General features: G+C 39.8%; 6 protein-coding genes across 7 annotated transcripts; 4 read left to right on the top strand and 2 right to left on the bottom strand.

Annotated features, from left to right (window-relative positions):
• Positions 1–17713: 17713 nt before the first annotated feature.
• On the bottom strand, positions 17714–21833 carry LOC127185891 (A-kinase anchor protein 17A-like). 2 transcript variants are annotated; one of them, XM_051142505.1, is made up of 6 exons: positions 21630–21833; positions 20344–20448; positions 19555–19982; positions 19219–19367; positions 18886–19126; positions 17714–18712 (listed from the first exon to the last, which is right to left on the bottom strand). In XM_051142505.1, exons 3-6 carry the CDS (start codon positions 19978–19980, stop codon positions 17972–17974), a joined length of 1557 nt encoding a protein of 518 aa, XP_050998462.1. In that variant the 5' UTR covers positions 19981–19982; positions 20344–20448; positions 21630–21833; the 3' UTR covers positions 17714–17971. The 2 variants fall into 2 exon arrangements, with proteins under 2 accessions (XP_050998462.1, XP_050998461.1); XM_051142504.1 differs by having other exon boundaries at positions 19555–20448.
• A 4890-nt stretch (positions 21834–26723) lies between these two features.
• Positions 26724–30298, top strand: Dhrsx (dehydrogenase/reductase X-linked). The gene is made up of 7 exons (XM_051142517.1): positions 26724–26906; positions 27402–27509; positions 27683–27751; positions 27859–27960; positions 28543–28750; positions 29013–29220; positions 29740–30298. The coding sequence occupies exons 1-7, from the start codon at positions 26801–26803 to the stop codon at positions 30043–30045; spliced, it is 1107 nt and encodes a 368-aa protein (XP_050998474.1). The 5' UTR covers positions 26724–26800; the 3' UTR covers positions 30046–30298.
• Positions 30299–49785: 19487 nt separating this feature from the next.
• On the bottom strand, positions 49786–51177 carry LOC127184692 (BUB3-interacting and GLEBS motif-containing protein ZNF207-like). Its single transcript, XM_051141038.1, has one exon. The coding sequence runs from the start codon at positions 51172–51174 to the stop codon at positions 49786–49788; it is 1389 nt and encodes a 462-aa protein (XP_050996995.1). The 5' UTR covers positions 51175–51177.
• A 64780-nt stretch (positions 51178–115957) lies between these two features.
• On the top strand, positions 115958–117151 carry LOC127184691 (putative protein FAM47D). The gene has a single exon (XM_051141037.1). The coding sequence runs from the start codon at positions 115958–115960 to the stop codon at positions 117149–117151; it is 1194 nt and encodes a 397-aa protein (XP_050996994.1).
• A 38330-nt stretch (positions 117152–155481) lies between these two features.
• LOC127184689 (putative protein FAM47D) lies at positions 155482–156675 on the top strand. The gene has a single exon (XM_051141034.1). The coding sequence runs from the start codon at positions 155482–155484 to the stop codon at positions 156673–156675; it is 1194 nt and encodes a 397-aa protein (XP_050996991.1).
• An 11512-nt stretch (positions 156676–168187) lies between these two features.
• On the top strand, positions 168188–270151 carry LOC127184685 (odorant-binding protein 1a-like). The gene is made up of 8 exons (XM_051141027.1): positions 168188–168238; positions 168669–168808; positions 169738–169811; positions 170428–170547; positions 171224–171316; positions 268978–269123; positions 269236–269297; positions 270025–270151. Exons 1-8 carry the CDS (start codon positions 168188–168190, stop codon positions 270149–270151), a joined length of 813 nt encoding a protein of 270 aa, XP_050996984.1.
• Positions 270152–288358: the final 18207 nt, after the last annotated feature.

Genomic DNA, 288358 nt, shown 5'->3' with positions numbered 1-288358 from the left:
ATGTGGCCAGCCAGTTCCAGTGAGAGAACAGTGATCCCGAGCACCCCTTTCAAGTTTTGCTCACTTCCTGAAGCCAACTGGCACCTGAGTTCTGTGAGCTTGGCTTTCCAGATGCATTCAAAGATCTCAGGGAAAAAAAGCCTCTCTCAAAGGCTACCACATATCCTCTGCTTGCTGCAAGTTGTCATGGGAAACATCATACACTGCTCTATGTCAGGGGTAAAAAACTTTACAGAATTTTCCTTCACTGACTGCCTTAAAATATATCTGAATATTACTGTGGAGAGAGGACTGCAATACTCAGCTTGGCTGTGTCCCTTTGGCCACAGACCATAGTTTGTCAGACCAACGACCCTTATCATTAACCAGGACAAGCAACTAGAGGTATACACCCCCGTCAAATGCCTGGCCTGCTTGACTACCCAAAAGACCCAGAGAATTTGCTACCTCAAGGTCATCTAACACTGGCTCTGCACAAGCTGAGGTGTAGAGCTACACGTAAAAGAAGAGCTAGAACATAAATTTGGGGGATAAAAATTCCTGACTCTTGTAGTGCAGAAAGCCACTACCAAATAACAGGCCCCAAGATGCCTACAGACAGTAAGGAGACCTCAGACCTCAAGGAGCTGATGACACAAGGCAAGGAAGGAAAAGGATCATTCTCTTAAATGGTCCCAGAAAGCAGGAATGACAGACTGAGCAAGGATCCCAGGCTATCTGTCTTCCACCCAGTCATCAGAAAAGGACCTGGCTCATCATTTGTGCCAAGATCAGAGAAGGGCAAAAGAAGCTGGAAGCTGTCTATCCTGTTGGAGGAGTCTGTGGACTATTGCCCTCTTCTGCAGCAGGGTTGATGCAAGATCTTTAGGACATGGAGCTAGGGATGGCAAAGCAAAGATTACGTGAAATTATGCACTGTGTGGTGGAAGTTCCTCCTCGAAACAACATGAACTGGTAAAATTTCCAATCACTCAAAGGTACCTGAAACCTTCCCAACATACCAAACATCTTAGGCAAGTATCCAAATCTGTTCCTGAGTGGCCAACATTCCAAATACATAGAAAACGAACATAGATATGTCCCTTCTGAAGAAAAGGGCCTAAGGTATTTTTCCTCTAATGATGGCAAATATAAACATTCCATTTCTCCCAGACATAGATTTGGAAAAGCTACCTATTCATTAGGGGTTATAAAAGCTATAAAATCAGAACAAATGGCATTTAAACCTACTCCTACTACTATATGTGATTTCCAAACCTCCAGCTACTCTTAAAAGGGCTTGAGACATAAGTCAACGTTACAAATAATCCAAAAATGTTCTCCATCTGTCAAACAGTTTTTCTGCTCTTATATACTTGCACAAGCATCTGCCCAAGAACTTCTGGATGCTACTATATGTACTCCAGGAACGAGTGCCACTTCTCCATGCCCAACACGGTCCCTCGGGCCTTTAAAGTTCACAGAAGGTCCTCTTACACTATCTATACCTGCAGGTAAGAGTTTCACACCAACGCCATCAATTGAAGTCACACAGTTTCCTTCTAGCAAAGGGGCCCCATACTTAACTCTTATTCAAAACGAAGGCTGAAAGAGGCATCCTCATAACCAGTAGCCATCATCACATTTCCACAAGATCTCTATGGTTCATGCCTTCATTTCCTTGCGGGCCCTCATGCTGGAAATCTCAGACGAATGGGACCTTTACCTTACTCAACCAACCTAATGTCTCTAGAAATCTTTTCAGATACAGAAAATTCACAGGACTTTTCCAATCAGATGGGAAGGGTCTTGGTATCATCCTCAGGCAAGGGAGTGACTCTGGACTGTGCCACATCTATGTGGGGTATGTGTGGACTCTTATTCCTCTGAATTAGGGAGTCTTGGGCCTTTACACTTTGATAAAAGTCCTCTGACACTCTCTATTCCTTCAGAATGGACCTTTCAACCTATGCAATTACATGACGATGATGTAGCACAGATCTCTTCCAAAAGTCTGTCACCTGTCCAATGAGTGCAGCCCAAGGAACTGTACACACCTGAAGCTTCAGGCACTTTCTTTTAAAAAAAATATTTAAGTAATTTGTTCAGATTACATCTCAGTTGTTATCCCCTCACTTGTATCTTCCCATTCCCCCTCTCTCCCTCTTTCATCCTATCCCCCTCCCCTAAGTCTGTGACAGAAAGGGACCTTGTTGCCTACTATAAGATCACAGCCTATCAGGGCTCTTCCTGGTAGCCTGCTTACACTTCCTCTGAGTGTCACCAGGTCTCCCCACAAAGGGGGAAATGGTCAAATAGGGGGCACCAGAGTTCATGTCTGAGACAGTCCCTGCTCTCCACACAATTGTGGAGAATGTGGTGTCCATTGGCTAGAACTGGATAGGGGTTCTAGGTTTACTGTATGCATTGTTCTTGGTTGGTACAGTAGTTTGAGCTGACTCACCAGGGTCCAGATCTACTAGCCCTAATGGTCTTCTTGTAGGTTTCTAGTACCCTCTGGATTCTTCTATTTACCCATTCTTCCTTACCTCTCTCACCTAGAGTCCCAATAGGAAGTCCCAGCATCTATCCCAAACTCCTGCTAAGTGAAGACTTTCAGGGGACATCTCTGTTTAGCTAGTGTCCTATTATAAGTGAGTGTATTTCATGTGTATCTTTCTTGGTCTGGGTTAACTCACTCAGGATGATCATTTCTAGTTCTATCCATTTGCCTGCAAATTTCAGGATTTCCTTGTTTTTAATAGTTGAGTAGTATCCCATAGTTGAAATGTATCACAGTTTCTTTATTCATTCTTCAACTGAGGGACATCAAGGTTGTTTCCAGGTTCTAGCTATTATGAATAAAGCTGCTATGAACATGGTTGAGCATACTTGTTGTGTGGTGGAACATCATTTGGGTATATTCTGAGGAGTAGAATAACTGGGTCTTAAGGTGGTCCTATGCCCAGTTTTCTGAGAAAGCAGCAGATTGATTTCCAAAGTGGTTGTACAGGTTTGCATTTTCACCAGCAGTGAAGGAGTGTTCCCCCTTTCTCCACCTCCTTGCCAGCATATGCTGTCACAACTTTTTGAACTTAGCCATTCTGAAGGGCATAAGATGGAATCGCACAGTTGTTTTGATTTGTATTTCTCTGATGACTAAAATGTTGAGCATTTCTTTAAGTGTTTCTCAGCAGACTAATAGCTACTGCTTTTATTCCCTGTTAAATAAAACATAATCATTGTTAGAACAAATGATTATGTTTTCAGTGTCTACCAATTCAAAACTTCTATAATCTTTCATGCCTTGGGAAAATGCACTGGCCCCAATATTCATGAAAAGTACCATTTCCTTGGACCTCTAAGACAAAAAGAGCCTTTACCCTGTGGTTCTTAAAATATTTCCTTTCAGTTCATTCTGTGACCAAAAACATATGAAAAGTACTGTGTAAGACTATTCTGCATAATGTAAATTTTCATCTAAAATGCAAAGATTCTTAAAAAAAAAAGTCCCCTCACTGGGCCCTCCTTCTGCTTAGTAAAAACACCAATTACCTGGCTACCACAAGATTCCATGTGGCAAATCAGTATCACTTCCCTAGAACAGTGTCCCAGCTTGACTTAAGGTGGAATGTTGTATAATGTTATTTCAAATAAACTGACACATACAAAGTGGGGTTCAAATCCACCACAATCCTCAGAAACATACATAGAAAAAGATTAATGGAGTCCAGTCTTAATAGGAAAGAAATCCAGAGTCCTCAGAAATTGAACCATTGACACTGGGCACACATGCATGTCCCTTATACTCTGAGTTTGCAGCAGCAACATGCTGACTGAAAAACTGCTGAATGACATTCACCTATATTCTTGCTGTCAGATTTATGTGACAGACAATGCAATCAATCTTCACAGGTAGTAGTTAGACTGAGTCAATCCTCAATTATAGACACTAGCAATTTAACAAATTTGGGCCGCCACCAGAGTAGAGAAAAACATCAACTTCATTAACCAAGACTTAATCTAAGCAACAGCTTGAAACCTTGTTAAAACAGGACCAAATGGAAAATATACCCTGTTGTTGATAGACCTGAGGATTAGATGTTCTCAGAGTAGCATTAAAATTCACATGGGAAAAGGCATACATGAACAAATTCTGAAGAGTTCACTGACAGACTGTAGCCTGTGCCAACAATTACTCTACCTTGTATACTGGAGCCACCTGCAGGCCACCTTTCAAAGTTTAGTCCTGACTTCATTTCAAGCATCACCAACATATGCTGCCCTGAAGGGTTGGTTGTAGATCATTCTTACCATAGCTTAGCAAAATATTCAAAACCATGACTCTCAGCAGACCCTGTATTTTGTGTCTATGATATAACCTCTGAAGATTCTCACTGGGTTTACCAAGCAACAATTATGATCTCAATCTCTGAAGTCTAATACAACTCTCTATACCACACATAATCCAGTCAATCGTGACCCCTCAGTGTATACTTATTTACTTTCTTCTAAGCACATAAATCTGTCATTGAATTGTTACTTTGTTTTTATTTCTCCTACTGAACAGCTAACTTCTGTGTCTGCAGTAAAGCACATGTGCAAGTGAATGCATCAGGATGACATTCCAGTAGATTGATGGACACTTAGGTATTGTCTATATACTTCACATCTCATATCTGCAGAAAGGAGACCAACACCAGTCTTGTGTTTTGCTCTTCTCAGCTTATTTCTACTCAAAACAAAACAAGTTTTCTCCATCCTGTCTTCTTTAGTTCAACTAGGCAACATAAGAAAGGTGAAAATAAGTAGAAGAAATAGGTATGTAAATTGTTCTTCCAGAATAACAATAAAAGATACTAACACACACACACACACACACACACACACACACACACACACACACACGGTGCTAAACACAATATGACACCCATGCTTGTAAACATCAATGTTCACATAAACCATTGCTACTTTTAAACAGGCCAGTAAATTATCAGAAGATTCCTGAGAAATGCTGTTCAAAATTGGGAAATGGCTTTATTATCCTAATAGGGACCTTACCCTCCATCAGGACTCATGCTATAATGACCCCCTACTTACTGTGTGGATCTTTGTTTATGTCATGGGGAAAAAGGCAACCCTTTCTTTTGCTTGGAGACATTATATTTTCCCTCTTTAGCAACAAGAAACCAGGTTACCCATTTGTTGCCAATAACTGAACTCCTTGCATACTTAAATGCTCTGAGTTATTTCTAGAAGCATAGTATGAAATTCAATGTACTCATCTGCTGCTGTGCACATGTTGTCAAATGAATGGTCTTATCTAATCTCACTCAAGAATACATGAAGGAGAGATAATTTCTTTTGTTTAGATCACAAGTGGGGCATGAGAAAATGATTTGTGAGAGAGCAGGTGATGTTTATCCCCTTAGAAGTCGAACCATTGTGTGTAGGAGATTAGTTGTTAACCAGCTGAAAAACATCCTTGAAGAAATTCCTAGAGGACACACACACACACACACACACACACACACACACACACACACACACACACAAGCCAAAAACAGGAAGCAGGGCTTTTGGAGACTTGGGATAGTTTTGGTTGTTCATTGCTCCACTTCAAGATACTCCTACAGAGAACCGCTTGAGGGAAGGCTTTGGGGCTCTGGGCTCAGGCTGAGGATCCAGGTTTTGCTTGCTCCAGGTTCCAGCAGAAGAAATCCTGCTGATTATGCCTGAAGAATCGTTCCTCAGAACTGATATCCTTACAGTTTCATTATTGTAGTCTTTAATCTTCTTTTCCTATTGTTTAGGTTAGTTGGGTTATAAGTGAAGTACTCTTTGTTAATAAGTTCATAATAAAATATAATTCATAAGAAAATTGAGTCTCCAAATACAGAACATTTCTGACAAATTAGATGCCTCTTCTCAGTTATCCCTTCACTATAAACTGTACAACCTGGGACCATTCTGGTGTTTGTATATGTCTGGGGATTCCACCATAGAACAATCTTTGTCCCTTGCTTAAAATTTGAGATACAGCAAGTGGTGGATGTGCTGTCCTGGGTCTGCTATATACATGAAAAATTCTGCCAGTAATACTGCAGTTAGCCAGTTGTCTTCCTCTCTGGGATACAAATATAATTCATTCTCTTTCCCATTTCAAAGGATATTTTAACCCTAGCCCTTATCTAGATTAAGATTATGTCCTATGTAACTCAGTCTTTCACCTTGGATCAGGAAGTGTTTTCTCAAGGAGAGCTGCCTATACTTGGAAAAGGATAGCTGGGTGTCTTTGTCTTGCTTAATCTTGGGAGTTTTCCATGGAATCACGATTGAGGTGGAGTTAAGTGAAACAATAATAAGAACAAGCCATCTAGTACAGAATGTGTGTTTGCAAGGTAAGACACAAAGTAGTAAACAATGGACATATGAAACTCTCTTATCTTACATGTTTTATATAATATTCTATCACTGCATGGAGATCCCTGCTTCTAGTCATTTTTACCCTAGGAAAAGACAGAGACAACTGAAATTGGACGGTACTATCTAGTAGCTACAGGTGATTCCGCCTATGCATATAATCATCATGTCCTGAGAACTCATTGTATTTATAATGGGACTGTTTCTCTCTTGCAGTAAGATTATCTGACATGTTCAAAAAAGAAAGGATAGAAAGAAAAATATGAAAGAGAGAGAGACAGAGACAGAGAAAATGGAAAATTATAGAATTATAGGGGAGGAATAATAAAAGATAAAAGATGGGAACTGAAAAGGAAGGCCTTAGGTAGAGAAAAATAAACAATGGAAAAAGATTGAAAGAATGAATGACAGATAAACAGGATTAATGTTTTTCTTTAGTTAGAATGGTATTAGTATACGTAAGTACAATTAATGAGAAAAGTGACCTTGAATGTGAAAGTAAGGGGATATGGCATTTAAAATTATTTTTATTATTTTAAAGACTCATTGACAATGAGACAGGTTAACTCCTGGCAGCACCCAGCCTACTTCACAGAGGATGATGAGTATCAAAGATTCCCCCTTATGGAGATGGCTTTAAATGTGGCAAACAAGCCATGGGGGAAATGTCCTCATTTCTACCACAGACAGAATTCTGCCTAAAAGGGGGCAAGCTTGGATGCAAGCAGAGTCAACAGCCAGACTCTGCCAACACAGGGTAAGCAAATCCTCAATGGTTCCTGCCTCACAAATATGTCTGTCAGATATACTAGACCAGAAGGCTGAATGTGATGCTCCAATGCTATAGCAAACTGTCTATGTCATCTTCTCATTTGGAAAGCTGTTAACCTGCACTCCTGGCATACTCAGGTAATTAATTTAATTCCTTCTCAAGTCTCTGATTGGGTTGAATACCAGGTAGTTTAGTTTTACAATTAAGCTTAGTTTAGGGATTAAGATATTTTTAGGTCTAAATAGATGTTTTAAGTTGATAATGACGAGATATGATAGATATTGATTCTCATTCAGAGTTTTAGATGCACCAAAATAGGAAAGATGTTTTCTTCAAGGCTGCCAAACACAAATAGCCAAAACACTATGAATGTAATATTTATATAATTCCTGATTTTGTCATGGTTCTTGTTGTTATAGGTAGTTTATTGTATATTTGTGTAATAATACAAATGTATATGTAAAAAATAAAAATGTTTAATTAAAAAAACTGCTTCATCTACAAATGACTATTCAAAGCAATGGCTTAAAACTTTGCTGAAATCAGGTAACTAGTAAAAAATATATATATCCTCTTGTGGACACCTCAGAGGATTTGAGTTTTTCAGACTAGAGTTAAAATGCTTAGGGGAAAAGACCTCCATCACACACACACACACACACATACACACACACACACACACACACACACACACACACACACACACACACACACAACCCTGAGCTTCTCACTGAACTTTTACAGTTGGCTACCCTATCATGGGATCTAGTTCTAGCAGCAGGCCAATATCTGAGGCTTGGATTATGGCTTGATTGTGAGAATCATCATTAAGATATGCTGACATAAAAGTTTATAGGAAATACAATAAAAGAGTAAACTATCCAAAGAAAACACTGCCTCTCAGCAGTCCCTGAATTTTGGGTCCAGGGTATTGGTTCTGAAGATTCTAACTGGGCTTGCCAGCCAATAATTAGGATCTCACAGTCTCTCACAGTGCAGTACAGCTCTCAATCACGCACAATTCAACTAACCATGACTCCACAATATGTATTCACCTTCTACAAAGCACACATTGGAGCATCATCTTCAACTTTCTGTCCCAATATAACTGACAGACATATTTGTGAGGCAAGAACTATTGAGGATTTGCTTACCCTGTCTTTGTGGAGTTTGGCTGTTGACTCTGCTTGCATTGAAAATTGTCCATTTTTAGGCAGAATTCTGTCTGTGGCCTTAAGTTGAGGAGTAGATTCAATAGTTTACTTTTTGTCCTATTATCCCGATATATTTCATATTCCTCCCTCTTTCTTTTCAACCCCTATCTCCAAACCTAAGAAAGATAAAAGAAAAGAGAGACATCCCTGAGTCCCACCTCATTTTCTCTCTGAGTAAGACCAATAATAACTTATAATAAACTCCCAATGAAAATAAGCATCTGTAGGCCAAGAGAGCAAACAAAAACCTACCCTTAGGGGAAATGGACCATCATTCTCTTAAGGTTTCTTCTGGCTGATAGTACCTATGTAGGGGCCCAAATAAAAATGGGGAAATGGTTAAACAAGCCAGGTATAGCATTTGTGGTCGAGTTTCTAAATGTTGAGAAATTCCAGGCTCAACAGGAGTCCTGTGTGGGACAGTCTGAAATGCTGTACCAATTTGTATCAGAAGCTTTCTTCCAAGCTGTCCTGAGAGCTGTCCTGTTCTGATGAGTAACAGCAACTGAAGCACTTGGGGCTGGAATGTGAAGGATGCAGGATGTCATTGTCCAGCATGCTGAGAGGAATGAATCCTGTCAGGTCTGATCCAGATTCAGTGTCTGGTTATTTTGTTCTAAAAACATAAGTTCTCACAAGCAGTATGCAATCCTAAAATTATAAATGTATGAAGTGTGCATGATGCACAGAACAATTAAGCGTGTTCTCTGCTCTTTGTATGAGCAGAAGAAAGACATCTGCAAATCTTCATTCATGCCATATGAAGAATGGCATCTACTGATAAGTCACAGGGATTCTGTAGCCAACAAGAAGCCTGGTGTATGCATAGACATTCATGTCTCAGCCAGTCTCAGAGCTATTCTCATGTAGTGGGATTAGCAATATAAGTTACCTGCTTGTTCTGCTGTTTGAATTCTTTACCTCCCGATTTGTAGCCCCTCCCTCATCACCTCCCTATTCCACCCTGCCTTCATCATCCCCTCCTCTTCTCTCCCCTAGTCCTCAGAAAGGGGAGCCCTCCTCCCCTAACAACTGACCTCAGCCTATCAAGTCTCATCTGGATTACCTCTATCTTCTTCCTCTGTGGGCTGACAAGGCCTCCCTGCCAGGAGGAAGTGAACAACATGAGCAGGCTAGAGTCCATGCCAGAAGTAGTCACTACTACCCATATTATGGGACCCACAAGGAGACTGTGCTGAGTATCTACTACATCTGAGCATGGGGTCTAGGTCCACATCATGCATGGTCCTTGGTTAGTGCATCAGTCTCTGTATTGTAATGTGGTTATCCTTATTATATGGCTAATAGTTGCTTATGGGTGAGTATGTACAATGCAAGTCTTTCTGGGTCTGGGTTACCACACTAAGGATGATATTTTGTGGTTCCATCCATTTGCCTGCAAGTTTCAAGATTTCCTTGTTTTTAATAGCTGAATAGTATTCCATTGTGTAAACGTACCACAGTTTCATTATCCACTCTTCTATTGAGGTACATCTATGATGCTTTCAGATTCTGGCTATTATAAATAAGGCTTCTATGAACATAGTTGAACAAGTGCTTTTGTTGTGTGGTGGAGCATCTCTTGAATTTATGACCAGGAGTGGTATGGCTGAGTTTTGAGGTAGACTTATTCACAATTTTCTGAGAAAGCACCATAATGATTACAAGCTGGTTGTACAACTTTTCACACCCCCCAACAATGGAGGAGTGTTCTCCTTTCCCTGTATCCTCACCAGCATGTGCTTTCACTTGAGTTTTTTATCTTAACCACTCTGACAGGTGTAAGATTGACTCTCAGATTCATTTTGATTTGCATTTCCATGCTGATTAGGGATGTTGAGCATTTCTTTAAGTGTTTCTCACCCATTTGATGTTCTTTTTTTTTTTGAAAATTCTGTTCTGTATCTCATTTTTTAATTGAATTATATGATTTGGTTGTGTTTAATTTCTTGAGTTCTTTATATATTTTAGATATTAGCCGTCAGTCAGATGTAGAGCTGGTAAAGATCTTTTCCCAGTCTGTAGGTTGTCATTTTGTTCTGTTGACAGTGTTCTTTGCTTTACAGAAACTATTCATTTTCATGAGGTCCCATTTATTAATTGTTGATTTTAGAGCCTGAGCTATTAGAGTTCCATTCAGGAAGTTGTCTCCTGTGCCAATGAGCTCAAGGCTCTTCCCCACTTTTTCCTTTAACAGACTTAGTATGTGTAGATTTCGGTTTAGATCTTTAATTCACTTGGACTTTAGTTTTGTGCAGGTTGATAATTAAGGGTCTATCTGCATTTTCTACTAGGAAACATCCAGTTAGACCAGCACAATTTCTTAATAATTCTATTATTGTTTTTCCATTTTATGGTTTTGGCTTTTTTGCCAAAAATCAACTGTCCATAGGTGTGTGGATTTATTTCTGGGTCTTCAATTTTATCACATTGATCCACTTGTCTGTTTCTTTGCCAGTACCACACCATTTTGATTACTGTTGCTCTATAGTACGGCTTGAGATCAGGGATGTGTATACCTCCAGAAGATCTTTTTTTGGTACAATATTGCCTTAGCTATTTGAAATTATTTTGTTTTTCCAAATGAAGTTGAGATTTGTTCTTTTAAGGTCTGTAAAGAATTGTGTTGGCATTTTGATGGGACTTGCATTGAATCTGTAGACTGCTTATGGTAAGATGGCCATTTTTATCATGTTAATTTTACTAATCCATGAGCGTAGGAAATTTTCCGTCTATTGACATCTTCTTAAATTTCTTTTAGAGACTTGAAGGTTTTTTTTTTTTTTTCATATAGGTCTTTCATTTGCTTGGTTCAAGCTACACCAAGATTCTTTATGTTTCTGTGGCTACTGTGAAAGGAGTTATTTCCCTGGTTTCTTTCACAGCTTGTTTTTCTTTTGTATAAAGGAGGGCTACCAATTTTTTTGAATTGGTTTTGTATTCAGTCTCTTTACTGAAAGTGTTTATCAGCTGTAGGAGTTCCTTGGTAGAATTCTTAGGGTCATTTATATATACTATCATGTCATCTGCAAGTAGCAATAATTTGATTTCTTCCATTCCAATTTGTATCTCTTTGATATCCTTTACTTGTCTTATTGCTCTAGCTAGGACTTCAAGCATCGTATTGAGGAGATACAGAGAGAGTGGGCAGCCTTGTTGTGTCCCTGATTTCAGGGGGATTGATTTAAATTTCTCTCCATTTACTTTGATGTTAGCTATATGCTTGCTCTATATTATTGCCTCTATTATGTTTAGGTATGTATCCCTGCTCTCTCCAAGACTTTTAACATGAGTGGGTGTTGGATTTTGTCAAATGCTTTTTTAGCGTCTAAAGAGATGGTCATGTATTCTTTTCCTTCAGTTTGTTTAGATGATGGATTACATTGATGGATTTCCCTATATTGAACCACCCCTGCATGACTGGGATGAAGCCTAGTTGGTCATGGTGAATGATATTTTTGATACTTTTTTAAATTTTGTTTGCAAGTTCTTTACTAAGTATTATTGCATCAATGTCCATAAAGGAAATTGGTCTGAGATTCTTTTTCATTGCTGGTGTTTGTGAGGTTTAGGTATCAAGTAACTGTGACCTCATACAGTGAACTCGATAATATTCCTTTTGTTTCTACTTTGTGGAATAATTTGGAAAGAATTGGTATTAGCTCTTCTTTGAAGGTCTGGTAGAATTCTGCACTGAATCCATCTGGCCTGGCTCTTTTGGTTGGTTGATTTTGGATGACAGCTTCTATTTCCTTAGGTGATATAGGACTATTTAATTTGTTTTCCTGTTCTTGACTCAATTTTGGTAGTAGGTATCTATCAAGAAAACTGTCCATTTCATTTATATTTTCAAATTTTGTGGCATATAGGCTTTTGAAGTAAAGCCTAATTAGTCTTTGGATTTCTTCAGTGTCTGTTGTTATGTCTCCCTTTTCACTTCTGAGTGTTGATTTTGATATTTTCCCTCTGCCTTTTAGTTAATTTGGCTAGGAGTTTTTCTATCTTGTTGATTTTTTCAGAGAACCAGCTCTTGGTTTTGTTGATTCTTTGAATTGTTCTCTTTGTTTTTAATTTCCTGATTTTTAGTACTGAGTTTGATGGTTGCCAGCCATCTACCCCTCTTTGGTGTTTCTGCTTCTTTTTGTTCTAGAGCATTCAGGTGTTCTGTAAAGTTGCTAATATTATATTTCTCCAATTTCTTTATGAAGGCGCTTAGTGCTATGAATTTTCCTCTCAACACTGCTTTCCTTGTGTCCCATAAGTTTGGGTGTGTTGTGCCTTCATGTTCATTGAATTCTATGAAGTCATTAATTTCTGTTTTTATTTCGTCTCTGACCCAAAAGTCATTGATTAGGGAGTAGTTTAGTTTCCATGAGTTTGTAAGCTTCCTGTTGTGTCTGTTGTTGTTGAGTTCCAGCTTTAATCCATGGTGGTCTGATAAGATACAAGGAATTATTTCTATTTTCTTGTATCTGGTGAGGTTTGCTTTGTGACCAATTATATAGTCAATTTTGGAGAATGCCCCATGAGGTGCTGAGAAGGAGAATTACTTTGTGTTTGAATGAAATGTTCTGTAGATTTCTGTTAGGTAAATTTGATTCATGATATCTACTAGTTTTATTATTTCTCCATTTAGTTTTTGTCTCAATGATCTGTCTATACATGAGAGTGGGGTGTTGAAATTTCTCACAATTAATGTGTGGGGTATCATGTGTGATTTAAGCTTTAGAAATGTTTCTTTAAGGAATGTTGGTGTCCTGCATTTGGGCATAGATGACTAGGATTAAGATGTCATCATGGTGTATTTTTGCTTTGATGAGTATGAAGTATCCCTCCCCATCTACTTTGATTAGTTTTGGTTGAAACTCTATTGTATTAGATACTAGAATGGCTACTAGAGTTTGCTTCTTTGGTCTGTTTACTTGGAATACCTTTACAGACCTTTACTCTGATTCACCATCTTTATTGCTAAGGTGTGTTTCTTGTATGTAGCAGAATGATGGGTCCAATTTTCTCATCCATTCTATTAACCTGTTTTAGCCTGTTTAGGCCATTAATGCTGAGAGATATTAATGACCATTTGTTGTTAGTTCCTGTTTGGGTTTTTGTTGTGTGGTGGCATAGGGTGTGTGTGTGTGTGTGTGTGTGTGTTTCCTTTCTTTTGGTTTGTGTACATGTGGTTATTTATTTCCTGTACTTCCCTGATGTAGTTTGCCTCCTTGGCTTGTCGTTTTTCTTCTAGTATATTCTGTAGCTCTAGATTTATAGCTAGGTAGTGCTAAAACTTGGTTTTTGTCATGGAATATCTTGTTTTCACTGTCTACGAAGATTGAAAGTTTGCAAGATATAGTAGTTTGGGTTGGCATCTGTAGTCTCTTAGTGTCTGCATGACAGCTGCCCAGACCCTTCTGGCTTTCATAGTCTTTTTTGAGCATCATTTGTAATTCTGATAGGTTTGCCTTTATATGTGATTGGCTGTTCCTATTGCAGCTTTTAATTTTCTTTTTGTTCTGTACATTTAGTGTTTTGATTATTATGTGGTGAGAGGATTTTCTTTCCTAGTCCAATATATTTGGAATTCTGTAGGTTTCTTGTATGTTAATGGGCATTTCTTTCTTTAGGTTGTGGAAGTTTCTTCTATGAATTTATTGGAAATATTTTCTGGGCCGTGGAGCTTGGAGTCTTCTCCTTCTTCTAGTCCTATTACTCTTATGTATAGCCTTTTTATAGTGTCCCAGATTTCTTCCATGTTTTATGTCAGTAACTTTGTAGTTTTCACATTTTACTTGACTATGTATTGATAACTTCAACCTTATCATCTACATTTGAGCAACTACTTTCTATCTCTTGTATTCTGTTGATATTGCTTGTGTCTATATTTCCCCTTCTCTTCCCTAGATTTTCAAACTCCAGGGTTGCTTCACATTGTGTTTTCTTTGTTGCTCCTAATTAATTTTTTAGGTTTGAATAGTTTTATTCACTTATTTCATTTCTTTCTCTCATTTGATTGTATTTTCCTGTAATTCTTTATAGGATTTATTCAATTCATCCATCTGTTTGAATGTATTTTCTTGATTTACATTGAGAGTTTTATTTTTTCCCCTTCAAGGCTTCTATCATTTTCATCATCTCAGATTTAAAATCTTCTTCCTGGGCTTCAGGGGCCTTGGTAACTCCAGGGCTTGCTGTGGTAGGACCACTGGTTTCCAGTGGTGTCATATTGCTCTGAGTTTTGTGGCTTATGTGTTTGCATTGGCCTCTAGCCATCTCATTGTCTCTGGTGTTATCAGGTCTGGAGGTTCCTCCGATGTGGTCACTGTTTGTGTCCCAGGTTTGCCAGGCAGGTTTGGAGCAGGTGGAGAGATTTTCAATCCTGAGCCTGTTTGCTAGGGCTCCCCAGAGGCTGCCTTAGGATTGCAGACAATGGATGTTGGAGCCTGCACGCAGTTCAGCTTGGCTCTCTGTCTGTATCCAAGTTGGGCTATGTAGGAGAAGAACAAGCTGAGAGAGCGCCAAGAAGAAAGCTCATTGGGTGCCCCTCAGGCCTCCTTGGTATGCTGGACAATGTGGGTTGTGACCAGCAACCATCTCACCCCTGCCGATTTGCTTTCTGTGACTCAAAGGGGCCAGGCTAGTGAGGAGCAGGTGGAAAGTGTGGAGGTAAATCGAAGCCCAAAGCTACTAGGGTATCCCTCAGGCCTCCTCTGCTGGTTTGCTAACTCTGACCCAATTGGGCCAGGTAGGTGGGGAGCAGTCACAGAGAGATCCAGTCCCAAAACTGCTTGGTTATCCCACAGGCTTCTTCGGGATGGCAGATATTATGGGTTGTGGCCCATGCTCAAGTGACCTCTGCTTGTTCACTCTCTGTGTCCCAGATGGGCAAGGCCAGTAAGCAGTGGGCAGAGAGATCCAAGCCAAATGCTACTGGGGTGTCCCACAGTTCTTCTCAGTGTTGCAGCTAATGTAGGTTGTGGCCTGTGCCCAACTCACCTCTGTTGGTTTACTGTGTCCCTGATGGGCCAGCCAAGTCAGTGTTTTAAAAAACATATTCAATGAATTCAATGTTGTAGGTTAGTATAGATATACCACAAAGAAAAGCTTCCACTTAAGCCATGCCATGCATAGTTACCTTGACAAATTCAGGTCATCTATGGAGAAAACATTTTATCTTTCTGTTGACTATTAATTCGGAATTCTCATCAAATGACAAGTTTGAATGAAAGCTCCAATGAAATGATTTTTATTTCATAACTAAAATATCCTCAATGTCTTAAGTAAATATGAGTGTGACTAAAGTCACCCCTCCCACTATGAATTATTTCAAAGTCCATTATATACCATGGTTTCTAAATAGTGGGATATTTATATGAAGAAAATGTTAATGGTGAGTCTTGTTGGGTTTGGGGTAGAAGCCAAGAAATGAAATTTAGATACAAGAGCTCAGGAAGGTGGCCAGTTTGGAATCTGAACTGCTTGATCTCTGCAGTGCGGGAGGAGAGCAGATTGTTTAGATGCCAGGAAAAAGAAAAACAGAGAAGCTTACTAATATATTGACCCAAGAAAGCCTGGCTCTGTAGGGTCCCCTGGAGATCACAAGTGCAATCCTGGACTCAAGCTCCTAAAATGTTGGGTCTCGAGTTGTGCAGTCGAGATACCAAAGACCCCCTGCAAGCAACAATTTTATTTTTAGGAAAAAAAGAAAAAGAATAACTGGCATCCAGGACCGAGATTTCAATCACCAAATTGGGCACTGCAACCAAGGGCAAGCTTGTTACAGACTTTTCAAACCTGTGCTCATTAGTAGAATGGTATGTACAGAAAGGAGGTGGGGTGTGCAGCCTTAGCAGGCCTGTTCCAGATGTACTCATCACGTTTACCAAGGAAGGGATGAGAGGCCTTCTTAAATAAGTCTAGGAACAGCCTTCAGTTTCTGTTAGTTCAGAGCAGGCCAGGGCCTCCATTCTTCAGAGGGGGGGAGGGTCCAACAGTCACTGAAAATGCTGCGAAGAGTGGGCAGCCAACCAGAGACCGCCATGACCTGGACAGAGAATTAACTTAAAAATGTTTTTTACTGCTGGTATAATTGCTTACGAAAGACATACTGCTGGTCTGGAAATCTGCCTCATGATAAATAAATTCATGACCTGACCAGAGTAGCCCCTTATTTATTCAGTTTGTCCAGGATTTCTAGTTTAAATGATTACTTCACCCACTCCCTTTGGAATTTAAATGGGTATAAAAAAGAGCCTGCCAGCTCCCCCAGCCCACTAGGGCTCGCCATCCTGTCTGAGTGGTTATTCCAAAATGCTAATGATTACCTAGCCCCCACCCCCTTAAGATTTCCCCTAAAAGCTTTTCAAAAGAGCCTACAGACTCACTGGGGAGTTGCCATCATGTCTGAATGGTGTCCCCAACTTGTTGGCCCTAAAGAATAAACGCTTTGTTATTTGCATACTATTTGAGTCTGCAATCTTTTACTCAGTATGTTCTGGACGCTCAAGGGAGTGGCAGGATGTGATAGGGACTACAAAGTTAGGAATGTGTGGAGTCAGCAACTTGGACTGGGCCCATCTGTCTGCCCTTGACACAATAGATGGGGGTCCTTTGGTTCTGGTGGTTTTTCCAGAACTGAAGGGCTGTGTGTGTTAGGCCTAAGAAGGAGTGCGGGTTATTAGTCCTTTTAGTCTTTAAAGGAACATAGTCAGATAAAGGTAAAATCGTTTTCTTCTGTTAATCAGAACTGTAGTTACTATGAATAACAAACTGGAAGATGATATAGGGAGAAAGAGCATTGCATTGAGAGACCGGAAAAACTAAAATTGGACTTCAGGGTCACCGAGGCAAAGGTATAGTTCCACATTAGACCAGGCATGATAAGGTGAATCTGGCTAGCTGTGGGGAAGAACATTCTGGGGGCTCATCCATGACCCAGGACCCCAAGGCCATAGTCTTGGCCAAGTATTGTGCCTTTGTTCTGTGTTGTGAGTGTGCCAGCACTGTGTTACTTTCCTTTTCAGGAAGCCTCGAGGCGTCTGTAAGTCTGTGTAAGTGGCCAAGTGTGACTAAGTGGACGCACTGGACAGTCACAGCTTATCAGAGAGGTAGTCTTACCTTGTCTGGAGGATTTGGAATCTGAACCTCACTACCAGTTGTTGGGAGAAGCCACAAAGGGCAGCTCCCGTCCAGTGCCGAGACAGCACTTTCCCTTTCTTTGCCATCGCCGCCTCACCGGCATCACTCAGCCGCTCCTGGTGACATCACTCATAACCGCCCGCCTGCTTTGGGTTCCCACCCCAACCACAGGGACTGACACATGTACAGATGATCACAGATCAGGGATTTATTTTGCACGGGCTCTCACACTAGCACAGGTCATTTCAAGTTTGGGGGAAAGGCTTTCAGGCTGGCAGCTTCGCAGAAGCCTCAGTCTGGGCACCCCCGGGGACAGAGAAGAATGAGAAGGCGCGGCCATTAGAGGAAACAGCAAGTCTGACAGCATATGAGGAGCGGGGCCTTCCCGGCAGCCCTGGGGTTGGGAGTGGATAGGCATGTCCAAGTGGGCTCCCAGCATGTACCTAGGCTCTCACCGGTGCCAGGCGCCCCTGCGCCTTGGGGAACGCGAGCGTGATGAGCGGGCCTGGTCCACACCATGGCGGCTGCTGCTATGGCGGCGGCTATGGCTACGTTTCCGGTCCCGCCGGCTCCATTCCCTTTCCTCCCTGCGGTCCACCGCAGCCCCGCTCTCCCCCTCCCCTGAGCGCTTCCGGTGCTGGAGCGGTGGCTGTTTCCGGTCATGGCGGGTCTGGTGCTCAGGGTCATGCTCCTCAGAGGGGTCTGGGTCGCCCGTGCTCGGCTGGGTTGGTGGCCCCGTCGCAAGCGTGGCCTTGGGTGTGGCGTTGTCCGTTGCAGGATGGTTGGGGGCGTCACCGCTGGTGCAGCTTTCTGTGGGTGCTGTGACATCATCAAGGGTGTGGCCTTCAGTATGTATAGGCCCCTGGCCCATGGCGGTCACGCTGTGCAGGATGTCCAGGACTGGCTGCAGCAGGTCGCCTGTGGTATTGTTTCTGGTGTCTGCAGTGCCATTTCCTGTCTCCGAGCTGCCGTTTCCAGTCCCTGAGTTGTTTCCAATTCCAGAGCTGTTGTTTGTGCTCCACACGGAGCTGATTCTGGACCCAGGGCGCCGTCCCAGCAGCAGGGCCAGTAGGCGCTGCCTCAGCTCCCGCTCCCGCCTCTGCAACCCTAGTGCACGCTCCTTCTCTCGCTCCACCCGCCGCAGCTCAGCCTCCTGCAGCCGACGCTGCTCATCCTGACGCAGGCGTGCCGCCTTGGGGACAAAAATCAAGGTACAGGAAAAAAAGAGTTAGCTTCCAACCTGTACCCCCCCCAATACCAAGGCATGCCACTTCCTTCCAGTTAGTTCTTCAGTGAGCCCATGTATGAGGCTGTTCCCGATGTTATGTCCCGTTCCCTCCACCCCGCGATGTCACTTCTGCCCACCTCAGCCCTCCCCAGCAGCTCAGCCACTAGGCGGATGGACTGAAGAGCACGCTGGGCCAACAGCAGCTTCCGCTCCTCCTCCCGGATGCGGCCCTGCAGCTGCCGCTGCTCCTCCTCCTCTTCCTCCTTGCGCCGCCGCCGGCCCCTCCGGCGCTCACGCTCACGCTGCCGCTGCTCCCGGCGCAGCAGCTTCTCCTCCCGCCTCCGAGCGCGCTCCTGGCACTCAGCCTCGCGCTGCTTCCTGTGCGGGCAGGACCAGAATTGTGGTCCACACTTAGGACCACCCACAGTGGGGGTGTGTGAGACCCCACCCACACCCCACCCAGCTCTCACAGCTCTTCCTCGCGGCGCCGTTCCTCTGCCTGCCTCTCTCGCCGCTTCTGCTCCTCCCGCCTCCGCTCCAACTCCTGCAACTTCTGGCGCTCCAGCTGCCGCTTCCGAATCGATGCGTCGCTCAGATGCTTTGTGGAGTCAAAGGACACCTGACAAGGTGGAGAGGTGGAAGTGAAGTTACTCAAGGAGTTTCCTGTTTCTTTTTTTTTTTTTTCTGTACCAGACTTCATGCCTTCCTATGTGACTGGTCCCATGATGTCACCCTGCACTTCCAGCCACCCTGCCTCCCCCTGACCTCATTAGTGGCCTCCCCGCGATGTCTCTGACACCGCTCACCTTGATGTTGCAGGCCACGGCCTTGCCATCCTCGCCTTTGAGCATGAGCTTCATCCCACGCAGGGCTGCCATGGCACGTGCAAAGCCTGCGTAGTCACGATACTGCACGTAGGCCTCGAAGTGCAAGCTCCCTCCAAACGCGCCGAAGCCATGGAATCCGCGTCCTGCAGCCTCCCCGCGGTACGGGTCCAGCATGGGGATGTCCACATGGCGGACTTCACCGAATGTGCCAAAGGCCTGGCGCAGCAGCTCCTCGCTGGGGCGGTCCCAGGAGCCAGGAGCGGGAGTCCCACCCCCGGATGCTGTAGTGGCACCACTTCCGCTTCCTCCATTTCCACCTCCACTCTCACGGGGGGCGAACCAGCGGCATGGCAGCCCCTCCAGGTGCACGGTGTCTGGTCTCTCCCCAGGGAGGGACTCATCCATGTCTTCTGCGTCCCGGAAGAAGGAGTCCCAGTCGTGGCGGGACGGGAAGTCAGTGCGGGACTCGGCAGCGCGCACGCGCAATGGGTCCGGGAAGCCGCCCAGCTTAATGGCACCACCATCCAGGCCGCGTAGTGCGGCACCCAGCAGCGTGCGCCCCTCCAGCTCACCCTCAAAGCGTAGCAGGTCAGGCGAGCTCCGTGCAATGCGCAGTGCCGACAATGGAGCCCGCTGTGCCTGCGCCATGGCCCTCAGCCGCTCCATTACCTCCCATGTGGACACAGCGCGGGCCCCAGCCCCACCCGCGCCTCCCCCACCCACGCCACCCCCACCTGGCAGCAGAGGCAGCGAAACTGAGATTGTCACCTTCGCAATAGGCTTCAAGTATAGGCCAAGGGTCGGGCACAGAGGCACAGCCTCTGATGGGTCATGCACAATGGTGGCGGCGCCAGACATGGCGATTGGCTCCTCCTATAGGGGGCGGGACACACAGATCAGCCTGTACCCACAATGCCCTGTTGACCTGCTCCACCCACCTGCTGAGCTCTGTACAGCTCAGCATACTAAGACAGGGTACCAAGATGTGAGATCCAGCCCACAGCCCACTATATATTTCATGCTCTGCCCACATGTACCTAAACTACCCCGTAGTGTTCAGTCCCCACCCACAATGGCCTGTGATGCTTAGGCCTTGCCCACAGGCTACTGCAGACAAGATCTGCAGAAGAGTAGGCTGTAACGGGCAATCCTGCCCACAGCGCCTCAAGCCACGCCTCCAATGTTTTGTCTCGCAGACACACCATCTACCCCTAATACCTAATACTCCTGCAGCACAGAGGCTCCACACACACTCCATGCTCTGCTGAAGTCTCCCCACAGTACCCTGTATAGCTCAGGCACCGCCCACAAAATGCTGTACTGATCAGGCCCCTCCCAGTTTCCCTCAGGCCCCACCCTCGTTCCTATATGTGGCTCAGTCTCTGCCCACAATCCTTAAAGCACAGGTCCTATTCACAGAACTGATCAGGCCCTGACCACAGCACCCTGTGTCTGTTACCTAATATCCTTGGTGGCCTACTGGTAGCACCCACATACTTATCACTGATCAGGCCCCGCCTACAGTCCCCTGTAGTTTTTCCATCCCTGCCCACAGACAGCAGGCGCCTCCCACAGCCCTCAAGCCCTGCCCACAGTCTTCTGTAGTTTTCCATCCCTGCCCACAGACCGCAGGCTGCATCTATACAGCCCCTTGACTGCTCGTGCCCTACCCAAGACTACCTTTGTAGCTCCAGACCCCAACAGCATTTCTCGTGGCTCCGCCCACAGTGCCTCAGGCCCTGCCCACAGCCCCTGTCCACCTCAAGACTCGCCCACCACAATGCAGCTTGGCACAACACAGCCAGTACCCACAACCCCCTTGTCCTGCCCCCGCCAGTCACCTTCACTCGGTCCTAGACCCGCCCCGGCTCCATCCCCGTCACTCGGGCTTGGCCACGCCCCGGATCTGCCCCGCCCCCCCTCGCTCACGGTCACGGGAGCCAAGCCCTGCCCCCTCCCGTCCAGCCCCGCCGAGGCCCAGTCCTACCGTTCCACCCCGAAGGGTCCTAACCTGCTACTACCTAATCTGAGCCGCGTCCGCAGGCCCAGCTCACCGGAGCGGGGCTCCTTCCTTGTCCTGGGCTTCAGCTGCCGCCGTACTTTGCTCCCGCGACGCCACTACGTCCTCCCGACGACGCGCTGGCTGTGACGCGTTTCTTCTTCCGGAGCCTACCTTTTCTCTACCCCCGTGGAGGCACTTCCTGTTCCGCCGCGAGAACGCGGCTGCTCCACTACTCGCAGCAGGATTTCCGGGCAAGGTCACCTAGGACACCGGGACAGCCGGGAACGGTGCCGCGCGGCGCACGCGCTGAACAGCATTTGCCGTATCTGCGCAAGGACAGCGACTGTCCGAAAAACTAAAAGGCGCAAGGGGCGTGACTTCCGGGGACGGGCGCCCTTCAACCTTATTACACCAAACAGCGAGTCCTAGCGCATGCGGGCTTCCGGAAACGTTTCCCTATGAACCTTGTTATCGGAAACAGTGTCTTTACCTTACTGCCAGAAAGAGCGCGTCCGTGCGCATGCGCCAAACAGCCACGGCTTTTCGGGACCACAGACTAGTCCTGGTCCGGTCCACAGTCCAACAAGCCCCGGATCCGCTCCGGTCGCCGGAGGCGGGACTTCCTTGTACCATAACTCCCGGAAAGAGGCCAGCGCTTCGGGCATGCTCAGAACCGATTCCGGCGTTGGCGTCCCCTTTACGTCCCCCTCCGCAGCTGGGATCCGGTCGCTTTCACCTCCGACTCCCGCTGCCAGAACTACCGCCACGCTGCAAGCATGTGCAGAGGCAGCGACTGTGCGTGTCCATATGCAGCTGACACAAAGGGACGGGCCGCTGGCTTGGTCATCCGCACCGGGAGTGGGTGGCGATCACTGGCCGGAAGTCGTTGCCCAAGGCCCCCACCGGCTATACGCGTCTCGGGGGCGTGGTCTATTTTGTAATAGCTGAGCCTAGGGGCCTGAGGGTACCGGGGCATAGTCTTTGGGCCAGGGTCCTGGTGTGTTTCCTGCTGTCCTCGCCTTCCCCTCCCATGGTACCTTACCCTCCTCGCTGCAGAGCCCTGTACTGAAGCTCTCCTGTGATTTACAGTGGCTGGGAATGGCAGATTGCTGGGGACTGAGTTTTCCCGGGTCTGGTAACTAAGGACGGTGTATGGGTGCTCAGAGCTCAATACTCCGGGTATAGGATACACACAGGACAGGCAGGAGTTTAAACACTGGGTGCTGAGGACTGAGTACTCCCCGATCAGGTAAATGAGGCAAGAGGGTGGAAACCGAGGGAGTGACTGAGAAGTATCATGGATGGAGAGGGCGGAGTAGCCTGGATGTGGAGGAATGAGACAGGCGGGCGCTGACTTGACAGCTGCAGTCCCTCACTCACTCAGACCAGACCGGGACTGATGTCATAGGAGGGTTCCTGGACCTAGGGTCTCACCAGTGTTCCAGAAGTCCCCCTTAGGGAAATGACAGAATGGGCCGGGCCAGACTTGATGGACAGAGACTATGACAGAGGCCTGCGCCGTGACTGGAGGGGGGGAGGACATAGGGTCAGTGATATCACTTCCCATGCCTTTTATTTATTTACTATTTTTTCTACAGAGAGAAACTGTTACCATTCTACCCCCCTATCATACACACACACAATCCCTCACCAGGGTGTGCTGACACAAACCTGTTGGCCTCCCCCACAGTAATATCACGGAAGCCATGTCTTCCCAGGAGACCCTGTTGTACATGGAGGGTTCAGAGATGACACCAAGACCCAAGTGACTGATAGGACTTGAAAACCTGCCCACTCTCAACAGTCCAGGCTCATCCCACACACCCCACCTCATCCACAAGTCCCATCTCTCCCCACTGTCCTGCTTTTCTTTCTGACTGGAAGCGGCCAGAAAAGAAAACACTGGCAGGGAACAAAGAACAAAAAGGGAAGGGGTAGCCAGAAAAGTAAACAGTTGTGGGGAACAAAGAACTACAACATACTCTCTGAATTTTCCTTCACACTTTCTTCCCATTTTCACTCTTTCTATGAACTCAGAGATAGATGTGGAGGACAGCATTCCAGGAACCTAGTTTTGTTTTATTCCACTCATATATGTTGATGTCCTTCCTGGAACTACAGAATTACTCAGGGTGTCATTTGTGTTGAGTAGCGTCTTCTGCATTGGCAAACAACACTGCTTATACATACATCAGATGGAGGTGAAAAGAAAAACCTCAATAAAACACAATTGCGTCATGATATTTATTATTAGGCCTATAATTATTATTATGGCAGTATTTTCTAACCTGCTACAATCAATCAAGACACAGACACTGCTATATTTTAAAATAGCCTTAGTTACCCTGAGGCAAGGCAGATATTAATACCCCAAAATACTTTGAGGCAGGTATCCCATACCTGTCCCAATGCCATGCCACCTGCTTATAATTCTATCAAGCTACCTCCTACCCATAATCCCAAATACTTGCTAATTATCGTCATCTGGGCACGTGCTTCTCCACCTAGCCTAACCTAACCAGCTTTCTTCTTCTCCCGTCTCCTCTGGTCTCTCTTCCTCCCAAGATTCTCTGTCTTGCTAAGGTCTGGAGCCCAGTGGGATAGCCTTCTATTGGTCAAACAAGTTAGGCTATTAGGCAAGATACAGGTAGGACACAGAGACCCAAATCAGTAATTAGCATGAAAATACATCAGACCTTCCTCCAACATCACAGTCTCCTTGTGGGTCCCACAATATGGGAAGTAGGCCCTATTTCTGACATGGACTCTGGTCCCCGATGTTGACCACTTCCCCCAGGCAGGGAGGCCTTGACAGGCCACAGAGGAAGAGGTTACAGATAGTACAGGTAGTAAAGTCTTGATAGGCTGATGTCAGATGTTAAGGGAGGAGGGCTCCTCTTTCTGAGGACTAGGGGAGGGAGGGAGAGGAGAAGAGGAAGGGAGGGGAATCGGGAGGTGAAGAGGGAGGAAGCTACAGTTGGATCTATATATATTTCAAACTGCAGAACAAGCAGATAATTTATATTGCTAATCCCACTACATGGAAATAGCTCTGAGACTGGCTGAGACATGAATGTCTGTGCATAGACAATGCTTCTTGTTGGCTACAGAATCCTCATGACTTATTAGATGCCTTCCTTTGTATGCTATGAATGAAAATTTACAGATGTCTTTCTCCTCATGCAAAGAGCAGAGAACCAGCCTTAAATGTTCTGTGCATCTCACACATCTCATATTTATAATATTGGGAATACATAACGCTGGTGAGAAATTACATGTTTTCAGAACAAAAGAACTGGATACTGATGCTAGATCACATCTGACAGGATTCATTCATGCTGGACACTGACATCTTGCACCCTTCATGCTCCAGCACCAACTGGATTTTCTGTTCCTCACAGAACAGGATAGCTTCGAAGAAAGCTTCCAATCGCAAGTGGTCCAGCATTTCAGACTGTCCCACACAGAAATCTAATTAAGTCTCGAATTTCTCAACATTGAGAAACTGGACCAGAAATGCTATTCCTAGCTGGTTTAACCATTCCCCAATTTTGTTTGGGCTCCTACAAAGGTATTATTCGTACTAAATCAGCTGGAAGAAACCTTAAGAGAATGACACCCCCATTTCCTATAAGTGGGGTTGGGTAGGTTTTTGTTTGTTCTCTTGGGCGATAGATGTTTATTTTCATTGGGAGTTGGTTATAAGTTATTATTGGTCTTACACAGAGAATAAACAAGGTTAGACTCAGGGATGTCTCTCTATTCCCTTATCTTTCTTTTGTATGTATACATATAGGGGTTGAAAAGAAAGAAGGGGGAATATAGAAATATATAGAGATGGATGATAGAACAAAAAGTAGATTCGTGAGTCTACTCAACTGAAGGCCTTAATTGTTACTCAAAAATAAGATTATTTTTAATTCACTGGTATAGATTTTTGTGTACTGATACAAAATAAGTTTAAGTTTGACACATTGGTATAGAACTCAAATTTAAGATTATTCTTCACACATTATGTATGTATATATATATATTATAATATGAGGTTTTGATTGTAGTCATAAAGCTCAATTATAATACAAGGTTTTCTTCCAGTACTTTGAAAGTGCTATTGCAGGCTGTTTAGGATAAATAAGTTACACAAGTTAATTGTTAGTGGGTCAAATCATGGTTATATCAATTACAAGTCTATTTTTATCACAAGAATATACATCCTAGGTGTAACAGATAGATATGATTCTATAGAAAGATAATAGATAATAGATAATAGAAAGATAATAGATTCTATAGAAAGATAGAGACTTTTGGGTGACTGTTCAGGCAGCAAACTGTCTCAGTCACTTTTTCATTTTGGAAGCTGCTAACCTGCACTCCCTATATACTCCAGTAATCAAGTTTATTCCTTCTCAAGTCTCTGATGGGGTTGAAGACCAGCTAGCTTAGTTTTACAGTGAAGCTTAGTTGTTTAGGGGTTAGATGTTTTTAGGTCTAGATAGATGTTTTAACTTGATAGAGATGAGATATAATATATATTGATTTACACTCAGAATATTAGATGCACCAAGATAGGAAAGATGTTTACTTTAAGTTTGCCAAATACAAATACACAAATTAATATGAATGTAACATTTGTATAATTCCTGATTGTCTCCCAAGTTCTTAGGTAGTTATTTATGTGTAATAATAAAAGTGTATACATTAAAAAAGAAACATAAGGCAGGCGGTACTGGCACAAGCCTTTAATCCCTGCACTGGGGAAGCAGAGGCAGGTGGATCCCTGTGAGTTCGAGTCCAGCCTGATCCACAGAGTGAATCCAGGACAGAGAAGGCCACACAGAGACACCATGTATCTGAAAAATCCAAAGAAGGAAAAAAAAAATTGGGGGTGAAAAATCCTGGCTGTAGGGGACTCCGGGGGTATGGCTTCCGGGGTGGGCGTGGCTATCTGTTCCTGGAGGGCGTGGCTTTGCGTGCCTGAGTTCAGCTTGTGCAGCGTGCTCACAGGAGGTGGGCGGGGCGGTCAATTAACAGCACTGTCAACCACAGTGCGAGGGTACGTGGGGGCGTGGAATCTGGGGTGGGCGTGCCCGTGTGTGGCTGACGTGTGCCGCTACAGTGGGCAGGGCTATTAACTGCCACTTTCCGGGCTGCACAGGGCTCTGGGGCGTGGCTTCCTGTGATGGTGTGGCTTCCAGGGTCGTCCTGTATTCATGGGTGGTGGCTATGTCCTTGCACGCACTGCGGGCAACTGTCCGCGTCTACGCAGTGGGCGTGGCCCTGGTGGTGACGCAACTGCTGCGGCGGCTCAGAAGGGGCTTCGCGCCGCCCGGTAAGTTACGTAGGGTGGCCCTGGTGTGGAGGGGGTCCCGTTCGCCGGCGGGATTAAGCAACACCTTGAATGGAGCCGCAGTGGGTGCTTCCGGTCCACGCCGGAAGCCGCAGGTCAGAGCGCCTTAACGGAGATTCGCAGCATACTCAGCGGTCCCAGGGCGATCTGCGGGGTCCATAGGGACCGTGTGTGTGTGTGTGTGTGTGTGTAGGGGGGTTGGTGGGGTCGTGGGCGATCCCTCGCACCGGTAAGACTTCTGGGACTGGAAAGACCCTGAGAACGGAGCAGCGGCAGGCACTACCGGTCCACCCCGGAAGCAGGAAGTCCGAGCGCCGTAACGGGGAATTCGCGGCGTTCGCGGTGTTGCTGGGGCAATCAGCGGGGTCGTGGGAAAGAGTGGGGCATCGCTGAGACTTCCGGTATGGGAAAAACGTCCCAAGATTTTTCCGCGGCGTGGGACCGGGAGTCCGTGATTGAGCTGTTTTCACCAAGCAGAGCTCCCGCCCCAGCCTGGACGCGTCGCCATTGTGACGGGCGGGACGGATGGCATCGGGCTGAGCACCGCACGGCAGCTGGCGCGACTGGGCATGCGAGTTGTCATCGGTCAGTCAACTGGCCGATCAGGGGCGGGATTTCCGGATAACGGGTGGGCTTGGGGTCACCAAGGTTACTTAGGGTTAGTCCTTGTGTGGTGTGCCTGGATGTCCCGCCCTTCGTACTTCTGACATGCCGCCCATGTGCCATCCTGTGGAATTTTTTCCCCTTTCTTTTTAAAGCCAGTAACAACCTAGAAAAAGCACCGGAGGTCGTCAGGAGCATCCAGGAGGAGACAGGAAATGATGCTGGTGAGTGAGCTGGACCAGAAATTGAAGGCGGGACTAAGGATGAGGTGACTGACGGGCATTCGGAAGTCATGCCCTCTTTAGTTCACACCCGTAACCCCCTCTTGCAGTGCAGTTTCTGTTCTTGGACCTGGCCTCCTTGGCATCAGTCAGAAAGTTCGTGTCTGACTTCCTGGCTCTGGGGATTCCCCTGCACGTGCTGATCAACAATGGTGAGGTTGTATGGGGGAATGGGGCCTTGGGGTGTGGTGGGTGGGTGGGGTCTGAAGTTATGTACGATTTGCATACGTGATTCTGGAATTTTGCTTATGCAAATGCATGATCTTGGGCTGATTTGCAAATCTCAGGAGCATTGAGAAGCATGGACCAAAGGGAATTGTATATATAAAACTGGTCCTGCATATTCATGTATTATTTGCATAAAGCAATAGCTCCACCCAGGAGATACCTGTGCTCTTCAGATATGCGAATTACCTCTTGGGTGTTATTTCATATTCTTTGATTTTTTTATTTGCATGTGTCAATTAGCAGGTCGGTAAGTCCAGAATGGCCCGATTTGCATATTCAAGTTAGCAGTATCTTATTGCTCCCCCTACCTTGTATCTGTTTATGCAAATGAGGGGGCAGGCCTTCCTCAGTGTTCAGGGTTGGAAGGTGTAGGCCCTCCAGCTTGCTGGGAAGCTGAAATGGCCCACTCCCTCGAATTTCCTGTCAGTCACCTTACTCTCTGCCTCGTGGGTGGGAATTCCCTTCCACTTTCCAAAGCCCCACCCCATGATTCCCTGATTCTGCAGCTGGCATTATGCTGGTTCCCTGTGGAGAGACTCTGGATGGCTTTGAGAGCCACCTGGGCGTCAACTTCTTGGGCCACTTTCTGCTGACAAGGCTGCTGCTGCCCCTGCTTCGAGGAGCTGGCAAATCTGGGAAGTGGGCACGCATCGTCACTGTCGCATCAGCAACGCACTATGTTGGGGAACTGGATGTGGAGGACCTTCAGGGACGGTGAGCGGAAACTGGGAACTGGAGGGGCTGTGACATCACAGATGGTACATGTTTTGGGGTCATCTTAAGGTGTTTTTGGTTTTTTGGATGGGGCCAATGACATCACCCAACCTGCATGTTGTCCAGGCTCAGAGTGGGTGTCTCTCGTGTGTGTGTGTTTCCAAATTTTTCACCTATGGGTGAATTCTAGGATGATGTCATCCCGTGTCTGGGGTTGGCTGGCAGGTGGGTGGGCTCGATGACGTCAGTTCTGCCCTTGCAGCTCTGCCTACTCCCCCCATGCGGCCTATGCTCAGAGCAAGCTGGCACTTGTGATGTTCTCACTGCGGCTGCAGTGGCTGCTGAATTCACGCTGTGACCCCGTGACCTCGAACCTGGCCGACCCGGGCGTGGTGGACACAGCGCTGTACCGCCATGCGTGGTGGGGCCTGCGGGCTGCCCAGGGGGTGCTGGGGTGGCTGCTGCTCAAGGTGCGTGACTCGGTTTACCTTACCCTCCCCTCCCATCCCAATATGGCCACTGGCCGGGAAGGTTCCGTGACCCTGTGACTCAGTTTTCCCAATTTCACAAACATGGCCGCCAGCCAGGACGGATCTGTGACCTTGTGAGTTAGTTTGCCCAAATTTTCCCAAACAACATGGCTGCCGCAGGCCCTGATGATATGCCAGGATGCCTTCGAGTTTCCAGCCTTCCGAGTTTATCCCCTTTTCTCCCTGCCTGCTCCACCATTATGGCTGCCCCATGTGCCTCAGTTTCTCTAAAACTTCCCAAACAACATGGCCACCCCCAGCCTTCATTCCCCTTGGCTGGCATCCGTGACTTGGTTTCCCTCTTACCCCCTCCCCTGCTTCTGGACATGTCTACCAGCTGTCCTTGTTCAATGACCTTGTGACTCAAGAATCACTGACTCCGTTTCCCCTACTGTCCCACATCAAGGCTGTCTGGCTGTGACTCTGTTTCTCCCCCCCTCCCCATCCTTACCCTGGCAGACCCCAGATGAGGGTGCCTGGACTTCTGTCTACGCTGCCGCTTCCCCAGAGCTGGAAGGCATTGGAGGCTGCTACTTCCGCGACCTGGAGTGGACAGAGCCGCTGGGGGCCGCGAAGGACCAGAAGCTGCAGCGGTGGCTGTGGGCAGAGTCGTGCCGGCTGACAGGGGATCCTGAAGCGGAGGATGGATGGGATGATGGCAGCTTGGATGATGTCACTTCCTTTCCTGTACTAAGGGCGTTTCCAGTGTCTTCATCGGAAGGGCCGCCACGGGATGGAGGGGGAGTCTGGCGTGGCAGGAAGTGACAGCCATGCCAGTGATGCAGCACACATAGCTGAATGACAAAGTTAATTGCAGTGACTGGGGAGGTATGTTCTCCATGTAGTACATTTCTTGCCCATGTCGGAGGCGTGGAGTTACAGGTGGAATCAGTGCCACCTTCTGGTCTGGATGGGAACTGCATACAAGTGGCTCACAGATGTTCGGCAGACAAAACACCTTAAGTATAAATAAAAGCACCTAAAGCCAGACATGTCCCAATATTTCTTGGCAGTCATTATCTCTGATGTGTTGTTGACATTGATGCTATATCTCCAGCAAATCAGAGCCAGATAGTTTCCTGATTAATTTTCTACATCCTAAATGAATATTCTCATTTCCCGAGAGGCACACAGTGTTACAGTTGTTTCTCAGTAATTGGGTCTGCGTGATGATTTCATGAATGTGTGTATTGTGTACCAGATTGTAAAAGTAACTTTTATTTGCCGTATGTCATTGTCATCTTAGAGGCTTACTCGCTTTGTCAGCTGCCCAAGCCCTAGTCCATGAGGCTTCTAGCCTTCATAAAAATCTAATACGGGCCTAGAATGTTTTCAGTCCCTGAGTTCCTGGTGAATAAGCTCAGCCTTTCTATCATCAAGCTGTAGTCAGCCCCAGGCTCACTCCTTTGTGAGAGAGTTGCCATTCTGAGCAGAACTGGGACAGGTTTGGCAAAAAACAAAACAAAAAAAAACCTGACTCAGCAAGCCTGCCACGCCCTGCTGAGCTCAGAGGTAAGCCTGCTGCAAGCCTTGGCATCTGGTGGCTCTATGTTTACAGGATGGGTGAGTATTATGCTCAGGGCCTAGGCTCAGAGGAGGAGTTGCCTAGATACCCACTCTGCGCCAGAGAGCAGAGAGTGATGGAACAGTTGCTCTCCCGGTCACCTCATCTCGTCTAAAGGTGTACTGGTATCCCATAGCCCTACCCAAGAGACTGCTTGTTTTACACCGTGTGTGCCTTCTGGCTGAACAGAAGACTAGCCAGGCTATTGTTCCCATGCCAGTGCAGCCCTGTGGTTCAGGGGATACCAATGAGGTCCCCAGTCCATCATCTCTAGCCTAAAGAGGCTAATTGTCCCGAAGAGAAAACTGCACTCATGGCCTCCTTTGCTGCTGGCCTGTCATGTTGAGGCAAAGAGGGAAAGTGACTTGAGAATGAAGCCGCAACAGCTGCCGAGGCTGCCAAGTTAAGCCAGCCTCAAGTCCCAGTCTGTCACGGGAAAAAACAAACAAACAAACAAACAAACAAACAAACCAAGCCTCTTATCCTGTGAACCACAGTCACTAGGGTCTTGTGTTACTTCTATCCTAAAGCAAACTAATTTACACAGGAACCAGCCCAGCAGCCATCTCTAACACGCGCTCTGGAACCTCTCCCCTTGGAGCAGGTGTTAATATCTGTGTGTGCCTCCCATTGGACCACAGGTCCCCTGGGAGCAGAATCTCCTCTCATGCTTGTCTAACGGGGGTGGGAGTAGGGGGGCAGGGCTGGGGGAAGTAGCTCAGCAGTGGGTCTGATGTGGTGAGACCCAAGACTGCCTTTCTCATTATTTGCATGGGGTTCCTGAAAGTGCAGGTCCAAGGGGCCACATTGAGAAATAACCAACCAGAGCCACTTTCCTTGAGCTCTTGAGCTGGCTATGGAATGCGGGAACAAACTCAAGTTTCTCCCAGCAAGAGGGAAAGAAAAAAAGCAGGTGAGGGCTTCTGTGATGAGCTCTCAGCATCCTGTTATCTACTAGACTGTGAGTGGGTGTTGGGAAAGTCACCCTTTCAGGCTCTGGAATCTGAAGCCTTTTGTGGGACTTCGTACTCATAGGAGATCTGGCAAACATGTCATTAAAGACCACAGCTGTTGCCTGCCCTGGCCACTCGATCAAAGCCCCTTCCTAAAGCTCCACAGACAGGCAGCCTTAGGCACTAGAAGGTCCCCCTCTTCCTGACTTCCTGCTCTGAACTGACACGGTGGGTTCAGTAGTTATTGAGTGGGTCACTCAAGAACAATGCTTGCTTTGAGTCTTTGCTGCTGTCTCCATGCTGGTTGAGGCAGAAAACCTGTGGCCATTGATCTTCACAGTGTCTGCTAGGCTCACTATGGGTGGGCTCTGTTGAAGGCCTGAGACAGTTCTCAATTCACTAACTGCCTAAAGAGTCAGCCCCAACTGGAAAGGACAGAGTCTGGTTTCTGCATCCTTATGTACCTGCAGGGATGCAGCAGCCAGCAAGCCACAAGCAGTCTGTCTTCCTTTGCCACAGGGGACCTTTAGAAAGCTGCTGATGTGGAATCTGATGGATGAAGGGAGGCCGCCTCTGCCAGCATGGCTGGTCCTTCTATGCTATGCTCAGGCCCATTTTATCTTCTGGACAATCTCAAAGGTAACAAAGGGAGGGGAAACTTTAGTAGCCATTTTATAGGTAGAAAAATGGGGGTACAAAGCCATACAGATGAAAGTTAGATCCAGGGTAGATTCTCCAACCAAAGGTGCACAGATGAACTTTACTGGATGGGCAAACTGCTTCCTGCTTCAGTGGGAAAGTCAGAATGGGCCTTTGATCTTGGAGACACAAAGTCTTCAGCTATGTGGCATGGGCTCTAACAGTACACTGCTACCACCATGCCCATCTATGAGGTTGAGCCTGGATGCTGAGGACACATTCTGCTGCCTTATCCACACGAATTCACTTTGGCTGAAGGCCAGCCCAGCAGTAGGGCCTCCAGGAGGCAGAGGCTGGGGAGACTGAACTATATTCTAGAGCCTCCAGCAGGTCACTTGCCCTCTCTGCTCCAAGGTTCTCTAATCATAAGCAGGCCTAGAGATGGGGGGGGGGTGTAGTGTGTGTCCTGTCTCCAGGGTGGTCCCTACCTTTCCAGGGCAATTTCAAAAGTTTAGATTCCCAGACTCCTCTGTGGATGGTTGTGGTCACCTGCCCTAGGTTCTTCCATATACAATGGGATGTGGAGCCTTGAGAGAGGTGATGGTTGTGCTGGACATGGTGGCATATGCCTTTAATTTCAGCACTCGAGAGGCAGAAGCAGGCTGATCTCTGAGTTTGAAGCCATCCTGGTGTACAAAGTGAGTTCCAGGACAGCCAAGTCTACACAGAGAGAGACCCTGTGTTGAAAAACCAAACCAACCAAACAAGGAAAGGTGATGGTTGTGCTTGGGTTCCTCCCGGGCAGCAGAGTGACATGGTGGACATGGTAGCTTTGGTGTGTTGTCAGGGGTCCATGCAATGTTGTTGCAGGCTTTGTGTCTACACGGCTAAGCCAGATCTTGAGCATCTAGATGAGAAGATTTCAGTGTTTCGGAGCAAAGCCAGTTCTTCAATACCTACAGTGAGTGTCAGGATCCTTCTCATCCTCATGTCACTTTCTCTAAGGTGATGAGGACTGAGTGGGCTGAGTCTGGTTTGTCCTAGGAGCCTCTAATGCAGTTATTGGTCAGCTGCCCAGCCTTTGTTGTCACCAGGGTCAGACAGATCCACTGCCAAGCAAAAGTAAGCACAAATGATGAGTCATCACCGGTACTCACTGGGCCAGGGTGGGCCTTAAGTAAGGTACCCTCAGGGGCCATGTGGTAAGACAAGGTCCTACTCCAAGGAGGACAAGGAGAAAAGTGGGGTATCCTGTCAGGTCAGCCCTAGGTGCTGAGTGGATATCAGAAACTTTGGTCCATAGCATCCAAAGCTTTGGGGTTGCACAGGGCCGAAAGGATGGCCACCGAGTCCTGTCCTGCCTTGTTGAACATTCTCAGCTAGAGTTACCTGCTCTAGCAATGGACCCCTGTGTATTGGTTCTGTATCCACACAGGCTTCAGTCTGAGTCCCCTCAATGCCCTCTGATGACCCAACACTAACCACAATTGCGCTCCAGATGGGCCTGTCTGGGAGTTACCCATGCTCCCAGCAGCCAGCTGCTCATGCCAGAATCCAGGCTACTGCCACACCTCCCATGGCAGACAGAACCAAGCCATACTACTTGTGCTATGATGTCCAAGTGACCCATAATAACTGTTCAGCCCTAGAACCTGACGGCTTTCTCTTCCCTGAGCAGTCAGAGCACAGTGGACTCAGCCTAGCTTAAACACAGTCCAACTATGTGAGTGAGAGTGAGCTCACCTGGCATAGGTTCTAAAACTGCTCTGTAGTAGTGGGACACACTTTAAATGGGTGTGCTGTGCACTGTATAAATTAGACTTCAATAATGTATCTTTAAAAAATAAAATAAAATCTGAGCTAGGCATGGTGGCGCTCATGCCTGTAATCCCAGGAAAGACAGAGGCAGGCAGATCTCCGTGAGTTTGAGGCCAGCCTGGTCTACAGAGTGAGTCCAGGACAGCCAAGGCTATGAAGAGAAACCCTGTCTCAAAAACCAAAACATAAAATAAAATCTAAGGCAGACATGGTGTTGCATGCCTTTAAATCCAATCATCAGGAGGCAGAGGCAGGAAGATCTTTGAGTTCAAGGCCAGCTTGGTCTAGAGAACAGTCAAGGCTACACAGAGAAGCTGTCTCTTGAAAAAAACCAACCAACCAACAAACAAACCAACAAACAAACAAATATGAAATCTACCATGCCTGGAGCCAACACTAGCCCATGAATCAGAATTTATGGTTTTGAGATTTGGTTAAGATTTTTAAAAATTAAATAAATTTTTATTTTATTTTTAAATATATTTTATTAATTTATTCATATTAACATCTCAATTGTTATCCCATCCCTTATATCCTCCCATTCCTCCCTCCTTCCCATTTTCCTCTTACTCCCCTCCCCTATGACTGTGACTGAGGGGGACCTCTTCCCCCTGTATATGCTTATAGGGTATCAAGTGTCTTCTTGGTAGCCTGCTATCCTTAGGGCCTCCACATCCAGGGGACATGGTCAAATATGGGACACCAGAGTTCATGTGAAAGTCAGACTCTACTCTCAACTATGAAGAATGTCCTGTCCTTGGCTAGATCTGGGTAGGGGTTCGAAGTTTACTGCATATATTGTCCTTGGATGGTGCCATAGTTTGAGCAGGACCCTTAACTCAGAAGCAGAAAGAGTAAAATGGTATATGCTCACTTATATCTGGACACTAGCCCAAGGGGCATGTCCCATGAATGTCTTCATTTATCAGGAAAGTGGGACAGAGGGGAGGACATCCTATTGGGACTCTAGGCGAGAGAAGCATGGGAGAATGGGGAAATAGAAGGATCCAGAGGGTCTTAGAAACCTACAAGAAGAACATTATGACTGGTTAAGATTTTTACACAAGGCTTACTTGGGGAGTGTGTGGTTACAACCGTGACAGTAGAAGGCTTATTTTACATCCCTCACCATTAACCAGAATGGAAGAGACTAGGCCCCACTGTGGGCCTGTCTACATCCTGGAGCGCAGGGGGGGGGGATCGTAGCCCCACTGTGAGCTTGTCTGTTCCTTAGGATTCCATTAATGATCACGAGCAACTGGCTGGTCTTCCCTCACCATTCTAGGACCAGAATGTCAGGAGAATCTGTAGTCAGCATCACCTCCCTCTGAGGCTTCAGGAAGGAGACTTCCTAACTCTTCTGAGTCCTGGGCTCCTCACCTTATGGCTACATGGCTCTAATACATCTCTCTTGGTCTTCACAGGGCTTTTTCCTGGGTCTCTCCAAGCTTTACTTCTTCCTCTTATGAGGACACTGGTAATGAGATGAGGGCCCACACTAACTCTGAGCTGACTTTAGTTATTTACATCAAAGGTGATTTCCAAGTAAGATTGCATTGCCGGGATCTCGGCTAGCATGACCTTGGGGTTGTGTAGCTCTTTCAACGCAGTGGGCTGGGGGATGGAGCTGAGCCCATCTTGCCTTGGTCAGGCCCCAGGTGAGGTATCATTACCCTTCAGGGGCCACTATGAGGGACAGAGTACTCTGCAGGTGTGGGTGAAGGGGCACCCCATCCTTTATCTACAGTAAGTGCCAGCCACCATAGGAGTCTAGATAGATAGAGATTTTGAAAAACCCAGAGCTCCAGTCCTACAACCTGACCCAGCAGACCCAGGAGACTGTCTCACCTGGATAAGAGTTTGTACGATGGGAAAGAGACAACCATTAAAGACCATGCTGAGACTAGTTTGAAGCCCTGTCTCTGGCCAAACATGGCCACGACATTGCATGTCAGCTCATTTGATCTCATAATCGCCACAAGAGGGAGGGTCTCTCAAAGCTCCCTTTCCACATATGTACCTTAACCCCTACCCAGATCTAGCCAATGGACAGGACATTCTCCACAGTTGAGTGGAGAGTGGGGTATGACTTTCACACGTACTCTGGAGCCCCATATTTGACTACGTCCCCTGGAGGGGGAGACCTGGTGGCACTCAGAGGAAGGATAGCAGGCTACCAAGAAGAGACTTGATACCCTATGAGCATATAAAGGGGGAGGAGGTCCCCCTCAGTCACAGTCACAGGGGAGGGGAGTAAGGGGGAAATGGGAAGGAGGGAAGAATGGGAGGATACAAGGGATGGGATAACCATTGAGATGTAACAAGAATAAATTAATAAAAGAAAGAAAAAGTCCTTACTCAGAGTCTCAGATGCTCAGGGACAGAGCTAAGGTTTTATCACAAGAATTTGGCTCCTGTGTTCTAAAACAGAGTGAGCTACCTTGCTGCTCACCAGTTGGATCTAGCTCCTCTGTAGCTCTGACACTGAGAATGGCATTGCCGTTTTTAAATGTGCATTGAACAGAAAAAAGAATATATGCAACACCTATCTGTGGCTTGCAACACATAACTGTTTACTACTTAGTCCTTTGTGGAAAGTGTGCCAATCTCCCTTCAATAACCACACTCTCCACACATACCCTGAAGCACCCCAAGAGAGGTACCAGCAAGACTCCAGAGGCTGTAGGCAGACTGTGTATCCTTATAGATGCTGTGTGGGACACTTGGGAGTGACACTATACACAGTTCACAGCTCAGTCCTGGGACAAGAGAGGATCCTAGGCTCAGTAAGTAACTATATAGATGAGGCATGTGAAATAGGTCAATCCATGAGATGTAATCCTGGAAATCTGGCAAAAAACAGGGCTTAAAAGGGAGGCAGAGGCAAGCTGATCTCTCTGAATTGGAGGCCAGTCTGATATACAAAGCAAGTTCCAGGGTAGTTAGGGCTGCACACAGAGAAACCCTGTCTCAAGCAAGCAAGCAAACAAACAAACAAGGAAAAAACAGAAAACAAAACAAAACAACACAACAACAGAACCATAAACAAAAAAGGGGTGGTCTGTGGGTAAAAGCAGTTGGGAGCAAGCCTGATGGCCTGAGTTCAAATCTAAGCTCACGAGGTAAAGGAAAGAATGCATACAAACTATCCTCTGACCTCTACACACCTAGCACATAGTCTCACATAGCCCAGGCAGGCTTCAAACAATCTTGAACTCTTGATTCTCCTGCCTTACTTTCCCAATGCCGGAATTAGAGCCATGTGCCACCACACTTGGCTTTAAACTGTGCTGGAGTAAAAGCCCAGGGTGTCATGCATGCTAGGGAAGCACTCTACCAACTGACCTATACCCCAGCCCAAGATTCTGAGGTTTTGTTGTCATTCAGAGGAATCTGCCCCATGTGACCTCCAGAAGATGACAATTTACCCCTCCCTTTGAGGCCAGGTAGAGAACATTATTCTAGAAGGAATCCAACCTCCCTCAAGGCCTTTGCCTGATTAACTGAACCCAGGAAGGAAAATCTGTCTTCCAGCAAATTCTATTAGCTGACTTGGGAGCTTAATCTTATCTGCAAAGTCCATTTACCTCAGACTCATCCTGAGCACCACTATGTTCATAGCCCTGCCCACACCCAAGGCTTGGACAGTGTAATTAGGAATCTTGGGGACCACTTTAGAATCCTTCCTCCCCACCCCAAACTGCCTGCTTCCATCCCCTGCCATTGGGGTCCCCCTGTTCACCTAGTAGAAGAAGCTACCCTCATTCAAGGAATCAAAAGAAAATCCCTGACCTGGTCCCATTGTTCCATCAAAGTATCATGTGCTCGTGTCTGAACAACACCTGGGCATTCAAGGTCAGGACACAAAATACATGAATTAGCCAACCCTGAGTCACATACCCAAAGCTGGAACAAGGAGTCCTGGGTAGCATCACTGTGACAAAACACCAGAAAGGACAACATTAAGGAGGTGGGCTTATTCTGCCTCATGGTTCCAGGTGGTTAAATCCATAGTCAAAAAAGATCAGCTCACATCATGCCAGCCAAATGTGAAAGAGGCAAAGATGCAGTGAGATAGAGAGAGAGAATATGCCTGTGACTCTAAGTTCCAACTCCTTTTAAGGGTCAAAGAGCTCATTTTAGCTCAGAGTTCAGTAAGGCAGCAGGAGCTGCTCGTGTCCCAGGAGCAGTCAGGGAATAAAGAGGAACAGACAACACATCTCCTTTCCCTGTCACTCCATCCAGGTCCACAGTCTAGGGGATGGGTCCACAGTAGTCGGAGTGTGGGGAATCTTTCATAGTCACTTGCTGTAACAAGTTATACTGGGTGGCTATGGCATCTCTGTACTTTTTTTAAAGCTTATCTATATATTATTACTTTATTCATATTACATCTCAATTGTTATCCCATCCCTTGTATCCTCCCATTCCTCCTTCCCTCCCACTTTTTCCTTACTCCCCTCCCCTATGACTGTGACTGAGGGGGACTTCCTCCCCCTGTATATGCTCATAGGGTATCAAGTCTCTTCTTGGTAACCTGCTGTCCTTCCTCTGAGTGCCACCAGGCCTCCCCATCCAGGGGACATGGTCAAATATGGGGCACCAGAGTTCGTGTGAAAGTCAGACCCCACTCTCCACTTAACTGTGGAGAATGTCCTGTCCATTGGCTACATGTGGGTAGGGGTTCGAAGTTAACTACATGTATTGTCGTTGGCTGGTGCCATAGTTTGTGCAGGATTCCTGGGCCCAGATCTGCCCATCATAATGTTCTTCTTGTAGGTTTCTAGGACCCTCTGGATCCTTCTATTTCCCCATTCTCCCATATTTCTCTCACCTAGAGTCCCAATAGGATGTCCTCCCCTCTGTCCCACTTTCCTAGCAAATGAAGACTTCATGGGACATGCTCCTTGGGCTAGCATCCAGATATAAGTGAATATATACCATTGACTCTTTCTGCTTCTGGGTTAACTCACTCATTATGAGAAGAGAGATAAGGGAGACATCCCTGAGTCCAACCTCATTTTCTATCTTAATATGACTAATACTAACTTATAACCAACTTCCAATGAAAATAAACATCTATAGCCCAGGAAAGCAACTAAAAACCCACCCAACCCCCCTTAAGGTTTCTTCTGGCTGACTAGGGACAAATAATAGCTTTTAAGGGGCCCAAATAAAATTGGGGAAATGTTTAAACAAGATAGGAATAGCATTTGTGGTGAGTTTCTAAATGTTGAGAAATTCCAGGCTTAATTAAAGTCCTGTAACATTTCTCAAATGCTGGACCAATTGAGGTCAGAAGCTTTCTTTAAAGCTGTTCTGGGAGCTGTCTTGGTGCTGGAACATGAAAGATGCAGGATTTCAGCATCCAGTATACTGGAAGGAATGACTCCTGTAAGGTCTGATCCAGCATCAGTGTCTTATTCTGAAAACATTTAATTTCTCACAATCATTATACAGTCCTAAACTTATAAATGTATTAGGTTCATGTGATGCACAGAACAATTAAGGCAGTTTCTCTTCTTTTTGTATGAACAGAAGAAAGACATCTGTAAATAAATCTTCATTCATGCCATATGAAGAATATCGTCTAATAATAAATCACAGGGATTCTGTAACCAACAAGAAGCATTGTCTATGCATAGACATTCATGTCTCAGCCAATCGCAGAGATAGTCCCATGTAGTGGGATTAACAACATGTTACATGCTTGTCCTGTAATTTAAATGCTTTACCTTCCAATTGTAGCCCTCCTCATTGCACCCAGATCACATTCACCCTCCTTACACCCGTTTCCATCCCTCCCTTAGTTCTCTGAAAGGAGAGCCCTCCTCCCCTAACATCAAGTCTCATTTGTACTCCTTATATCCTCTTCCTCTGTATCCTAGCAAGGCCACCCAGCCAGTGGGTAGTGATCAATGTTGGGGGGCCAAAGTACATGTCAGAAGTAGTCCCTAGTCTCCATATTGTAGGACCCACAAGGAGACTGTGTCTATCTACTACATCTGAGCAGGGGATCTAAGTCTTTTCCATGAATGGTCCTTGGTTGATACATCAGTCTCTGCATCATCCCCTTCTCTTCCTGGATTTTAAAATGTGTATTTTACTTATAATTTATTCACATTACATGCAATTGTTATCCCTCTTATCTTCTCATTCCCCTTCCCTTTTCTGCCTCTTCCCCTCCCCTAAACTTCTGGCCACAGCCTGTTAAGTCTCACCAGGATATCCTGTATCGCCTTCCTCTGTGTGCCTGCTTGCCAAGAGACAATGAACAAATTGTGGATGCTGAGTGCATGTCAGAGGTTCAACAGCAATCCCCTCCCTTACGTCCATGTAGAGAATTGGTAGTCCATCGGCTACATCTAAACAGGGGGTCTTAGTTCTTTGCATGCATTGTCCTTGAGTGGTGCATCAATTTGTGCAGTCTACCCTGTGCCCAGAATCACAGGCCTTGATGGTCTCCCTGTGGAGCTCCTGCTCCCTCCTGGACCTTCCATCCTTCACTCTTCCATAAAACTCTCAAAACTCTGCCCACTGTCCAGCTTGAAGTCCCAGTATCTGTCCCAATGCCCCACTGGGTGGAGTCTCTCATAGGACATCTAGATTGTGCTAATATCCACTTATGTGTGAGTACATACCATGCGTATCTTTCTGGGCCTAGGTTATCTCACTCAGGATGATCATTTTGAGTTCCATCCATTTACCTGCAAATTTCAAGATTTTTTTGTTTTTAATACTTGAGTAGTATTCCATGGTGTAAATGTACCACAGTTTCTTTATCTATTCTTTGACTGAGGGACATTTAGGTTGTTTCCAGGTTCTGGCTAATAAGAATAAGGCTGCTATGAACATGGTTGAACAAATGTCTTTATTATGTGGTGAAGCATCTTTCAGATATATGGTAGGAGTGGTATAGCTGGGTATTGAGGTAGCACTATTCTCATTTTTTGAGAATATGCTAGATTGATTTCTAAAGTGACGTACTAGTTTGCATTCCCACCAGCAATGAAGGAGTGTTCCTCTTTCTCCACATCCTCGCCAGCATGTGGTGTCACTTGAGTTTTTGATCTTAGCCATTCTGATGGGTGTAAGATGGAATCTCAGAGTCGTTTTGATTTGCATTTCTCTGATTGGTGACTAAAGACTTTGAGCATTTCTTTTTTTGGGGGGGGAGTGTAATTTTTTTTTATTAATTGAATCTTGTTAAATCTCAATGTTTATCCCACCCCTTGTATCCTCCCATTCTTCCCTCCCTCCCATTTTCCCATTATTCCCCTCCCCTCTGACTGTTTCTGAGGAGTATTACCTCCCTCTGTATATGCTCATAGGGTAGTTAAAAAAATTCAAGCGACACCACATGCTGGCGAAGATGTGGGGAGAGCATTTCTTTAAGTGTTTCTCAGCCATTTGATATCCTTCTGTTGAGGATTCTCTGTGTAGCTCTGAGCCCCATTTCTTAATTGGGTTATTTGGCTCTGATTTATATGTAGACTCTCCAGTATATTGTTAGAGATCAGAGGAGGGGCTTTTGAAGTCTGATGTCCATATTTTTTAGCCATTGGAGGGAAACACAGAATGTTTGTCTTTGCTTTTTCCATTCCTCTGACATTGTCTAAATCAGCATATTTAGTGGTAGCATCTTGTAGTTTTTCACACAATTTCTCTTTTTTTGTTCTTGTAAAGTTTGTCATGCACTTCTTACTGCTATTCAGAACATAGTCTATTATCTTCCACTCCTGGGAATAGGAAAAAACAGGCTGGTAACAGGAAGAGAGATATCATCCTTTGTGGCATGTCTGAAACCCAGGTATGACCAGTGTGAAATCACAGGCAAACTCAGCCTTTCCTGTCTGCAGAGACTTGTGTACTATGGACAGCACATCATAGGAATCCAAGTCTTGTGGCAGAAAATCACTAAGGGAAGTGGGAAGAGGACGGCCATTCACATTTTTAGATTGAATAACTCTCTTCCAGGTTCTTCCCCAGGTTGTAGACATGGACTCCTGAGCTTTAGTTACTACGTCCCCTATACCACTCTCCTTTTTCTTCCTACATTTGCAGGTTTCTTGAGGCCTGGGTTCTCCAGGGGCTATTGTGGGCTTCTTGGGAAATAGCTTCATTTGGAATATGACATTTTTATCTAAAATATGAATGTCTCTTGAGTCTCAAATAAACCTTTAGTTACTTGCCATTCATACTTAAGATAACAACACAAGACACAAAGAGTGTTGCAGGACACCTCACTAATAGGAGGCAGGGTGGCTAGCAGAGAAGTCTCTGGTCTTGATTTTCTTGAGGTTTCAATTGGCTCAGAAGTCAGCAGAGGGGCATCTAGTGGCATGAGGCCTATGGTTAAAGAATCATTTGATCCCATAGGACATTCTGTGGTAGGCGCCTTAGTAACTGAGTCCAGCGTTAAAAAAAAAAATCACACGTTCCTTATTGAATTCTTCCTCAAATAGTTCTTGTTATAAGTTTCCTGGCTAAAGTGTGACCTTTTCAGGCAGGCTTAGGAGAAGACAAACACAACAAATATATAGACATCTGTAGCTCACTGATGTTCCTGATGGTTTTGATTTCTTTTATAGGTAAAAGTCTGTATAGATAACTTTATGAGTTAACTTTACCATGGGTGAGTAACTGAGTTGGTGTTAAAGGAATGTGAAGATCTAGGACAGGAAGGTTTTACTGTTTTATTTGTTGAGACAGGGGTTTTCTGTGTAGCTGAGGCTGTCATGGGACTGAACTCAGAAATCATGCCTGCTTCTGCCTCCTGAGTACTGGGATTAAAGTCCTGAATCACCATGTCCAACTACTGTAGCATTTTTACAATATAGCATTTTAACTGTCTTCACTTTTGACTTTCCCCCCAATAATAGAGTGTAAAGTGTTATAGAACTATGTATAGTGTTTTTTGATGAGTGACATTTTTATGCTCACCAGAAAGTGCTTGCTTAGTCAGTAAGCATTTTGTTACTTAAAATGCTGTTTTTAAAAGACAGGATCTTACTATGTGGCCCCGGTTGACTTGGTATTCCTCTTCTAAGTGCTGGCATTGTATGTGTGTACCATTTTGCCTATCTTATATCTCCTCTCTGTCTCTCTCTGTCTCTCTGTTTCTGTCTCTCTCTGTCTTTCTCTCTGTCTCTCTGTCTCTGTCTCTCTGTCTCTGTCTCTCTCTCTCTTAAACCTTTTACTTTTTTAAAGAAAAATTGAAACAATGTACATTAGCCTGGTCCTACATAAGGTCATGGTTATCAATATCACCACATATTCCCTTCACATATCACCTCCTTGAAAGGTCTTCAGGACAGTCATCTTCCTTGGCTGAGAATGCAGCTTGTTGATAGAGCGCTTGCCTGATATTAGTGAAGAGCTAAATTCATTCTCTAGTACTTAAAAAACAAAAAACAAAAAAACAAAACAAAACAAAACAAAACAAAACCAAAAAAGAAGACAAGAAAAACAAGCAAAAAACAAACAGAACCAAAACCAAAGATGGTGTTGACTGAAAGTCATGGGTCTTTTAGGACTTTTAGTAACAGTGCATTTTAAAATACATGCTTAAAAAAATTGGCTGAATTTATAGTTAACATATTTTCTTATTAAAAACAAATAGAAGGTGCAAAAATTAAAATATCTAAAAACATAGTGCACACAATAACCAGGAGCATAATTTGTTATTAGTATTAAATATTGTTGTACATACACAGAGTTTTATGTGGGTAGTATATTGAATGCTAGCATAGTAATTTTCTTCAGACCAACATCACTATAAGCATGTTAATAATATAGTGCATGGGGGCTTGTAATGGTTGGAAATATTTGCCTTCCTAATAATCTTATGGAAACATGGCTATATATATATGGAGTATCTGTTATTGATAGAAATGTTGTTATAGTACGTCTGACTGTATTGTTAGTTGAAAATAAATATTGTAGTCTTAAAATAAAACAAAATAACTTGTAAGCACATTACTGTGGAGTTCTCGCTGTTTACTGTCATGTTTCTATGCCTGACTGGGAGAGACCTGTAGCTCCCTGTGAATATGGTATTACATGTTACTACCTTAGAACAACTGCCAAATTACAAATTTGAAATTGTTTCTACTGAACACATTTTGCTTTTGTACAATTGAAAGGTTCAAATTTTGTAAGCATTATACATGATAATGGTTACATTAGAAATTATAGGCTGTGAGTTTTTACTTAGCTTGTCAGTTCTTCAAAAAGATTGTGGCTTTCCTTAGACTGCAACACTGATAATCATAAGGCTCCTTTTGCACTACTTGAAGTTTTTGAGACTCTTGAGTTACATATTCATGTATTTTATGAAGTTTTAGAAATTTGAGACCATTATTTGTTTACACATCCATATATATGTACACACACACACACACACACACACACAAATGGTTTTCTCCTCACAAAAATAGTTTCATTAATACATGCATACTAGATGTGTCCTGCAGATACTTTTTAAAAAAATTTTTTGTTTTATTTTTATTTATTGTATATGAGTGCTTTATCTGCAGAAGAGGGTATCAGATTACATTATAGATGGTTGTGAGCCACCATGTGATTGCTGGGAATTGAACTCATGACCTCTGGAAGAGCAGGTGGTGCTCTTAACCGAGCCATCTCTCCAGCCCGTCCTGCAGATACTTTATACTTTGGTTTCTGTCAGTGTTCTTCCATGATAAGATCAGTTGGGTTATCTTAGATTTGCTTATTTTTTCTTCTCTTTATTTGGATTTGCTGATGGCATTGCTGTGCTTTTTTTTTTTTTTAAAGAAAATGTATATTTTATTTATTATAATGTTTTTACATTACATCCCAATTGTTATCCCCTCCCTCTTATCGTCCCATTTCCCCCTCCCTCCCTCTTCTGGCTATTCCCCACCCCTAGACATCTGATAGGGGCCCTCCTACCCCAACTGTCTAGCAATACCCTATTAGGTCTCATCAGGATAGCCTGCATCCCCTTCGTAGCTGTGCCCACTAGGCCGTCTTGCCAAGGGACAATGATCACATTGTGGGCACGCAAGTGCATGTTGGAGGTTCAGCAGCAGTACCTCTCTCTGTCCCATGTGGAGAATTGGGGGGGGGTCTTGGTTCTCTGCATTCATTGTCCTTGACTGGATCATCAGTTTGTACAGGTCCCCTGTGCCCCATCTGTAGGCCTTGATGGTCTTTCTGTGGAGCTCCTGCTCCCTTCCATACCGTCCATCCACCCAGCCTTCCCTACCACTCAGCTCTCCACCCAGTGTCTAGCTTCCAGTCCTGGTATCTGTCCCAGTCCCCTACTGGATGGAGTCTCTCCAAAGACATCTAGGTTGGGCCTATATCCACTTATAATTGACTATATACCTTGCATGTCTTTCAGGGTCTGGGTTACCTCACTTAGGATGATCGTTACTAGTTCCATGCATGTGCCTGCAAATTTCAAGATTTCCTTGTTTTAATAGCTGAGTAGTAGTCCATTGCGTAAATGAACCACAGGTTCTTTATCCATTCTTCAGTTGAGGGACATCTAAGTTGTTTTATTTCATTATTGTATTTTGTTTCATTTCATTATTTCATTTCCTGATTTCATTTCTTATTTCATTTCATTTTTACTTCATTTCATTTCATATTTAATTCCATTTCATATTATATTTCATTTCATTTTCAATTTCATAGTTAATTTAATATAATTACTTATTTCATTTCATTACATAATTTAATTCCTTTATACTTTATTATAATTTCATTTTATTTCATATTTAATTAAATTTAATTTAGTTTCATTGCTTATTTCATTTCATTTCAAATTTAAATTCATTACATTTCTCATTTCATTTCACTTATTTCATTTCTTTTTTTGCAGAATTAAAAAGATTCATTACTTTTTTTAAACCTAAATTTTGACTTTTATTTTTTTATTTTTTATTAATTTATTCTTGTTACATCTCAATGTTTATCCCATCCCTTGTATCCTCCCATTCTTCCCTACCCCCATTTTCCCCTTATTCCCCTCCCCTATGACTGTTCCTGAGGGGGATTACCTCCCCCTGTATATGCTCATAGGGTATCAAGTCTCTTCTTGGTAACCTGCTATTCTTCCTCTGAGTGCCACCAGATCTCCCCCTCCAGGGGACATGGTCAAATGTGAGGCACCATTTCTTATTATTTCATTTCATTTCATGTCTTTTCATGTCTTTTGTTTTTGTTTTTGTTTTTTTTACATTTTTAATTAATTTATTCATATTACATCTCGATTGTTAGCCCTTCCCCTGTTTCCTCCCATTCCTCCCTCCCTCCTGCTTCCCCCCTTCTCCCCTTCCCTATGTCTGTGATTGAGGGAGACCTCCTCCCCCTATATATGCTCTTAGAATATCAAGTCTCTTCTTGGTAACTTACTATCCTTCCTCTGAGTGCTGCCAGGCCTCCCCATCCAGGGAACGTGGTCAGAAAAGGGGCACCAGAGTTCGTGTGAGATACTACTCAGCTATTAAAAACAAGGAATTCCCGAAATTTGTGGACAAATGGATTGATCTAGAAATTATCATAATGAGTGAGTTCACCCAGAAGCAAAAAGAGACAGATGGTATATACTCACTTATATCAAAACACTAGTCCGAGGGATACGTCCCGTGAAAAACTTTACTTACCAGGAAAGTGGGTCAGAGGAGAGGACATCCTATTGAGACTTTAGGCGAGAGTAACATGGAAGAATAAGGAAATAGTAGGACCCACAGGGTCCTGGAAACCTACAAGAAGAACTTTATGCCAGGCAGATCTGGGTCCTGGGGTCCTCCGCAAACTAAGGCACCAGCCAAGGAGAATATAGGCAATAAGCTTCGAACCCCTACCAAGACCTAGTCTTTTCATTTCTTATTTAATATCAGCTCTTATTTCATTTTAACTAATTTCATTTCTTATTTCATTTCTTTTTTCTTTTTAAATTTAATTTAATTTCTTATTTTTTCATTTAATTTCATTATTTTATTTTATTTCATTTCACTTTTAATTCATTTCATTTCATTTCTTATTTCAGTACATTTCCTTTCATTCATTTAATTTCAATTATATTTCATCTCTTTCCTTTTTCCATGCATTTCATTTCAGTTCTCATATCATTTCTCCTCATTTCATTTCACTTCATTTCTTATTTCATTTATTTTTATTTTATTTATTAGTTCATTTCATTTCCTTAAATTGAATGCTTTATTTCATTTAATTTCTTATTTCATTTCATTTTTCCTTATTTCATTTATTATTTAATTTAATTGAATTTCTTCTGCACTTCATTTAATTTCTTATTTCCTTTCTTAATTTCATTAAATATTTAATTTAATTTCATTACATTTCATATACCATTTATTATATTTTTTTCTTATTTCATTTCATTATTTCTTATCTTTTCATTTCATTTCATTTCATTATTTCATTTGACTTAATTTTATATTTCTTTTCATGTCACATGTCATTTCATTTCATTTGATTTCATTTCTTATTTAAATTCATTACATTATATCATTATACTTAATTTAATTTTATTCTTTCATTTCATATTTAATTTAACTTCATTGCTTATTTCATTTCATTTCATTTTATTTCTTATTTCATTTCATATATCATTTCATTTCATTATATCTTTTCACTTCATTTCATATTACATTTCATTACTTATTTCATTTCATTGTTCTATTGCATTTCATTTTATTTCCTATTTAATTTAATGTGATTTCATTCCTTTAGTTTCAAATTTCATTTCATTACATTTTATATTTCATTTCACTTCTCTGTTCATTTCATTTCTTACTTATTTTCATGATTTAATGTGATTTATTTCATGTCATTTCTTTTCCTATTACATTTAATTTTAAATCAATTCATTTAATTCCTTTTTATATATAAGCATTTTATTATATGTATTTTCGTATGTCTGAAACTTACTGTGGAAATTACTTGGTCATCAAGCTCTTGACACAGTATCACAAACAACATTTTTGTGAGTGAATAAGAATGGTATTTTGAATAATTTAGGTTTTATTCAAATTAATCTAGCAAGTAGTTACAGGCATCTTAGCCTGGTTAGAAGTTGAGATTTGGACCCTTACCAGTAATATCAGCATTACATAGAACTAATTAAAAATTCCTTTAGTTCGTGATCCTTTTAAAGAATACCGGCTTTGTTAATTTCCAGCACTACTCTGTGTGTTTCACTCAATCCCATATTGCTTTATTTTATTTCATATCATCTCTTTCTTATTGCTCTTATCTCCAAAGGAAAAGCAGAATTTTTAGTTATATAATTTACAGGCTTTATTCACAAGTTGATGCCACAAGTAAAACTTTACCTTTTGGTGAGTAATATCTATGAACAATTTGCTGATGCTAATCATCAGAGCAATTGGGAAATAAAAAAGACTTCCAGATGTTTGTAGTGTCGCTGAATGAACCTATCAGTGTTCTTAGTCATCAAGAGACAGTAGGAACCTAGCAGAGCAGCAACCTATCTAGTATGGGTTATGCTTGTTTAGATAATAAAAGTAAACAGTATTTTAATATTGTTTGGGTCATAAATTAGCAAGTTCTTTGGAGATTCCAGGGGAGTGCTGATGACTGAACAGAAGCAGCAGTTTTCCCATCCATGGGAGTGGGAGCATCTGGCACTACTTCTTATTTCATTTCAAATTAATTCATTTAACTTCTCATTTCATTTCATTCCTTATTCCATTTCTTTTCCTTATATTTGTTTTATTTTTCTTTTTATTTCATATAATCTCTCATCTCATTTCTCTTCATTTCATGTCACTTCATTTCATTTATTTCAGTTCATTTTATTGCATTCCTTTTTTTTCTTTTTTTTTTATTAATTTATTCTTGTTACATCTCAATGTTTATCCCATCCCTTGTATCCTCTCATTCCTCCCCCCCCATTTTCCCATTATTCCCCTCCCCTATGACTGTTTGCATTCCTTTTTAAAAAAATGTTTTTCTCTCATTTTATTACAATGAAGTTTAACAGAACAGAAAAGTCACATGACCTCAGTGGGCCAACTCTCTTAAACCTTGAAACAGGAGGAACTCTCTAATTACATTAAATACTGTTACACATCCAGGCTTCCAATGTACAAGTACTCAGAAACAGTTACAGCTCTCACCAAACTAGGTTGGGGACATGAAGTCCAACAGCGTTGGGAATGCTGTGAAGGCATAACTTTACAAATAGCAATGTAAGCTTACAGAACTTGCCTTTATTTAAGGTGGTATGTTCATGTAATTCCAGCACCTTCACAATTTAACTGAACCAAATTTACTATACTTCACTCTAAAAACCTAGATGAAACATGAAAAAGAAGCCATACAGTATACATTGCAACCTCAGGAAATGTTCCTTTTTTATTATTCCAAATAAGTTCTCCCATGTCAAATAAATGTCCAATAGTTCCTGGTATGTGGGAAGATAATGTTAAAAGTCACAATGAAGCCTTATAGATGGAAGCTTGTCAATATAAACAGCACAAGTTGAGAAAAGGTTTAATCTCCAAACCTATTAGACTTGAAGAAAGATATGTAACAGCCACCTTGCGACATTACAGGAGGTCTCATTCCCATTGGAGGTCGAGGAGGGCCACCTTGGTAAGGGGGCACCATTGGTGGTCTCTGTCCATATGGTGGCATAGCGCCAGGAAGGTAACATGACATACCATATGGACCATGAGGTGGCATTGGAGGTCTCATTGCAAGCTGCTGTGGGATGCCTGGCTGTGGTAGCATCATACCCCACATTGGTCCAACTGGTGGGTTACCAATTAGAGTCTCTCCTGGTTGAGGAAGATTACACTGATCTTTAGGTAACTGTGCCCTTCTTTCTTTGAGTGATATATCCTCATCTGGATGGATCAACTTACTGGATGCACTGGTGGTTGTAACTATAAGAGGCTTGCTAGTTATTGAAGCTGCTGGTTTTGCTGCAATACTGTTTGTTGTATTAGTGGTTGAAGCTGTAGCCTGTGTATAAGCAGGGAATGTAGGCTCTGGGGGATCTGTAGTTGTTGCCAGAGTACTATTTAAGAGTTTGAAACCTGTACCAGCAGGTCCTTGGGCAGCTGCCTGAGCCTGACCAGCACTGTGGAAAAGAGGCTTAGTTACTGGAGGCTGTGGAGCAGGTACTGCTGTTGTTGGTGCATGTGGTCTATTGAGAATACCAGGTGCTGAAACAGCCTGTGCTTGAGTCATTGAAGGAATTCCAGGACATGGAACAGGCTGGGGGGGCATACCTGGTGGCATATCAGGCATCAGAGGTGGTATTCCAGGTCCAGGTAGCATCATTTCACCCATTGGCATCATTATGTATTTTATCTGATGATGCAACCCAGGTAGCATGCCTGGCAAAACTGGAGGCATGCCTGGCATTAAGGGAAGAACACCTGGCACCAATGGAGGTATGCCTGGAGATCTTCCTGGTGGCCCTTGAACTGGATGGAGTTCTGGCTCAGCCATTGGTGGGACATAATCTTGCTGAGGTTGAACAGGCTGTGGCTGAAAGGAAGTTGAGCCTGCAGATTTGTCATCATCATATTCATCAGAATCATCTTGTTGCTTTGTCTTTTGACTCTCTTGTGTTTTCTGTTCAAGAAGTCGCCGTCTTTCATCCATATCTTCTTTGGGAATACCTTCCATGCCATAAATTTCCAAATCTATGTATTTTCTCCCAGGTATTGCATTTGGTACAGTGACTATGGTTTCTTTATGCACCTGCATGCAATGAATAGATAAGCCATATCCTGTGTACAGTTTCTTATGACATATATGGCATTTAAAATGCTTTACTTTTTGGTGATGTATAAGGATCTTCTCATCATCAAAATCTCTGTTACAATACCAGCACCACGGTTTCAGCTTCTTCTTCTTCTTGCGACCCATCGCTGTGCTTTACAGATCAGGAAGAATGGAGGCGAAAAGAAGCTGGAAAAACCAGAAAATCTTCCGCTTCTAACCAACCACCAGCACTGCCTCCTGTAGGAAACAGCTCATTTAATTTCTTATTTCATTTCATTTTTTAAAATGAACAATGGTAAAAGTACATTCTACTCTGGCAGTGCATCTAGTTCACTTCCCAGCACCTATATGACACCTTACTACAGCCTGTAACTCCTGTTCCATGGAAGATACATGTGGCTTCTTCTGATCCGCACATATGTGGTATATATGAACTCATGCAAGCCCACACATACAAACAATAAAATTCTAAAAATAAAGAAACAAACACAACAATGACCTAGAACAATGTGTCCCATCAGGTAAACTGTGATAGTCTGTTGCAACCCAAACCACTTCCCTCCTATTCCTACTAATAGAACCCTGGTTTTATTCATTCATAAATTGGACTCAACTTTAAGAGTATAATTGCTAACTATTAAGAAGCACAATAAAGGGTAACATAATTATGTTGACTAAAACTTCTAGAACTTAAAATAGTATAACTTACTTGAGATGAGGCCCATATTAACACTTTACCAGTGCTTTCACCCTTTTCCTTAATTATATTCTCATTTTTGGTTTGTTTCAGCAGGATTGCATTAGTAACTTGGCCTGTCTTTGAACTCATTAGTGATATAAGTGGCCATGCCATGAGGAAGCAAATGTGTGTATGCCAATGCCTATGGAGGTTAGAAAACATTAAGAGATACCCTGGAACTGGAATGACAGGTGGTTCTGAGCCACATGACATGGATCCTAATACCAGAACCCAAGTCCTCTGACAAAACAAAAAGAACTCTTAACCGCTGAGCCACCTCTCCAACCCTAAACGACTTTGTTTTTTGAGACAGGGTCTCATGTAGCCCAGTAATGAACTTGCTATAATACAGATGAACCTAATCTTGATCTCCTGACCCTCCCTTCTTCTACCTCCCAAATATTTAGAGTAAGGATACGCTCCAACATGTCCAGTTTTATACAGTGATGAGGAAGGGGATGGTGAAGGGGAGAGAAGATTAGGGAAAAGGGAAACTGAGAAAGAGGAAACAGAGATAAGAAAGGACACAATTTTCAAAAATTGGACACCTGTATTCCAGCACTAAAGAGGCAAATTTAAATGATAGGTCAATCTCAGCTATTGTGGTTTGAATAGGAATGGGCACAAAAGACTCATGTGAATGCATGTCCCATAGGGAGTGGTACTAATAGGAGTAGTAAGTTTGGCCTTGTTGAAGGAAACGTGTCACTGTGGAAGCAAGCTTTGATGTCTCCTGTGCTCAGTTACCCACTGAAGAAGACTGGTTTGCACGTTTATATTTTTTGATGTTGTCTAATTGGGGTATTTTGGGTTTGGGGGTGGTTTTCTTGCTGTTTGGTGAGTTTTGTTTGGGTTTTGCTGTTTGAGACATGATCTGACTCTACAGAGACCAGACTGTCCTAGAATTCACTATGTAGGTCAGGGTGCATTTATCTCATTGCTATCCTCCTGCCTCAGCCTCCCCATTGCTAGAATTATATGCATAAGGCACCATGTCTGACTTTTCTCTTCTTCTTTTAAAAATTTTGATCCAGTAGCCAAACCACCCTCCAACTCATAATCTTCCCCATGACTCTAGAATGCTGGCATTTTAGGCCTGTTTCACCAGGGTAAAAATACCATGTCTTTTTCTTTCTTCTTTAAAAAAATTACATTTCTTTGGGTTTTTAAATATTGTTATATAAATGTGTATATGTGTTTGGAGGGTGTGACTCACAGTGTGAGTGGAGGGAGGTCAGAGAACCATCCTAGAATAATTTGATTTCACTGAGTCACCTATTATTCTTTCTGTTAGGATGTTCTCTATGGACGCCTATCTCTTTCATTTAAGATTCCATGCCTCTGACAGTATCATCCTATGTGTATCATTTCTAATATCATCTTTTAAATGCATTCTACATACTATCAAACAGAAATAGTTTTCCAAAAATGCTGCTTTTTCTTTCAGAATCACTATTATTCACTATGATCTGGCAAATGCACTTCTAAAATGCTAGAAGCCCCTTATTTCTACGCATTCCCCAGAAAACACAATAAGTTTAAAAGCATTCAAAACACAAACTATTGTCACCATTCTTTATCTTTTTGAAAATAATTGCTAAATTTTAAGAAGAGTAATAGATGTAGCATAATTCAAACATATATTGGCAAATATACAAATGTTTCAAAATATATATGAGAGCTACATTAATGGAGATTTTCCCAAAGCCTGTGATGGGGACATAATGTACTCTATGAAGTATATAAAGCTACTGCAGTCTTCAATCATGCATATTCTGTTTTGTTTATCTTAACTTATCAAATATTTTATTTTTACTCTTATATTAAGCACATACAAAGGAAATCTGTTCAGTGTCTAATTCCTGCTCTGCTTTATAGCGTAGAGTAATTTTGGATCAAATCATTGTGGAATTTCCAAACACTGCAGTCAATCTTTAATGCACTAAGTTGCTTAAAATACATTCATTTTGTTTTTAATGCATTAGACCTTAGTTTTTGTGATGGAATTAATTTCTATGAAAGGCAAGGATCTTACCTTATTGTGTATCACATAATTTACCTACAGGTAATGTAGGTAAATACTTGCTGTTTTCAAGACAAAATAAAAACCCTGTCATTTATGTGATGTTTTGATATTTAACAAAAATTGGAGAAAGTGTATGATGTGTAAAAAACAGAAAATATGCATAATCTATACTAGGCTTATATATAAGTCATTGTTTATGAAGCAGAAAATTTGCGAAAGATGTGTAAATATATACCTATTGACACACTAGAATTCAAATTATTTAAAACTGACTTTTAACATTCTATAATAGTGAGTCATGAAAATAAAGAAAAACATTGGGAATAAATAGGGCATTTCATTTTTCCTCATATAACAGATACTGAACTTTTTGTTGTTGAATGTCTAAGGTGCAATATTTGGTATATATCTGCAATATATCAAGTATGAAGGAAAATGTCAGACAGAATGAAAGAGCTCAAATATACAGTGAATTACTCAGTAAATATTTACTGAACATTCACTTTGTAACAAGAACTCTTTAAAATAGTGATGATAGCAGAATACAAATTATATTGGTCCATTATGAAATACTTATTGCCATATACTGCATGTACATATATAAAAAAAACCCTTAGCTAAATATGCCAATCCTCAGGTGTCAGACTGGGTAAAACTTGTAATTATCATAATTGCTGAAGTTTGAGTACATTTATTTTATTTTATTTATAATTTATTCACATTATATCCCAATTGCAATCCCTTTGCTACTATCTTCCTGTTCCCACACTCTCTCCCTCTTTTGCTCTATTCCCCTCCCTTAGTACTCTGACAGGTGTCATCCTCCTCCCCTACCATCTCACCACAGCCTATTAGGCCGCATCTGGATAGCCTACATCCCCTGTGTTTCCACAAGGCCTCTCCGTCAAAGGGCAGTGGTTAAATTATGGTCAGCAGAATACTTGGTAGAGGCAGTAGGCTGGTGGATCTGGACCCAAGGGGCCCTGTACAAACTGATGCATCAACTAACGACGTTGCAATCAGGAAACCTAGACTCCCTGTTTGGATGGAGACAATGGGCAGCTCATCCTCCACATCAAGTACATTTTAAAAAATATAGTAAAATAAAATAAAAATTAAATTGCCATGTGATTGATAGAATATATTTCTAGAAACAGATTCCAATATTAATGTCCACATCTAAATTCAATTCCACATTCCCCAAATATTTACTTTAACATACACATTAAATATGTAGGAAAGAACTAAAAGCCTATTGTCTCAAATATTGTTCTTCACATAATAGTGTCTAACATGGTACTGGCCTATCTGCTTTCTCTAATGATGTGAGTCAAACCACAAAAAACTCAAGTATTTTATGATGCAACCTCTAGCCCTACTATAATTGGAAAATGTATTTTCACACCATGAGTAATTTATCTTCTTATGATTTTCTTTAGACAATTCCCTATACACCAATATTTCAAATTTGCTTTTCCACAATCACTTACGTGCATAGATTCTATGAAGGAAATATTTAAAATTGTTTTTGGTTCATAGGTTATCACTATTCATATTTATGTCCCTTTTATATTACAGTTTTATATGTCTTCTGTTTATACATATTATATCTAGTCTATTGTTCTAAGATTCTTTTCTGTAATAAGGCAAATATCCTAAGGTATATTTCTATGTAATTGGGAATATTTGTATAATAGTAACACTATACATTTTCCTTAGATAGCTTCTTAACTTTGAGGAAGGATTTTAAATGTTATTTTTCTCACCATATTTCTTATCAAGTGCCAGCCAAGTACCCTGAAAGTAGTAAGCCCACAGAAACATTAGTTTAACATACAATATTGGTGTGTTAAAAATGACGAGTGATGAGTCTAAAATTCTGAATGTAAATCAATATCTATCTTACTTATCTCATCATTATCAACTGAAAACATCTATCCAGACCTAAAAACATCTTAACCCCTAAACAATTAAGCTTAATTGTAAAGCTAAACTATCTTGTCTTTAACCCCATCAGAGACATGAGAAGGAATAAATTTAATTACCTGAGTATACAGGGAGTGCAGGTTAGCAAAACACTATGAATATAATATCTATAATATATATGTAAGATATATATATCTATATCTATATATACTTATAATATATATTATATATATATTCCTGATTGTTTCCCAGTTATTCTTCCTATAGGTAGTTTATTGTATATATGTGTAATAATACAAATGTATACATAAAAAATATTTAATAAAAAAGTTATAAATTAAAAAAAATCTATTGACAATGAAAAAAATGATGAGTGAAGTCTGAAATTGATTCTTCAGAGTAGACCAAGACTTTATTTTGCATATACAATCAAACTAAAATTTATACTTAGTAACAACGTTTTCCAAGTCAGTACCTTCAAAAATTTCTCATAGTTAAAATTAATATAAAAGACATTAATTAATTACTAAGAATTACTAAATTTAATATACTAGGAATTGGGTTTTAATTTTTATTAGTATATATTAATTGTACAAATTAATAGCTTTCATTCATGCATGCATAGCTCATACTTGCTGTATTTACTCCTCCATTACCTTCTCTAGTCTCCTCTGCCTGCCCCCTCCCTCTTTCTCTGGGTATCTTCCACTTACCAAACAGTCCCCTTTAATTTTCCTAGATTCCTAGATTCAAGATTCCAAATAGGGAGGTAACTGTGCACAATTTCTCTTTCTGAAGAGAGCCTGAGCATCCACTGCTTTCCCCTGTCAGCCAAAAAAGGCTGGGCAAGAAATATTTGGTACGGACAGGCCTATGAGCAGGACTCTGGTCTCCTGTCATACAGAGCTATCCACAATGCAGGGAAAAAAACAGGATGTCTAGACATATTATTCTGAATATTCCATGTTTCATGCTCAAGTTAAAGTCTGTATTTACCAAATCATTTTGAAGTGCCTATGTTTAAATAGCCACATTTTCACAACTGTATTTGCAAAAGTCTCTTAAAATCAATTACATTTTTTGATCCCAAGATGGTGCCGACCATTAAGCCACGTATCTGATCTACTCCGTGGAGACCAGAGACATAAGAGGAGCAACAGATTGCTGGACTTTGAGAACTGTAGGTGAGTGGGGCCCCAAAGGCTGCAGATCAAACAGGGGGCCTACCCCCTTGGGTCAAGCAACATCCCAGAGGTGCTAAATGCACTCCCCAAACTCTGAGATGGAACCCACATGCAAACTGCAGCCTGTGTATAAAGCACAGACTCGCTGTTTGGGGAGGGGTTTTTCCAGAGTCCCCAGCCAGAGCAATCTCAGCGAAGAGGGTGAATCTGCCCTAGGATTCCTCCTTCCACACCACCCCAAACTGCAGAGGTCACCCGCCTAGGCCGACTAAAAACACAGGCGGCGGGACTGAACAGAGACAGTTATAGTGGGACTACAGCTCGCTGGCCATCCGGGGCCAAACTTAACACCAATCACAGCGGACTGAGCCTGCAAACAGCGGCAGTGAGAAATCAGCTTGAACTGCTTCCACAGACCCATCAGGAGACGTGGGTCTAGCCTAGAGCTATAGCTGAACTTATTAGCCCTGCGGGAAGACCTGGGTCCGCGGGCTTCCGCCAGAGCTCTGCAACCCTTTTGTCCCTACCCAGCCGCAAGGCACTGGTCCTACGCTCCGCTCCCCGCTCCCCGAACGAGAGATCCCAGCTGGAGATCCTGACCTGAGCAAGGCAGGCACTCTCAAATTATCGGGAGATGAGACGTGGATGGGTCGTGTTTGCAGTGTCTAATTGCTGACCCAGAGTGTAAGGGGACCCACATATCCCGGCGGAAAGATTTGGGTCCACGAGCGGCCGGCAGAGCTTTGCAGAGCCAGTCTTACTAACTGCCCAGCCGCAAGGCCCTGGCACAGCGCTTCCTGCTCCCTGAATGAGAGAGTCCAGTGGAGATCCTGCCCCGAGCAAGGCAGGCACTCTCACTTTATTGGGAGACGGAAAGAGGGTCTTGCTTGCAGTGCCTAATTGCTGAACAAGAGCGACCTTGGTCCCTCCAGGCATATAGTACTGGGAGAGGTTGGGCACGGCTACAGGGTATAGAGGCAGAGCTAAAAGACAGCTACACCCCCAGAAGATCTGATCTACCTGGGGTCTTGACTACAAATCCACAGGAAGGACAGGCAGCTGGGATCAACCTACTCAGCCAGAACATTTGTGTGCAGACCTTATTCTAGGACCTTATTCTAGAACTGAATTACAGCAGTAAAGTCCAAACAGATATCTACTTTGGCTGGCTCAGCCTGGAGCCCAGGGGGCAGACGAAAATCAACAGGAGTGAAACCGGATCACCTACCTGTTCCACAAAAATACCCCCTGATCTCCACAGGCAAGACCATCTGACCTATAATCAGTCATCAATTAACCACTCTCAACCAGCGAAGGTCACTACAAAATACCTTCCAACACTAGAGCCATCAAAATGACAAGAGGACAGCATAAGAATCCTATCAAAACCCAAAACAGTTTGGCATCTCCGGATTCCAACATTCCCAATGAAAACAACCTAGAGAACCTAACAGCAATGGATAGGCAAGAAAATGACCTCAAGTCCTTAGTAAAGAACATGATAATGGAAGAAACAAATAAAATCTGTAAACAAATGCAGGAGGAGGCAAACAAGTGGACTGAAGAGTTAAAAGAGTCATATAAAGAGGCACTTGAAGAATTTCAGAAAAATATAAATAACCAGATGATGGAAATCATTAAAACAGTCCAAGACATGAAGATAAAAATGGAAGCTATGATGCAGGAACACACAGAAGAAAAATGTGATCAAGAGTCTGCAAAGAGGAAAACAAGCATCTCAGAGGTGGCCTTATCTAAAAGATTGCAAGAAATGGAAGAATGAATATCAGGACTTGAAGATACAATCGCAGAACTGGAAACAACCATTCAGGGAAATGCTAAATCTGAAAAGTTCCTAACACAGACCATTCAAGAACTAAAAGACCACATGAAAAGACGAAACTTGAAAATAATAGGGATACAGGAGAAACTGGACAGCCGACCCCACAGCCCAGAACACATCTTTAATCAAATAATGGAGGAAAAATTTCCCAATTTGAAGAAAGAGATGCATACGAGCATACAAGAGGCCTACAGAACACCAAATAGAATAGACCTGAAAAGAAAATCTTCCCACCACATAATAATAACAACACAAAATATACAGAACAAGGAAAAAATATTGAAAGCAGCAAGAGAAAAAGGCCGAGTAACATACGAAGGCAAACCTATCAGAATTACTCCTGACTTCTCAGCAGAGACCATGAAAGCCAGAAGGGCCTGGACAGAGGTGCTGCAAACCCTAAGAGAACACAGATACCAGGCAAGACTACTATATCCAGCAAAATTATCAATAACCATTGACAGAGAAGACAAGTTATTTCATGACAAAAACAAATTCAAACAGTACCTAGCCACAAATCCGGCTTTACAGAGCTATTAGAAGGAAAACTCCAGCCCAACTGGTCAAACTACAACCAAAACTACATAGGAAATAGGTAAATATACCATTGCAAAATCACAACCTCACAAAATCTCAACTGTTACAAATACCAAAAATGAAGGGACTTACCAATCACTGGTCATTAATATCTCTCAACGTCAGTGGTCTCAACTCTCCAATAAAAAGACACAGACTAATGAAATGGATGCATAAACATGACCCAACATTCTTCTGCATTCAAGAAACACACCTCAACCACAAGGACAGACATTGCCTCAGAGTAAAAGGTTGGGGAAAAATATTCCAAGCAAATGGTCACAAGAAGCAAGCTGGGGTAGCCATTCTAATATCTAATAAAATAGACTTTCAACCAAAATTAATCAAACGAGATGAGGATGGTCACTTCGTACTCGTCAAAGGTAAAGTCAACCAAGAAGACATCACAATTTTGGACATCTATGCTCCGAATACAAGGGCTCCCACATTTGTAAAAGAGTTATTAACAAAGCTTGCCCCACTCATTGATACCCACACATTAATAGTGGGAGACTTCAACACCCCTCTTTCACTCAAGGATAGGTCTTTGAATCAAAAAATAAGCCGGGATATAACCTCATTAACCAATGTCATGAATCAAATGGATCTAACAGATATCTACAGAACTTTCCACCCAAATGCAAAGGATTATACCTTTTTCTCAGCACCCCATGGAACGTTCTCTAAAATTGATCACATAGTTGGTCATGAAGCAAACCTCAATAGATACAAGAAGATTGAAATAATACCTTGTATCTTATCAGATCACCATGGTATAAGGCTGGACTTCAACAACAACAGAAAAAACAAAAAGCATACTAACACGTGGAAACTAAACAACTTTCTACTTAATGACACATGGGTCACGGAAGAAATAAGGGAAGAAATAAAAGACTTCCTGAAATTCAATGAAAATGATGGAACAACATACCCAAATTTGTGGGACACATTGAAAGCAGTACTAGAGGAAAATTCATAGCACTAAGCGCCTTCAAAAAGAAAAAGGAATCATCCCACATAAACAACCTAACAACACATCTGGAAGCTCTAGAAAAAAAAGAAGCAGAAACACCCAAGAGGAGTAGACACCTAGAAATAATCAAACTCAGGGCTGAAATTAATAAATCAGAAACAAAGAGAACAATCCAAAGAATCAACAAAACCAAGAGCTGGTTCTTTGAGAAAATTAACAAGATAGACAAACCGTTAGCCAATCTAACTAAAAGACAGAGAAACACTATCCAAATTAACAAAATCAGAAATGAAAAGGGAGACATAACAACAGACACCGAAGAAATACAAAGAATCGTAAGAACCTACTTTAAGGGCATTTATGCCACAAAATTCGAAAATTTAACGGAAATGGACAAATTTCTTGACCGATTCCATTTGCCGAAATTGAACCAAGTCCAGATAAACAAATTAAATAGCCCTATTTCACCTATAGAAATAGAAGCAACCATTGATAGTCTCCCAACCAAAAAAGCCCAGGGTCAGATGGTTTCAGTGCAGAATTCTACCAGACCTTCAAAGAGGAGCTAATACCGATACTATTCAAGCTATTCCAAAAGATAGAAATGGACAGAATATTACCAAATTCCTTCTATGAGGCCACAGTCACATTGATACCTAAACTTCACAAAGATCCAACAACAAAAGAGAATTTCAGACCAATTTCTCTTATGAACATTGATGCAAAAATACTCAACAAAATTCTCACAAAGCAAATACAACAGCATATCAAAGACATCATTCACCATGACCAGGTAGGCTTCATTCCAGGCATGCAGGGATGGTTTAACATACGGAATTCCATCAATGTAATCCACCTATAAACAAACTGAAAGAGAAAAACCACATGATCATCTCTTTAGATGCAGAAAAAAGCATTGACAAAATCCAACACCCATTTATGTTCAAAGTTCTGGAGAGATCGGGAATACAAGGCAACTTATCTAAACATAATAAAGGCCATATACAGCAAACCAACAGCCAACATTAAATTAAATGGAGAGATACTCAAGGAAATTCCTCTAAAATTGGGAACCAGACAAGGCTGCCCCCTGTCCCCTTATCCCTTCAATATAGTTCTTGAAGTTCTAGCCAGAGCAATAAGACAGCAAAAGGAGATCAAGGGGATCCAAATGGGAAAGGAAGAAGTCAAATTATCCTTATTTGCAGATGATATGATAGTGTATATAAGTGACCCGCCAAAATTCCACCAGAGAACTCCTACAGCTGATAAATACCTTCAGCAAATTGGCAGGATACAAAATAAACTCAAAAAAGTCAGTAGCTTTCCTGTATACAAATGACAAACAGGCAGAGGAAGAAAATTAGGAAAACTACTCCCTTCACGATAGCCACAAACAAATTAAAATATCTAGGAGTACTCTAACCAAGCAAGTGAAGGACTTATTCGAAAAAACTTCAAACCTCTGAAGAAAGAGATTGAAGATGACATGAGAAGATGGAGGGATTCTACCTTGTCGTGGATCGGGAGAATCAACATAGTAAAAATGGCCATCTACCAAAAGCATTTACAGATTCAACGCAATGCCTATCAAAATACCTACAAAATACTTTGAAGATATTGAAAGATCAATCTCAAATTCATATGGAGAAATAAAAAAACCGGAAATGGAATAGCAAAAACAATCCCTATACAACAAAAGATCCTCTGGAGGAATCTCCATACCTGATCTCAAGCTGTACTACAGAGCAACAGTAATTAAAACAGCAGGGTCCCGGCAAAGCAATAGACTGGTGGATCAATGGAATCGAATCGAAGACCCAGAGATGGAATCCACACACATTTGCTCACTTGATTTTGACCAAAGAAGCCAAATCTATTCAATGGAAAAAGGATAGCATCTTCAACAAATGGTGCTGGTCTAACTGGATGTCTACATGTAGAAAAATGCAATTAGACCCTTATTTGTCACCATGCACAAAACTCAAGTCCAAGTGGATTAAAGACCTCAACTTAGAACCAAAGACATTAATTCAGTTAGAGGAAAAAGTGGGGAAGAGCCTGCGACACATAGGCACAGGAAACAACTTCCTGAACAGTACCCAAAAGCCCAGGCCTTAATGTCGACAATTAATAAATAGGACCTCATGAGGCTGAGAAGCTTCTGTAAGGCAGGAGACACCGTCAAGAGAACAAAGCGACAGCCTACAGAATGGGAAAAGATCTTCACCAACCCTTCATCTGACAAAGGTTTAATATCCAAAATATATAAAGAACTCAAGAAATTAAACACCACAAAACCAAACAACCCAATTGCGAAATGGGGCTTGGAACTAAACAGAGAATTCTCAAGAGAGGAATATCAAATGGCCGAGAAACACTTAAAGAAATGCTCGTCCTCATTAGTCATCAGAGAAATGCAAAGAAAAACGATGCTGAGATTCCATCTTACACCCATCAGAATGGCTAAGATCAAAAACTCAAATGACACCACATGTTGGCGAGGATGTGGAGAGAGAGGAACACTCCTTCATTGCTGGTGGGAATGCAAACTAGTACAACCACTTTGGAAAGCTATCTGGCGCTTTCTCAGAAAAATGGGAATAGGGCTTCCTCAAGACTCAGCCATCCCACTCCTTGGAATATACCCAGAAAATGTCCTAACACATAACAGGGACATATGCTCAACCATGTTCATAGCTGCTCTATACATAATAGCCAGAACATGGAAACAGCCTAAGTGTCCCTCATTAGAAGAATGGACTAAGAAACTGTGGTAAATTTCACGATGGAATACTACTCAGCTATTAAAAACAAGGAATTCCCGAAATTTGTGGACAAATGGATTGAACTAGACATTATCATAATGAGTGAGTTCACCCAGAAGCAAAAAGAGATAAATGGTATATACTCACTTATATCAAAACACTAGTCCAAGGGATACGTACCATGAAAATCTTTACTTACCAAGAACGTGGGTCAGAGGAGAGGATATCCGATTGAGACTTTAGGCAAGAGTAGCATGGAAGAAAGAGGAAATAGTAGGACCCACAGGGTCCTGGAAACCTACAAGAAGAACTTTATGACAGGCATATCTGGATCCTGGGGTCCTCTTCAAACTAAGGCACCAGCCAAGGAGAATATAGGCAGTAAGCTTCGAACCCCTACCAAGACCTAGCCGACAAACATGATACTCTGCACCGTTGAGTGGAGAGTGAGATCTGACTCTCACACGAACTCTGGTGCCCCTTTTCTGACCATGTCCCCCGGATGGGGAGACCTGGTGGCACTCAGAGGAAGGATAGCTAGTTACCAAGAAGAGACTTGATATTCTGAGAGCACATATAGGGTGAGGAGGTCTCCCTCAGTCACAGACATAGGGGAGGGGAGAAGGGGAGAAATGGGAGGGAGGGAAGAATGGGAGGAAACAGGGGAAGGCCTAACAATCGAGATGTAATATGAATAAATTAATTAAAAAAAAGAAAAGTTATGGAAAATTAAAAAAATCAATTACATTTAATATTAATTTAGATGCATTTAACTTTTGTAAAATGAGGTGTTTCTCAAATTTAAATTATATTATGTATATTTAAAATACTTTTTCTTTCAAAATAGATTTTATTGTTTAATAAACCTGTATAGTTGATTTTGAATTTAATATTATTGACATTAACATGAGATGTGTTTCAATACAAAATTGCTTACCTGTTTTCTTCTTTTAATTAAACATTTTTTATTTTTACATATACATTTATAGAATTACACATATATACATTAAAGTACCTACAGCCAGAAGAACCATGAAACAGATCAGGAATTATATAAATGTTACATTCTTAATGTTTTGGCTATTTGTATTTGGCAGCCTGGAAGAAAACATCTTTCCTATTTTGGTGCAACTATAATTCTGAATGTAAATCAATATCTATCATATCTCATCATTATCAACAAGGACAAAAAATGAACATCTTCTCTAAGGGTTTGCTTTATGTAAACTTGTGGTTGGTTTCTGAGATATTTCCTTTACTCTAAAAGCAATAGTAATAAGAATGTAATAGACTTACATTTTTACATATTTGGGGGATATAGCATCACATAGTTTCCAATAGAAAAAAATGGCATCTCTAGAATGCCTTTAGATCTTACGGATATTACATAACCCTTAAGCATGGAGAGTTTTACTTTTTCCTGTGATGAAACAAGACTTAAAACTGATGTTTCACAGCATCTTCAATATAGTGTAGGGTCCATCTTCCATTTTGTTAACCTGAATATGAAGATTTGCATTTTTGTTACAATTAAAATGTGATTGAAGTGACATATTCTGTTGTTAGTTTATAGGTCATGATATGATTATGAAAGTGCAAGATTTTCAAAATGCAAAGGGGACAATCAGTTTTGGAGAGGGAAGAGTCCTTAATAGAGATGAAATACATATGGAATGCAAATAAAGAAAAAATGAATTAATAAAGCTCAGAGTTGTGCAAGGAGATCTTCTGAAAACTTTAGATAGTGATTCAAAAGACAAATGAAGAGAGACTAGAAGACACTGCCTTCCCCTGTCAGCCAAAATAAGGCTGAATAAGAAACGTTCAGCATCTAACCACTGACAGGCCTATGGGAAGGACTTTGGTTTCCTGCAATATAGAACGATCTACAACAGGCCTATGAGCAGGATGTCAAGACAGACTATGCTTTATACTCCATCTTTTATCCTCAACTGAGGACTGCAAGAAAACAGTTCAAAGAACTTATAGCAGAGATTAAGAGACTTCAATGATGAACTCCAGAACACAAGTTACTATAATATAACAAGTTGATAGGAATATAAAAGTTTCAGGAAGTGTTCCTCAGTTTACAGGAAAGAGAAGCCTTTCTGTTATGTATTTATCTCAGTTGTGCAATGGTCCTGAAAGACCAACAAAAGATCAAATCAAACACCTGAAAACCCTTGATTTGGAAAGAATTGTGAAGCAATTTTAAAACTGCATAATAAGTAGCTAAAACAAATGGAGGTAAACGTAATGTGATCTATTTTGTGTGTGTATTCACTTTAATGATCCTATGACTTAAGCATTAGTTGCCTCTTGGACTTCTGGGGAAAGGAAAGGACATAAAAATCCTGTACAGGGTGAGGGAGATTATGTAGGGTACCAGCTGGAAGAAGAGCAGAATGAGACAGTTGGCCTCAGAAGAAGGAAGAGAGAGTAGGGCTAGACAGAAAAGAACAGAGATTGTTCAGAGTAAAAATAAGAGACAGTTGAAAGTAAATTGGGATAGCAGAGTGAGAAGAGAGGACGGTTGGTGACAATTGAAGCGGGAGAAGCTGAGTTGGGCCAGAGAGGCTATTGTTAGGAGACAGGAGATGATCCCATGAAGAATACAAAGTGGCAGAGAGCACCAAATCGAAAGAAAAAAAATAGAGGCTAAAAGCTACAGTGGATCACTCCAAGGCTGGAGTATTCCAGACTAAGTTTAAAATACTCAGAGGAGAAGACATCCACTTTCAAAACCCTGAGCAGCTTGTAAGTAGACTTTAGCCTGCACCATCAGTTCCCTTAAAACTGGGTTATAGGGCCAGATGCATGCCACATTCCAACTATCATGTTTTGTTTGGGATCATCCTCACCAATGTATGCAGAAATGCAATGTTGTAAAGCATACATTCCTGAGTATACTGTAATATCCAAAGGAAACTCAGCTTTACAGCAGTTCCTTGCATGTTGGGCTTATGATATGGAGCCTGAAGATTATCATTGGTGCTGTAATGTAACAATTATTATTTCACAGTCTATCCAAATATAGTCCAAATGACCATGCTAGCCCAAACCAAATAACTTAAGTAGTCTCAGAACAGACTTACCTAAATCACTAGATGATACAAATCTCTGTGTTAGTTGTCACATTTTTATTTCTTATGACACAACCTACTATGTGTGCATTAAAGCACACATGCAGGTGATGGCATCACCATGATATTCTAGTATGATGGTGGGAACGTTGACACAGTTCATAGTAGCACTTATCATAATTTCAGAATGGGGAATAACATTACTTCTGTGTTTCTTCATTACTCATTGTGTTTTCAATGAAAGGAAAACAACTTCTTTTCATGATATGTTTTAGGGTAACTGAACTCATTAGCAATGTGCTGAGTATTGGAGGGAGTAAGTATGTTAATACATCTGTAGCTCACACACAGAGACACAGACTACACAGTAACAACCCTTTCACTATATGTGTGTGTTACATATAATGCTAACAAACATCCATGCTTTACACAGATGGCCAAACACATGTAAACGGGACAGATACTTATATCTGAATTACTGGGACATTGTTCTTTTCAATTGGACAGTGCATTTTTCTATCCTCTCGAGGAGACTCCCCCTACATAAGAATGCAGGGAGGACCTCTGTTACTGACAAAGGAACCCCATGCAAATCAACATATGATGAATTCTCACCAGGAGAAGGCTATGAATTTCAGTTTATTGATTAACTGTTGTCCACTTACTGGCAATACAATTATCTTATTATCTACTCTCACACAAGAATAGACATTTCCCTGACAAATGTAAATGCCTATCCTATATGACCCCTGCTCTTTATCCAAGTTAACATGGGATCTTTCTGAGAGTTGTGTCTGTATTCGGGATTCTACAATGACAAATCTTTACTTCTTGTTTAAGGTCAGGGAGGGCAAGTACTATGTATAAAAGCATACTGCCATTAACACTGACCTTTTTTGAGGATTGTATTCTTTCCTAGGTTATAAAGACATAATGAATTTCTATCCCCATTTAATAGAATTTCTGAACCCTAGGTCATATCTAGATTGGGCTCTAGGCGATACAAATTTCCACCTCTGTTTAGGAAACACCAAGCAAAGAAGGGCTTCCAACTTGGAAAACAAATTGCTGGAAGGTTTTCACAACCTTGATCTTGATATATGTTTAAAATATGATCAAGGTGGAATGAAGTGATACCATATTAATAATAAGTCAGCTACATCAAAATATTTTTTACAAGGTAAGACATAAAGTCATCAAAGCCTTGGCAAATAAAATTCATTTTTTTATTTCACAGGTTATAGTAACCAAAATATCCCTACATGTAGGTATCAGTTTGTTATCATTTGTACCCTGAGAAGACAATGATTTCTGCCACTAGATGCTATTCATTGATTAGCTATGTTTTAAAATTTACACACTATACTTCATTGCTAACAATGGCTTGCTTGTATTAGTAATTTTGATGAATTCTCTGACAGAAACATTGTCTAACAAATACAAAGAAGAGTGAAGAGAATTAGAAGTAAGTAAAGGAGGAAAGAAAGATATAAAGAGAGAAGAATAAAAGGGAGAATAAGGAAAGAAAGGCAGAAATACAACGATAGGATGGAATAAAGAAAGTTGAGGGTTGTGAAGGGTAGTATGGAAAAAGAGGAAATGGAGAACGAATGAGACAAAGTAAGGACATACACCAGCAAAGGTTTGTATTTATTTCATTAGGGATGTATATTCTTATATATATTCATAAATGTATATGAAAAATAATGTGAAAAGATATGAATATTCAAGATATGGAATATAAGTGGATGTCCATTCAAAAAATGAAGGCATTTATAGTAATTATTATTGAATTAATTTTGAATGAAAAACAGCTCTGTTACAATGGGGAGATTTCTCCCTAAGCATTCCTTGATTTATTCAAGATTCTTGTGTATAGTTTCTTCTTTTTGTAGTTTCTTCTAATCACTTTGGCACATATATTATTGGCCATTTTAGCCAGCTATTTACTCAGTCATAATAGTAATATTTAATCAAAGTGCAGATTAAGAAAAAAAGCAGAGGAAAATGAAAGTTGTTTTGGGGACAAGAAATACATAAATAACATAATAATAGTATAATCTCAAAAGTTGAAGAATACAGGAACTTTCAGTGAAAAATCTGTGTGCCCTCCCCTCCATGTGCAGAGGCAATAATAACCAGAACACGTTGTCTCTTCAGGTGATATGCAAAGTAAGAGTTTTTAGTGCAGAGAAATCAGGGACACTGAATGGTCCTCTACTGAATTTTGATCTCTCTGTCTACTGGTAAAAATCTAGGAATTTTGCACAAGCCACATATGTAGACTGATAATCAGCTACTGCTTCAAATCCCTGTTAAATTAAACACCATTAGTAAAAAGGACTATGTTTTCAGTTTCTATTAGTTCAAAACTTCTATAATCTTTCAATGTCTTGGGAAAATTCACTGGCCACAATGATCATGAGAACTAAAATTTCCTTGGACTTCTAAGACATAATGAGCCCTTACCCTGTGAATGTTAAAACAGTCTCCTCTCAATTCATTCTGTGACCAAAAAACATATGAAAAGCACAGTGTAATATTATTCTGCATAATGTAAAATTTCATCTGAAATACAAAGATTCTTTAAAAAAAAATAAAGGTCCTCTCATTGGGCCCTCCCTTTGCTTAGTGAAAACACCAATTAACTGCCTACCACAAGATTCTATTTGTCAAATCACTATCTCAGGCAGTTCTTGCCTGGAACAGTGTTCCAACTTGAGATACTGGAATTGACTTAAAGTGGAATATTGTTTAATGTTCTCATTTTAAATGAATTGAGACATACATTGTGGGATTTGAACCACTCAGTCCCTTAGAGAAAAAGATGAATGGAGCCCAGTCTTAACAGAGTCCTCAGAAATAGAACCATTGACACTGGGCACACATGCATGTCCTTTATACTCTGAATTTGCAACAGCAACATGTTGACTGAAAAATTGCTGAATGACCCTCACCTATACTCTTGCTGTCAGATTCATGTGACAGACAATGCAATTTCAATCTCAATACAATCCTCAATTATAGACACTAGCAGTTTAACAAATTTGGGCCACTACCAGAGTAGAGAAAAACACCAACTTCATTAACCAAGACTTAATCTAAGCAACAGCTTGAAACTTTGCTAAAACAGGACCAAATGGAAAACTTACCCTGTTGTTGACAGACCTGAGGATTAGATGTTCTCAGAATAGCATTAATATTCACATGGGAAAAGACATACATGAACAAATCCTGAAGAGTTCACTGACAGATTGTAGCCTGTGCCAACAAGTGCTCTATCTTGTGTTCCGGAGCCCCTGCAGGCCACCTTCCAAGGTTTAGTCCTGGCTTGATTTCAAGCATCACCAACATATGCTAACCTGAATGGTTGTAAATCATTCTTACCATAGCTTAGCAAAATATTCAAAACCATGACTCTCAGCAGACTCTGTATTTTGTGTCTATGATATAACCTCTGAAGGTTCTCACTGGGTTTACCAAGCAACAATTATGATCTCAATCTCTGAAGTCTAATACAACTCTCTATACCACACATAATCCAGTCAATCATGACCCCTTAGTATATATTTATTTACCGTCTTCTAAGCATTGAGTTATTACTTTGTTTTTATTTCTCCCACTGAACAGCTAACTTCTGTGTCTGCAGTAAAGCACATGTGCAAGTGAATGCATCAGGATGACATTCCAGTAGATTGATGGTCACTTAGGTATTGTCTATATACTTCACATCTCATATCTGCAGAAAGGAGACCAACACCAGTCTTGTGTTTTGCTCTTTTCAGCTTATTTCTACTCAAAACAAGTTTTCTCCATCCTGTCTTCTTCAGTTTAACTAGGCAACATAGGAAAGGTGAAAATAAGTAGAAGAAATAGGTATGTAAATTGTTCTTAGAGAATTTGTGGACAAATAGATTGAACTAGAAATGCTCATAATGAGTGAGTTGACCCAGAAGCAGAAAGACTCAAATTGTATATACTCACTTATAACTTGATACTAGTGCAAGGGACATGTCCCATGAAAGGCTTCACCTACCAGGAAAGTGGGACAGAGAGGAGAACACCCTTTTGGGACTCCAGGTGAGAGAAGTATGGAAGAATAGGGAAATAGAAAGATCCAGAGGGTCTTAGAAACCTACAGGTAGAACGTTATGATGAGCAGATCTGGGCCCAGGGGTTCTGCACAAACTATGGCACCAACCAAGGACAATACATGCAGTAAACATTGAACCCCTACCCAGATCTAGCCAAGGGACAGGTCATTCTCCACAGATGAGTGAAGAGTGGGGTCTGCCTTCACATGATCTCTGGTGCCCTATATTTGACCACGTCCCCTTGATGGGGAGGCCTGGTGGCACTCGGGAAAGATAGCAGGCTACCAAGAAGAGACTTTATACCCTATGGTCATATACAGGGGGAGGAGGTCCCCCTCAGTCACAGTCATAGGGGAGGGGAATAGGGTGAAAGTGGGAGGGAGGAAGGAATGGGAGGATAGAAGGGATGGGATAACAATTGAGATGTACTATGAACGAATTAATAAAGAAATAAATTAAAAAATTGTTCTTCCAGAAAATCCACACAGACAAAAACAGATGGTAATACTAATACAAATACTAAACACACACACACACACACACACACACACACACACACACACACGGTGCTAAATACAAGATGACATCCATGCTTGTAAACATCAATGGTCACATAAACCATTGCCACTTTTAAACAGGGCAGTAAATTATCTATGGATTCCTGAGAAATGCTGTTTAAAATTGGGAAATGGCTCTATTATCCTAATAGTGACATTATACTCCTTTAGGACTCACCCTATGGAGATACCCTATTTACTGTGCAAATCTTTGTTCATATCCAGGAAAAAAGGCAACCATCTCTTTGGTTGGAGACATTGCTATTTTCCCACTTTACCAACCAAAATTCAGAATGACTTTGTTGCTAACAATTGAACTCCTTGTATACTTACATGCTCTGAGTTCCCTCTAGGAGAATATTATGAAATTCAATGTACTCATCTGCTGCTGTGAACATGTTGTCAAATGAATGGTCTTATTTACTCTCACTGAAGAATACAGAACATTTCTGATAAATTAGATGCCTCTTCTCAGTTATCCCTTCATTATAAACTGTACAACTTTGGATCATTCTGGTGTTTGTGTATATCTGGGGATTCCACCACAGAACAATCTTTGTTCCTTGCTTAAAATTTGAGATACAGCAAGTGGTGGATGTGCAGTTCTGTGCCTGCTACATACATGAAGAATTCTGACAGTAATTCTGCCAGATGTCTTCTGCTAGAGGATACAAACATATTTATTCTCCCTCTCCATTTCAAGTTATGTTTAACCCTAGCCCTAATCTAGATTAAGATTAGGCCCTATGGAATTCATTGTTTTATGTAGGATCAGGAAGTATTTTGTCAAGGAGGACTGCCTACACTTGGAAAAACATGGCTGGGTAACTTTGTCATGCTTTTTTGTCATGCTTAATATTGTGAGTTTTCCATGGGATCATGATCAAGGTAGAGTTAAGTGAAACAATAATAAAAATAAGCCAGCTAGTACAAAATGTGTGTTTGTAAGGTAAGACAGACAGTAGTGAACAATAGACATATGAAACCCTTCCTATCTTACTTGTTTTACGTAACATTCTATTAGTGCATCGAGGCCTCTTCTTCTAGTATTTTTTTACCCTAGGAAAAGACATGGACTTCTGAAATTGAATGTTAAGCATAGAGTAGCTACAGGTGATTCCTCCTGTGCATATAATAATAGTGACCTATGAACTCATTGTATTTATAATGGGTCTGTGTTTCTCTTTCAGTGACATTGTCTGACATGTTCAAAAAAGAAAGAAAGGAAAGAAAAAAGTCAAAGAGAGAGAGGGAGACCGAGACAGAGACAGAGACAGAGAGAAAAAGACAGAGACAATGGAAATTTATAGAATGATAGGGGCCGAACAAGAATAGGTTGGAACTGCAAAGGTTAGCCTTAAGTAGAGAAAAATAAACAGTGGAGAAAGATGAATGTCAGATAACCAGAACAGATGTTTTTCTTTAATTATAAAAATATAAGTTTGGTCTAGAAAGTGAGTCTAGGACAGCCAGGGCTACACAGAGAAACCTGTCTCAGAAAAAAAGAAAAGAAAAAAAAAGGTATAAGTGTATGTAAGTACATTTAATAAAAAGCGTGACCATGAATGTGAAAGTAAGGGGATGTATCTGGTTTTGTAGTCACAGAAGTGAAGGGGTTTCTAGTAATTTTTATATAATATCTGAAGAAAAGAAAATATATTCCATAAGAAACACTTCTCTTCTTTTAGTTAAGAAGATTTATTCCACTCTTACCATTCCTGAATTCTTAGTAGATTTCTGTGTATGGTTGAGGCTTCTTGGTATGTATCCTAAATACTTTTGCATATCCATTTTTAACTTTTTCAACTCCTGTTTAGACATTCATAATAATAAGATTTTATCAGAGGAGAAAGAAAAAACAGGGAACAATAGGAAGTTTTTGAGTTAGTAAAGAGAGAAAAGAATACAATTTTATAATGATCTCAAGCATAAAAGTACATTCAAACATTGTTGGAGAGGGCAATGCTGCCTCCACTCCATGGAGAGAGGCCAGATTGATCAGGAAGTGAGATAATGGTGTGTGTGAACAGTATAGAAAGCAAAAAGAACCACTAATGGAAGTTTGTGAAATTGGTATCTTCTATTTTCTGTAAGGAAGAAAAGAATGGGACACTGCCAAGAATCCATTTTCCTAATTACCATATTTATATGTTAGACCTTAGTTTCTTTCAAGCCTGCTAAACAGGAACAAAATGGAAATGAAAAAACTGTGCTTGAAGTGTCTACTAGGCCAAAAAATTCTAGAGTCCTGAAAGCTTTGGGAAGAGAGAGAGAGAGTGTGTGTGTGTATATATATATATATACACACACATATGGTCTTATCTACTCTCACTGAAGAATACAGAACACTTCTGACAAATTAGATGCCTCTTCTCAGTTATTCCTTCATTATAAATATATATATATCACTATATATCTATATAAATATATATATCACTAGACCTAAAATCCACATGTAATTCAAAGACAGAAGAATTCTTGATGCTATGTTGCTGAAGGCAAACTGCTCTTAATTAACCCTGAAAGAAAATGAAAGTTAGATAATTTTTATATCAGCAAGATAAGTGTATTTCAGGGTACTGTTTAACCTAAAAAGAATAGAAGTTTTATGCTTGGCCTCTGTTGTTCAAACTAGTCTATCTTCCTACTACAAGACTCCATGGGGTAATTCATTACCATTATTAATTTTGGACAACAGAGTGTAGGCAATCTTGAGAGTGTGGAATGGGCCTTTTTGTAGAGGATTTACATTTTCAATGAACTGAGACACATGTCTTGTGGAATTGGCACCAACCCAATGCTCTAGATCTTTACATATGAAAAGATAGAGTCACATATTTTAGCTGGAAGAGAGTCAAGAAACATCAAAAAGGTATCCACTGAACCCAAAGCAGGACACAAATTCTCTCAAACAACTGCAATATCTTGACATGAATGTTGCTGAAGGAAACTCCACTGACATTTTCATCCAAGACTCAAAAGTGACCCACAATTCAATAAGTACTCCAAGGTGATACTGAATGGTGGATACTGTAGAAAATGCCATATAAAGGAAGTACAAAAGATTCCACTGTAGATAAAAACACCTACCTCATCAGCAAATGGCTAGTCAAAGCAATGTCTTAAAACTTTGCTGAAATAAGGTAGGTAGAAAAATATAATATCTTGTTTTTTTAGATTAGGGGAGGAGACCTCCACCATAAAAACACTGATCTACTAACTGAGCTTTTACAACTGGCTACCTTACCATGATGTCTAATGCTAGCAACAGGCCAACTTCTGAGGCTTGAATTATGCTGTGATTGTGAAAATCACCATCAACGTATGCTGGAATAAAAGTTTATAGGCAACACTTACAGTAAAGGAGTAAAGTATCCATTCAGCAGTCCCTGAATGCTGGGTTCATGATATTGGTTCTGAAAATTCTCACAGGGATTGCCAGGGAATAATTATGATCTCACAGTCTGTCACAGTCCAATACAACTCCCAGTCACACACAATGCAACCACTCATGACTTTGCAATATGTATTCACCTTCTACAAAACACACAAGTATGTTTATTAGTTGTCTCAATTTTACTTCTCCTATTCATATTTACCTACTATGGCTGCAATAAAGCACATATGCAAATGAACATACAAGAGGCCTACAGAACACCATATATTCCTGACCAGAAAAGAAATTCCTCCTACTACATAATAATCAAAACACTAAATCTGCAAAATAAAGAAAAAGCAGGAAGGGAAAAAGCCAAACAACATATAAAGGAAGAGCCATCAGAATTACACCTGGCTTTTCAGCAGAGACCGTCAAATTCAGAAGGGCCTAAACTGAGGTCATGCAGACTCTAAGACACCACAGATGCCAACCCAGACTACTATATCCAGCAAAACTTTCAATCACCATAGATGGAGAAAACATGATATTCCATGACAAAAATCAAATTTAAACAGCATCTAAACACCAACTCAGCGCTACAGTAAATAGTAGAAGGAAAATGTCATTGTAATGAGGTGAACTACACCCAAGAAAACGCAGCATACAGATAATCGCACATCAGCAAAACAGACACTGCCACACACAATCATCACTAACTCCACAATAAAAGTATCCAATAAACATTGGTCACTAATATCTCTCCGCATCAATGGCCTCAACTCCCCAGGCTAACAAATTAGTTGCAAAAACAAGATTCATCAATATGCTGCATTCAAAAAACACATCTCAAAAACAAAGATAGACATTATCTGAGAGTGAAGGGCTAGAAAAAAATTCCAAGCAAATGAACTCAGGAAGTAAGTGGGAGTAGCCATTCTAATATTTGATAAAATAGACTTTCAATTAAAATTGATCAAGAAAGATTGAGAAGGACCCATTGTCCTAATCAAAGAAAAAATCCACCAGGAGGACATCAGTATCCTGAATATCTATTTCCCAAATATTAGGACACCTGCATTTGTAAAAGAAATACTTTTAAAGTTTAAATCACTCATTGAACCCAACACAATACAAGTGGGAGACCTCAAGACCCCACTATAACAAATGCACAGATCCTCAAGGCAGAAATCAAATAGAGAAATAATCAAGCTAACAGAGATCATGAATCAAATGGACCTAACAGACATTCACAGAATTTATTACCCAAATAGAAAAGAATATACCTTATTCTCTGCACCACATGTAACCTTCTCCAAAATAAACCATATAATTGGTCACAAAACAAGCCTCATTTGATACAGAAAAATTCAAATAATCCTCTGCATCTTATCAGACCACCATGGCCTAAAGATGAGCATCAACAACAATAAAATTAACAAAAAGCCTACAAACACATGGAAACTGAACAATGTTCTACTCAATGACAACTGGGTCAGGAATGAAATAAAGAAGAAATCAAAGACTTCCTAGAGTTCAATGAAAATGAAGGCACAACATATCCAAACCTTTCGGACACAATGAAAGCAGCACTAAAAGCAAAGTTCATAGCACTAGGTGCCTTCAAAAAGACATTGGAGACACCACATACAAGTAACTTAATGGAGCACCTGAAAAACTCTAGAAAAAAGAAGCAGACACCCTCAAGAGGAGTAGATGGCTGGAAATAATCAAACTCAGGGCTGAAGTCAATAAATTAGAAACAACAAAACTGATTCAAAGAATCAATGAAACCAATAGCTGGTTCTTTGAGAAAATCAACAAGATAGACAAACTCTTAGCCAAATTGACTAAAAGACAAAGGGTGAGTACCCACATTAACAAAATCAGAAATGAAAAGGGAGAAATAACAATGGTTACCAAGGAAATCCAAAGATCTTACATCAAAAGCCTATTATATGCCATAAAATTTGAAAACCTAAAGGATATGGACAAATTTCTTGATAAATTCCACTTTCCAAAGTTGAATCAAGACCAGACAAACAAATTAAACAGTCCTATATCCCCTAAGGAAATAGAAGCAGTCATCAAAAGTCTCCCAATCAAAAAGAGCCCTGGGCCAGATGGATTCAGCGCAGAATTCTACCAGATCTTCAAAGAAGAACTAATACCAATACTTCTAAAACTATCCCACAAAATAGAAACAGAAGGAACACTACCAAACGCATTCTATGAAACCACAATCACCTTAGTACCTAAGTCACACAAAGACCCAACAAAGAAAGAAAATTTAAGACCAATCTCCCTCATGAACATATATGCAAAAATACACAATAAAATTCTTTCAAAATGAATTCAAGATCACATAAAAAATCTCACCCATCATGACCAAGTAGGCTTCACACCAGGCATGCAGGGATGGTTCAATATAAGGAAATACATTAATGTAATCAACCATATAAACAAACTGAAGAGAATCAACCACATGATCACCTTTTTAGATGCGGAAAAAGCATTTGATAAAATCCAATACTCTTCTCAGAAGAAGGATAGCAGGCTACCAAGAAGAGACTTGATACCCTATGAGCGTATAAAGGGGGAGGAAGTCCCCCTCAGTCACAGTCATAGGGGAGGGGAGTAAGGGGAAAATGGGATGGAGGGAGGAATGGGAGGATACAAGGAATGGGATAACCATTGAGATGTAATATGAATAAATTAATAAAAAAATTCAAAAAATCCAATACTCTTTCATGTTAAAAGTCTTAGAGAGATTAGGGATACAAGGCACATACCTAAACATAGTAAAGGCAATATACAGCAAGCCTATATCCAACATCAAGCTAAATGGGGAGAAACTTAAGTCAATCCCACTGAAATCATAGACACAACAAGGTTGCCCACTCTCTCCATTTCTCTTCAATATAGTACTTGAAGTCATAGCTAGAGCAATAAGACAGCTGAAGGAGATCAAGGGGATACATATAGGAAAGGAAGAAATTAAGGTTTCACTATTTGCAGATGATATGGTAATATACATCAGCAAACCTTAAAATTCTACCAAAGAACTCCTACAGCTGATAAATAACTTCAGCAAAGTGGCAGGATACAAAATTAACATGAAAAAGTCAGGAGCCTTCCTATATACAGATGACAGAAGGATTGAGAAATTAGGGATACCACTCCCTTCGCAATAGCCTCAAACAATATAAAATATCTAGGTGTAAATCTAACTCAGCAAGTGAAAGACTTATATGAAATGATTTCAAGTTTCTGCAGAAGGAAATTGAAGAGGATATCAGAAAATGGAAAGTTCTCCCATGCTCATGGATTGGGAGAATCAACATAGTAAAAACGGCCATCCTACCAAAAGCAATCTAGAAATTCAGTGCAATCCCTATAAAAATACCAACACAATATTTTACAGAACTGGAAAGTTCAATTCTCAACTTCATATGGAAAAACAAAAAACCCAGGATAGCTAAATCAATCCTACTCAATAAAAGATCTGCCAGAGGAATCTCCGTACCTGATCCCAAGCTGTACTATAGAACAACAGTAATAAAAATGGCATGATACTGGCATAGAAATAGCCCAGTTGACCAATGGAATCGAAGACCCAGATATGCACCTACACACATATGATCAGTTGATTTTTGACAAAGAAGCCAAAACCATACAATGGAAAAATGACAGCATCTTCAACAAATGGTACTGGTCCAACTAGATTTCTACATGTAAAAACTGCAAATAGATCTATATTTATCACCCTGTATGAAACTAAAGTCCAAGTGGATTAAAGACCTCAACATAAAACCAGAAACACTAAATCTGTTAGCAGAAGAAGTGGGTAAGACTCTAGAACTCATTGGTACAGGAGACAACTTCCTGGACAAAATACCAAAATCTCAGGCTCTAAGATCAACAATTAATAAATGGGACTTCATGAGGCTGAGGAGCTTCTGCAAAGAAGAAGACACTGGCAAAAAAACAAAGCGACAGCCCACAGACTGGGAAAAGATCTTTACTAACCCTATATCTGACAAAGAGCTAATATCTAAAATATATGAAGAACTCAAGAAATTAAACACCACCAAACCAAATAACCCAATTTAAAAATGGGGCACAGAACTAAACAGAATTCTCAACAGAGGAATATTAAATGGCTGAGAAACACTTAAATAAATGCTCAATATCCCTACTCATCAGGGAAATGCACATAAAACAACCTTGAGATTCCATCTTACATCTATCCAAATGGTGAAGATCAATAACTCAATTGACAAAACATGTTGGTGAGGAACAAATATTCCAAACTGAGACATCATCTTCATAGATTTTTCCTTTGACTAGTATGACATATCCTCCATCTTTTTTTTAACTAATTATGGATGAATGTCTAATTTATTAGATATCAGAATGGCTACTCCAACTTTATTCTTGGCTCTATTTGCTTTCAAAATGTTTTTTTGGCCCTCTAATCTGAGGTAATGTCTATTTTTGATGTTCAGGTGTATTTCTTATATGTGTTAAGCTAGAGTAACATTTCTAATATATAAAAATAGGCATCTAACCTAAAGGACACTTCATATTCATCAAAGTAGAACTCCACCAAGATGACATCTCAAGTATAAATAAATGTGGCCCAAATGCAAGGGCACCCACATGGAAAAGAAACATTACTGAACTTAAATCATGCTTTAAACCTAAAACATTAATATTGGCTGACTTCAATATTCCTTTATTTTTTTTTTATCTTTTTTTAAAAAATTAATTGAATCTTGTTAAATCTCAATGTTTATCCCATCCATTGTATCCTCCCATTCTTCCCTCCCTCCCATTTTCCCATTATTCCCCTCCCCTAAGACTGTTCCTGAAGGGGATTACCTCCCCCTGTATATGCTTATAGGGTATTAAGTCTCTTCTTGGCAACCTGCTGTCCTTCCTCTGAGTGCCACCAGGTCTCCCCCTCCAGGGGACATGGTCAAATGTGAGGCACCAGAGTACGTGAGAAAGTCATATCCCACTCTCCACTCAACTGTGGAGAATGTTCTGACCATTGGCTAGATCTGGGTAGGGGTTTAAAGTTTACCACCTATATTGTCCTTGGCTGGTGCCTTAGATTGAGCGGGACCCCTGGGCCCAAATCTGCATATCATAATATTCTACTTGTAGGTTTCTAGGACCCTCTGGATCCTTGTACTTTGCTATTCTCCCATGCTTCTCTCATTTAGAGTCCCAATAGGATGTCCTCCCCTCTGTCCAAGTTTCCTGGTAAGTGAAGGCTTTCGTGGGACATGCCCCTTGGCCTAGTACGCAGATATAAGTGAGTATATACAATTTGAGTCTTTCTGATTCTGGGTTAACTCACTCATTATGATCATTTCTAGCTCAATCCATTTATCCACAAATTTCGGGAATTCCTTGTTTTTAATAGCTGAGTAGTATTCCATAGTGTATATGTACCACAGTTTCTTTATCCACTCTTCTACTGAGGGACACTTAGGCTGTTTCCATGTTCTGGCTATTATGAATAAGGCTGCTATGAACATGGTTGAGCAAATTTTCTTGTTGTGTGCTGGAGCATCTTCTGGGTATATTCCAAGGAGTGGAATAGCTGGGTCTTGAGGAAGCCCTATTCCCATTTTTCTGAGATAGCACCAGATAGATTTCCAAAGTGGCTGTACTAGTTTGCATTCCCACCAGCAGTAAAGGAGTGTTCCTCTCTCCCCACATCCTCACCAGCATGTAGTGTCGCTTGAATTTTTGATCTTAGCCATTCTGATGGGTGTAAGATGGAATCTCAGAGTTGTTTTGATTTGCATTTCCCTGATGACTAAGGAGGTTGAGCATTTCTTTAAGTGTTTCTCAGCCATTTGATACTCCTCTGTTGAGAATTCTCTGTTTAGTTCCAAGCCCCATTTCTCAATTGGGTTATTCGGTTTGGTGGTGTTTAATTTCTTGAGTTCTTTATATATTTTGGATATCAGACCTTTGTCAGATGTAGGGTTGGTGAAGATCTTTTCCCAGTCTGTAGGCTGTCGCTTTGTTCTCTTGACAGTGTCTCCTGCCTTACAGAAGCTTCTCAGCCTCATGAGGTCTCATTTATTAATTGTTGACATTTAGACGTGGGCTGTTGGTGTTCTGTTCAGGAAGTTGTCTCCTGTGCCAATATGTTCCAGGTTCTTCCCCACTTTTTCTTCTAAGTGACTCAGTGTCTCTGGTTTTATGTTGAAGTCTTTAATCCACTTAGATTTGAGTTTTGTGCAAGGTGACAAGTATGGTTCCAGTTGCATTTTTTTACACATAGACCTCCAGTTAGACCAGCACCATTTGTTGAAGATGCTATCCTTTTTCCATTGAATGGATTTTGCTTCTTTGTCAAAAATCAAGTGACCATATGTGTGTGGATTCATATCTGGGTCTTCGATTCGATTCCACTGATCAACCAGCCTGTTGCTGTGCCAGTACCATGCTGTTTTAATTACTATTGCTTTATAGTACAGTTTGAGATCAGGTATGGAGATTCCTCTGGAGCACCTTTTATTGTACAAGATTGTTTTAGCTATTCTGGGTTTTTTGTTTTTCCATATGAAGTTCAGAATTGAACTTCCAATGTCTTTAAAAAATTGTGTATGTATTTTGATAGGGATGGCATGGAATCTGTAGATTGCTTTTGGTAGGATGGCCATTTTTACTATGTTAATTCTCCTGATCCATGAGCAAGGAAGATCATGCCATCTTCTCAGGTCATCTTCAATCTCTTTCTTCAGAGTTTTGAAATTTTTTTTCAAACAAGTCCTTCACTTGCTTAGTTAGAGTAACTCTTAGATATTTTATATTGCTTGTGGCTAATGTGAAGGGCGTGGTTTTTCTAATTTCTTCCTCTGCAAGCTTGTCATTTGTGTATAGGAAGGCTACAGACTTTTTTGAGTTAATTTTGTATCCAGCCAATTTGCTGAACGTGTTTATCAAGCTTTAGGAGTTCTCTGGTGGAATTTTGAGGGTCACTTATGTACACTATCATATGATTTGCAAATAGGGATAATTTGACTTCCTCCTTTCCCATTTGGATACCCTTGATCTCCTTTTGTTGTCTTATTGCTCTGGCTAGAACTTCGAGTACTATATTGAAGAGATATGGAGAGAGTGGGCAGCCTTGCCTTGTTCCCGATTTTAGAGGAATTTCCTTGAGTATCTCACCATTTACTTTGATTTTGGCTATTGGTTTGCTGTATATAGCCTTTATTATGTTGAGGAAAGTGCCTTGTATCCCCGATCTCTCTAAAACTTTCAACATGAATGGGTGTTGTATTTTATCAAATGCTTTCTCTGCATCTAAAGAGATGATCATGTGGTTTTTTATTTTCAGTTTGTTTATATGGTGGATTACATTGATGGATCAATATTTCATTTTTAATGGAGATGTCATGTAGACAGAAGCTAAACAGAGAACTGGGCTAAAAAATGTTATGATTCCAATGGACCTAAGAAATATATACAGAGCATTTCACCCAACACAAAGTATACCTTCTTCTTAGCACCTCACAGAACGTTCTTCAAAACTGGTCAAAAATAGAAACAGAATGAACACTGCCACATTCACTTCATGAGACTATTGTTACCCTGGTCCAGAAATCTCACATATATCCTGTCACAAAGCAAGTCTCAGTAGATACAATAAAATAGAAATAGCCCCACATATCTTATCAGACCACCATGGAATAAAGTGCAACTTTAATAACAACAGAAACAATAGAAATACTAAAAATTCATGGAAACTGAACAACTCTCTACTCAGTGACCACTGTTCAAGGAAGAAATTAAAAATAATTAAAGAATTTCTCAGATTCAGTGGAAATGAATGCACATCTACACAGATTTATTTGATGCAAGGAAAACAGGACTACATTCATAAAGAATTTAGGCGAGCTAATATTAACAAATTAACAGTAAGCCAGAAAGATATATAACTAAAAGAAGGAAACCCACACAGGAGGAGTAGATGTTAGCAAATAATAAACTCAGGCAAAAATAAAAAATAGAAGTGAAGTGAACAATGCAAAGAATCTAGGAAACCAAGAGCTGGTTCTTTGTGATAATCAACAATACAGACAACCCCTTAGCCACACTATTTAAAAATCAGAGAGAGAACGTCATAATTAACAAAATCAGAAAATGAAAATTAGGGCATAACAACAGACTCCGAGGATATCCAAAGAGTCATTAGGTCTTATTTCAAAAAACTGTACTCATACAACCAATGTCAGGTCCAAGCTGAGACACACACGATGGGAAAGAGCCATAGTCTGATACGCTTATAGCAGGAGCCTATCATTGGTGTCTTCTGAAAGGTTCCCTCTAGCAACAGTCGAAACAGATGCTGAGACTCACAGCCAAACATTGGGTGAAGGGAGGGAATCATATGGAAAAGTGGGTGAAAGGATAGAAGGACCAACTGGAGGTGACAGGAACTCCACAAGAAGACATACATAGCCTTTTAACCAAAACCCAGCAGGGCTTGTGGAGACTGAAGCACCAACTAAGGGCCATGCATCGACTAGACCTAAAGCCCCTCCTGAGATGTAGCTGATATGCAGCTCAGGCTTAATGTGGCTCCCATAGTAATGGGATCAGGGGCTATCTCTGACATTGACTCTGTTGCCTAATTTTTGATCATTCCCCATTGGGACTGCCTCACCATGCCACAGCAGAAGATGACACAGTCCTAAAGTGACTTGCTGAGCTGGGTTAGGTGGGTTTTCTGTTTTCTGAGGAATATGGGAGGGAGGATGGCAGAAATGGGAGAGAGGGTAGGACCAGGAGGAGAGGAGGAAGAGGGCTATGAGTGGATTATCAATTGAATAAGTACATTTATTAATTAAAAAACAAAAACAGAACATTGTTTTGCGCAAAGTTGAAAAATCTAAGTAAAATGAATGATTTTTTGATATATTGTTCTTAACAAAGCTAAATAAAGATCGTGTAAACAATATAATTAGACTCTAACAGAAATAAAAGCATTCATTAAAGCTATCACAACCACAATAGCCCAGGGACATTTTGGTTTTATGCAGACGTTTATCAACTTTACAAAGAATATCTAATACCTATACTTTTCAAATTATTCCACAAACTAGAAACAAAAAGGACACTACCAAATTAATTTTGTTCAGTCATACTCAACACTAATACTTAATTTACACAAAGACTGAAACAAGAAGGATAATTTCAGACAAATCTCCCTTATGATCGTTGATTCAAAATACCCAATAAAACTCTCATAAAAGAAATCTAATAACACATCAAAACATTATCCACGATGAGCAAGTAAGCTTTGTCACAGAAATGCAGTTATGGTTCAACATACAAAACTCACCAATATATTCCTCCATATAAACAAACTGAAAGCAAACAAAAAGAAAAACAAACAAACAAACAAAAACCCAAAACAACCCAAAACAAAAACAAACAAAAAACATGGTTATGTCAGTAGAGTCAATAGATGCTGAAAACCCTCTGACAAAAACCTAACAGCCTTTCAGTGTAAAATTCTTGGAGAGATCAGGATTTCAAGGACCCTAACTCAACTCAGTAAAGGCAATATAAAGCAAGCATAAAGGCCAACTTTAAAGTTAAATGGAGAGAAACAAAACAATTTTGCTAAAATCAAGGAGAAGACAAGGATGCCCACTCTCTCCATAGCTTTTCAATATATATTTAAACTCCTAGCTAGAGCAATACGACAACTAAAAGAGATTAATGGGGTACAAATTGGAAAGGAAGAACTCAAAATATTGCTACCAGCAGATGATGTGATAGAATACTGACCCCAGAAATTCTTCTACCAGGGGATATCCGAAGAATACAGCTGATAAAAAATTTCAAATGGATACAAAATTAACTAAAACATCAGTATTCCTTCTTTATACAAAGGACAAGTAGGCTGAGAAAGAAACTAAGGAAATAATATACTTTACAACAGCCCAAAATAATATAAAATATCTTGCTGTAACTCTAATCAAGCAAGTGAAAGACCTATATTGGAAAAGCTCCAAGTTTAAGAAACAAATTGAAGAAGAAATCATAAGTTGGAAAGATCTCCCATGCTTATGTATCAGTAGCATTAAATTGGTGAAAATGACAATGTTCACCAAAAGCAATCTACATATTCAAAGCAATTCCAATCAAAATGTCAACACAATTATGTACAGAGCTTAAAAGAGAATTTCTCAATTGTATACGCAAAAAATCCAACATAGCTATAATGCTCCCATAATGGAAAAAAAAAAAAAAAACTACTGGAGGTATCACCACCCCTGATTTTAAGCTGTACAATAGAGCAATAGTTATAAAATTTGTATGGTTTTGGCATAGAAACACAGTGGTTTTTTCAACAGAATCAAATTAAAGTTCCAGAAATAAACCCCCACACCCATGGAAAATTGATTCTTGATGAATAAAACAAAACTATACATTGAAAAAATTAAAGCATCTTCAACAAATGGTACTGGTCTAAGTGGATGTATTTATGTAGAAAAATGAAAATACAAATAGCCCCATATTTATCACCTTGAACTAAACCCAAATCCAAGTTTATCAAAGACCTCAACATAAAACCAGATGTACTAAATCTGTTAGGTCAAGTGGGACATAGCCTTGAGATCATTGGCACAGGAGACAACTTCCTGAACAAAACACCAAGAGCTCAGGCCCTAAGGTCAACAATTAATAAATGGAACCTCATGAAACTGAAAAGCTTCTGTAAGGCAAAGGACACTGTCAACAGAACAAAATGACAGCCTACAGATTAGGAAAAGATACTCACCAATCCTAAATTCGACCAAGGACTAATATGCAAAATATATAAAATTTCAAGAAAATAAACACAAACAAAATAAGTAATTCAATAAAAAGTGGGCTACAGAGATAAACAGAATTCTCAACAGAGGAATATTAAATGGCTGAGAAACATATTAAGAAATGATAAACATATTTATTCATCAAGAAAATGCAAATAATATTTACTCTGAGATTTCATTTTACACTTATCAGAGTACACTTATTAAAAACAAGAGATTTCTGAAAATTTTGGACAAATGGATTGAAGTAGAAATGATCAGAATGAGTGAGTTAACCCAGAAGCAGAAAGAGTCAAATGGTATATACTTACTTATATCTGGACACTAGCACAAGGAATATGTCCCATGAAAGTCTTCACTTACTAGGAAAGTGGGACAGAGGGGAGGACATCCTATTGGGACTCTAGGTGAGAGAAGCATGAGAGAATGGGGAAATAGAAGGATCCAGAGGGTCCTAGAAACCTACAAGAAGAGCATTATGGTGGGCAGATCTGGGCCCAAGGATCCTGCTCAAACTATGGCACCAGCCAAGGACTATTTGTGCAGTAAACTTTAAACCCCTACCCAGATCTAGCCAATGGACAGGACATTCTCCACAATTGAGTGAAGATTGGGGTCTGACTTTTACATGAACTCTGGTGCCCCATATTTGACCACATCCCCTGAACGGGGAGACCTGGTGGCACTCAGAGGAAGGATAGCAGGCTATCAAGAAGAGACTTGATGCCCTATGATCATATATAGGGGGAGGAGGTCCCCCTCAGTCACAGTCATACGGGAGGTGAGTAAGGGGAAAATGGGAGGGAGGGAGGAATGGGAGGATACAAGGGATGGGATAACCATTGAGGTGTAATATGAATAAATTAATAAAATATATTAAAAAACAATGGCTAACATGAAAAACTTAAGTTACAGCTCATGCTGGTGAGGATGTGGGGAAAGGGGAACACTCTCTTCCATTGGTAATGGGAATGGAAACTTGTATAGCCACTTTGGCAATCAGTCTGGCACTTTTTTAAAAATTAGGAATACTGCTACCTCAAGTTCCAGTTATACCACTCCTGGACATATACCCCAAAGGTGCTCCATCATACAACAAGAACATTTGGTCAACTATGTTTACAGGAAATTTATTTGTAATATGCAGAATATCGAAAAAACCTGAGTGTTCATCAACCAAAGAAAGTATAAAGAAACTGTGATACGTTTACACAATGGAGTACTACTCAGCTATTAAAAACAACGATATCTTGAAAATTGCAGACAAATGGATGGAACTAGGAAAGATCATCCTGAGTGAGGTAACCCAGACCCAGAAATACAAGCATGGTATATATTTACTTATGAGTGGATATTAGCCACAAAATACATGACTATACTCCAAGCCACAGAACCAAAGAAGCTAAATAACAAGGAGGACCCTAGGGAGGATGGTTAATTCTCATTCAGAAGGGCAAATAGAACAGACACCAGAGGCAGATGAAGAGAGAGAACAGGAGGGGAGCCTACCACAGAGGTTCTCTGAAAAATTACACCTAGCAAGTTATTGAGACAGATCCTGAAACTCACAGTCAAACTTTGGGGCAGAGCACAGGATTTCTTATGTAAGAGTTTGGGGATAGAAGGACCTGGAGGGAACAGGATTTCCACAAGCAGACTAATATAGGTAACAAATGTGGGTCCATGTGTGCCTGCAGAGACTGATGCTCCAACCAAAGACCATGCATATAGAGGACATAAACCCCCTGCTCAGATGTAGTTAATAGGTAGCATAGTCTCCATGTGGGTCCCATAATATGGAAAGTAGGGGCTGCCTCTAAAATTGACTCTGTTACCCAATTCTTGATCACTTCTCCCTGATGGGGTGGCCTTGCTAGGCCACAGAGAAAAAAGATGCAGCCAGTTCAGATGAGATGTGCTACTGTGGAGTCAGATGATATGGTAGGAGGTCTCTCTCTTTCTGTGGACTAGGGAGGGGGAGGAGAGAGAGAGAGAGAGAGAGAGAGAGAGAGAGAGAGAGAGAGAGAGAGAGAGAGAGAGAGAGAGACTGTGAGGAAACAAGGGAGTGGTCTAGAGTTGAGATGTAAAGTGAATAAATTATAAAAATAAATTTAATAAAGAAGAATTTGTAAAATAATTCTTGTCCAGGAGAATGATTCATTTCATTTGCCTTTGGCCAAAGGGACATATGGCTCTCTATTGACTTTTGGCTTTTACTAGGATATTAATACCCATTCTGGCCTCCAGGTTCTCTGAAGGGGAAGGAAAAGTACTTGTTATACATCTCAAAGCACCCACCTAGACTTCTTTACTTTCACAAACATGCCCATATCCTTCAGTATGCTAAGTGCCAAAATGTTCTATAACCTTTTCCCCCTCCTTATGAAGGTAAAGTTTCTATCCCTGCTCCAGCTAACTGCATTTTTTTCTCTCTGCATATTCTCCATTCTCTCCAAGACTGCCTTGGTCATATCAAGTCAATTTCTTTTTCTATCTGCTCTGAACTCTTCCAGATGCCCCTGAACATTTTCCCTCTCTGATCCATAATAAAATTCTTCCCTTTAATACTGAAGTGACTACCCATTGTTTTTTTTTTACTGTGTCCTGATCATATGTTTATATTAAAATTATATCTCTTCTTTTTTATTTTTTATACTTTTTAATTTTTTAAAAATTATATATCTTTTAAAGCAAATATTACTTTGTCCAAAATATGTGTTACAGGTTTTAAGGTCTATATACAGAGACACAATATCATTTACTTAGAATTAATATACCTGAGAATCAATGAGTCAGAGAGACAGCTGCCAATGGTTGTCATCACACATATCAAGCAAAGATGTAAAGATATGGTAAAAATAATACCAACTCAATTTAATGATAAACAAAATGGAAAGCAAATGCACGTGTTTGGAAAGTCATTTATGTCTAATATGGATCAATTTTAAATTTTGAGAAATATGGTCCAAAGCACACAATATATATTGAAAGTAATAACTTTTCTTCTGAAAAATGAGAGAATTCTTAGATTTTGGATTTAAGTCTGACCAATTTCCAACAAGCTTTTGTGTTCCCATTGAGTAAAACAATTAGGGGGTGGAGAAAATAATCCTATCTCTTAACTTGCACAGATTTTTTGAAGGTTTACAGACACCATTCTCCTGTGGAGCTGAAAGCATACCTCTTCTGATAGGATAACTTTGTTTCTCTGGGGGAATGGTACATGAGTAGCTTTTCATGAAGCCACTGCTGTGTTAAGAGTTTGTTGATATTATGTAGAGGAATCAAGACAGAACAGGTCCTAAAAACATTAGTCTATCATAAAAATGAAATCAGTTATTTAAAATACCTTTAGATCAGAGCCTGGAATGGTGAACATTTCAATGGATATGAAATTATCTTTTCCTTTCCTGGCACTAAACACCAAAGTAGGCTAAAGCAGTTGGTAGACCAACCACTGCTGTCTGGAGATTCTGTGGTAGTCATGGTGACAGACCACTGTGATGTTTTGATTCTAAGGCCCATGCCATAAGTAACAAAGTGAGACAAGTACTTCATTTCCTTCCACATTTTCCATTTCAAAGTTATTTTTGAATAATGTTCAACCACACATGTTTGGAAGGAATGCCAGATTCTCTCTCTCTCTCTCTCTCTCTCTCTCTCTCTCTCTCTCTCTCTCTCTCTCTCTCTCTCTCTCACACACACACACACATTGTATACAAATATATATGATAGATATAAAAGATATATATGATAGATAGATATTGATTAAATAAATAGTAACGTGCCTCCTCAAACTCTAATGTATTACCATAATGAGTCATACAGGACTATTGTCTATTGTTTACTGTTTTGTAAGAACAAACATCCTAATCTTACCCCCTTGTCCTCTGGTCATCCCACCCAGGTAATATCAAATGGCCTCATGAATGGATCATAAAGGAGAGAGCACATGTTGTGAGAGGAAGGCAGATGTAGTGAAAAAAGGTTCCCTTGTTCTCTAACAATAATCTTGATGCAAGGACTAAAAGGAGATTCAGTATATCAGTTATCTTTTCCGAAGGCAGCAGCACCAATGACAGAGTATGTTCATTATAGACATTGTCTCTGTCCTCTGAAAGACTTAACCCAGCAGAGGACTGAAACACAAGCTGAGTCTCATAGCCAAACATGGGCAGAGGGTAGAAAATCCTATGGAAGAGTGAGAAGATACAAGGTCTCAAAAGGGACAGGTGCTCCACAAGAATAACAACACAGCCAAAAAGTCTGGGCTCAGGCCCAGAGGGGGCAAACAGAGATTGATGCACCAAATAAGGACCTTGCACAAAGAGGACATAGAGCATCTTCCCCTCACAGTCTCCATATGGGTCCCTTAGTTAGAAGAGCAGGGTTTGTCCCTGCCATAAACTCTATTGCCTGCTCTTTGATCACTCTCCCCTGTGGGTTGCCTTACCATGTCACAGAGGAAGAGGATTCAGGCAGTCCTGATAAGACTTAATAAGCTGGGGTCAATTAGTAGGGGAGAAGTCTCCCCTTCTCCAAGGACTAGCGGAGGGGCATGGGAAAGAAAGGGAGGGAGGATCAGATAGGGAGGAGACAAGGGAGGGGCTATGATTAGATTATGAAGTGAATAAATTAAAAAATACATTTAAATTTCAAAAATTCAAAATGAAATCTCTTGTTAGAATTATGTAAGTAATAATCATATCTGACAATCTTATTTCAAATACATTTACTACCTGATAAAAGACACCGTATTGCATTATGTATATATCAGTTAGTTTTACACTTATAAAATATTTATTTATATCCATTTTTATGTTTTTTCATTAATAAAACTAAATATAACAAATCAAAATAGTGCCACAACCTATCATCCTTGCCGCAGTTAATATTAAACTTACAGTTGGTTAGCTCAAGAGAGCCAACCATATCCAACCAAAATACCAGGATGTGCACCTCTGATATGCACGCTGGTGCCCATGATTTGATCACTGACCCTTGCCCGTGTGGCCTTGTGGGCACACAAAGGAAAGGAATGCAAGCTATCCTGATGAGACCTGATGGACTGTGGCCAGAAGTTGGGGGAAGAGGACCCTACCCCTGTTGGAGTCCTGAGGGAGGGCAATGGGGCAGAATGGGAAGGGAGAGTGGAAGAAAAGAGTGAAGGGTTATCAATCTTGATGTAATGTGAATAAATTATATTAATTAAAAAGCAATTTAAAATAAAGACCTAGTGATTCTTTGGATTTCCTCAGTGTCTGTTGTTATGTATCCATTTTCATTTTCTGATTTTGTTAATTTCGATATTATCTTTCTGCCTTTTAATTAGTTTGGCTAAGGCTTTGTCTATATTTTCCTTGATTCTTTGCATTGTTATCTTCATTTTATTGATTTCAGCCTGGGTTTCATTATTTATTGACATGTATTCCTCTTGGGTGGATTTGATTATTTTTCTTCTATAGCTTTCAGGGGTGCTGTTAATTTGCCAATAGGAGATCTCCTAATTTCTTTTTGAAGGTACTTATTGACTTCATTGTGTCCAATAAAATTGTGTATGATGTGCATTCATTTTCATTAAACTTGTGAAAGTCTTAAATTTTTTTTTTTTTTTTTTTTTTTTTTTTTAATTCTGGAAATTTTTTTTTTTTTTATTAATTTATTCTTGTTACATCTCAATGTTTATCCCATCCCTTGTATCCTCCCATTCCTCCCCCCCCCCATTTTCCCATTATTCCCCTCCCCTATGACTGTTCCTGAGGGGGATTACGTCCCCCTATATATTCTCATAGGGTATCAAGTCTCTTCTTGGCTACTTGCTGTCCTTCCTCTGAGTGCCACCAGGTCTCCCCCTCCAGGGGACATGGTCAAATGTGAGGCACCAGAGTATGTGAGAAAGTTGTATCACACTCTCCACTCAACTGTGGAGAATATTCTGACCAATGGCTAGATCTGGGAAGGGGTTTAAAGTTTACCTCCTGTATTGTCCTTGGCTGGTGCCTTAGTTTGAGCGGGACCCCTGGGCCCAAATCTGCCTATCATATTGTTCTACTTGTAGATTTCTAGGACCCTCTGGATCCTTTTATTTTGCTGTTCTCCCATGCGTCTCTCATTTAGAGTCCCAATAGGATGCCTTCCCCTCTGTCCCAGTTTCCTGGTAAGTGAAGGCTTTCGTGGGACATGCCCCTTGGGCTAGTATGCAGATATAAGTGAGTATATACCATTTGATTCTTTCTGCTTCTGGGTTAACTCACTCATTATGATCATTTCTAGCTCAATCCATTTATCCACAAATTTCGGGAATTCCTTGTTTTTAATAGCTGAGTAGTATTCCATAGTGTATATGTACCACAGTTTCTTTATCCACTCTTCTACTGAGGGACACTTAGGCTGTTTCCATGTTCTGGCTATTATGAATAAGGCTGCTATGAACATGGTTGAGCAAATTTTCTTGTTGTGTGCTGGAGCATCTTCTGGGTATATTCCAAGGAGTGGGATAGCTGGGTCTTGTGGAAGCCCTATTCCCATTTTTCTGAGATAGCACCAGATAGATTTCCAAAGTGGCTGTACTAGTTTGCATTCCCACCAGCAATGAAGGAGTGTTCCTCTCTCCCCACATCCTCGCCAGCATGTGGTGTCGCTTGAATTTTTGATCTTAGCCATTCTGATGGGTGTAAGATGGAATCTCAGAGTTGTTTTGATTTGCATTTCCCTGATGACTAAGGAGGTTGAGCATTTCTTTAAGTGTTTCTCAGCCATTTGATACTCCTCTGTTGAGAATTCTCTGTTTAGTTCCAAGCCCCATTTCTCAATTGGGTTATTCGGTTTGGTGGTGTTTAATTTCTTGAGTTCTTTATATATTTTGGATATTAGACCTTTGTCAGATGTAGGGTTGGTGAAGATTTTTTCCCAGTCTGTAGGCTGTCGCTTTGTTCTCTTGACAGTGTCTCCTGCCTTACAGAAGCTTCTCAGCCTCATGAGGTCCCATTTATTAATGGTTGACATTAAGGCCTGGGCCGTTGGTGTTCTGTTCAGGAAGTTGTCTCCTGTGCCAATATGTTCCAGGCTCTTTCCCACTTTTTCTTCTAAGTGAGTTAGTGTCTCTGGTTTTATGTTGAGGTCTTTAATCCACTTGGATTTGAGTTTTGTGCAAGGTGACAAATATGGGTCCAGTTTCATTTTTTTACACATAGACCTCCAGTTAGACCAGCACCATTTGTTGAAGATGCTATCCTTTTTCCATTGAATGGATTTGGCTTCTTTGTCAAAAATCAAGTGACCATATGTGTGTGGATTCATATCTGGGTCTTCGATTCGATTCCACTGATCAACCAGCCTGTTGCTGTGCCAGTACCATGCTGTTTTAAGTACTATTGCTTTATAGTACAGTTTGAGATCAGGTATGGAGATTCCTCCGGAGCATCTTTTATTGTACAAGATTGTTTTAGCTATTCTGGGTTTTTTGTTTTTCCATATGAAGTTCAGAATTGAACTTTCAATGTCTTTAAAAAATTGTGTAGTTATTTTGATAGGGATTGCATTGAATCTGTAGATTGCTTTTGGTAGGATGGCCATTTTTACTATGTTAATTCTCCCGATCCATGAGCAAGGAAGATCACGCCATCTTCTCAGGTCATCTTCAATCTCTTTCTTCAGAGTTTTGAAATTTTTTTCATACAAGTCCTTCACTTGCTTAGTTAGGGTAACTCCTAGATATTTTATATTGCTTGTGGCTAATGTGAAGGGTGTGGTTTTCCTAATTTCTTCCTCTGCAAGCTTGTCATTTGTGTATAGGAAGGCTACAGACTTTTTGAGTTAATTTTGTATCCAGCCAATTTGCTGAAGGTGTTTATCAGCTTTAGGAGTTCTCTGGTGGAGTTTTGAGGGTCACTTATGTACACTATCATATCATCTGCAAAGAGGGATAATTTGACTTCCTCCTTTCCCATTTGGATCCCCTTGATCTCCTTTTGTTGTCTTATTGCTCTGGCTAGAACTTCGAGTACTATATTGAAGAGATATGGAGAGAGTGGGCAGCCTTGCCTTGTTCCCGATTTGAGAGGAATTTCCTTGAGTATCTCACCATTTACTTTGATTTTGGCTATTGGCTTGCTGTATATAGCCTTTATTATGTTGAGGAAAGTGCCTTGTATCCCCGATCTCTCTAAAACTTTAAACATGAATGGGTGTTGAATTTTATCAAATGCTTTCTCTGCATCCAAGGAGATAATCATGTGGTTTTTTATTTTCAGTTTGTTTATATGATGGATTACATTGATGGATTTCCGTATATTAAACCATCCCTGCATGCCTGGAATGAAGCCTACTTGGTCATGATGAATGATATCTTTGATGTGCTCCTGTATTCGTTTTGCAAGTATTTTATTTAGTATTTTTGCATCTATGTTCATAAGAGAAATTGGTCTGAAATTCTCTTTCTTTGTTGAGTCTTTGTGAGGTTTAGGTATCAATGAGACTATGGCCTCATAGAATGAATTTGGTAATTTTCCATCCATTTCTATCTTTTGGAGTAGCTTGAAGAGTATCGGTATTAGCTCGCCCTTAAAGGTCTGGTAGAATTCTGCACTGAAACCATCTGGCCCTGGGCTTTTTTTGGTTGGGAGACCATCGATGATTGCTTCTATTTCTGTCGGGGAAATGGGACTATTTAACTTGTTTATCTGTTCTTCACTCAACTTTGGCAAGTGAACTTGATCAAGAAAATCGTCCATTTCCCTTAGATTTTCAAATTTTGTGGCGTATATGCCTTCAAAGTAGGATCTTATGATTCTTTGAATTTCTTCAGTGTCTGTTGTTATGTCTCCCTTTTCATTTCTGATTTTGTTGATTTCAATACTGTCTCTCTGCCTTTTAGTTAGTTTGGCTAATGGTCTGTCTATCTTGTTGATTTTCTCAAAGAACCAGCTTTTGGTTTTGTTGATTCTTTGGACTGTTTTCTTAGTTTCTAATTTGTTAATTTCAGCCCTGAGTTTGATAATTTCCAGGCGTCTACTCCTCTTGGGTGTTTCTGCTTCTTTTTTTTCTAGGGCTTCCAGTTGTGTTGTTAAGATGCTTATGTGCGATGTTTCCAATTTCTTTTTAAAGGCACTTAGTGCTATGAATTTTCCTCTTAGCACTGCTTTCAATGTATCCCACAAATTTGGGTATGTTGTTTCTTCATTTTCATTGAATTTCAGAAACTCCTTGATTTCTTTCTTTATTTCTTCCCTGACCCAGGTGTCATTTAGCAGAGAGTTGTTTAGTTTCCACAAACGTGTAGGCTTTTTGTTATTTCTGTTGTTGTTGAATTGTAGCCTAAGAGCATGGTGATCTGATAGGATACAAGGTATTATTTCAATCCTCTTGTATCTGTTGAGGCTTGCTTTGTGACCTACGATGTGATCAATTTTGGAGAAGGTTCCATGGGGTGCAGAGAAGAAGGTGTATTCTTTCTTGTTTGGGTGAAAGGTTCTATAGATATCTGTTAGATCCATTTGACCCATGGCATTGGTTAATGATGTTATTTCTCGGCTTAGTTTCTGTTTCAATGACTTATCCTTCAGTGAGAGTGGGGTGTTGAAGTCTCCCACTATTATTGTGTGGGGATCGATGTGTGGTTTAAGCTTTTTTAGGAGATCTTTTACATATGTGGGTGCCCTTGTATTGGGAGCATAGATGTTCAGAATTGTGATGTCATCTTGGTTGACTTTACCTTTGATGAGTATGAAGTGTCCTTCCTCATCCCTTTTGATTAATTTTGGTTGAAAGTCTATTTTGTTCGATACTAAAATGGCTACACCAGCTTGCTTCTTGTGACCATTTGCTTGGAATATTTTTTTCCAACCTTTTACCCTGAGGTAATGCCTTTCATTATGGGTGAGATGTGTTTCTTGGATGCAGAAGAATGTTGGGTCTTGTTTATGTACCCATTCGGTTAGTCTGTGTCTTTTTATTGGAGAATTGAGGCCATTGATGTTGAGAGATATTAATGACCAGTGACTGTTAAGAGTCTTAATTTTGATGTTGTTTCCAGTTGAGCGTTTGTGTAGTTGTGTTTTTGCCATGGGATAGTTATCTATTTCCTGGGTAGTTTTGGTTGTAGCTTGACCCTTTGGGATGGAGTTTTCCTTCTAGTACCTTCTGTAAAGCTGGGTTTGTGGATAGGTACTGTTTGAATTTGTTTTTGTCATGGAATATTTTGTTTTCTCCATCAATGGTTATTGATAATTTTGCTGGGTAAAGTAGTCTGGCCTGGCATCTGTGTTCTCTTAGGGTTTGCAGGATCTCTGTCCAGGCCCTTCTGGCTTTTATGGTCTCTGCTGAGAAGTCAGGTGTAATTCTGATAGGTTTACCATTAAATGTTATTTGGCCCTTTTCCCTTGCAGCTTTTAATATTTTTTCTTTGTTCTGCATGTTTTGTGTTTTGATTATTATGTGGCGGGCAGTTTTTCTTTTCTGGTCAATTCTATTTGGTGTTCTGTAGGCCTCTTGTATGTTTATAGGCATCTCTTTCTTTAGATTGGGGAAATTTTCTTCTATGATTTTGTTGAGAATAGTTTCTGGGCCCTGGAGTCTGATGTCTTCTCTTTCTTCAATGCCTATTATCCGCAAATTTCTTCTTTTCATGGTGTCCTTAATTTCTTGGATGTTTTGTGTCAGGAGTTTTCCAGATTTGGCATTTTCTTTAATGGTTGATTCAATATCTGTGATTGTATCTTCTAGCCCTGAGATTCGTTCTTCCATCTCTTGGATTCTGTTAGAAAAGCTCACCTCTGTGTTGCTCGCCTTCTTCTCTGAGGTCTCACGTTCTCGTTTTTCTTCTGTCTGTGTGTTTATCATTGAATCCATTTTCATTTTCAGATCTTGAACTGATTTTTTGATTTCTTTCATCTGATTTTTTGTATATTCCTGAGTTTCTTCCATTGCCTCTTTATAGGTCTTCAGAGCTTGAACAGTTTTATTTATTTCTTTCATCTGGTTGTTTGCATTTTCCTGCAATTTTTCCAGTTCCACTCTATGTGCTTCTTTTATGTCTCTCACCTGTTTGTCTGCGTCTTCCTGCATTTGATTACGAATTTTATTTGTTTCCTCCATTATCATCCTCATTACTAAGGATTTGAGGTCATTTTCTTGTATTTCCGTTGTATTTGAGTTCTCTGGGTGGTTTTCTTTGGGATAGCTGGAAACTGGAGACGCCATGTTGTTTTGGGGTTTTTTGCGTATGCTTTTTCGTTGTCCTTTAGACATCTTGCCGTCTTTGTTTTTGTTGGGTAGCTTCCAGAGTTGAATGGAGGGTGTCTGATGATAGATTCACTTGTTTTCTTACGATTTCCCTAGGCTGCGAGCTCAAAGCTTCACTGGTGTGGGTGTTAGGAGGTTAGCCCTGTTGTTCTGGTCTCTCACAGCCAGTGATCCTCAGTCCCTCTCTGCTGTGGATCCTGCAATTGTTCTGGGTCTCTGAATGAGCGTTGGGTCAGGCCAAGGTATCCACAGCCTTCTGTGTTCCCTGCCAAGTCCAGCCAGGAGCACTGGGACCGAACCACGGGCAGAACTCAGCTAGATTCTCAGGGCCAGAACCGTCTGCCAAGCTCAGCTAGGGATTTTGGGCCCAAAATGCACACAGGGCCCAGCCAGAATTTTTGGGCTGGGACTACGCACCAAGCTCCACTAGGGCCTTTTGGCCCAAAGTGCGTGCTGTGGTCAGTTATTGACTCAGGGCCCGAACTGACCACCAATCTCAGCCAGGAATTCTGGATTCAAACTGTACACTGTGTCCAACCAGAGTCTTAGAGCTGGTGGAACCGAGAGCTCTGTCCAGCCTGTGCCACAGCAGGAGAACTGCGGCTGCTCTGAGTTAGCGCCAGTGGTGGAACAAGTGCTCCGCCCGGACTGTGTCACCGCAGGGGAGCTGCCGCTGAGCTGAGGTGGTGCCTAGGATGGAACCGAGCACGTCACCAAGCCTGCGCCACAGCAGGAGAACTGCGGCTGCTCTGAGTTAGCGCCAGTGGTGGAACAAGTGCTCCGCCCGGACTGTGTCCCCGCAGGGGAGCTGCCGCTGAGCTGAGGTGGTGCCTAGGATGGAACCGAGCACGTCACCAAGCCTGCGCCACAGCAGGAGAACTGCGGCTGCTCTGAGTTAGCGCCAGTGGTGGAACAAGTGCTCCGCCTGGACTGTGTCCCCGCAGGGGAGCTGCCGCTGAGCTGAGGTGGTGCCTAGGATGGAACCGAGCACGTCACCAAGCCTGCGCCACAGCAGGAGAACTGCGGCTGCTCTGAGTTAGCGCCAGTGGTGGGACAAGTGCTCCGCCCAGACTGTGTCCCCGCAGGGGAGCTGCCGCTGAGCTGAGGTGGTGCCTAGGATGGAACCGAGCACGTCACCAAGCCTGCGCCACAGCAGGAGAACTGTGGCTGCTCTGAGTTAGCGCCAGTGGTGGAACAAGTGCTCCGCCCGGACTGTGTCCCCGCAGGGGAGCTGCCGCTGAGCTGAGGTGGTGCCTAGGATGGAACCGAGCACGTCACCAAGCCTGCGCCACAGCAGGAGAACTGCGGCTGCTCTGAGTTAGCGCCAGTGGTGGAACAAGTGCTCCGCCCGGACTGTGTCCCCGCAGGGGAGCTGCCGCTGAGCTGAGGTGGTGCCTAGGATGGAACCGAGCACGTCACCAAGCCTGCGCCACAGCAGGAGAACTGCGGCTGCTCTGAGTTAGCGCCTGTGGTGAAACCAAGTGCTCCGCCCAGACTGTGTCCCCGCAGGGGAGCTGCCGCTGAGCTGAGGTAGTGCCTAGTGTGGAGCAGCGTGCTCAACTAAGCCTGCGCCACAGCAGGGGAGCTATGGCCACGCTGAGTTAGTGCCTCAGGCAGAATTGTTTGCTGGGCCGGGCCAATACCCGGGACTCTGGGGCCGAACTGTCCGCCGAGTCCAATCTGGGTCCAAAGGCTCCACGCGACCCAAATCCTGCCCCGAGTCCCCTCTCCCGCAGCAATTCCCACCAGCCACCACACCAATCGCCTCCACCGGAAGGCTATGAGCTGCAAACCTCAGCCGCCGCTGCTGGTGCCGCTGGTGCTGCCGCCTCTACCGCTGCCGCTCCGATCAGAGAAAAACCACGCTCCTCCCGTGTGCAGGGGCACGCAGGTCCTCCGCACCCTGGTCCCTCCGAACCGTGGAGCACTCCCGCTGCCGTGATGTTCGGACCTCGGTGTTCCTGGCTCAGAAATCTGTGCAATTCCCTGAATTGTTCACTGGAGCCTCCAAACGCGGTCCACACTGCTCGCCGCCATCTTGGATCCTCTAATTCTGGAAATTGATCAAAAGTCTTAAATTTTAATTTTTTTCTTTGACTCCGTAGTTCAGTTTCCATGAAGTTTTAGTATTTCTGTTGTTCAAGTTCCACTTTGATCCTTGATGGTCTGATATGATACAGAGATTTATTTGAATTTTCTTGTATCTGTTGAAACTTGCTTTGAGACAGAATATATGTGTAGTTTAGGTATCAGGTTTAAAGTGGCCTCATAAAATAAACGTGGAAGTATTCCTTCTGTTTCTTTATTTGTTCAATTTTGAAGAAGGTTCTATGAGGTACTGAGAAGAAGATATATTCTTTTTTGTTTGGGTGTTTGGGTTAAATATTCTGTAGATATATGTTGGCACCATTTGCATCATAACATTTGTTAGCCACATTATTTCTTTTTTTTTCTCCACTCTAGATGACATCTCTATTAAGAGTGGGGTATTGTTGGATGTAGGGCTGGTGAAGCTCTCCAAGTTTATAGGCTGTCATTTTGTTCTGTTGACAGTGTTCTTTGCCTTACAGAAGCTTTTACTTTTCATGAGGTCCCATTTATTAATTGTTGACCTTAGGGCCTGAACTGTTGGTGTTCTGTTCAGGAAGTTGTCTCCTGTGCTAATGAGTTCAAGGCTCTTCCCCACTTTTTCTTCTAACATATTTAGGGTGTCCTGTTTTAAGATAAGGTCTTTAATCCACCAGGACTTTAGTTTTGTGCATGGTGATAAATATGGGTATATTGTCATTTTTCTACATGGAGCCATTCAGTTAGACCAGCAACATTTGTTGAAGATGCTTTTCCCATTGTATGGATTTGGCTTCTTTGTCCAAAATCAAATGCCTATAGGTGCGTGTGGGTTTATTTCTGAGTCTTCTATTCAATTCTACTGATCAACCAGCCTATTTCCATGTCAGTGCCAGAGAACCAGCCCTAATTGTTCTGTGCATCTCCCACACCACATACATTTACAATTTTAGGATTGTATAATCCTTGTGAGAAATTATGTTTTCAGAACAAAAGAAACATATGTTGACACTGGATCAGACCTGATAGGATTCATTCCTCTCAGCATGCTGGACGCTGACATCCCACATCCTTCATGTTCCAGCCCCAGTTGCAGCAGTTCCTGTTACTCATAAGAACAGGACAGCTTCAAAGAAAGCTTCCAATCCCAGTTGGTCCAGAGTTTTGAACTATCTCACACAGGGCTGCTATTAAGCCTGAAATTTCTCAACATTTAGAAACTGGACTACAAATGCTATTCCTGGCCATTTCCTCCAATTTTATTTGGGCCCCTATCAAGTTATTATTTACCCCAAATCAGCTGGAAGAAACCTTAAGAAAATGATACCTCATTTCCCCTAAGGGTGGTTGGGTAGGTTTTTGTTTGCTCTCTTGGGCTACAGATTCTTATTTTCATTGGGAGTTTGTTATAAGTTAATATTTGTCACATACATAGAGAGGAATAGGTTGGATTCAGAGATGTCTCTCTTTTCATTTATCTTCTTGGTAGGTATGGAGATAGTGGTTGCAAAGAAAGAACGAGTTATAGAACTATATAGGAATGAGAGAACAAAAAGTAAATTGTTGAATCTACTCCTCAACTTAAGGCCCTAATTATTACTCTCAAATAAGGAATTTTTAATTCATTGGTATAGAATGTTGTGTATTGATGCAGGATAAGTTTAATTTTGATACATTGGCATATAATTCGAATTTAAGATTACTATTCACACATATTATATATATTTGTACTCTAATATGAGGTATTGTACCTGAATAACTAAAACATAATACACTTTGAAAGTGGTATTGCAGACTGTTTAGGATGTAATACAAGCTAATTGTTAGTTAATTAAATCATGGTCATGTCAGTTACTAGTCTATTTTTATCACAAGACTATACATCCTAGGCTTAACAGATAAATATGATTCTGTAGAAAGATAAGGTAAAATAGTTAGATAAGGTCTTCAAAAACCTCAGAGACCTACAGAATATGGCATTTAAAGATGTTTATTATTTTAAACATTCTTTGACAATAAGACAGGTTAACTCCTAGCAATACCCAGCCTACCTCAAAAAGATGATGAGCATCAAAAACAAAACAAGACAAAACAAAACAAAACAAACCCAACTTCCTTATGGAGATGGCTTCAAATGTGGCACACAGGCAGAATGTCCTTGGTTAAGCCACAGACAGAATTCTGCTTAAAAATGGACAAGCTCAGATGCAGTCAGAGTCAACAGCCAATCTCTGCCAAGACATGGTAAGAAAGTCCTCAATAATCCCTGCTACAAATATGTCTGTCAGATATCCTGGTCCAGAAGTATGCTCCAATATTATGGAGAGTTTTGGGTGACTGTTCAGGCAGCAAACTATCTCTGTCATTTTCTCATTTTGAAAGCTGCTAACCTGCACATCCTGTCTACTCAGGTATCTAACTTTATTCCTTTTTAAGTATCTGATGGGGTTGAAGACTAGATAGTTTAGTCTTACAATTAAGCTTAGTGTCTAGGGTTTAAGATTTTTTTAGGTGGACCATATAATGGTGGAGGAGATCCCCCTCAGTCACAGACATAGGGTATGGGAATAGGGTGAAAACGGGAGAGAGGCAGGAATGGGAGGACACAAAGGGTGGGATAACAATTGAGATGTAATCTGAATAAATTAATTAAATAAAAAATGAAGTGAAGAAACAAAAAAGATATTTTCAGGTCTAAATAGATATTTCAAGTTGATAGAGATGAGATATGATAGATATTGACTTACATTCCTGATTATTTCATGGTTCTTCTTGCTGTAGGTAGTTTATTGAATATATTGTATTAATACAAATAGATATGTAAAAAGAAAAATAACAAAAAATAGAAAATTAAAAAAACAACAAAAAAGAATTTCTTCATTATATTGGATACATATGAGGGAGGTATAGGTATCCCCATAATTGTCATTATTTCCAATAAATGTGTAATTATACAATCTGCCATTTCTGAACTTAAACAGTTGCCTATTGAAAGCCTCAGTATGTATTAATGGTATGATTTACATTCCTTTGTTTTCCAAATTCTGCAAAATGAAACACATCCATTTGACAGATGCCATTTCTTGGTACCTCTAAGACTGCTTCCAGCAGGCAATGGAATTTGGTTATACAGAGAACACATAGGACACTTTATTTCTTTGGCTTGATGCCAAGTGATAAAAAATTTTTTCTTTAAATCATTACTTTGTGATGCTTTTCATGAAATTTTGAGTCTTCTAATGCATTCCCTATTAATAATTGGTCAATTTCCTTATTTCCTTGTGCCAAGGGACCTGGTAAACCTGTATGAGGCTAAATATGAGTAATATAGAAGGGATAGCTTCTACTTCTGATGGAATATTGCAATTCCATAAATAACAAAATCAATTCTGGGTTATCAGGAGTAAATTCAGCAGTTTGTATATGCAAAACAACACTTTATGTATATTGAGAATCAGTAATTATATTAGGAGATTCAAGAAGATCTAATAGCATATGATTATTGCATATACTTCTGATTTTTGAACTGAGGTATATAGGCTTTTGGTACTCATGGTTATTTTTATCTTACTTATAACCTGCCATTTCCATCTCAGTTGCATCAGTACAGAAGGTTGTTGCCTCTGGAATTGGTGTTCTCTTTACAATGAGTGGAAGACTCCAATTAGATATTTTTATAAACTTTATACATTTGCATTTTGGGTATTTGTTATTAATTTCTCCCAAGTAGTTACTACAAGCTCTTTGCCAATCTTCGTTGATTTCGCACAATGACATAATTTCAGCATTAGTAAGAGACACCACAATTTCAGCTATTTCTGTTCCTGACAATTGACACAGTTTTATTCTTACTTTTATAATTAATTCTGGGAAATCTTTGTATGTATTTCTTCAATGTTTTTACTTTGTTTATGCGCTAAAACATCTGTTCCATAATACTATCTTCTCTTTGCATAATGAGTCCAAGAGGAGAATGAGTTAAAGGCAAAATAACCAAAATACAATCAAGTTTAGGATCAGTTTTAGCCACACATGCATCTCATAGTCTTTGTTCTCCCAGAATTAACTCTTCTTCTGCTTCAGCCATTAGACTCCTTGGACTGTTTAGAACTGGATTTCCTTATAATTTTTGAAGCAAACTACTTAACTTATAAGTAGCCAATCCAATTATATGCATCAGCCAGTCAATATCTCCTATTAATTTTTAAAAATCATTAAGAGTTTCCAACTGGTCTCTATGGATCTATGCCTTTTGTGGTCAAATTTTTAGTTGAGTTTTTTATAGCCCAAATAATTAATTGAATCTCCCCCTTGTATTGTTTTTATGGAACAATTGGTAGCCACCAGCATGGAAGAATTCTTTGTTTCCTTAAAACATTTTCTCTAAAGTATCAGAATCAGCCAACAAATTATCATCCATGTAATGGTAAATGAGAGATTGAGGAAATTGCCAACAAATTATTTTTAATGGTTGTTGCACAAAGTATTTACATAAAGTTGGACTATTCAACATTCCCTTTCAATGGTATCTCCTTATTGGACCATTATTAAGCAAAGATTTACCTGTGCTGCTCATGCAAGGGTATTATTAAAAACAATCTTTTAATATAATTACTATTATAGGCCATGACCTAGTTAACAAAAAGGTAAAGGAATTCCACACTGTAAAGGACCCATTAGTTGAATTACTCTATTCACTGCTCTTAAGTTCATTACCATCCACCATTTTCCTAATTTCATTTTTACAACAAATACAGGGGAATTCCAGGGGATAGTAGACTCTTCTATATGGTGATCCTCCAGCGGCCCTTGTACCAGTTGTTCAAGTGCCTGCAATTTTTCTTTTGTTATGGGCCACTGCTATTGTCACACCATTTTAGGGGCAAAACTGTTTTATGTTAGCAGTTACCCCCATTATAAATTTGGAAACTAGATATTGGTGAAGTTCTGTGTTTAAAAAATGAGCCCAGCTTGTGATTTTTCTTGATGACACATATCAATACCTTCACCAGGAGCATTTACTATTTCACCCCTATTTTCATTATCTGTCTCTGTGATTGCAGGAATATTAATCTGAGTACCCCATTGTTGTAAAAGGTCCCTTCCCCATAAATGTATGAGTATGTCAGCCACATAGGGTCTCAGCTTCCTTGTTTTCCCTGCTGGTCCTTCACATTTAATCTATTACACAGTTTGTATTATTTGAGATAATTTACCAATTCCTATAAGCTGTGTATAAACCTTCTGGATTCCAAGACTTTTGGGAAAGGACCATGACATCTGTTCCAGTATTCATAAAATCTTCAATTTCAACATGATTAATTTGTACAATTCATTTGGGTCTCTGACATTAAGCATTGTTTGCTAGAACACACATCTTCTGGAACTCCCAAATGCACCTGTGCTTTCTACTTAGAGCAGCTTTGCCCTTGATGTAAAAAACAAGTACCAGACGAGCAATACTCCCCCTGCAGCAATTTGCATCTCCTTTTTCATAAGCCATGACTTTAAGTTCTTCTTTACAATCCCCTATCTATAATACTTGGATGCACAATAAAGCTTTAAGAAGTTAATCCATTTCTCTTCAAGATTTTCCTACTGTTCCTGAAGGTAAAGGACAATAAATACCAGTGGTTATTTTTTAACATTCAACTTTTGGGGATAGTGTAAGATATTTATCTGATCCCAGATCCAAAGCATAGCTGCTTTCTGTAGCATGCATTAAATCATCAATGCCTAGTCTTTGTCTGTCTGCTTTCTTGTTACCTCTTGGCTGTCCAAAGAAACATGGCTCTCATTCTTTGTTGTGGGGCATTGAGGTAATGGGCCCCTCTTTTTGTTTCCCAATGGCAAGAAACTACCTCATATGTCTTTCTTGGATTGACAATACCTAGACAAATGTTCTCCCTTCCCACAGTGGCTACAGTACCCTGGAAGTCTTGGCATATCATTACTATCATGGCCAGAATCTCCTTGTTCTCTTCTATGAGTACTGTTCTCTCCAAAGTTAATGCACCTGTTATTTTGAGATCTGGAACTTTTAACCTTACAATTTCTTTGTAAATGGCCAAATTTGCCACAATTAAAGTACCAGGTGTTTTGATATCTGAGACCTCTAGCTATATAGCTTATCCTATGATCCTATGATATTGCAGTGATGCTCCTGAGAGCCAGTATTATCTGTCTCTCTTTTTCATTTGTCTAATGGGGATCCTCATGCTTTTAATGGTCTAATTGCTGTCTTACACTTAGTATTTGCATTATCATAAGTCATGTTCCATATCAATGCCTATATATCTATATCTATATCTATCTATCTATCTCTATCTATCTATCTATCTATCTATCTATCTATCTATCTATCTATCTATCTATCTATATCTTCTACTTGGATACTTGGATGTTTTATCAACTGGCAAAAACCATACTCCTGAAAGAGACAGTACTTTTTCTAGTAGAAAAACACTACATGTCCTCATACAAGTCTGTTTCCAGCAGACACACACCACACACCCTCACACAAGTCTGTTTCACATCCCACACTTGGTATCAAAACAAAAAGATGTTTATATCCACTGCACTTCCAGGTAAGTATTATGATTTTACAATTTGTCACAGTCTAATACTCCTCACCTTATCACATCTACAACACTCTTTGTGACCACTCAGTACATAGTTATTTACTCTCCTAATGCATATAAGTCTGTCTGTGAGCTATACATTTTTGTTTTACTTTCCCTACAACACAGCTACTTTTTATGGCTGTAGTTAACAACACATGCAAGTGAAACTGTTAAAATACCATTCAAGTACACCGATAAGCATTTAGGTACAGTTCATAGACTCCAGTTCTCATATCTGTGAAGGAAAATAATTTATTTTGTTTTCTTTAGGGCAACTAGTTCTTGTTGGCAAGGTGTGAATGAGTGGAGGAACAGGGTAAATGAGCTATTCTTCCAAACAGACATACAAATACCCAGCCCCAACATAATGTGCACTATACATTAAATGATAACCCATGCATTCATGGATTCCTTGATATTTGAATTCAGAATAGATCTATGACAAAAATAGGCTGTTTACAGGCAGTGTTTATAGGTGATGTTTTCCAGAGATATCACCAAAGATGTATAAAATAATGGGGGTTTCTCCATAGCCTCATTCCTTAAGTATGTGGAAATTTTTGTTGAGATATTAAATGCAATTCCATGTGATATGGAAATTTACAAGGAACCCAGAGAAGAGTATCTATTATGGTTACCTGTGGAATGTAATCTAGATGAGCATGAGTATTTGGGAGAATGGGAGTCATTGTTAAATCTCTCTCTCTCTCTCTCTCTCTCTCTCTCTCTCTCTCTCTCTCTCTCTCTCTCTCGTGTGTGTGTGTGTGTGTGTGTATAGGAAGAATTATTTATTCACCTATTTCTTCCACTTATTTGATTCCTGCACATGAGGTAATTTTTGCATAGAGAAAAGTGAATGAAGGGAACTTATTTTCATTGTGTGACAGTGAACTGAGTAAGGTAAATGTGGTGTTGTCTCCATTCTAGACAAATGAGAACTGGAGTATATGGAATATATCATCAAAGTGCTCATAAATATACTAGAACACCATATTGATGCCTTAACTTGCATGTGTACTGTCCTGGAACAATTATTGATAGATATGTTGTAGGAAAGTTGTGACATTCAACTAACACAGATACGTGTCCTTAGGTGAAGTTAAATGAGGATATAATGTGGGTCATGAATGGGTGGAATTTATTTAGTATGTTGAGGAGTATCAGATTGTGACAAGACCATGAGAGTACAATTGTTGCCTGGCAACTCCAGTAGGATTATCTCTGCCCTATCATGGACACAACAAGCAGAAGCTGAGATGCACTGTTTCCTTTGGATATTTTACTATACCCAAAAGTGACTGTACAACTTTCCGTATCAGCATATATGGGAAGTGATTTTCCAAGTCAGGCCATGGCAAAATTCTGTGGCATTGACCTTGCTTCTGTCACTATTATTCAAGTCAAGTATACTCAAACTCACTGAACACATTCTGTGCAAAAGCTGTCCAAAGATGCTTCTTGGTGGATATTTGTTTGTCTAAAAAGCAAAAGTTTGGTTAAAAAATTAAAGATGTGGGATGTATGGACCATGGGTGTATACTACATTCTCACTTCCCTTTAGCTAGTTCTTAAACCATTTCTTAGTCTAGACTTAGGTTGATGTGGGAAGTGATTATCTCTAATATGTTTGTCACCCAACTGAGTCAATCTTATGGCTTCCACAAAGTCAGTCCCACATGGGAAGAGTGTATGCTCTGTGTGTACAGATGATAGGTAAGATTCATAAACTATGGTCTTTTTCCAGATGTTATTGCTGTATACTGGGCTCTGTTTTTGGGTCAAGTGTTAATAATATTTGCTCTGAGGATTCTCTAATATTTGTCATATAATAATGCAGTTCTCTCTCTCTCTCTCTCTCTCTCTCTCTCTCTCTCTCTCTCTCTCTCTCTCCTCTTCTCCCTGATTCCTACTCTTTCTTTCTCTCTCTCTCTCTTTCTTTTCTTTTTTTCTGAGACTGAGTGCCTGTAATGTAGCCCTGGTTGTCCTGGAATTCTCAGTGTATGTCAGTCTCCCTTCTGTTTCCAGAGTTCTGGGATTATAGGTGTGAACTTTAAAGCTTTTAAATACATATATCAAATGATGTGATTTTCCTATTCAACTATGGGGTAAGTGCCTTGAAAATAGTGCCTATTTTCTCATTTGAGTTTTATTTTTAATTTGTAGTAATGTGACCTTTAAATTAATAAACTTTGTTTCTGATTTTAAGAAATTCGATTTTAATTTATCATGTTTTTAAAATCATAATTTATATTTCTTTTTTTTGTTTTCTGAGAAAAGGTGTCTGTAGCATCGCTGGCCATTCTGGAACTCAATAACTTCAAGAACAGCCTACCGAAGATCCAAGATGATGGCGAGCAGTGTGGACCATGTTTGGAGGTTCCAGTGAACAATTCAGGGAATTGCACAGATTTCTGAGCCAGGAACACTGAGGTCCCCACACCACGGCAGCGGGAGTGCTCCATGGTTTGGAGGGACCAGGGCGTGGAGGGCCTGTGTGTCCCTGCACATGGGAGGAGCGTGGATTTTCTCGGATCGGAGCAGCAGTGGCAGAGGCGGCAGCAGCAGCGTCACCAACGTCACCAGCGGTGGTGGCTGAGGTTTGCAGTTCAGAGTCTTCCAGTAGAGGTGATTGGTGTGGTGGCTGGTGGGAGTTGCTGCGGGAGAGGGGACTCTGGGCAGGATTTGGGTTGCGTGATGCCTGGGGAGCCAGACTGGACTCGGCGGACAGTTCGGCCCCAGAGTCCCAGGTTCTGGCTCAGCTCAGCAAGCAATTGCGCCCGAGGCACTAACTCAGTGCAGCCACAGCTCCCCTGCTGTGGCTCAGGCTGGGCAGAGCACTCAGTTCCACCCTAGGCACCACCTCAGCTCAGCGGCAGCTCCCCTGCGGTGATGCAGTCTCGGCGGAGCACTCAGTTCCACCACTGGCACTAGCTCAGTGCAGCCGCAGTTCTCCTGCTGTGACACAGGCTGGGCAGAGCCCTCAGCTCCACCAGACGCCCTAGATTGGCACAGCCACAGTTCTTTTGCTGTGACGCAGGCTGAGCGGAGTGCTCAGTTCCACCACCTCCAAGACTCTGGTTGGATACAGTGTGCAGTGTGAATCCAAAATTCCTGGCTGAGATTGGTGGACAGTTCGGGCCCTGAGTCAATAACTGACCACAGCACGCACTTTGGGCCAAAAGCCCCTAGCTGAGCTTGGTGCACAGTCCCAGCCCAAAAATTCTGGCTGGACTCTGTGTGCATTTTGGGCCCAGAATCCCCAGCTGAGCTCAGCAGATGGTTCAGGCACTGAGAATCTAGCTGAGTTCGGCCCATGGTTCAGACCCAGTGTTCCTGGCTGGACTTGGCAGGGGACACAGAAGGCTATGGATACGTTGGCCTGACCCAATGCTCAGTCAGAGACCCAGAACGATTGCAGGACCCACAGCACAGGGGAACTGAGGATCACTGGCTGTGAGAGTCCAAAATGACAGGGCTAACCTCCTAACATCCACACTAGTGAAGCATTAGAGCTTCCAGCCTAGGAAAATCATGAGAAAACAAGTGAATCTATCATTAGACTCCCTCGATCCAACCCTGGAAGCTACCCAAGAAAAACAAAGATGGCAAGATGTCTAAAAGACAGCATAAAAGCATATACAAGAAACTCCAGAACAACATGGGGCCTCGAGTTTTCAGCTATCCCAAAGAAAACAACCCAGAGAACTCAAATACAACGGAAATACAAGAAAATGACCTCAAATCATTAGTAATGAGCATGGTAATGAAGGAAACAAATAAAATTCGTAATCAAATGCAGGAAGACGCAGCCAAACAGGTGAGAGACACAAAAGAAGCACATAGAGTGGAACTGGAAAAATTTGAGGAAAATGCAAACAACCAGATGAACGAAATAAATAAAACTGTTCAAGCTCTGAAGACCTATAAAGAGGCAATGGAAGAAACTCAGGAATATACAAACAATCAGATGATAGAAATAAAAAATTCAGTTCAAGTTCTGAAAATGAAAATAGATTCAATGATAAACACATAGACAGAAGAAAAACGAGAACGTGAGACCTCAGAGAAGAATGCGAGCAACACAGAGGTGAGCTTTTCTAACAGAATCCAAGAGATGGAAGAATGAATCTCAGGTCTAGAAGATACAATCACAGATCTTGAAGCAACCATTAAAGAAAATGCCAAATCTGGAAAATTCCTGACACAAAACATCCAAGAGATTAAGGACACCATGAAAAGAAGAAATCTGAGGATAATAGGCATTGAAGAAAGAGAAGATATCAGACTCCAAGGCTCAGAAACTACTCTCAACTAAATCATAGATGAAAATTTCCCTAATCTAAAGAAAGTGATGCCTAGAAATATACAAGAGGCCTAAAGAACACCAAATAGAATTGCCCAGAAAAGAAAAACTGACTGTCACATAATAATCAAAGCACAAAACATACGGAACAAAGAAAAAATATTAAAAGCTGCAAGGGAAAAGGGCCAAATAACATTTAATGGCAAAACTATCAGAATTACACCCGACTTCTCAGCAGAGACCATAAAAGCCCGAAGGGCCTGGACAGAGATTCTGCAAACCCCAATGGACCACAGATGCCAGGCCAGACTACTTTTCCCAGCAAAACTATCAATAACCATTGATGGAGAAAACAAAATATTCCATGACAAAAACAAATTCCAACAGTACCTATCCACAAATCCATCTTTACAGAAGGTACTAGAAGGAAAACTCCATCCCAAAGGGTCAAGCTACAACCAGAAATACTAAGGAAATAGATAACTATACCATGAAAAAAAAGACAACTACACAAATGCTCGACTGGAAACAACATCAAAATTAAGACTCTTAACAGTCATTGGTCATTAATATCTCTCAACGCAAGTGGTCTCAATTCTCCAATAAAAAGACACAGACTAACTGAATGGGCGCAGAAACAAGATCCAACATTCTTCTGCATTCAAGAAACACATCTCACCCATGTGGATAGGCATTACCTCAGGGTAAAAGTTTGGAAAAAATAATACAAGCAAATGGTCACAAGAAGCAAGCAGGCATAGCCATTTTAATATCGAACAAAATAGACTTTCAACCAAAAATAATCAAAAGGGATGAGGAAGGACACTTTATACTCATCAAAGGTAAAGTCAACCAAGATGACATCACAATTCTGAATATCTATGCTCCCAATACAAGGGCACCCACATTTGTAAAAGACCTGATAAAAAAGCTTAAACCACACATCGATCCCCACACAATAATAGTGGGAGACTTCAACACCCCACTCTCACTGAAGGACAAGTCATTGAAACAGAATCTAAGCCGAGAAATAACATCACTAACCAATGCCATGGGTCAAATGGATCTAACAGATATCTATAGAAACTTTCACCCAAACAAGAAAGAATATACCTTCTTCTCTGCATCCCATGGAACCTTTCTCCAAAATTGATCAAGTCGTAGGTCACAAAGCAAGCCTCAACAGATACAAGAGGATTGAAATAAAACCTTGTATCCTATCAGATCACCATGCTCTTAGGCTGCAATTCAACAACACAAAAATAACAAAAAGCCTACACAGATGTGGAAACTAAACAACTCTCTGCTGAATGACACCTGGGTCAGGGAAGAAATAAAGAAAGAAATCAAGGAGTTTCTGAAATTCAATGAAAATGAAGGAGCAACATACCCAAATTTGTGGGATACATTGAAAGCAGTGCTAAGAGGAAAATTCATAGCACTAAGTGCCTTTAAAACGAAATTGGAAGCATTGCACATAAGCATCTTAACGACACAACTGGAAGCCCTAGGAAAAAAAGAAGCAGAAACACCCAAGAGGAGTAGATGCCTGAAAAATAATCAAACTCAGGGCTGAAACGAACAAACTAGAAACTAAGAAAACAGTCCAAAGAATCAATACAACCAAGAGATGGTTCTTTGAGAAAATCAACAAGATAGACAGACCTTTAGCCAAATTAACTAAAAGGCAGAGAGACAGTATTGAAATCAACAAAATCAGAAATGAAAAGGGAGACATAACAACAGACACTGAAGAAATACAAAGAATCATAAGATCCTGTTTTGAAGGCATATATGCCACAAAATCTAAGATAAATGGACAATTCTCTTGATCATGTTCACTTGCCAAAGTTGAGTGAAGAACAGATAAACAAGCTAAATAGTCCCATTTCCCCTACAGAAATAGAAGCAATCATCGATGGTCTCCCAACCAAAAAAAGCCCAGGGCCAGATGGTTGCAGTGCAGAATTTTACCAGACCTTCAAGGGCGAGCTAATACCGATACTCTTCAAGCTACTCCAAAAGATAGAAATGGATGGAACATTACCAAATTCATTCTATGAGGCCATAGTCTCATTGATACCTAAACCTCACAAAGACTCAACAAAGAAAGAGAATTTCAGACCATTTTCTCTTATGAACATCGATGCAAAAATACTAAAGGAAGTACTTGCAAACGAATACAAGAACACATCAAAGATATGATTCATCATGACCAAGTAGGCTTCATTCCAGGCATGCAGGGATGGTTTAATGTATGGAAATCCATCAATGTATCCACCATATAAACAAACTGAAAATAAAAAACCATATGATCAACTCTTTGGATTCAGAGAAAGCATTTGATAAAATCCAACACCCATTCATGTTTAAAGTTTTAGAGAGATCAGGGATACAAGGCACTTTCCTCAACATAATAAAGGCTATATACAGCAAGCCAATAGCCAAAATCAAAGTAAATGGTGAGATACTCAAGGAAATTCCTCTAAAATCGGGAACAAGGCAAGGCTGCCCACTCTCTCCATATCTCTTCAATATAGTACTCGAAGTTCTAGCCAGAGCAATAAGACAACAAAAGGAGATCAAGGGTATCCAAATGGGAAAGGAGGAAATCAAATTATCCCTCTTTGCAGATGATATGATAGTGTACATAAGTGACCCTCAAAATTGCACCAGAGAACTCCTAAAGCTGATAAACACCTTCAGCAAATTGGCTGGATACAAAATTAACTCAAAAAAGTCTGTAGCCTTCCTATACACAAATGACAAGCTTGCAGAGGAAGAAATTAGGAAAACCACACCCTTCACATTAGCCACAAGCAATATAAAATATCTAGGAGTTACCCTAACTAAGCAAGTGAAGGACTTGTATGAAAAAAATTTCAAAACTCTGAAGAAAGAGATTGAAGATGACCTGAGATATGGCATGAACTTCCTTGCTCATGGATCAGGAAAATTAACATAGTAAAAATGGCCATCCTACCAAGAGCAATCTAGAGATTCAATGCAATCCCTATGAAAATACCTACACAATTTTTTAAAGACATTGAAAGTTCAATTCTGAACTTCATATGGAAAAACAAAAAACCCAGAATAGCTAAAACAATCTTGTACAATAAAAGGTGCTCTGGAGGAATCTCCATACCTGATCTCAAACTGTAGTATAAAGGAATAGTAATTAAAACAGCATGGTACTGGCACAGCAACAGGCTGGTTGATCAGTGGAATCGAATCGAAGACCCAGATATGAATCCACACACATATGGTCACTTGATTTTTGACAAAGAAGCCAAATCCATTCAATGGAAAAAGGATAGCATCTTCAACAAATGGTGCTGGTCTAACTGGCGGTCTACATGTAGAAAAATGCAATTAGACCCCCATTTGTCACCATGCACAAAACTCAAGCCCAAGGGGATTAAAGACCCTAACATAAAACCAGGGACACTAAGTCACTTAGAGGAAAAAGTGGGGAAGAGCCTGGAACATATTGGCACAGGAGACAACTTCCTGCACAGAACACCAACGGCCCAGGCCTTAATGTCAAACATTAATAAATGGACCTCATGAGGCTGAGAAGCTTCTGTAAGGCAGGAGACACTGTCAAGAGAACAAAGCGACAGCCTACAGACTGGGAAAAGATCTTCATCAACCCTGCATCAGACAAAGGTCTAATATCCAAAATATGTAAAGAACTCAAGAAATTAAACACCTCCAAGCCAAATAACTTAATTGAGAAATGGAGCTTGGAACTAAACAGAGAATTTTCAACAGAGGAACAACAAATGGCTGAGAAACACTTAAAGAAAAGCTCAACCTCCTTAGTCATCAGGGAAATGCAAATCAAAATGACACTGAGATTCCGTCTTACACACATCAGAATGGCTAAGATCAAAAATTCAAGTGACACCACATGTTGGCAAGGATGTAGAGAGAGAGGAACACTCCTTCATTGCTGGTGGGAATGCAAACTAGTACAGCCACTTTGGAAATCTGTCTGGTTCTTTTTCAGAAAAAATGAAAATAGGGCTTCCTCAAGACCCAGCTGTTGCACTCCTTGGAATATTCCCAGAAAATGCTCTGCCACACAACAGGGACATATGCTCAACCATGTTCATAGCTGCCTTATTCATAATAGCCAGAACCTAGAAACTGCCTATGTGTCCCTCAGTAGAAGAATGAATAAAGAAACTGTGGTACACTATGGAATACTATTCAGCTATTAAAATCAGGGAATTCCTAAAATTTGTGGACAAATGGATTGAACTAGACATTATCATAATGAGTGAGTTCACCCAGAAGCAAAAAGTGGCAAATGGTATATACTCATTTATATCGAGACACTAGCCCATGGGGCATGTCCCATAAAAGATGTTACTTACCAGGAAAGTGGATCAGAGGGGAGGACATCTTATTGGTACTTTTGGTGAGAGAAGCATGGGAGAATGGGGATATACCAGGATCCAGAGGGTCCTGGAAACCTACAAGAAGAACATTATGATGGGCAAATCAGGGTCCTAGGACCCTTCCTGCACAAACAATGGCACCAGTCAAGGAAATATAGGCAGTAAACTTTGAACCCCTACCCAGACCTAGCAGATGGACAGGACATTCTCCACCGTTGAGTGGTGAGTGAGTTCTGACTTTGATACAAACTCTGGTGCCCCATTTTTGACCACGTTCCCTTAATGGGGCGACCTGGTGGCACTTAGAGGAAGGATAACAGGTCACCAAGAGGAGACTCGATACCCTATAAGCATATACAGGGGGAGGAGGTCCCCATCAGTCACAGACATAGGGAAAGGGAGTAAGGGGAAAATGGGAGGGAGGGAGGAATGGGAAGATACAAGGGATGGGCTAACAATTGAGAGGTAATATGAATAAATTAATAAAATATTAATAAAAATAAATAAATAAAGAGAACTAATGTGGTAGAAAAAGAAAAAATACTGGAAACCAGACTCCTAAAGATCGAAACAAAATATTTAGTCAAATTGAAGCCAAGAACCTTCTAACCTCTTATAGGCTTCATTACTCTGCTGTCTGTTGTGATTACAGAGACCTCCACAAATCTGAGCAATGTGTACAGAACCTGTTTCCACATCTATATAATTTTATCTTCATGGGAGATAAATATTTCAATAATGTGCTTTCAGGGTAAGTATGTCAACCTCGTTTCTCACACAAAATATGATGGATATAGAATATATACTTGTCAGTTATTGGGTATGAAATCAAACAGAAAGATCCCAGGGACCAAATAACATGCTAAACAAGTATCATTCAGAAGCCACAGTATAATACAAGAACATGTATGAAGAAACAGCTGGTAGACTCATGAAATGACCGCTGAAGGATGAATGTTGCCCTCCAAATGCCTTCCAATTGAGCACAGTACTGATTATAATCCATATCATCGTGATTCAAAAACATTGGATTCCAATAGTGTGAATTTCTCTTAAAAAAAAAAAAAACCTTAAAAACAATAAAATTTGCAAAAGAAAGGCCTTAAATGTCATTTTAAAACAATGTTTTATTGAAAAGAAAACTAGTTCAAGGGATACTATGCTCCTTGAAATAGACAAATAGGAAGACAAATAATGGGAGAATAAATTTCACAAGTGCTGTATTTGACAAAGGAATGGAAACCTGTCAAAACCCAGTGGAATATGTCTCAGAATTGATACAAACTAAACAGATTTTTTTAAATGAACACAGACTGAGCCAGTGGAAATATATGGATGACAAGAAAAAGCAAATGAAAGCCATGATGAGATACCACTGAACCAACATTAGAATACTCCCAATTGAAAGGTCTAACTCCACCACATGCTAGGAATGTGTGGAAGAATTGAAATTCTTCCTAGCTTCTGGTGGGCTAAAAATCCAAGAAGAGAAAATAGAATAGACTCTGGGAGCAGTTGAAGAGAGACAGTAGAGTGGGAGCCTACCGTAGAGGTCCTCTGAAGAACTCCAACCAGCAGGGGATGCAAGCAGATGCCAAGACTCAGCCAAACTTTAGGCAGAGCCCAGGGAGTCTTATGGAAGAGTTGGGGAATAGGATGACCTGGAGGGGCAGGAGCTCCTCAACAAGACCAACAAAGCCAAAAATTCTGGGCCCAGTAGGCCCAGCCTAGACTGATGCACCAACCAAGGATCATGCATGGAGAGGACCTAGGCCCTAGGCTCAGATGTAGCTGATAGGCACTCACTCTCCATGTGGGTGTCCCAATAAAGGGATCAGGGGCTATTTCAGACATGGGCTCTATGGCCTGATCTTCAATCACTTCCCCATGGCAGGGAGCCTTATCAGGAAGAGGACTCAGGCAGTCTTGATGAGCCTTGGTAGACTGGGGTCACTTGGTAGAGGAGGAGGGCTCCCCCTTTCTGAAGACTAGAGAAGGGGGTTAGTCGGAAAAAAGAGGGAGGATGGGAATGGGAGGAGACGAGGAAGGGAACTATGATCAGGATGTAAAGTGAATAAATTAAAAAATTAAGTTGCATTTTTAAAAATGCCAGTCTATCGATAGTGGGTATGTGTCTAAGTGATGTGGAACAGAATTGAAGGAACTGTGGTGTAGGAACTCCGTCTTGCTCATCAATATAGAATCTCAAGTTTCCTAGCAACCGGGCATCCTCAGGGAAACAATAGCTGATTTAGAAGCAGTAGCCTCAGAGCCAGAGATACCATGGGGGACCAGGGGCTGCCAGAGAACCAGCCTCATAGGGTATCTAGGTGCAAGCATGTCTTGAAGCACAAGAAGGAGCAACAGATATGCCCTCCTTTCATGGAAGGCCATCACCGGATGTTTTCTCTGAAAGAGCTGGATGGCTTTACTAGACACTATGAGCCAGGTGAAGAGATACTATCACAAACCATCCTGGGGCCTCTTTTCCCTAGAATTTCTCATGAAGTACCCAGTACCGCCACCAAAAAGAGCCACAGTAAGCTACCCAAGGATTCAGGACTGCTTTGCTCAGTTTCAGTGGATCGGCAAGGAAGCACAAGGACCCAATACAAGCTGGACGGCTTGTCTCCGATGGAAGGTGATGCTGAAGACCACTTCATACATTTGACGCAGATAGCAAAATATGACCAGAATCTGAATAAAGGGCCTAACTTGGAAAATCGAATGGAAGCAAATAAGAACAGTAAGTATGGGAAACACCTTCACAGACAACTCAACCTGGGAACTCCTGAGAAGGCCAGGTCAAGCCTCAAGGATTTTTTTCCTACACACACATCCAGAAATCAGAATTTGCTTGGCTCCCTAAGTTCTGGATACACACAAAGAGGAGGTGATGATAGCTATGAATGGAATGGAGCACTGGGAAATATGGATGTGTTGGAACAATTTGACATGGACTATGCTTACCAATCAACTTATAAAGACTCTTCAGAAAAGAAAATTAGTCATCTTCCGTCCAAGCTCAAGTACTTCAGAGGGTTAAGCAAAGAAAAGGACATCAAATTCTCTGAACAGGATTCAAAATTTAAGATGAAACTCCAAAAACCACATGATCTTTCTATGGCCACCAAAGAGAAGTTTAAATATGGGACATCAGATCAGAAACCAATGCACCGGAAAGCACAAACCAGTAAAGAGCCTTTAGGTGAACCAAAGAGCTTGCTTGAAATTCAAGGTAAAAGCTTTTGCAAACCAGATGTACTTGAAAATCTCTATGGAACAATTGCCTTTAAGGATTTCATTGTATCCAAGGGATATGACATGCCAGGCATACTCAAGAAGTTTTTTGTGAAAAAGGGATGGGATTACAACTCTGTAAATACTCCTTTACCAAGTGTATTAAAAGATCATGAAATAACAATGCAAAATATAGATGACGAAGATGATCAGAATGGTGGAAAGGAACTTGACTAAAAGACTTTCCTATCACCACTTACTTGACTGTGCCCTGCTCTCCTTTTGTGTTTGAGATGCATTGGGTGGCTACTCTTTGGCATCCCAACCACAAATGTAACAGCTAACATTCAGAGACATTTCTCAATGACTTTATGCTTTGCCTTCACCAATTTTTTTATATTCTATACAGTAGCAGTTCAATATCAGAATCTACTTTTCTCATATTTTTTTCATTGACACTGGTATATCAATCACTTGTCAAACTACCTAAAACCATTAATTAAAAACAGAATTACTATGAATGAAAAGACTCAGTGGTATCGTCTTGCAAATGGGTGAATTTCAAAACACAGTGATTGCATTTGACCATGTCCCCTGGAGGGGGAGACCTGGTGGCACTCAGAGGAAGGACAGCAGGTTACCAAGAAGAGACTTGATACCCTATGAGCATATACAGGGTGAGGTAATCCCCCTCAGGAACAGTCATAGGGGAGGGGAATAAGGGGAAAATGGGAGGGAGGGAAGAATGGGAGCATACAAGGGAGGGGATAACCATTGAGATGTAACAAGAGTAAATTAATTAAAAAAAAAAAAAAAAACACAGTGATTGGACTGACAAAAGGAAATGTGCATAGTTTCTTATAAATTTACATATTAATTAAATGGTCATAGAAATCACGTCAACAACCAATCTTGAATCTATAGCTGAAATGATGGGGAGCTATTTTCCTTTCTTGCACACCACAGCCTTTTAACTTTCCAGATAGTGATTATATTCCATGATTTTAATGTGAAGTATACTTTACGGCTTACACGATCAATTTTCCTCTTGTATGTAAAACACATCTTCAGTTTTGTTAAACAACTTGCATGTGCATGCTCTTAACATAGTTGATAGTTTCAAGAATAAATTTCTATCGCACACAAGGTCTGCATGTATTCATTGGAATCCCCTTTGGTGCCTTTCCCACTTTTAGTTCTTTTGTGCAGAAACTTTTACGCACTCACTTGGCTTTCTTTTTTTTTTCTTTTTTTTTTTTTTTCAGAATTCAAGCTCATTTTTAATAGATCATTTATTAAACTAAGCTTTATTACAGATATGCAAAGATGATTTAGTATACAAAAATCAATAAAGTTTATCCATTACATAAATAGACATAAAGACAAAAATTATATGATTATCTTTTTTTTTTTTTTTGGATCCCTATTTTTTTTTTATTAATTTATTCTTGTTACATCTCAATGTTTATCTCATCCCTCGTATCCTCCCATTCCTCCCCCCCCCATTTTCCAATTATTCCCCTCCCCTATGACTGTTCCTGGGGGGATTACCTCCCCCTGTATATTCTCATAGTGTATCAAGTCTCTTCTTGGCTACCTGCTGTCCTTCCTCTGAGTGCCACCAGGTCTCCCCCTCCAAGGGACATGGTCAAATGTGAGGCACCAGAGTACGTGAGAAAGTCATATCACACTCTCCACTCAACTGTGGAGAATATTCTGACCATTGGCTAGATCTGGGAAGGGGTTTAAAGTTTACCTCCTGTATTGTCCTTGGCTGGTGCCTTAGTTTGAGTGGGACCCCTGGGCCCAAATCTGTCTATCATATTGTTCTACTTGTAGATTTCTAGGACCCTCTGTATCCTTTTATTTTGCTATTCTCCCATGCGTCTCTCATTTAGAGTCCCAATAGGATGTCTTTCCCTCTGTCCCAGTTTCCTGGTAAGTGAAGGCTTTCGTGGGACATGCCCCTTGGGCTAGTATGCAGATATAAGTGAGTATATACCATTTGAGTCTTTCTGCTTCTGGGTTAACTCACTCATTATGATCATTTCTAGCTCAATCTATTTATCCACAAATTTCGGGAATTCCTTGTTTTTAATAGCTGAGTAGTATTCCATAGTGTATATGTACCACAGTTTCTTTATCCACTCTTCTACTGAGGGACACTTAGGCTGTTTCCATGTTCTGGCTATTATGAATAAGGCTGCTATGAACATGGTTGAGCAAATTTTCTTGTTGTGTGCTGGAGCATCTTCTGGGTATATTCCAAGGAGTGAAATAGCTGGGTCTTGAGGAAGCCCTATTCCCATTTTTCTGAGATAGCACCAGATAGATTTCCAAAGTGGCTGTACTAGTTTGCATTCCCACCAGCAATGAAGGAGTGTTCCTCTCTCCCCACATCCTCGCCAGCATGTGGTGTCGCTTAAGTTTTTGATCTTAGCCATTCTGATGGGTGTAAGATGGGATCTCAGAGTTGTTTTGATTTGCATTTCCCTGATGACTAAGGAGGTTGAGCATTTCTTTAAGTGTTTCTCAGCCATTTGATATTCCTCTGTTGAGAATTCTCTGTTTAGTTCCAAGCCCCATTTCTCTATTGGGTTATTCGGTTTGGTGGTGTTTAATTTCTTGAGTTCTTTATATATTTTGGATATTAGACCTTTGTCAGATGTAGGGTTGGTGAAGATTTTTTCCCAGTCTGTAGGCTGTCGCTGTGTTCTCTTGACAGTGTCTCCTGCCTTACAGAAGCTTCTCAGCCTCATGAGGTCCCATTTATTAATGGTTAACGTTAAGGCCTGGGCCGTTGGTGTTCTGTTCAGGAAGTTGTCTCCTGTGCCAATATGTTCCAGGCTCTTTCCCAGTTTTTCTTCTAAGTGGCTTAGTGTCTCTGGTTTTATGTTGAGGTCTTTAATCCACTTGGATTTGAGTTTTGTGCAAGGTGACAAATATGGGTCCAGTTTCATTTTTTTACACATAGACCTCCAGTTAGACCAGCACCATTTGTTGAAGATGCTATCCTTTTTCCATTGAATGGATTTGGCTTCTTTGTCAAAAATCAAGTGGCCATATGTGTGTGGATTCATATCTGGGTCTTCGATTCGATTCCACTGATCAACCAGCCTGTTGCTGTGCCAGTACCATGCTGTTTTAATTACCATTCCTTTATACTACAGTTTGAGATCAGGTATGGAGATTCCTCCAGAGCACCTTTTATTGTACAAGATTGTTTTAGCTATTCTGGGTTTTTTGTTTTTCCATATGAAGTTCAGAATTGAACTTTCAATGTCTTTAAAAAATTGTGTAGGTATTTTGATAGGGATTGCATTGAATCTGTAGATTGCTTTTGGTAGGATGGCCATTTTTACTATGTTAATTCTCCCGATCCATGAGCAAGGAAGATCATGCCATCTTCTCAGGTCATCTTCAATCTCTTTCTTCAGAGTTTTGAAATTTTTTTCATACAAGTCCTTCACTTGCTTAGTTAGGGTAACTCCTAGATATTTTATATTGCTTGTGGCTAATGTGAAGGGTGTGGTTTTCCTAATTTCTTCCTCTGCAAGCTTGTCATTTGTGTATAGGAAGGCTACAGACTTTTTTGAGTTAATTTTGTATCCAGCCAATTTGCTGAAGGTGTTTATCAGCTTTAGGAGTTCTCTGGTGCAATTTTGAGGGTCACTTATGTACACTATCATATCATCTGCAAAGAGGGATAATTTGATTTCCTCCTTTCCCATTTGGATACCCTTGATCTCCTTTTGTTGTCTTATTGCTCTGGCTAGAACTTCGAGTACTATATTGAAGAGATATGGAGAGAGTGGGCAGCCTTGCCTTGTTCCCGATTTTAGAGGAATTTCCTTGAGTATCTCACCATTTACTTTGATTTTGGTTATTGGCTTGCTGTATATAGCCTTTATTATGTTGAGGAAAGTGCCTTGTATCCCTGATCTCTCTAAACCTTTAAACATGAATGGGTGTTGAATTGTATCAAATGCTTTCTCTGCATCCAAGGAGATGATCATGTGGTTTTTTATTTTCAGTTTGTTTATATGGTGGATTACATTGATGGATTTCCGTATATTAAATCATCCCTGCATGCCTGGAATGAAGCCTACTTGGTCATGATGAATGATATCTTTGATGTGCTCCTGTATTCGTTTTGCAAGTATTTTATTTAGTATTTTTGCATCTATGTTCATAAGAGAAATTGGTCTGAAATTCTCTTTCTTTGTTGAGTCTTTGTGAGGTTTAGGTATCAATGAGACTATGGCCTCATAGAATGAATTTGGTAATGTTCCATCCATTTCTATCTTTTGGAGTAGCTTGAAGAGTATCGGTATTAGCTCGCCCTTGAAGGTCTGGTAGAATTCTGCACTGAATCTATCTGGCCCTTGGATTTTTTTTGGTTGGGAGACCATCGATGATTGCTTCTATTTCTGTAGGGGAAATGGGACTATTTAGCTTGTTTATCTGTTCTTCATTCAACTTTGACAAGTGAAATTGATCAAGAAAATCGTCCATTTCCCTTGGATTTTCAAATTTTGTGGCGTATATGCCTTCAAAGTAGGATCTTATGATTCTTTGAATTTCTTCAGTGTCTGTTGTTATGTCTCCCTTTTCATTTCTGATTTTGTTGATTTCAATACTGTCTCTCTGCCTTTTAGTTAGTTTGGCTAATGGTCTGTCTATCTTGTTGATTTTCTCAAAGAACCAGCTTTTGGTTTTGTTGATTCTTTGGACTGTTTTCTTAGTTTCTAATTTGTTAATTTCAGCCCTGAGTTTGATTATTTCCAGGCGTCTACTCCTCTTGGGTGTTTCTGCTTCTTTTTTTTCTAGGGCTTCCAGTTGTGTTGTTAAGATGCTTATGTGCGATGTTTCCAATGTCTTTTTAAAGGCACTTAGTGCTATGAATTTTCCTCTTAGCACTGCTTTCAATGTATCCCACAAATTTGGGTATGTTGTTTCTTCATTTTCATTGAATTTCAGAAACTCCTTGATTTCTTTCTTAATTTCTTCCCTGACCCAGGTGTCATTTAGCAGATAGTTGTTTAGTTTCCACGTACGTGTAGGCTTTTTGTTATTTCTGTTGTTGTTGAATTGCAGCCTAAGAGCATGGTGATCTGATAGGATACAAGGTATTATTTCAATCCTCTTGTATCTATTGAGGCTTGCTTTGTGACCTACGATGTGATCAATTTTGGAGAAGGTTCCATGGGGTGCAGAGAAGAAGGTGTATTCTTTCTTGTTTGGGTGAAAGTTTCTATAGATATCTGTTAGATCCATTTGACCCATGGCATTGGTTAATGATGTTATTTCTCGGCTTAGTTTCTGTTTCAATGACTTATCCATCAGTGAGAGTGGGGTGTTGAAGTCTCCCACTATTATTGTGTGGGGATCGATGTGTGGTTTAAGCTTTTTTAGGAGATCTTTTACAAATGTGGGTGCCCTTGTATTGGGAGCATAGATGTTCAGAATTGTGATGTCATCTTGGTTGACTTTACCTTTGATGAGTATGAAGTGTCCTTCCTCATCCCTTTTGATTAATTTTGGTTGAAAGTCCATTTTGTTCGATCCTAAAATGGCTACGCCTGCTTGCTTCTTGTGACCATTTGCTTGGGATATTTTTTCCAACCTTTTACCCTGAGGTAATGCCTTTCATTATGGGTGAGATGTGTTTCTTGAATGCGGAAGAATGTTGGATCTTGTTTATGTACCCATTCAGTTAGTCTGTGTCTTTTTATTGGAGAATTGAGGCCATTGATGTTGAGAGATATTAATGACCAATGACTGTTAAGAGTCTTAATTTTGATGTTGTTTCCAGTCGAGCTTTTGTGTAGTTGTATTTTTGCCATGGTATAGTTATCTATTTCCTGAGTAGTTTTGGTTATAGCTTGACCCTTTGGGATGAAGTTTTCCTTCTAGTACCTTCTGTAAAGCTGGATTTGTGAATAGGTACTGTTTGAATTTGTTTTTGTCATGGAATATTTTGTTTTCTCCATCAATGGTTATTGATAATTTTGCTGGGTAAAGTAGTCTGGCCTGGCATCTGTGGTCTCTTAGGGTTTGCAGGATCTCTGTCCAGGCCCTTCTTGCTTTTATGGTCTCTGCTGAGAAGTCGGGTGTAATTCTGATAGGTTTACCATTAAATGTTATTTGGCCCTTTTCCCTTGCAGCTTTTAATATTTTTTCTTTGTTCTGCATGTTTTGTGTTTTGATTATTATGTGGCGGGCTGTTTTTCTTTTCTGGTCAATTCTATTTGGTGTTCTGTAGGCCTCTTGTATGTTTATAGGCATTTCTTTCTTTAGATTGGGGAAATTTTCTTCTGTGATTTCGTTGAGAATAGTTTCTGGGCCTTGGAGTTTGATATCTTCTCTTTCTTCAATGCCTATTATCCTCAGATTTCTTCTTTTCATGGTGTCCTTAATCTCTTGGATGTTTTGTGTCAGGAGTTTTCCAGATTTGGCATTTTCTTTAATGGTTGCTTCAAGATCTGTGATTGTATCTTCTAGGCCTGAGATTCGTTCTTCCATCTCTTGGATTCTGTAAGAGAAGCTCACCTCTGTGTTGCTCGCATTCTTCTCTGAGGTCTCACGTTCTCATTTTTCTTCTGTCTGTTTGTTTATCATTGAATCCATTTTCATCTTCAGATCTTGAACTGATTTTTTAAAATTTCTTTCATCTGATTTTTTGTATATTCCTGAGTTTCTTCCATTGCCTCTTTATAGGTCTTCAGAGCTTGAACCATTTTATTGATTTCTTTCATCTGGTTATTGGCATTTTCCTGAAAATTTTCCAGTTCCTCTTTTTGTGCTTCTTTTATGTCTCTCATCTGTTTGTCTGCGTCTTCCTGCATTTGATTACGAATTTTATTTGTTTCTTCCATTATCATCTTCATTACTAAGGATTTGAGTTCATTTTCTTGTATTTCCATAGTGTTTGAATTTTCTGGGTCGTTTTCTTTGGGATAGCTGGAAACTGGAGACACCATGTTGTTTTGGAGTTTTTTGCGTATGCTTTTATGCTGTCCTTTAGACATCTTGCCATCTCTGTTTTTGTTGAGTAGCTTCCAGAGTTGGGTGGAGGGAGTCTGATGATAGATTCACTTTTTTTTCACAATTTCCCTAGGCTGGAAGCTCTGATGCTTCACTGGTGTGGATGGCAGGAGGCTAGCCCTGTCATTTTGGACTCTCACAGCCAGTGATCCTCAGCTCCCCTGTACTGTGAGTCCTGCAATCGTTCTGGGTCTCTGAATGAGCATTGGGTCAGGCCAAGGTATCCACAGCCTTTTGAGTCCCCTGCCAAGTCCAGCCAGGGACACTGGGCCCGAACCACATGCCGAGCTCAGCTAGATTCTCAGGGCCCGAACTGTCTGCCGAGCTCAGCTAGGGACTCCGGGCCCAATCCATGCACTGAACTCCCCTAGGCACTCTGGCCCCAAAATGCACACAGAGTCCAGCCAGAATTTTTGGGCTGGGACTGCACACCAAGCTCAGTTAGTGGCTTTTGTCCCAAAATGCTTGCTGTGTTCAGCTATAGACTCAGGGCCCGTACCGTCCACCAAGCTCAGCCAGGAATTCTGGATTCAAACTGCTTACTGTGTGCAACCAGCATCTTAGAGCTGGGACTATGCCAAAAGCTCAGCTAGAGTCTCTGGGCCCACTCCGTCTGCCAAGCACAGTTAAGGACTCTGGCCCCAAATTGCACGCCGAGCTCCACCCGAGTCTCCGGGGAGGAATTGTGCACCGAGCTCAGCCAGGGACTCTGGGCTTAAACTGCGTGGAGAGTCCAGCCAGAGTCTTAGGGCCGCCGAGCCTGTGCACAGAGCTCAGCTAGAGTCTCTGGACCCAATCTGACCGGCATGTCCAGCTAGGGACTCTGGGCCGAATCTGCGTGCTGACCTCAGCCTGCGTCAGCGCCCCAGAACTGCACGCTGAGCTGAGCTAGTGTTTCGGGCAGAACTGCTCGCTGAGCTGAGGTAGTGCCTCGGGTAGAACTGAGCACTCTGCCCAGCCTGTGTCACAGCAGGGGAGCTGTGGTTGATCTGAGCTAGTGCCTCGGGCAGAATTGCTTGCTAAGCTGAGCCAGCGTCTCCACGGCACTGCGCACTGAGCTGAACCCGGGACTCTGGGGCTGAAATGTCCGCCAAGTCCAGTTTGGGTCTCAAGGCACCGTGTGACACAAATCCTGCCCAGAGTCCCCTCTCCCACAGCAACTCCCACCGGCCACCACACCAATCGCCTCCACTGGAAGGCTCTGAGCTGCAAACCTCAGCCACCGCCGCTGGTGCCGCCACTGCTGCTGCCTCTGCTGCTGCTGCTCCAATCCTAGAAAATCCACGCTCCTCCCGTGTGCAGGGGCACGCAGGTCCTCCGCACCCTGGTCCCTCCAAACCATGGAGCACTCCTGCTGCTGTGGTGTGGGGACCTCGGTGTTCCTGGCTCAGAAATCTGTGCAATTCCTTGAGTTGCTCACTGGAGCTTCCAAACATGGTCCACACTGCTTGCCGCCATCTTGGATCTCCTTTGTGTAGTTTTTATAGGATCTATTCAATTCCTTTATCTGTTTGAATGTATTTTCCTGTGTTCCTTTGAGTGCTTTATTTTCCTTCTTCAAAGATTCTATTATTTTCCTGACCCGAGATTTAAAGTCTTCTCCTTGCATTTCGTGGGTGTTCTTATCTCCTGGGCTTGCTGTGTTAGGATCACTGGTTCCTGGTGTTGTTCTATGGCTCTCATTTTTGTTGCTAGTCTTCCTGGGCTGTCCTCTAGGTATCTGGTTGTCTCCGGTGTTAGCAGGCCTAGAGGTTCCTCCAATAAGGCCACTATCTGTGTCCCATGTTTGCCAGGCAGGTTGGGAGCAAGTAAAAAGAACTCACAGCCAAAGGTTGTTTGGTAGGGACAGTGGGTATTAGAGCCTGCACCCACCTCAGCTCAGCTGGGTTCCCCGACTATATCCCAGTTGCGTAGGGCAGGAGAGGAGTGGGCTGATATTTTTCTAATCCCAAAGTTGCTCAGATACCCCACAGTCCATTTTGAGATAGCTGTGCTCTGTCTATCTCCTGTGTTCCAGATTGTTCTCTGTGCCATAGTTGGGCTAGGCTGGTAAGTTGTTGGCTGGGCAAGAGAGATTAGAGCCCCAAGCTGCTCACAAAACAGCAGCTAATGTGGGGTGTGGCCTGCACAGGTCTCTGCTCTGTGACCCAGGTGAATCATGCCAATAGGCTGTAGGTGGTCAGGGTGAGATCAGAGCCAGAAGCTGCTAGCAGGGTAGCAGATAATGATGATTGTGGCCTATGCAGTTCTCTGTTCAGCCTGTTTGTCTTATGTCTTAGGTGTATCTGAGTGGTCTGCTTCAGGTGGGTATGCAGAGAGACCAGTTCCTGAAGTTGCTTGCAGGATGGCAACTACTGCGTCCTTGGCTGGCACCTGGATTCAGCTCCGTGGGCCACACGGTATGTTCCCAGCTGGTAAGCGGCTTGGAGGGGTCTGGGAGAGATTGGCTCCCCAAGCTGCTCGAAAGTCCCACAGGCCCTCGTGAGATGGCAGTGTTCTACCTATCTGTTCCCTGACCCAGCCAGGCTAGGCCAACAGGCAGCTGGGGGGCTGAGAGAGATAAGAGTTCAAAGGAGCTTGGGAGCCCCACATTCCTTCTCAGGAGGATGCTAATGTGGATTTTGTCTGGTGCCAGGACTCAGCTCTGCCTGTTTGCTCCCTGTACAGGAGCTACCACCAAGCAGCACACAGGCAGTGAGAGCCTGAAGCTACATAGATATCCTACAGTCCTTCTGTCCTGGATCCTGTAAGCTGTAGATTGACGGTGAGAGCCCAAAGCTTCAGGGGAGATCCCACAGTCCTTCCCGAGATGGCAGCTAATGTGGGATATCCCCCAGAATTTTTCTGTGGGTTAGCCAGGTGGCCAGGGGGGAACCATCCTAGCCCCAAACGATGTGGATATCTCTCACCTGGGAATCAGCATCACTGATGTATTGTGGCTCTCAGCTTGGTCTTTAGGTCGCTTTGCAGTCTTGGTTTTCCTGCTAATCTGATGCAGTGTGCATCGGTGCTGCCATCTTGGATTCCTTTTCCAGCCATTGATTTTTAATCCAAATATAACTGAGAATTTGAGTCTGTCATTATTACTCACTCGTAGATGGAAATCATCCTTCAAAGACTATCAGAGACAAAATGCAGAAGACTATGCTACAGGACCAAATACTGAAATTCATCAACCTTCCCCTAAGAATTCTATAATTTAGAAAGCACAGAAATATTGAGATTGGCAGCACCATTAGCATATGTTCTTTGGGATGGTAGGAGTAATTTCTTGGACTCTATTTGAATCCAGTGCATTTCCTTAAAGGTGAAAGCATAGAATGTCTCAATGTTGTGTATATGTTACTCAGGATTATATGATTATTTTCTTATATATGTTACTATAGACTATTTGTCATCTATATCCCAGTAACATCTATTGAGTAAATAAATTTGTTCTTTTGCAATCTCTTACATATATAATGCATTTTGTTTAGTTTTTAAAATATACTTCTAACATGTTAATGAGAAGCTCATCAGAATTCACAGCCCAACAGTTCAATTTTGAGATTTATGGTTTGTTTAGTTTTGAATTTTCTCATGTGACTCTACCTTTTAAAGTATCAGCACAATAGATAATTATGGAAATAACTTTGGGACTTTAAGCACCACATCAATGGGTACAAGTGTGAAGACAATGTCTTGCATACTGAAAAAAAAATTATCCAAAAGCTAGACCTCAGAATGGAAGAGCAAAATCAAATAAGAAATCTCCTCATGCATAACTCCCAACATCTGGACAAAGTCTTTTAAAGGCTCAGTGCAGACTAACATGTAAAATCTGTATTAAGGCCAAAAGTTTACCTGTAAGAATTTCCATAAGTAAATTTGGCAAATCTAAATACCCAATAAACAGTGTGAAGAGGAAGTATAGAGTATAGGAGGGAATATTTGTCACCTGTACATCTGACTTAGGATTAATAAACAGAATTCACGAAGAATCACAACAGTACAGTCAGAAAATAAATGCTGTATTTAAAATGGGCCTTGGAGCGGATATTTTTTGAACAGAGAGGAAAGAAGGGGGAAGGGTGAGGGGGGAGTATAGAGGAAGAGAAGGGGAGAGTAAATAAAGGGCCCAGGAACATTTCATAAAAACATCCCCTCTACACTTTTGAAATGCAAATCAAACCACTCCTGAAGTATCTTCTCGTCTTTTTCTCATTATTACTTCATTTTTAAAATTTATTCTCCTTACATCCTAATTGTAGCCCCCTACTTCATGCCCTGCCTGTCCCTACCTCCATCCCTCACCGACATTTACCTCTCTCCTAGTCCTCAGAAAGGGGGAGCCTTCCTCCCTATCATCTGACCCCAGCCTATCAAGTCTCATCTGAGCTTGTTGTATCCTCTTCCTCTCTTCCATGGAAAGACCATCCTACCTTAGGGAAGTGAGTAAATAGTGGGCAGCAATGGCCTAATCAGAGGTAGACCCTACTCCCAATATAATGGGACCCACACGGGGATAGTGCTGCCTATCAACTCCATCTGAGTAGGGGCTCTAGTTCTTGACCAGTCATGGTCGTTGGTTGGTGCATCGATTTCTGAAATCCCCTTGAGCCCAGATCTGTTGGCTCCATTGGTCTCCTTGTGGAGCTACTTTCATCTCCAGGTCCTACTATCCCACAACTCCTCCATAAGGCTCCCTGCACTCCACCTTAAAGTGTCTGCTGTGAGTCTCAGCATCTGCTTTTATCCCCTGCTGGGTGGAGTCTAACTGAGGACCTCTATGGTAGGCTCTGGTCCTGTTCCTTCTCTTCAACCTCTTCTGGTGCTTATTCTATTAGCCATTCTGAATGAGAATTAGGCATCCTCCCAGGTTCTCCTTGTTACTTAGCTTCTTAAGGTCTTAAGGTCTGTGTAATGCATTTTACTTAATCACCCCACATCTGACAAAGATTAATATATATAATATATATATTAAACACCAAGAAAGCAAAAGATCCAACTACAAAATGGTATAGAGCCCTAAACAGAGACTTCTCAACAGAAGAATATTGAATGGATGAGAAACACTTAAAGAGATGCCGAATGTCCTTAGTTTTTAGGGAAATGCAAATCAAAGCATATCTGAGATGCCATCTTACACTTCAGTAACGGCAAAGATAATAAAGATGATAAATTCAAGTGACAGCACATGCCGCTGAGGATGTGGAGAAAGGGGAACACTCCTTCATTGTTGATGGGTGTGCCAACTTGTACAGAATCTTTGGAAATCAATCATGTACTTTTCAGAAAATTGGGAACAGTGTTACCTCCAGACTCAGCTATACAAATCTCTGAAGGATGGTTGAGCAGGTGTTTCTTTGCTCTCATGGGTGACAGATGCTTCTTTTCATTGGGAATTGTTTATAAGTTAATATTGGTCTTCTGCAGAGAGAAAACGACGTTGGACTCAGGGATGTCTCTCTTTTCTGTTTTCTTTCTTTCACAGGTATGGAGATAGAGGTTGAAAAGAAAGAAGGGGAGATACAGAAATATATAGGGATGGTAGACCAAAAAGTAGACTCTTGAATCTACTCCCCAAATTTAGGCCTTCATTGATACTCACAAATGAGGTTATTTTTAAGTCATTTGTATATGATTTTGTATATGATGCAAAATAAGTTCAATTTTGAAGCACTGGAATAGAATTCAAATTTCTGATTATTCTTCACAAACATTCTATATATTTCTTCTCTAATATGAGGTATTGCACCCATAAAACACAATTATAATACAAGGTTTCCTTCCAATACCTTGAAAGTGATATTTCAGGCTGTTCAGGAAAATTAGGTACTACAAGCTAATTGTTAGTTGAGCAAATAATAGTCATGTCAATTACTAGTCTTTTTTTTATCACAAGAAAATACATCCTAGGTTTAACAGATAGATATGGTTCTATAGATAGATAAGGTAAAATAGTTAGATAAGGTCTTCAAAAGCCACAGAGACCTACAGAATATGTCATTTAAAGATATTTTTATCATTTTCAATATTGATGGACAAGACAGCTTAACTCCAGGCAACTCCCAGCCTTCCTCCAGAAGGTGATAGGCACCAAGGAACCTCTTTATGGAGATGGCTTCAAATGTGGCAAACAAGCCACTGGGAAAAATATCCTCATCTCTGCCACAGACAGAATACTGCCTAAAAATGGGCAAGCTTGGATGCAGGCAGAGTCGATGGCCACGCTCTGCCAAGACAGGGTAAGCAAGTCTTCAATAGCTCCTGCCTCACAAATATGTCTGTCAGATATATTGGGCCAGAAGGCTGAAGATGATGCTCCAATGATAATAGAGAAGCAGCTATATTATGAAGAGGCCATGGGGTGACTGGGGCGATGGGAATGAATACAATTAGAATATATTGTGTGGAAAACATTGTTGAATAAAAATGAATGTAGTCCAATAAAGGAAACCGTCACCCCTTTCTATTCAGTTATAAAAAGAGCTTTAATGGAAGGAGAAGTCACCACTGATAGGCATAGTGTTACAATGTGTTTAAATTGAAAAGATGAGTGTAAAAATTTTCTTTGTTAAATCTGAGGGAAATACTGCAGAATGTCAGTAAACATCATGTTTTAAAACATTCATCGTTTCTTACTTCCTTCACCAAATATGTTCTACTTTCCAGTTATTAATCTGCATGTTCTTGTTTTAGAACATGATGCACTTTTGAAAAAAAATAAAATAAAATTTGATTAGACTGAAGTGCAAATGTTAAGCCAAGCTTAAACCATAATGTCATTACTATAGTTAAAAAAAAAGAAAGAAAGAAAGAAAAGAAGGCAACATAGGCGGACAGCTATTTGAAGTGCAAGTAGCACTCAGAGGAAGGATATCAGGCTTCCAAGAAGAGTCTTGCTACCCTTTGAGCATATACAGAGGGAGGAGGTCCCCCTCAGTCACAGTCATAGGGGAGGGAAGTAAGGGGAAAGTGGGAGAGAGGGAGGAATGGGAGAATACAAAGGATGTGATAACTATTGAGATGTAATATGAATGAATTAATAAAAAATAAAAGTAAAAAAAAAGAAAAAATAGAAATGCAAGTGGCAACTGAATTGTTGAATATGATATCAAAAGTACAGGCTAAATGCAATTGAAAGCCAAGTGGGAGACACAGGCAGAGGACAAAGGAGAAGGCTGCATCTTTTGGAGCAGGATCACACGTGGATTTGGAAAGAGACCAGCTTACAAGCCAGACCAGCATGCAGGCTGGAGACACCTGGGGATCCGTCCTGTGGAATAGATACCGGAAGATAATCAGAGAGATCCAAGATGGCGGCGAGCAGTGAGAGATCCAAGATGGCGGCGAGCAGTGTGGACCGCGTTTGGAGGCTCCAGTGAACAATTCAGGGAATTGCACAGATTTCTGAGCCAGGAACACCGAGGTCCGAACATCACGGCAGCGGGAGTGCTCCACGGTTCGGAGGGACCAGGGTGCGGAGGACCTGCGTGCCCCTGCACACGGGAGGAGCGTGGTTTTTCTCTGATCGGAGCGGCAGCGGCAGAGGCAGTAGCACCAGCGGCACCAGCAGCGGTGGCTGAGGTTTGCAGCTCATAGCCTTCCGGTGGAGGCGATTGGTGTGGTGGCTGGTGGGAGTTGCTGCGGGAGAGGAGACTCGGGGCAGGACTTGGGTCGCGTGGACCCTTTGGACCCAGACTGGACTCGGCGGACAGTTCGGCCCCAGAGTCCCGGGTACTTGCCCGGCCCAGCAAGCAATTCTGCCTGAGGCACTAACTCAGCGTGGCCACAGCTCCCCTGCTGTGGCACAGGCTTAGTTGAGCGCAGCTCCACACTAGGCAGCACCTCAGCTCAGCGGCAGCTCCCCTGCGGTGACACAGTCTGGGCGGAGCACTTGGTTTCACCACAGGCGCTAACTCAGAGCAGCTGCACTTCTCCTGCTGTGGCGCAGGGTTGGTGACATGCTCACTTCCATCCTAGGCACCACCTCAGCTCAGCGGCAGCTCCCCTGTGGTGACACAGTCTGGGCAGAGCACTTGTTCCACCACTGGCGCTAACTCAGAGCAGCTGCAGTTCTCCTGCTGTGGCGCAGGCTGGACAGGCTGCTTGGTTCCACCAGCTCTAAGACTCTGGATGGACACAGTGTGCAGTTTAAATCCAGAATTCCTGGCTGAGATTGGTGGTCAGTTCGGGCCCTGATTCAATAACTGACCACAGCACGCACTTTGGGCCAAAAGGCCCTAGCGGAGCTTGGTGCGTAGTCCCAGCCCCCAAAATTCTGGCTGGACCCTGTGTGCATTTTGGGCCCAAAATCCCTAGCTGAGCTTGGCAGACGGTTCAGGCCCTGAGAATCTTGCTGAGTTCAGCCTGTGGTTTGGGCCCAGTGCTCCTGGCTGGACTTGGCTGGGAACACAGAAGGCTGTGGATAACTTGGACTGCCGCAACGCTCATTCAGAGACCCAGAACAATTTCAGGATCCACAGCAGAGGGGGGCTGAGGATCACTGGCTGTGAGAGACCAGAACAACAGGGCTAACCTCCTAACATCCACACCAGTGAAGCTTTGAGCTCCCAGCCTAGGGAAATCGTGAGAAAACAAGTGAATCTATCGTCAGACACCCTCCATCCAACTCTGGAAGCTACCCAACAAAAACAAAGACAGCAAGATGTCTAAAGGACAACTAAAAAGCATACGCAAAAAACCCCAAAACAACATGGCGTCTCCAGTTTCCAGCTATCCCAAAGAAAACAACCCAGAGAACTCAAATACAATGGAAATACAAGAAAATGACCTCAAATCCTTAGTAATGAGGATGATAATGGAGGAAACAAATAAAATTCGTAATCAAATGCAGGAAGACGCAGACAAACAGGTGAGAGACATAAAAGAAGCACATAGAGTGGAACTGGAAAAAATTGCAAGAAAATGCAAACAACCAGATGAAAGAAATAAATACAACGGTTCAAGCTCTGAAGACCTATAAAGAGGCAATGGAAGAAACTCAGGAATATACAAAAAATCAGATGAAAGAAATCAAAAAATCAGTTCAAGATCTGAAGATGAAAATGGATTCAATGATAAACAAACAGACAGAAGAAAAATGAGAACGTGAGACCTCAGAGAAGAATGCGAGCAACACAGAGGTGAGCTTCTCTTACAGAATCCAAGAGATGGAAGAACAAATCTCAGGCCTAGAAGATACAATCACAGATCTTGAAGCAACCATTAAAGAAAATGCCAAATCTGGAAAACTCCTGACACAAAACATCCAAGAGATTAAGGACACCATGAAAAGAAGAAATCTGAGGATAATAGGCATTGAAGAAAGAAGATATCAAACTCCAAGGCCCAGAAACTATTCTCAACGAAATCACAGAAGAAAATTTCCCCAATCTAAAGAAAGAAATGCCTATAAACATACAAGAGGCCTACAGAACACCAAAAAGAATTGACCAGAAAAGAAAAACAGCCCGCCACATAATAATCAAAACACAAAACATGCAGAACAAAGAAAAAATATTAAAAGCTGCAAGGGAAAAGGGCCAAATAACATTTAATGGTAAACCTATCAGAATTACACCCGACTTCTCAGCAGAGACCATAAAAGCAAGAAGGGCCTGGACAGAGATCCTGCAAACCCTAAGAGACCACAGATGCCAGGCCAGACTACTTTACCCAGCAAAATTATCAATAACCATTGATGGAGAAAACAAAATATTCCATGACAAAAACAAATTCAAACAGTACCTATTCACAAATCCAGCTTTACAGAAGGTACTAGAAGGAAAACTTCATCCCAAAGGGTCAAGCTATAACCAAAACTACTCAGGAAATAGATAACTATACCATGGCAAAAATACAACTACACAAAAGCTCGACTGGAAACAACATCAAAATTAAGACTCTTAACAGTCATTGGTCATTAATATCTCTCAACATCAATGGCCTCAATTCTCCAATAAAAAGACACAGACTAACTGAATGGGTACATAAACAAGATCCAACATTCTTCCGCATTCAAGAAACACATCTCACCCATAATGAAAGGCATTACCTCAGGGTAAAAGGTTGGAAAAAATATCCCAAGCAAATGGTCACAAGAAGCAAGCAGGCGTAGCCATTTTAGGATCGAACAAAATGGACTTTCAACCAAAATTAATCAAAAGGGATGAGGAAGGACACTTCATACTCATCAAAGGTAAAGTCAACCAAGATGACATCACAATTCTGAACATCTATGCTCCCAATACAAGGGCACCCACATTTGTAAAAGATCTCCTAAAAAAGCTTAAACCACACATCGATCCCCACACAATAATAGTGGGAGACTTCAACACCCCACTCTCACTGATGGATAAGTCATTGAAACAGAAACTAAGCCGAGAAATAACATCATTAACCAATGCCATGGGTCAAATGGATCTAACAGATATCTATAGAAACTTTCACCCAAACAAGAAAGAATACACCTTCTTCTCTGCACCCCATGGAACCTTCTCCAAAATTGATCACATCGTAGGTCACAAAGCAAGCCTCAATAGATACAAGAGGATTGAAATAATACCTTGTATCCTATCAGATCACCATGCTCTTAGGCTGCAATTCAACAACAACAGAAATAACAAAAAGCCTACACGTACGTGGAAACTAAACAACTCTCTGCTAAATGACACCTGGGTCAGGGAAGAAATTAAGAAAGAAATCAAGGAGTTTCTGAAATTCAATGAAAATGAAGAAACAACATACCCAAATTTGTGGGATACATTGAAAGCAGTGCTAAGAGGAAAATTCATAGCACTAAGTGCCTTTAAAAAGACATTGGAAACATCGCACATAAGCATCTTAACAACACAACTGGAAGCCCTAGAAAAAAAAGAAGCAGAAACACCCAAGAGGAGTAGACGCCTGGAAATAATCAAACTCAGGGCTGAAATTAACAAATTAGAAACTAAGAAAACAGTCCAAAGAATCAACAAAACCAAAAGCTGGTTCTTTGAGAAAATCAACAAGATAGACAGACCATTAGCCAAACTAACTAAAAGGCAGAGAGACAGTATTGAAATCAACAAAATCAGAAATGAAAAGGGAGATATAACAACAGACACTGAAGAAATTTAAAGAATCATAAGATCCTATTTTGAAGGCATATACGCCACAAAATTTGAAAATCTAAGGGAAATGGACGATTTTCTTGATCAATTTCACTTGCCAAAGTTGAATGAAGAACAGATAAACAAGCTAAATAGTCCCATTTCCCCTACAGAAATAGAAGCAATCATCGATGGTCTCCCAACCAAAAAAAAAATGCCCAGGGCCAGATGGTTTCAGTGCAGAGTTCTACCAGACCTTCAAGGGCGAGCTAATACCGATACTCTTCAAGCTACTCCAAAAGATAGAAATGGATGGAACATTACCAAATTCATTCTATGAGGCCATAGTCTCATTGATACCTAAACCCCACAAAGACTCAACAAAGAAAGAGAATTTCAGACCAATTTCTCTTATGAACATAGATGCAAAAATACTAAATAAAACACTTGCAAAATGAATACAGGAACACATCAAAGATACCATTCATCATGACCAAGTAGGCTTCATTCCAGGCATGCAGGGATGGTTTAATATACGGAAATCCATCAATGTAATCCACCATATAAACAAACTGAAATTTAAAAAACCATATAATCATCTCCTTGGATGCAGAGAAAGCATTTGATAAAATTCAACACCCATTCATGTTTAAAGTTTTAGAGAGATCGGGGATACAAGGCCCTTTCTGCAACATAATAAAGGCTATATACAGCAAGCCAATAGCCAAAATCAAAGTAAATGGTGAGATACCCAAGGAAATTCCTCTAAAATCGGGAACAAGGAAAGGCTGCCCACTCTTTCCATATCTCTTCAATATAGTACTCGAAGTTCTAGCCAGAGCAATAAGACAACAAAAGGAGATCATTGGTATCCAAATGGGAAAGGAGGAAATCAAATTATCCCTCTTTGCAGATGATATGATAGTGTACTTAAGTGACCCTCAAAATTCCACCAGAGAACTCCTAAAGCTGATAAACACCTTCAGCAAATTGGCTGGATACAAAATTAACTCAAAAAAGTCTGTAGCCTTCCTATACACATGTGAAAAGCTTGCAGAGGAAGAAATTAGGAAAACCACACCCTGCACATTAGCTACAAGCAATATAAAATATTTAGGAGTTACACTAACTAAGCAAATGAGGGACTTGTTTGAATAAAAATTCAAAACTCTGAAGAAAGAGATTGAAGATGACCTAAGAAGATGGCATGATCTTCCTTGCTCATGGATCAGGCGAATTAACATGGTAAAAATGGCCATCCTACCAAAAGCAATCTACAGATTCAATGCAATCCCTATCAAAATAACTACAAAAGTTTGTAAAGATATTGAAAGTTCAATTCTGAACCTCATAGAGAAAAACAGAAAAACCAGAATAGCTAAAACAATCTTGTACAATAAAAGGTGCTCCGGAGGAATCTCCATACCTGATCTCAAATTGTACTATAAAGCAATAGTAATTAAAACAGCATGGCACTGGCACAGCAACAGGCTGTTTGATCAGTGAAATCGAATCAAAGACCCAGATATGAATCCACACACATATGGTCACTTGATTCTTGTCAAAGAAGCCAAATCCATTCAATGGAGAAAGGATAGCATCTTCAACAAATGGTGCTGGTCTAACTTGATGTCTATGCGTAAAAAAAAGCAACTGGACCCATACTTGTCACCTTGCACAAAACTCAAATCCAAGTGGATTAAAGACCTCAACATAAAACCAGAGACACTAAGCCACTTAGAAGAAAAAGTGGGGAAGAGCCTGGAACATATTGGCACAGGAGACAACTTCCTGCACAGAACACCAACGGCCCAGGCCTTAATGTCAAACATTAATAAATGGACCTCATGAGGCTGAGAAGCTTCTGTAAGGCAGGAGACACTGTCAAGAGAACAAAGCGACAGCCTACAGACTGGGAAAAAATCTTCATCAACCCTGCATCAGACAAAGGTCTAATATCCAAAATATGTAAAGAACTCAAGAAATTAAACACCACCAAACCAAATAACCCAATTGAGAAATGGGGCTTGGAACTAAACAGAGAATTCTCAACAGAGGAACAACAAATGGCTGAGAAACACTTAAAGAAAAGCTCAACCTCCTTAGTCATCAGGGAAATGCAAATCAAAACAACTCTGAGATTCCATCTTACACCCATCAGAATGGCTAAGATCAAAAATTCAAGCAACACCACATGCTGGCAAGGATGTGGGGAGAGAGGAACACTCCTTCATTGCTGGTGGGAATGCAAACTACTACAGCCACTTTGGAAATCTATCTGGTGCTATCTCAGAAAATGGGAATAGGGCTTCCTCAAGACCCAGCTGTTGCACTCCTTGGAATATACCCAGAAGATGCTCCAGCACACAACAAGAAAATTTGCTCAACCATGTTCATAGCAGCCTTATTCATAATAGCCAGAACATGGAAACAGCCTAAGTGTCCCTCAGTAGAAGAATGGATAAAGAAACTGTGGTACATATACACTATGGAATACTACTCAGCTATTAAAAACAAGGAATTCCCGAAATTTGTGGACAAATGGATTGAACTAGAAATGATCATAATGAGTGAGTTAACCCAGAAGCAGAAAGACTCAAATGGTATATACTCACTTATATCTGCATACTAGCCCAAGGGACATGTCCCAAGAAAACCTTTACTTACCAGGAACCTGGGGAGAGGGGAGGACATCCTATTGGGACTCTAGATGAGAGAAGCAAGGGAGAATAGCAAAATAGAAGGATCCAGAGGGTCCTAGAAATCTACATGTAGAACATTAAAATAGGCAGATTTGGGCCCAGGGGTCCTGATCAAACTAAGGCACCAGCCAAGGACAGTACAGGCGGTAAACTTTAAAACCCTACCCAGATCTAGCCAATGGTCAGAACATTCTCCACAGTTCAGTGGAGAGTAGGATATGACTTTCTCACGTACTCTGGTGCCTCACATTTGACCATATCCCCTGGAGGGGAAGGCCTGGTGGCACTCAGAGGAAGGACAGCAGGTTACCAAGAAGAGACTTGGTACCCTATGAGCATATACAGGGGGAGGTAATCTTTCTCAGGAACAGTCATAGGGGAGGGGAATAATGGGAAAATGGGAGGGAGGAATGGGAGGATACAAGGGATGGGATAAACATTTAGATGTAACAAGAATAAATTAATAAAAAATGTGAGCATGGTAAGAAGCATTAGATGAGGTCTCAAAGAGTCATATTGTTTAGATTATCAATATTAAGAAAATATGTATTTTTGTTTTAAAACATAAAATTCATTGTCGTAGGTAATAGATAGAGACAGACAAGCAGACAGTCAGAAGTACAGAAGTAAATTTTATCAACCTTGGCTATTTGGACTTTTGCATTTTCCTAGAGAATTAGTTGATAGAAAAATGGATATATATGAGAAGATATTTATATCTATTTTGCATAACACCACATGTATTCAGATTGCATAAAGAAATCCCATAAAAGTGACCCTAAAGAATATAAATGTCTATTGATATGATCAGAGGACTATAGAAGATACAGAAATGAAGCAATCATGTAACAAGTCATTTTATTCATTCTGAATACAAAAAATTAAAACTCCAGTAAGAAATCATAATGAATCTATTACAATGTCTCTATGGACAAAGGCAGAGTTTGGCAAAAGAGCAGAGGCGTTTGAATCCCCACAAGGGGTTGGGAACTCTGAACTCATACAGGCACCTTCCTCTGCTCATATTGATCCTGAGCATCAAGCCAAGGAACACAAGCTGACGTCTTGAGAAACAGAAGTCAATGAGTCACCCACCTGGTTTGAAAAGGTCAATAAGCAGAGAAGCATATCTTTGAAACTTTAAGTGGATTATAACCTGAATTCTCTACTCATTCTTGCTGACTGTTACAGGAACACAAAAGCATATGAAAACTAGTGTCCCTTCCACTGTTATTTTTAGAATTCCAGAATTTGGGAGACGATACACTTTCCATGAGTGTCACAAAAGAGATAATAGTTCTTGGGACAAGGTGGAGTGATTGCATGATAAAAAATATATGACACTTAGGGCCCAGGTCTGTAAAACTGAATGCATGGAGAGTTTCAGAAGGTCAAATTTCATTCCTTATTCCAGAAATATTCTTTTTTTTTTTTAATTTTCAAACCGTGATTTAGTTATGGTTACCTCCAGTAATGTGCTTCCATTTTAACAATGTGTTTATAATCTCATACTTATGTAGTCTGATAATTAATTCTCTTTCATGTCTAAAGTGATCATCTCAAATTTCTCCAAATTCACTCACCCAACAATCTATTCCTATCTCTGTATATTTACTTTAGTTTATTTGTGGCCCTATGAGTTTATTAAGGGCCATGTGTGTTATCATGACTTTGTAACTAAATCATAGGCTCTAAAGGCCTCACAAAGCACACAAGGCAATACTTTTCCTACCCCTAAATTACCAGTGGCCTCAGTGGCCTCTAATTCAGGAAGGAAGTGTTCAATCCCACGATCCACGTCCTCATCAATGCCATCTAGTAGGTAGGCAAAGTCTAGCAGAGGCCCTGAAATTTAACATGTTAGGTGTTAAAAAAAAATTTCCAGAACACATAAAATGTGAAACAGAAATTAACAAAAGGATCCACAGTGCAATTCTTGTCACTCCATGGTGTGAAGATTGTGGTTTGAAAAGAAGAAGGGAAGGCAGACAGAGAGAAAGCAAGGGACAGAGGAAAGGAGAGAGCTAAGAGACAGTTTTGGCAGGATTATAAAATTGTAGAGCTAATTCTGAAAACAGTGTGTAGGGTTCTCTCTCAAGTAGGTAAGAGGAAATGTACCATGTGACTCAGTTTTCTGTCTTTGTGGATTGTACACAAGTGACTTTACATCATTTTCATAGATACTTGCTCATTCCTTCTCATTTCTACTCAGTCCACAGTAGTTAAGATAGGGAAATAGCCTAAATCTCCTACATCTGTCTAAATGCTAATGAACAAGTTATAAAAATACACCACGGAATGCTATTCAATGGTAAAGAAAAATTATATCATGAATTTACAGATAAAGAGCAGGCAATAAAAAAGACCTTTTTGAATGAGTTAATCCAGATCCAGAAAAACAAATGTGGCACTGTCAGGCTTTCCTGTTCTTCCAAGCTCCAAATCTCCTAAGAAAATTTTGGGAACACTTGAGACCATATAACACTGATCTCTAATCCAGATAGCTCTGCGAAAATCCTTCATCAGGGCTCATGGTACCAGGCAGAATGAGAGCTAGAATGAACATGATACTCCTAGGTGCTGGAGAACACCAAGGAAGCAAGGCCCTATGAAATGGATGAGACAAACACGCACATGAACATGCAGAAACTGAATCAACATGCAGATGGACTGCACAAGTCTGCACCAGATGCAGTCCTAGAGTGCAAAGAAAAGAGTACTTATGTTCTATTTCTAACTCAGTTGCAAAAAGCAAAAGAGAGTCACATTTAAGTGATTATTAGACCAGAAAGGAGAACAGAATACATACCCGATGACTAGCTAAGAATGGAAATACAATTAAAAGACATTTTCAAATAAACAGTTAGTTCTCTCCATGTCAAAATGTAACTAGGCAAACAGCATCTTCCCTTTAGGAAATTTTAAGCATGCTTTCCATCTCCCATAGAGTCCGTTTGCACATATGTACAGTTTTTCATAACGTCATTATTTTTGTAGAGATTTATACATGCTATGGTTTCTTTTCATCAGCGTCACTTATATTTATTATCAGTGGAGATTGACTATATTTTTCTGTCCTAAAAACTTATTATTATTTTTTGGTGATTTCTCTTATAACTCTGGATCCATGATACAGAAGATAATGTTCTGAGAAAATCAAAAATTAAATACATGGAAAATATTAAAATAAGGGAAGAATGATGGCTGTATCCTTCAAGGAATTTCTCCTTACTTTTTAAAGCCTCGGCTTCTAAGGGTGTGGGTCCTCTGGCACATCTTGCTTAGGTCACTGATTTACATTCACTTAACTGCACAGTATTATGTTGAGGTTCAAAATATAGTTTAAAATCCTTGGCCCTTGTCTAAGTGAACATATGGAAAATATGCATGTGCTTTGTGATAATTACCCACCATTAAAGGTCTGGAGGCAGAGCCATGATGCGTAAATGCTATCACAGAGATAGTCCTGTGACTATGACAGGAATGCTCAATTAATCGTCACCACACACCGGGACCTTAAGCCAAAGCTTATTAGTTTAGGAACACAAAGTCATACACCATCCATCAGGGCCCAACAGGAAGTACTGGGCATTTGTAAGTTGTTTTGATTAGGAACCATTGGTTGATTCCATACCACTCCTTCTAGCTAACTGTATAAAAAGGTTTGCATTTCAGATCCTACACAACCACCAACTTATTTTGAGCTTCTGCAGAAGAGAAAACACAGGTGCCATCATGTTAAAGTTTCTGCTGCTCGCTTTGATATTTGGTTTCGCTCAGGCTAAGGTAAATTCACTGGGTCTGTGTGTATGTGGGAACTTTCTCAATAGCCTATCGCTATGGATGTGATATGTCATTCAGTCAACCCATGCAAGTCACTATTCATGAAATAACCTTTCTGACTTTCACTCAACTAGGCACCCTTTCCCAGCCATATTTTCCCTGGGAGGAAAAAAGTGAATTGAGAGAGAAAGAGGGTAGATTTGCGTGGTATATGAAGATAGAAGAGAAGCAGCCAAAGGTCCATGGTTCTGTGTTAGTCAAGTCATTACATTGCCCTCTTTTATGTTTCATTTCTAGAAACTAATAAATGAAATATTACTGATGAGAAATTCTAGTCAGTTTGAGTTTCAAGGATTCAGAGGCGAGGATGAGAACACCAATACACCTTAAAATGGAATGCATGTTCCTTGTTTGCCTGTTTTGTTGCCTTTTCAGCTTGAAGGAACTTGGTATACCATTGCCATCACTGCTGATAATGTAGAGAAGATAGAGAAAGAAGGAGAGATGAGACTCTATGATCGGGAAATTACTTGTGAAGAGGACTGTAAAAAAATGAAAGTCAAATTTTTTGTCAAGTAAGCACATTATCAGTACCGAACACTGAGGAAACTAATTACTTTTCATGGGCATAGTTTCCTGAAATTTAGAGGGGAATGTTCTGTTTCTGGACATGAAAAACAATGTCCGATGTTTGCTATGTGATTGCACTGTTCTGTGATGGGGCTGACCTGGACACCGCACAGAGAGACCTGAACACTCTCTCCCATTCCATGAGGGCTTCCTTGGGGACTCATTGGTGGAACAACTGTTGTTCCATTGTATCATCTCTGTTAGATAAAAATACTCTATAAACCTCATCTGCAATATGGTGAAAGTTGCTACCATTTGGATCAAAGGCATAGGTGTAGAATTAATCAATAATTAATGTCATGTAAATATTGTACAAATATTTCAGATAAATCTAGTTTCTACATGCATTTTTCTGAAGTTCTAGGTTCAGAGATGAGTATAAGGCGTACTCGAGTACATGACACTTTAAGGGTTATAAACAGTTAGAACACCTCTCTCATATAGCCACAATTGTAACATTTAAGGCACAAGTAAAAGCTTTGAAAACACACACACACACACACACACACACACACACACATATGTATATAAACCTATGAATATATGGTGGGAGGGACTAGAACATGAAAATTAGCACAATGAAAAACATACTTAATGAGTAGTAAATAATGGAAAAGTAAGCCACCAGGGCCTTCTAACAATGAGGGCAAAATTAGCACAAATAAGGAAAAGCATCTGGATGATTACAAACTGGGTGCTAGTTCCTAAACAAGATGAGTTGCAAAAATGATTTAAGAAGAGTTACTTAACTCCCATCTCTGAAAAATGATATCTTCTATGGCAGTGGTAGTTCCTCAAACATGTTAGAACAATTGCAGACCTTTAGTGTAAATTCAATGGTGACAAAGAACAAACTTCTGTTTCTCTCTTTGATTTATAAGACAAAATGGACAGTGTACAGAGACTACAGTTGTGGGGGAGATGCAAGAAGATGGTGAGACCTACCAAGCCCAGTGTAAGTACAGGAATTGGGATCCCCATTTGTGAACAAATGCATTTCTGGTGTGTGCTTTCATGTTGATATGACATTCACCCATAAGCATGTGGATTAAGAACAATTTGGGTACCTGGAATGTGATTACCTTACCAACCAACTGACATGTGTTATCAACTCTAAATACGTTGGAGGTCGCCAGCATTTACTTAGAGAAGAACACTATTACATATCTATGTGAACACTACTAACAGCATGGCTTCAAAATAGTTTTACCACTGGAAAAGTTATTTTAGTTATATTTTTGCTATTTTTTCATACAATGTCTTACTTTGGTGTTTGAATCGTGATATTACATGGCAGGCCTCCTTGGCTACAAACACATTTGCAAACTTCATGCCTCAGCTTAGTATTCACAATCAGCTTTCACCCCGTGGAAATATTTGTTCACTATATTGGAATAAAGTATACAAAGTGAGTGCCTTGAGGGAAAGTAATGCACACAGGGGTCATATGTTAGTGAATCAGAGAAAATTGCTAGTGTTAGGGCCAGTGTTAACATTTAGCAAATAGGTGGTAACAAACAAAATTGAATATTGAGTGATGCTGGCTTTTAAAATATTTCTCACATCGTTATAGTTTCAGGAAATAATTATTTTAAACCCGTGAAGCAAACAGAAGAGCATGTAGTCTTTACCGTTAAGAATATCGATAAGGATAAGAAGGAAACACGCCTGATTTTTGTCCTTGGTAAGAATGGTTGTGGTCTCTGAAATAGTATGAAAAAAGTGGCAATGCAAATCAGAATTAAGTCAGATTAAACCAGGAACACAGAGTCCTTGGAATTCCAAACTCTTGTCCACTAAATGATATCCTGGTTGTTGTGTTTAACAACTCCTCCATTATACTTAAATTTGAATTGCATGAGCTGTAAAGACTGAGGGCAATGGAGCAGGCTATTGAGAATTTGTGTTCATGTTTCCTCACTGGAAAGATTAGAAACAATAAGATTTTCCCAGAGTACAGGTGATTTTCGAGTGTCATTTGATTAATTAAGTGCATATTTAGAAAAGTAAAACTATAGTGTGTAGAGCTGGGATAAATGTGAAGACTCCATCGAAAGGACCTTATGAATTTGTTGTGTTTTTGTAAGTGGATAGTCTCGAGATAAGTGAATTCTCTAGACAAGTGCTTTTAATTTTTATTATCATGAAACCCAGCAAAGTGATGTGATACCACAATACAGGCTATATTAAATGATTCCGTGGCATTTGGAATAACTCTTCTGGACAATATTGACACAATGAGGGTGGATCAAATTTAGAGAACTAGGATTTTTCCGTTGATGGGGCACAAAGGAAACAAAGTATATTATGCAAGGTTCTCATTAACATACAAATGACATTGTCATTGACATATGCAGGAAGAATTCAAGAAAAGTTGACTCCTGAAGAAATGGGACAACTTGTTGAATTTGCTGAGAAAAAAGGCATTCCACCTGAAAACATACGAGAAATCATGGAAACAGGTAACCTACATATATGTTCATTTTGCTGTATCATAATATATATATATATATATATATATATATATATATATATATATATATATATATATATATATATAGAGAGAGAGAGAGAGAGAGAGAGAGAGAGAGAGAGAGAGAAATCTATAAATGAGCAAGGTCTCTCATTTAGATGAAATTTATTCATATATACCCTTTAAGTTGACACTGCCTGGATTAATCATTCTGGAACTGTCCTTATATTCTTAGGATATCAGATCTTTCATTCCTTAGTTGAATCACTTTTTTTTTTAAACAGATACATGTCCAAAGTAAAGACTGGTGGTGAGTAGACACCGAGGCCATACTTATCCAACTATATATTTTTATTGACTTGGGCTTAATTGTAGAAAATGTTAAATATAAGAATTTCCATAAAAATAGCATATTTTGAAAACTAGGCAAAATCCAGACAGAATATTTCCTGTGTTTCAAAGCTCAAAAATTCTATAGTGACAAGAATGAATTTTAGTGACAAGAATAATACTGCTAAAGCATTTGATCTCATTCAGAATTGGTAGTAATTTTATATTCATGATTTATCCATCAAAAAATGTATCTTTCCATTTAACAATTTTTACCTACATAGGATTTGTGCAATATTATTTGTCATAGATAAAGTTTAAGTATGCTGACCTCTTCACTATATTCTTTGGAAACTCTCAAACTTAATTTTCCTGTCAGACCTCACAATGTCATTACTTCCTGTAGAAATCCCTCCTATAGAATCCAGAATACAAGACACAGGTGCTTTCTGGGGTAGGAACAGTTAGTGTACAATCACTTCTCTATACTCTATATTGTTAGAATTACTTTTGTTGTCCTGTGATCTCAAGGGTGAAATATTTCTGTATCAGCTCAGCGATGTGTTAATATTTTTTCCTCCATATTCTAACAGATAATAACAGGATGAGAATTTCACATCATACCCTGTTGACGATGGAATCCATATCATCTATAATTCACCTTTTCTTTCCAAATAAATTTTCCCTTTGCCTTGCAATCAGGGTACTGCATACAAAATTCCTGACTTGCCTCTCCTTCTCCTCCTCATGATCTATGAGCTATCCTTCTTCTTTTTGAATGATTAAATAAATTGATTCAGGAAGCAATGGTGACCCGTGGTAAGAGTATCATTTAAAAGGCACACAAAAGTTCACCAATCTAATTTGAAAAATCACTCGGTTGTTAACAAATGATGTCTTATGGCTAAAGCTATTGAAATATTTGGAAATGTCACAAATACTGGAGAGCCACTGGCAGCAACAGCACAGACGTGTTGTTTATGTTTCGCTTCATGGTAACATTTTGTTGTAAGTCATGACATACAGTCTAATGGTCCTAATACATTAAGATGTTTCACATAACAAACACTGTGGGTCTGCTTACATGTTCCCTATTACTTAAAAGAGAGGATGAAATTCCTTTTCTGAACTACATCTAAAAAGCCCATCTTTCCCTAAGTGAATTCAATAAGCAAGTGAATCAGGTTTGGTCTAATAGTGTATACAGGTTTCAGCCTCTTTTGCAGATAGAGTAAGTTCACTGCAATGTTATTCACCAGATACACGCCCTCCAAATACGCATTTTAATTTTACATTTTTCTTTTGGTATGGCAATGTTACTTTAGAGTGTAATTTGCTATTGAAATAGAAATTTACCATGGGAAGACTTCTTTGAGGGATTGTAGCACAGAAAAGACAGGATGCTAGAGAGTGGTGTTACATCCTGTCTCCTAAACGCTCATGATAAAACAGAAGAGGTTGGAATGGGACTACAGTTGGAATAAAGTGAATAAATCAGTAAATTAATGAGGAAAAAAGAGAAAACTACAGATACAACAGAATAAGAGTAAAGATGGAGAGGTACACTGAACGAACTATGGGAAAGTACTATCCTACTATCCTACCAGGAGACATGCAAAAGATGGGCAGAAGTTTTGCTTTTCCACATGTTTAAAGTTATATTTCCCATGGAAGGTGCTACCAAATTATTAATGTAGTTGAGGTTTTGACTATGGTCAGAAATCAGCAGGAAAAAGGCTCTGTGCATACAATGTATGCTTAAGTTAGAATCTCTGGTGTCCATACTCTGGGTATATTTTACTCATTGACCTTGAAATTCATAGGTACTTTTTAGTTGAAAACTGCAAAGAAGATTAAGATACACCCTCGATGTCCACTGCTGTTATGAATAGTCATAAATGACCATGGGTAGAGAGAACCTAGGCAGCTCAGGCTCCCTAAGGGTCACCTAGTAATGGGAGCATGTGTCTGTCTCTGCCATGGACTCTGTGGCCTGCTCCTTGGTCACTTCCCTCCAGCGGGGGGCCTTACCAAGCCGCAAAAAAGGAAACTGCAGGCAGTCCAGTCCTGATGACACTTGACAGGTTGGGTTCAGTTGGTAGAGGTGGAAGTCTCCCCCTCTCTGAGGACTAGGATCCTGTCATAGAGGGGGAAGAGAGAGGTAGAGTGTAGGGACTTGGAGGAGATGAGGGAGGGAGCTGCAATCAAGATATGAAGTGAATAAATTTAAAAACAGTAATTTAAATAAAAAGAATCAAAAAATGAAATTAAAGTAAGAGGAAATACAAAAATTGAAGTCAATTGTATTTCTACAGTTTGAGGAAACAGATTTAGAATTTGGTATCCTCTGTGAATTGTTGTCATTGTTTTGTGAAACTCAAACACAAAAGAATGAATGCATGAAGGAATGGTTTAGGTTGGTAGGGATGATATTATCTAACTTTTACTCCTATTTTTATATTTTGTACCTTTTACATATACCATTCTATTATATATACAATAAACTCAATACAGCAGGAAGAATGAGGCAATATTTAGTAATTATATAAATGTTCCATTCATAGTGCTTTGCCTATTGGTATTTTGAACCCTTGAAGAAAACTTCTTTCCTATCTTGGCACATGTAAAATTCTGAATGTAAACCAATATCTCTCAAATATCATATCTATCAACATAAAGCATATATCTACACCTCAAAAGACCAATGTCAAAACAACAAAGCTTAATTGTGAAACTGAACTATTAGCAGCTTCAGAAATGAGAAGATGACAGAGATGCTTTGCTGTCTGATCGTATAGACAGCCAAGATTCTCTATAACTTTGAAGCTTCATTTTTAGCCTTCTGGTCCAGTATGTCTGACAGACCTATTTGTGAAGCAGGAAATATTGAGGACTTGCTTACCCTGTCTTGTCACAGTTTGGTCATCGACTTTGCCTGCATTGGATCTCTCTCTGTCCACCAGTCGGCCTAGCCTGCAAACCTAATCTCTCAAACACAAATCATAACTATTTCTTCAAAGTTTTCCATGTGAACAGTAATAAATACATTTTGAGTCAGATTTGTTTTATGTAGTAAGGTTTATAATTTTGTAGGGAAGTATATATCTTATTTTTAATATTATCCATACTCTCAAAATCTCAATAATTTAAACATTAGACAATGAAATTATATACAACATTCTCTATTATACTTTATATTTTTAAATATGCTGCTGTTATTAAGCACAAGAAAATTTCTACAGATGCTTAACTTCTCTAATCCTAGAATGTGGGAAGTGGCAGCTATGGATTCTGACTTTAGTGTCACACAGTGTTGGAGAAACTGAGGTCTTTGCATTTATATTTAACCACACATTGTTCCTTCAACTGAAGGAAGGCATAACCTGATATCATCTTAGAAACTTTGTAGCTGCCTGTCTTTTTCTCTGTCTCTGCGGCAGAGACCAAAACAGAGCCTTCCCTGACCTTTATTGTGAGCTTGTTTTCCTCATTCAATCCATGAAACCTATCTTTAAGGAAGGTGTCACAAGTAACAGAGTTTAGTGTATTCACATCTGAACTCCTAGTTAGATGACATTGTGTTTTATTGTGCTCATGGGATTGAGTTGATTAAACTAGGAAGCCTTTCACTAAATTGTGTGATGCTGAAATATGCCTTCAATAAAATACTGGGAACCAGGGAGGGTTCCAAGATGGAGTCGAACAGTATGCACCATATCTGATCTACTCTGAGGAGACCAGGGACTTGAAAGGAGCCACAGACTGCTGGATCTTTAGAACTGTATGTGAGTGGGGTCCCAAACTCCACAGTCCACCAGTGGGCCTAACCCCAGGACAAGCAACAGCCAGGAGGTGCTAAACCCACTCCACAGACTCCGGAATGGAATTCACATGCAAGCTGCAGCCGGCATATAAAGCACAAATTCGCTGTGGGGAGGTGGTTTTCTGGATCTCCTGGCCTGAGGAGTCTCAGGGAATAGGGTGAAACTGCCCTGTATCCCTCCACCCACCCCATTCCAAACTGCAGAGGATGCCAGCCCAGGCTGAGTGGAAACACAGGTGGCGGGGCCCACCGAAAACAGCTAGAGTGGGCATATAGCTCACAGGCTGTCCTGGGCCCAATCTAAAGCCGGACACAAAGGACTGAGCCTGCAAACGGAAGCAGTTAGAAACCAGCTTGGACTGCTCCTTCAGACCCGTCAGGATCTCCCACACTATTGGGGGACATGGTATGTGCCTGCAGTGTCTAGTCGCTGACCCAGAGGGATCTCTGATCGTCCCAGTGTACAGGGATGTGGAAAGTGCAGGCACCTTGGATCTCACCAGCTGCCTGATTCTGTATCTTCTCTGGCCCACCGCGCAAATATGATGGGTCTTAGCAGTCACTGGTCATCAATATCTCTCAACATCAATGGTCTCAATTCTCCAATAAAAAGACACAGACTAACTGAGTGGATGCATGAAAATGACCCAACATTCTTCTGCATTCAAGAAACACATCTCAACCACAAGGACAGACATTGCCTCACAGTAAAAGGTTAGATAAAAATATTTCAAGCCAATGGTCACAAGAAGCAAGCTGGAGTAGCCATTCTAATATCTAATAAAATACACTTTCTCCCAAAATTAATCAAAAGGGACAAGGAAGGACACGTCATACTCATCAAAGGTAAAGTCAACCAAGAAGACATCACACTTTTGAACATCTATGCTCCTAATACAAGGGCACCCACATTTGTACATGAGCTATTAACAAAGCTTAAACCACTCACCGATCGCCACACACATTAATAGTGGGAGACTTCAACACCCCACTTTCACAGAAGGATAGGTCTTTGAATCAAAAACTAAGCTGGGAAATAACTTCATTAACCAATGTCATGAATCAAGTGGATCTAACAGATATCTACAGAACTTTCACCCAAACACAAAGGATTATACCTTCTTCCCAGCACCCCAGGGAATGTTCTCTAAAATTGATCACATAGTGGGTCATGAAGCAAGCCTCAACAGATACAAGAAGATTGAAACAATACCTTGTATCTTATCAGATCACCATGGTCTAAGGCTGGACTTCAACAACAACAGAAATAACAAAAAGCCCACACACACATAGAAATTAAACAACTATCTACTTGATGACACCTAGGTCAAGGAAGAAATAAAGGAAGAAATAAAAGACTTCCTGAAATTAAATGAAAATGAAGGAACAACATACCCAAACTTGTGGGACACAATGAAAGCAGTGCTCAGAGGAAAATTCATAGCACTAAGTGCCTTTAGAAAGAAAATGGAATCATCCCACATAAACAACTTAATGACACATCTGGTAACCCTGGAAAAAGAAGAAGCAGAAACACCCAAGAAGAGTAGACGTATGGAAATAATCAAACATGGGGCTGAAATCAATAAATTAGAAACAAAGAGTATAATTCCAAGAATCAACATAACCCAGAGCTGGTTCTTTGAGAAAATTGACAAGATAGACAAACCATTGGCCAAACTAACTAAAAGGCAGAGAAACACTACCCAAATCAACAAAATGAGAAATGAAAAGGGAGATATAACAACAGACACCGAAGAAATACAAAGAATCATAAGAACCTACTTTAAAGGCATTTATGCCACAGAATTTGAAAATCTAAGGGAAATGGACAATTTTCTCGACCGAATCCATTTGCCAAAATTGAATCAAGATCAGATGCACAAATTAAATAGCCCTATTTTGCCTATAGAAATAGAAGCAATCATTGATAGTCTCCCAACCAAAAAAAGCCCAGGGCCAGATGGCTTCAGCGCAGAATTCTACCAGTCCTTCAAAGAGGAGCTAATATCGATACTCTTCAAGCTATTCCAAAAGATAGAAATGGATGGAACCTTACCAAATTCTTTCTATGAGGCCATAGTCATGTTGATACCTAAACCCACAAAGACCCAACCAAAAAAAGAGAATTTCAGACCAATTTCTCTTAAGAACATCGATGCAAAAATACTCAATAAAATACTCGCTAAATGAATACAACAACATATAAAAGACATCATTCACCATGACCAGGTAAGATTCATTCCAGGCATACAAAGATGGTTTAACATATGGAAATCCATCAATGTAATCTACCATATAAACAAACTGAAAGAGAAAAACCACATGATCATCTCCTTAGATGCAGAAAAAGCATTTGACAAAATCCAACACCCATTCATGTTTAAAGTTCTGCAGAGATCAAGAATAAAAGGCACATCCCTAAACATAATAAAGGCTATATACATCAAGCCAATAGCCAACATCAAATTAAATGGAGAGATACTCAAGGAAATCCCTCTAAAATCATGGACCGTACAAGGCTGCCCACTTTCTCCATGTCACTTCAATATAGTTCATGAAGTTCTAGCCAGAGCAATAAGATATCAAAAGGAGGTCAAGGGGATCCAAATGGGAAAGAAAGAAATCAAATTATCCCTATTGGCAGATGATATTATAGTGTATATAAGTGACCCCCAAAATTCCACCAGAGAACTCATACAGCTGAGGAACACCTTCAGCAAAGTGGCTAGATCCAAAATTAACTCAAAAAAAGCAGTAGCTTTCCTATATACAAAGGACAAATAGGCAGAGGGAGAAATTAAGAAAACTACACCATTCACGATAGCCACAAGCAATATAAATTATCTAGGAGTAACTCTAACCAAGCAAGTGAGGAGCTTATTTGAAAAAATAACTTTAAATCTCTGAAGAAAGATTGAAGATGACATCAGAAGTTGGAGGGATCTGCCTTGTTCGAGGATCAAGATAATTAACATAGTAAAAATGGCCATCTTACCAAAAGCAATTTACAGATTCAATACAATCTGTATCAAAATACCTACAAAATATTTTGAAGATGTTGAAAGATCAATTCTCAACTTCATATGAAGAAACAAAAAGCCCAGAACAGCAAAAACAATCCTACACAATAGAAGATCCCCCGGAAGGAATCTCCATACCCCATCTCAAGCTTTACCATATAGCAACAGCAATTAAAACAGCATGGTACTGTCACAGCAATAGGCTGTTGGAACAATGGAATCGAATTGAAGAACAAGAGATGAATCCACACATATTTGATCACTTGATTTTTGACAAAGAAGCCAAATCTATTCAATGGAAAACGATAGCATCTTCAACAAATGGTGCTGGTCTAACTGGCGGTCTACATGTAGAAAAATGCAATTAGACCCCCATTTGTCACCATGCACAAAACTCAAGCCCAAGGGGATTAAAGACCCTAACATAAAACCAGGGACACTAAGTCACTTAGAGGAAAAAGTGGGGAAGAGCCTGGAACATATTGGCACAGGAGACAACTTCCTGCACAGAACACCAACAGCCCAGGCCTTAAGGTCCACAATTAATAAATGGGACCTCCTGAGGCTGAGAATCTTCTGTAAGGCAGGACACACTGTCAACAGAACAAAGTGACAACCTACAAACTGGGAAAAGATCTTCACCAACCCTTCATCTGACAAAGGTCTAATATCCAAAATATATAAAGAACTCAAGAAATTAAACACCACCAAGCCAAATAACTTAATTGAGAAACGGGACTCAGAATTAAACAGACAATTCTCAACAGAGGAACAACAAATGTCTGAGAAACACTTAAAGAAATGCTCAGCCTCATTAGTCATCAGGGAAATGCAAATCAAAATGACACTGAGATTCCGTCTTACACACATCAGAATGGCTAAGATCAAAAACTCAAGTGACACCACATGTTGGCGAGGATGTGGAGAGAGAGGAACACTCCTTCATTGCTGGTGGGAATGCAAACTAGTACAGCCACTTTGGAAATCTGTCTGGTTCTTTTTCAGAAAAAATGAAAATAGGGCTTCCTCAAGACCCAGCTGTTGCACTCCTTGGAATATACCCAGAAAATGCTCTGCCACACAACAGGGACATATGCTCAACCATGTTCATAGCTGCCTTATTCATAATAGCCAGAACCTAGAAACTGCCTATGTGTCCCTCAGTAGAAGAATGAATAAAGAAACTGTGGTACACTATGGAATACTATTCAGCTATTAAAATCAGGGAATTCCTAAAATTTGTGGACAAATGGATTGAACTAGACATTATCATAATGAGTGAGTTCACCCAGAAGCAAAAAGTGGCAAATGGTATATACTCATTTATATCGAGACACTAGCCCATGGGGCATGTCCCATAAAAGATGTTACTTACCAGGAAAGTGGATCAGAGGGGAGGACATCTTATTGGTACTTTTGGTGAGAGAAGCATGGGAGAATGGGGATATACCAGGATCCAGAGGGTCCTGGAAACCTACAAGAAGAACATTATGATGGGCAAATCAGGGTCCTAGGACCCTTCCTGCACAAACAATGGCACCAGTCAAGGAAATATAGGCAGTAAACTTTGAACCCCTACCCAGACCTAGCAGATGGACAGGACATTCTCCACCGTTGAGTGGTGAGTGAGTTCTGACTTTGATACAAACTCTGGTGCCCCATTTTTGACCACGTTCCCTTAATGGGGCGACCTGGTGGCACTTAGAGGAAGGATAACAGGTCACCAAGAGGAGACTCGATACCCTATAAGCATATACAGGGGGAGGAGGTCCCCATCAGTCACAGACATAGGGAAAGGGAGTAAGGGGAAAATGGGAGGGAGGGAGGAATGGGAAGATACAAGGGATGGGCTAACAATTGAGAGGTAATATGAATAAATTAATAAAATATTAATAAAAATAAATAAATAAAGAGAACTAATGTGGTAGAAAAAGAAAAAATACTGGAAACCAGACTCCTAAAGATCGAAACAAAATATTTAGTCAAATTGAAGCCAAGAACCTTCTAACCTCTTATAGGCTTCATTACTCTGCTGTCTGTTGTGATTACAGAGACCTCCACAAATCTGAGCAATGTGTACAGAACCTGTTTCCACATCTATATAATTTTATCTTCATGGGAGATAAATATTTCAATAATGTGCTTTCAGGGTAAGTATGTCAACCTCGTTTCTCCCACAAAATATGATGGATATAGAATATATACTTGTCAGTTCTTGGGTATGAAATCAAACAGAAAGATCCCAGGGACCAAATAACATGCTAAACAAGTATCATTCAGAAGCCACAGTATAATACAAGAACATGTATGAAGAAACAGCTGGTAGACTCATGAAATGACCGCTGAAGGATGAATGTTGCCCTCCAAATGCCTTCCAATTGAGCACAGTACTGATTATAATCCATATCATCGTGATTCAAAAACATTGGATTCCAATAGTGTGAATTTCTCTTAAAAAAAAAAAAACCTTAAAAACAATAAAATTTGCAAAAGAAAGGCCTTAAATGTCATTTTAAAACAATGTTTTATTGAAAAGAAAACTAGTTCAAGGGATACTATGCTCCTTGAAATAGACAAATAGGAAGACAAATAATGGGAGAATAAATTTCACAAGTGCTGTATTTGACAAAGGAATGGAAACCTGTCAAAACCCAGTGGAATATGTCTCAGAATTGATACAAACTAAACAGATTTTTTTAAATGAACACAGACTGAGCCAGTGGAAATATATGGATGACAAGAAAAAGCAAATGAAAGCCATGATGAGATACCACTGAACCAACATTAGAATACTCCCAATTGAAATGTCTAACTCCACCACATGCTAGGAATGTGTGGAAGAATTGAAATTCTTCCTAGCTTCTGGTGGGCTAAAAATCCAAGAAGAGAAAATAGAATAGACTCTGGGAGCAGTTGAAGAGAGACAGTAGAGTGGGAGCCTACCGTAGAGGTCCTCTGAAGAACTCCAACCAGCAGGGGATGCAAGCAGATGCCAAGACTCAGCCAAACTTTAGGCAGAGCCCAGGGAGTCTTATGGAAGAGTTGGGGAATAGGATGACCTGGAGGGGCAGGAGCTCCTCAACAAGACCAACACAGCCAAAAATTCTGGGCCCAGTAGGCCCAGCCTAGACTGATGCACCAACCAAGGATCATGCATGGAGAGGACCTAGGCCCTAGGCTCAGATGTAGCTGATAGGCACTCACTCTCCATGTGGGTGTCCCAATAAAGGGATCAGGGGCTATTTCAGACATGGGCTCTATGGCCTGATCTTCAATCACTTCCCCATGGCAGGGAGCCTTATCAGGAAGAGGACTCAGGCAGTCTTGATGAGCCTTGGTAGACTGGGGTCACTTGGTAGAGGAGGAGGGCTCCCCCTTTCTGAAGACTAGAGAAGGGGGTTAGTCGGAAAAAAGAGGGAGGATGGGAATGGGAGGAGACGAGGAAGGGAACTATGATCAGGATGTAAAGTGAATAAATTAAAAAATTAATTTGCATTTTTAAAAATGCCAGTCTATCGATAGTGGGTATGTGTCTAAGTGATGTGGAACAGAATTGAAGGAACTGTGGTGTAGGAACTCCGTCTTGCTCATCAATATAGAATCTCAAGTTTCCTAGCAACCGGGCATCCTCAGGGAAACAATAGCTGATTTAGAAGCAGTAGCCTCAGAGCCAGAGATACCATGGGGGACCAGGGGCTGCCAGAGAACCAGCCTCATAGGGTATCTAGGTGCAAGCATGTCTTGAAGCACAAGAAGGAGCAACAGATATGCCCTCCTTTCATGGAAGGCCATCACCGGATGTTTTCTCTGAAAGAGCTGGATGGCTTTACTAGACACTATGAGCCAGGTGAAGAGATACTATCACAAACCATCCTGGGGCCTCTTTTCCCTAGAATTTCTCATGAAGTACCCAGTACCGCCACCAAAAAGAGCCACAGTAAGCTACCCAAGGATTCAGGACTGCTTTGCTCAGTTTCAGTGGATCGGCAAGGAAGCACAAGGACCCAATACAAGCTGGACGGCTTGTCTCCGATGGAAGGTGATGCTGAAGACCACTTCATACATTTGACGCAGATAGCAAAATATGACCAGAATCTGAATAAAGGGCCTAACTTGGAAAATCGAATGGAAGCAAATAAGAACAGTAAGTATGGGAAACACCTTCACAGACAACTCAACCTGGGAACTCCTGAGAAGGCCAGGTCAAGCCTCAAGGATTTTTTTCCTACACACACATCCAGAAATCAGAATTTGCTTGGCTCCCTAAGTTCTGGATACACACAAAGAGGAGGTGATGATAGCTATGAATGGAATGGAGCACTGGGAAATATGGATGTGTTGGAACAATTTGACATGGACTATGCTTACCAATCAACTTATAAAGACTCTTCAGAAAAGAAAATTAGTCATCTTCCGTCCAAGCTCAAGTACTTCAGAGGGTTAAGCAAAGAAAAGGACATCAAATTCTCTGAACAGGATTCAAAATTTAAGATGAAACTCCAAAAACCACATGATCTTTCTATGGCCACCAAAGAGAAGTTTAAATATGGGACATCAGATCAGAAACCAATGCACCGGAAAGCACAAACCAGTAAAGAGCCTTTAGGTGAACCAAAGAGCTTGCTTGAAATTCAAGGTAAAAGCTTTTGCAAACCAGATGTACTTGAAAATCTCTATGGAACAATTGCCTTTAAGGATTTCATTGTATCCAAGGGATATGACATGCCAGGCATACTCAAGAAGTTTTTTGTGAAAAAGGGATGGGATTACAACTCTGTAAATACTCCTTTACCAAGTGTATTAAAAGATCATGAAATAACAATGCAAAATATAGATGACGAAGATGATCAGAATGGTGGAAAGGAACTTGACTAAAAGACTTTCCTATCACCACTTACTTGACTGTGCCCTGCTCTCCTTTTGTGTTTGAGATGCATTGGGTGGCTACTCTTTGGCATCCCAACCACAAATGTAACAGCTAACATTCAGAGACATTTCTCAATGACTTTATGCTTTGCCTTCACCAATTTTTTTATATTCTATACAGTAGCAGTTCAATATCAGAATCTACTTTTCTCATATTTTTTTCATTGACACTGGTATATCAATCACTTGTCAAACTACCTAAAACCATTAATTAAAAACAGAATTACTATGAATGAAAAGACTCAGTGGTATCGTCTTGCAAATGGGTGAATTTCAAAACACAGTGATTGCATTTGACCATGTCCCCTGGAGGGGGAGACCTGGTGGCACTCAGAGGAAGGACAGCAGGTTACCAAGAAGAGACTTGATACCCTATGAGCATATACAGGGTGAGGTAATCCCCCTCAGGAACAGTCATAGGGGAGGGGAATAAGGGGAAAATGGGAGGGAGGGAAGAATGGGAGCATACAAGGGAGGGGATAACCATTGAGATGTAACAAGAGTAAATTAATTAAAAAAATAAAAAAAAAAACACAGTGATTGGACTGACAAAAGGAAATGTGCATAGTTTCTTACAAATTTACATATTAATTAAATGGTCATAGAAATCACGTCAACAACCAATCTTGAATCTATAGCTGAAATGATGGGGAGCTATTTTCCTTTCTTGCACACCACAGCCTTTTAACTTTCCAGATAGTGATTATATTCCATGATTTTAATGTGAAGTATACTTTACGGCTTACACGATCAATTTTCCTCTTGTATGTAAAACACATCTTCAGTTTTGTTAAACAACTTGCATGTGCATGCTCTTAACATAGTTGATAGTTTCAAGAATAAATTTCTATCGCACACAAGGTCTGCATGTATTCATTGGAATCCCCTTTGGTGCCTTTCCCACTTTTAGTTCTTTTGTGCAGAAACTTTTACGCACTCACTTGGCTTTCTTTTTTTTTTTTTTTTTTTTCAGAATTCAAGCTCATTTTTAATAGATCATTTATTAAACTAAGCTTTATTACAGATATGCAAAGACGATTTAGTATACAGAAATCAATAAAGTTTATCCATTACATGAATAGACATAAAGACAGAAATTATATGATTATCTTTTTTTTTTTTTTTTTGGATCCCTATTTTTTTTTATTAATTTATTCTTGTTACATCTCAATGTTTATCCCATCCCTCGTATCCTCCCATTCCTCCCCCCCCATTTTCCAATTATTCCCCTCCCCTATGACTGTTCCTGGGGGGATTACCTCCCCCTGTATATTCTCATAGGGTATCAAGTCTCTTCTTGGCTACCTGCTGTCCTTGCTCTGAGTGCCACCAGGTCTCCCCCTCCAAGGGACATGGTCAAATGTGAGGCACCAGAGTACGTGAGAAAGTCATATCACACTCTCCACTCAACTGTGGAGAATATTCTGACCATTGGCTAGATCTGGGAAGGGGTTTAAAGTTTACCTCCTGTATTGTCCTTGGCTGGTGCCTTAGTTTGAGTGGGACCCCTGGGCCCAAATCTGCCTATCATATTGTTCTACTTGTAGATTTCTAGGACCCTCTGTATCCTTTTATTTTGCTATTCTCCCATGCGTCTCTCATTTAGAGTCCCAATAGGATGTCTTTCCCTCTGTCCCAGTTTCCTGGTAAGTGAAGGCTTTCGTGGGACATGCCCCTTGGGCTAGTATGCAGATATAAGTGAGTATATACCATTTGATTCTTTCTGCTTCTGGGTTAACTCACTCATTATGATCATTTCTAGCTCAATCCATTTATCCACAAATTTCGGGAATTCCTTGTTTTTAATAGCTGAGTAGTATTCCATAGTGTATATGTACCACAGTTTCTTTATCCACTCTTCTACTGAGGGACACTTAGGCTGTTTCCATGTTCTGGCTATTATGAATAAGGCTGCTATGAACATGGTTGAGCAAATTTTCTTGTTGTGTGCTGGAGCATCTTCTGGGTATATTCCAAGGAGTGGAATAGCTGGGTCTTGAGGAAGCCCTATTCCCATTTTTCTGAGATAGCACCAGATAGATTTCCAAAGTGGCTGTACTAGTTTGCATTCCCACCAGCAATGAAGGAGTGTTCCTCTCTCCCCACATCCTCGCCAGCATGTGGTGTCGCTTAAGTTTTTGATCTTAGCCATTCTGATGGGTGTAAGATGGGATCTCAGAGTTGTTTTGATTTGCATTTCCCTGATGACTAAGGAGGTTGAGCATTTCTTTAAGTGTTTCTCAGCCATTTGATATTCCTCTGTTGAGAATTCTCTGTTTAGTTCCAAGCCCCATTTCTCTATTGGGTTATTCGGTTTGGTGGTGTTTAATTTCTTGAGTTCTTTATATATTTTGGATATTAGACCTTTGTCAGATGTAGGGTTGGTGAAGATTTTTTCCCAGTCTGTAGGCTGTCGCTGTGTTCTCTTGACAGTGTCTCCTGCCTTACAGAAGCTTCTCAGCCTCATGAGGTCCCATTTATTAATGGTTAACGTTAAGGCCTGGGCCGTTGGTGTTCTGTTCAGGAAGTTGTCTCCTGTGCCAATATGTTCCAGGCTCTTTCCCAGTTTTTCTTCTAAGTGGCTTAGTGTCTCTGGTTTTATGTTGAGGTCTTTAATCCACTTGGATTTGAGTTTTGTGCAAGGTGACAAATATGGGTCCAGTTTCATTTTTTTACACATAGACCTCCAGTTAGACCAGCACCATTTGTTGAAGATGCTATCCTTTTTCCATTGAATGGATTTGGCTTCTTTGTCAAAAATCAAGTGGCCATATGTGTGTGGATTCATATCTGGGTCTTCGATTCGATTCCACTGATCAACCAGCCTGTTGCTGTGCCAGTACCATGCTGTTTTAATTACCATTCCTTTATACTACAGTTTGAGATCAGGTATGGAGATTCCTCCGGAGCACCTTTTATTGTACAAGATTGTTTTAGCTATTCTGGGTTTTTTGTTTTTCCATATGAAGTTCAGAATTGAACTTTCAATGTCTTTAAAAAATTGTGTAGGTATTTTGATAGGGATTGCATTGAATCTGTAGATTGCTTTTGGTAGGATGGCCATTTTTACTATGTTAATTCTCCCGATCCATGAGCAAGGAAGATCATGCCATCTTCTCAGGTCATCTTCAATCTCTTTCTTCAGAGTTTTGAAATTTTTTTCATACAAGTCCTTCACTTGCTTAGTTAGGGTAACTCCTAGATATTTTATATTGCTTGTGGCTAATGTGAAGGGTGTGGTTTTCCTAATTTCTTCCTCTGCAAGCTTGTCATTTGTGTATAGGAAGGCTACAGACTTTTTTGAGTTAATTTTGTATCCAGCCAATTTGCTGAAGGTGTTTATCAGCTTTAGGAGTTCTCTGGTGCAATTTTGAGGGTCACTTATGTACACTATCATATCATCTGCAAAGAGGGATAATTTGATTTCCTCCTTTCCCATCTGGATACCCTTGATCTCCTTTTGTTGTCTTATTGCTCTGGCTAGAACTTCGAGTACTATATTGAAGAGATATGGAGAGAGTGGGCAGCCTTGCCTTGTTCCCGATTTTAGAGGAATTTCCTTGAGTATCTCACCATTTACTTTGATTTTGGTTATTGGCTTGCTGTATATAGCCTTTATTATGTTGAGGAAAGTGCCTTGTATCCCTGATCTCTCTAAACCTTTAAACATGAATGGGTGTTGTATTGTATCAAATGCTTTATCTCTGCATCCAAGGAGATGATCATGTGGTTTTTTATTTTCAGTTTGTTTATATGGTGGATTACATTGATGGATTTCCGTATATTAAACCATCCCTGCATGCCTGGAATGAAGCCTACTTGGTCATGATGAATGATATCTTTGATGTGTTCCTGTATTCGTTTTGCAAGTATTTTATTTAGTATTTTTGCATCTATGTTCATAAGAGAAATTGGTCTGAAATTCTCTTTCTTTGTTGAGTCTTTGTGAGGTTTAGGTATCAATGAGACTATGGCCTCATAGAATGAATTTGGTAATTTTCCATCCATTTCTATCTTTTGGAGTAGCTTGAAGAGTATCGGTATTAGCTCGCCCTTGAAGGTCTGGTAGAATTCTGCACTGAATCCATCTGGCCCTGGGATTTTTTTTGGTTGGGAGACCATCGATGATTGCTTTTATTTCTGTAGGGGAAATGGGACTATTTAGCTTGTTTATCTGTTCTTCATTCAACTTTGACAAGTGAAATTGATCAAGAAAATCGTCCATTTCCCTTGGATTTTCAAATTTTGTGGCGTATATGCCTTCAAAGTAGGATCTTATGATTCTTTGAATTTCTTCAGTGTCTGTTGTTATGTCTCCCTTTTCATTTCTGATTTTGTTGATTTCAATACTGTCTCTCTGCCTTTTAGTTAGTTTGGCTAATGGTCTGTCTATCTTGTTGATTTTCTCAAAGAACCAGCTTTTGGTTTTGTTGATTCTTTGGACTGTTTTCTTAGTTTCTAATTTGTTAATTTCAGCCCTGAGTTTGATTATTTCCAGGCATCTACTCCTCTTGGGTGTTTCTGCTTCTTTTTTTTCTAGGGCTTCCAGTTGTGTTGTTAAGATGCTTATGTGCGATGTTTCCAATGTCTTTTTAAAGGCACTTAGTGCTATGAATTTTCCTCTTAGCACTGCTTTCAATGTATCCCACAAATTTGGGTATGTTGTTTCTTCATTTTCATTGAATTTCAGAAACTCCTTGATTTCTTTCTTAATTTCTTCCCTGACCCAGGTGTCATTTAGCAGAGAGTTGTTTAGTTTCCACGTACGTGTAGGCTTTTTGTTATTTCTGTTGTTGTTGAATTGCAGCCTAAGAGCATGGTGATCTGATAGGATACAAGGTATTATTTCAATCCTCTTGTATCTATTGAGGCTTGCTTTGTGACCTACGATGTGATCAATTTTGGAGAAGGTTCCATGGGGTGCAGAGAAGAAGGTGTATTCTTTCTTGTTTGGGTGAAAGTTTCTATAGATATCTGTTAGATCCATTTGACCCATGGCATTGGTTAATGATGTTATTTCTCGGCTTAGTTTCTGTTTCAATGACTTATCCATCAGTGAGAGTGGGGTGTTGAAGTCTCCCACTATTATTGTGTGGGGATCGATGTGTGGTTTAAGCTTTTTTAGGAGATCTTTTACAAATGTGGGTGCCCTTGTATTGGGAGCATAGATGTTCAGAATTGTGATGTCATCTTGGTTGACTTTACCTTTGATGAGTATGAAGTGTCCTTCCTCATCCCTTTTGATTAATTTTGGTTGAAAGTCCATTTTGTTCGATCCTAAAATGGCTACGCCTGCTTGCTTCTTGTGACCATTTGCTTGGGATATTTTTTCCAACCTTTTACCCTGAGGTAATGCCTTTCATTATGGGTGAGATGTGTTTCTTGAATGCGGAAGAATGTTGGATCTTGTTTATGTACCCATTCAGTTAGTCTGTGTCTTTTTATTGGAGAATTGAGGCCATTGATGTTGAGAGATATTAATGACCAATGACTGTTAAGAGTCTTAATTTTGATGTTGTTTCCAGTCGAGCTTTTGTGTAGTTGTATTTTTGCCATGGTATAGTTATCTATTTCCTGAGTAGTTTTGGTTATAGCTTGACCCTTTGGGATGGAGTTTTCCTTCTAGTACCTTCTGTAAAGCTGGATTTGTGAATAGGTACTGTTTGAATTTGTTTTTGTCATGGAATATTTTGTTTTCTCCATGAATGGTTATTGATAATTTTGCTGGGTAAAGTAGTCTGGCCTGGCATCTGTGTTCTCTTAGGGTTTGCAGGATCTCTGTCCAGGCCCTTCTGGATTTTATGGTCTCTGCTGAGAAGTCGGGTGTAATTCTGATAGGTTTACCATTAAATGTTATTTGGCCCTTTTCCCTTGCAGCTTTTAATATTTTTTCTTTGTTCTGCATGTTTTGTGTTTTGATTATTATGTGGCGGGCTGTTTTTCTTTTCTGGTCAATTCTTTTTGGTGTTCTGTAGGCCTCTTGTATGTTTATATGCATTTCTTTCTTTAGATTGGGGAAATTTTCTTCTATGATTTTGTTGAGAATAATTTCTGGGCCCTGGAGTCTGATGTCTTCTCTTTGTTCAATGCCTATTATCCTGAAATTTCTTCTTTTCATAGTGTTCTTAATTTCTTGGATGTTTTGTGTCAGGAGTTTTCCAGATTTGGCATTTTCTTTAATGGTTGCTTCAAGATCTGTGATTGTATCTTCTAGACCTGAGATTCGTTCTTCCATCTCTTGGATTCTGTTAGAAAAGCTCACCTCTGTGTTGCCGCCTTCTTCTCTGAGGTCTCATGTTCTCGTTTTTCTTCTGTCTGTGTGTTTATCATTGAATCCATTTTTATTTTTAGATCTTGAACTGATTTTTTGATTTCTTTCATCTGATTTTTTGTATATTCCTGAGTTTCTTCCATTGCCTCTTTTTAGGTCTTCAGAGCTTGAACCGTTTTATTTATTTCTTTCGTCTGGTTGTTTGCATTTTCCTGCAATTTTTCCAGTTCCACTCTTTGTGCTTCTTTTATGTCTCTCACCTGTTTGTCTGCGTCTTCCTGCATTTGATTACGAATTTTATTTGTTTCCTCCATTATCATCCTCATTACTAAGGATTTGAGGTCATTTTCTTGTATTTCCGTTGTATTTGAGTTTTCTGGGTTGTTTTCTTTGGGATAGCTGGAAACTGGGGACGCCATGTTGTTTTGGGATTTTTTGCGTATGGTTTTTCGTTGTCCTTTAGACATCTTGCCATCTTTGTTTTTGTTGGGTAGCTTCCAGAGTTGGATGGAGGGAGTCTGATGATAGATTCACTTGTTTCTCACGATTTTCCTAGGCTGGGAGCTCAAAGCTTCACTGGTGTGGATGTTAGGAGGTTAGCCCTGTTGTTCTGGTCTCTCACAGCCAGTGAACTTCAGCCCCCCTGTGCTGTGGATCCTGCAATTGTTCTGGGTCTCTGAATGAGCATTTGGTCAGGCCGAGGTATCCACAGCCTTCTGTGTTCCCTGCCAAATGCAGTCAGGAACACTGGGCCTGAACCGCAGGCTGAACTCAGCTAGATTCTCAGGGCCTGAACTGTCTGCCGAGCACAGCCAGGGATTCTGTGCCCAAAATGCACACAGGGTCCAGCCAGAATTTTGGGGGCTGGGACTACGCACCAAGCTCCACTAGGGCCTTTTGGCCCAAAGTGCGTGCTGTGGTCAGTTATTGACTCAGGGCCCGAACTGTCCACCAATCTCAGCCAGGAATTCTGGATTCAAACTGCACACTGTGTCCAAACAGAGTCTTAGAGCTGGTGGAACCGAGCGTTCTGTCCAGCCTGCGCCACAGCAGGAGAACTGCGGCTGCTCTGAGTTAGCGCCACTGGTGGAACCAAGTGCTCCGCACAGACTGTGTCACCGCAGTGGAGCTGCCGTTGAGCTGAGGTGCTGCCTAGGATGGAACTGAGCACTCCACCAAGCCTGTGCCACAGCTGGAGAACTGCGGCTGCTCTGAGTTAGCGCCGGTGGTGGAACCAAGTGCTCAGCCCAGACTGTGTCACTGCAGGGGAGTTGCCGCTGAGCTGAGGTGCTGCCTAGTGTGGTGCTGCGCGCTCCACTAAGCCTGCGGCACAGCAGGGGAGCCGAGGCCGAAGCTGAGTTAGTGCCTCGGACAGAATTGCTTGCTGGGCTGGGCCAGTACCCTGGACTCTGGGGCCGAAATGTCTGCTGAGTCCTGTCTGGGTCCGAAGGCTCCACACGACCCAAATCCTGCCCCGAGTCCCCTCTCCCACAGCAACTCCCACCAGCCACCACATCAATCGCCTCCAACGGAAGGCTATGAGCTGCAAACCTTAGCCACTGCTGCTGGTGCCGCTGGTGGTGCTGTCTCTGCCGCTGCCGCTCCAATCAGAGAAAATCCACGCCTCTCCCATGTGCAGGGGCATGCAGGTCCTCTGCTCCCTGGTCCCTCCGAACCGTGGAGCACTCCTGCTGCCGTGATGTTCGGACCTCGGTGTTCCTGGCTCAGAAATCTGTGCAATTCCCTGAATTGTTCACTGGAGCCTCCAAACGCAGTCCACACTGCTCGCCGCCATCTTGGATCCTGTGTAATTTGGTTTATACATGTGTAATACAATAAATTTATTATAAAAATACAGTTATGATTCAGTAAAAATTAGTGTATGTTTTAATAAACTCCTGAGTGTTTTTCTTCTGTTCATAGAGTTACATCTGAGAACATAAGACATCAATTTCCTAACTAGGTAAAGCTGTAAGAGACTTACAATCAGTAGGCATTTGTAGCTTTAAAATCTTGGATATAGGAGAGAGGAACAAAGTTTTAGGAAAAAAAATCACCATTAAAAATTCATTGTCCTAGGTAATAGAGCGAGATAGACAAGCAGACAATCAGAAGGACAGAAGTAAATTTTATCTACATTAGATATTTGGGGCTTTGCATTATCCTAGAGAAATAGTTGATAGAAAATGGATATATATCAGAAGATATTTATATGTATTTTGCTTTACACCACAGGTATTTGGATTGTCAAAGGAATCCCAGAAACGTGAGCACAAAGAATATAAATGTCTATAGATATGATCAGAGGACTATAGATGATACAGAAATGGAGGAATCATGTAACAAGTTTTATTCATTCTGAAAAAAATTTAAGACTCTGGTATGAAATCATAACGAAGCTATTACAATGTTTCTGTGCACAAAGGCAGAGTTTGACAAAATAGCAGAGGAAATTGAATCCCCACAAGTGTTTGGTAACTCTAAGCTCATACAGGCACCTTCCTCTGCTCATATTGATCCTGAGCATCAAGCCAAGGAACACAGAAGCTGACGTCTTGAGAAACAGAAGTCAATGAGTCACCCATCCATCTGGTTTTAAAAGGTCAATAAACAGAGAGGAATATCTTTGAACCTTTAAAGGGATTATAAGGTGGATTATCTACTCATTCTTGCTGACTGATTACAGGAACACAAAAGCACATGAAAACTAGGGTCCCGTCCACTGTTATTTTTAGAATTCCAGAATTTGGGAGCACGCACACTTTCCATGAGTGTCACAAAACAGATGTTGGTTCTTGGGGCAGGGTGGAGTGATTGCACGATACAGACTCTATGACACTTAGGGCCCAGGTCTGTAACACTGAATGCATGGAAAGTTTCAGAAGGTCAAATTTCATTCCTTATTCCAGAAATATCTTTTTTTTAATTTCTCAAACAGTGGTTTAGTTATGGTTACCTTCAACAATGTGCTTCCATTTTAACAAGCTGTTTATAGTCTTATACTTATGTAAAGTAGTCTGATAATTAATTCTCTTTCATGTCTAAAGTGCTCATCTCAAATTTCTCCTAATTCATTCACCCAACAATCTATTCCTATCTCTGTATGTTTACTTTAGTTTATTTGTGCCCTATGAGTTTATTAAGGGTCATGTGTGTTATCATGACTTTGTAACTAACTCATAGGCTCTAAAGGCCTCACAAGGCAGGCAAGGCAATACTTTTCCTACACCTAATAACCAGTGGCCTCAGTGACCTCATTTCAGGAAGGATGTGTTCAATCCCATGATCCGCGTCCTCATCAATGCCATCTAGCAGGTAGGCAAAGTCTAGGAGAGGCCCTGTAGGTTAACATGTTAGCTGTTAAAAAATTTCCAGAACACATAAAACTTGAAATAGAAAGTATCAAAAAGATCCTCAGTGCAAGTCTTGTCACTCCATGGTCCGAAGATGGTGGTTTGAAAAGAAGAAGGGAAAGGAGACAGGGAGAAAGCAAGGGACAGAGGAAAGGAGAGAGCTAAGAGACAACTTTTTGGTGGGGATTATAAAATTGTAGAACTAATTTTGAAACATTCTCTATCACCTAGGTAAAAGGAAATGTACCATGTGACTCAGTTTTCTTACTTTATGACTATGCACAAATGACTTACATGCTTTTTCATAGATACTTGATCATCCCTTCTCATTTCTATTCAGTCCACAATAGTTAGGATAGGGAAATGGCCTAAATCTCCTACATCTTTCTAAATGCTAATGAAACACTTGTGCAACAACACCATGGAATGCTATTCAATGTTAAAGAAAAATTATATCATGAATTTACAGATATAGGGCAGACAAATAAAAGACTTTTTTGAATGAGTTAATCCAGATCCAGAAAGACAAATGTGGCACCATGAGTCGTTCCAGTTCCTCCTAGCTCCAAATCTCCAGAGAAAATATTGGAAACACTTGAGACCGTATACTGATCCCTAATACAGAAAGCTCCATGAAATTCCTCACATAAGCCTCAGGGTACCAGGAGGAATGGGAGCTAGAAAGAGCATTATACTCCTAGGGGCTGGAGAACACCAAGGAAACAAGGCCCTATGAAATGAATGAGACAAGCACACACATGAACATGCAGAAACTGAATCAACATGCGGATGGACTGCACAAGTCTGCACCAGATGCAGTCCTATAGTGCAAAGAAAAGAGTACTTATGTCCCATTCTTAACTCAGTTGCAGCAAGCAAAAGAGAGTCACATTTAGCAAATTACTAGGCCGGAAAGGAGAACAGAACACATACCCCATGACTACCTAAGAATGGAAATACAATTAAAAGACATTTTCAAAGAAACAGTTTTCTCCAAGTCAAAATGTAACTAGGGAAAGAGCACCTTCCCTTTAGGAAATTTTAAGCATGATTTCCATCTGCAATAGAGTCAGTTTGCATATATGTACAGTTTTTCATAACATCATTATTTTTGTAGACATTTATGCATGCTATGGTTTCATTTTATCAGCGACACTTGAATTTATTAGCAGTGGAGATTGACTATATTTTTCTATCCTAAACCGTTATTATTATTTTTTTGGTGATTTCTCTTATACTTCTGGGTCCATGGTATAGAAGATAACGTTCTGAGAGAATCAAAAATTAAATATATGGAAAATCTTAAAATAAGATAAGAATGATGGCTGTATGCATCAAGGAAATTCTCCTCACTTTTTAAAGCCTCGGCTTCTAAGGGTGTGGGTCCTCTGGCATATCATGCTTAGGACACTGATTTACATTCACTTAACTGCACATTATAATGTTGAGGTTCATGATATAGCATAAAAATTATGGCCCTTGTCTAAGTGAACATATAGAACATATACATGTGCATTGTGACATTTGCCCACCATTAAAGTTCTGGAGGCAGAGCCATGATGCATAAATGTTATCATAGAGGTCATCCTGCAACTCTGAGAGAAATGCTCAATTAATCATCACCACATACTGGGACCTTAACCCAAAGCTTATTAGTTATGGAACATGAGGGCCCAACAGGAAATACTTGGCAGTTGTAGGCTGTTTTGATTAGGAACCATTGGTTGATTCCATACCACTCCTTCCAGCTAACTGTATAAAAAGGTTTGCATTTCAGATCCTACACAAGCACCAACTTATTTTGAGCTTCTGCAGAAGAGAAAACACAGGTGCCATCATGTTAAAGTTTCTGCTGCTCGCTTTGGTATTTGGTTTCGCTCAGGCAAAGGTAAATTTGCTGGGTCTGTGTGTATGGGAACTTTATCAATAGCCTACTGCTATGGATATGATATGTCATTCAGTCAATCCATGCAAGACCATATTCAGGAAATAACCCTTCTGACATTCACTCAACTAGGCACCCTTTCCCAACCATATTTTCCATAGGAGGAAAAAAGTGAATTGAGAGAGGAAGGGGGTAGATTTGCATGGTATATGAAGATAGAAGAGAAGCAGCCAAAGGTCCATGATTCTGTGTTAGACAAGTCATTACATTGCACGCTTTTATATTTCATTTCTAGAAAATAATAAATGAAATACTACTGATGAAAATTTCTATTCAGTTTAAGTTTCAAGGATTCAGAGGCAGAGATGAGAACACCAGTACACCTTAAAATGGCATGCATGTTCCCTGTTTGCCCTTTTTGTTGCCTTTTCAGCTTGAAGGAACTTGGTATACCATTGCCATCGCTGCTGATAATGTAGAGAAGATAGAGAAAGAAGGAGAGATGAGACTCTACGATCGGGAAATTACTTGTGAAGAGGACTGTAAAAAAATGAAAGTCAAATTTTTTGTCAAGTAAGCACATTATCAGTAATGAACACTGAGGAAACTAATTACTTTTCATGGGCATAGTTTCCTGAAATTTAGAGGGGAATGTTCTGTTTCTGGTCATGAAAAACAGTACCTGATATTTGCCATGTGATTGCACTGTTCTGTGACGGGGCAGATTTGGATACCACAGAGAGAGAGAGCTGAACACTGTCTCCCATTCTATGAGTGCTTCCTTGGGGACCCATTGGTGGAACAACTCTTGTTCCATTGTAATCATCTCTGTTAGATAAAAAACACTCTATAAATCTCATCTGTAATATGGTGAAAGTTGCTACCATTTGAATGAAAGCCACAGATGCAGATGTATTCAATAATTAATGCCATATAAATATTCTACAAATACATCAGATAAATCTAGTTTCTACATCCATTTTTTTCTGAAGATCTACGTTCAAAGATGACTATCAGTCATACTCGAGTACATGACACCATAAGGGCTAAACATGCTTAGAATACCTCTCTCATATAGCCAGAATTGTAAATGGAAGGCGCAAGTAAATGCATTTAAAACACAGATGTATATATATGAAAATATATATGAATATATATATATGAATATATATATTGTGGGAGGGACTGTAATTAACACATTGAAAAACATAGTTAATGATTAGTGAATAATGGAAAAGCAAGCCACTAGGGCCTTCTAACAATGACGGCAAAATTGGCACAAATAAGGAAACGCATCTGGATGATTACAAAGAGGATGATACTTTCTAAACGAGGTGAGATGCAAAAATGAGTTAAAAAGAGTTACTTAACTCCCACCTCTGAACAATGATATCTTCTAAGGTAGTGGTACTTCATCAAACACATTAGAACACTTGCAGACCTTCAGTGTAAATTCGATGGTAACAAAGAACAAACTATTGTTTCTCTCTTTGATTTATAAGACAAAATGGACAGTGTACTGAGACCACAGTTGTGGGGGAGATGCAAGAAGATGGTGAGACCTACCAAGCCCAGTGTAAGTACAGGATTGGGAGCCCCATCTGTGGACACAAGCATTGGTGGCGTGTGCTTTCATGCTGATATGACATTCACCTATAAGTACATGGATTAAGAAGTATTTGGGTACTTGGAATGTGATTACCTTTTCCAACCAACTGAGATATGTTAGTAATTCTAAATACATTGGAGGTCACCAGCATTTACTTAGAAAACACTATTACATATCTATGTGAATACATTTAACAGCATTCCTTCAAAATAGTTTTCCCACAGGAAAAATTATTTTTGTTATATTTTTGCTGATTTTTTCATACAATATCTTACATTGGTTTTCCAAACCTGATATTCCGTGCTAGGCTTCCTAGGCTACAAACATTTTTGCAAACTTCATGCCTCAGCTTAGGATTCACATTCAGCTTTCAACCCAGGGAAATATTTGTTCACCATATTGGAAATAAGTATACAAAAGGAATGCCTTGAGGAATAGCTATGCACACACGGTTCATATGTCAGTGAATCAGAGAATATTGCCGGTGTGAGGGCCAGTGTTAATATTTAGCAAATAGGTCGTATCAAACAAAATTGAAAATTGAGTGATGCTCTTTTAAAAAATATTTCTCATATCGTTATAGTTTCAGGAAATAATTATTTTAAACCCGTGAAGCATACAGAAGAGCATGTAGTCTTTACCGTTCAGAATATCGATAAGGAGAAGAAGGAAACAAAACTGATTTTTGTTCTTGGTAAGAATGGCTGTGGCTTCTGAAATAATAGCAAAAGAGTGACAATGCAAATCAGATCTAAGTCAGATTAAACCAGGATCACAGAGTCCTGGGATTTCCAAACTCTTGTCCACTAAGTGATATCCTGGTTGTTGTGTACAACATCTCCTCCATTACACTTTAATTGGAGAAGCATGGACAGTAAAGACTGAGGGCAACGGAGCAGGCTATTGAGAACTTGTGTTCATGTATCCTCAGTGGAAAGATTAGAAACACTAAGATTTATCAAGAGGACGGATCGTTTTGAGTGCCCCTTGATTAATTTAGTGAATATTGAGAAAAATAAAACTATAGAGTACAAATTTGGGATAAATGTGGAGACCCCATTGAACGTGCGTTATGAGCCTCTTGTTTTTTTTGTACGTGGGTAGGCTTGAGATAAGTGAGTTCTCTAGACAAGTACATTTATTTTTTTTATCATGAAACTTGGCAAAGTGATGTGATTCTACAATACAGGCTGTATTAAATGTGTACATGGCACTCGGAATAAGTCTTCTGGACAATATTGGCACAACACGGGTGGACAAATTTGGAGAAGTTGGCATTTTTATGTTGATGGGAAACAAAGGAAACGAATTACATTATGCAAGTTTCTCATGAACATACATCTGACATTGTCATTGACATGATGCAGGAAGAAAACAAGAAAAGTTGACTCCTGAAGAAATGGAAAAACTTGTTGACTTTGCTAAGGAAAAAGGCATTCCACCTGAAAACATTCGAGAAATTGTGAAAACAGGTAACCTACATACATGTTCATTTTGCTGTAATATATATATATATATATATACGCACACACACATATACATGTATATATATGTATGTATGTGTATATATATATGTGTGTGTATATATATATATATATAAGAATAAGGTCTCTTCTTTAGAAGAAATTTATTCATATATTACCTTTAAGTTGGAACTGCCAGGATGAATCATTACAGCACTGTCCTTATATTCTTAGGATATCAGACCTTTCATTCCTTACCTGAATCACTTTTTTTTTTAACAGATACCTGTCCAAAGTAAAGGCCTGTTGGTGAGTAGAAACAGAAGCCATACTTATCCAACTATATATTTGAATTGACTTGGGCTTAATTGTAGACAATGGTAAATGTAAGCATTTCCGAAGAAATAACTTGTTCTGAAAATGAGGCAAAATCCAGGAAGAATATTACTGCGTTTCACAGCTCAAAAATCCCATAGTGACAAGAATGTCTTATGGTGACAAGAAGAATACTGCCAATGAATTTGATCTCATTCAAAATTGGTAGTAATTTTATATACATGATATATCCATCAAAAATTTATCTTTCCATTTGTCAATTTTTACTTTACATAGGATTTGTGTAATATTTTTTGTCACAAATAATGTTTAAGTATGCTGAGCTCTTCATTGTGTTCTTTGGAAACTCTCAAACCTAATTAACCTGTAGGACTAAACAATGTAATTACTTCCTGTAGAAACACCTCCTATAGAATCCAAAATACAAGACATAGGTACTTTTTGGAATAGGAACTGTTAGTGTCCAATCAATTCTTTGTACTCTATATTGTTGGAATTAATTTTGTTGTCCTGTGATCTCAAGAGTAAAATCTTTCTGTATCAGCTCAGTGGTGTTTTAAGATTTTTCCTTCATCTTCTAACAGATAATAACAGGATGAGAATTTGACATCATACCCTGTTGACGATGGAATCCATATCATCTATAATTTAACTTTTCTTTCCAAATAAAATTTCCCTTTGCCTTGAAGACAGGGTACTGCATATAAAATTCCTGACTTGCCTTTTCTTCTCCTCCTAATGACCTGTGAGCTGTTCTTCTTCTTTTTGAATGTTTAAATAAATTGATTCTTGAAGCAATGGTGACCCGTGAAAAGATTATCATTTAAAAGGCATACAAATGTTCACTAATCTAACTTTAAAAATCACTGTTGTTCACAAATGAAGTCTTATGGCTAAAGCTATTGGAATAGTTGGAAATGTCACAAATACTGGAGAGCCACGGACAGCAACAGCACAGAAGTGACGTTCGTGTTTCACTTCATAGTATCATTTTGTTGTAAGTCATGACATGCGGTTTAAAGATCCTAATACATTAAAATGTTTCAAATAACAAACACTGAGGGTCTGCTTGCATGTTCCCCATTACTTAAAAGAGAGGATGAAACCCCTTTTTTGAAGTCCATCTAAAAATCCCATCTTTCCCTAAGTGACTTCAATAAGCAAACGAATCAGGTTTGGTCTTATAATGTATACAGGAGTAGGCCTGTTTTGTAAAATAGTGTAAGTTCTCTGGAATGGTTTTCGAGAAATACACCCCCTCCAAATATGCACTTTTATTTTACATTTTTCTTTCCCTATGGCAATGATTCTTTTCAATTTTATTCGTTTATTCAGATTAGAATTCAATTGCTATCCCATCACTTGTATCCTCACGCTCCTCCCTCCCTCTCGCTTTAACCCTATTCCCCTCCCCTGGATCTAAGACTGAGTGTGACCTCCTACCCTACTATATAGTGGTAGGCTGTCAAGTCTCATCTTGGTAGCCTGCTTATTCTTTCTTTGAGTGCCATCAGGACTCCCCACCAAGGGGAGGTGGTCAAATATGGGACATCAGAGTTCATGTCAGAATCAGTCCCCTGTCTCGACAAAACTGTGGAGAATATTCTACACCCATTCATGTTTAAAGTTTTGAACTAATCTGGAATACAAGGTACATCTCTATATAAAATAACAGCCAATAGCCAATAGCCAACTTCAAATTAAATGGAGAGATACCTAAGGAAATTCCTCTAAAATTGGGGACCAGACAAGGCTGCCCACTTTCTCCATATCTCTTCAATATAGTACTTGAAGTTCTCGCCAGAGCAATAAGACTTCAAAAAGAGATCCAAAGGATACAAATGAGAAATAAGGATTTCAAAATATCCCCATTTGCAGATGATATGACAGTGTACATAACTGACCCCAAAAATTCCACCAAAGAAATCCTATAGCCGATAATCACCTTCAGTCGATTTGCTGGATACAAAATTAACTCAAATGTCAGTAGCCTTGCTGTAGAAAAATAAAAGACATGCAGAGGAAGAAATTAGGAAAACTACACACTTCACAATAACCACAAGCAATATAAAATATCTAGGAGGATACAAGGGATGGGATAAACATTGAGATGTAACAAGAATAAATTAATAAAAAAAATATCTAGGAGTAACTCTAATCAAGCAAGTGAAGGACTTGTTGGCAATGATTCTTTACAATGTAGTTTGCTAGTGAAATAGAAATGTAAGATGTGGAGAGATGTTGAGGGACTCCAGCCTGGAAAAGACAAGATGTTAGAGAGTGATGTTACATCCCGTCTCCCAAAGGCTCACGATGAAACCGAATAGGTTGGAATGGGACTGCAGTTGGGGTAAATTGAATAAATCACTAATTTGATGAGGAAACAAGAGAAAACTACAGGTACAACAGAACAAAAGTAGAGTTGGGGAGCTAAAATGAATGAACCATGGGAAAGTACTATCCTATCAGGACACTTGCAAAAAATCGACCATAGTTTTGCTTCTCGGTGTCTTTAAAGTTATATTTCCCTTGGAAGGTGCTACCAAAATATTATTCTAGCTGAGATTTTGACTATGGTCAGCAATCAGCAGGAAAAGAGGCTCTGTGGATACAATGTATGCTTAAGTTAGAATCTCTGGTGTCCATACTCTGGGAATATTTTGCTCACTGGCCTTGGAATTCATAGGTACTGTTTAGTTGAATGCTGCAAACAAGATGAAGATACACCCTCAGTGTCTGTTGATGTTGTGAGTACTGCTAAATGACCATGCATAGAGAGAACCTAGGCAGCTCAGGCTCCCTAAGGGTCACCTAGTAATGGGAGCATGTGTCTGTCTCTGCCATGGACTCTGTGCCTTTTCCTAGATCACTTCTCTCCAGCAGGGGGCCTTACCAAGCCACAGAGGAAGAAGGTGCAGGCAGTCCAGTCCTGATGACACTTTGTAGGTTGGGTTCAGTTGGTAGAGGTGGAAGTCTCCTCCTCTCTGAGGGCTAAGAGTCTGTCATAGAGGAGGAAGAGAAATTTAGAGTGTAGTGACCTGGAGGAGATGAGGGAAGGGACTGCAATCAGGATATGAAGTGATTTAAAAACTAATTTAAATAAAAACAAATAAAAAATGAAATTAAAGTAAGAGGAAACACAGAAATTGAAGTCAATTGGATTTCTCTTTTTTAAATTAACAGAAGTGGAATTTTGGAAATCTGGTGACTTGTTTTCATTGTATTGTGAAACTCAGACACAAAAGAATTAATGCATGAAGAACTTGGTTTAATTTGGGAGAGATGACCTAATCTCATTTTTATTTTAATTTTTATGATTTGTCTCTTTTACATATACATTTATATTACATATACAATAAACTCCCTATGGCAAGAAGAATGAGGCAATATTCGGGAATTATATAAATGTTCCATTCATAGTGCGTTGTCTATTTGTATTTTGAATCCTTGAAGAAAACTTCTTTCCAACCTTGGTGTATGTAAAATTCTGAATGTAAGCCAGTATCTCTCAAATCTCATGTCTATCAACATAAAGCTTCTATCTATACCTCAAAACATCAACGCCAAAACAAAAAAGCTTAATTGTAAAACTGAACAATTACCAGCTTCCCAAATGAGAAGATGACAGAGAGGCTTTGCTGCCTGAACAGACAGACAGCCAAGATTCTCTATAGCTTTGGAGCTTAATTTTCAGCTTTCTGGCCTAATATGTCTGATAGACATATTTGTGAGGCAGGAACTATTGAGGCCTTGCTTACCTTGTCTTGTCACAGTTTGGTCATCAACTCTGCCTGCATTGAATTTCTCTCCATGCACTAGTTGTTCTAGCCTGCAGACCTAATCTCTCAAACATAAATCATAACTGTTTCTTCAAAGTTTTACATATGAATAGTAATAAATACATTTTGAGTCAGTTTTCTTTCATGTAGTAAAGTGTATATTTTTATTGGGAATTATATATCTTATTTTTAATATTATCTATACTCTTAAAATATCGAGAATTTAAACATTAGACAGTGAAATTATATACAACATACTGTATTTTAGTTTATATTTTTAAATATGCCAGTTATTAAGCACAAGAACACTTCTAAAGATGCTTAACTTCTCTAATCCTAGAATGTGAGAAATGGCAGCTGTGGAATCTGACTTTAAAGTCACATAGGGTAGAAGAAACTGATGTCTTGGAGTTCAAAGTTAAATGCTAGGGAACCTGGAATATTAACCACACATTGTTCCTTCAACTGAAGGAAGGCATAACCTGATATCATCCTAGAAACTTTTTCATTAATTCATTCATATTACATCTCTATTGTTAGCCCATCCCTTGTATCCTCCCATTCCTCCCTCCCTGCCACTTCTCCCCTACTCCCCTCCCCTATGTCTGTGACTTTGGGGACCTCCTCCCCCTTTATATGCTCATACGGTATCGAGTCTCTTCTTGGTGACCTGTTATCCTTTCTCTGAGTGCCACCAGGCCTCCACCTCAAGGGAGGTGTTCAGAAATGTCTCACAAGAGTTTGTATGAATCTAAGACTTCACTCTCCACTCAGCGGTGGAGAGTGTCCTGTCCATCGGCTAGGTCTTGGTAGGGGTTCGAAGTTTACTGCCTATATTTTCCTTGGCTGGTGCCATAGTTTGAGCAGGACCCCATGACCCAGATCTGCCCATCATAATGTTCTTCTTGTAGGTGTTCAGACCCTCTGGATCCTTCTATTTCCCCATTCTCCTATGCTTATCTCACCTAAAGTCCCAACAGGATGTCCTCCCCTCTGACACACTTTCCTGGTAAGTATAGTTTTTCATGGGACATGCCCCTTTGTCTAGTGTCTCGATATAAGGTAGTATACACCATTTGTCTCCTTTTGCTTCTGGGTGAACTCACTCATTATGATAATTTCTAGTTCAATCCATTTGTCCACAAATTTCGGGAATTCCTTGTTTTTAATAGATGAATAGTATTCCATAGTGTAAGCGTACCACAGTTTCTTTATCCATTCTTCTACTGAGGGACACTTAAGCTGTCTCCATGTTCTGCCTATTATGAATAAGGCAGCTATGTACATGGTTCAGCATATGTCCCTGTTGTGTGGTAGATCATTTTCTGAGTATATTCCACTGAGTGGAATAGCTGGGTCTAGAGGAAGCCCTATTCCCATTTTTCTGAGAAAGTGCCAGATAGATTTCCAAAGTTTGGACTGCCACCAGCAATGAAGGAGTGTTCCTCTCTCTCCACATCCTTGCCGACATGTAATGTCATTTGAGTTTTTAATCTTAGCATTCTGACAGGTGTAAGGTGGAACCTCAGTGTCGTTTTGATTTGCATTTCACTGATGACTAACGAGGCCGAGCATTTCTGTAAGTGTTTCTCAGCCATTTGATATTCTTCTGTTGAGAATTCTCTGTTTAGTTCTGAATCAAATTTCTCAATTGAATTATTTGGTTTGGTGGTGTTTAATTTCTTGAGTTCTTTATATATTTTGGATATTAGACCTTTGTCAGATGAAGCGTTGGTGAAGATCTTTTCCCAGTCTGTATGCTGTCGCTTTGTTCTCTTGACAGTGTCTCCTGCTGTACAGAAGCTTCTTAGCTTCATGAAGTCTCATTTATTAATTGTTGACCTTAAGGCCTGGGCTGTTGGTGTTCTGTTCAGAAAGTTGTCTCCTGTGCCAATGTGTTCCAGGCTCTTCCCCACTTTTTCCTCTAACCGGTTTAATGTCTCTGGTTTCATGTTGAGGCCTGTAATCCACATGGACTTGAGTTTTGTGCATGGTGACAAATATGGGTCTAATTGCATTCTTCTGCATGTAGACATCCAGTTAGACCAGCGCCATTTGTTGAAGATGCTATCATTTTTCCATAGTATAGATTTGGCTTCTTTGTCAAAATTCAAGTGACCAAATGTGTGTGGATTCATCTCTGGGTCTTCAATTCGATTCCGTTGATCCACCAGCCTATTGCTGTGACAATACCATCCTGTTTTAATTACTGTTGCTCTAAGGTACAGCTTAAGATTGGATATGGAGATTTCTCTGGAGGATCTTTTATTGTATAGATTATTTTTGCTATTCTAGGCCTTATGTTTCTCCATATGAAGTTGATAATTGATATTTGAATATCTTCAAAATATTTTGTAGGTATCTTATAGGGCTTGCATTAAATCTTTAAATTCTGCTTGGTAAGATGTCCATTTTTACTATGTTAATTCTCCCAATCCATGAACAAGGTAGATCCCTCCACCTTCTAATATCATCTTCAATCTCTTTCTTCAGAGATTTAAGGTTTTTTTTTTTTTTCAAATAAGCGTTTCACTTGCTTAGTTAGAATTACTCCTAGATATTTTATATTGCTTGTGGCTATCGTGAAGGGTGTAGTTTTTCTAATTTCTTCCTCTGCCTGTTTGTCCTTTGTATATAGGAAAGCTACTTGCTTTTTTGAGTTAATTTTGTATCCAGCCAATGTGCTGAAGGTGTTTATCAGCTGTAGGAGTTCTCTGGTAGAATTTTGGGATTCACATAAATACGCTATCATATCATCTGTAAATGGGAATAATTTGAATTCTTGCTTTCCCATTTGGATCCCCTTGATCTCCTTTTGATGTCTATTGCTCTGGCTAGAACTTCAAGAACTATATTGAAGAGATGGAGAAAGTGCGCAGTCTTGTCTGGTCCCTGATCTAAGAGGGATTTCCATGAGTATCTCTCCATTTAATTTAATGTGGGATATTGGCTTGCTGCATATAGCCTTTATTATGCGTAGGTATGTGCATGGTATTCCTGATCTCTCGAGAACTTTAAACATGAATGGGAGTTGGATTTTGTCAAATGGTTTTTCTGCATCTAAGGAGATGATCATGTGGTTTTTCTCTTTCAGTTTGTTTGTATGGTAGGTTATATTGATGGATTTCCGTATGTTAAACCATCTCTGCATGCCTGGAATGAAGCCTACCTGGTCATGGTGAATGATGTCTTTGATATGTTGTTGTACTCATTTTGCGAGTATTTTATTGAGTATTTTTGCATCAATGTTCATAAGAGAAATTGGTCCGAAATTCTCTTTTTTGTTGCTTGGTTGTCGGGTTTAGGTATCAACGTGACTATGGCCTCATAGAAAGAATTTGGTAAGGTTCCATCCATTTCTATCTTTTGGGCTAGCTTGAAGAATATCGATATTAGCTCCTCTTTGAAGGACTGGTAGAAGTCTGTGCTGAAGCCATCTGGCCCTGGGCTCTTTTTGGTTGGGAGACTCTCAATGATTGCTTCTCCTTTTTTTTGGCTAAAGAGGGCTATTTAATTTGTTTATCTGATCTTGATTCAATTTTGGCAAATGGAATCGGTTGAGAAAATTGTCCATTTCCCTTAGATTTTCAAATTTTGTGGCACAAATGCCTATAAAGTACGTTCTTATGATTCTTTGTATTTCTTCGGTGTCTTGTTGTTATGTCTCCCTTTTCATTTGTGATTTTGTTGATTTGGATAGTGTTTCTCTGTCTTTTGGTCAAGTTTCATCTTTTCATGGTGTCTTTGATTTCTTGAATGTTCTGTGTCAGGAACTTTTCAGATTTAGCATTTCCCTTGATGGTTGTTTCCAGTTCTGCGATTGTATCTTCAAGTCCTGATATTCGTCCTTCCATTTCTTGCATTCTGTTAGATAAGGTCACCTCTAAGATGCTTGCTTTCTTCTCTGATGACTCTCAGTCACGTTTTTCTTCTGTGTGTTCCTTTATCATAGCTTCCATTCTTATCTTCAGGTCTTGAATTGTTTTAATGATTTCCTTCATCTGGTTATTTGTGTTTTTCTGATATTCTTCTAGTGCCTCTTTATATGACTCTTTTAAATACCTAGCCCTCTTGTTTTCCTCCTCCTGCAGTTGTTTACAGATTTTATTCACTTCTTCCATTATCATCTTTCTTACTAACGACTTGAGGTCATTTTCTTGTATATTGATTGTTTTTGGGTTTTCTGGGTGTTTTCATTGAGATTGCTGGGATCTGGAGATGCCAAACAGTTTTGGTTTTTGTTAGTGTTCTTTCGCTGTCCTCTTGTCATTTTGGTGTCTCTGATGTTGGGAGGTAGCTTCTAGTGACCTTCACTGGTTGAGAGTGGATAGTTGATGACTGATTATAGGCCAGGTGCCCTTGCCTGTGGGGATCAGGGAGTATTTCCCTGGAACAGGCAGGTGATCCTGTTTCCACTCCTGGAGATTTTTCTCTACACCTTAGGCTTCAGACTGAGTCAGCCAAAGTAGGTTTCTGTTTGGACCCTTTCACCTTACTTCTACAATTCAGATCAGCAGTTTTGGGACCTAGAACGAGGACAGGACAAAAGCACTCTGGTTGGGTAGAATGGTCCCAGCTGCCTCTCCTTCCTGTCAGTTTGTAGCCAAGACCAAAGGTGGATCATATCTTCTGGGATGTACTGCCTTTTAGCTCTGCCTCTATACCCTGTAGAAGTGTCCAGCCTCTCCCAGGAACATGGGAGATCTTGCCGGGCCTGTGTGAGCTGAACCAGCTAGGTTCTGTCTGTTGGAGAGTGCAGGATCAGTGCACAGCGGGCCAGAGGCAATAGGATATAGGCCACTGGCTGGATTCAAGGTGCCAGCACTGTCCGTGCCCTTGTAAGCTGGGATGCTCAGAGATAACTCTAGGTCATCAATTAGACACTGCAGGCACAACCCACATCTCCTGATAGTGTGGGAGATCTTGCTCGGCCTGCAGGAGCTGACCCTGGTAAGTTCTTTCTGTTGTAGAGTGCACGATCAGTCATGGTGGGACAGAGGCAATATGGATTCAGGCCATTGGCTGGATCCGAGGTGCCAGCATGTTCCATGCCCTTGTAAGCTGGGATGCTCAGAGATCCCTCTAGGTGATCAATTAGATACTGCAGGCATGACCCATGTCTCCCGATGGCGTGGGAAATCCTGCTGGGCCTGCGGGAGCTGACCCAACTAGGTTCTGTCTCTTGTAGAGTGCAGGATCAGTGCATGGCACGCCAGAGGCAATATGGATTCAGGCTGCTGGTGGGATCCAAGGTGCCAGCACTTTCCACACCCTTGTAAAACAGGATGCTCAGAGATCCCTCTAGGTCAGCAATTAGACACTGCAGGCACTAGCCAAGTCTCCAGATAGCGTGGGAGATACTGGTGAGCCTGTGGGAGAAGCCCAAGCTGGATTCTAACTGCCTCTGTTTGCAGGCTCCGTCTGTTGTGTCTGGCTTTAGATTGGGCCCAGGACAGGCCAAGAGCTGCACGCCCACTCTAACTGTTTTTGGTGGGCCTTGCCGCCTGTGTTTCCACTCGGCCTTGGCGGGTGACCTCCCCAGTTTGGCATGGAGTGGGTGGAGGGATCAAAGGGCAGTTTCACAATATTCCGTGAGACTCCTCAGGCCAGGTGCTCCAGAAAACCTCCTCTCAACAGCAAGTTTGTGTTTTATATGCCAGCTGAAGCTCGTATGTGCATTCCATTCCAGAGTCCAGGGAGGGCATTTAGGACCTCTGGGCTGTTGCTTGTCTCAAGGTTAGGCCCCTCAGTGGTCTGCAGAGTTTGGGACCCCACTCACATACAGTTCTCAAGACCCAGTAGTCTGTGGCTCCATTCAAGTCCCTTGCCTCCTTGCAGTAGATCAGATATGGTGCACACTGGTCCATGTCATCTTGAGCCTAGACATTTTTTAACTGCTTGACCATTTCTCTGTCTCTGTGGCAGAGACCAAAATAGACCCTTCCCTGACCTTTATTGTGAGCTTGTTTTCCTCATTCAATCCATGAAACCTATCTTTAAGGAAGATGTCACAAATAATAAAGATTGGTGTACTCACATCTGAACTTCTAGTTAGAGGACGTTGTGTTTTATTGTGCTCATGGGATTGAGTTAATTGAACTAGGAAGCCTTTCACTAAATTTAGTGATGCGGAATTATGCCTTCAATAAAATACTGGGAACCCGACTCCTAAAGTTTGAAATAAAACTGTTTAGTCAAATTGAAGCCAACTACTTTCTAACCTCTTATCGGCTTCATTACGCTGCTGTCTGTGGTGATTACAGAGACCCCAACAAATCTGTGCAATGAGTACAGAAGCTGTTTCCACATTTATATATTTATAATCTTCCTGGAGATATCTATTTCAATAATGTGCTTTCAGGGTAAGTAAGTCAACCTCATTTCTCCCACATAATTAGATGGATGTAGGATATAAACTTGTCAGTTCTTGGGTGTAAAATTGAAACAGAAAGATCCCAAGGCCCAGATAACATGATAAACGGGGATCATTCAGAAGCCTCAGTATAATACAAGAACATCTGTGAAGAAACAGCTGTAGACTCCCGAAATGACCACTGAAGGACGAATGTTGCCTTCCAAGCGCCTTGCATATAAGCACAATACTGAAGACAATTATTACATATATGGATCTCTCTGGAATAGAAGAGACAATACATTCAGTTAATTTTCCTTGTCTACAGTTCAATGTCATCGAAAAATCAAAATTTCACATGTTTGGTCTTCCCATGCTGAGAGAAGTACATTCATGAATTATTTTTTATTGAAACACTTTAGCACAGCAGGACAACCTGAGGATACTGCCCAATTACCATGCTATTTCAGCATCTCCTGGTGGTGTTGATTAAAAAAATTACCATTCCAAATGTAGCGAAAATTTTACCATTGTAGGAAAAGTACATTAGTACATATTGCAACAATGTCTATGAAGACACCCTTCAAGCCATGAAGGCCATGAATAAACCAACAGGGATAATTTTCTATCTACACTCAGCACATAGAAATTGAATAGAGTCAATGAGTACCATCATAACATCATGTGCCTCTATTTTAACCATTCTCTAGCAATAATGGGTACAACTAAATTACTGTGCCTGCACCATCATTGGCCCAGTCTTGGAAAGACCTTGCTCTTTGAGGTTGCTGTCCTTCCTTTCCATATAGACATTCTTAGGTCGGCAGCAATACATGTAGGATTCGCTCTCCGTGGCAGGGCCTCTGGCTCTCTGCCTGACTCCATCTTCAGATTGTTTTTAGACACAGATGCCCTAGCCACATATGATCTATAGCCCTTGACATAGCTCCCTGCTCCCTCTCCCCTCCCTGTGCCTACAGGATAGATAGGGACTGTGTTTCCATCCATAAGATAGGAGTGTGCTGCCAAATGTAAAATAAGTATCCTAAAAGTGACTCGTTTTCACCAATTATGAACCTCCATCCTTGAAGCCCACAATCGACTCCCCAAGGCCTATATAGTCTTTGTTCTCCCGGGGTACATTTGATGTGGCTCCTGAGGCGGTTTCCATGGTGTTTCATCTCCATCGTGCTTCTGGCCTTCCAAGCCCTATGCTTCCTCTTCTGTTCCTCATACCTCGGTGGGCTGGTGGCCATCAGCCCTTCATGGAAGAGGCTAACCACAGCTCAGGGACCACAACAGAAGAGCTGAGCCGAAAAATCATGAGACCCAGAAAATAAGGAAGTCTGCTGGGAGACAAAGTTTCCAAGAAAGAGCTGCATAATAAGGAGTAGAGCCATGGCAACAGAAATGGACAATGAAAAAATTTGCAACTTCTCACCTCCATTTATAAACTACATATACACAAAATATGGATAGAAGAAGAATTTCCTTCCCTCAGAGATGAGCCATCTGCTTGTTTTTCTATAAGGAAAGATCGACTTTGAAATCACGTTTACATTAACAATCTAAATTTACTTAGATTTTATGTATGAATTCTTCCACACACATATGCAAACCTATGCACATATAGATGTTTTGTGCATGTGATAAAAATAACCAAATAAATAGAGGTTATGATCTTGAGACGGAGTGAGTCTATTACAAGCGTTAAAAGAAATGTAGCTTCCAGGATCTGGTGAATGAAGTGATACATTTCCACATCAATTAAACACCTAAGAAGTGCATCAAAGTGCCCCTGATATGGAAAGGACATAATTTACTTTATGCATTTGAGTTGAAGTTCTCTTTGTAATGTAACAGAGAACCAAAGTCACATAATTTTACTTTCAAGGGCATACATCATTTTCTAGTTATTCACTTTTTATTATCTTTATTTATTGCATAATTTTTGCCATGTTTGTACTCATTCCTTATTAATTTGATTGCATATTGTTAGGATTTCATAGAATATTTTCATGCATAGTCTTAACTCAGTATCTTCCTACCACCTGCCCTTACATGCTTCCTATTCCTTTGGAATAGTTTCTACCAAAAATTATTCTATCAAATGAAAAATACAAAGAAGAGAAGAATTAGAACCAAGTATGGAAATGTACATTGAGTTAACTAGAGGAAATCTAACAGCAGAACTTGCAAAATCAGGACATTAATTTAGTTTTTTCATGTGTGTGAAATCCTATTTCTCTTGGAAAGTGCTGCCTGGGGCTTTCCTCTTCCAGACAAGATTTAGTCTAAGTTTGGCACTCAGTGAACAGGGGTTCTGAAGGTGCAGTGTATCCTTACTTAAGAATCTTTGATATCTACACCCTGGGTACTTTTACTTATCAGCCTTGGAATTTACCATTATATTGTTCATTGAAGCTACAAACAATATCAAAATAATTCCACCATTTTCCTTGTTGCTCAGATTGATATGAAAAAATATTATGATGATGTTTGAATGAAATCAAAGTAAAATGAACTTTTATTTTCAATGAATGTATATAGAGATATATACAAGTTTTATTTTATTTTGGAAGCTGTGAACAGTGAAATTCTATCATTGCTTAGTGAAATGCAGAGATATGGGAAAATCAATGACTCTTTCAAATTAGTTCAAAAATTGAAAATTTTGCACTCACAATACGTCCAGCCATGTGCACAGGCAATGTCTATGGACTATTCCTGTCATAAGACATAGTAGGAAGAGGGAAGAAGGAAGTCATAAACTGCATCTGTTCTGATGTGACTTTTACCAGAATGGACGAGATTATTTGCCTTGGACTGTACAAGAAGGCAAATGCAAAGGCACTGCTTGGGGTTGTGGACTCTGACATTATTTGTCATTTAAGTGAGATGAAAGTGTATTTGCTTTCTTGAAGTGTCATGGAGTATGCCTCTTGGTACTGTTCAAAACGTACTTTTGTAAAACAGAGCTCATATCTCTTTTACAATGTTATTGGGCGCCAATTGTAGATATAAATTTGTGAATAGCCAACGTGCTCTGCTTTAATGCAAATCTCAAGAAGCGTATTGTCAATAATTACTGTATAAGGAGGATTTTGATGACAATCAGATAAAAAAGTCTTGCTTTTTGCCACAAGTCCTGATATTAATTTTTTTTTTTTTAGTTCGTTGCTGGTGGTAGTTGTGGTAGTGTTGGCCATGGTGGCTATGGTGCTAGTGATGGTGGTTATGGTGGTGGAGGTGGTGGTGGTGTTTTTCCTGTAAATTGAAAATTTATATTTAAAAAAGCTTCTAAGTTATTTTGCAGAGTAGTGTAATATCACACATCGAGGCATGTCATAAAAGTGACAACTTAAAAGTGAAGGTGCAGAAGTTTTAGACGACATGATTACATGAGACTGTGAGAACTCAGGCAGTTAAAAGATAAAAATGTGTGAAAGGAAAATAGCAAGGAATTGACACATTCTCCTATGAAGTTGAGAGACTGACAGAGATGGAGAAATAAATTTTACAATGTGTATCTCCTCTGGATGTTGAGAGATAATAATATATAGTACCAAGGAAATTCATACAGTGCGATCAGATATCAGGAAACGTTGTTTATAACAGAACATGTATTCACCATGCATGTGGGAATCTCACATGTAAATTAAAACTGAAACATCTGATCTTAGTTGTTAAATGATTTGTACAGATGCACATGAAAAAATAAAATGAAACACACATTTATAAAACTTCCTCAGGATAAAATTTTAAAACAGTATTCAAATCAGAAATCACATAATCATTAGGATCAACTGTGCAGACTGGCTATGGTTTGGTAAAGTGGTAAAGGCAATTTTATTGTCATACAATGTGCAGTCTTAAAGGTGCCTTCTTATGATTGTACTAAGCCTGAGTGTCGAGCCAAGAAATACATCAGCCGAGTTCTTGAGAACAAGTGAGTGAGTCTTCCCCTATTTTCAAAAGGTCAACAACCATAAAATATATCCACTAATGTTTAATCCAGTCATAAGACAGCATTTGAGTCTCTCCTTGTTACTCACTAGCAGATAGAAATCAGCCTTGCAAAGACTATCAGAGACAAAGTGTAGAAGAGTATGCTACAGGACCAAATAGTAAAATTAATCAATCTTCTACTAAGAATTCTACAATATAGCGGGCACATAAATATTAAGATTTTCAGCACCCTTAGCATATGTTCTTTGGGATAGAAGGAGTAATTTCTTGGGTTCTATGTAAGTCATGCCCATTTCCTTAAAGGTGAATGCATAGAATGGCCCAAGTTTGTATACTTCAATCAGCAGTATATGAATATTTTCCTATTTCTTAGTATAGATTATTTGTGTGTGTGTATATATATATATATGTATATATATATATATATGTATATAATATGTCCTAGTAAGATCTATTGAGTAAATAAATTTCTTATTTTCCAATTTCCCATATATATATAAGGCTTTCTGTTGATGTCTTTTTCATATTTCTAAAATATTAATGAAAAGGTCATCAAAGTTCCCCATCCAACAGCTCCATGTTTTATATTTATGGTTTGTTCTGTTTTCAGTTGCGTCATGTGACTCTAACCCTTTAAGCTATCAGGACTACATGTATTTTGTGAAATATCCTTGGGACTTTTAGGGTCTTGTCAGTGGGTATAAGAGTGAAGAAGATATCTCTGCATACGGAAATAAATTTATCCAAAAGACATACCTTAGAATGGAAGGGTAAATTCAAATAAGAAATCTCCTCATGCATAACTCCCAGCATCTCTGCAATGTCTTTTAAAGGCTCAGTGCAGACTAACATGTAAGATCTGTATTAAGGCCAAATGTTTACATGTAGGACTTCCCATGAGTAAAACGTGGTACATCTAAATACCCAATAAACAGTTTGAATAGGAAGTATACAGAACAGGAGGCAATATTTGCCACCTTTACATTGGACTGAGGATTAATATACAGAACACCCAAGGAAGCACAACAGTACAATCAGAAAATCGATACTCTATTTATATTGTCCTTGGAGACAATATTTATTTTGAAAAGAGAGAGACAGACAGACAGACTTACTGAGACAGAGTGAGTGAGGGAGAGAGACAGAGAGAGAAAGAGTGAGGGAGATAGACAGATGCAGAGACAGAGACAGAGACAGAGACAGAGACAGAGACAGTGATAGAGAGAATGCAGGGTCAAGGAACATCTCATAAAAATACCCCTTTGAAATTTTCAAAGGCAATTCAAAGCACGCTTGAGGTTTCTCTTATTTTTGTTTTATTATTACTTTATTTTTAAAAATTTTTTCTCTTGACATGATGACTGTAGCCCCCTTCTTTATTCCATGTTGGTACCAACCTCCATCCATCATCACTACTCCCCTGTCTCCCACTCCTCTGAAACAGGAACCTCCCTTGCTATCATCTGACCCTGCCTTTCAAGTCTAATCTGAACTTCCTCTATCCTCTTCCTCTCTTCCATGGAAATACGAGCCTACACTCAGGAAATGAAGAAATTGTGGGCACCAATATCCTATTCAGAGGTAGACATTATTCCCAATATAATGGGATCAAAAAGGAGATAGTGGATAGTGCTACCTATCAACTCCATCTGAGTTTGGGCTCTAGTTCATGACCATGCATGGTCCTTGGTTGGTCCGTCAGTTTCTTCAATCCCCCTGAACCCAGATTTGTTGGCTCCATTTGTCTCTTTGTGGAGCTCCTTTCACTTCCAGGCCCTTGTATCCCAAAACTCCTCCATAAGGCTCCCTTCACTCCACCCTTTAGTTTCACGATGAGTCTCAGCGTCTTCTTTGATCTCCTGCTAGGTGGAGTCTAACAGAGGACCTCTATGGTAGACTCTGGTCCTGTTCCTTCTCTTCACACTCTTCTGGTGCCTATTCTATTTGCTATTCTTAGTGACAATAAAGAATCCTCCCTAGAACTTCCTTGTTACTAAGCGTCTTAAAGTCTGAGTAATATAGTTTTGTTATACACGGTGCCTCTGAAAAAAGGCTAATTATCAATATGTATCGAGAAATTAAACACAAACAAATGAAAAAATACAACTAAGAAATTGGGTATGGAGCTAAACAGAGAATTCTCAACAGAGAACAGTGAATGGCCAAGAAACACTTAAAGAAATGCTTGGTGTCCTTAGTTTTCAGGGAAATGCAAATCAAATGAAATCTAAGATGCCATCTTACACATTCAGAATGGCAAAGATCACAAACTCAAGTGACAGCACATGCTGGCAACAATGTGGAGAAAAGAGACCACTCCTCTATTCCTTGTGGGCTTGCAAACTTGGACAACCCCTTTGGAAATCAGTCTGACACTTTTTCAGAAAATTGGGACTAGGGCTACCTCCAGACCCAGCTATCAAAATGCCCTAAGGTGGGGGATGTGTAGGTTTTTGTTTTTGTTTTTGTGTTTGCTTTTGGTCTCATGAGCTACAGATGCTTCTTTTTATTGAGAATTTGTTATAAGTTAGTATTGGTGCTACACACACAAAAATGATCTTGTACTCAGGAATGTCTCTCTTTTCCTTTACCTTTCATTCATAGGTATGGAGATATGGGCTGAAAAGAAAGAGAGGGATATAGAAATATATAGGGACAACGGAACAAAAAGTACATTATTGAATCTTCTCCTCAACTTAAGGCTTTAATTGATCTTCACAAATAAGTATTATTTTTAATTCATTGGTGTCTAATTTTGTATATTGATGTAAATTAAGTTTAATTTTGATACATTGGTATAGAATTGAAATTTAGGACTAGTCTTCACACACACTCTATATATTTCATGTCTAATAGGAGGTAGTGTATACATACAACTCAATTTTAATATAAGGTTTTCTTCCAATGCCTTAAAAGTGGTATTGCAGGTTGTTAAGGACAATTAACTAGTGCAACTTAATTATTAGTTGATCAAATAATGGTCATGTCAATTACTAGTCTATTTTTATACAAGAATATACATCCTGGGTTTAACAAGAAGATATGGTTCTATAGATACACATAATAAAATAGTTAGATGAGGTCTTCACACACCACAGATAATTACCGAATATGGCAATTAAAGATGTTTTAATTATTTTAAAGATTGTTTGACAAGATGACAGAGTAATTTCCAGCAACACCCGGCCTATGTCAAAATAGATTAATTCCTGCCTCACAAATATGTCTGTCAGATATATTGAGCCAGTAGTCTGAAGATGATGCTCCAATGGTATAGAGAGTTTTCTGTGACTCTTCTCTCAGTCCACTATCTCTGCCATTTTTAATGTTGGAAGCTGCTAACCTGCACTTCTGGTTTTCTCAGGTAATTAATTTTATTCCTTCTCAAGTCTCTGATGGGGATGAAGACCAGATAGTTTAGACTTACAATTAAGCTTATTTCTTCAGGTGTTAAGATATTTTCAGGTCTGGATAGATGTTTTATGTTGAAACAGATGAGATCTGATGGCTATTGCTTTTTACATTCAGAATTTTAGACTCACCAAGATAGGAAAGATGTTTTCTTCAAGTTTGACAACTACAAAGAGCCAAGCCAGTATGAATGTAACATGCGTATAATTCCTGATTCGTTCTTGGTTCTTTCAGCTGCATGTAGTTTATTTTGTTTATGTGAAATAATATCAATGTGTGTGTAGAAAATTTTCTAACTCTTACCTATGCATTATACTAAACCTAAAAATATAGAGTCTTACTGTTTACATATGTTTAATTATAGAGTCCCCACATTGTGTTACTATTGTTTATATGTATGTATAACACATACATTAATGAACTTCTTGATAAAGATTGCATTGCGTAAAGTCAAACAAAAAAAACATCTTATAATTTGCAGTGTAGAGCAAAACAGAGAATCCTCAACAGAAGAATATTTAGTGGCTGGGAAACACTTTCCAAATGCTGAATGTCCCTAGACGTCACAAAGTGTACATCTAAACAATGCTGTGACTCCATTCTACTCTCCCAATATGGCTAAGATGAAAAACTCAAGTGACAGCACCTGCTGGTGAGGATGTGTAGAAAGGGCAATGCTGCTCCATTACTGGTGCTATTGTTGACTTCTACAAACACTTTGCAAATCAATCAGACAATTTTTTTCAAAAGGAGGGAATAGTTCTATCTCAACACCCACCTATAGCGCTCCTGGTAAATACCTAGATGTTGCTCAACCATAACACAAGGAAACTTAATCAGCTATGTTCATAGCAGCTTTATGTGTAACAGGCCGAAACTGGAACCAACGCAGATGTTCCTGATGAAAATGATGGGTAAAAATAGCATAATACATTTACACATTGGGTTACTACTCAGCTCTTAAGAGCAAGGAAGTCATGAAACTTGAAGACAAATGGCTAGAGTTAGAAAGTATGGTCCAGAGTGAAGTAACACAGACCTCAAAAGGCACACATGGTATGTTCTCATTATAAGCAGATACTAGCCGTACAGTGCAGAACAAACATACTAGAATCCACAGACCCAAATGAGTTGAGAAGCAAGGAGACTCCGATGGAGCATGTTTGACTCTCATTCAGAAGGGGAAATAAAGTAGACCTTAGAAGTTGTTGGAGAGGGACGTGTATGGGAGAGACATTGCGAAAGGAACATATGTGGAGACCAAGTATGAGGCCAGTGGGTGAGAACTGCATGAGCTAAGCAAAACCTATGGGCGGCATCTCTGTGACTAGCTGTATATATGCCACAGGGTGCTCTCATGAGGAACGGATATGAGAGTACTCCCATCTGAGAGTTTTGGAAAAGGGAGATATGTAGACTAGAGTGGCCACTACCTATTGGCAGGCAGGGCTTTCATTAGAGGGATGAGATACCAATCCACCCACAAAATTGGTGACCCCAAATTTGGCAGGCTCCGTCTGTTGTGTCTGGCTTTAGATTGGGCCCAGGACAGGCCAGAGCTGCACGCCCACTCTAACTGTTTTTGGTGGGCCTTGCCGCCTGTGTTTCCACTCGGCCTTGGCGGGTACCTCCCCAGTTGGCATGGAGTGGGTGGAGGGATAAAGGGCAGTTTCACAATATTCCGTGAGACTCCTCAGGCCAGTGCTCCAGAAAACCTCCTCTCAACGCAAGTTTGTGTTTTATATGCCAGCTGAAGCTCGTATGTGCATTCCATTCCAGAGTCCAGGAGGGCATTTAGGACCTCTGGGCTGTTGCTTGTCTCAAGGTTAGGCCCCTCAGTGGTCTGCAGAGTTTGGGACCCCACTCACATACAGTTCTCAAGACCCAGTGTCTGTGGCTCCATTCAAGTCCCTTGCCTCCTTGCAGTAGATCAGATATGTGCACACTGGTCCATGTCATCTTGACCTAGACATTTTTTAACTGCTTGACCATTTCTCTGTCTCTGTGGCAGAGACCAAATAGACCCTTCCCTGACCTTTATTGTGGAGCTTGTTTTCCTCATTCAATCCATGAAACCTATCTTTAAGGAAGATGTCACCAATAATAAAGATTGGTGTACTCACATCTGAACTTCTAGTTAGAGGACGTTGTGTTTTATTGTGCTCATGGGATTGAGTTAATTGAACTAGGAAGCCTTTCACTAAATTTAGTGATGCGGAATTATGCCTTCATAAAATACTGGGAACCCGATCCTAAAGTTTGAAATAAAACTGTTTGTCAAATTGAAGCCAACTACTTTCTAACCTCTTATCGGCTTCATTACGCTGCTGTCTGTGGTGATTACAGAGACCCCAACAAATCTGTGCAATGAGTACAGAAGCTGTTTCCACATTTATAATTTATAATCTCTGGAGATTCTATTTCAATAATGTGCTTTCAGGGTAAGTAAGTCAACCTCATTTCTCCCACATAATTAGATGGATGTAGGATATAAACTTGTCAGTTCTTGGGTGTAAAATTGAAAAACAAGATCCCAAGGCCCAGATAACATGATAAACGGGGATCATTCAGAGCCTCAGTATAATACAAGAACATCTGTGAAGAAACAGCTGTAGACTCCCGAAATGACCACTGAAGGACGAATGTTGCCTTCCAAGCGCCTTGCATATAAGCCAATACTGAAGACAATTATTACATATATGGATCTCTCTGGAATAGAAGAGACAATACATTCAGTTAATTTTCCTTGTCTACAGTTCAATGTCATCGAAAAATCAAATTTCACATGTTGGTCTTCCCATGCTGAGAGAAGTACATTCATGAATTATTTTTTATTGAAACACTTTAGCCAGCGGACAACCTGAGGATACTGCCCAATTACCATGCTATTTCAGCATCTCCTGGTGGTGTTGATTAAAAAAATTACCATTCCAAATGTAGCGAAAATTTTACCATTGTAGGAAAAGTACATTAGTACTATTGCAACAATGTCTATGAGACACCTTCAAGCCATGAAGGCCATGAATAAACCAACAGGGATAATTTTCTATCTACACTCAGCACATAGAAATTGAATAGAGTCAATGAGTACCATCATAACATCATGTGCCTCTATTTACCATTCTCTAGCAATAATGGGTACAACTAAATTACTGTGCTGCACCATCATTGGCCCAGTCTTGGAAAGACCTTGCTCTTGAGGTTGCTGTCCTTCCTTTCCATATAGACATTCTTAGGTCGGCAGCAATACATGTAGGATTCGCTCTCCTGGCAGGGCCTCTGGCTCTCTGCCTGACTCCATCTTCAGATTGTTTTTAGACACAGATGCCCTAGCCACATATGATCTATGCCTTGACATAGCTCCCTGCTCCCTCTCCCCTCCTGTGCCTACAGGATAGATAGGGACTGTGTTTCCATCCATAAGATAAGTGTGCTGCCAAATGTAAAATAAGTATCCTAAAAGTGACTCGTTTTCACCAATTATGAACCTCCATCCTTGAAGCCCACAATCGACTCCCCAAGGCCTATATAGTCTTTGTTCTCCCGGGGTACATTTGATGTGGCTCCTGAGGCGGTTTCCATGGTGTTTCATCTCCATCGTGCTTCTGGCCTTCCAACCCTATGCTTCCTCTTCTGTTCCTCATCCTCGGTGGGCTGGTGGCCATCAGCCCTTCATGGAAGAGGCTAACCACAGCTCAGGGACCACAACAGAAGAGCTGAGCCGAAAAATCATGAGACCCAGAAAATAAGGAGTCTGCTGGGAGACAAAGTTTCCAAGAAAGAGCTGCATAATAAGGAGTAGAGCCATGGCAACAGAAATGGACAATGAAAAATTTGCAACTTCTCACCTCCATTTAAACTACATATACACAAAATATGGATAGAAGAGAATTTCCTTCCCTCAGAGATGAGCCATCTGCTTGTTTTTCTATAAGGAAGATCGACTTTGAAATCACGTTTACATTAACAATCTAAATTTACTTAGATTTTATGTATGAATTCTTCCACAACATATGCAAACCTATGCACATATAGATGTTTTGTGCATGTGATAAAATAACCAAATAAATAGGGTTATGATCTTGAGACGGAGTGAGTCTATTACAAGCGTTAAAAGAAATGTGCTTCCAGGATCTGGTGAATGAAGTGATACATTTCCACTCAATTAAACACCTAAGAAGTGCATCAAAGTGCCCCTGATATGGAAGGACATATTACTTTATGCATTTGAGTTGAAGTTCTCTTTGTAATGTAACGAGAACCAAGTCACATAATTTTACTTTCAAGGGCATACATCATTTTCTAGTTTTCACTTTTATCTTTTTTATTGCATAATTTTTGCCATGTTTGTACTCATTCCTTATTAATTTGATTGCATATTGTTAGGATTTCATAGAATATTTTCATGCATAGTCTTAACTCAGTATCTTCCTACCACCTGCCTCTACATGCTTCCTTTCCTTTGGAATAGTTTCTACCAAAAATTATTCTATCAAATGAAAAATACAAAGAAGGAAGAATTAGAACCAAGTATGGAAATGTACATTGAGTTAACTGAGGAAATCTAACAGCAGAACTTGCAAATCAGGACATTATTTAGTTTTTTCATGTGTGTGAAATCCTATTTCTCTTGGAAAGTGCTGCCTGGGGCTTTCCTCTTCCAGACAAGATTTAGTCTAAGTTTGGCACTCAGTGAACAGGGTTCTGAAGGTGCAGTGTATCCTTACGAATCTTTGATATCTACACCCTGGGTACTTTTACTTATCAGCCTTGGAATTACCATTATATTGTTCATTGAGCTACAAACAATATCAAAATAATTCCACCATTTTCCTTGTTGCTCAGATTGATTGAAAAAATATTATGATGATGTTTGAATGAAATCAAGTAAAATGAACTTTATTTTCTGAATGTTATAGAGATATATACAAGTTTATTTTATTTGGAAGCTGTGAACAGTGAAATTCTATCATTGCTTAGTGAAATGCAGAGATATGGGAAAATCAATGACTCTTTCAAATTAGTTCAAAAATTGAAAATTTTGCACTCACAATACGTCCAGCCATGTGCACAGGCAATGTCTATGGACTATCCTGTCATAAGACATAGTAGGAAGAGGGAAGAAGGAAGTCATAAACTGATCTGTTCTGATGTGACTTTTACCAGAATGGACGAGATTATTTGCCTTGGACTGTACAAGAGCAATGACAAGGCACTGCTTGGGGTTGTGGATCTGCCATTATTTGTCATTTAGTGAGATGAAAGTGTATTTGCTTTCTTGAAGTGTCATGGAGTATGCCTCTTGGTACTGTTCAAAACGTACTTTTGTAAAACAGAGCTCATATCTCTTTTACAATGTTATTGGCGCCCATTGTAATATAAATTTGTGAATAGCCACGTGCTCTGCTTTAATGCAAATCTCAAGAAGCGTATTGTCAATATTACTGTATAAGGAGGATTTTGATGACAATCAGATAAAAAAAGTCTTGCTTTTTGCCACAGTCCTGTATTAATTTTTTTTTTTAGTTCGTTGCTGGTGGTAGTTGTGGTAGTGTTGGCCATGGTGGCTATGGTGCTAGTGATGGTGGTTATGGTGGTGGAGGTGGTGGTGGTGTTTTTCCTGTAAATTGAAAATTTATTTAAAAAAGCTTCTAAGTTATTTTGCAGAGTAGTGTAATATCACACATCGAGGCATGTCATAAAAGTGACACTTAAAAGTGAAGGTGCAGAGTTTTAGCGACATGATTACATGAGACTGTGAGAACTCAGGCAGTTAAAGATAAAAATGTGTGAAAGGAAAATAGCAAGGAATTGACACATTCTCCTATGAAGTTGAGAGACTGACAGAGATGGAGAAATAAATTTTACAATGTGTATCTCCTCTGGATGTTGAGAGATATATATATAGTACCAAGGAAATTCATACAGTGCGATCAGATATCAGGAAACGTTGTTTATAACAGACATGTATTCACCATGCATGTGGGAATCTCACATGTAAATTAAAACTGAAACATCTGATCTTGTTGTTAAATGATTTGTACAGATGCACATGAAAAATAAAATGAAACACACATTTATAAAACTTCTCCGGATAATTTTAAAACAGTATTCAAATCAGAATCACTAATCATTAGGATCAACTGTGCAGACTGGCTATGGTTTGGTAAAGTGGTAAAGGCAATTTATTGTCATACAATTGCAGTCTTAAGGTGCCTTCTTATGATTGTACTAAGCCTGAGTGTCGAGCCAAGAATACATCAGCCGAGTTCTTGAGAACAAGTGAGTGAGTCTTCCCCTATTTTCAAAAGGTCAACAACCATAAAATAATCCACTAATGTTTAATCCAGTCATAAGACAGCATTTGAGTCTCTCCTTTTACTCACTAGCAGATAGAAATCAGCCTTGCAAAGACTATCAGAGACAAGTGTAGAAGAGTATGCTACGGACCAAATAGTAAAATTAATCAATCTTCTACTAAGAATTCTACATATAGCGGGCACATATATTAAGATTTTCGCCCCCTTAGCTATGTTCTTTGGGATAGAAGGAGTAATTTCTTGGGTTCTATGTAAGTCTGCCCATTTCCTTAAAGGTGAATGCATAGAATGGCCCAAGTTTGTATACTTCAATCAGCAGTATATGAATATTTTCCTATTTCTTAGTATAGATTATTGTGTGTGTGTATTTATATATATGTAATATATATATATTGTATATAATTGTCCTAGTAAGATCTATTGAGTAAATAAATTTCTTATTTTCCAATTTCCCATATATATATAAGGCTTTCTGTTGATGTCTTTTTCATATTTCTAAAATATTATGAAAAGGTCATCAAGTTCCCCATCCAACAGCTCCATGTTTTATATTTATGGTTTGTTCTGTTTTCAGTTGCGTCATGTGACTCTAACCCTTTAAGCTATCAGGCTACTGTATTTTGTGAAATATCCTTGGGACTTTTAGGGTCTTGTCAGTGGGTATAAGAGTGAAGAAGATATCTCTGCATACGGAAATAAATTATCCAAAGACATCCTTAGAATGGAGGGTAAATTACATAAGAATCTCCTCATGCATAACTCCAGCATCTCTGCAATGTCTTTTAAAGGCTCATGCCGACTACATGTAAGATCTGTATTAAGGCCAAATGTTTACATGTAGGACTTCCCATGAGTAAAACGTGGTACATCTAAATACCCCAAAACAGTTTGAATAGGAAGTATACAGAACAGGAGGCAATATTTGCCACCTTTACATTGGACTGAGGATTAATATACAGAACACCAAGGAAGCACAACAGTACAATCAGAAAATCGATTCTATTTATATTGTCCTTGGAGACAATATTTATTTTGAAAAGAGAGAGACAGCAGACGACTTACTGAACAGAGTGAGTGAGGGAGAGGACAGAGAGAGAAAGAGTGAGGGAGATAGACAGATGCAGAGACAAGACAGAGACAGAGACAGAGACAGAGACAGTGATAGAGAGAATGCAGGGTCAAGGAACCATCATAAAATACCCCTTGAATTTCAAAGGCAATTCAAAGCACGCTTGAGGTTTCTCTTATTTTTGTTTTATTATTACTTTATTTTTAAAATTTTTTCTCTTGACATATGACTGTAGCCCCCTTCTTTATTCCATGTTGGTACCAACCTCCATCCATCATCACTACTCCCCTGTCTCCCACTCCTCTGAAACAGGAACCTCCCTTGCTATCATCTGACCCTGCCTTTCAGTCTAATCTGAACTTCCTCTATCCTCTTCCTCTCTTCCATGGAAATACGAGCCTACACTCAGGAAATGAAGAAATGTGGGCACCAATATCCTATTCAGAGGTAGACATTATTCCAAATAATGGGATCAAAAGGAGATAGTGGATAGTGCTACCTATCAACTCCATCTGAGTTTGGGCTCTAGTTCATGACCATGCATGGTCCTGGTTGGTCCGTCAGTTTCTTCAATCCCCCTGAACCCAGATTTGTTGGCTCCATTTGTCTCTTTGTGGAGCTCCTTTCACTTCCAGGCCCTTGTATCCAAAACTCCTCCATAAGGCTCCCTTCACTCCACCCTTTAGTTTCACGATGAGTCTCAGCGTCTTCTTTGATCTCCTGCTAGGTGGAGTCTAACAGAGGACCTCTATGTAGACTCTGGTCCTGTTCCTCTTTCACACTCTTCTGGTGCCTATTCTATTTGCTATTCTTAGTGACATAAGAATCCTCCCTAGAACTTCCTTGTTACTAAGCGTCTTAAAGTCTGAGTAATATAGTTTTGTTATACACGGTGCCTCTGAAAAAAGGCTAATTATCAATTGTATCGAGAAATTAACACAAACAAATGAAAAATACAACTAAGAAATTGGGTATGGAGCTAAACAGAGAATTCTCAACAGAGAACAGTGAATGGCCAAGAAACACTTAAAGAATGCTTGTGTCCTTAGTTTTCAGGAAATGCAAATCAAATGAAATCTAAGATCCATCTTACACATTCAGAATGGCAAAGATCACAAACTCAAGTGACAGCACATGCTGGCAACAATGTGGAGAAAGAGACACTCCTCTATTCCTTGTGGGCTTGCAAACTTGGACAACCCCTTTGGAATCAGTCTGACACTTTTTCAGAAATGGGAAGGGCTACCTCCAGACCCAGCTATCAAAATGCCCTAAGGTGGGCCATGAGTATCTCTCCATTTAATTTAATGTGGGATATTGGCTTGCTGCATATAGCCTTTATTATGCGTAGGTATGTGCATGGTATTCCTGATCTCTCGAGAACTTTAAACATGAATGGGAGTTGGATTTTGTCAAATGGTTTTTCTGCATCTAAGGAGATGATCATGTGGTTTTTCTCTTTCAGTTTGTTTGTATGGTAGGTTATATTGATGGATTTCCGTATGTTAAACCATCTCTGCATGCCTGGAATGAAGCCTACCTGGTCATGGTGAATGATTTCTTGATATGTTGTTGTACTCATTTTGCGAGTATTTATTGAGTATTTTTGCATCAATGTTCATAAGAGAATTGGTCCGAAATTCTCTTTTTGTTGCTTGGTTGTCGGGTTTAGGTATCAACGTGACTATGGCCTCATAGAAAGAATTTGGTAAGGTTCCATCCATTTCTATCTTTTGGGCTAGCTTGAAGAATATCGATATTAGCTCCTCTTTGAAGGACTGGTAGAAGTCTGTGCTGAAGCCATCTGGCCCTGGGCTCTTTTTGGTTGGGAGACTCTCAATGATTGCTTCTTCTCCTTTTTTTTTGGCTAAAGAGGGCTATTTAATTTGTTTATCTGATCTTGATTCAATTTTGGCAAATGGAATCGGTCGAGAAAATTGTCCATTTCCCTTAGATTTTCAAATTTTGTGGCACAAATGCCTATAAAGTACGTTCTTATGATTCTTTGTATTTCTTCGGTGTCTTGTTGTTATGTCTCCCTTTTCATTTGTGATTTTGTTGATTTGGATAGTGTTTCTCTGTCTTTTGGTCAAGTTTCATCTTTTCATGGTGTCTTTGATTTCTTGAATGTTCTGTGTCAGGAACTTTTCAGATTTAGCATTTCCCTTGATGGTTGTTTCCAGTTCTGCGATTGTATCTTCAAGTCCTGATATTCGTCCTTCCATTTCTTGCATTCTGTTAGATAAGGTCACCTCTAAGATGCTTGCTTTCTTCTCTGATGACTCTCAGTCACGTTTTTCTTCTGTGTGTTCCTTTATCATAGCTTCCATTCTTATCTTCAGGTCTTGAATTGTTTTAATGATTTCCTTCATCTGGTTATTTGTGTTTTTCTGATATTCTTCTAGTGCCTCTTTATATGACTCTTTTAAATACCTAGCCCTCTTGTTTTCCTCCTCCTGCAGTTGTTTACAGATTTTATTCACTTCTTCCATTATCATCTTTCTTACTAACGACTTGAGGTCATTTTCTTGTATATTGATTGTTTTTGGGTTTTCTGGGTGTTTTCATTGAGATTGCTGGGATCTGGAGATGCCAAACAGTTTTGGTTTTTGTTAGTGTTCTTTCGCTGTCCTCTTGTCATTTTGGTGTCTCTGATGTTGGGAGGTAGCTTCTAGTGACCTTCACTGGTTGAGAGTGGATAGTTGATGACTGATTATAGGCCAGGTGCCCTTGCCTGTGGGGATCAGGGAGTATTTCCCTGGAACAGGACAGGTGATCCTGTTTCCACTCCTGGAGATTTTTCTCTACACCTTAGGCTTCAGACTGAGTCAGCCAAAGTAGGTTTCTGTTTGGACCCTTTCACCTTACTTCTACAATTCAGATCAGCAGTTTTGGGACCTAGAACGAGGACAGGACAAAAGCACTCTGGTTGGGTAGAATGGTCCCAGCTGCCTCTCCTTCCTGTCAGTTTGTAGCCAAGACCAAAGGTGGATCATATCTTCTGGGATGTACTGCCTTTTAGCTCTGCCTCTATACCCTGTAGAAGTGTCCAGCCTCTCCCAGGAACATGGGAGATCTTGCCGGGCCTGTGTGAGCTGAACCAGCTAGGTTCTGTCTGTTGGAGAGTGCAGGATCAGTGCACAGCGGGCCAGAGGCAATAGGATATAGGCCACTGGCTGGATTCAAGGTGCCAGCACTGTCCGTGCCCTTGTAAGCTGGGATGCTCAGAGATAACTCTAGGTCATCAATTAGACACTGCAGGCACAACCCACATCTCCTGATAGTGTGGGAGATCTTGCTCGGCCTGCAGGAGCTGACCCTGGTAAGTTCTTTCTGTTGTAGAGTGCACGATCAGTCATGGTGGGACAGAGGCAATATGGATTCAGGCCATTGGCTGGATCCGAGGTGCCAGCATGTTCCATGCCCTTGTAAGCTGGGATGCTCAGAGATCCCTCTAGGTGATCAATTAGATACTGCAGGCATGACCCATGTCTCCCGATGGCGTGGGAAATCCTGCTGGGCCTGCGGGAGCTGACCCAACTAGGTTCTGTCTCTTGTAGAGTGCAGGATCAGTGCATGGCACGCCAGAGGCAATATGGATTCAGGCTGCTGGTGGGATCCAAGGTGCCAGCACTTTCCACACCCTTGTAAAACAGGATGCTCAGAGATCCCTCTAGGTCAGCAATTAGACACTGCAGGCACTAGCCAAGTCTCCAGATAGCGTGGGAGATACTGGTGAGCCTGTGGGAGAAGCCCAAGCTGGATTCTAACTGCCTCTGTTTGCAGGCTCCGTCTGTTGTGTCTGGCTTTAGATTGGGCCCAGGACAGGCCAAGAGCTGCACGCCCACTCTAACTGTTTTTGGTGGGCCTTGCCGCCTGTGTTTCCACTCGGCCTTGGCGGGTGACCTCCCCAGTTTGGCATGGAGTGGGTGGAGGGATCAAAGGGCAGTTTCACAATATTCCCTGAGACTCCTCAGGCCAGGTGCTCCAGAAAACCTCCTCTCAACAGCAAGTTTGTGTTTTATATGCCAGCTGAAGCTCGTATGTGCATTCCATTCCAGAGTCCAGGGAGGGCATTTAGGACCTCCGGGCTGTTGCTTATCTCAAGGTTAGGCCCCTCAGTGGTCTGCAGAGTTTGGGACCCCACTCACATACAGTTCTCAAGACCCAGTAGTCTGTGGCTCCATTCAAGTCCCTTGCCTCCTTGCAGTAGATCAGATATGGTGCACACTGGTCCATGTCATCTTGAGCCTAGACATTTTTTAACTGCCTGACCATTTCTCTGTCTCTGTGGCAGAGACCAAAATAGACCCTTCCCTGACCTTTATTGTGAGCTTGTTTTCCTCATTCAATCCATGAAACCTATCTTTAAGGAAGATGTCACAAATAATAAAGATTGGTGTACTCACATCTGAACTTCTAGTTAGAGGACGTTGTGTTTTATTGTGCTCATGGGATTGAGTTAATTGAACTAGGAAGCCTTTCACTAAATTTAGTGATGCGGAATTATGCCTTCAATAAAATACTGGGAACCCGACTCCTAAAGTTTGAAATAAAACTGTTTAGTCAAATTGAAGCCAACTACTTTCTAACCTCTTATCGGCTTCATTACGCTGCTGTCTGTGGTGATTACAGAGACCCCAACAAATCTGTGCAATGAGTACAGAAGCTGTTTCCACATTTATATATTTATAATCTTCCTGGAGATATCTATTTCAATAATGTGCTTTCAGGGTAAGTAAGTCAACCTCATTTCTCCCACATAATTAGATGGATGTAGGATATAAACTTGTCAGTTCTTGGCTGTAAAATTGAAACAGAAAGATCCCAAGGCCCAGATAACATGATAAACGGGGATCATTCAGAAACCTCAGTATAATACAAGAACATCTGTGAAGAAACAGCTGTAGACTCCCAAAATGACCACTGAAGGACGAATGTTGCCTTCCAAGCGCCTTGCATATAAGCACAATACTGAAGACAATTAATACATATATGGATCTCTCTGGAATAGAAGAGACAATACATTCAGTTAATTTTCCTTGTCTACAGTTCAATGTCATCGAAAAATCAAAATTTCACATGTTTGGTCTTCCCATGCTGAGAGAAGTACATTCATGAATTATTTTTTATTGAAACACTTTAGCACAGCAGGACAACCTGAGGATACTGCCCAATTACCATGCTATTTCAGCATCTCCTGGTGGTGTTGATTAAAAAAATTACCATTCCAAATGTAGCGAAAATTTTACCATTGTAGGAAAAGTACATTAGTACATATTGCAACAATGTCTATGAAGACACCCTTCAAGCCATGAAGGCCATGAATAAACCAACAGGGATAATTTTCTATCTACACTCAGCACATAGAAATTGAATAGAGTCAATGAGTACCATCATAACATCATGTGCCTCTATTTTAACCATTCTCTAGCAATAATGGGTACAACTAAATTACTGTGCCTGCACCATCATTGGCCCAGTCTTGGAAAGACCTTGCTCTTTGAGGTTGCTGTCCTTCCTTTCCATATAGACATTCTTAGGTCGGCAGCAATACATGTAGGATTCGCTCTCCGTGGCAGGGCCTCTGGCTCTCTGCCTGACTCCATCTTCAGATTGTTTTTAGACACAGATGCCCTAGCCACATATGATCTATAGCCCTTGACATAGCTCCCTGCTCCCTCTCCCCTCCCTGTGCCTACAGGATAGATAGGGACTGTGTTTCCATCCATAAGATAGGAGTGTGCTGCCAAATGTAAAATAAGTATCCTAAAAGTGACTCGTTTTCACCAATTATGAACCTCCATCCTTGAAGCCCACAATCGACTCCCCAAGGCCTATATAGTCTTTGTTCTCCCGGGGTACATTTGATGTGGCTCCTGAGGCGGTTTCCATGGTGTTTCATCTCCATCGTGCTTCTGGCCTTCCAAGCCCTATGCTTCCTCTTCTGTTCCTCATACCTCGGTGGGCTGGTGGCCATCAGCCCTTCATGGAAGAGGCTAACCACAGCTCAGGGACCACAACAGAAGAGCTGAGCCGAAAAATCATGAGACCCAGAAAATAAGGAAGTCTGCTGGGAGACAAAGTTTCCAAGAAAGAGCTGCATAATAAGGAGTAGAGCCATGGCAATAGAAATGGACAATGAAAAAATTTGCAGCTTCTCACCTCCATTTATAAACTACATATACACAAAATATGGATAGAAGAAGAATTTCCTTCCCTCAGAGATGAGCCATCTGCTTGTTTTTCTATAAGGAAAGATCGACTTTGAAATCACGTTTACATTAACAATCTAAATTTACTTAGATTTTATGTATGAATTCTTCCACACACATATGCAAACCTATACACATATAGATGTTTTGTGCATGTGATAAAAATAACTCAATAAATAGAGGTTATGATCTTGAGACGGAGTGAGTCTATTACAAGTGTTAAAAGAAATGTAGCTTCCAGGATCTGGTGAATGAAGTGATACATTTCCACATCAATTAAACACCTAAGAGGTGCATCAAAGTGCCCCTGATATGGAAAGGACATAATTTACTTTATGCATTTGAGTTGAAGTTCTCTTTGTAATGTAACAGAGAACCAAAGTCACATAATTTTACTTTCAAGGGCATACATCATTTTCTAGTTATTCACTTTTTATTATCTTTATTTATTGCATAATTTTTGCCATGTTTGTACTCATTCCTTATTAATTTGATTGCATATTGTTAGGATTTCATAGAATATTTTCATGCATAGTCTTAACTCAGTATCTTCCTACCACCTGCCCTTACATGCTTCCTATTCCTTTGGAATAGTTTCTACCAAAAATTATTCTATCAAATGAAAAATACAAAGAAGAGAAGAATTAGAACCAAGTATGGAAATGTACATTGAGTTAACTAGAGGAAATCTAACAGCAGAACTTGCAAAATCAGGACATTAATTTAGTTTTTTCATGTGTGTGAAATCCTATTTCTCTTGGAAAGTGCTGCCTGGGGCTTTCCTCTTCCAGACAAGATTTAGTCTAAGTTTGGCACTCAGTGAACAGGGGTTCTGAAGGTGCAGTGTATCCTTACTTAAGAATCTTTGATATCTACACCCTGGGTACTTTTACTTATCAGCCTTGGAATTTACCATTATATTGTTCATTGAAGCTACAAACAATATCAAAATAATTCCACCATTTTCCTTGTTGCTCAGATTGATATGAAAAAATATTATGATGATGTTTGAATGAAATCAAAGTAAAATGAACTTTTATTTTCAATGAATGTATATAGAGATATATACAAGTTTTATTTTATTTTGGAAGCTGTGAACAGTGAAATTCTATCATTGCTTAGTGAAATGCAGAGATATGGGAAAATCAATGACTCTTTCAAATTAGTTCAAAAATTGAAAATTTTGCACTCACAATACGTCCAGCCATGTGCACAGGCAATGTCTATGGACTATTCCTGTCATAAGACATAGTAGGAAGAGGGAAGAAGGAAGTCATAAACTGCATCTGTTCTGATGTGACTTTTACCAGAATGGACGAGATTATTTGCCTTGGACTGTACAAGAAGGCAAATGCAAAGGCACTGCTTGGGGTTGTGGACTCTGACATTATTTGTCATTTAAGTGAGATGAAAGTGTATTTGCTTTCTTGAAGTGTCATGGAGTATGCCTCTTGGTACTGTTCAAAACGTACTTTTGTAAAACAGAGCTCATATCTCTTTTACAATGTTATTGGGCGCCAATTGTAGATATAAATTTGTGAATAGCCAACGTGCTCTGCTTTAATGCAAATCTCAAGAAGCGTATTGTCAATAATTACTGTATAAGGAGGATTTTGATGACAATCAGATAAAAAAAGTCTTGCTTTTTGCCACAAGTCCTGATATTAATTTTTTTTTTTTTAGTTCGTTGCTGGTGGTAGTTGTGGTAGTGTTGGCCATGGTGGCTATGGTGCTAGTGATGGTGGTTATGGTGGTGGAGGTGGTGGTGGTGTTTTTCCTGTAAATTGAAAATTTATATTTAAAAAAGCTTCTAAGTTATTTTGCAGAGTAGTGTAATATCACACATCGAGGCATGTCATAAAAGTGACAACTTAAAAGTGAAGGTGCAGAAGTTTTAGACGACATGATTACATGAGACTGTGAGAACTCAGGCAGTTAAAAGATAAAAATGTGTGAAAGGAAAATAGCAAGGAATTGACACATTCTCCTATGAAGTTGAGAGACTGACAGAGATGGAGAAATAAATTTTACAATGTGTATCTCCTCTGGATGTTGAGAGATAATAATATATAGTACCAAGGAAATTCATACAGTGCGATCAGATATCAGGAAACGTTGTTTATAACAGAACATGTATTCACCATGCATGTGGGAATCTCACATGTAAATTAAAACTGAAACATCTGATCTTAGTTGTTAAATGATTTGTACAGATGCACATGAAAAAATAAAATGAAACACACATTTATAAAACTTCCTCAGGATAAAATTTTAAAACAGTATTCAAATCAGAAATCACATAATCATTAGGATCAACTGTGCAGACTGGCTATGGTTTGGTAAAGTGGTAAAGGCAATTTTATTGTCATACAATGTGCAGTCTTAAAGGTGCCTTCTTATGATTGTACTAAGCCTGAGTGTCGAGCCAAGAAATACATCAGCCGAGTTCTTGAGAACAAGTGAGTGAGTCTTCCCCTATTTTCAAAAGGTCAACAACCATAAAATATATCCACTAATGTTTAATCCAGTCATAAGACAGCATTTGAGTCTCTCCTTGTTACTCACTAGCAGATAGAAATCAGCCTTGCAAAGACTATCAGAGACAAAGTGTAGAAGAGTATGCTACAGGACCAAATAGTAAAATTAATCAATCTTCTACTAAGAATTCTACAATATAGCGGGCACATAAATATTAAGATTTTCAGCACCCTTAGCATATGTTCTTTGGGATAGAAGGAGTAATTTCTTGGGTTCTATGTAAGTCATGCCCATTTCCTTAAAGGTGAATGCATAGAATGGCCCAAGTTTGTATACTTCAATCAGCAGTATATGAATATTTTCCTATTTCTTAGTATAGATTATTTGTGTGTGTGTATATATATATATATGTATATATATATATATGTATATAATATGTCCTAGTAAGATCTATTGAGTAAATAAATTTCTTATTTTCCAATTTCCCATATATATATAAGGCTTTCTGTTGATGTCTTTTTCATATTTCTAAAATATTAATGAAAAGGTCATCAAAGTTCCCCATCCAACAGCTCCATGTTTTATATTTATGGTTTGTTCTGTTTTCAGTTGCGTCATGTGACTCTAACCCTTTAAGCTATCAGGACTACATGTATTTTGTGAAATATCCTTGGGACTTTTAGGGTCTTGTCAGTGGGTATAAGAGTGAAGAAGATATCTCTGCATACGGAAATAAATTTATCCAAAAGACATACCTTAGAATGGAAGGGTAAATTCAAATAAGAAATCTCCTCATGCATAACTCCCAGCATCTCTGCAATGTCTTTTAAAGGCTCAGTGCAGACTAACATGTAAGATCTGTATTAAGGCCAAATGTTTACATGTAGGACTTCCCATGAGTAAAACGTGGTACATCTAAATACCCAATAAACAGTTTGAATAGGAAGTATACAGAACAGGAGGCAATATTTGCCACCTTTACATTGGACTGAGGATTAATATACAGAACACCCAAGGAAGCACAACAGTACAATCAGAAAATCGATACTCTATTTATATTGTCCTTGGAGACAATATTTATTTTGAAAAGAGAGAGACAGACAGACAGACTTACTGAGACAGAGTGAGTGAGGGAGAGAGACAGAGAGAGAAAGAGTGAGGGAGATAGACAGATGCAGAGACAGAGACAGAGACAGAGACAGAGACAGAGACAGTGATAGAGAGAATGCAGGGTCAAGGAACATCTCATAAAAATACCCCTTTGAAATTTTCAAAGGCAATTCAAAGCACGCTTGAGGTTTCTCTTATTTTTGTTTTATTATTACTTTATTTTTAAAAATTTTTTCTCTTGACATGATGACTGTAGCCCCCTTCTTTATTCCATGTTGGTACCAACCTCCATCCATCATCACTACTCCCCTGTCTCCCACTCCTCTGAAACAGGAACCTCCCTTGCTATCATCTGACCCTGCCTTTCAAGTCTAATCTGAACTTCCTCTATCCTCTTCCTCTCTTCCATGGAAATACGAGCCTACACTCAGGAAATGAAGAAATTGTGGGCACCAATATCCTATTCAGAGGTAGACATTATTCCCAATATAATGGGATCAAAAAGGAGATAGTGGATAGTGCTACCTATCAACTCCATCTGAGTTTGGGCTCTAGTTCATGACCATGCATGGTCCTTGGTTGGTCCGTCAGTTTCTTCAATCCCCCTGAACCCAGATTTGTTGGCTCCATTTGTCTCTTTGTGGAGCTCCTTTCACTTCCAGGCCCTTGTATCCCAAAACTCCTCCATAAGGCTCCCTTCACTCCACCCTTTAGTTTCACGATGAGTCTCAGCGTCTTCTTTGATCTCCTGCTAGGTGGAGTCTAACAGAGGACCTCTATGGTAGACTCTGGTCCTGTTCCTTCTCTTCACACTCTTCTGGTGCCTATTCTATTTGCTATTCTTAGTGACAATAAAGAATCCTCCCTAGAACTTCCTTGTTACTAAGCGTCTTAAAGTCTGAGTAATATAGTTTTGTTATACACGGTGCCTCTGAAAAAAGGCTAATTATCAATATGTATCGAGAAATTAAACACAAACAAATGAAAAAATACAACTAAGAAATTGGGTATGGAGCTAAACAGAGAATTCTCAACAGAGAACAGTGAATGGCCAAGAAACACTTAAAGAAATGCTTGGTGTCCTTAGTTTTCAGGGAAATGCAAATCAAATGAAATCTAAGATGCCATCTTACACATTCAGAATGGCAAAGATCACAAACTCAAGTGACAGCACATGCTGGCAACAATGTGGAGAAAAGAGACCACTCCTCTATTCCTTGTGGGCTTGCAAACTTGGACAACCCCTTTGGAAATCAGTCTGACACTTTTTCAGAAAATTGGGACTAGGGCTACCTCCAGACCCAGCTATCAAAATGCCCTAAGGTGGGGGATGTGTAGGTTTTTGTTTTTGTTTTTGTGTTTGCTTTTGGTCTCATGAGCTACAGATGCTTCTTTTTATTGAGAATTTGTTATAAGTTAGTATTGGTGCTACACACACAAAAATGATCTTGTACTCAGGAATGTCTCTCTTTTCCTTTACCTTTCATTCATAGGTATGGAGATATGGGCTGAAAAGAAAGAGAGGGATATAGAAATATATAGGGACAACGGAACAAAAAGTACATTATTGAATCTTCTCCTCAACTTAAGGCTTTAATTGATCTTCACAAATAAGTATTATTTTTAATTCATTGGTGTCTAATTTTGTATATTGATGTAAATTAAGTTTAATTTTGATACATTGGTATAGAATTGAAATTTAGGACTAGTCTTCACACACACTCTATATATTTCATGTCTAATAGGAGGTAGTGTATACATACAACTCAATTTTAATATAAGGTTTTCTTCCAATGCCTTAAAAGTGGTATTGCAGGTTGTTAAGGACAATTAACTAGTGCAACTTAATTATTAGTTGATCAAATAATGGTCATGTCAATTACTAGTCTATTTTTATACAAGAATATACATCCTGGGTTTAACAAGAAGATATGGTTCTATAGATACACATAATAAAATAGTTAGATGAGGTCTTCACACACCACAGATAATTACCGAATATGGCAATTAAAGATGTTTTAATTATTTTAAAGATTGTTTGACAAGATGACAGAGTAATTTCCAGCAACACCCGGCCTATGTCAAAATAGATTAATTCCTGCCTCACAAATATGTCTGTCAGATATATTGAGCCAGTAGTCTGAAGATGATGCTCCAATGGTATAGAGAGTTTTCTGTGACTCTTCTCTCAGTCCACTATCTCTGCCATTTTTAATGTTGGAAGCTGCTAACCTGCACTTCTGGTTTTCTCAGGTAATTAATTTTATTCCTTCTCAAGTCTCTGATGGGGATGAAGACCAGATAGTTTAGACTTACAATTAAGCTTATTTCTTCAGGTGTTAAGATATTTTCAGGTCTGGATAGATGTTTTATGTTGAAACAGATGAGATCTGATGGCTATTGCTTTTTACATTCAGAATTTTAGACTCACCAAGATAGGAAAGATGTTTTCTTCAAGTTTGACAACTACAAAGAGCCAAGCCAGTATGAATGTAACATGCGTATAATTCCTGATTCGTTCTTGGTTCTTTCAGCTGCATGTAGTTTATTTTGTTTATGTGAAATAATATCAATGTGTGTGTAGAAAATTTTCTAACTCTTACCTATGCATTATACTAAACCTAAAAATATAGAGTCTTACTGTTTACATATGTTTAATTATAGAGTCCCCACATTGTGTTACTATTGTTTATATGTATGTATAACACATACATTAATGAACTTCTTGATAAAGATTGCATTGCGTAAAGTCAAACAAAAAAAACATCTTATAATTTGCAGTGTAGAGCAAAACAGAGAATCCTCAACAGAAGAATATTTAGTGGCTGGGAAACACTTTCCAAATGCTGAATGTCCCTAGACGTCACAAAGTGTACATCTAAACAATGCTGTGACTCCATTCTACTCTCCCAATATGGCTAAGATGAAAAACTCAAGTGACAGCACCTGCTGGTGAGGATGTGTAGAAAGGGCAATGCTGCTCCATTACTGGTGCTATTGTTGACTTCTACAAACACTTTGCAAATCAATCAGACAATTTTTTTCAAAAGGAGGGAATAGTTCTATCTCAACACCCACCTATAGCGCTCCTGGTAAATACCTAGATGTTGCTCAACCATAACACAAGGAAACTTAATCAGCTATGTTCATAGCAGCTTTATGTGTAACAGGCCGAAACTGGAACCAACGCAGATGTTCCTGATGAAAATGATGGGTAAAAATAGCATAATACATTTACACATTGGGTTACTACTCAGCTCTTAAGAGCAAGGAAGTCATGAAACTTGAAGACAAATGGCTAGAGTTAGAAAGTATGGTCCAGAGTGAAGTAACACAGACCTCAAAAGGCACACATGGTATGTTCTCATTTATAAGCAGATACTAGCCGTACAGTGCAGAACAAACATACTAGAATCCACAGACCCAAATGAGTTGAGAAGCAAGGAGACTCCGATGGAGCATGTTTGACTCTCATTCAGAAGGGGAAATAAAGTAGACCTTAGAAGTTGTTGGAGAGGGACGTGTATGGGAGAGACATTGCGAAAGGAACATATGTGGAGACCAAGTATGAGGCCAGTGGGTGAGAACTGCATGAGCTAAGCAAAACCTATGGGCGGCATCTCTGTGACTAGCTGTATATATGCCACAGGGTGCTCTCATGAGGAACGGATATGAGAGTACTCCCATCTGAGAGTTTTGGAAAAGGGAGATATGTAGACTAGAGTGGCCACTACCTATTGGCAGGCAGGGCTTTCATTAGAGGGATGAGATACCAATCCACCCACAAAATTGGTGACCCCAAATTTATCCAGCCTACAAGGCTGTAGGAATGAAGATGCAGCAGAGATTGTGGTAATGTCCAACCTATAAATGCTCCAACATGAGACTCACTCCATGGGAGAGAAACAACCCCTGACAATATTAACAGATCAGTGAGAGTCTCCACACAGTAGCAGACCATACCTGGCTGAGAATCATTTAGCAGTGTTTGGGGAACCTTGCGAATGTGATGTGGGAAGGAGAGAGAGATTGAGAGGGGACAAGAACTCCACCAGAAGACCTACAGAGTCAAATATCTTAGGCCCATAGGGGCTCACAGAGACTGAACCACCCACCACAGAGAATGCATGGACTGGACCTAGACCTACTACACTAATGTAGCTGATGGGCAGCGTGATCTTCATGTGGGTCAAGTAGTAGTTGGATTGAGGCATCTTACTGACATGGACTCTATTGCTGGCTTTTAGATCCCTTTCCCTAGGTAGGCTGTTTAGTGTCAACTCAGTGGGAGATGGTGTGCTTCATGTTGATGTATCTTGATGCATTGAGGAGGGTTGGTATAGGGTGTCTTCCAATTTGTGAGTAGATAGGGAAGGGGAATGGGGGAAGATGGTGGGAGGGTGGGACTGGTAAGAAAGAGGGGAGGGGGCTGGTATTGGCATGTAATGTGAATAAATAAATAAGGAATAAAACCTCAACAACAACAACAACAACAACAAAAAGAGAGGATGTAGGGAAAGGTTATACTCATCTACTCCTGCTGGAATTGCAAAGTTGTGTAACTGTAGGAAATTATGTGGATGCTGTTCATGCAGTTGACTGTAAAAGTACCATGTATATGATTTATACCACTCCTTGTCATAAGATCAAATGTTTTGGATTTGTATCCCATGGACTGTTTTTCAGGCATATTCATTATTTCTCTGTTTATAACAATCAGGACATGTAAAATATTAAATACTCTTTAACTGCCTAATGAAAAAACTTGTTATCTTCACCTATTATAGAATATAATTCAGGCATATATAAAAAATAAAAACAAGAAATTTGCAATTAATTGAAAGGAAGAAGGAAAGATCAAAGTGATTGGGGAAACTGAGACCAAGAAACCAAAAAATAAAAATTAAATCACATTTCCTTCCTCAGATGCTGTTTTCAGGTCAAAATACACAGATACAAATATACAACATCGAGTGAACAAAGGCACCTGGGAAGTGCAAGGGACCACATGTCAAATGAAGATAAGCATGGGGCTGTTAATGTGGGATAAAGGTTCTCTAAAGATGAAAACAGAATCATTTTTTTTTTTAGGTTTCAAGTGCAGTTGAGGAAGATGATATAACACAATAAGGAATTGAGCAGCGGTGAAAAACAACAAGGTTATTTGATTGAGCTCACGGATTCATAATTTATTGTATATTTACCTACCTATTCAGATTTTTTATTTTACACTACACATATGAATTCACCCATATTTATATATATGTGTGTGTATACATGTATCCAAAAATGTGTATAAACAATTATATCTTAAAAGAAGTTAAGACTATTTGGCTGAAAAACTCCCCAAAGAATAGTAGACTAATAAATAATGAATATCAGGAAAGAGAACACTGCTTGGGAATGATTTGTTAGGTTTTCAATCTAAGTGAGAAAACAATATACAGTCGCCTATTTTGAGGTTGCCTGCATCTCAGAAGTTGTGTGTGAGCCACAATAGATAAAGACACTGCACAGATAGGACACAGGACTCAGAAAGTTCTAACTGGATCTGTGATTCTAAGTATTGTTTTCTGTTATTTCACTTCCCTGGTTCTAGAAAAGTCTGTGTAGGATGCCAAGTAAGAGAAGCAAACACACTCTGACCAAGATGAAACACCTATGAACAATGACCATCAGAAGCCTGACAGGAAATCAGAAGGTACAAGATGATGCTCACAGATAGATGGCAACCCTCAGTTGGCTGGTAGGACACGATGACCACTGAGCTGATCAAAATCACCCCTGGAACTGGAAGGCTTGTGGTGTTCCCAAGGGTAGTGAGCTCATGATTTCTAGAAGAGAGCATACTACTGAAACTTTGGTACACTGTCACCTTCCTTCCTAAGTTTGAAATTGTTCTACCACAGAAAAATAAAAAGGATTTTTTCAAACAAGTCCTTCACTTGCTTGGTTAAAGTTATTCCTAGATATTTTATATTGCTTGTGCCTATCGTGAAGGGTGTAGTTCCACCCACCCTTTTTTTGCATGCCAGTGAATTTTTACTGCCTGTTCCTTCTCTAGTATTTTCTTTTCTTTTGTGACATTTTTTATTAACTTATTCTTGTTACATCTCAATGGTTATCCCATCCCTTCTATCCTCCCATTCTTCCCTCCCTCCCATTTTCCCCTTACTCCCCTCCCCTATGACTGTTGCTGAGGGGGATTTCCTCCCCCTATATATGCTCATAGGGTATCAAGTCTCTTCTTGGTAACCTGCTACCCTTCCTCTGACTGCCACCAGGTCTCCCCCTCCAGGGGACATGGTCAAATATTAGGCACCAGAGTACGGATGAAAGTCATACCCCACTCTCCACTCAACTGTGGAGAATGTTCTGTCCATTGGCTAGATCTGGGTAGAGGTTTAAAGTTTACTTCCTGTATTGTCCTTGTCTGGTGCCTTAGTTTGAGCGGAACCCCTGGGCCCAAATCTGCCTATCATAATGTTCTACTTGCAGGTTTCTACGACCTTCTGGATCCTTCTACTTTGCTATTCTCCCATGCTTCTCTCATCTAGAGTCCCAGTAGTTTTTCTTCTTTCTTCCTCTGCATGTTTGTCATTTGTATATAGCTAGGCTACTGACTCTTTTGAGTTAATTTTGTATCCAGCCAAATTTGTTGAAGGTGTTTCGCATCTGTAGGCATTCTCTGTTCGAATTTTGGGGGTTACTTATGTACACTATCATATCATCTGCAAATAAGGATAATTTGACTTCCTCCTTTCCCATTTGGATCCCTTTCATCTCCATTTGTTGTCTTATTGCTCTAGCTAGAATTTCAAGAACAATTTTGAGGAGATATGGCGAAAGTGGGCAGCCTTGTCTGGTCCTCGATTGTATAGGAATATCCGTGAGTATCTCTCCATTTAATTTGATGTTGGCTTTTGGCTTACTGTATATAGCCTTTATTATGTTTAAGTACTGTGTCTTATGTTCCTCCCCTCTCCTAAAGTTTAAACATGAATGGGTGTTGGATTTTGTCAAATGCTTTTTCTTCATCTATGGAGATGATCATGTGGTCTTTTTCTTTCAATTTGTTTATATGGTGGATTACATTGATGGATTTCCGTATATTAAACCATCCCTGCATACCTGGAATGAAGCTTACCTGGCCATTGTGAATGGTATCTTTGATATGTTCTTGTCTTCCACACAAGAAGGACATATGCTCAATCATGTTCATAGCAGCCCTATTCATAATAGCCATAACCTGGAAACAGCCTAGATGTCTCTCAGTTGTAGAATGGATAAAAAAAAGTGTGGTGCATTTGCACTATGGAATACTACTCAGCTATAAAAAAAAACAAAAAAAACAAAAACAAGGAAACCCCGAAATTTGTGCACAAATGGATGGAACTAGAAATGACCATACTGAGTGAGTTAACCCAGTAGTAGAAAGACTCACGTGATATATACTCATTTGGGCAGTAGCCCAAAAGGCATGTCCCATGGAAGTCTTCACTTACCAGGAGATTGGGATAGATTTGAGGACGTCCCACTGGGACTTTAGGTAAGACAGATATAGGAGACAGGGATATAGATGGATCAAGAGGGTCCGAGAAACCAACAAGAAAAACATCATGATGGGAGGATCAGGGCCCAGGCAGGTTTGCTCTAACTTTCGCACTAACCAAGGACAACACAAGTACTAAACATCAAACTCCTACTCTTATGTAACCAAAGGACAGGACATTTTCCACAGTTATGTGGAGATCAAGGACTGACTCTGACATGAACTCTGGTGCTCCATATTTGACCACCTCCCCTTGGTGGGGAGGCCTGATGGCACTCAAAGAAAGAATAAGCAGGCTACCAAGATGAGACTTGATAGCCTATGACCATATAGTGGGAGAGGAGGCCCCCCTCAGTCATAGGCCTAGGGCAGGGGAATAGTGTGAAAGCATGAGGAAAGGAGGAGTTGGAGGATACAAGTGGTGAGATAACAATTGAGTAGTAATCTGAATAAATTAATAAAATTAAAGCTTTTATAAAATACACTTTTGGATCAGAAGTTTTCTACAATGTTCTCCGGGAAGCTGTCCAGATCTGATGGGTAACAGCAACAGAATCATCTGGGGCTGGAACTAGGAGGATACAGGATATCAGTGTCCACCATGCTGGGGGAATGATTCCTCTCAGGTCTGACCCAGCTGGTTATTTTGTTCTGAAAACATAATTTCTCACAAGCATTATACACTTCTAACATTATAATTGTATGAGGTGTGTGAGATGCACAGAACAATTAAAGCTAGTTTTCTGGTCATTGTATGGGTCGACGTAAGGCGTTTACAAATCTTTCTTCATGCATTACTAGTAGTGGCCTCTAATCCTAAGCCACGGAGAGTCTGTGGTCAACATGAGGCCTCTCTATGGCCTTCACATTCATATCTCTGCCACTCTGTTGAAGTTGTTTATCAGCTGTAGGAGTTCTTTGGTAGAATTTTGAGGATTGCTGATGTATGTTATCATATCATTGGCAAACAGTGAAATTTAAGCTTCTTCCTTTCCTATATGTATCTCCTTGATCACCTTTAGCTGTCTTATTACTCTAGCTAGGACTCCAAGTACTTCTCTCTCAAGTACTGAAGAGAAATCAAGAGAGTGGGCAGCCTTGTCGTGTCCCTGATTTCAGTGAGATTGACTTAGGTTTCTCCCTATTTAGCTTGATGTTGGTTATACACTTGCTGTATATTGCCTTTACTATGTTTAAATATGTGCCTTGTATCCCCGATCTCTCTAAGACTTTTAACATGAAAGGGTGTTGGATTTTATCAAATGATTTTTTGGCGTCTAAAGGGATAATCATGTAGTTCTTTTCCTTGAGTTTGTTTATATGGTTAATTGCATTGATCGGTTTCCTCATATTGGGCCACCTCTGCATGTCTGCTTTGAGGCCTACTTGGTCATGATGGATGAGATTTTTGATGTGATCTTGGATTCGGTTTGCCAGAATTTTATTGAGTATTTTTGCATCTACCTTCATAAGGGAGATGGGTCTAAAATTCTCTTTCTTTGTTGGGTCATATGTGTAGCCTAGGTATTAAAGTGATTGTGGCTTCGTAGAAAGTTTGGTAGTGTTCCTTCTATTTCTATTTCGTGGAATAGTTTGAAGAGTACTGGTACTAGCTCTTCTTTGGATGTCTTGCTGAAGTCTGTGCTGAATACATTTGGCCCAGATTTCTTTTTGGTTGGGAGACTTTTGATGACTGCTTCTATTTTCTTAGGTGATATAGGACTGTTTAGTTTATTTTCCTGATCTTGATTCAACATTGGAAAGTGGAATTTATCAAGGATATAGTCCACATCCTATAGGTTTTCAAATTTTGTGGCATTTAGGCTTTTGAAGTAAGGCCTAATGATTCTTTGGATTTCCTTGGTATGCGTTGTTAGTTCTCCCTTTTCCTTTCTGGTTTTGTTAATTTGGGTACTCTCCCTTTACGTTTTACTCAGTTTGGCTAAGGGTTTGTCTATCTTGTTGATTTTCTCAAGGAACCAGTTCTTTGAAATGTTTTATTTGTTTCAAATTTATTGATGTCAGCCCTGAGTTTGACTATTTCCAGGTATCTACACCTCTTCGGTGTGTCTGCTTCTTCTTTTCTCTAGTTTTCAAGTGTTATATTAAGTTGCTTATATGCAATGTCTCCAGTGTCTTTATGAAGGCATTTCAAAAGTGCAGTGGGATATTTTTATGAGATGTTCCTGAGCTTTTTATTTTCTCTCACTCCCTCTCCTTGTCCCTCTCTCTCTCTGTCTCTCTGTCTCTCTGTCTCTTTGTCACTCTGTCACTCTGTCTCTGTCTGTCTGTCTGTCTGTTTGTCTGTCTGTCTGTCTGTCTCTCTCTCTCTCTCTCTCTCTCTCTCTCTCTCTCTCTCTCTCTCTCTCTCTTAAAAACATACCTGCACTAAGGTCTATTTTAAATAGAGTATTCATTTCAGACTGTACTGTTGTGGTTCTTTGTGTTTTCTCTATAGTAATCTTAAGTCAGATGTATAGCCGGCAAACATTCCATCCTATTCTGTATACTTCCTCTTCAAACTGTTTATTGGGTATTTAGATGTACCAAATTTTACTTATAGGAAGTCCTACATGTAAGCTTTGGCTTTAATACAGATCTTATGTGTTAGTCTGCACCAAGCCTTTAAAAATTTTGCCAGGTGTTGGGAGTTATGCATGAGGAGATTTCTTATTTGATTTTACCTTTCTATTCTGAGGTATAGCTTTTGGATAATTTTTTTTCCTGTAAGCAGAGAGATTATATTCACTCTCGCACCTACTGATAAAATGCTTAAAGTTCCAAGGTTATTTCCCAAACTATCTATAGTCCTGACAATGTAAAAGGTTAGAGTCCCTTGAGAAATGTAAAAACAAAACACACCATAAATCTAGAAAATGGAGCAGTATGGTTAGGAACACTTATGAGCTTCTCTTTTCCATGTTATAAGTATGAAAAAAGACAAAGCAAAATGCATTATATATGTAGGAGATTGCAAAAGAACAATTTATTTACTCAATAGATGTTACTATTATATATACGACAAATAATCTACACTAACAAATAGGAAAATATTCATATACTTCTGATTAAAGTATACAACATTGAGACACTCTAAGCTTTCAACCTTCAGGATATGGACATGACTTGCAAAGAGTCCAAGAAATTACTCCTTCTATCCCAAGGAACATATGCTGAGGTTGCTGACTATCTTGATATTTCTTTGTTCTCTAAATTCAAGAATTCTTAGTGGAAGGTTGATTAATTTCAATATTTGGTCTTGTAGCATAATCTTCTGCTTTCTGTGTCTGATAGTCTTTGCAAGGCTGATTTCCATCTACCAGTGAGTAATAATGAGAGTCTCAAGTGCTACCTTATAATTGGATTAAACATTAGTGGATGTATTTTTTATCGTCGTTGAACTTTTGAAAGTAAGGAAGACTCACTCACTTGTTCTCAAGAACTGGGCTGATGTATTTCTTGGCTTGACACTCAGGCTTAGTACAATCATAAGAGGGCAGCTTTAAGATTTTACATTGTGTGACAATAAAATTGCCTTCACCACTTTACCAAACCCTAGCCATTCTGTGCAGATGATCATGATGACTATGTGGTTCCTGATTTGATATGATTTTATAATTTTATCATGAAAAAATTACTTTGTAGATGAGTGTTTTATTTTATTTTTCATGTGCATCTGTACAATTCATTTAAACGTTAAGATTACATGTTTCAATTTCAATTAAAATTTAAGATTCCCTAGTGTATATGTACCACAGTTTCTTTATCCATTCTTCTACTGATGGACACTTAGGCTGTTTCCATGTTCTGGCTGTTATGAATATGGTCAGAACATTCTCCGCAGTTGAGTGGAAAGTGGGATATGACTTTCTCACGTACTCTGGTGCCTCACATTTGACCATGTCCCCTGGAAGGGGAGACCTGGTGGCACTCAGAGAAAGGACAGCAGGTTACCAAGAAGAGACTTGATACCCTATGAGCATATACAGGAGGAGGTAATCCCCCTCAGGAACAGTCATAGGGTGAGGGGAATAAGAGGAAAATGGGAGGGAGGGAAGAATGGGAGGATACAAGGGATGGGATAACCATTGAGATGTAACAAGAATAAATTAATAAAAAATTTGAGATTCCCTCATGTATTCTGAATGCACGTTCTGTTATACACAGTTTCAAGATATCTTATCAAGCTGTATGAATGTCCTTGTTACTACATATTTATTATCTCTCAACATCCAGAATAAATATATTTTTTGTAAAGTTTATCTCTCCATCTCAGTCACTCTCCCACCTTTGTAGGAGAACGCTTTAATTCCTTGATATTTTCCTTTCAAATCTCTTTATCTTTCAACTGCCTGAGTTTTTACAGTCTCATGTGATCATGTCCTCTAAAACTTCTGCACCTGCACCTTTAATCTTGCAAGTTTATGACATGACTAGATGTGGTTGTACACTACTCTGGAAACTACCTTAGGAGCATTTTTTTTTCATATAAATCTTCAATTTACCAGGAAAATACCACCACCACCAACACGACCACCACCACCACCAGCAGCAGCAGCAGCAACAACAACAACAACAACAACAAAAAAACTAAAAAACAGTAGAATCAGCTCTTATTGCAAAAAAGCAAGATTTTTCGAGCTTATTCTCAGGAAAATCTTGCTTATAGAGCATGTATTGACAATATGCTTTAGATTTCCATTAAAGCAGAGCACATTGGCTGTTCACAAATTTATATTTACAATTGGGGCCCCATAACACTGTGGAACAGAAATGACCTCTGTTTTACAAAAGTAAGGTTTGAACAATACCAAGATGTATCCTCCATGACACTCCAAGAAATCAAAGACACTTTCATCTCATTTAAATGACAAGTAACGTCAGAGTCCACAACCCCAAGCACTGCCTTTGGATTTGGCTTTTTGTACAGTCCAAGGCAAACAATCTCTTCCTTTCTGGTAAAAGTCATATCAGAACAGATGCATTTTATCACTTCCTTCTTCCTACTATGTCTTATGACAGGAATCATCCTTAGACATTGCCTGTGTACGTGCTAGCAGTGTTGCGAATGCACAAAATGGGTGTAAAATTTCAGTTTATGAACTGTTTTGAAACACTAAACCAAGAGCATAAGTCATTAATTAGCCTGTATCTTTAAAGTTCCCTAAACAATGACAGAATTTCACCAACTGTTCACAACTTCTAAATTAAAATAAAGTCTGTATTATATCTTTACATATATTCACTGAAAAATGAAAGTTAAATGTACTTCAATTTCATACAAACTCCATCATATTTTGACGCTTTTTATATTAAATTTAGCAGCAAGGAAAATGGGGGGGGGGGATCATTTTGACATTGCCTGCAGCGTTCAACTAACAATATAACTATGGATTCCAATGTTGATAAGCAAAAGTACCCAGAGTGTAGACATCAAAGGTTCTTATATAAGGATACATTGTATCCTCAGAGCCTTCTTTCACTGAGTGCCAACCTTTGACTGAATCTTGACCAGAAGAGGAAATCTCCTGACAGCGCTTTCCAAGAGAAATACGATTTCACATACATAAAAAGCAAAACTTATGTCCTTATTTTGCAAGTTTTGCTATTAAATTTCCTATAGTTAACTCAGTGTACTTCTCCATACTTGTTTCTGATTCTACTTATCTTTGTATTTTTCATGTGATAGAATAACTACTGGCAGAAACTATTCCAAAGTGGTAGGAAACATGTAAGTGCAGGTGGTAGGAAGATACTGAGTTAAGACTGTTAGTAATATCCTGTGAAATCCTGAAAACATGCAATCAAAATGGCAATGAATAAACTCAAAAAGGACAAAATAATATAATGAATAAAGATAATAATAAAAAATGAATCATCAGAAAATAATGTATGGTATTGAAAGTAAAATCACGTGACTCTAGGTCTGTTACATTTGAAAGAGAATTTCAACTCAAATGTTAAAAGTAAATTATGTCCTTTCCATATCAGGTGCACTTTAATGTACCTTTTATATTTCTAATTGACATGGAACTGTATCGCTACATTTCCCCAGATCCTTCAAGCTACATTCCTTCTAAATCTTCTAATAGACTCACTCACTCTCTAGACCATAACTTCTACTTCTTTGGTTACTTTTATCACATGCACAACACATCTATGTGTGTATGTGTTTGCATGTGTATGTGTAAGAATTCATACATAAAAGCTAAGTAAATTTTCATTGTTGGTATATACATGATTTCAAGGTTATTCTTAACATACTGAACAACAAATAGTTTGCTCATTCCTAGGAGAGTGTGTTCCCTTTTCTAGCCACATTTTGTTACCTGTAGTTTGTAACTGAAGGTGAGAAGCTGGAAATTTTTTCCACTGTCCATTTATATTGCCATGGCTCCACTCCTTATTATGCAGCTCTACCTTGGAAACTCTGTCTCTCGGCAGACTTCCTTATTTTCTGGCTCTCATAATTTTTCTGCTCAGCTCTTCTCTTATGGTCCCTGAGCTGTAGTTCTCCTCTTCCCTGGAGGGCTAATGGCCACCAGCCCACTGAGGCCTGAGGAACAGAAGAGGACACACAGGGCCTCGAGGCCAGAAACACGAAGGAGATGAAACATGCTGAGAATCACTTCAGAAGCCACTTCAAATGTACTCAGGGAGAACAAAGACTACCTAGCCCTTCGGGAGTTGGTTGTTGGCTTCCAGGATAGAGGTTCATAATTGGTGGAAACCAACTCATTCAGGATGCTTATTTTACATTAGCCAGCATGCTCCTATCCTATGGACTGGAACACAACCCCTAATTATCCTATAGTGTTGGGAACAATAGGCCATATGGTCAATGTTCCACCATCTTGTCAGAGTCTGCACCTTTTAAGTCTCTGTTTTTACCAGAGATTGCCTTTCATCAGAAACTAGCTGACCCTGTTGTGGGTCGGCAGTTAGATTAAAGATAGATAGCGATGGAGCAACCCTTTTGTGGTTTAGCAGTTAGACTATAGCTAGATGAGGAAATAGCAAGATACCATTTGTGGCAGGACATTATCACTCTGCCGGGAATTCCCTGTGTTTTGAGAAAAACATGCAGCTGTGTTGCTATAGCAATATGCTTCCCTGCCTTTCTGACTTATAAATACTGATGCCTGACTAATAGAGTTTGAGAGCTTGATCAATAAGAATTGCTCTCCTTCTTCAAGTCTTGTGTTCTGTCTCTTCATACAAGTGAATCTCCTCCTGAGCTTTTCTCAAACACCGATGGCCAGGACATTATAGGACAGGGAGGAGAGAGGTGGCAGGGAGCTGTGTCAAGGGCAATAGATCAAATGTGGTTAGGGGCATCTAGGTCTAAAGACACACTCCAGATGGAGTCAGGCAGAGAGCCAGAGGCTCTTCCTGGGAGAGGGAGTCCTATATATAATGCTGCTGAGCTCAGAATGTCTATATGGACAGGGAGGACAGCAACCTCAAAGAGCAAGGTCCTTCCAACACTGAGCCAATGGTGCAGGCACTGTGATGTAGTTGTCCCCATTATACCTGGGGAAGGACTGTAATAGTGCCACTTGTAATAGGTGGTACCAAATAACTCTCTATTGAATTTGTATGTCTTGATAGTAGACAGGAAATTATCCCTGTTGGTTAAAACGTAGCCGTACAGCCAACAAATCATGACTTGAAGGGCGTCTTCATATCCATTGATGAAAAACCTACTATTGAACTTTTCCTACACTGGTAAAATTTTCACTGTATTCTGAATGGTAATTTCTTAAAGAACACTTCCAGAACAGGTTGAAATAGCATGGTTTTGGAAGTATTCTTAGGTTACCATGCATTGCTAAAGTGTTTCAATGAAAAAACTTTGTAAATATAATTCTCTCAGCCAAGGAAGACTAAACATGTAAAAATTTGAATAATCAAGGAAGTTGAATTGTGGACAAGGAAAGTTAACTGAATGTATTGTCTGTTCTATTTCCAAGACCTACATAGATTTTTAAAATTATCTTCAGTACTGTCCTTAAGTGGAAGGCATTTGGAGGGCCACATTTATCCTTCAGGGTTCATTCTCAGGAGTCAACCAGTTGCTTCTTCACGCATGTTCCTTTATTGCATTGAGGTTTCTGATTCATCTTTGTTTAGCATGTTATCTAGGCCCAGGGATCCTTCTGTATTGATTTCATACCTAAGAATTGACAAGTATATATCCTATATCCATCATATTATGTGGAAGAAATCAGGTTGACATTCTCACCTTGAAAGCACATTATCAAATTAGCTATCTTTCATGAATGTAAAATTAAATAATGTTGAAACAGGATCTGTATATATAGTACAGATTTGTGGGGGGTGTCTGTAATCACCAGTGCCAGCAAAGTAATAAAGCCCATAAGAGGTTATAAGATAGTTGGCTTCAATTTGACTAAATAGTTTTATTTCAAACTTTAGGAGTCTGGTTCCCAGTAATTTATTGAAGGCATATTTCAGCATCCCACAATTTTAGGGAAAGCTTTCCTGGTGTTAGTAAACTCAATCCCTTGAGCACAATAAACCACAAAGTCATCTAATTAGAAGATCAGATGTCAATACACAAAACTCTGGTACATGTCACACCTTCCATATAGACATGTTTCGTGGATTGAATGAGGAAAACAAACTCATAATGAAGGTCTTTGAAGGCTCTATCGTGCTCGTTGCCACAGAGACAAAGAAAAAGTCAGGCAACTACAAAATTTCTAGGCTGATATCAAGTTGTGCCTTCCTTCTGTTGTGGGAACAATCCTGTGTGGTTCACATTCCAGGTTCCCTAGCACTTACCTTTGAACACAAATACCTCAGTTTCTGTGACACTGTTTGACCTTAAAGTCATAAGTCCCCAGCTGCATCTTCTGACATTCTAGCAGAAACATTAAGAATCCATAGAAATTTTCTTATGCTTCATACAAATAACATATTTAAAATTACAAAAAATAAAATACAACATTTTGTATGTAATTTCACTTTCTATAATATTTAAATTCTTAACATTTTACGATGGTGTGGATAATATTAAAAATAAGATAAGTATTTCCCTATAAAATATAAACCTTACTATATAAAACAAAACTGGATCAAAATGTAATTATTACTGTTCACATGGAAATTTTGATGAAAATTTATGATTTGCGTTTAAGGTATTAGGTCTGCAGGCTTGGCCAATAAGCAGGCTTTTGTGGCAGAATCTTTACTTTTTGTTAGTTGTTCCATGTCTCATTTACATAATGACTTACTCATACTGGGCATACTCAAAGTTAATCTATTGAATGTAATTTTTTAAAGTTTTTGAAATGTTAATACATATTCTTCCAGCTGCTCTCTCATTCCTCTGCTTCCTCCTCCTTTTATTTTTAAATAACCCTCAGAGTTATATTTGTATAGGTTACAAATTCACAGTTGTGGGACTCCTAAGGGCCATACCCCTCAAAATTTGTTCTTCCTTCACCAAAAACCAATAGCTAAGGATGGGACTCATGAACCACATTGAAATACAGACTGGCTTAATGTTATTTTCTTTCATCCTTTGTTCTTCTACTTCTCAGTATTCCCCAAGGATGAGTCAATATTTAAACTTGACATATTGGTAAGATATAATTTTGGTCAGTTACTCAGATGAGGAAGTGGTGTGAACTTGGCCACTAAACCATAATTTTGCCAAATTTGTTGTATGGAAAATGTGAGGATTTTTGGAATGATGTAGTTTTTACCTTTTGTCCCTGACAGTGAGGTTCATGTTATTTCACATCACTTGCGTGATCTCCACACTTGCATGCAACACATATGAAACTGGAAAAAAATTATTAAAGAAACACATTCTTTGAAGAGGTAAAGAGAAGGTAGAATAGAGGTAGTATAAGAAGGAAAGAGACAAAATTTTATAAAGTCGAAGAAAGGAAATTATGGAAAGGTACTTTGAACAACAGAGAAACACACACACACACCACAAACTGGGTTTATAAAGGAAACATAGTCACCAAAAGTCTGCTACTCTGCAGAAAATGGGATTATTGCTATGGACATGACTGAATTAAATGAAGTGTGCTGGTTAGTCTTATGTCAAATTGACACAAACTAAAGTCTTCTGAGAGAGGGAATAGTCACATGAAAAACATGCCTCGGTAAGACCGGGTTTTATATAAGACTTCTCGGCATTTTTTAAAATTAGTGTATGATGAGGAAGATCCCAGCCCATTGTGAGCATGGCCACCCCTGTGCTGGTGGTCCTGGGTTCTATGAAAAGACAGCTTGAACAAGGCACTAAGGAGCACCCTTAATGGCTTGTTCAACAACAGCTCTTGCCTCTGGTTTCCTGCCATAAACGGATTCCTGTATTGAGTTCCTTCGATGATGGACTATGATGGACAAATAAACTCTTCTCCCCCCCCCCCCCGAGCTGCTTTCCATCATGCTGTTTCTTTACGACAGTAGAAATGCTAAGACATGAAGATAGAGGAAACTTACATAGGAGAATATTAATAATTTTAGTTAACTATTCATTGAGTCAGTAACAAAGTATTTCTTTCCAACAACAGGTGTTTTGATATGAATACTAACAATTATTTCAACAAGAAGTAAGCATTATTTTTCTTAATTTATTTTAAACCCAAAACACGAAGAAAGTTTACCAAACTGATTTGATTAAACCCAACTTTACCCCATAGGTGGAAAAACTAGATGCAAGAGTAGTAGGACTATTGGCAATATCCATGCTAATTATCTCAGTTGATATATAAAATTCATAATATTAACTTTAAGAAATCAGACAGGGGTAAAAATAGTGACTGGCATACAGATCCCAGCTTGTAATTTCTATGTGCATATTTAGAAGAAGGCGTGTGGATAGGTTGGCAAATTAAAATAAATGAACTTTGAAAATTTTTAAAATAAAGCAGTGCATAAGAGGGTATGGATAGTGTAATACACGATGTAAAAAAGAATCGTCAATATTGGACCCTGAATATTTTAATTGTGGTTGTGAGCAGAGAGGTAGGGCACAGAAAAGGACACAAGAGGGTTAGTAAAACTAAGTGTTCTTGAAAATTGACAAATAAAAACCCTGGAAATATGTGAGCTAAGTAGAATCTAAGAAAAATTGGGGGACCAGATGAAATTTGGTTACAGACCAGCTCTGAGGACAGAAATTTCCCACAAATAAAATGGTTCAATTAGAAAGATCCTTTCCTAACTATTAACAAAACCTCAGAACCTCTAGTGCCACACTTTCACATGATTTTTATTTAAAAAAGGAATGCACAGAAGAATCTGTAGATTGCTACATAAATGGAAAGAAAAGAAAACAGAAGAAACAAGCAAAGGAAAAAAAAACAAATGTAAACATTGACTCCAATATAAAAGTGCACAATAATAAAGAGTAGGAAATCATCAATAAATTTTTGAGAGGTGTTAGCAGGCTGTTGAAAAATAGATGTTTAGCAAAGTTCTACTCAAAGTCAGACATCAAAGAGCTCAAAGCTTGGGCACCTTTACAATAACAGAAAACCTAGAAGAGACTCCACCCTGCAGGGTATCGGGACAGTTCCAGAAATTTAAAGCTGGACACTGGACAGAGTCTCGAGTATGTAGGGTAGCCCTATCAGGCCGCAGAGGAAAAGATCACATGTAGTACAGTGGACACTAGAAAAACTGAGGTCAGATGTCAGGAGAGGAGGGATCCTCTTTCTAAGGACTAGGGGAGGGAAGGAAAGGGAGTGAAAGAGGGGATAGGATTGGGAGTTGATGAAGGAGGGTGTGGATCAGGAGGGGATGAGAGAGGAGGTTACAATGGGATGTAAAAAACTCAAACTGCAGAAGAAGCAGGTAATTTATATCCTAATCCCACTCACTACATGGGAATAGCTCTGAGACTGGCAGAGATATGAATGTAAAGGCATAGAGAGGCCTCATATTGGCTACAGATTCTCTGTGACCTAGTATTAGAGACCATTATTAGTAAGGCATGTAGGAAGATTTGCAGATGCCTTTTGTCAACTCATTCAATGAGCAGAAAACTAGCTTTAATCATTCTGTGCATCCCGCACAACTCATACAATTATAATGTTAGAACTGTACAATGGTTGTGAGAAATTATGCTCTCCATACAAAATAACCAGACACTGATGCTGGATCAGACCTGACAAGAATCATTCCTCTCAGCATGATGGACGCTGACATACTGCATCCTCCTAGCTCCAGCCCCAGATGATTCTGTTGCTGTTACACATCAGATTTAGACAGTATCCCAGACAACATTGTAGAAAACTTCTGCTCCAATTCGGACCACCATTTCGATCTCCTAAACCTGGAATCTCTCAATATTTAAAGACTGAACCACACATGCAATCACTAGAGTGCTTAACCATTCTTTCCAATTTTGGAGGGACCATTCCGAGGTAGAATTTGCTCCAATTCAACCTGAAGAAACCTTAAGAGAATGATGCCCCATTCCGTCTAAAAAGGGTGGTTGTATAGTTTGCTGTTTTCTTGCTGGATCTACAAATGCTTATCCTCATCAGGGGGGTGGAATACGTCATTATTGGTCTTATATAGAGAAAAATTAGGGGAAACGCGGGAATGTCTCTCTTTGCCTTTATCTTGCATACATAGGCAATGAGATGGGAGCTGAAAAGGAAGAAAGGGAGATTTAGGAATATAGGGAGAGGATAGAACAAAAGCTAGATGATTGAAGCTACTCTTTAACTCAAGGCCTTAATTGTTACTTATAATGAAGGTTATGTCTAAGCTTTATTCCTTTTCAAGTCTCTGAGGGCCATTGAAGAGAAGACAGTATAGTTTTATAACATAGTTTAGGTGCTTAGGGTATAAGATCATCTTAGATCAAGATAAAGAATTTAAGCTATTAGAGTTGAGATAGGATACATATTGGATTTCATTCGGAAATTTAGACCCAACAAGACAGGGAAGACACTTACTTCAAACAAGACGAGTGCAGATGGCCAATTCACTATGAACGTAACATGTATAGAACTCATTATTCTCATGATTGTCACATGGTTCTCCCTGCTGTATGTAGTTTGTTTTATACATGTCTAATAAAATAAACTTATTATAAAAATACACTTATGTTTCAGTAAAAATTAATATATGTTTCAATAAACTCCTGAGTGTTTTTCCTCTGTTCATAGAGTTACATCTGGGAACATAAGACATCAATTTCCTAACTAGGTAAAGCTGTGAGAGACTTAGAATCAGTAGGCGTTTGTAGCTTTAAAATCTTGGATATAGGAGAGAGGAACAAATTTTTTGAAAAAAAAAATCATCAGTAAAAAAGTTCATTGTCCTAGGTAATAGAGAGAGGCAGGCAGACATTCAGGAGTATAGAAGTAAATTTTATCAACATTGCGTATTTGGGGCTTTGCATTATCCTAGAGAAATAGTTGATAGAAAATGAATATATATGAGAAGATATTTATATCCATTTTGAATAACAGCACATGTATTCAGATTTTATAAAGGAATCCCAGAACAATGAACACAGAATTATAAATGTCAATTGATATGAACAGTGGACTATAGAAGATAAAGAAATGGGGCAATCGTGTAACAAGTCATTTTCTTCATTCTGAAAACATAAAATAAAACACCAGTATGAAATCATATCGAATCTCTTACAATGTCTCCATGCACAAAGGCAGAGTTTGGCAAAATATCAGAGGCCATTGAATCCCCACAAGGGCTTGGGAACTCTGAACTCATACAAGCGCCTTCCTCTGCTCATATTGATCCTGAGCATCAAGCCAAGGAACACAGAAGCTGACGTCTTGAGAAACAGAAGTGAGTGAGTCACCCATCTGGTTTGAAAAGGTCAATAAGTAGAGAAGCATATCTTCAACCTGTAAGTGGATTATAAGGTGGATTCTCTACTCATTCTTGCCGAATGCTTACAGGAACACAAAAGCACCTGAGAACTAGTGTTCCTTGCACTGTCATCTTTAGAATTCCAGAATTCGGGAGACCACACACTTTCCATGAGTGTCACAAAACAGATGATTTGTTCTTGGGGCAGCGTTGAGTGATTGCATGATAAAGACTATGTGACACTTAGCGCCCAGGTCTATAAAACTGAAGGCATGGAAAGGTTCACAGGGTCAAATTTCATTCCTTATTCCAGAAATATCTTATTTTTAATTTTTAAAACAGTGGTTTAGTTATGGTTACCTCCAGTAATGAGCCTCCATTTTAAACAATGTTTATAATTGCATACTTATATAAGTATTCTGATAATTAATTCTCTTTCACGACTAAAGTGTTCATCTCAAATTTCTCCAAATTCCTTCACCCAACAATCTATTCCTATCCCTGTATTATTTATTTAAGTTTATTTGTGGCTCTATAAGTTTATTCAGTGCCATGTGTGTTATCCTGACTTTGTAACAAACTCATAGGCTCTAAAGGCCTCACGAGGCTGACAACACAATACTTTTCCTACCCTGCATAATATCAGTGGCCTCTAATTCAGAAAGGAAGTGTTCAACCCCATGATCCACGTCTTCTTCGATGCCATCTACCATGTAGGCAATGTCTAGCAGAGGCTCTGTAGGTTAATATGTTAGCTGCTAAGAAATTTCCCGAACACAGAAAACTTGAAACACAAAGTATCAAAAACATTCTCAGTGCAAGTCTTGTGGCTCCATGGCCTGGAGACTGTGGTTTGAAAAGAAGAAGGGCAGACATACAGAGAGAAAGCAAGGGACAGAGAGAGGAAAAGAGAGAGCTAAGAGACAACCTTTGGTGGGGTTATAAAACAGTAGAGCTAATTTTGAAAACAGTGTGGAGGGTTCTCTATCAACTAGGAGAAAGGAAATGTACCATGAGACTCGGTTTTCTTATTTATGATTGTGGACAAATAATTTATATGCTTTTTCATAGATACTTTCTCATCCCTTCTCATTTCTATTCAGTCCACAATAGTTAAGAATATGGAAATAGCCTCAGTCTCCTACATCTGTCTAAATGCTAATGAAACATTTATACAAATACACCATGGAATGCTATTCAACGATAAAGAAAAATGATATCATGGAATTTACAGATAAAGGACAGGCAATATAAAAGACCCTTTTGAATGAGTTAATCCAGACCCATATTTTCACACACACAGGAATATCATAAATACCATGAAACACAAATATTTCACAACAAACATTTAATTATATATAGGTATAATTAAAATATAAGCTATTATATGTAAATATAATTATAGTAACCTGCATATGCCATCATAAAATAACAGTGTTATAAATATATTTACAAAATACTTTACCCACTGAGCAATCTTTCTAGCTTATATATCTACATTATTATAATTGTTGTATAAATTATATAGTGCCCAGTTATAATATATGATGTAATAAATGCATGATATGATATAAAAAGATACAATATTATAAATATGAATGTTATATGTATGTTTTAAATATACATGTAAATGTAACATCATAATTTATATTGTAATCATATGTACTACAATGGCTATATAAAATGACATATATTCTATTCAATATACTGGTATCATTTGTCATTGTACGATACATGTTTTGATATGAATCCACACACATATGGTCACTTGATTTTTGACAAAGAAGCCAAATCCATTCAATGGAAAAAGGATAGCATCTTCAACAAATGGTGCTGGTCTAACTGGAAGTCTATGTGTAAAAAAAAATGCAACTGGACCCACATTTGTCACCTTGCACAAAACTCAAATCCAAGTGGATTAAAGACCTCAACATAAAACCAGAGACACTAAGTCACTTAGAGGAAAAAGTGGGGAAGAGCCTGGAACATATTGGCACAGGAGACAACTTCCTGAACAGAACACCAACGGCCCAGGCCTTAATGTCAACCATTAATAAATGGGACCTCATGAGGCTGAGAAGCTTCTGTAAGGCAGGAGACACTGTCAAGAGAACAAAGCGACAGCCTACAGACTGGGAAAAAAATCTTCACCGACCCTACATCTGACAAAGGTCTAATATCCAAAATATATAAAGAACTCAAGAAATTAAACACCACCAAACCGAATAACCCAATTGAGAAATGGGGCTTGGAACTAAACAGAGAATTCTCAACAGAGGAGTATCAAATGGCTGAGAAACACTTAAAGAAATGCTCAACGTCCTTAGTCATCAGGGAAATGCAAATCAAAACAACTCTGAGATTCCATCTTACACCCATCAGAATGGCTAAGATCAAAAACTCAAGTGACACCACATGCTGGCGAGGATGTGGGGAGAGAGGAACACTCCTTCATTGCTGGTAGGAATGCAAACTAGTACAGCCACTTTGGAAATCTATCTGGTGCTATCTCAGAAAAATAGGAATAGGGCTTCCTCAAGACCCAGCTATTCCACTCCTTGGAATATACCCAGAAGATGCTCCAGCACACAACAAGAAACTTTGTTCAACCATGTTCATAGCAGCCTTATTCATAATAACCAGAACATGGAAACAGCCTAAGTGTCCCTCAGTAGAAGAGTGGATAAAGAAACTGTGGTACATATACACTATGGAATACTACTCAGCTATTAAAAACAAGGAATTCCCGAAATTTTGGATAAATGGATTAAGCTAGAAATGATTATAATGAGTGAGTTAACCCAGAAGCAGAAAGAATCAAATGGTATATACTCACTTATATCTGCATACTAGCCCAAGGGACATGTCCCACAAAAGCCTTCACTTTCTAGGAAACTGGGACAGAGGGGAGGGCATCCTATTGTGACTCTAAATGAGAGACGCATAGGAGAATAGCAAAATAAAAGGATACAGAGGGTCCTAGAAATCTACAAGTAGAACAATATGATAGGCAGATTTGGGCCCAGGGGTCCCGCTCAAACTAAGGCACCAGCCAAGGACAATACAGGAGGTAAACTTTAAACCCCTTCCCAGATCTAGCCAATGGTCAGAATAATCTCCACAGTTGAGTGGAGAGTGGGATATGACTTTCTCACGTACTATGGTGCTTCACATTTGACCATGTCCCCTGGAGGGGGAGACCTGGTGGCACTCAGAGGAAGGACAGCAGGTAGCCAAGAAGAGACTTGATACCCTATGAGAATATACAGGGGGAGGTAATCCCCCTCAGGAACAGTCATAGGGGAGGGGAATAATGGGAAAATGGGGGGGGAGGAATGGGAGGATACAAGGGATGGGATAACCATTGAGATGTAACAAGAATAAATTAATTTAAAAAAATGAAAAAAAAAAAAAAGAACCACAAAAGAATCAGGAATTATATACATGTTTCATTCATACTGACTTGGCTCTTTGTAGTTATCAAACTTGAAGAAAATATCTTTCCTATCTTGTTGAGTTGAAAATTCTGAATGCAAAATGCAATAGCTATCAGATCTCATCTGTTTTAACTTAAAACATCTATCTACACCTGAAAACATCTTAAAACCTGAAGAAATAAGTTTAATTATAAGACTAAACTATCTAGTCTTCAACCCCAGCAGAGACTTGAGAAGGAATAAAACTAATTACCTGAGAAAACGAGCAGTGCAGGTTAGCAGCTTCCAACATTAAAAAATGGCAGAGATAGTGGATTGACAGAAAAGTCACACAAAACTCTCTATACCGTTGGAGCACCATCTTCGGACTTCTGTCTCAATATATCGGACAGACATATTTGTGAGGCATGAGCTCATCTATTTTGAGGTAGGCTAGGTGTTGTTAGAAGTTATCTTGTCTTCTAGTTGAATAATCTTTAAAATAATTAAAACATCTTTAAATACCATATTCTGTAGGTTTGGAGACCTTACCTAAATATTTTACTGTATGTAGCTATAGAATCATGTCTCTCTGTTCAACCTAGGATGTATATTCTTGTATAAACATAGACTAGTAATTGACATGACCATTATTTGATCAACTAACAATTAGGTTGTATGACTTAATTATTCTAAACAGCCTGCAATACCACTTTCAAGATATTGGAAGGAAACTTTGCATTAAAGTTGAGTTGTATGTATACACTATCTCCTATTAGACTAGAAACATATAGAATGTGTGTAAGAATATTCCTACATTTCAATTCTATACCAAAGCATCAAAATTAAACTTAATTTGCATCAATATACAAAATTATATACCAATGAATTAAAAATAACCTTATTTGTGAAGATCAATTAAAGCCTTAAGTTGAGGAGAAGATTCAATAATCTACTTTTGGTTCTATCATCCCTACATATTTCTATATCCCTCTCTTTCTTTTCAGCCCATATCTCCATACCTATGAATGAAAGGTAAAGGGAAAGAGAGACATTCCTGAGTACAACATCGTTTTCTCTGTGTATAAGACGGATAACAACTTATAACCAATTCTCAATGAAAAGAAGCATCTGTAGCTCATGAGACCAAAACCAAAGACCTATATATCTCCCACCTTAAGGAATTTTAATAGCTAGTTCTGGAAGTATCAGCAGTCCCAATTTTCTGAGAGAGTGCCAGACTGATTTCCAAAGGGGTTGTACAAGGTTGCACACCCAACAGGAATGGAGGAGTGGTCTCTTTCCTCCACATTCTCACGAGCATGTGCTGTCACTTGAGTTTGTGGTGTTTGCCATTCTAAAAGTGTAAGATGGCATCTTAGATTTGTTTTGATTTGCATTGCCCTGAAAACTAAGGACATCAAGCATTTCTTTAAGTGTTTCTTGGCCATTCAGTATTCCTCTGTTGAGAATTCTTTGTTCAGCTCTATACCCAATTTTTAGATGGATGTTTTTCATTTGTTGCTGTTTAACTTCTTGATATATATTGGATATTAGTCTTTTTCAGATGTAGGGTGGATAAATATACTATATTACTCAGACTTTAAACTGTTAAGTAACAAGGAAGACCTAGGGAGGATGTTTGATTCTCACTCAGAATGGCAAATAGAATAGACACCAAAAGAGTGTGAAGAGAAGGAACAGGACTAGAGCCTCCCATAGAAGTCCTCTGTTAGACTCCACCCAGCAGGGGATCAAAGAAGATGCTCAGACTCATAGTGAAACTTTAGGCTGAAGTGCAGTGAACCTTATGGAGGAGTTGTGGGATACAAGGACCTAGAGGTGAAAGCAGCTCCACAAAGAGACAAATGGAGCCAACAAATCTGGGCTCAGGGGGATTGCAGAAATTGAAGGACCAACCAAGGACCATGCATGGTCATGAACTAGAGCCTCAAATCAGATGGAGGTGATAGGCAGCACTATCCCCTTGTTGGGCCCATTATACTGGGGGTAGTGTCTATCTCTGAATAGGATATTGGTGCCCACTATTTATTCATTTCCCTAATGTAGGAGGGGAAGAGGCTAGAGGAAGTTCAGATTAGACTTGAAAGGCAGGGTCAGATGATAGCGAGGATGGCTCCCCCTTCCAGAAGACTAGGAACCAGGGGAGTAGTGATGATGGATGGAGGTTGGCACAGACATGGAATGATGAGGGGGCTACAATCAGGATGTCAAGAGAAAAAATTTAAAAATAAAGTAATAAGATAAAAATAAGAGAAATCTCAAGCGTGGATTTTCAAAGGGGTATTTTTTTGAGATGTTCCTGACCCTGGATTCTCTCTGTCTCTGTCTCTGCATCTGTCTATCTCTCTTGCTCTTTCTCTCTCTGTCTCTCTTTCTCCCTCACTCACTATGTCTCAGTCAGTCTATTTGTCTCTCTCTCTCTCTTTTCAAAAAATATCTGCTCCAAGGCCAATTTAAATAGAGTATCTATTTTCTGTCTGTTGTGTTTCTTTGTGTATTCTTATATTAATCCTAAGTCCAATGTACAGATGGCAAATATTGCCTCCTGTTCTGTATACTTCCTATTCAAACTGTTTATTGGGTATTTAGATGTACCAAGTTTTGCTTATGGGAAGTCCTACATGTAAACATTAGACCTTAATACAGATCTTACATGTTAGTCTGCACTGAGCCTTTAAAAGACATTGCAGAGATGCTGGGAGTTATGTGTGAGGAGACTTCTTATTTGATTTTACCCTTCCATTCTGAGGTATACAGTTTGGATAAATTTATTTCCATATGCAGAGACATTTCTTCACTCTTGTACCCATTGATACGACCCTTAGTCCAAGGGCTATTTCACAAACTATCTGTGGTCCTGATAGCTTAAAAGGTTAGAGTCACTTGAGACAATCAAAAACAAAACAAACTATAAATATAAAACATGGACCTGTTGGATGGGGAACTTTGATGAGTTTGTCATTAATATTTTAGAAATATGAAAAAAACACTAAACAGAATGCCTTATATACATGGGAGATTGCAAATGAAGAATTTTATATACTCAATAGATGTTACTGGGATATGTGTGTGTGTGTGTGTATTTGACAAATAATCTATATTAACAAATAGGAAAATATTAATATACTCCTGATTGAAGTATACAACACTGAGACATCCTATCCTTTCACTTTAAAGAAATGGACATGACTTACATAAAGTCATGCTAAGGTTGCTGAAAAATTAATATTTCTGTGCTCTCTAAATTGTAGAATTCTTAGTAGAATGTTCATTAATTTTACTATTTGGTCCTGTAGCATAGTCTTTTACATTTTGTCTCCAATAGTCTTTGCAAGGCTGATTTCCATCTACCAGTAAGTAATAAGGAGAGACTCAAATGCTGTCTTATAATTGGATTAAATGTTAGGGGATATATTATTATGGTTATTGACCTTTTGAAAGTAAGGGAAGACTCAGTCACTACTTGTTTTCAAGAACTGGGCTGATGTATTTCTTGGCTTGACACACAGGCTTAGTAAGAGAGCAGCTTTAAGATTGCACATGGTGTGACAATGAAATTGCCTTTACCACTTTACCAAACCCTAGCCAGTCTGCACAGATGATCTCAATGACTATGTGATTTCTGATTTGAATATGGTTTTATAATTTTATCATGAGGAAATTTTATTGATGAGTGTTTCATTTTATTTTTTCCTGTGCATCTGTATAAATCATTTAAAAATTAAGATCCGATATTTCAGTTTTACTTTAAATTTGAGATTCCCACATGCACGGTTAATACATGTTCTTTTATATTCAAAGATTCCTGTTATCTGATCAATCTGTATGAATTTCTTGTTTCTATATATTATTATCGCTCAACATCCAGAGTATATACATTTTTGTAGAAATTATTTCTCCATTACTATCATTCTCCTAACTTCATAGGGAAATGCTTTAATTTCTTGCTATTTTCCCTTCACACCATTTTATCTTTCAACTGCCTGAGTTCTTACAGTCTCATGTGATCATGTCCTCTAAAACTTCTGCACCTTCACTTTTAAGCTGTCCATTTTATGACATGCCTCAATGTGATATTATACTACTCTGCAAAATATCTTAGAAGCCCATTTTCCATATAAATCTTCAATTTACAGGAAAAACACCACCAACACTATGACCTCAACCTCCACCACCACCAGCACCATAACCACCAATGTCACCACTGCCACAACTATCACCAGCAATGAACTAAATAACAACAGCAAAATCAGATCTTATTGCAAAAAGCAAGATTTTTTATCTGATTCTAGCAAATCCTACTTATAGAGTAATTATTGAAATATCTTTCTTTAGATTTCCATTAAAGCAGAGCACGTTAGATATTCATAAATTTATATCTACAATTTGGGCCCCATAATACTGTGGAAGAGATATGAACTCTGTTTTACAAAAGTAAGGTTTGAACTGTATCAAGATGAATCCTCCATGACACTCCAAGAAAGCAAATACACTTTCATCTCATTTAAATGAAAAATAACGTCACAGTCCACAGCCTCAACCACTGCCTTTGGATTTGGCTTCTTGTACAGTCCAAGGAAAATAATCCCTTCCATTCTGGTAAAAGTCACATCAGAACAGATGCATTTTATGACTTCCTTCTTCCCTCTTCCTACTATGTCTTCTGACAGGAATAGTCCATAGACATTGCCTGTGTACATGGCTAGAGGTATTGTAATTGCAGAAACTGGGTGTAAATTTTCAATTTTTGAACTGTTTTGAAACAGTAAACCAAGTCCATAAGTCATTGATTTTCCCGTAACTCTCCCTTTCACTGAACAATGGTTAAATTTCCCTAACTGTTCACAACTTCCAAATTAAAATAAAGCCTGTATATATCTCTATATACATTCACTGAAAATAAAAGTTCAGTTTACTTCAATTTCATTTCAAACTCCATCATAATTTTTTCTTTTCATATCAATTTGAGCAGCAAGGAAAATGATGAAATTATTTTGATATTGCTTGCAGAATTCAACTAATAATATAACTTTGAATTCCAAAGTTGATAAGTAAAAGTACCCAGCGTGTACACATTGAAGGTTCTTATGTAAGGATACTTTGCCTGCTCAGAGCACCGTTCACTGAGTGCCAACCTTAGACTGAATCTTGTCTAGAAGAGGAAAGCTGCAGGCAGCACTTTCCAAGGGAAATAGGATTTCACACACGTGAAAAAGCCATATTAATGTCCTTATTTTGAAAGTTTTCTGTTAGATTTCCTATAGTTAACTCAATGTACATCTCCATATTTGTTTCTAATTCTTCTCTTTTTTGTATTTTTAATTTTATAGAATAACTATTGGCAAAAACTATTCCAAAGGAATAGTACCATGTACACGCAGGTGGTAGGAAGATACTGAGTTAAGACTATGCATGGAAATAACATATGAAATACTAAAAATAAGCTTTCAAATAATAATAAATGAACTCAAACATGACAAAAATAATATAATGAATAAGGATAATAATAATAAATGAATAATAAGAAAATAATGTATACTCTTGGAAGTAAAATGATGTGACTTTAGTTCTGTTATATTACAAAGAGAATTTCAAATCAAATGTTTAAAGTAAATTATGTCCTTTGCATATCAGGTACATTTTGATGGACCTCTTATGTTTTTAATTAATGTGAAATTGTATCACATCATTCTCCAGATCCTGGAAGCTACATTCCTTCTAACATTTGTCATAGACTCAGTCACTCGCAAGACCATAACCTCTATTTATTTGGTTATGTGTATATGTTTGCATATGTGTGTGTAAGAATTCATACATAAAAGCTAAGCAAATTTAGATTGTTGAGGTAAACATGATTTCAAGGCCAATCTTTCTGTATTGAACAACAAACAGATGACTCATCTCTGGAGAAGGTAAATTCTTCTTCTAGCCATATTTTGTTTATATTTAGTTTATAAATGGAGGCAAGAAGCAGCAAAATTTTCCATTGTCCATTTATATTGCCATGCCTCCACTCTTTATTATACAGCTCTTCCTTGGAAACACTGTCTCTCAGCAGACTTCCTTATTTTTCAGGCTCTCATAATTTTTCTGCTCAACTCTTCTGTTATGGTCCCTGAGCTGTAGTTCTCCTCTTCCCTGGAGGGCTGATGGCCATCAGCCCACCGAGGCATGAGGAACAGAAGAGGATGCACAGGGCCTGGAAGACCAGAAGCACGATAGAGCTCAAACATGCGGGGAACCACTTCAGGAACCAGTGCAAATGTACTCAGGGAGAACAAAGACTGTCTAGCCCTTGGGGAGTCGGTTGTGGGCTTCCAGGATAGAGGTTCGTAATTGGTGGAAACCAGGTACTTTTAGGATGTTTATTTTACGTTTGGCAGCACACTCCTATCCTATGGATGGAAACAGCCCCTAATTATCCTATAGGCACAGGGAGGGGAGAGGTAGCAGAGAACTGTGTCAAGGGCCATGATAAAATGTGGCTGGGGCATCTATGTCTAAAGATAATCAGCAGATGGAGTCATACACAGAGACAGAGGCCCTGCCTGGTAGATTGAGTCCTACACCTAATGCTGCTGAGCTCAGAATGTCTATATGGAAAGGAAGGACAACAACTTCAAAGAGCAAGGTCCTTCCAACACTGAGCCAATGGTGCAGGCACTGTAATTTAGTTGTACCCATTATTGCTAGGGAAGGACTGCAATAGAGGCACATGATGTTGGGATGGTACCCAATAACTCTCTATTAAATTTCTATTCCTGATTGTAGATATAAAGTTATCCTTGTTGGTTTAAACATGACCTTCATGGCTTGAAGGGTGTCTTCATAGACACTGTTGAAATACCTACTAATGTGCTTTTCCTACACTGGTAAAATATTCACTATATTATGAGTGGTAATTTCTTAATCAACACGACCAGGAGATGCTGAAATAGCATGGTAATTGGGCAGTATCCTCAGGTTGTCCTGCTGTGCTGAAGTGTTTCAATAAAAAATAATTCATGAATATAATTCCCTCAGCATGGGAAGACCAAACATGTGAAATTTTGACTTTTCAATGATATTGAACTATAGACAAGGAAAATTAACTGAATGTATGGTCTCTTCTGTCTCAGAGAATTCCATATATGTTTTAATTATCTTCAGTATTGTGCTTATGTGGAAGACATTTGGAGGGCAACATTCATCCTTCAGTGGTCATTTTGGGAGTCTACCAGCTGTTTCTTCACACATGTTCTTGTATTATACTGAGACTTCTGAGTGATTCTCGTTTAGCATGTTATCTGGGCATTGGGATCCTTCTGTTTCGATTTCATACCCAATAACTGACAAGTATATATCATACATCCATCATATTATGTGGGAGAAATGAGGTTGACATACTTACACTGAAAGCACATTATTGAAATAGATATCTCCCATGAAGGTTATAATTATATAAATGTAGAAACAGGTTCTGTACACATTGCACAGAATTGTTGGGGTCTCTGTTATACCACAGGCAGCAGAGTAATGAAGGCCATAAGAGGTTAGAAGGTAGTTGGCTTCAATTTGACAAAATAGTTTTATTTCAAACTTTAGGAGTCTGGTTCCAGTAATTTATTGGAGGTATATTTCAGCACCACACAATTTAGTGAAAGGCTTCCTAGGTTAATTAACTCAATCCCATGAGCACAATAAAACACAATTTCTTCTAACTAGAAGTTCAGACGTGAGTACACCAAACTCTGTTACTTGTGACACCTTCCTTAAAGATAGGTTTCATGAATTGCATGAGAAAAACAAGCTCACAATAAAGGCCAGGGAAGGATCTATTTTGGTCTCTGCAACAAAGACAGAGAAAAGGTCAGACAGCTTCAAAATTTCTAAGCTGATATCAGGTTATGCCTTCCTTATGTTGAAGGAACAATGTGTGGTTAATATTCCAGATTCCCTAACACTTAACTTTCAGCACAAAGACTTCAGTTTCTCCTACACTATGTGACCTTAAAGTCACAATCCACAATGGTCACTTCCTACATTCTAGGATTAGAGAAGTTAAGCATCTGTAGAAATTTTCTTGTGCTTAATACCAGTAGCATATTTAAAATTATAAACTATAGTACAGTATGTTTTATATAATTTCACTGTCTAATGTTTAAATTTTTGATATTTGAACAGCATAGATAATATTTAAAATAAATAAAATATATACTTCCCTTTAAAAATATAAACTTTACTACATAAAACAAAACTGACCCCAAATGTATTTATTACTATTCACATGGAAAACTTTGTAGAAATAGTTGTGATTTGTGTTTGAGAGATTAGGTCTTCAGGCAAGGCCAGCTGGTGGACAGAGAGAGATCCAATAGAGGCAGAGTTGATGACCAACTGTTCCAAGACAGGGAAAGTAAGTCCTCAATAGTTCTTGCCTCACAAATATGTCTGTCAGACATATTGGGCCGGAAGGCTGAAAATGATGCTCCAAAGTTATAGGGAATCTTGGCTGACTGTTCAGACAGCAAACTACCCTCTCATCTTCCCATTAGGGAAGCTGCTAAACTCCACTTCCTCTATACTGAGGTAATTAATTTTATTCCATCTCACATCTCTGATGGGGTTGAATTCCAGATAGTTCAGTTTTACAATTAAGCTTTGTTGTTTCAGAGTTGGTGTTTTTAGGTGTAGATAGATATTTTATGTTGGTAGATATGAGATGTGATAGATATTGGTTTTCTTTTTTTTTTTTTTATTAATTTATTCTTGTTACATCTCAATGTTTATCCCATCCCTTGTATCCTCCCATTCCGCCCCCCCCCCCATTTTCCCATTATTCCCCTCCCCTATGACTGTTCCTGAGGGGGATTACGTCCGCCTATATATTCTCATAGGGTATCAAGTCTCTTCTTGGCTACTTGTTGTCCTTCCTCTGAGTGCTACCAGGTCTCCCCCTCCAGGGGACATGGTCAAATGTGAGGCACCAGAGTACGTGAGAAAGTCGTATCCCACTCTCCACTCAACTGTGGAGAATATTCTGACCATTGGCTAGATCTGGGAAGGGGTTTAAAGTTTACCTCCTGTATTGTCCTTGGCTGGTGCCTTAGTTTGAGCGGGACCCCTGGGCCCAAATCTGCCTATCATATTGTTCTACTTGTAGATTTCTAGGACCCTCTGGATCCTTTTATTTTGCTGTTCATCCCATGCGTCTCTCATTTAGAGTCCCAATAGGATGCCTTCCCCTCTGTCCCAGTTTCCTGGTAAGTGAAGGCTTTTGTGGGACATGCCCCTTGGGCTAGTATGCAGATATAAGTGAGTATATACCATTTGATTCTTTCTGCTTCTGGGTTAACTCACTCATTATGATCATTTCTAGCTCAATCCATTTATCCACAAATTTCGGGAATTCCTTGTTTTTAATAGCTGAGTAGTATTCCATAGTGTATATGTACCACAGTTTCTTTATCCACTCTTCTACTGAGGGACACTTAGGCTGTTTCCATGTTCTGGCTATTATGAATAAGGCTGCTATGAACATGGTTGAGCAAATTTTCTTGTTCTGTGCTGGAGCATCTTCTGGGTATATTCCAAGGAGTGGAATAGCTGGGTCTTGAGGAAGCCCTATTCCCATTTTTCTGAGATAGCACCAGATAGATTTCCAAAGTGGCTGTACTAGTTTGCATTCCCACCAGCAATGAAGGAGTGTTCCTCTCTCCCCACATCCTCACCAGCATGTGGTGTCGCTTGAATTTTTGATCTTAGCCATTCTGATGGGTGTAAGATGGAATCTCAGAGTTGTTTTGATTTGCATTTCCCTGATGACTAAGGACGTTGAGCATTTCTTTAAGTGTTTCTCAGCCATTTGATACTCCTCTGTTGAGAATTCTCTGTTTAGTTCCAAGCCCCATTTCTCAATTGGGTTATTCGGTTTGGTGGTGTTTAATTTCTTGAGTTCTTTATATATTTTGGATATTAGACCTTTGTCAGATGTAGGGTCGGTGAAGATTTTTTCCCAGTCTGTAGGCTGTCGCTTTGTTCTCTTGACAGTGTCTCCTGCCTTACAGAAGCTTCTCAGCCTCATGAGGTCCCATTTATTAATGGTTGACATTAAGGCCTGGGCCGTTGGTGTTCTGTTCAGGAAGTTGTCTCCTGTGCCAATATGTTCCAGGCTCTTTCCCACTTGTTCTTCTAAGTGGCTTAGTGTCTCTGGTTTTATGTTGAGGTCTTTAATCCACTTGGATTTGAGTTTTGTGCAAGGTGACAAATATGGGTCCAGTTTCATTTTTTTACACATAGACCTCCAGTTAGACCAGCACCATTTGTTGAAGATGCTATCCTTTTTCCATTGAATGGATTTGGCTTCTTTGTCAAAAATCAAGTGACCATATGTGTGTGGATTCATATCTGGGTCTTCGATTCGATTCCACTGATCAACCAGCCTGTTGCTGTGCCAGTACCATGCTGTTTTAAGTACTATTGCTTTATAGTACAGTTTGAGATAAGGTATGGAGATTCCTCCAGAGCACCTTTTATTGTACAAGATTGTTTTAGCTATTCTGGGTTTTTTGTTTTTCCATATGAAGTTCAGAATTGAACTTTCAATGTCTTTAAAAAATTGTGTAGTTATTTTGATAGGGATTGCATTGAATCTGTAGATTGCTTTTGGTAGGATGGCCATTTTTACTACGTTAATTCTCCCGATCCATGAGCAAGGAAGATCACGCCATCTTCTCAGGTCATCTTCAATCTCTTTCTTCAGAGTTTTGAAATTTTTTTCATACAAGTCCTCCACTTGCTTAGTTAGGGTAACTCCTAGATATTTTATATTGCTTGTGGCTAATGTGAACGGTGTGGTTTTCCTAATTTCGTCCTCTGCAAGCTTGTCATTTGTGTATAGGAAGGCTACAGACTTTTTTGAGTTAATTTTGTATCCAGCCAATTTGCTGAAGGTGTTTATCAGCTTTAGGAGTTCTCTGGTGGACTTTTGAGGGTCACTTATGTACACTATCATATCATCTGCAAAGAGGGATAATTTGACTTCCTCCTTTCCCACTTGGATACCCTTGATCTCCTTTTGTTGTCTTATTGCTCTGGCTAGAACTTCGAGTACTATATTGAAGAGATATGGAGAGAGTGGGCAGCCTTGCCTTGTTCCCGATTTGAGAGGAATTTCCTTGAGTATCTCACCATTTACTTTGATTTTGGCTATTGGCTTGCTGTATATAGCCTTTATTATGTTGAGGAAAGTGCCTTGTATCCCTGATCTCTCTAAAACTTTAAACATGAATGGGTGTTGAATTTCATCAAATGCTTTCTCTGCATCCAAGGAGATGATCATGTGGTTTTTTATTTTCAGTTTGTTTATATGGTGGATTACATTGATGGATTTCCATATATTAAACCATCCCTGCATGCCTGGAATGAAGCCTACTTGGTCATGATGAATGATATCTTTGATGTGCTCCTGTATTCGTTTTGCAAGTATTTTATTTAGTATTTTTGCATCTATGTTCATAAGAGAAATTGGTCTGAAATTCTCTTTCTTTGTTGAGTCTTTGTGAGGTTTAGGTATCAATGAGACTATGGCCTCATAGAATGAAGTTGGTAATTTTCCATCCATTTCTATCTTTTGGAGTAGCTTGAAGAGTATCGGTATTAGCTCGCCCTTAAAGGTCTGGTAGAATGCTGCACTGAAACCATCTGGCCCTGGGCTTTTTTTGGTTGGGAGACCATCGATGATTGCTTCTATTTCTGTAGGGGAAATGGGACTATTTAGCTTGTTTATCTGTTCTTCATTCAACTTTGGCAAGTGAAATTGTTCAAGAAAATCGTCCATTTCCCTTAGATTTTCAAATTTTGTGGCGTATATGCCTTCAAAGTAGGATCTTATGATTCTTTGAATTTCTTCAGTGTCTGTTGTCATGTCTCCCTTTTCATTTCTGATTTTGTTGATTTCAATACTGTCTCTCTGCCTTTTAGTTAGTTTGGCTAATGGTCTGTCTATCTTGTTGATTTTCTCAAAGAACCAGCTTTTGGTTTTGTTGATTCTTTGGACTGTTTTCTTAGTTTCTAACTTGTTAATTTCAGCCCTGAGTTTGATTATTTCCAGGCGTCTACTCCTCTTGGGTGTTTCTGCTTCTTTTTTTTCTAGGGCTTCCAGTTGTGTTGTTAAGATGCTTATGTGCGATGTTTCCAATTTCTTTTTAAAGGCACTTAGTGCTATGAATTTTCCTCTTAGCACTGCTTTCAATGTATCCCACAAATTTGGGTATGTTGTTTCTTCATTTTCATTGAATTTCAGAAACTCCTTGATTTCTTTCTTTATTTCTTCCCTGACCCAGGTGTCATTTAGCAGAGAGTTGTTTAGTTTCCACGTACGTGGAGGCTTTTTGTTATTTCTGTTGTTGTTGAATTGCAGCCTAAGACCATGGTGATCTGATAGGATACAAGGTATTATTTCAATCCTCTTGTATCTGTTGAGGCTTGCTTTGTGACCTACGATGTGATCAATTTTGGAGAAGGTTCCATGGGGTGCAGAGAAGAAGGTGTATTCTTTCTTGTTTGGGTGAAAGGTTCTATAGATATCTGTTAGATCCATTTGACCCATGGCATTGGTTAATGATGTTATTTCTCGGCTTAGTTTCTGTTTCAATGACTTATCCTTCAGTGAGAGTGGGGTGTTGAAGTCTCCCACTATTATTGTGTGGGGATCGATGTGTGGTTTAAGCTTTTTTAGGAGATCTTTTACATATGTGGGTGCCCTTGTATTGGGAGCATAGATGTTCAGAATTGTGATGTCATCTTGGTTGACTTTACCTTTGATGAGTATGAAGTGTCCTTCCTCATCCCTTTTGATTAATTTTGGTTGAAAGTCTATTTTGTTCGATACTAAAATGGCTACGCCTGCTTGCTTCTTGTGACCATTTGCTTGGAAAATTTTTTTCCAACCTTTTACCCTGAGGTAATGCCTTTCATTATGGGTGAGATGTGTTTCTTGGATGCAGAAGAATGTTGGATCTTGTTTATGTACCCATTCAGTTAGTCTGTGTCTTTTTATTGGAGAATTGAGGCCATTGATGTTGAGAGATATTAATGACCAGTGACTGTTAAGAGTCTTAATTTTGATGTTGTTTCCAGTCGAGTGTTTGTGTAGTTGTGTTTTTGCCATGGGATAGTTATCTATTTCCTGGGTAGTTTTGGTTGTAGCTTGACCCTTTGGGATGGAGTTTTCCTTCTAGTACCTTCTGTAAAGCTGGGTTTGTGGATAGGTACTGTTTGAATTTGTTTTTGTCCTGGAATATTTTGTTTTCTCCATCAATGGTTATTGATAATTTTGCTGGGTAAAGTAGTCTGGCCTGGCATCTGTGTTCTCTTAGGGTTTGCAGGATCTCTGTCCAGGCCCTTCTGGCTTTTATGGTCTCTGCTGAGAAGTCGGGTGTAATTCTGATAGGTTTACCATTAAATGTTATTTGGCCCTTTTCCCTTGCAGCTTTTAATATTTTTTATTTGTTCTGCATGTTTTGTGTTTTGATTATTATGTGGCGGGCAGTTTTTCTTTTCTGGTCAATTCTATTTGGTGTTCTGTAGGCCTCTTGTATGTTTATAGGCATCTCTTTCTTTAGATTGGGGAAATTTTCTTCTATGATTTTGTTGAGAATAGTTTCTGGGCCCTGGAGTCTGATGTCTTCTCTTTCTTCAATGCCTATTATCCTCAGATTTTTTCTTTTCATGGTGTCCTTAATTTCTTGGATGTTTTGTGTCAGGAGTTTTCCAGATTTGGCATTTTCTTTAATGGTTGATTCAATATCTGTGATTGTATCTTCTAGCCCTGAGATTCGTTCTTCCATCTCTTGGATTCTGTTAGAAAAGCTCACCTCTGTGTTGCTCGCCTTCTTCTCTGAGGTCTCACGTTCTCGTTTTTCTTCTGTCTGTGTGTTTATCATTGAATCCATTTTCATTTTCAGATCTTGAACTGATTTTTTGATTTCTTTCATCTGAGTTTTTGTATATTCCTGAGTTTCTTCCATTGCCTCTTTATAGGTCTTCAGAGCTTGAACCGTTTTACTTATTTCTTTCACTGGTTGTTTGCATTTTCCTGCAATTTTTCCAGTTCCACTCTATGTGCTTCTTTTATGTCTCTCACCTGTTTGTTTGCATCTTCCTGCATTTGATTACGAATTTTATTTGTTTCCTCCATTATCATCCTCATTACTAAGGATTTGAGGTCATTTTCTTGTATTTCCGTTGTATTTGAGTTCTCTGTGTGGTTTTCTTTGGGATAGCTGGAAACTGGAGATGCCATGTTGTTTTGGGGTTTTTTGCGTATGCTTTTTCGTTGTCCTTTAGACATCTTGCCGTCTTTGTTTTTGTTGGGTAGCTTCCAGAGTTGAATGGGGGGTGTCTGATGAAAGATTCACTTGTTTTCTTACGATTTCCCTAGGCTGCGAGCTCAAAGCTTCACTGGTGTGGATGTTAGGAGGTTAGCCCTGTTGTTCTGGTCTCTCACAGCCAGTGCTCCTCAGTCTCCCTCTGCTGTGGATCCTGCAATTGTTCTCGGTCTCTGAATGAGCGTTGGGTCAGGCCAAGGTATCCACAGCCTTCTGTGTTCCCTGCCAAGTCCAGCCAGGAGCACTGGGACCGAACCACGGGCAGAACTCAGCTAGATTCTCAGGGCCTGAACCGTCTGCCAAGCTCAGCTAGGGATTTTGGGCCCAAAATGCACACAAGGTCCAGCCAGAATTTTTGGGCTGGGACTACGCACCAAGCTCCACTAGGGCCTTTTGGCCCAAAGTGCGTGCTGTGGTCAGTTATTGACTGAGGGCCCGAACTGACCACCAATCTCAGCCAGGAATTCTGGATTCAAACTGCACACTGTGTCCAACCAGAGTCTTAGAGCTGGTGGAACCGAGAGCTCTGTCCAGCCTGCGCCACAGCAGGAGAACTGCGGCTGCTCTGAGTTAGCGCCAGTGGTGGAACAAGTGCTCCGCCCAGACTGTGTCACCGCAGGGGAGCTGCTGCTGAGCTGAGGCGGTGCCTAGGATGGAACTGAGCACGTCACCAAGCCTGTGCCACAGCAGGACAACTGCGGCTGCTCTGAGTTAGCGCCAGTGGTGGAACAAGTGCTCCGCCCAGACTGTGTCACCGCAGGGGAGCTGCCGCTGAGCTGAGGTGGTGCCTAGGATGGAACTGAGCATGTCACCAAGCCTGCGCCACAGCAGGAGAACTGCGGCTGCTCTGGGTTAGCGCCTGTGGTGAAACCAAGTGCTCCGCCCAGACTGTGGATCCTGCAGGGGAGCTGCCGCTGAGCTGAGGTGGTGCCTAGTGTGGAGCTGTGAGCTCAACTGAGCCTGCGTCACAGCAGGGGAGCTATGGCCACGCTGAGTTAGTGCCTCAGGCAGAATTGCTTGCTGGGCCGGGCCAATACCCAGGACTCTGGGGCCGAACTGTCCGCCGAGTCCAGTCTGGGTCCAAAGGCTCCACGCGACCCAAATCCTGCCCCGAGTCCCCTCTCCCGCAGCAATTCCCACCAGCCACCACACCAATCACCTCCACCGGAAGGCTATGAGCTGCAAACCTCAGCCGCCGCTGCTGGTGCCGCTTAGATATTGGTTTTCATTCAGAATTTTACATGCACCAAGATAGGAAAGATGTTTTCACGGTTTCTAAATACAAATAGCCAACGCACTATGAATGGGACATTTATATAATTCCTGAATATTTCCTAATTCTTCTTGCTGTAGGCAGTTTATTGTATATGTAGTATAAATATATATGTAAAAGAGACAAATAATGAAAATGAAAATAAAAAAGAGATTAGGTCATCCCTACCAAACTAAACCAATCCTTCCTGCATTAATTCTTTTATGGCTGAGTCTCACAAAACAATGACTATAATTCACAGAGGATACCAAATTCTAAATCTGTTTATTTAAACTATAGAAATACAATTGACTTCAATTTTTGTATTTCCTCTTACTTTAATTTCATTTTTTGATTCTTTTTATTTAAATTATTGTTTTTTAATTTATTCACTTCATATCTTGATTGCAGCTCCCTCCCTCATCTCCTCCAGGTCCCTACAGTCTACCTCTCTCTTCCCTCTCTATGACAGACTCTTAGCCCTCCGAGAGGGGGATACTTCCACCTCTACCAACTGAACCCAACCTACAAAGTGTCATCAGGACTAGACTGCCTGCACCTTCTTCCTCTGTGGCTTCATAAGCCCCCCGCCCCTGCCGCTGGAGGGAAGTGACAAGGCACAGGCCACAGAGCCCATGGCAGAGACAGACACATGCTCCCATTACTAGGTGACCCTTAGGAAGCCTGAGCTGCCTAGGTTCTCTCTATGCATGGTCATTTAGCAGTACTCACAACAGCAACAGACACTGAGGGTGTATCTTCATCTTGTTTGTAGCATTCAACTAAACAGTACCTATGAATTTCAAGGCCAGTGAGTAAAATATTCCCAGAGTATGGACACCAGAGATTCTAACTTAAGCACACATTGTATCAACAGAGCCTCTTTTCCTGCTGATTGCTGAACATGGCCAAACCTCCACCAGATAAATATTTTGGTAGCACCTTCCTAGGGAAATTACTTTAAAGACACAGAGAAACAAAACTACTGTCCAGTTTTTTGCATGTTTTCTGTTAGGCTAGTACTTTCCCATAGTTCATTCAGTGTACCTCTCCAAATTTACTTTTTTTCTGTTGTATCTGTAGTTTTCTCTTTTTTTCCTCATTAACTTACTGATTATTCACTTTATATCCCAACTGCAGTGTCATTCCAACCTCTCCTGTTTCATCTTCAGCCTTTAGGAGACAGGATGTAACATCACTTTCTAGCATCCTGTCTTCTCCCTGCTGCAAGCCCACAAAACAATCTTCACATCTTATGTTTCTATAGCAAACTACAATCTAAAGAAACATTGCCATACTGAAAGAAAAATATAAAATAAAAATGTATATTTCAAGGGGATGGTGTCTGTCAAATACCATTCCAGGGAACTTACTCTATTTTACAAAATAGGCTGAATCCTTTGTAACTACTAGACTAAACCTGATTCATTTGCTTATTGAAGTCATTTAGGGAAAGATGAGCTTTTTAGATGGGCTTCAGAAAAGTGATTTCATCCTCTCTTTTAAGTAATAGGGTATCAAGTCTCTTCTTGGCTACTTGCTGTCCTTCCTCTGAGTGCCACCAGGTCTCCCCCTCCAGGGGACATGGTCAAATGTGAGGCACCAGAGTACGTGAGAAAGTCGTATCCCACTCTCCACTCAACTGTGGAGAATATTCTGACCATTGGCTACATCTGGGAAGGGGTTTAAAGTTTACCTCCTGTATTGTCCTTGGCTGGTGCCTTAGTTTGAGTGGGACCCCTGGGCCCAAATCTGCCTATCATATTGTTCTACTTGTAGGATTCTAGGACCCTCTGGATCCTTTTATTTTGCTGTTCTCCCATGCGTCTCTCATTTAGAGTCCCAATAGGATGCCTTCCCCTCTGTCCCAGTTTTCTGGTAAGTGAAGGCTTTTGTGGGACATGCCCCTTGGGCTAGTATGCAGATATAAGTGAGTATATACCATTTGATTCTTTCTGCTTCTGGGTTAACTCACTCATTATGATCATTTCTAGCTCAATCCATTTGTCCACAAATTTCAGGAATTCCTTGTTTTTAATAGCTGAGTAGTATTCCATAGTGTATATGTACCACAGTTTCTTTATCCACTCTTCTACTGAGGGACACTTAGGCTGTTTCCATGTTCTGGCTATTATGAATAAGGCTGCTATGAACATGGTTGAGCAAAGTTTCTTGTTGTGTGCTGGAGCATCTTCTGGGTATATTCCAAGGAGTGGAATAGCTGGGTCTTGAGGAAGCCCCTATTCCCATTTTTCGGAGATAGCACCAGATAGATTTCCAAAGTGGCTGTACTAGTTTGCATTCCCATCAGCAATGAAGGAGTGTTCCTCTCTCCTCGCCAGCATGTGGTGTCGCTTGAAATTTTGATCTTAGCCATTCTGATGGGTGTAAGATGGAATCTCAGAGTTGTTTTGATTTGCATTTCCCTGATGACTAAGGACGTTGAGAATTTCTTTAAGTGTTTCTCAGCCATTTGATACTCCTCTGTTGAGAATTCTCTGTTAGTTCCAAGCCCCATTTCTCAATTGGGTTATTCAGTTTGGTGGTGTTAATTTCTTGAGTTCTTTATATATTTTGGATATTAGACCTTTGTCAGATGTAGGGTTGGTAAAGATTTTTTCCCAGTCTGTAGGCTGTCGCTTTGTTCTCTTGACAGTGTCTCCTGCCTTACAGAAGCTTCTCAGCCTCATGAGGTCCCATTTATTAATGGTTGACATTAAGGCCTGGGCCGTTGGTGTTCTGTTCAGGAAGTTGTCTCCTGTGCCAATATGTTCCAGGCTCTTTCCCATTTTTTCTTCTAAGTGGCTTAGTGTCTCTGGTTTTATGTTGAGGTCTTTAATCCACTTGGATTTGAGTTTTGTGCAAGGTGACAAATATGGGTCCAGTTTCATTTTTTACACATAGACCTCCAGTTAGACTAGCACCATTTGTTGAAGATGCTATCCTTTTTCCATTGAATGGATTTGGCTTCTTTGTCAAAAATCAAGTGACCATATGTGTGTGGATTCATATCTGGGTCTTCGATTCGATTCCACTGATCAACCAGCCTGTTGCTGTGCCAGTACCATGCTGTTTTAAGTACTATTGCTTTATAGTACAGTTTGAGATCAGGTATGGAGATTCCTCCGAAGCACCTTTTATTGTACAAGATTGTTTTAGCTATTCTGGGTTTTTTGTTTTTCCATATGAAGTTCAGAATTGAACTTTCAATGTCTTTAAAAAATTGTGTAGGTATTTTGATAGGGATTGCATTTAATCTGTAGATTGATTTTGGTAGGATGGCCATTTTTAATATGTTAATTCTCCCGATCCATGAGCAAGGAAGATCATGCCATCTTCTCAGGTCATCTTCAATCTCTTTCTTCAGAGTTTTGAAAATTTTTTCATACAAGTCCTTCACTTTCTTAGTTAGGGTAACTCCTAGATATTTTATATTGCTTGTGGCTAATGTGAAGGGTGTGGTTTTCCTAATTTCTTCCTCTGCAAGCTTGTCATTTGTGTATAGGAAGGCTACAGACTTTTTTGAGTTAATTTTGTATCCAGCCAATTTGCTGAAGGTGTTTATCAGCTTTAGGAGTTCTCTGGTGGACTTTTGAGGGTCACTTATGTACACTATCATATCATCTGCAAAGAGGGATAATTTGATTTCCTCCTTTCCCATTTGGATACCCTTGATATCCTTTTGTTGTCTTATTGCTCTGGCTAGAACTTCGAGTACTATATTGAAGAGATATGGAGAGAGTGGGCAGCCTTGCCTTGTTCCCGATTTTAGAGGAATTTCTTTGAGTATCTCACCATTTACTTTCATTTTGGCTATTGGCTTGCTGTATATAGCCTTTATTATGTTGAGGAAAGTGCCTTGTATCCCCGATCTCTCTAAAACTTTAAACATGAATGGGTGTTGAATTTTATCAAATGCTTTCTCTGCATCCAAGGAGATGATCATGTGGTTTTTTATTTTCAGTTTGTTTATATGGTGGATTACATTGATGGATTTCCGTATATTAAACCATCCCTGCATGCCTGGAATGAAGCCTACTTGGTCATGATGAATGATATCTTTGATGTGCTCCTGTATTCGTTTTGCAAGTATTTTATTTAGTATTTTTGCATCTATGTTCATAAGAGAAATTGGTCTGAAATTCTCTTTCTTTGTTGAGTCTTTGTGAGGTTTAGGTATCAATGAGACTATGGCCTCATAGAATGAATTTGGTAATTTTCCATCCATTTCTATCTTTTGGAGTAGCTTGAAGAGTATCGGTATTAGCTCGCCCTTAAAGGTCTGGTAGAATTCTGCACTGAAACCATCTGGCCCTGGGCTTTTTTGGTTGGGAGACCATCGATGATTGCTTCTATTTCTGTAGGGGAAATGGGACTATTTAGCTTGTTTATCTGTTCTTCATTCAACTTTGGCAAGTGAAATTGTTCAAGAAAATCGTCCATTTCCCTTAGATTTTCAAATTTTGTGGCGTATATGCCTTCAAAGTAGGATCTTATGATTCTTTAAATTTCTTCAGTGTCTGTTGTTATGTCTCCCTTTTCATTTCTGATTTTGTTGATTTCAATACTGTCTCTCTGCCTTTTAGTTAGTTTGGCTAATGGTCTGTCTATCTTGTTGATTTTCTCAAAGAACCAGTTCTTGGTTTTGTTGATTCTTTGGACTGTTTTCTTAGTTTCTAACTTGTTAATTTCAGCCCTGAGTTTGATTATTTCCAGGCGTCTACTCCTCTTGGGTGTTTCTGCTTCTTTTTTTTCTAGGGCTTCCAGTTGTGTTGTTAAGATGCTTATGTGCGATGTTTCCAATTTCTTTTTAAAGGCACTTAATGCTATGAATTTTCCTCTTAGCACTGCTTTCAATGTATCCCACAAATTTGGGTATGTTGTTTCTTCATTTTCATTGAATTTCAGAAACTCCTTGATTTCTTTCTTTATTTCTTCCCTGACCCAGGTGTCATTTAGCAGAGAGTTGTTTAGTTTCCACGTACATGGAGGCTTTTTGTTATTTCTGTTGTTGTTGAATTGCAGCCTAAGAGCATGGTGATCTGATAGGATACAAGGTATTATTTCAATCCTCTTGTATCTGTTGAGGCTTGCTTTGTGACCTACGATGTGATCAATTTTGGAGAAGGTTCCATGGGGTGCAGAGAAGAAGGTGTATTCTTTCTTGTTTGGGTGAAAGGTTCTATAGATATCTGTTAGATCCATTTGACCCATGGCATTGGTTAATGATGTTATTTCTCGGCTTAGTTTCTGTTTCAATGACTTATCCTTCAGTGAGAGTGGGGTGTTGAAGTCTCCCACTATTATTGTGTGGGGATCGATGTGTGGTTTAAGCTTTTTTAGGAGATCTTTTACAAATGTGGGTGCCCTTGTATTGGGAGCATAGATGTTCAGAATTGTGATGTCATCTTGGTTGACTTTACCTTTGATGAGTATGAAGTGTCCTTCCTCATCCCTTTTGATTAATTTGGGTTGAAAGTCTATTTTGTTCGATACTAAAATGGCTACACCTGCTTGCTTCTTGTGACCATTTGCTTGGAATATTTTTTTCCAACCTTTTACCCTGAGGTAATGCCTTTCATTATGGGTGAGATGTGTTTCTTGAATGCAGAAGAATGTTGGCTCTTGTTTATGTACCCATTCAGTTAGTCTGTGTCTTTTTATTGGAGAATTGAGGCCATTGATGTTGAGAGATATTAATGACCAGTGACTATTAAGAGTCTTAATTTTGATGTTGTTTCCAGTCAAGTGTTTGTGTAGTTGTGTTTTTGCCATGGGATAGTTATCTATTTCCTGGGTAGTTTTGGTTGTAGCTTGACCCTTTCGAATGGAGTTTTCTTTCTAGTACCTTCTGTAAAGCTGGGTTTGTGGATAGGTACTGCTTGAATTTGTTTTTGTCATGGAATATTTTGTTTTCTCTATCAATGGTTATTGATAGTTTTGCTGGGTAAAGTAGTCTGGCCTGGCATCTGTGTTCTCTTAGGGTTTTCAGTATCTCTGTCCAGGCCCTTCTGGATTTATGGTCTGTGCTGAGAAGTCGGGTGTAATTCTGATAGGTTTGCCATTGAATGTTATTTGGCCCTTTTCCTTTGCAGCTTTTAATATTTTTTCTTTGTTCTGCATGTTTTGTGTTTTGATTATTATGTGGCGGGCAGTTTTTCTTTTCTGGTCAATTCTATTTGGTGTTCTGTAGGCCTCTTGTATGTTTATAGGCATTTCTTTCTTTAGATTGGGGAAATTTTCTTCTATGATTTTGTTGAGAATAGTTTCTGGTCCCTGGAGTCTGATGTCTTCTCTTTCTTCAATGCCTATTATCCTCAGATTTTTTCTTTTCATGGTGTCCTTAATTTCTTGGATGTTTTGTGTCAGGAGTTTTCCAGATTTGGCATTTTCTTTAATGGTTGATTCAATATCTGTGATTGTATCTTCTAGCCCTGAGATTCGTTCTTCCATCTCTTGGATTCTGTTAGAAAAGCTCACCTCTGTGTTGCTCGCCTTCTTCTCTGAGGTCTCACGTTCTCGTTTTTCTTCTGTCTGTGTGTTTATCATTGAATCCATTTTCATTTTCAGATCTTGAACTGATTTTTTGATTTCTTTCATCTGAGTTTTTGTATATTCCTGAGTTTCTTCCATTGCCTCTTTATAAGTCTTCAGAGCTTGAACCATTTTATTTATTTCTTTCATCTGGTTGTTTGCATTTTCCTGCAATTTTTCCAGTTCCACTCTATGTGCTTCTTTTATGTCTCTCACCTGTTTGTTTGCATCTTCCTGCATTTGATTACGAATTTTATTTGTTTCCTCCATTATCATCCTCATTACTAAGGATTTGAGGTCATTTTCTTGTATTTCCGTTGTATTTGAGTTCTCTTGGTTGTTTTCGTTGGTATAGCTGGAAACTGGAGACGCCATGTTGTTTTGGGGTTTTTTGCGTATGCTTTTTCATTGTCCTTTAGACATCTTGCCGTCTTTGTTTTTGTTGGGTAGCTTCCAGAGTTGGATGGAGGGTGTCTGACGATAGATTCACTTGTTTTCTCACGATTTCCCTAGGGTGCGAGCTCAAAGCTTCACTGGTGTGGATGTTAGGAGGTTAGCCCTGTTGTTCTGGTCTCTCACAGCCAGTGATCCTCAGCCCCCCTCTGCTGTGGATCCTGCAATTGTTCTGGGTCTCTGAATGAGCGTTGGGTCAGGCCAAGGTATCCACAGCCTGCTGTGTTCCCTGCCAAGTCCAGCCAGGAGCACTGGGCCCAAACCACGGGCTGAACTCAGCTAGATTCTCAGGGCCTGAACCGTCTGCCAAGCTCAGCTAGGGATTTTGGGCCCAAAATGCACACAGGGTCCAGCCAGAATTTTTGGGCTGGGGCTACGCACCAAGCTCCGCTAGGGCCTTTTGGCCCAAAGTGCGTGCTGTGGTCAGTTATTGACTGAGGGCCCGAACTGACCACCAATCTCAGCCAGGAATTCTGGATTCAACCTGCACAGTGTGTCCAACCAGAGTCTTAGAGCTGGTGGAACCGAGAGTTCTGTCCAGCCTGCACCGCAGCAGGAGAACTGCGGCTGCTCTGAGTTAGTGCCAGTGGTGGAACAAGTGCTCCACCCAGACTGTGTCACCGCAGGGGAGCTGCCGCTGAGCTGAGGTGGTGCCTAGGATGGAACTGAGCACGTCACCAAGCCTGCACCACAGCAGGAGAACTGCAGCTGCTCTGAGTTAGCGCCTGTGGTGAAACCAAGTGCTCCGCCCAGACTGTGTCACCGCAGGGGAGCTGCCGCTGAGCTGAGGTGGTGCCTAGTGTGGAGCTGCGAGCTCAACTAAGCCTGTGCCACAGCAGGGGAGCTGTGGCCACGCTGAGTTAGTGCCTCAGGCAGAATTGCTTGCTGGGCCGGGCCAGTACCCAGGACTCTGGGGCCGAACTGTCCGCCGAGTCCAGTCTGGGTCCAAAGGCTCCACGTGACCCAAATCCTGCCCCGAGTCCCCTCTCCTGCAGCAAATCCCACCAGCCACCACACCAATCGCCTCCACTGAAAGGCTATGAGCTGCAAACCTCAGCCGCCGCTGCTGGTGCCGCTGGTGCTGTTGCCTCTGCCGCTGCCACTCCGATCAGAGAAAAACCACGCTCCTCCCGTGTGCAGGGGCACGCAGGTCCTCCACACCCTGGTCCCTCCGAACCATGGAGCACTCCCGCTGCCGTGATGTTCGGACCTCGGTGTTCCTGGCTCAGAAATCCGTGCAATTCCCTGAATTGTTCACTGGAGCCTCCAAACGCGGTCCACACTGCTCGCCGCCATCTTGGATCTCACACTGTGAATTTTTTTCTTCTTTATCTTCTCTAGTCCTCTCTTCATATTATTACACATTTATATTCACCGTATTCATTTTTTTTAGTAATATTGGGATTCCTTTATGCAATCTGCATACATGTGATGCTATGCAAAACATATATAAATATCTTCTCAAATATATCCATTTTCTGTGAATTATTTCTCTAGTATAACTCAAAACCCGAAATATCTAATGCTCCAAAAATTTACAATTCTCTTCAGCCTGTCTCCCTGTCTCTGTCTCTGTCTCTGTCTCTGTCTTTCTCTCTCTGTCTCTCTGTCTCCCTGTCTCCCTGTCTCTCTGTCTTTCTCTGTCTCTCTCTCTTTCTCTCTCTCTCTCTCTGTCTCTCTCTCTGTCTCTGTCTCTGTCTGTCTGTCTGTCTCTCTCTCTCTCTCTCTCTCTCTCTCTCTCTCTCAATCTCTCTCTCTCTCTCCCTTCTTCCTAGGACAATGATGATTTTTTAATGATGATTTTTCCAATAAAGGAAAATTGTTTCTCTCTCCTATATCCAACATTTTAAAGCTGCAAATGATTAGTTCTTCTAAACCTTTACTCCAGGTTTACCTCATAAATGACTTGATATATGTTCCCAGGTATAACTCTATGTGCTCAAGAAAACCATAAAGGTATTTATTAAAACATACTAATTTTACTGAAAATAAATGTATTTTTTATTTTATATTATTTTATTTTTACATATACATTTTTATTATTACATGTACATACAATAACCTACTTATAGCAAGAAAAACCATGATACAATGAGGAATTTATTTATTTACATGTATATTTTATTAATTTATTCATATTACATGTAAATTTTTATCCCATTCCTTGTATCCTCCCATTCCTCCTTCCCTCACGCTTTCCCCCTATTCTTCTCCCCTATTACTGTGACTGAGGGGGACCTCCTCTCCCTGTATATGCTCATAAGGTATCAAATCTCTTCTTGGTAGCCTGATATCCTTCCTATGAGTGCCACCAGGCCTCCCCCATCAAGGAACATGGTGAAATACGGGGCACCAGAGTTAGTGTGAAAGTCAGACCCCACTCTCCACTCAACTGTGGAGAATGTTCTGTCCATTGGCTAGATCTGGGTAGGGGTTTGATGTTTACTGCAAATATTCTCCTTGCTTGGTGCCATAGTATGAGCAGGACCCCCGGGGCCAGATACGCCGTTCATGATGTTCTTCTTGTAGGTTTCTAGGACCCTCTGGAACCTTCTGTCTCCCCATTCTCCCATAGCTTCTCTCTGCAGAGTCCCAATAGGATGTTCTCCCTTCTCTCCCAATTTCCTGGTAAGGGAAGACTTTCATGGGACATACTCCTTGGGCTAGTGTCCAGATTTAAGTGAGTATACACCATTTGAGTCTTTCTGCTGCTGGGTTAAGTCACTCATTATGATTATTTCTAGTTCAATCCATTTGTACACAAATTTCAGGAATTCCTTGCTTTTAATAGCTGAGTAATATTCCATAGTGTAAATGTATCACAGTTTCTTTATCCATTCTTCTACTGAGGGACACTTAGGCTGTTTCCATGTTCTGGCTATTATGAATAAGGCTGCTATGAACATGGTTGAACAAATTTTCCTGTGTGCTGGAGCATCTTCTGGGTATATTCCAAGGAATGGAATAGCTGGGTCTTGAGGAAGCTCTATTCCCGTTTTTCTGAGATAGCACCAGATAGATTTCCAAAGTGGCTGTACTAGTTTGCATTCCCACCAGCAATGAAGGAGTGTTCCTCTCTCCCCACATCTTCGCCAACACATGATGTCACTTGAATGTTTGATTCTTAGTCATTCTTATGGGTGTAAGATGGAATCTCAGAGTTGTTTTGATCTGCATTTCCCAGATGACTAAGGAGGTTGAGCATTTCTTTAAGTATTTTCTGGCCATTTGATATTCCTCTGTTGAGAATTCTCTGTTTAGTTCTGAGCCTCATTTCTCAATTGGGTTATTTGGTTTGGTGGTGTTTAATTTCTTGAGTTCTTTATATATTTTGGATATTATACCTTTATCAAATGTAAGGTTGGTAAAGATCTTTTCCAAGTTTGTAGGCTGTCACTTTGTTCTGTTGACAGTGTCTCCTGCCTTACAAAAGCTTCTTAGCCTCATGAGGTCCCATTTATTAAATGTTAACCTTAAGGCCTGGGCTGTTAGTGTTCTGTTCAGGAAGTTGTCTCCTGTGCCAATATGTTCCAGGCTCTTCCCCACTTTTTTTCTAACCAATTTAGTGTCTCTGGTTTTATGTTGAGGTCTTTGATCCAACTGGACTTGAGTTTTGTGCATAGTGACAAATATGTGTCTAATTGCATTTTTTACACATAGACATCCAGTTAGACCAGCACCATTTGTTGAAGATGCTATCCTTTTTCCATTGAATAGATTTGGCTTCTTTGTCAAAAAACAAGTGACCATATTGTGTGGATTCATTTCTGGGTCTTCGATTTGATTTCATTGATCAACCAGCCTATTGCTGTGCCAGTACCATGCTGTTTTAATTACTGTTGCTGTATAGTACAGCTTGAGATTAGGTATGGAGATTCCTCTAGAGGATGTTTTATTGTACAAGATTGTTTTAGCTATTCTTGTCAATAAGGACTTTTCTAAATGTTACTTTCTTAGTGTTTTGGCTATTTGTATTTAACAGCCTTAAAGAAAACATCTTTCCTATCTCAGTGCATCAAAAATTCTGAATGTAAATCAGTCTCCATCACATCTTGTCATTATCAACTTAAAACATTTATCTAGGCCTGAAAACATCTTAACCCCTATAAAACTAAGTTTCATTGTAAAGCTAAGCTTCCTGTTCCTCAACTTCCTCAGTGACTTGAGAGAGAATAAACTTGATTACATGAGTATGCTGGGAGTGCAGGCTAGTAGTTTTCCAAATGAGAAGATGACAGAAAGAATTTCATCTCCCAAAACTGTCTATTATGTTGGAGCATCTTTTTCAACTTTTTGACCCAAATTATCTGACAGACATAAACGTGAGGCAGTAACTATTGAGGACTTGGTTACCCTGTCTTGGCAGAGTCTGTCTATCAACTCTGCCTGCATCCAAGCTTGACTTTTTTTACGCAGAAATCTGTCTGTGGTAAAAATGAGGACATTTTGCCCAGTGGGTTCTTTGCCACATTTGAAGCAATCTCTATAAAGAAGATTTTTCATCCTCTTTGTGGTAATCTGGGTTTTGCCAGGAGTTGACCTGTCTCATTGTCAGTGAGTCTTTAAAATTGTATTAAAAAAACATTTTAAATGCCATATTCTGCATGTCTTTGAAGTTTTTGAAGACCTTGTCTACCTATCCTACCTTATCTTTTTATAGAATCATATCTATCTTCAGCACCTAAGCTGTATATTCTAGTGATAATAGTAGACTAGTGATTGACATGGCTGTAAAATAAGTGTATTTTTAAAGTGATTTTTTTTACTCAAATGTTTATAAAAATGCTTCTGCATAAAATATCCATGAGCAAACTGCTCTTTGACTTTTCAATAAAACAGTTTACTTTTACAAGTCCCATGTGAATCTATGAATGGGCCTTGCTTTACTCCTGTTAAATACAAACTATGTGTTAAACACCACCAAGATATATCAGTCATGATGATTCTGGAAATTTAGTACACTTTAATACTAGTGAATTGGTGAATCAAATAAAAGTTCTCAACCTATCCTTTGGCTTAGGATTCCTATACGGATAATTGGAATTTTCAACCCACATTCATATTAATGTCTTATAGTAGTAGATTCATTGCTTGATCTTCTATTTTATCATGTTGTCTCTTCTGTATGGAAGCCATATACCCTGGACATTCCCAGTTTCCTGGCTGTCATGAGAGCATATGCTATCTTATATTTACTACTTCACCACTATGTCTCAGAGTCCCAAATATCTAAAGGTTAATAAAGCTTACCTCTCTTCACCTGTTTTGAAATCCTAGAATAAAACATTCATTCATCAGTGGATTCCCTAAAGTACATTTCCTATGCCCAATGTCCAAGTTCTCAGACTTTTACATGATCAGTTCTTGCAAAATTTCCTCAGCTTCACTTCTTAAATACATAGCTCCATATTTTCTTCTGGACATAGATCTAGTGTCTTGGAGAAATGACTGAAATGTTTGAGTGCAGATATTTATTTCCCCTGACAAATATATTTATGATTTATAATATTTTTCTTACATGCTCATCGAAGTCCTCTGAATGTCCACTGCCAACTCTCTCCTTTATATTTCCCATTGTACAGTACACTTTTATTATTTTCTAATTAATGTATAAATTTTAGCTCCACTACAGTAAAGAAATGAATTCTTTATAGAAACATAGGTTTACACAGTAGAAAACTTAATCAGCCATGAGAGATTAAAAGTAAATATCCATTACTTTCCATTGAGAGGCAAATCGCCCAAGATTCCTTGACCTCAGCACTTCCCTGTGGCTTTGGCTTCCTTTAAGATCCTAGACAATTTTCCTCATCCATTCAGGCTGATGTCAAATCAGGGTAGCTTTTTAAATGTTTCCTTCTTCTTTCTTCTCACTTTTCTCTGTGCCATTAATGCTCCATGAAATTCCATATCTCCTGAGTGTAAGCTTGAGTATATGCCTATGTACAAACTTCCTTCATGGTTAAGTATTCTGAAAACATTTGTGAAATACCAAATGAATTCCTTTAATCTGATACCTTTGTTTACATTTATTACCACAAAACAGTCATATTATTTCATCAGATTTTCACAATTTTGACTGTGAAAATGAATTAAAGGAGAAATCTTGAATTATGGCAGAAACAATGAGTGAGTATATTGGATGGTACAAAGGGGGTACAGTTAAGTAACAAATGACGTGATTATAATATATTATCACAAAATAAATAAAAGATTAGGGAACTTTAAATTTAGGTCTGTTGTAAATATAATCCAATACTTGTTTATTTTGAACAGTGTGAACCCCGGTTTTTTCCCCCCGGTTTATTTTTAACTTCTTTCACCTTCCCTGATTTTATTTATGCTAATCCAAAAGTTCACAAGCCTCATTGACTTACTTTTACCTCATATTCAGGATTCAACCAAGATAATTATCTTCAAATTTATCTGAGTCCTGGGTCCTACCTGTGCAGTGCCTTTAGCCATAGTGGCCTACCATCATCTGACATGCAACCAACCCAGAAATAGTTAATTTATACTATTTTCTCAGTTACACTGAAACCCTTATGAATCATTCCAAAGAACTGTTCTCATTATTGATACTTGTATTATTTTAGCCTATCATTCTTCAGGATAATTGATGATCCCTAATTTCTTAATACCCTTTATGATATGAATGTCTATACACATGTATGTTTATAATGATATATATTCCTAGGTATAGTGTATTACTTTAAGGCATTAAAAATACAAAATAAAAAATTTAAAAATAAAATGAGTAAGTATATAATAAAAATATTAATTTTGAACCCTTAACTTGATCATCTCTTGGTCATCTTGAGCCCATAACTTGTTATATCTCTCCTGTCCCCCTTCCCTAGTCTATTCTATTATTTCCCTCATCTGCACTTGACACCTGGGAGAAATGATTCTGTTTTGATATTTAGAGCACATTAATCCTCCATTAACCTCCCTATCCTCAATCTTACCTTATATATGGTCCCTTAACATTTTCAAGACATCTTTGATCACTCAATGTTGTATATTCATATCTGTGAGTTTTTACATAAAAACTGTAGATGAGACAGAAAAAGTAATGTTTAGGTTCCTTGGTCTCAGTTTCCCCACTCAATATGATCTTTCATTCTTCCTTTCAATTACTTGCTAAGTTCACGTTTCCATTTTCATTTACACATGAATAGTATTCCACAGTGCATGTAGAGCACGTTTTCGTTAGCCATTCCTCAGTTGAAGAGTATTTAGCTTGTTGCTATGTCCTAGCTCTAGTGAACAGAGCAGCAATGAAAATGACTGACAAACAGTCCTTGGGATACAAAGTCAAGGCCTTTGAGTATAGATCAGGAGTAATATAGATCTTTTTTATGGTAGATTTACAATCCACTTCTTGAAAATTATCCACTCTCTATAGAGAGTTTTGGGTGACTATTCAGGTAGAAAACTGTCTCTGTCATTCTTCCATTTGGAAAGCTACTAACGTGTACTCCCAGCATACTCAGGTAATCAAGTTTACTCCTTCTCAAGTCTCTGAGGGAGTTAAAGAAGAGGTAGCTCAGTTTTACAATGAAGATTAATTATTTAAGGGGTTAAGATGTTTTTAGGTCTAGATGTGTGTTACAAGTTGATAGTGAGAATATGTGATAGAGATTGATTTACATTCAGAAATTTAGATGCGCCAAGATAGGAAAGATGTCTTCTTCAAGGCTGTCAAATACAAATAACCAAAAAACTAAGAATGTAACACTTATATAATTCCTGATTGTGTCATGGTTCTTCTTGCCATAGGTAATGTATTGTATATATGTGTAATAATATAAATGTATATGTACAAAGATAAAATAATTTTTAAAAAAGAAACAAGATATGAAGAAATATCAAAGGATACTTATAATCCCTGCCATCTTTCTTTGAGATTCCAATTCCTCCCAAACAGTCTTATGATCAAACAGACTGGCAGAAATCATTTTGTTCTGCAATAACAAGAATTTTATTAAATTAGTGGTGATTAAGATCACAAGAAAAAGAAATCTCAACAATGCCTTGATTTGCATTTTTCTCATGAGTAGTGCAGAAAGAAATTTTATGAAATGATTATATTTCTTTTATCTCTAGTTAAAAACTATACTCTCTTCAGTTCTAAGGCCCATTTTAAATAGAGTATATATTTTCTGACTGCTTGTGTAGATCCTTATGTATTCTGGATATTTATCCTACACTAGACGTATAGCTGGCAATGATTCCTTCCCATTTTGTGTGTTTCCTCTTTAAGCTTTTTATTGTCTCTTTAGCTGTGCAAAATTTTTCCTTATGTGAAGTCCTGCTTGTAAACTTTTGGCATTAGTTTGTATCCATGAATGAGAGCCCTGAAGTCCCAATGTCCTTTCCAAACTATGTATAGTACAATGACAGGTTCAAATTATCGAGTCATACAATAAAATTTTGAAAACACATGAATCTAAAAAGGTACCTGTTAGTTGGGAAGCTTTGATGACCTTGTCATGAAAATGTGAGAAGTATGAAACAACCATAAACAGAATAATTTATATGTGTGTGAAATTGCCAAAGAAAATTTTTATCTAATCAATTCATATTATTCAGATATATATGGCAAACAATCTATATTAACAAATAAGAGAATAATGATGGAATCTTGGAGAGAGGATGCAACTTTGATACATTCTATGATTTCAACTTCATGGAAATGTCACATAACTCACAAAGAGGGCATGGAATTTCATCACCTTTCCCACAAAAAAATGTGATAAGGCTGGTGACACTTTGATATGTGTGTGTTCCGTAAAATTCTACAAATCTTTGTGAAGGTTTGATTAAGCATTTGGACCTCTAGCACAGTTTTCAGCATTTTTTCTCTGAAACAGATCTCAACCACAAGGACAGACATTGCCTCAGAGTAAAAGGCTGGGGAAAAATATTCCAAGCAAATGGTCACAAGAAACAAGCTGGGGTAGCCATTCTAATATCTAATAAAAAAGACTTTCAACCAAAATTCATCAAAAGGGATGAGGATGGACACTTCATACTTTTCAAAGGTAAAGTCAATCAAGAAAACATCACGATTTTGAACACCTATGCTCCTAATACAAGGGCTCCCACATTTGTAAAACGGTTATTAACAAAGATTGACCTACTCATTGATACCCACACATTAATAGTGGGAGATTTCAACACCCCACTTTCACTCAAGGATAGGTCTTTGAATCAAAAACTAAGATGGGAAATAACTTCATTAACCAATGTCATGAATCATATAGATCTAACAGATATCTACAGAACTTTCCACCCAAATGCAAAGGATTATACCTTTTACTCAGCACCCCGTGGAACGTTCTCTAAAATTGATCACATAGTTGGTCACGAAGGAAACCTCAACAGATACAAGAACATTGAAATAATACCTTGTATCTTATCAGATCACCATGGTCTAAGGCTGGACTTCAACAGCAACAGAAATAACAAAAAGCATGCTAACACGTAGAAACTAAACAACTTTCTACTTAATGACACATGGGTCATGGAAGAAATAAGGGAAGAAATAAAAGACTTCCTGAAATTCAATGAAAATGATGGAACAACATACCCAAATTTGTGGGACACACTGAAAGCAGTGCTAAAAGAAAAATTCATAGCATTAAATGCCTTTAAAAAGAAAATGGAAACATCCCACATAAACAACTTAACAACACATCTGAAAGCTTTAGAAAAAAATGAAGCAGAAACACCCAAGAGGAGTAGACGCCTAGAAATAATCAAACTTAGAGCTGAAATCAATAAATTAGAAACAAAGAGAACAATCCAAAGAATCAACAAAACCAAGAGCTGGTTCTTTGAGAAAATTAACAAGATACACAAACCGTTAGCCAATCTAACTAAAAGACAGAGAAACACTATCCAAATGGACAAAATCACAAATGAAAAGGGAGACATAACAACAGACACTGAAGAAATACAAAGAATCATAAGAACCTATTTAAAGGCATTTATGCCACAAAATTTGAAAATCTAAGGGAAATGGACAATTTCCTCAACCGATTTCATTTGCCATAATTGAATCAAGACCAGATAAACAAATTAAATAGCCCTATTTCGCCTATAGAAATAGAAGCAACCATTGATAGTCTCCCAACCAAAAAAAAGCCCAGGGCCAGATGGTCTCAGCACAGAATTCTTCCAGTCCTTCAAAGAGGAGCTAATATCAATACTATTCAAGCTATTCCAAAAGATAGAAATGGATGGAATATTACCAAATTCATTCTATGAGGCCACAGTCACACTGTTACCTAAACCCCAAAAAGACCCAACAACAAAAGAGAATTTCAGACCAATTTCTCTTACAAACATTGATGCAAAAATACTCAACAACATACTCGCAAAGCAAATACAACAGCATATCAAAGACATCATTCACCATGACCAGGTAGGCTTCATTCCAGGCATGCAGGGATGGTTTAACATACGGAAATCCATCAATGTAATCCACCATATAAACAAACTGAAAGAGAAAAACCACATGATCATCTCTTTAGATGCAGAAAAAGCATTTGACACAATCCAACACCCATTTATGTTTAAAGTTCTGAAGAGAGCAGGAATACAAGGCACTTATCTAAACATAATAAAGGCTATATACAGCAAATCAATAGCCAACATTAAATTAAATGGAGAGATACACAAGGAAATCCCTCTAAAATCAGGGACCAGACAAGGCTGCCCACTTTCCCCATATCTCTTCACTATAGTTCTTGAAGTTCTAGCCAGAGCAATAAGACATCAAAAGAAGATCAAGGGGATCCAAATGGGAAAGGAAGAAGTCAAATTATCCCTATTTGCAGATGATAGGATAGTGTATATAAGTGACCCCCAAAATTCCACCAGAGAACTTCTACAGCTGATAAACACCTTCAGCAAATTGGCAGGATACAAAATAAACTCAAAAAAGTCAATAGCTTTCCTGTATACAAATGACAAACACGCAGAGGAAGAAATTAGAAAAATTACTCCCTTCACGATAGCCACAAGCAATATAAAATATCTAGGAATAACCCTAACCAAGCAAGTGAAGGACTTATTTGAAAAAAACTTTAAAACTCTGAAGAAAGAGATTGAAAATGACATCAGAAGATGGTGGGATCTACCTTGTTCATGGATTGGGAGAATTAACATAGTAAAAATGGCCATCTCACCAAAAGCAATTTACAGATTCAATGCAATCCCTATCAGAATACCTACAAAATATTTTGATGATATTGAAAAAAAATTCTCAACTTCATATGGAGAAACAAAAAGCCCAGAATAGCAAAAACAATCCTATACAAGAAAAGATCCTCTGGAGGAATCTCCATACTTGATCTCAAGCTGTACTATAGAGCAACAGTAATTAAAACAGCATGGTACTGGCACAGCAATAGGATAGTGGATCAATGGAATCGAACTGAAGACCCAGAGATGAATCCACACACATTTGGTCACTTGATTTTTGACAAGGAAGCCAAATCCATTCAATGGAAAAACGACAGCATCTTCAACAAATGGTGCTGGTCTAACTGGATGTCTACATGTAGAAAAATGCATTTAGACCCCTATTTGTCACCATGCACAAAACTCAAGTCCAAGTGGATTAAAGACCTCAACCTAAAACCAGAGACATTAATCTAGTTAGAGGAAAAAGTGGGGAAGAGTCTGGAACACATAGGCACAGGAGACAACTTCCTGGACAGAACACCAACAGCCCAGGCCTTAATGTCAACAATTAATAAATGGGACCTCACGAGGCTGAGAAGCTTCTGTAAGGCAGAAGGCACTATCAACAGAACAAAGCAACAGCCTACAGACTGGGAAAAGATCTTCACCAACCCTACATCTGACAAAGGTCTAATATCCAAAATATATAAAGAACTCAAGAAATTAAACACCACCAAACCAAATAACCCAACTGAGAAATGGGGCTAGGAACTAAACAGAGAATTCACAACAGAGGAATATCAAATGGCTGAGAAACACTTAAAGAAATGCTCAACCTTCTTAGTCATCAGGGAAATGCAAATCAAAACAACTCTGAGATTCCATCTTACACCCATCAGAATGGCTAAGATCAAAAATTCAAGTGACACCACCTGCTGGCGAGGATGTGGAGAAAGAGGAACACTCCTTCATTTTTGGTGGGAATGCAAACTAGTACAACCACTTTGGAAATCTATCTGGCGCTTTCTCAGAAAAATAGGAATAGGGCTTCCTCAAGACCCAGTTATTCCACTCCTTGGAATATACCCAGAAGGTGCACTACCACACAACAGGGACATATGCTCAACCATGTTCACAGCTGCCTTATTCATAATAGCCAGAACATGGAAACAGCCTCAGTGTTCCTCAGTAAAAGAATGGATAAAGAAACTGTGGTACATTTACACTATGGAATACTACTCAGCTATTAAAAACAAGGATTTTCCGAAATTCGTGGACAAATGGATTGAACTAGAAATTATCATAACGAGTGAGTTCACCCAGAAGCAAAAAGAGTTTAATGGTATATACTCACTTATATAGAGACACTAGTCCAAGGGGTATGTCCCCATGAAAAACTTTCCCAACAGGAAAGTGGGTCAGAGGGGAGGACATCCTATTGAGACTTTAGGTGTGAGAAGCCTGGGAGAATGAGGAAATAGAAGGATCCAGAGGGTCCTGAAAAACTACAGGCAGGTCTGGGCCCTGGGGTCCTCCTCAAACTATGGCATCAGCCAAGGAAAATATAGGCAGTAAACTTATAACCCCTACCCAGACTAACCGATGGACAGGACATTCTCCACCGTTAAGTGGAGAAGGAGTTCTGACTTACACACAAACTCTGGTGCCCCATATTTGACCATGTCCCTTGGATGGGAATGCCTGGTGGCACTCAGAGGAAGGATAATACGTCACCAAGAAGAGACTCGATACCCTATGAGCATATACAGGGGGAGGGGGTCCTCCTCAGTCACAGACATAGGGAAGGGGAAATAGGGGGGAAGCGGGAGGGAGGAAAAAATGGGAGGATACAAGGGGTGGGCTAACAACTGAGATGTAATTTGAATAAATTAATAATAAAAAGGAAAAAAATTAAAAAACAAAAAAAAGAATAATTTTTTTTTAAAAAGCCAAACCAAACCTTGTAAGAGACCCACATGAATGTACATTGTACAAGACAAGTTTTCCTGGATTTCATAAACATGACTTTCATTCAAAGATAAAACCAGTCATCACAAGAGGTAATGAATAAGGAAAAGAGTATAATATAGACACAGAAGTAAACATCAGTACATGTGATGGTTTTTTTTTCCTTTCATTTTCCTTTTCCTTTTCTTAAATGGAGAAAGCTGCCTGATTTAGGAGAGCATTCATGATTCTGTGTTCTTTAGCAAATTCATTTCCTGTATAGTCAACTGCAAACTACAAATCACCTGTTGATCTATTGATATTAATCCTTAAAATCTTCTATAACTGTGTCATACAAAAAATATGAGCAAACTCCTTTTTACTGTAGAATGGTTTAAATCTAAAACCTTCTTCAGAGTACCAGAAGTGGTAATTATTGTTACAATAAAGACCTTAGTGTCTATCTGAAATTTAAAAAAGGAAAGGCTGATTTTTTATCTACCAGTGACTAATAATGAGAGACTGAAATGCTGTGGTATAATTGGATTAGAAATTAGTGGATGTTAAGGTCAACAATTAATAAATGGGACCTCATGATGCTAAAAAGCTTCTGTAAGGCAGGAGACACTGTCAAGAGAACAAAGCAACAGCCTACAGACTGGGAAAAGATCTTCACCAACCCTACAACTGACAAAGGTCTAATATCCAAAATACATAAAGAACTCAAGAAATTAAACACCACCAAACCAAATAACCCAACTGAGAAATGGGGCTAGGAACTAAACAGAGAATTCACAACAGAGGAATATCAAATGGCTGAGAAACACTTAAAGAAATGCTCAACCTCCTTAGTCATCAGGGAAATGCAAATCAAAACAACTCTGAGATTCCATCTTACACCCATCAGAATGGCTAAGATCAAAAACTCAAGCAACACCACATGCTGGCAAGGATGTGGGGAGAGAGGAACACTCCTTCATTGCTGGTGGGAATGCAAACTAGTACAACCACTTTGGAAATCTATCTGGTGCTATCTCAGAAAAATGGGAATAGGGCTTCCTCAAGACCCAGCTATTCCACTCCCCGGAATATACCCAGAAGATGCTCCAGCACACAACAAGAAAATTTGCTCAACCATGTTCATAGCAGCCTTATTCATAATAGCCAGAACATGGAAACAGCCTAAGTGTCCCTCAGTAGAAGAGTGGATAAAGAAACTGTGGTACATATACACTATGGAATACTACTCAGCTATTAAAAACAAGGAATTCCCGAAATTTGTGGACAAATGGATTGAGCTAGAAATGATCATAATGAGTGAGTTAACCCAGCAGCAGAAAGACTCAAATGGCATATACTCACTTATATCTGCATACTAGCCCAAGAGGCATGTCCCATTAAAGCCTTCACTTACCAGGAAACTAAGACAGAGGGGAGGACATCCTATTGGGACACTAGATGAGAGAAGCATGGGAGAATAGCAAAGTAGAAGTATCCAGAGGGTCCTAGAAACCTACAAGTAGAACATTATGATAGGCAGATTTGGGCCCAGGGGTCCCGCTCAAACTAAGGCACCAGCCAAGGACAATACAGGCGGTAAATTTTAAACCTCTACCCAGATCTAGCCAATGGACAGAACATTCTCCACAGATGAGTTGAGAGTGGGATATGACTTTCTCACATACTCTGGTGCCTCACATTTGACCATGTCCCCTAGAGGGGGAGACCTGGTGGCACTCAGAGGAAGGACAGCAGGTTACCAAGAAGAGACTTGATACCCTATGAGCATATACAAAGGGAGGTAATCCCCCTCAGGAACAGTCATAGTGGAGAGGAATAATGGGAAAATAGGAGGGAGGGAAGAATGGGAGGATACAAGGGATGGGATAACCATTGAGATGTAACAAGAATAAATTAATAAAAAAATACGTAGAAAAAAACTTTATTGAGAATGCAAGCTTGCCACAACTTCCAGTTGCCTCCTTCTGTGTCATCCTTGTGATTGCAGCTTCTTAGAGCTACTAAGCTGTCCCCTTTTCCTTCCAGATAGAAAGATGTTGGTCCCTGAACTGACAGTGAGCAGGAGAATATCTACTACTGAACATCAGAGTCTTCTTAAAATGATTGCACTTAAAGAAGCACCTTGCAAAGGATACTCAGGATGGGTTAATGTAAACCCACCTTTATCCAAGGTACAGGTTTCAGTGAGCTAAGCTGCTCTGCTGGGACCTTGGAGGGTATGTAGGCAGCATGTTGCAGGACTTAGTGGAAATAAGGCATGTCATCTCCAACTTGTTCTGGTAGGCAGCATTCTTCACACTTGAAGATCCTGGTGGTGGACATAAGCCTGACAGAGATAACACCAGGTAGACAGGTCAACACAGCTGAGGACCAGTGGGTGTGAGTCATTCATGGTGGTGAGTCATTTGGGCATTGACATAATGACTGCAGTACACCTTATAGCAAGTCAGACACATGCAGTTCTCCTGGTGTGTTCCACAAGTCTTACAAGGTTGGGCCATATCTAGGCCTGCTGCAGGAATGGGGCATACTGCCATCAAATGGGGACACAAGGATAGTGGGATGACAGCATAAAATACATCCTGGGCATTGAAATCCTCAAATCTTTGTGTAAGCATCAAGCTGTTCATTTCTTGACCTCCAGCTGCTTCTCCTGGCAGGCTCTCCTCAGATTCAAGAGCCTCCTGAACTCCACTACTAATTTCCGAAGTACTGAGACTCTCAATAAGCTGGCTAGGGGACCGCTGGGCTGTTGTTCCCTGTACAGGTGGCACTCCTATGCCCTGCTTGTTTGCATATGAGTCTGGAGGAGTTGAGATTGGTTCAATTTCACCACAGCCTCCTCTGGGGTGCTCTGGTTAGGTGTGGCTTTGGTGGTTGCTGCTGAGACATGCTGGTCCATTGTGGATCCTCTTACAGTCTCCTTTATGGTACGCAGGTCCACTGCAGCTCCCTTAGCTCTGAAGACTGGTTCTGAGCAAGTACTGCCTTATCTATCTTTGCTTTATCCTGGCCTAGAGTAGATTCTTTTGCAGGTAATATAGCTAAGGTTTTCCTCATGCTTGATTCTAGAACCTCTCGTTTTGATGTGGTCATTCCCTTAGCTGGGATGGGATTAGCCATTTTGGTGACAGACTTAGAACTGCAGCATTCTTCTTTGCTTACCATTCTCATCAACTGCAAAAGCCAGAATCTGTGATGGACTTGGATGGTGTCAGAGATTGAGGCCAGAGCTCCTGGATATGGAGGGCACAGCAAGGAAAGCAAGGGGGGTGGATCTCCAAGGAGGGAATGGTTGCAGGCAGGCATAGATTCAGAGATGGATGTCAACTTGTGTCCACCCTCTAGAATAAGGATAAAGCCAACATTGGCAAGGGCCATCAGCTGATGGGTAAGGTGAGCATAACCATTATGGGTCAAGTGGCAGGCCCCCAGTGCCCCTCCTTGTGCAGCATCAAAGCTTGCTATATATAGCCTTTATTATGTTGAGGAAAGTGCCTTGTATCCCCGATCCTCTAAAACTTTAAACATGAATGGGTGTTGGATTTTATCAAATGCTTTCTCTGCATCTAAAGAGATGCAGAGGTGTGAGGTTTTTTTTCAGTTTGTTTATATGGTGGATTACATTGATGAATTTCTGTATATTAAACCATCCCTGCATGCCTGGAATGAAGCCTACATGGTCATGATGAATGATATCTTTGATATGTTCTTGTATTCATTTTGCCAGTATTTTATTAAGTAGTTTTGCATAGATGTTCATAAGAGAAATTGGTCTGAAATTCTCTTTCTTTGTTGAGTCTTTGTGAGGTTTAGGTATCAATGTGACTATGGCTTCATAGAATGAATTTGGTAATGTTCCATCCATTTCTATCTTTTGGAGTAGCTTGAAGAGTATCGGTATTAGCTCGCCCTTGAAAGTCTGGTAGAATTCTGCACTGAAACCATCTGGCCCTGGGCTTTTTTTGGTTGGGAGAATATCAATTGTTGCTTATATTTTTGTAGGGGTAATGGGACTATTTAGCTTGTTTATCTGTTCTTCACTCAACTTTGGCAAGTGAAATTGATCAAGAAAATCGTCCATTTCCCTTAGATTTTCAAATTCTGTGGCGTATATGCCTTCAAAGTAGGATCTTATGATTCTTTGTATTTCTTCAGAGTCTGTTGTTATGTCTCTCTTTTCATTTTTTATTTTCTTGATTTCAATACTGTCTCTCTGCCTTTTAGTTAGTTTGGCTAATGGTCTGTCTATCTTGTTGATTTTCTCAAAGAACCAGCTCTTGGTTTTGCTGATTCTTTGGACTGTTTTCTTAGTTTCTAATTTGTTAATTTCAGCCCTGAGTTTGATTATTTCCAGACGTCTACTCCTCTTGGGTGTTTCTGCTTCTTTTTTTTTCTAGGACTTCCAGTTGTGTCATTAAGATGCTTATGTGCGATGTTTCCAATTTCTTTTTAAAGGCACTTAGTGCTGTGAATTTGCCTCTTAGGGTTGCTTTCAATGTATCCCACAAATTTGGGTATGTTGTTTATTCATTTTCATTGGATTTCAGGAAGTCCTTGATGTCTTTCTTTATTTCTTCGCTGACCCAGGTGTCATTTAGCAGCCTAAGTGTTCCTCAGTAGAAGAATGGATAAAGAAACTGTGGTACATTTACACTATGGAATACTATTCAGCCATTAAAAACAATGAATTCCTGAAATTTGTGGACAAATGGATTGAACTAGGAATGATCATAATGAGTAAGTTAACCCAGAAGCAAAAAGACTCAAATGGTATATACTCACTTTTATCAGGACACTAGCCCAAGGGGCATGTCCCATGAAAGTCTTCACTTACCAGGAAAGTGGGACAGAGGGAAGGACATTTTATTAGGTCTCTAGGTGAGAGAAGCATTGGAGAATGGGGTAATAGAAGGATCCAGAGGGTCCTAGAAACCTACAAGAAGAACATTGTGATGGGCAGATCTGGGCCCAGAGATCCTGCTCAAACTATGGCACAAGCCAAGGACAATACGTGCAGTAAACTTCAAACCCATACCCAGATCTACCCAATGGACAGGACATTCTCCACAGCTGAGTAGAGAGTGGGGTCTGACTTTCACACGAACTCTGGTGCCCCATATTTGACCAGGTCTTCTGGATGGGGAGGCCTGGTGGCACTCAAAGGAAAATTAGCATGCTACCAGGAAGAGACTTGATAACCTATGAGCATATACAGGGGAAGGAGGACCCCCTCAGTCACATTCAGAGGGGAGAGGAGTAAGGAGAAAATGGGAGGGAGGAATGAGAGGAAACAAGGGATGGGATAACAACTTAGATGTAATATGAATAAATTAATAAAATATATTTTTTAAATGTCTTATTGCAGTATTCCTTCATCTCAAATGCTGAACAATGCTTCAATAACATTTACTAAATGATTATGTATTGCAGAAATCACTCATTCAGGGAGCAGGTTGGAGTATATGCAACATTCTAAATAAAATATAATATTTTCATTTAAAAATTATTTTATATATACATAAAATTGTATAAATCATTAGACAAATTATAATTGGAAAAATTATTAAATATATCAGATAGAATGTCATATGATATACTCTTATAGTAAATATAATTACAATATAAATTATGATGTTATGTATTACTTGTATATTTAAAACACATATATAATATGCATACTTAATATATTGTATCCTTTTATATAATATAATACATTTATTATATCACATATTGTAACTGTACACTACATAATATATACTGCAATAAAAATAAAGTATGTTGCTCAGTTGGTAAAGTACTTTGTAAGTTTACTTATAACACTCTGTTACTTTATGCCATATGCATGTCACTTTATAATGAAAATTATGTTTATATATTATAGCTTATACTTTATACTTATATATAACTAAATGTTTGTTATTACAATTTGTGTTTCATGGTACTCCCATGTGTGTGTGAAAATTTTATTCTTCATATCTATATGTGTTTCTTGAGCATTTACATTGGACTCTGCTTTTTCTTAGTGTTTGTTTTGTCCTATTCTGTTTTGGTTTTAATTTTATTATTTTTGTTCTTGTTTTTAATACACCTGTATATTTTCCTCTGAAAAAGAGGGAGAGTGTGGATTTGGATAGATGGAAAGGTTAGGAAGATCTGGATAGAGTTTCAGGAAGGGAAATGGTATGATAACATAGTGTATTTTAAAAATCTACTTTCAATTTAAAAATAAGATGGGTTTTAATTATATCAAGGGTCTAAAAATGTATTTAAATATAATTCATGATGAATTTCAGTCACAGAAGTGGGAAGTAGTTCAGATACAAAAATAGCACAGGCCTCCCTCACCAGGCCACAGAGGCACAGGATGTGTTTAGTACTGATGTGATTTGCTGTACTCCATCAATATAATCCCCCATATAAACAAACTGAAAGAAAAAAACCCACATGGTCATCTCATTAGATACAGAAAAAAGCATTTGACGAAGACCAATATGCCTTCATGTTAAAAATCATGGAAAGATCAGGAATATAAGGCACATACCTAAACACAACAAAGGTAGTATACCTAAAGCCTATAGCCAATATCAACTTAAATGGAAAGAAACTTAAAGCAATCCCATTAAAATCAGGGACAAGACAAAGCTGTCCACTCTTTCCAGATCTCTTCAATGTAGTACTTGAATTCCTAGCCAGAGCAATAAGACAACTAAAGGAATTCAAAAGGATACAAATTGGAAAGGAAGAAGTTAATGTATCACTACTCACAAATTAAATGATATTATACATAAGTGAATCCAAAAAAATTCTACCAGAGAACTCCTACAGCTGATAAACACCTTCAGCCAAGTGGCTGGATACAAAATGAACTTCAAAAAATCTGTAGCCCTCCCTTATACAAACTACAAACAGGCTGAGAGAGAAATTAGGGAAACTACACCATATGCAATAGCCAAAAATAAAAATAAAAAATTATGGAAAGGTACTTTGAACAACACAGAAACACACACACACACACACACACACACACACACACACAAAGTGGGTTTATAAAGAAAACGTAGTCACCAAAGGTCTGCTATTCTGCAGAAAATGGAATTATGGCTACGGACATGACTGAATTAATTGAAGTGTGCTGGTTAGTCTTATGTCAATTTGACACAAACTAAAGTCTTCTGAGAGAAAGGATAGTCAAAAAAATGCCTCCATAATGTCAGGCTCTAGATAAGACTTCTGGGCTTTTTTTGAAAATAGTGAATGATGAGGAAGATCCCAGTGCACTGTGAGCAAGGCCACCCCTGTGCTGGTGGTCCTGGGTTCTATTAAAAAACAGTTTGAGCAAGGCAGTAAGGAGCATCCTTCATGGCTTATTCAACAACAGCTCCTGCCTCTAGGTTCCTGTCATGAATGGGTTCCTGTATTAACTTCTTTCAATGATGAACTATGATGTAGACGTATAAGACTAATAAGCTCTCTCCTTTCCCAAGTTGCTTTTCGTCATGGTGTTATTTCCCAGCAGTAGAAACTCTAAGACATGAAGATACACGAAATTTACATAGGAGAGTGTTAATTATTTTTAGTTAACTATTTATTGAGTCAGTAATAAAGTATATCCTTCCAACAACAGATGTTTTGATATGAATACTAACAAGTTTTTAACAAGAAGTAATCATAATTTTCTTAATTTATTTTAAACCCAAAAGACGAAGAAATTCTACCAAACTGACTTGGTTAAACCCAACTTTACCCCATAGGTGGCAAAACTAGATGCAAGAGTAATAGGACTATTGGCAATATCCGTGGTAATTATCTCAGTTGATACATAAAATTCATAATATTAACTTTAAGAAATCAGATAGTGGTCAAAATAGTTACTGGCATACAGATCCCAGCTTGCAATTTGTATATGCATATTTAGAAGGAGGTATGTGGATAGGTTGGCAAATTAAAATAAATGGACTTTGAAATATTTAAAAATAAAGCAAAGCATAAGAGGGTATGGATAGTGTAATACATGATATAAAAAAAGAATCATCAATATTGGACATTGAAGATTTTAATTGTGGTTGTGAGGAGAGAGGTAGGGCACAGAAAAGGACACAGAAGGGTTAGTAAAATTAAGCGTTCTTGAAAATTGACACACAAAAAAAAAACTACTGGAAATATGTGAGCTAATTAGAATCTGAGAAAAATTGTGGGACCCAGATAAAATTGGGTAACATGCCAGCTGAGGACAGAAATTTCCCACAAATAAAATGAATAAAATGGATGAATTAGAAAGGTCCTTTCCTAACTATTAAAAAAACCTCAGAACCTCTAGTGCCACATTTTCACATAATTTTTATTTAAAAAGGGAATGCACAGAAGAACCTTTAGATTACTACATAAATGGAAAGAAAAGAAAACAGAAGAAACAAGGAAAAAACCCTAAATATAAACATTGACTCCAATATAAAAGGGCAGAATAATAAAGAGCAAGAAATCATCAATAAATTTTTGAGAGGTGTTAGCAGGCTGTTGAAAAGGAGATGTTTAGCAAAGTTCAATTCAAAGTCAGACATCAAAGAGCTCAAATCTTGGGCACCTCTATAAGAACAGAAAGCCTAGAAGAGACTACACCCAGCTGGATATAGGGACAATTACAGAAATTTAAACCTGGACAGTGGACAGGATCCCGAGAGTGTAGGGTAGCCCTTTCAGGCCACAGAGTAAAAGGCCACATGTAGTACAGTGGACACTAGATAAACTAAGGTCAGACATTAGAGGAGGAGGGATCCCCTTTCTAAGGACTAGGAGAGGGAGGGAAATGGAATGAGAGAGGAGATGGGATTGGGAGTTGATGAGGGAGGGGGTGGGATCAGGAAGGGATGAGAGAGGGGGCTACAATGGGATGTAAAGAACTGAACTGCACAAGAAGCAGGCAATTTATATTCCTAATCCCACTACATGGGAATAGCTCTGAGACTGGCAGAGATATGAATGTAAAGGCATAGAGAGGCCTGATATTGGTCACAGATTCTCTGTGACCTAGTATTAGAAAACATTATTAGTAAGGCATGTAGGAAGATTTGCAGATGCCTTCCATTGACTCATACAATGAAAAAAAAACTAGCTTTAATTGTTCTGTGCATCCCGCACACCTCATACAATTATAATGTTAGGATTGTATAATGCTTGTGAGAAATTATGCTCTCAGAACAAAACAGCCAGACACTGATGCTGGGTCAGACATGACAGAAATCATTCCTCTCAGCATGATGGATGCTGACATCCTGCATCCTCCTAGCTCCAGCCCCAGATGATTCTGGTACTGTTACACATCAGATTTGGACAGTATCCCAGACAACATTGTAGAAAACTTCTGATCCAATTTGGACCACCATTTCAATCTCCTTCTAAACCTGGAGCCTCTCAATATTTAAAAACTGAACCACAAGTGCAATCACTAGATTGCTCTCCACTTTGGGGGGACCATTCTGAGGTATTATTTGCCCCAATTCAACCTGAAGAAACCTTAAGAGAATGATGCCCCATTCCCTCTAAGGGAGGGTGGTTGTATAGTTTGCTGTTTTCTTGCTTGATCTACAGATGCTTATTCTAATCAGGATGTGGACATAAGACATTATTGGCCTTATACAGAGAAAAAAATTAGGGAAAACACAGGAAAGTCTCTCTTTGCCTTTATCTTGCATACATAGGCAATGAGATGGGAGCTGAAAAGGAAGAAAGGGAGATTTAGGAGCACAGAGGCAGGATAGAACAAAAGATTGATGATTGAAGCTACTCTTTAGCTCAAGGCCTTAATTGTTACTTGTAATGAAGGTTATGTCTAAGCTTTATTCCTTTTCAACTCTCTGAGGGCCATTGAAGAGAAGATAGTATAGTTTTATAACAAAGTTTAGGTGGTTAGGGTATAAAATCGTTTTAGATCAAGATAAAGAAGTTAAACTATTAGAGTTGAGGTAGGATAGATATTGGCTTTCATTCAGAAATTTAGACCCAACAAGACAGGGAAGACACTTCAAATGAGACGAATGCAGATGGCCAATTCACTATGAATGTAACATGTATAGAACTCATTATTCTCATGATTGTCACATGGTTCTCCCTGCTGTATGTAGTTTGTTTTATACATGTCTAATAAAATAAATTTATTATAAGAATATACTTATGTTTCAGTAAAAAATAGTATTTGTTTTAATAAACTCCTTAGTGTTTTTCCTCTGTTCATAGAGTTACATCTGGGAACATAAGACATGAATTTCTTAATTAGGTAAGCTGGAAGAGACTTAGAAGAACTAGTCATTTGTAGCTTTAAAATCTTGGATATAGGAGAGAGAAACAAACTTTTCAGGAAAAAAATCACCATTAAAAAATTCATTGTCCTAGGTAATAGAGAGAGACAGGCAAGCAGACAGTCAGAAGGACAGAAGTAAATTTTATCAACATTGGATATTTGGAGTTTTGCATTATCTTAGAGAAATAGTTGATAGAAAATGGATATATATAAGAAGATATTTATATCCATTTTATATAACACCACATGTATTCAGATTGTATAAAGGAATCCCAGAACAATGAACACAAAGAATATAAATGTCTATTGATATGATTAGAAGACTGTAGAGGATACAGAAATGGAGCAATCATGTAACAAGTCATTTTATTCATTCTGAAAACAAAAATTAAAACTCCAGTATGAAATCATAAAGAATCTATTACAATGTCTCTGTGCACAAAGGCAGAGTTTGGCAAAATAGCAGAGGCAATTGAATCCCCACAAGGGTTTGGTAACTCTGAACTCATACAGGTGCCTTCCTCTGCTCACACTGATCCTGAGCATCAAGCCAAGGAACACAGAAGCTGACGTCTTGAGAAACAGAAGTGTGTAAGTCACCCGTCTGGTTTGAAAAGGTCAATAAGCAGAGAAGCATATCTTTGAAACTTTAAGTGGATTATAAGGTGGATTCTCTACTCATTCTTGCTGACTGTTACAGGAACACAAAAGCACATGAAAACTGGTGTCCCTTTCACTGTTATTTTTAGAATTCCAGAATATGGGAGACCACACACTTTCCATGAGTGTCACAAAACAGATATATCTTTTTTTAATTATTTCAAACAGTGGTTTATTTATGGTTACCTCCAGTAATGTGCCTCCATTTTAACAATGTTTATAATCTCATACTTAAGTAAAGTATTCTGACAATTCTCTTTCATGTCTAAAGTGCTCATGTCAAACTTCTCCAAATTCATTCACCCAACAACCTATTCCTGTCTCTGTATTATTTACTTTAGTTATTTTGGCCCTATGAATTTATTCAAGGATATGTGTGTTATCATGACTTTGTAACTAACTCATAGGCTCTAAAGGCCTCACAAGGCAGACAAGGCAATACTTTTCCTACCCCAAATTACCAGTGGCCTCTAATTCAGAAAGGAAGTGTTCAATCCCATGATCCACATCTTCATCAATGCCCTCTAGTAAGTAGGCAAAGTCTAGCAGAGGCCTTGTAGGTTAACATGTTAGCTGTTAAGAAAATTACAGAACACATAAATATTGAAACACAAAGTATCAAAAAGAAGCCTCAGTGCAAGTCTTGTCACTCCATAGCCTGAAGACTGTGGTTTGAAAAGAAGAAGGGCAGGGAGACAGAGAGAAATCAACGACAGAGGAAAGGAGAGAGCTAAGAGACAATTTTTGGTAGGATCATAAAATTGTAGACTTAATTCTGAAAACAGTGTGGAGGGTTTTCTCTCAACTAGTCAACTAGTAAAAAGGAAATGTACCATGTGACTCAGTTTTCTGTCTTTGTGGATTGTGCACAAAGGACTTTACATCATTTTCATAGATACTTGCTCATCCCTTCTCAGTTCTACTCAGTCCACAGTAGTTAGGATAGGGAAATAGCCTAAATCTCCTACATCTATCTAAATGCTAATGAAACATTTAAACAACTACACCATGGAATGCTATTCAATGGTAAAGAAAAATGATATCATGGAATTTACAGATAAAGGGCAGGCAATATAAAAGACCTTTTTGAATGAGTTAATCCAGACCCAGAAAGACAAATGTGGCACCGTCAGTCTTTCCTGTTCCTCCTAGCTCCAAATTTCCAGAAAAAATATTGGAATCACATGAGACTGTTTAACACTGATCCCTAATTCAGATAGCTCCATTACTTTCCTCCCCTCAGGGCTCAGGGTACCAGGTAGAATGGGAGCTAGAAAGAGCATTATACTCCTAGGTGCTGGAGAACACCAAGGAAACAAGGCCCTATGAAATGAGTGAGACAAACACACACATGAACATGCAGACTCTGAATCAACATGCAGATGGACTGCACAAGTCTGCACCAGATGCAGTCCTAGAGTGCAAAGAAAAGAGTGCATATGTCTCCATTCCTAACCCAGATGCAATCAGCAAAAGAGAGTTATATTTAACAGAGTACTAAACCTGAAAGGAGAACTGAACACATACACCGTGACTAACCCAGAATGAAAATACAATTAAAAGACATTTTCAAATAAACAGTTCTCTCCAAGTCAAAATGTAACAGGGCAAAGATCACCTTCCTTTTAGGCAATTTGAAGCATGATTTCCATTTCCAATAGAGTCCGTTTGCACATATACACAGTTTTTCATAACATCATTGTTTTTGTAGACATTTATACTTGCTATCGTTTCTTTCCATCAGCAACACTTGTATTTACTAGCAGTGCAGATTGACTATATTTCTCTATTCTAAACTGGTTTTTTTTTTTTTTTACTAATTTCTCTTATACCTCCAGACCCATGGTATAGAAGATAATGTTCTGGGAGAATCAAAAATTAAATATATTGAAAATCTTAAAATAAAGGAAAAATGATGGCTGTATCCTTCTAGGAAATCCTCCTTACTTTTTAAAACCTCGGCTTCTAAGGGTGTGGTTCTTCTGGCTCATCTTGCTTAGGACACTCATTTACATTCACTTAACTACACAGTGTTATGTTGAGGTTCAAAATATAGCTTAAAATTCATGGCTCTTGTTTAAGTGATCATATAGAATATATGCATGTGCATTGTGACATTTAACCACCATTAACATTCTGGAGACAGAGTCATGATGCGTAAATGCTATCATAGAGGTCGTCCTGCGACTCTGACAGAAATGCTCAATTAATCATCACCACATACCAGGACCTTAAGCCAAAGCTTATTAGTTTAGGAACATAAGGGCCCAACAGGAAGTACTGGGCAGCTGTAGGTTGTTTTAATTACGAAACATTGGTTGATTCCATACCACTCCTTCTAGCTATCTGTATAAAAAGGTTTGCATTTCAGATCCTACACAATCACCAACTTATTTTGAGCTTCTACAGAAGAGAAAACACAGGCGCCATCATGTTAAAATTTCTGCTGCTCGCTTTGGTATTTGATTTCGCTAAGGCTAAGGTAAATTCATTGGGTCTGTGTGTATGGGAGCTTTCTCAATAGCCTATTGCTATGGATATGATAAGTCATTCAGTCAATCCATGCAAGTCACATTCATGAAATAACCTTTCCGGCTTTCACTCAGCTAGGCACCCTTTCCCAACCATATTTTCCCTAGGAAGAAAAAAAGTGAATTGAGAGAGAAAGGGGGTAGATTTGCATGGTATATGAAGATAGAAGAAAAGCAGCCAAAGGTCCATGGTTCTGTGTTAGTCAAGTCATTACATTGCACTCTTTTATGTTTCATTTCTATAAAATAATAAATGAAATATTACTGATGAGAAATTCTAGTCAGTTTGAGTTTCAAGACTTCAGAAACAGAGATGAGAACACTAATACACATTCAAATGGCATGCATGTTCCTTGTTTGCCCTTTTTGTTGCCTTTTCAGCTTGAAGGAACTTGGTATACCATTACCATTGCTGCTAATAATGTAGAAAAGATAAGGAAAGAAGGAAAGATGAGACTCTATGATCGGGAAATTACTTGTGAAGAAGATCATAAAAAAATGAAAGTCTGAGGGCTGGAGAGATGGCTCAATGATTAAGAGCACCACCTAACACTTCCAAAGGTCCTGAGTTCAATTCCCAGCAACCACATGGTGGTTCACAACCATCTGTAATGTAATCTGGTGCCCTCTTCTGGCCTGTATGTGTATATGCAGGCAGAACACTATACATAATAAAAAATAAATAAATTTTTTTAAAAAATGAAAGTCACATTTTTTGTCAAGTAAGCACATTTCTCTAACGAACACTGAGTAAACTAATTACTTTTCATGAATATAGCTTCCTGAAAGTTAGAGGGGACTGTTTTGTTTCTGGTCATGAAAAAAATGCCAAATGTTTGCAACGTGATTGCACTGGTCTGTGATGGGACACATCTGGACACCACACAGAGAGAGCTGAACACTGTCTCCCATTCCTTGAGAGTTTCCTTGGTGTCTCTTTTAATGGGAGAGCTTTTGTTTCATTGTTTCATCTCTGCTAGATTAAAAACACTTATAAAATTCATCTGTAATATGGAGAAAGTTGCTACCATTTGGATCATAGCCATAGGTGTATATTTATTCAATAATTAATGTCATATAAATATTCTACAAATACATCAGATAAGTCTAGTTTCCACGTGCATTTTTCTGAAGATCTAGGTTCAAAGATGACTATGAGTCATACTCAAGAACATGACACCATAAGGGCTAAAAATGTTTAGAACACCTCTCTCATATAGCCACAATTGTAAGATTTAAGGCACAAGTAAAAGCATTTAAAACACACACACACACACACACACACACACACACACACATATATATATATAGTGGGAGGGACTAGAACACAAGAATTAGCACTTTGAAAAACATACTTAATGAATAGTAAATAATGGAAAATAAGCCACCAGAGCCTTCTAACAATGGGGGGAAAATTGGCAAAATAAGGAAAAGTGTCTGGATGATTCCAAACGGGATGATAGTTTCTAAACAAGATGAGTTGCCAAAATGAGTGAAGAAGAGTTACTTGAGCCCTACCTCTGAACAATGATATCTTCTTTGGTAGTGGTACTTCCTCAAATACATTAGAACACTTGCAGCCCTTCAGTGTAAATTCAATGGTGACAAAGAACAAACTATTGTTTCTCACTTTGATTTATAAGAAAAAATGTACAGTGTACTGAGACCACAGTTATGGGGGAGATGCAAGAAGATGGTGAGAGCTACCAAGCCCAGCGTAAGTACAGGATTTGGGAGCCCCATTTGTGAACACAAGCATTGCTGGTGTATGCTTTCATGCTGATATGACATGCAATCATAAGTATATGGATTAAGGACAATTTGGGTACTCGGAATGTGATTATCTTTTCCAAGCAACTGACATATTTTATTATGTCTAAATACATTGTTGGTCACCAGCATTTACTTAGAGTAGAACACTATTACATATCTATGTGAATACTTTAACAGCATGCCATCAGAATAGTTTTCAGACAGGAAAAGTTATTTTAGTTATATTTTTGCTGATTTTTCATACAATATCTTACTTTGGTTTTCCAATCCTGATATTCCATGGCAGGCCTCCTTGGCTACAAAAATTTTTGAAAACCTCAGGCCTCAGCTTAGGATTCATAATTAGCTTTCAACCCATGGAAATATTTGTTCACTGTATTGGAATGAAGTATAAAAAAATGAATGCTGAGGGATCCAAGATGGCGGCGAGCAGTGTGGACCGCGTTTGGAGGCTCCAGTGAACAATTCAGGGAATTGCACAGATTTCTGAGCCAGGAACACCGAGGTCCAAACATCACGGCAGCGGGAGTGCTCCACGATTCGGAAGGACCAGGGTGCGGAGGACGTGCGTCGTGCCCCTGCACATGGGAGGAGCGTGGTTTTTCTCTGATCGGAGTGGCAGCGGCAGAGGCAGCAGCACCAGCGGCTGAGGTTTGCAGCTCATAGCCTTCCGGTGGAGGCGATTGGTGTGGTGGCTGGTGTGATTTGCTGCGGGAGAGGGGACTCGGGGCAGGATTTGGGTCGCGTGGAGCCTTTGGACCCAGACTGGACTTGGCGGACAGTTCGGCCCCAGAGTCCCGGGTACTGGCCCGGCCCAGCAAGCAATTCTGCCTGAGGCACTAACTCAGCATGGCCACAGCTCCCCTGCTGTGGCGCAGGCTTAGTTGAGCTCGCAGCTTCACACTAGGCACCACCTCAGCTCAGCGGCAGCTCCCGTGCAGTGACACAGTGTGGGCGGAGCACTTGGTTTCACCACAGGCGCTAACTCAGAGCAGCTGCAGTTCTCCTGCTGTGGCGCAGGCTTGGTGACATGCTCAGTTCCATCCTAGGCACCACCTCAGCTCAGCGGCAGCTCCCCTGCGGTGACACAGTCTGGGCAGAGCACTTGTTCCACCACTGGCACTAACTCAGAGCAGCCGCAGTTCTCCTGCTGTGGCTCAGGCTGGACAGAGCTCTCGGTTCCACCAGCTCTAAGACTCTGGTTGGACACAGTGTGCAGTTTGAATCCAGAATTCCTGGCTGAGATTGGTGGTCAGTTCGGGCCCTGAGTCAATAACTGACCACAGCACGCACTTTGGGCCAAAAGGCCCTAGCAGAGCTTGGTGCGTAGTCCCAGCCCAAAAATTCTGGCTGGACCCTGTGTGCATTTTGGGCCCAAAATCCCTAGCTGAGCTTGGCAGACGGTTCAGGCCCTGAGAATCTAGCTGAGTTCTGCCCGTGGTTCGGTCCCAGTGCTCCTGGCTGGACTTGGCAGGGAACACAAAAGGCTGTGGATACCTTGGCCTGACCCAACGCTCATTCAGAGACCCAGAACAATTGCAGGATCCACGGCAGAGGGGGAGTGAGGATCACTGGCTGTGAGAGACCAGAACAACAGGGCTAACCTCCTAACATCCACACCAGTGAAGCTTTGAGCTCACAGCCTAGGGAAATCGTGAGAAAACAAGTGAATCTATCGTCAGACACCCTCCACCCAACTCTGGAAGCTACACAACAAAAACAAAGACGGCAAGATGTCTAAAGGACAATGAAAAAGCATACGCAAAAAACCCCAAAACAACATGGCGTCTCCAGTTTCCAGCTATCCCAAAGAAAACAACCCAGAGAACTCAAATACAACGGAAATACAAGAAAATGACCTCAAATCCTTAGTAATGAGGATGATAATGGAGGAAACAAATAAAATTCGTAATCAAATGCAGGAAGTCGCAGACAAACAGGTGAGAGACATAAAAGAAGCACATAGAGTGGAACTGGAAAAATTGCAGGAAAATGCAAACAACCAGATGAAAGAAATAAATAAAACGGTTCAAGCTCTGAAGACCTATAAAGAGGCAATGGAAGAAACTCAGGAATATACAAAAAATCAGTTCAATATCTGAAAATGAAAATGGATTCAATGATAAACACACAGACAGAAGAAAAACGAGAACGTGAGAACTCAGAGAAGAAGGCGAGCAACACAGAGGTGAGCTTTTCTAACAGAATCCAAGAGATGGAAGAACGAATCTCAGCGCTAGAAGATACAATCACAGATCTTGAAGCAACCATTAAAGAAAATGCCAAATCTGGAAAACTCCTGACACAAAACATCCAAGAAATTAAGGACACCATGAAAAGAAGAAATTTGAGGATAATAGGCATTGAAGAAAGAGAAGACATAAGACTCCAGGGACCAGAAACTATTCTCAACAAAATCATAGAAGAAAATTTCCCCAATCTAAAGAAAGAGATGCCTATAAACATACAAGAGGCCTACAGAACACCAAATAGAATTGACCAGAAAAGAAAAACTGCCCGCTACATAATAATCAAAACAAAAAACATGCGGAACAAAGAAAAAATTTTAAAAGCTGCAAGGGAAAAAGGCCAAATAACATTTAATGGTAAACCTATCAGAATTACACCCGACTTCTCAGCAGAGACCATAAAAGCCAGAAGGGCCTGGACAGAGATCTTGCAAACCCTAAGAGACCACAGATGCCAGGCCAGACTACTTTACCCAGCAAAACTATCAATAACCATTGATGGAGAAAACAAAATATTCCAGGACAAAAACAAATTCAAACAGTACCTATCCACAAATCCAGCTTTACAGAAGGTACTAGAAGGAAAACTCCATCCCAAAGGGTCAAGCTACAACCAAAACTACCCAGGAAATAGATAACTATCCCATGGCAAAAACACAACTACACAAACGCTCGACTGGAAACAACATCAAAATTAAGACTCTTAATAGTCACTGGTCATTAATATCTCTCAACATCAATGGCCTCAATTTTCCAATAAAAAGACACAGACTAACTGAATGGGTACATAAACAAGATCCAACATTCTTTTGCATTCAAGAAACACATCTCACCCATAATGAAAGGCATTACCTCAAGGTAAAAGGTTGGAAAAAAAATATTCCAAGCAAATGGTCACAAAAAGCAAGCAGGCGTAGCCATTTTAGTATCGAACAAAATAGTCTTTCAACCAAAATTAATCAAAAGGGATGAGGAAGGACACTTCATACTCATCAAAGGTAAAGTCAACCAACATGACATCACAATTCTGAACATCAATGCTCCCAATACAAGGGCACCAACATTTGTAAAAGATCTGCTAAAAAAAGCTTAAACCACACATCGATCCCCACACAATAATAGTGGAAGACTTCAACACCCCACTCTCACTGAAGGATAAGTCAGTGAAACAGAAACTAAGCCGAGAAATAACATCATTAACCAATGCCATGGGTCAAATGGATCTAACAGATATCTATAGAACCTTTCACCCAAACAAGAAAGAATACACCTTCTTCTCTGCACCCCATGGAACCTTCTCCAAAATTGATCCCATCGTAGGTCACAAAGCAAGCCTCAATAGATACAAGAGGATTGAAATAATACCTTGTATCCTATCAAATCACCATGCTCTTAGGCTGCAATTCAACAACAACAGAAATAACAAAAAGCCTACACGTATATGGAAACTAAACAACTCTCTGCTAAATGACACCTGGGTCAGGGAAGAAATAAAGAAAGAAATCAAGGAGTTTCTGAAATTCAATGAAAATGAAGAAACAACATACCCAAATTTGTGGGATACATTGAAAGCAGTGCTAAGAGGAAAATTCATAGCACTAAGTGCCTTTAAAAAGAAATTGGAAACATCGCACATAAGCATCTTAACGACACAACTGGAAGCCCTAGAAAAATAAGAAGCAGAAACACCCAAGAGGAGTAGATGCCTGGAAATAATCAAACTCAAGGCTGAAATTAACAAATTAGAAACTAAGAAAACAGTCCAAAGAATCAACAACACCAAAAGCTGGTTCTTTGAGAAAATCAACAAGATAGACAGACCATTAGCCAAACAAAGTAAAAGGCAGAGAGACAGTATTGAAATCAACAAAATCAGAAATGAAAAGGGAGACATAACAACAGACACTGAAGAAATTCAAAGAATCATAAGATCCTATTTTGAAGGTATGTACGCCACAAAATTTGAATATCTAAGGGAAACGGACGATTTTCTTGATCAATTTCACTTGCCAAAGTTGAGTAAAGAACAGATAAACAAGCTAAATAGGCCCATTTCCCCTAGAGAAATAGAAGCAATCATCGATGATTTCCAAACCAAAAAAAGCCCAGGGCCAGATGGTTTCAGTGCAGAATTCTACCAGACCTTCAAGGGCGAGCTAATACCGATACTCTTCAAGCTACTCCAAAAGATAGAAATGGATGGAAAATTACCAAATTCATTCTATGAGGCCATAGTCTCATTGATACCTAAACCTCACAAAGACTCAACAAAAAAAGAAAATTTCAGACCAATTTCTCTTATGAACATAGATGCAAAAATACTAAATAAAATACTTGCAAAACGAATACAGGAACACAGCAAAGATATCATTCATCATGACCAAGTAGGCTTCATTCCAGGCATGCAAGGATGGTTTAATATATGGAAATCCATCAATGTAATCCACCATATAAACAAACTGAAAATAAAAAACCACATGATCATCTCCTTGGATGCAGAGAAAGCATTTGATAAAATTCAACACCTATTCATGCTTAAAGTTTTAGAGAGATCGGGGATACAAGGCACTTCCTTCAACATAATAAAGGCTATATACAGCAAGCCAATAGCCAAAATCAAAGTAAATGGTGAGATACTCAAGGAAATTCCTCTAAAATCAGGAACAAGGCAAGGCTGCCCACTTTCTCCATATCTCTTCAATATAGTACTCGAAGTTCTAGCCAGAGCAATAAGACAACAAAAGGAGATCAAGGATATCCAAATGGGAAAGGAGAAAGTCAAATTATCCCTATTTGCAGATGATATGATAGTGTACATAAGTGACCCTCAAAATTCCACCAGAGAACTCCTACAGCTGATAAACACCTTCAGCAAATTGGCTGGATACAAAATTAACTCAAAAAAGTCTGTAGCCTTCCTATACACAAATGACAAGCTTGCAGAGGAAGAAATTAGAAAAACCACACCCTTCACATTAGCCACAAGCAATATAAAATATCTAGGAGTTACCCTAACTAAGCAAGTGAAGGACTTGTATGAAAAAAATTTCAAAACTCTGAAGAAAGAGATTGAAGATGACCTGACAAGATGGCATGATCTTCCTTGCTCATGGATTGGGGGAATTAACATAGTAAAAATGGCCATCCTACCAAAAGCAATCTACAGATTCAATGCAATCCCTATCAAAATACCTACACAATTTTTTAAAGACATTGAAAGTTCAATTCTGAACTTCATGTGGAAAAACAAAAAACAGAGAATAGCTAAAACAATCTTGTACAATAAAAGGTGCTCCGGAGGAATCTCCATACCTGATCTCAAACTGTACTATAAAGCAATAGTAATTAAAACAAAATGGTACTGGCACAGCAACAGGCTGGTTGATCAGTGGAATCAAATCGAAGACCCAGATATGAATCCACACACATATGGTCAATTGATTTTTGACAAAGAATCCAAATTCATTCAATGGAAAAAGGATAGCATCTTCAACAAATGGTGCTGGTCTAACTGGAGTGCTATGTGTAAAAAAATGAAACTGGACCCATATTTGTCACCTTGCACAAAACTCAAATCCAAGTGGATTAAAGACCTCAACATAAAACCAGAGACACTAAGCCACTTAGAGGAAAAAGTGGGAAAGAGCCTGGAACATATTGGCACAGGAGACAACTTCCTGAACAAAACACCAACAGCCCAGGCCTTAATGTCAACCATTAATAAATGGGACTTCATGAGGCTGAGAAGCTTCTGTAAGGCAGGAGACACTGTCAAGAGAACAAAGCGACAGCCTACAGACTGGGAAAAGATTTTCACCAACCCTACATCTGACAAAGGTCTAATATCCAAAATATATAAAGAACTCAAGAAATTACACACCACCAAACCGAATAAC

The sequence above is a fragment of the Acomys russatus genome, chromosome X (assembly GCF_903995435.1).
Source record: "Acomys russatus chromosome X, mAcoRus1.1, whole genome shotgun sequence".
NCBI classification, from domain to species: Eukaryota; Metazoa; Chordata; class Mammalia; order Rodentia; family Muridae; genus Acomys; species Acomys russatus.
The sequence above is the reverse complement of the archived record's forward strand: the minus strand, read 5'-3'. Positions and strand labels throughout refer to the sequence as shown.

What these genes read in the sequence shown, in the direction of transcription:
- LOC127185891 (XM_051142504.1), bottom strand. Translation starts at nt 20,433, where the DNA reads ATGTCTGGCGCCGCCACCATTGTGCATGACCCATCAGAGGCTGTGCCT. An exon ending in CCGTGGCCTGCAACATCAAG is followed by an intron (nt 19,368 to 19,554) that starts GTGAGCGGTGTC and finishes CCACCTTGTCAG; the next exon opens with GTGTCCTTTGACTCCACAAA. An exon ending in AGCTGCTGGGGAGGGCTGAG is followed by an intron (nt 18,713 to 18,885) that starts GTGGGCAGAAGT and finishes TTTGTCCCCAAG; the next exon opens with GCGGCACGCCTGCGTCAGGA.
- Dhrsx (XM_051142517.1), top strand. Translation starts at nt 26,801, where the DNA reads ATGTCCTTGCACGCACTGCGGGCAACTGTCCGCGTCTACGCAGTGGGC. An exon ending in AAGGGGCTTCGCGCCGCCCG is followed by an intron (nt 26,907 to 27,401) that starts GTAAGTTACGTA and finishes TTCACCAAGCAG; the next exon opens with AGCTCCCGCCCCAGCCTGGA. An exon ending in GTGGAGGACCTTCAGGGACG is followed by an intron (nt 28,751 to 29,012) that starts GTGAGCGGAAAC and finishes CTGCCCTTGCAG; the next exon opens with CTCTGCCTACTCCCCCCATG.
- LOC127184689 (XM_051141034.1), top strand. Translation starts at nt 155,482, where the DNA reads ATGGGGGACCAGGGGCTGCCAGAGAACCAGCCTCATAGGGTATCTAGG.
- LOC127184692 (XM_051141038.1), bottom strand. Translation starts at nt 51,174, where the DNA reads ATGGGTCGCAAGAAGAAGAAGAAGCTGAAACCGTGGTGCTGGTATTGT.
- LOC127184685 (XM_051141027.1), top strand. Translation starts at nt 168,188, where the DNA reads ATGTTAAAGTTTCTGCTGCTCGCTTTGGTATTTGGTTTCGCTCAGGCA. An exon ending in TTGGTTTCGCTCAGGCAAAG is followed by an intron (nt 168,239 to 168,668) that starts GTAAATTTGCTG and finishes TTGCCTTTTCAG; the next exon opens with CTTGAAGGAACTTGGTATAC. An exon ending in TTTTGTTCTTGGTAAGAATG is followed by an intron (nt 170,548 to 171,223) that starts GCTGTGGCTTCT and finishes GAAGAAAACAAG; the next exon opens with AAAAGTTGACTCCTGAAGAA.
- LOC127184691 (XM_051141037.1), top strand. Translation starts at nt 115,958, where the DNA reads ATGGGGGACCAGGGGCTGCCAGAGAACCAGCCTCATAGGGTATCTAGG.